At 39.6% G+C, this 288,358-nt stretch overlaps 2 protein-coding genes across 5 annotated transcripts; one reads left to right on the plus strand and one right to left on the minus strand.

The window, feature by feature from the left end:
* The first annotated feature begins 1,818 nt into the window (after positions 1-1,818).
* Positions 1,819-50,514, plus strand: LOC124805102 (transmembrane protein 203-like). Of its 4 annotated transcripts, none has more exons than XM_047265550.1 (5): positions 1,819-1,934; positions 2,020-2,215; positions 2,470-2,638; positions 16,466-16,548; positions 31,344-31,566. In XM_047265550.1, the coding sequence occupies exons 2-5, from the start codon at positions 2,066-2,068 to the stop codon at positions 31,428-31,430; spliced, it is 489 nt and encodes a 162-aa protein (XP_047121506.1). In that variant the 5' UTR covers positions 1,819-1,934; positions 2,020-2,065; the 3' UTR covers positions 31,431-31,566. The 4 variants fall into 4 exon arrangements, with proteins under 4 accessions (XP_047121506.1, XP_047121516.1, XP_047121523.1 ...); XM_047265560.1 differs by having other exon boundaries at positions 1,898-1,914; XM_047265574.1 differs by lacking the exons at positions 1,819-1,934; positions 2,020-2,215; positions 2,470-2,638 and adding exons at positions 37,200-37,385; positions 50,326-50,514 and having other exon boundaries at positions 16,492-16,548; positions 31,344-31,695.
* A 7,756-nt stretch (positions 50,515-58,270) lies between these two features.
* LOC124805126 (legumain-like) lies at positions 58,271-223,895 on the minus strand. The gene is made up of 12 exons (XM_047265586.1): positions 223,270-223,895; positions 222,907-223,085; positions 214,819-214,916; positions 182,963-183,044; positions 149,377-149,462; positions 144,910-145,048; positions 143,672-143,741; positions 127,645-127,763; positions 119,621-119,803; positions 86,972-87,085; positions 64,131-64,304; positions 58,271-58,666 (listed from the first exon to the last, which is right to left on the minus strand). Exons 2-12 carry the CDS (start codon positions 223,036-223,038, stop codon positions 58,535-58,537), a joined length of 1,329 nt encoding a protein of 442 aa, XP_047121542.1. The 5' UTR covers positions 223,039-223,085; positions 223,270-223,895; the 3' UTR covers positions 58,271-58,534.
* Positions 223,896-288,358: the final 64,463 nt, after the last annotated feature.

The raw sequence follows: 288,358 nt of genomic DNA on the forward strand, positions 1-288,358 counted from the left end.
AAATGTCAGGAAGTTGTTTCTGAAAGTATTTGTATGGAGTGTAGCCACGTACGGAAGTGAAACATGGATGATAAATAGTTTGGACAAGAAGATAATAGAAGCTTTCGAAATGTGGTGCTACAGAAGAATGCTGAAGATTAGATGGATAGATCACATTACTAATGATGAGGTATTGAATAGAATTGGGGAGAAGAGGATTTTGTGGCACAACTCGACTAGAAGAAGGGATTGGTTGGTAAGACATGTTCTGAGGCATCAAGGGATCACCAATTTAGTATTGGAGGGCAGAGTGGAGGGTAAAAATCATAGAGGGAGACCAAGAGATGAATACACTAAGCAGATTCAGAAGGGTGTAGGCTGCAGTACGTACTGGGAGATGAAGAAGCTTGCACAGGATAGAGTAGCATGGAGAGCTGCATCAAACCAGTCTCAGGACTGAAGACCACAACAACAACATCACAAACTGTGAAGATCACTGAACTGATATGAACTCATAGGGCACCTATTACGTAAAAACATTCCACAATCTACACAAGAATTACCTAAAAAGCATCCAAAGAAATGCTGTTTTACTGGTTAGTTTCGCACCCATTTTACAATGGAAGTGAATATTACAACTGTAACGTAATTTTGTAATTCTAATAAGAAGCCCATTGCTTCTTTTAAATTATCAGTTGTACTATACGTTATCTATTACTGTAAAGGTCAAATGACAATAAAATAATAATAATTATTATATATTTTCGGTAGCAAATAAATGTCGATGTGTTGAAATATTAGTCGCTCTGGGTGGCTACTCGGTCTTGCGCGCCTTGTCCGGTTCGCGCGGCTCCCCACGATGGAGGTTCGAGTCATTCCTCAGGCGTGGGTGTGTGTGTTGTTCTTAGGGCAAGTTAGTGTAAGTTAGATTAAGTTGTATGTAAGCTTAGGACCGATGACCTTTGCAGTTTGGTCCCATACCACCTACAACAATTTTTTTTCCAATTCTGAAAAATTGTTCCAGTTCTCAGCTCCTTACCTCAGCACTTTACCACACAAATTTGATCAAGAACATACACTATGAAGTTTGCTTTGGTCTTAACAAACTTCAACGTCTTTAGTTCCTCAATTCCGGTGCTATAATTCGACTTTTTTTCCACATGACCTGACTTTACCATTCGGTACTGGGTTAAACGATTTGACATGACCTAATGTTGGAATCATGGAGGTATAAGTATATATACCTCCATGATTGGAATACACTCTGACGTGACGTTTCTGTGATAGCGTCGTGACGTGACATGACGTGATGGCCAGGTGAAGTTGGGGGTTATTACAAAACACAACAGAAAACGTGATATGTGAAATACATGTCAACCTTCGTACAGTATTTAATTTAACAGAACCAAATAAAAATTAAATCAAATCAAAGTCTTGCACAATTTTGCCTGAACGTGGTATACAAGTTCAAGCATGCAAATGCTTGTACGCTCGCATAGCTGTGTATTATTGTAATTCGGCTAATATTAAGCTTCGTGTACAGCCATTTTGGGACTAGTGTAGCAGGGGATACAACCCGTCGGCTTTGGACAATGACGTCACAAGTGGCCAATCGAGAAGCTATTCTTCTTAGTGTTGTAGCTCCCTTCAGTGGCTGATAAGTGTGTTTTGGCTTTTTTTAAAAAAAATCTCACGAGATAAAATAAACAGATCCACTTTATTAAGCAATCAGTAAAAAAACGAAACTGAAACATAACAGCAAAAGCGAAAATGGTAAACTGCTCTCTGGCGACTTGTGACGTCATTGTCCAAAGCCGACGGGTTGTATTCCCTGCTACACTAGACCCGCCATTTTACTTGCGCAAGTTTTTCCTACACATGTTGAAGCATGCTTGAGGAAGTACTCTTGCGCACCTGTGCGTTTCAAGTATGGAGGTACCTCCATGGTTTCAAGGGTGCAGTTATATGTATGAATAAATCACAATAACAACAACAGTATAAATGCCTGTGGAATAATGTACCTAAATGTTGTATCGACAGGTCTGCCAACTTACGTTTGGTAGTGTTTTAACTTTTTAAACTTTCAATGGCTGACGCTGGTGTGACAGATGTGGTGCAGTGGAAAAAACGAGAAAGACCTAAACTTAATAATGATCATGTTTTAAGAAAACGTTTACCACCACGCTTACCCCGCCGGAAACAGGACATTTATATCACAAACAAATCTAATTACAAGGTAATTTATGTTTGCAGTTTAAAAGGAGTACACGAATCCTTCCCTTAGGAAAGTCGCTTACGCAATGGACTGTTCTTAATTTAAAAGATATTGTGAAATATTTGAAGTGGCGCTTATTTATCTTTCCTATGAATTCTTAAAATTGTTAAAATTCTGGGCTGTCTGTTACTAGGATTTTAGTTTACTCACACTATACTTATTAGAACTTAGATAATAATTGTAGAAATGTTCTGATTAATAGCACTGTATTGTAGGGTCAGCTGGCTCGTAGTGAGAAGCTTTTGGAGAGTGGTGAGCCAGAAATTGTAATTCACGGTCTGGGCGCAGCCGTTACCAGAGCTGTCAACCTCGCACTTCAGCTTAAGGAGAAGTTCCTTGGGACGGTTGAGCTTTCTGTAAATACCTCAACAGTGGATATCGTTGGTAAGACATATATTTCTATCACAATGACGTAATGGAAACCTGGGATAACAGATTACTTCAAGTGTGGAGAGGAGTTGCTGAATCTCTGTAATTCTGGACTATCATTTTGCACTGTATTTCACCTGTATGTGCTGTTTCCCGTATGCTTGCAAGAAATAGCAAACGTCGGAACTGCAGTTATATTGAAACAAGTTTTGTACAAGGATGTATACAAATTTTAGATGAAGCATGTGATTGTTCAGTCTACTGTACTTCTCTATTGCGCTTTGTCTTTTCACATAAGTATTTTGGTCCTTGTTGATTACCTTTCATAGGTGGCCGTAATAGAATTATTGGTCCTTCTCCCCTGTGGCCCTAAATTCTGCCAGTTTCATTTTTGTAATGAGCACCAGATCATGCACAGTGTAGGCTGACTTCCCTATTTACAGAACAATGTTCACAGTTCTGGGGTCTAGTGTAGCAGGGGATACAATCCGTCGGCTTTGGACAATGACGTCACAAGTCGCCAGAGAGCAGTTTACCATTTTCGCTTTTGCTGTTATGTTTCAGTTTCGTTTGTTTACTGATTGCTTAATAAAGTGGATCTGTTTATTCTATCTTGTGAGATTTTTTTTTTTTTAAAGCCAAAAACACTTATCAGCTACTGAAGGGAGCTACAACACTAAGAAGAATCGCTTCTCGTTTGGCAACTTGTGACGTCATTGTCCAAAGCCGACGGGTTGTATCCCCTGCTACACTAGTCCCCAGTTCTGCTAGAGTACTGACTGTCTATTTAGTGATTCAGAGGATTTGGGGATACACATTGCAGTGGTGGTAGGAATAACAGTTGCAATGTATGTAGCCATTGGCTTAAGTGCACTTACAGTGTAGCAGGCTGTTCCACTGCATGCTGCTTTTGTCAGTTTGTTTATGTCAGGACTGAACTGTAGTGAAGCCCAGGTCCTAGGTTAGGTTGAATTGTGACAATTTGGTGTGGATTGGTGAAATCTATGAATCTCAACACAAAAAAGTGATTGCCATCATAGATTGATGTATAGCATAGCCTGAGATGTATGTCCATCATCTGTGTTTTGTTTCTCATTTCACAGAAAATTTTGATGATATGGTTAAATTCTAACCTGATAGAATGAAGTGTCAGTAACTTTATATGTAAACAAATGTTGTGACCGGCTGTGGATAATTGACTTGGGATTCATTGCCTTCAATTCCCATCATTCATTGTGCCTACACATAACAGGTCAGGAGGAGTGTTCAATATGGGTCTTCAGGTTTGGCCAGTGACATAATGTTAATGGCTTGTGTTAGTCACCTTATGGCACATATCTTCACAGTTTTGTTGTTGTTTGGCGAAACCAATGAATGGGAAAAAAAACTGGTTGCAGTGTAAGATTTGATCTGTAGCTTATTCTGAGGTAGGCTATAGGTTATTGTGAGTTGGTGACATCAATGAATGTGTTAATAAAATAATAATAATAATAGTAATAATAACTGATTGTGCTGACAAACTGACCTGTAACTTTGCCCAAGATCTAGATTATGTTGGAAGGTGACAGTTTGGTTGTGATTTGGTAAGCCAACAAATGTGACCCTTGGGAAGCTGGTTGTGGTGACAGACTGATCTATAGTTTAGCCTGTTTGGAAAAAACCACCAATAACATCACATTACAGTTGCCATATTGTTTACCGGGTTTTCCCCATGTTTCCCATGTCACTGGTCAAAGCCAAAACTTGTACTGAACATTTATGTATATGTCAGGTACCAACAGCAACAAGCATCGAAAAAGGCACAGTACATAATAAGTGCACCTTCCCAAGCTGTCACTGAATACTGCCTTTGTGTAATTTGGTGCACACATCTAGTTTGCTTTGCTTATCATTCTCATAGTAGCTACATATTTAACCTATTTCTTTGTGATAGAAACAGCTGTGTAGGAAAATAGTTGCCAAAAGGGAAGTCAGTTGTGACTACCTTTAATACTATGTCATTGACCAAAGGTAAACAAACTTAATTTGTACAAATCCCTTACAAAATGAACAGTTACTGTAGGATATATTTACAAATAAATGTGATTTATAATTTGTGTTAGTAAAGTACCATTGGCTGATTTAAAATTAAATATTCCGTTTAAACCTCGAAAGTATGATGATACTGAAAAGTCCATCAAACATTCAAAGCAAAAGCACAATTAACTAAGTGTTTCTATACCACAGCTCGAAAGAATACTAACATGTGTACTAACATTGGAAATGCAAGTACTTTTACACTATCATGTTTCATACTTTTCATGAAGTAGGCGCCATACGAAGTAGTTCCTTAATCTTCTGTAAAAAAATAGGAATTGAGGGCCCATCAAAAGGTGCAGTTTCTTTCAAATGTCTGTGTAGTCACACTAGTTATTTGGAGGCTTCATGTGGGGCCACATATTTTGCCTCCATTGAAGAAAGAGCAACGCACTACTGTAATTTACCTTACCACTTAGACCTCCAAAAAACGTGAGTAGAATACCAATTGTTGTTGATCATCTTGTGCCTTTGTCCTCAGCATGATCAGCATCACTATAATTCACAGTACTACAGTCTTCATTATTCTCAAACTTAGTGCCATCTGCAGTTGTTGATTTCATATATCGGAGTGTTTTTTTGCACAATGCAGTTCTTGCTTATGTGGGTAATGGAACATCTCAGGGAAATAGCTGACAGCTTAGGAAAGAATGCTGGTATGTTTGCCAGGTGGTCACATAAGAGTCATGGAAGAGGCTCTACCTGCAGCTATTGAATGCCCTGGGTGCACTTGGTTGCAAATCATGGCTCACGTCAGCCCAAATGACCTGCCACCTGGATTGTCTGATTTGGTGAAAGCAACTAGCATCACACATGGGGTGTAGGCTAAGCTCATTATTTGTAGCGAGTTTGTTACGTATTGTGTGCCCAGAGTCAGTTGCAGTACTCTGGTTTGAAGTACAGTGGAAGGTCTAAAATAGAGGGTCAGACAATTCTGCAACAAAGTTATAGACACAAATTTCTCAACTTCTATCTGGTAGATAATTGTAGTTTCCCTCTCCCCACCCTACCCCCATACCAAACTCATTAGGTCAGGCATGCATTGCATGTAGGAGATGACTGCTATGTTAACAAAGTCCATGTAGTGTGCACACGGTTTTTTAAAAGAAAGTTAAAGAATCGCCACTTTCTTTGGATCACTGAAGATTAAACTGCAGGAGCATTCATGGTGAAGTCCCACAATTACTATTGTTTATAAAAGGTAATAATGCCTAGGTAGTATTAGAAACAGAAAATTGGTTAAAAGCAGAAGGGAGCGGCAATGGAATCCTAAGTACAGATTGGAATATTTATCATAAGTATAGGTTAGCAAACTATGGCAGCTGAGTATTGCAGTAAAGAAGTCAATAATATCTGTGATATTATTAAGGATTCTGAGTGTGAAATAAATTGGATGAATTTAAGCATCAAACGTGACTGCCGTCTCTAACATATCGGGCCTGAATTGGCGGTCATGCGTGCGTGGGGTGTGCTTGTGTGTGCGTGCGTGTGTGTGTGTGTGTGTGTGTGTGTGTTGCTGATGAAGGCTGTGGTTGAAAGCTTTATGTAAGCTTCTTTTGATTGTGCCTGTCTGCAACTTAACATGTCTTCTTTATGGTAAGTGGCAATCTGTCTTTTTCCTACATTGTTGATATTCCTACCCATAGTTTCCATTATTTGAAAGATGGTTCAAAAATGGTTGTCAGATACATTTGTAGACTGCTTTGGCCAATAGCAGTAGTGGCAGAGTAATTTAGAGAGAACTAGCAGAGTTTCATTTCATGAATAATTTTCCTGCCCAAACTTTGGTAACAGGAGGAGACTTCAGATTTCCAGCTATAGAATAGGAGAGTCATGTGATTAAAACTGGTGCCAAAGACAGGTATTCATGGACATTATCCTAAATGTCGTACTTCAGGCAGATAGTTAGAGAACCAACTCATGAGAGTAATATCTTAAGCCATCTCGCAACAAACAGTCCTGAAATTTTCAAATCATTTAAGGTAAAGGAGGCATAAATGATCAAGCTGTGGTAGCATCAGTGATTATGGTTGTTGTAAGGCCTGTTAAGAACAGTAGGACAGTATTCTTATTTAGCAAGGGTGACATGATATAAATAAATTACAGAATATGTTAGTAGTCAACCTCAAATACACAGTGCTGAGGACGAAGATGTGGAACACAGGTGGATAAGATTTAAAATCATAATTGAATATGCCTTAGACAAAGCTAGGTTGTAAGGGATGAGAAAGATCCACAGTGATTTAATAGCCATTTTAGAAAGCTGCTACATAAACACACAAAGATTCATCACAGATTTAAGAGAAGTCAAAAGCCGACCAAAGCAAAACTGAGCATAAGGAGAACAATGAGAGGGGCATTCACTGAGCTTGAAAGTAAAATTTTTCAAACTGATTTGAGTGGTAACTGTGAGGAGTTATGTTTTAAGTAAAACCAGTAAGTGTATTGAAATCATCTGTTCAGTAACTCAGTGACTATACTGACACCGCAATGTTAGATGACAAAGAGAACGCTGAAATACAGAATTTGTTCTTCCGAAAGTATCTTACCATGGAAGATTATATAAGGTCCTTCCTTTCAATCTTCACATGAACTTCAAAATGGCTGGTATTGAGATAAGTGATAGAATTGAAAAACAGCTACAGTTGCTTAGTAGTGGAAAGACAGCAGCAGTTTATCATAGCTCGCTGAAGCAATAAAGCGTTCCCAGCAACTGAAAGATGTGCATACCATTAAAATCAACATGGATTCCACAAACAGAGATCTTGAGGAAACTCGGCGCACTCTGTTCCTCCATAACAACTATAGTGCTGCAGACATCGGCACTCAGGTTGATGCTGTGTCCCTTGGCTTCAGAAAGCCATTTGATACAGTCCTGCCTTGTCATTTTGTGGGGGAAAAAAAATGAGCTTACGGAGCATTGGACCAGATTTGTGACTGGATTCCAGAGTTCCATGCCCATTAAACTCAAATGTTGTTGTGGGGGAGGGGGGGGGGGATTTGGACAAATGTAAAGATAATTTCAGGAGTACCCAAAGGAAGTGTGATGAGACCATTACCAGGGTTGCCACAGGTAATGGAAATCAGGGAAATTTGGAAAAACAAAAAACTGGAAAAATCTCATTTTTGTCTCAATAGATGAAATGGTTTGTTTACTGAAGTGTCATGCATCATCGCTGGATGAGTGCAGCTGAGTATGTGTGCAGTTTCCCTACCCCTTCATTACTATCACTTCTCCCCTTCCTACCATCCCCTCAGCTTGCAGTCAGTGCTGCCACCACTTCTTGCTGTTAGCCTAGCAGTTGCTAACGAGAGGCAGGGACTCATGAGGAATGGTTTGTTTAGGCCTGATTCTCAGAGACTAGAGACAGCAGCTGGAGGTGGTGGTCATGTGTGCGAGAGTTTTGGTTGAGCGATCCTTTATGGTGAGTTGCTACCTACCCTCATTATTATTGATCCTCAGATTATTTGAACAAGTTATCGGTTGCATGTATTGATCACTGTGGTCTAATTTCATCAACATGCTGTCTGTGACTCGCAAATAGCTGGCCGCACAAGTGGATTGCACAACAGGCCAAAACTGCAGGCTGTTTTTGCGGTTATCTCTAAACATTTTGATGCTTCAAAAGTAGTTCATATATTAGAAAGTATGAACAATATGAAGAAGAAAGTTATCAGCCACTAGTGGTTTGTACTCTATGTACTCATATACTTCTTGAAAGAAGCACCACACAATACCTGTAAAATAATAGTTATAACACAGTGGGTGATAACCGACAATAACAAACATAGTAGAACCTACATTTTATTAGCAGAGGCTTATTTTTAGCTGAGATTATTTCTGAAATCAGTGAAGGTACTTTAAATCTGTCGTGTGACTTCAGGGAAACACACATTTTTGTCACAGAATGTGTTTCAAAATAACATCAGTGGTCTTAATGGAACACGTGTACCATTTGGTTTGCTTTCTCCATCTGAAAACAGTTCATTACAAAATATGTTGGAGTTAGTACTTAAGATTTTTGCTCACATCAGGAAACGCCGTCTGCTTGCAAGATTTTTTAAGATGTTTCCGTGTTTGCACTGTTGTTTCTTGTACCTTACCTGCAAAGATGGATTGTCAACTTAACTTACGTCTTAACTTACCCTTGAGACCTCAAAATTTGTCTGGGGAAAATGCTAAAACTTGTCTGGAAATCAGGGAATTTATGTGGGGAAACTTGTGGCAACCCTGATTACTGTTCACAATATGTGTGATTTAGAGAATAGTGTCTAAAGCTCCATGAAAATTTTTGCACATGGTACAGTTGAACCAAAATTTTAGTGGTTGGGAGTGGAGGACTGGGCTCTTATTAACTGATGAGGTTGAGCTGAATATCATTTATTGAAATATTTATTTGAGGCAGGTTCAAAAATTTTGAAGGCTACAGTGGAGGTTCCAGTGTGGCTGCGAGATCATCAGTTGGGGGAAGATGTCGGGCATCACTGATCACCCAGTAATGTCCACAGACCTGTAACTGAGGTTGGTACAAGATACATGGCCCAATTGTATTGTAACCAACTTCTTAATAAGTCAGGCAACACATTATGTGAGATGAATATGGAATGTAATGCCCCCCTCGAGCACGCAGAAGTGCCACAACATGATGTGGCATGGGCTTGACTAATGTCTAAAGTACTGCTGGAGGGAATTGACACCATGAATGCTGCAGGTGCTGTCCATAAATCTGTAAGAGTATGAGGAGTGGAAATCTCTTCTGAACAGCATGCTCCAAGGCATCCCAGAGATGCTCAATAATGCTCTTGTCTGGGGAGTTTGGTTTCCAGCAGAAGTGTGTTCCTGGAGCCACTTTGTAGCATTTCTGGACATGTGGGGTCCTGCTGGAATTCCCATGTCCATCGGAATGCACAATGGACATGACTGGATGCAGGTGATCAGACAGGGTGCTTACGTGTGTGTCACCTGTCAGAGTCATATCTAGATGTATCAGGGGTCCCATATCACTCCAACTGCACACACCCCACACCATTACAGAGCCTCCATCAGCTTGAACAGTCCCCTGCTGACATGCAGGGTCCATGGGTTTGTGAGGTTGTCTCCATACCTGTACACGTCCATCTGCTTGGTACAATTTGAAGTGAGACTCATCCGACCAGACAATACATTTCCAGTCACCAACAGTCCAGTGTCGGTTTTGACGGGCCCAAGCGAGGCGTAAAGCTGTATGTTGTGTAGTCATCAAGGGTACACGAGTTTGCCTTCGACTCCAAAAGCCCATAATGATGATATTTCATTGAATGGTTCACGCAGTGACACTTGTTGATGGCCCAGCATTGAAATCTGCAGCAATTTGTGGAAGGGTTGCACTTCTGTCATGTTGCACGATACCCTCCAGTCACCATTGGTCCAGTTCTTGCAGGATCTCTTTGTGGCTGCAGCAATGTCAGAGATTTGATGTTTTACTGTATTCCTGATATCCACTGTTCACTCGTGATATGGTTGCATGGAAAAATCCTCACTTCATCACTGCCTTGGAGATGCTGTGCCCCATCACTTGTGTGCCAACTATAACACCACGTTCAAACTCACTTTAATCTTGATAACCTGCCATCGTGGCAGCAGTAACTAATCTAACTACTGTGCCAGACACTTGTTGCCTTATATAGGCGTTACTGACCACAGCACTGTATTCTGCCTTTTCACGTATCTCTGTACCAGTTTCTTTGGTGCTTAAGTGTGTGTCAAGAACGTTCAGAAGGGATATTACAGTTAAAGTTTTATAAATCCTACATATTAATAAAATTTGTAGCTTAAAAACTTTCTGTAATCCATAAACCCTCATTTAATAAAAAAATTTCAAAGCTGACTCCAAATCTTAACATGTTCAAAAGATTAAATTTTAATCATGCAATGTTAACAAAATTGTATAGCCTTGAAGAAATAAAATAATTTAAAAGACTATCTAAAATCCGCAGATTCTCGTTTCAAAAATCGAATTTCAAAACTGAATCCCAATGTTACCATTACCGAATAGATAGAACTTTAATTATGTGATAGCGCACTCTCATATTTTGATAATTATGGCACTGTTTGACCTGCCATCTCAACAGGCTTCTGCTGTACAATAATCAAAGGTAATTGAATCCATAGTTATTTAGTTTGCCGTCATGGACAATAACTCATCCATCATAACAAGTTATACCATATAAAAAAAACCAATTAATCCTGATCACCGATCACCATTAGACTAAACATATACAACACGCGACTACTGGTGCCCGCTGCACCACATTAGTTGTATGGCACTACATGCTGAGCTCTCAACACGCCAAAGCATCAGCAGCCCAAGGAATCATCAGCTAAAGTAATTCATTTCTCATGCAGTGCAATTCAAATTACTTAGCACAATTTAAAGTAGATTTATTCCAGCATAACAGCCCATTGATTTTCATAAGTATCACTTACACTAGGTAACTAATAACTATACTAGATACACATGCTGCTTTCGAGAAAGAATTTTTTCGATTAATGTTGACTTGCCAATATTTGTATCGCCATAAAGGTATGGACCGAAAGGCCTTGTTATACCACCGTACAATGCGACCTGCCCAGCCATTATAATTTAGATGACACTCGCTCAAAGACTTGACGACCAACCTATTTGCCTGAAAAGAATCGAAATACTTCTCAATAAAACTAAAAAAGGGTCTGTGTAATCGATCCTAGTAGTTCGGTCAGCCCACCTACGCAACCGAAATTTAAAAGACAAACATGAATCATTACAATTAGACATTGGAAGAGAGTCATATTTTGTTATGTAAATTAGTGCTGACTTTCGGCTTCTACAATTCTGAACATCAAATACACCATTAATACTCCCGTACATAAACTCTATCCCAGATCTAACTTCATTTAAAAACATATTTCTTTCAGCTTTATGTAACAATGAAGATGCGTCAAATTACCTTGAGCAAAAGGTTCCTCTGATACACAATACGTTCAGAAGGGATATTACAGTTAAAGTTTTATAAATCCTACATATTAATAAAATTTGTAGCTTAAAAACTTTCTGTAATCCATAAACCCAGTTCCATCTGAGATGTAAACAAAATTCATTCTGACATTTACAATGCCAATGCATCTTCTCTTTAGATAACTTGTGTACAAGCCTATATTTATTTTTACCCTGATCAGGAGACCTCACTACCCGTGATGCCATTTTCTAGGATGGCCTTCGGCTGTGTGTCTGAGGTATGACTTCTGAGGCTTTCTTATTGAGGCTCTAATAATTATACCACAATGGCCTATAACGCCCTTGTCTAAAATCGAAGTACCTATTAGCACACCTTATACCGTTAGGCATAAAAACAAATTCTCTGTATGCGTCCCTAAACTGACGAATTAAATCATCCAAGTTTGGCTTATAATACCACAATTCTTCTAACACAATAACAGCAGCAGAATGATTTATTTTGTTGCCGTAAAACGTTACAGCTAATTCATCAATCCTCTGTTGATTGTTGGGAACTAGGAATGCCTGGCGCAGGTCATCTGGGTAATTTAGGATATGGTCCCAGTTGGCATAAAAAAACTCCAACTCAGACATTAGCTGTAAACAATAACCTTTATTCAGAGAGTAACAGTACCTTTCTTCTTACACAATGTCATATAAACTCTCTAGTATTCCTCCTACTACATTTACGCCATGGAACACCTGCAGAACACTCGGGATTTAGATCAAAAGGACCAATTTTATTAGTGCACGCTATACGAACTTTTTCAAGAGCACCTTGATCCTCAAATATTTTCTTGTTAGCCCTTTCATTCAAAGTAAGACGTTCAATCCTAACATTAATTCTATACACGTATGTCACTACTTTATTAATTATTACTGAAGCATATTTATTAGAAAAAAACTTGAATTCATCTGTAATATCATAATGCTGAAGTTTTGCAAAGTTCTTGCTGTTTCTTTATGTTTCTCACTGATGCCCATTTTACCATACTCGAATCTTACACCATCTGTTTGCGTAACCTCTGTACGCCATCTACACATACGACCAAAGTAGGGCCTACTCAGATTCGTCCGTCGGCGTATCCAACGCCTCGGGCGTGCAGCGCGAAACTTGCGGTACATCCTCATCCGACGATATACAAACGATTTCCTCCGGGTTTCCACATCCGACGTGTCCGACACATCCAGTTCCTCCTTCAAAGAACGACAATGTAAAATGTGACAATCAGCATGTACAACATTCAAACGTCAGTGCTTCGTCACCAATACTAAATTCGTTTGATACAAATATCACCAGGCCACGGTGTTTAATAACCATTCCAGGTTTATTTTTTACATTAAAAGTAACAGGACGTCCTTCAACAATACGCTTCAACGTAGAAGCATACTGCCTCCACCTAGACCATTCAAATTCTTCAAAAACAATTACATTATGTACACATGCATCATAACCGCCAAATCCGAATTCGGAACAAAAGGGTAGATACACATGCTGCTTTCGAGAAAGAATTTTTTCAATTAATGTTGACTTGCCAATATTTGTATCGCCATAAAGGTATAACTGCTTCTTACGAACCTCCGTGGACCAAAAGGCCTTGTTATACCACCGTACAACACGACCCGCCCAGCCATTATAATTTAGATGACACTCGCTCAAAGACTTGACGACCAACAGATTTGCCAGAAAAGAATCGAAATACTTCTCAATAAAACGAATGTGTGACCAGTTGTTAACTAAAAAAGAGTCTGTGTAATGCCCAAGGCGTTGGATACGCTAACGGACGAATCTGAGTAGGCCCTACTTTGGTCGTATGTGTAGATGGAGTATAGAGTTTACGCAAACAGATGGTGTAAGATTCGAGTATGGTAAAATGGGCATCAGTGAGAAACATGACGAAACAGCCAAGAACTTTGCAAAACTTCAGCATTATGATATTACAGATGAATTCAAGTTTTTTTTCTAATAAATATGCTTCAGTAATAATTAATAAAGTAGTGACATACGTGTATAGAATTAATGTTAGGATTGAATGTCTTACTTTGGATGAAAGGGCTAACAAGAAAATATTTGAGGATCAAGGTGCTCTTGAAAAAGTTCGTATAGCGTGTACTAATAAAATTGGTCATTATTACATAAAGCTGAAAGAAAAAATGTTTTTAAATGAAGTTAGATCTGGGATAGAGTTTATGTTCAGGAATATTAATGGCATATTTGATGTTCAGAATTGTAGAAGCCAAAAGTCAGCACTAATTTACATAACGAAATATGACTCCCTTCCAATATCTAATTGTAATGATTCATGTTTGTCTTTTAATGTTCGGTTGCGTAGATGGGCTGACCGAACTACTAGGATCGATTACACAGACCCTTTTTTTAGTTAACAACTGGTCACGCATTCGTTTTATTGAGAAGTATTTAGATTCTTTTCAGGCAAATCAGTTGGTCGTCAAGTCTTTGAGCGAATGTCATCTAAATTATAATGGCTGGGCGAGTCGCGTTGTACGGTGGTATAACAAGGCCTTTCGGTCCACGGAGGTTTAAGAAGCAGTTATACCTTTATGGCGATACAAATATTGGCAAGTCAACATTAATCGAAAAAATTCTTTCTCGAAAGCAGCATGTGTATCTACCCTTTTGTTCCGAATTCGGATTTGGCGGTTATGATGCACGTGTACATAATGTAATTGTTTTTGAAGAATTTGAATGGTCTAGGTGGAGGCAGTATGCTTCTACGTTGGTCAAAAGAACCAATTTTATTAGTACACGCTATATGAACTTATTCAAGAGCATCATGATCCTCAAATATTTTCTTGTTAGCCCTTTCATCCAAAGTAAGACGTTCAATCCTAACATTAATTCTATACACGTATGTCACTACTTTATTAATTATTACTGAAGCATATTTATTAGAAAAAAACTTGAATTCATCTGTAATTTCATAATGCTGAAGTTTTGCAAAGTTCTTGGCTGTTTCGTCATGTTTCTCACTGATGCTCATTTTACCATACTCGAATCTTACACCATCTATTTGCCTGAAAAGAATCGAAATACTTCTCAATGAAACGAATGCGTGACCAGTTGTTAACTAAAAAAGGGTCTGTGTAATCGACCCTAGTAGTTCGGTCAGCCCACCTACGCAATCGAACATTAAAAGACAAACATGAATCATTACAATTAGATATTGGAAGAGAGTCATATTTCGTTATGTAAATTAGTGCTGACTTTCAGCTTATACAATTCTGCACATCAAATACGCCATTAATACTCCCGAACATAAACTCTATCCCAGATCTAACTTCATTTACAAGCATTTTTTCTTTCAGCTTTATGTAACAATGAAGATGTGTCAAATTACCTTGAGCAAAAGGTTCCTCTGATACACAATACTCCAAAATAGACCAAACAGACAAAATAGTGTCCACAAAGTGCTGTTTTCCAGACACAGAAGCAGCATCGACTGTAATAAGAAAGCCCTCGCTCCTCTTTTTATACCTTGGACATGTGCCAGACGTTGTTGCAACTGCCTCGCGTTGGCGTGGGTATAAAAAGAGGAGCGAGAGCTTTCTTATTACAGCTGATGCTGCTTCTGTGTCTGGAAAACAGCACTTTGTGGACACTATTTTGTCTGTCTGGTCTATTTTGGAGTATTGTGTATCAGAGGAACCTTTTGCTCAAGGTAATTTGACGCATCTTCATTGTTACATAAAGCTGAAGGAAAAAATGTTGTTAAATGAAGTTAGATCTGGGATAGAGTTTATGTTCGGGAGTATTAATGGCGTATTTGATGTTCAGAATTGTAGAAGCTGAAAGTCAGCACTAATTTACATAACAAAATATGACTCTGACTTATTAGTTAACAACTGGTCACGCATTCGTTTTATTGAGAAGTATTTCGATTCTTTTCAGGCAAATCAGTTGGTCATCAAGTCTTTGAGCGAGTGTCATCTGAATTATAATGGCTTGGTGGGTCGCGTTGTACGGTGGTATAACAAGGCCTTTCGGTCCACGGAGGTTCCTAAGAAGCAGTTATACCTTTATGGCGATACAAATATTGGCAAGTCAACATTAATCGAAAAAATTCTTTCTCGAAAGCAGCATGTGTATGTACCCTTTTGTTCCGAATTCGGATTTGGCGGTTATGATGCACGTGTACATAATGTAATTGTTTTTGAATAATTTGAATGGTCTAGATGGAGGCAGTATGCTTCTACGTTGAAGCGTATTGTTGAAGGAGGTCCTGTTACTGTTGTTTTAGAAGAATTGTGGTATTATAAGCCAAACTTGGATGATTTAATTCGTCAGTTTAGGGACGCATACAGAGAATTTGTTTTTATGCCTAACGGTATAAGGTGTGCTAATAGGTACTTCGATTTTAGACAAGGGCGTTATAGGCCATTGTGGTATAATTATTAGAGCCTCAATAAGAAAGCCTCAGAAAGCATACCTCAGACGCACAGCCGAAGGCCATCCTAGAAAATGGCCTCACGGGTAGTGAGGTCTCCTGATCAGGGTAAAAATAAATATAGGCTTGTACAGAAGTTATGTAAAGAGAAGATGCAGCGACATTGTAAATGTCAGAATGAATTTTGTTTACATCTCAGATGGCAGTTGTTGGGACGTTCGTATTATTTATTGGCTATTTCAGGATGGCTTACAACTTGCATTGGCATTGTAAATGTCAGAATGAATTTTGTTTACATCTCAGATGGCAGTTGTTGGCACGTTTGTATTATTTATTGGATATTTCAGGATGGCTTACAACTTGCGTCCCGCTGTGCGATACCGAAGAGGAGAGTGTGAAACCATTACCAATACTCATCAACAAACCCAAGGTACCGAACATCACACAGCTACTTCTTCTTCGCAGCACGGGACAAGTGAGGACTCTGCACAATCTCAATTTGATGACGGATGGTAGATGCCGCTGTCGCGCATGCCAGCATACTTATTCGGAATTGCGAGGTCATCCGCTGCGATTGAAAACCCTGTGGTAGCCCCATTAGAAAGTGAAGTCTTGCCACCTAGTATTACTAGTGGCAAGATTCCGCGATTTAGGGATTGTGTAAGTTCCCCAAATTCGCCGGCAGGCCAGGACGTGCCTGACCGGCTTGGACATGTGCCAGATGTTGCTGCAACTGCCTCGCATCGGCATGGGTATAAAAAGAGGAGTGAGAGCTTTCTTATTACAGTCGATGCTGCTTCTGTGTCTGGAAAACAGCACTTTGTGGACACTATTTTGTCTGTTTGGTCTATTTTGGAGTATTGTGTATCAGAGGAACCTTTTGCTCAAGGTAATTTGACGCATCTTCATTGTTACATAAAGCTGAAAGAAAAAATGTTTTTAAATGAAGTTAGATCTGGGATAGAGTTTATGTTCGGGAGTATTAATGGCATATTTGATGTTCAGAATTGTAGAAGATGTTCAGAATTTTCATCATATCATCATCTAAACTAAAAATTAAGAGGCAGTTCTATTAAGACAGAAGAAAATTTCTTACACTAGTGTTTGTAATTAAATGAAGTACAACATTGACTACAAGCATACAAAGGCTGTATACCTTATCACAACTTACAAAATCATCAGTTTTCTGTTCCTGTAGCAAAACTATAAATAGACTTCCTTGCATTTGTCAGCAGAATGCATCAGGTGTGTAATACTTTCACAGGCACTACTGATGAAGTACAAACCTCCTCTTTTTTATCGCCTGTGTGGTGCCAGAGAAATAAATCTCAACAAGAATTCCAAATACAATAAAGTCTTGCATGATCAGCGCAAATGCGTAAATTGTCATTATAGAACATCCTTGTAGCAGTCGGCATAGAGAGGGAGAATTAACAACCCACAGCTTGCTATAGACTCAAGCAAGACAAAAAGGACAACAGCAGTACCATACTACAGCACTGGAACGTTTGATGAAGTCATATTTCCTGCAAACATTTCACATTAATGAAGACAACACTGACCTTGTTCCATATCCATAGATGGTGCACGTGACACCCCCCACACAAACTCCATAGTTAGCTTGTGACATCTACTGTCCAAATGTTTCCACAGAATTCCAATCCTGCTCACTGCACGTGCAATAGCAGCTCTTCACTACAAGATTTTTTTGTACAAACCAATATGGTGAACATTTGGTAAAATAGTAAAACAAAGAGCTCATACTGACTGCAAGGATGGCATAAAATCCAATTACATGCCGCTCATAATATCACCCACAAGAACGTGCTTGCACGAGATGACCACTAACTATGGCAATGATGTTGAACTGCAGTAATTAACAGCAGTTCTAAGGCATAACAGAGACCAATCAAACTCAACTTAAAGGGGCAGTGTCTATACAGTAAACAGGCTTCTGCATTTTGGATCAATGAACCTGCACACTATTGTAATAAAATCCTTTCAAGCTGATAACTCGGATGTCTTGTGCACAATTCACAGTTGTAGAGCTGCTATTCAATGATGTGGCCATGGACACCAATCAAAAATCCTAGCTCTATTGTGCCTGAGCTGCACAACACTAATTTGGCGATCAAACCAAAAGTTCTAATGGGTACCAAGTTAGAGCGCCAACTGACAGCTTCTCGCCTCCACTATGCACTGCATGTCCACCAGAGAGGGTGTTCACGCTACAGCCTGGAGGCCAGCTAAGGATCAGCACCCCCAAAGTCCGGTGCCAGCAAGTAGACGCATGTATTCAGATTGTCAGAATGGTAGACATCCAGCACACTATTATCTATAAGAAGGTGACAACGTCAGAAGACGGTAGTAAAATGCAGCAAGATCTGCAGTGGTTTCATGAGTCGTGCAGAAACTCTGGAGCGACCTTAAATAAATAAAAAATAGTAGGGAAAGCAGATTGCAGACAGATTTAGAGGAAGAATCTTAAGGAAATGTAACTCATCCATGAAAGAAGTGGCTTACAAAATACTACTTCTGCTGATTCTTCAGTACTGCTCATCAGCCAGAGACTCTTCCCAGGATGAATTATTAGATGACATAGACAAAATCCGATGAAGAGTGCACATTTCACCATGGGACCGTTTTGTCAGTGTGGGAGCATTATGGAGGCGCTAAACAAATTCCAGTAGTACAAGAGATACGTTGTGCATTAGAGAGAGATTTACAATTAAAATTCGGTTGGACAGCATTTTACTAGTCACACATGCATCTGACAAAATGACCACAGTGAGAAAATTAGAGTTAATATGGAGGTCAACCCACAATCATTTTTCCTATATGCCCTTTGCAAATGGAACAGGGGAGGGGGTATGAGGTAATGGTATGAAGTGGTTATAACGAATGTGCAGCTACTCGTGGAGGTCCAGTGTGGTCTGTAATTATGGTATGGTAGCAAAACTTTGTAGATATGCTAATGCCTTAAAAAGGATATATGCTAATGCACTAATGAGGAACCGATTTATCCTGGAAAATAAATTAGTTACAATTTTGGCCACTAGGTGCAAATCTGCTGCTGTACACTGTTCGTATGATAGTATGACATCCATGCTGTCATTTACCAAGCCATAATGTGAGTGAGTGAACAGTAAGGTTATTGAGGAGAAAGACCATGCACTGTTAGTGAAACTGTTCTTTGTGAACAACAGCAATTACAGTGCAGCACTGAGAGAGTACTGCTGACTGAAAGGTATGAGGAGAGAGTTAGTGTCATTAAATGGTGTAAAGAAGATGAAGATGAAAATCGAAAACACAAGTGAACTTGTTGTGGCGCGTGGAAGAGGAAGCCATTCTCTCCCAGTGGAAGTTATTGACAAGGTTGCTATTGCTGTAACTGGCCTTGTAGCATGAGGCCCAGGTAGTGCTAGTGCTTATGCAGTGCCACGAGAATCGTCCATCCCACAGTCAACAGTACAGAAAGTTTTGTGGTCTGTTTTACTCCAGTATCCATGCAAGATCCAGATGTTGCATCAACTGAAACCTCATGATCCCTAGCAATGATCTGAATTTGCTCTTCGGTTTCTGGCTTGATTCGAAGTTTGTGACACGTGACCAGGCAATATTTTATGGAGTGACAAGGCACATTTTACACTAGAGGATGTGGTGAATACACAGAACTGTCAAATGTAGACTACGGTACTGTTAAACCACATGGTTTGCATGAAGAGCCATTGCACTCACCGTATGTGACTGTGTGGTGTGTATTCACTAACACCTTTATTCTTGGTCTATTCGTCTTTTAAGAGAATAGACCTAGAGGGCCTGTCAAGTGTACTGCGACATCTGCATATTATCGAGACTTCTTTGTACAGCATGTGATTCTTGCTTTGGAGGAGCACAGCTGTGTGGAAACCACTGTTTTCATGCAAGGTGAGGCACTTGATGTCACTCACCAAGTGAAAGACATGTTTTTTATCTTTAGAGGCTTTCCTGATGCATGACATGCTAGATGACCTGATCTGAAGCCAAGTGATTTTTGGTTCTGGGGATATCTAAAAAATGTGTTTACCAGGGACGTTCGGTCTCTACTTGATCTGAAGGCCAGTATACAGGAATACATTGCTCAGAGTCCACCAAAACTGTTGCAAACAACTCTTGATCGCATCATTTTGCAGATGTGGCATCTTGTCGACATGTTCGTATTGAAAAAATTGCGTAAACAGTGGTTAATAATAAAATCAACATTATGCCTCTCACTCATTTGACCTTCTCTGCTGGCATCCAATTCCTAATCCATTATGTGTGGTAACATTACTGTACATCTTTCTTGCAATCACAATGCCGCGTTTGCACCTGGTGGCCAAAATTTGAACTAATTTTTTTCCATCAGGAATTGGCTCTGCATTACCACATTAGCATATCTACCAAATTTAGTTGCCGTATCATAATTATAGCCCACACTCGACCACTATGCATAGCTGCAGTTTAAGTATAACCACTTGGTACCCTTCACTAGACATTGTCTGTTTTTTTGTGACTTGTAGATGTAGGTGTTGATGAGTCTTGAGCTCTTGATGCAACATTAGCAGCATATGATAAATTTGATCTTTTACAATGTGTTAAATACACCAAACTTCCATTTATTTCTTGTCAGAGCTCAGTGTTGTTAAAAGGAGGGTATTCACCAGGTATCCATTTTGGTTCAGTTGGTAAAGATAATGATTTTGTATCCATCACACCATATTTCCCTAAAATTCTCATCACATGTGAAGACTGATAAATATAAATATATTTGTCAAACTTTTTTGAGTTGTAATAGTAGGAAGTAATCAACGTTTTCTACAGTGATCTGAAAATGTTTACCCAACAGTTCAGTAAATTTAGTTGTTGCATCAATAGAGCCCACAGTCACTCCATTTTCAAAATAATACAGCAGTATCGGTCTTCGCTATAAAACATGCATGGATATGAACAGCTCCATGGGTGGCGGCGTGACGGCATGACGGCAGCCTCAGCGTCCATCGGTTCTGGCACCACTGGAGGAACACAGTGGTGGCCAGAGGTGGGGCCATTGCGGCAGCGAGAGGCATCCGTCTGGTGCAGGTGACCAGACTGGCAATGGTGGCGTTGGCAGGAGTGCCCGTGACCACAAACAGCGGAGGCCGCAAGTGGCGGAGGCCTCCAATTCTGCCAGAAAATAACCAGCGGCAATAAACCGAGGATGGCACAAACAGATGTGTTTCCGGTGTTGCTTGACAGTGCCGGAGAGATCAGAAATGACAAATAAGGTGTGGCCAAGCTGGCGAAGAATGCGCCCCTGCTCCCAGCGCCGCCTGCTGGAGAAAATGCAATATAACACCAAATCATTCAGCGTTAAGCTAGAACGAGGCGAAGCAGCAGGAGTGTGCGGCGGCGGGTGCAAAAGCTGCAGGAGTGACTGATGGGTGCGGCCACATAGCAATTCCTCTGGGGAACGGATGCCCGGCAGCTGGGAGCAATATGAAGACAGGAAAGTCCAGAGCATGCGCTAGCGAGAGTGTGTGGCGCGCATCTTGCTCATCTGCGCTAATTGCTTCATCCGCACAATACCCCAATGACCAGCATGCAGCAATCGGAGGATTTCCAACTGCAACGGACGAGGGACAACCACAGGAGACTGATCGTTGTCAGTTCGTAACAAGATAACACTGTGGTGTACAGACTAGAGGTGGGCAACACGATTCTTTTTCCCGATTCGATTCCTACGATTCAATCTCACATTGCGAATCGATTCCTACGATTCGTTCACGATTCATTCTAGTCTGCGATGGCACGATTCTTACGGAATGCAAAAAGTTCTACATCTTACTCACAGATGGCAGGACAGGTCTAAAATTGTCAATGGGGTTAGAATCGAACTGATAAGATAGTTTATTTATGAGTAAATATGCATATGACGTTACAAGTGTGATTCTCGATTTATACGTGTAATGCCTTAATTGTTGAAAGGTCACGTTTGATTTGATTGCATCTATTGTTTTATTTCAGTACACCTAACTACAGACGTCTGTTTTATAATAACAAAATCTAGCAGTGAGGCAGGCGTGGTTTGGCTCATATCATTCTAAGTTTTTCTGTGCTAAGATGTCTTTCCAAGTCCACATCACCCTTGTAATTCATAACGCAGCTGAAAGCCCTCCCACACAGCAAATTTAGCCTTTCATTTCTTCTACATACAAAGCATAGGTATTTGGCTTTTAATTTGTCTGAGAACTTGCCGCTGTGACTACTATTTACGTGAGAAGACGACATACTTCTAAACAATAGGATTCAGTCGTATACGTCGACATTACTTCACTTAAATTTAATATGAATCTGAACAGGATAACATTCGAAAACTCGAACTGGAAATTATTAATTAAAAAGCTTTTGTTTAAAGACGGTATTACACAGCGAACCGCCTAGAAAGGTATTGGTTAGAGTGCCTACATTCTCTCTATATAGGCTCTGTAATATTGGTCTAGTGCGACAGCCATTTAGTGGCAGGACTGGTGGAACTAACAGAATTAGCAAATTAGCAGTGTAGTAATGTCGCTGTATACGATTGTATCCTACACTTTAGAAGTATATCGTCTTCTCACATAAATAGTAGTGGCAGAAACAAGTTCTCAGACAAATTAAAAGCAAAATACCTATGCTTTGTATTTCGACGAAACAAAAGTTAAGCTAAATTTGCAGTGTGTGAGGGCTGACAGTTGCTTTAAAGTGAAATATAAGGTGCTGTGGAATTGGAAAGAGCACAGAAAAACGTAGGATGATACGAATCCGCGCATGTGCACTATATAGGGATAGTAAATGGGAAATGCCTTTACGCTCGTTCCCGTCAGCCACCGCCAAGTGTCAGCTTGGTTTTCACGAGTAATATTACGGCCCACGAACTTCGTTTGTTCGTTCCGAGCTTCCTTTGTTCACACGCATCCTCCACTTGACTGCCATCTGGCGGTCGTAATCATTCGGCACGACTCGGCATGATTCGGGAAGTTGCCTTCGTAGCATAGCGTACTAAGAATCGATGAATCGTTGGAACTTGGAATCGTCACGACTCGGAAACACACAATCGTTCTTACGATTCTTTTGAACGACAATTCGTCCGTATCACGATTCGATTCTTACGATTCTTTATTTAGAGTCGTTCAAATGAACGACTCATTCACGAATCGCCACAACTCTAGTACAGACAAGTTGTGACGTTGCGCAAAGTAACGTCGAACTATTGGATCACGAATCTGCGTCGCAGATGGAGGCCATTGAATTCAAATATACTGCAAAAGAATCTGCAAAGAAGCATCGGCGGCTGTCGCGGCAGCAGTGCGACAAAAATCCACTGGAAAACCATCAGCTAATTCCTTATCTTGCGAATCAATAAACATGCAGGACAGTTTGGAAGAATCAAACACTTCGTCAGGCAGATGAGACAAAGCATCAGCATCGCCATGCTGGGCCATAGGCCGAAACAAGATTTTGTAATTGTAGTTAGACAGAAACAAAGACTAATGTTGCAACTTTTGTGCAGTACAGGCCGGAACTGGCTTTGACGGGTGGGACGACGACGTCAAAGGCTTATGGTTGGAGACCAAATAGAACTTACGACTGTACAAAAAATCATGAAACTTAGTCACTCCATAGACAATAGCTAAAGCTTCTTTCTCGATTTGAGAATAGTTTTGCTGGGCAGAATTGAGCAAGACGCAAAAGCGATCGGGCGATCAACAGAATTAATGTGGTGCAAGAGAACCGCTCTGATGCCGTGAGAAAATGCATCAACAGCCAAAACAACTGGTTTGGAGGGATCGAAAGGAATCAAACAGCGATCACTCACCAAAGCAGATTTGAGCTTGTGGAGAGCAGCGTTACATTCCGAAGACCAAACAAAAGGAACGTTCTTACGCCGAAGGCGATGTAAAGGCGCTGCAATCTGCGCTGCGTTTGCTATAAACTGGATATAATATGTAATATTGCCCAACACAGGCTGAAGTTCTTTGAAGTTCCTGGGTGCTGGCAAGTATCTAATCACACTAAGATGTGACGGCGAGAGGTGGATACCCTGTCTGGTAATCATATGTCCTAAATACTTAATCTCGGTTCGAAAAAAATGTGCACTTTTTCTCCGTTACACTTTAGTCCTGCCTGCAAAAGTACAGTAAATAAGGCACACAAATTCTGCAAATGTTTATCAGGGGTGTGACCTGATAAAACAATATCATCCAGATAATTGGAACAATCAGGGACTGTGGCACACAACTGCTGCAAATAAGACTGAAAAATAGCAGGAGCCGAAGCACAACCGAATGGAAGGTGGTGAAACTTGAACAAACCAAGGTGGGTGTTGATCACAAAATAGTGCTGCGACTGTTCGTCGAGCGTAATCCGAAAGTATGCGTCCCGCAAGTCAATCGTGGAAAAGAACTTTCCCGCACCAAGCTTATCAAAAATGTCTTCAGGACGTGGTAACGGAAACATAGCTACCACTGTCTGGGGATTTACTGTAGACTTAGTGTCAGCACAAATATGGAGACAACCATTTGGTTTCTTCACACACACTATAGGCGAAGCCCATGGCGAAGCAGAAACAGGTTCAGTGACACCACTGTCTTACAAATGCTTAAGTTCAGCAGCTACGGTGTCACACAATGTGTGGGATACCGGGCGTGCACGCTGGGAAATAGGCATGGCATTGTCTTTAACTACAACATGCGCTGCAAAATCTGTGGCACAACCAAGGCCATCAGAAAAGAGGTCAGCAAAATCATCGCATAGTGTGGCAACACTGTCTGCATGGTCACTAGCGTTGATGCAAAGTACATTGTCCTGAATTGTGAGGCCAAAAAGTTCAAATGTGTCCATGCCAAAAATGTTCGTGGTATCACTAGAGCGGAGCACATCAAAAGACACTGTACGTGTCATTGCATCATAAGTGGCTTGCAAACTACACACACCGAGCACCGAGATTTCCTGTCCAGTACCGAGCGAGGTGGCGCAGTGGTTAGCTCACTGGACTCTCATTCGGGAGGACAATGGTTCAATCCTGCGTCCGGCCATCCTGATTTAGGTTTTCCGTGATTTCCCTAAATCGCTCCAGGCAAATGCTGGGATGGTTCCTCTGAAAGGGCACGGCCGACTTCCTTCCCCGTCCTTCCTTGATCCGAGACCAATGACCTCACAGTTTGGTCTCTTCCTACAAACAACCCAACCAACCCTGTCCAGTAAATGCAGTCAGCGTGGAATGCGATCGATGAAGCGGGGGCGAATCAAGCAAATCATACGTTGGTTTGTTCAGTAAAGAAACTGACGCACCAGTGTCCAGCTGCATGCGAACAGAACGTCCACACATGTTCAATGTCACAAAAAATTTCCTTGCATCGTGCTGAATGCGAGAGGAAGTGTCTGGCAAAACTTGATTCACACGACGAACTGTAGAAGCACATGAAGCAGAAGGCTTTGAATAAATGGCATTAACGTCCATAGGCTAATGTGAATCATGATCACGGTGGTTTCCATTGGGGTGACGCCGATGCGAGTCACACGAACGGGAGACATGTCAGGAAGTAGAGTTTCTCATACTACACACAGCTTTCACATGTCCTTTCTTAATATAAAAACATCACTCTGCTTGACAGGATGGGCAACTGTCCCATGCTTGATGGGATGGGCAACTGTCCCGTGGGTGGGCACGAAAGCAATTCGGACAAGATTTCGGTATCTTAGTGGGTTCCAGGCTTGAAGCTCGTTTACTTACGCGTGAGCGACACAGCGTGGCGGGCCATGCTGGGACCGGGTGGGTGGGCATGTGTTGTGCCGCGCTAAAAGTACACACACCCAGGGTCACGTCAAACGCAGAAGTAGCCATTCTAATGTATCTTGTCTGTCTAGCAAGTCCATTACTTCCTGCAAAGACGGGTTTTTAAATTTGATGATTTGCTCGCGGATGCGGTGATCCGCCACATTCTGCGTAATAGCGTCTCTCATCATTATATCTGCATACGAGCATCCACATGAGCAATTAAAGTCACAATCAGAAGTGAGTCACTGAAGGTTCGCAAACCGTAATTTATTGGACTGAGTAGGGCCACGCCAGAGGTGAAAGAATTTGTAGCGTGCAGTTACCACATTGACACTGTCGCGGAAGTGGGAGTTCAAAGCGTCAATCACTTCGTCATAAGTTTTAGTTTCTGGGCGAGTGGTGGGAAACAGTTTTACGAGCACACGGTATAGCACAACACCCACATTGGCAATGAAAAAGGCAAGCCGCCCTGTACCTGGTATGTTGTATGCTACGAAGTATTTCTCGAGCTGGGCGATGTATTCTGGCCAGTGTTCAACGTCAGGATTGAAGGCACAAAATGTCGGCGCTGGAGGCGTTGTCGGCCTTGGTACAGGTGGTGGCGTTGGAGGCGCCGAAGTAGCTGCAGTTTGTAGTATGACTAGTCCATTTATGGCAACAAGCAACTGTGTCATTTGCTGAGCCTCAAAACGTACAAGATCAGACAGAGAAGCCTGTTCCTGTGGCGAAGCCCTGGTTTACACAAATGAGTCTTACACTGAGGCTAGCATGAAAAGAAAGCAGTACCGAGCAAAAAAAGAAATGATAGGAGAGGAAAAAAAAATTGTTAGTCCCTGCTCGTTGCCACTTTTTGTATTCCGCCTGGTAGGAGGCACGTGGGTCTGCTCCTGTAAACTGAAAGGAAGGCCGAATGTAGGAAGTGAGTAGGAGCAGGTGAGGTAAAAATCTCGGTACTGCAGTGTGAATTTAAATCACCTTTACTTTAGCAAAATGATGAATACATAACTTTACATTGAGGAGCACGTATGTGTGAAGCCGGATGTCTCAAGCTCACAGAGGCGAAATGTGTAGTAGCTCACACGCTATGAAATAGAAACAATGTTGCTTGGTTGTCTACTCAGAATCAAATGGGTTGAATCCATAGCGGCGCTCATAGAGCTGCACAGCACTGGTTAGAGGGCGCTGTAGTATGTGTCGGTGTCATAGTGCCAACCTGCAAACTTGCACCTTCGCTGTGGCATCATAACTATTGATACCATAGCCTGTGCCGTTCTTTTAACCCCTTTGTCATTTTAATTGTGTTTTAATCTCATGTATAGCTACTTTTACTCTTCCTCTGTTGTTTTAGAGCATGTGAGATAGAGTGAATGTGTGCTCAATTTGAATGCACGAATGTGGAACAATTTTTGAGATTTTAGCCACATTTGTATGTTGTAATGAGTGTAAGGGCACTGATAACCTTGCGGTTGAGTGCCCGTAAGCCACACACACACACACACACACACACACACACACACACACACACACACACACACACACACACACACACACACATTCCACAGGCCACCATATAGTGTGTGGCAGATGGTACGTTGTACAACACTGTATTTGAACATTACAGATTTGTCTTTCCTACTCATCTACATTAACTTACATTTTCCTACATTTGGAACTAGTTGCCATTCATCATTTGGAGCTAGTTGCCATTCATCACACCAATATTGCAGTATATATCATCATGCATACTTCTAAAGCCCACTACCTCTTCTTCATCCATTTCTGCTTTGCTGTTTTGCACTTTGCTCTACCTTATTTTTTAGATATCTGTATTTTCTGTAGCCTGTTTGTTTGCTGCATTTTTATAATGTTTCCTTTTGTCAAGTAAATTCAATATCTCACATGTTATTGATGGATTTATAATGCACTGTGTCTTTTTGTTTATTTAATTCTCTGGTGCCTTCACTATTTCATTATTCAAAACTACCCATTTGTCATCTATTCTATATCTTTCTGTTTTGTTTTCTTTTATGTGGCCTCCAAAGTTTGTACTCCACTTAGCCTTGTAGATATCTTTCTCCTGTCTTAGTCAATTGTTGCCTAATGATTTCTCTGAAACTTTTATCAGTGTCTGGTTCTTTCAATTTATCCTGGTCCCATTTCCTTAATTCCTATCCTTCCACTGTTTCTTCAGTTTTAATCTGCAATTCATGACCAATATAAATTATGGTCAGAGTTCACATCTGACCCTAAAGTGATTTGGCAGTTTAAAATTTGGTTTCAAAATCTCTACCTCGCCATTACAGAATCTATCTGAAATTTTCTGGCATTTTAGTTCTTTTCCATGTAGACAACTTGTTTTTATGATTCTTAAACTTACATGTTTGCAGTGATTAAATTGTGGTCTATTCAAGATTATAATAAGTGGTTTCCCCTTTCATTACTTACTCCGGTCCATGTTCTTCTACTATTTTTCCTTCTCTTCCTTTTCCTACTATCAAATTTCGTCCCCTATTCCAGTTATCTCTCTGTGTGTATATGTTCCACAGTGGTGTGTATGGCTTTGGTTCTATCTGGGCTATGAAAATGTGTTCACTGTGCTATTCATAGTAGTTCGCCTGCGTTACTTCTCTCTTGTTCATAATTAGACCTATTATTGTGTTTCTCTCTTCTCGATCCATAACCCTGCCACTAAACTTCTCAGCTTTCCTTTATATCTGTCCTCAGCTTTCTCTTTTGAAATTCCCTAACATATCAGTCAAATTAAGAGTAATAACATTCTACGTTCTGACCTGTAGAATGTCAGATTTGTTTTTTTCTGATAAGAATATCCTGCTGAGTAGTCCGTTCACTGAGATCCACATGGATCACTTGTTTCATTTCTGGAATATTTTATGCAAGGTGAATCGATCACCATGAAAGAGTGGTGTGTCCTCTTGAAATATAACAGCTGTAGCTTCCCTCTGCTTTTAGCTGTTCTGAATTGAAACATAGCAAGGCCACTACATCTAAATAGTGAGGACAAATTTTACTGTAGAGTTTTCATGGTGACAAAAACAGGTTACAGTTTGACTATTATAAGTTGACGATTTTTACTTGTGCTGCCAGTTATGGAGAAAATTAAAACTAGTTGGGTAATAGTAACTTGTCTCCAACCACAGCCAATATTTCCACATGTGACGTCTGTTTTCATACAGCCGTAACACACGACTAATGGTGGCAGCACTGTGGCAGGTGTTGATACTGTCTTTCCCTCACTGCTCCTCTCCCCTTGGCAGTCCTAATGCTGGGGCAAGGCATGCATCTTGCCATTCGCTACAGACACCGTGTGCATTTTAGGTTCATTGTGGTCAAACAGTAGACTTGCAATTTTGCATTTGCAACAGGGACTGTTTTTTCAGTTTTTTAGGTGTACACCATGCTTTTGAAATACTCCTTGACAGACCAGAACTTTTGCATTGAAACAAGCGTATAAACCCTATTCTTTAAACCTCTGTTCCCTGTTTTGGTTCAAATGGTTTAATTCGAATGCTAAGTTTCATCACCAGGGCAAAATTGTTAATATAGTGAGCTGCATTGCTTACTAAGTTTGTATGAATTTCTTCGTACCACGAGACAGTGCGCCATCTGCCAAAGAGTGTGATACAAATAGCATAATCTCCTTTTAACATGGTCATACCAAGGTCACAGATTCCTTTTATTTGGTGGTATAACTGAAGCTAGTCTATCTTCACAGTTTTGTGATCTTGGTGCTTTTGTGTGGTGATGATTGAGTTGGGTAGGAAACATTCTCAAATCTGGATTTACCACTTAGACATTCTGTACCATATTATTAAGATAGAGTAGTAGAGACAATTTTTTGCAAACTTATGGGGTGATTTTCTTGAAATGCTGATTCCTTTGTCAGCCCTTGAGATAAATTTGGCAACAAAATTTCTTTCTGTTCTTCTTGTTTCCGTTATGACATGTCTTGTTGCTATCTGGTCAGCTGCTGTGACAAACTAATAGTATGCTACTGTAGTTATAATTGCCTACATAAAAATGTGTAGAAACAAGTTGTCACTCATCCACCTCCATTAGCAAAATTTAATTAGTACCCATTTCAGTTCTGTTTTTTCTTATCCTGGGTGGTCAGGTATCAGGTATCCTATTAAGATGTCAACAGGGCCAGCATAAGGCCCAAGCAACACAAGGGGCCACTTGGGGCTCCATAATATCTCTTTTTTTCATATCACACACAATTTTTTTCCCTTTTCAGTTGCATACTTAAAGTTTAGCTTGTTTATCAATTTTCAACTTCTTTCGTGGCAAATTTTCCAAAATTTAACTGCGCACTGGTGAGTTCTTCACATGTAACATGCACTTACACTGTTTAAAAGTGTCTTTATGTTTAACATAAAAATTTAAAATTAGATGATTTTTTTTGTATTTGTCCCACTTTTTATGACACAAGGTGCAATAATTAGTAAAATATAGAATTCAGGAGTTCCATTATTAAAGCAGTATGGGATACATACAGGCATTTGTGGCAGTAATACAAGTCTCATTTAAACCGTATGCATTTCACTTTATTTTAAAGCATTTTCAATTGTCAGTTACTTTGTTTTCTACTTTAATTTCAAACATTCTTCTACGCACAGTTGTTTGATTTTAGTACATTGTACTTCACTGTCAAAATACATTTTTGTTTTCATGTTGTGTAGATCCACGTACTCCACTGCACAATGTGAAAACAAAAATGTATAATCCATGTTGTGCAGTGGAAGAAGCATGGTAATGTACTTTTTAAGACACTGTGACACAAGGAATTGAAATAAAAATAACAGAAAGTTGGAGGAATGTATTGAAAATGTATCCATAATTGGAAAATGTTTTTAAATTTCTATAAAATTAAGAGTTGGATCATACTGACTTGGCTCTTTAGGAATAATATGACTAAAAAGTTTTGTAATGATCAGTGAGAAGTGTGTATGATAGTATGATTCCTCAGTAGAATTAATGTGTGAGGGATAATAGAAATAATGTGCTTTGAAAGTATGTATGAAGTGGAAGGGTGTTGCTATTGTTTAAATTTAAAAGGACATATTTATTTGGAAGGCATTATAGTTAATTTAAACACAAAATCTTAAGTTTTGAATGTATGGTTCATTTCCATGATGTGGTAGTGTGTGTAAGCTTTCATTATTAGTCTGTCAGGGAGAACATCTGAGAGGGAGAACGTTGTACTCAGGACACTTCATAATAGCAACGATGAAAATTATTTCAGTTTTTATACATATTACCTGTGAAAAATTAAACATCTATTCAGGAAAGGTGGTGATGTCTTTTTGTTGATCTCCTTAATTAGTAAAGTAACCAGTCAGTGATTCTCTGTATATATTAATTAATTTTATTTTTTATTTTATTTGTAGATGACCTGGAACCATTGGAGGACCACGCTGAGTACGAAACAAATACTCGTCAAAATTCTTCAGTTCACATTCGTGTGTTTCGGATAGCTTTAAGTGGTGCTAACACATAAACAGAGTAGTGATGTTCTTCTCATTGGATGAATTAGTTCGTTGGCTAGGACTTACGATTTTTGAGTTATGGATACAGTTGAATGCTGTGTTAGTCTTTTCATTGTTGCTAGCTCTGCACATTGACCGTACTCTGCAATGTTCATGGTGGATTGTCTTCTCACCTTTGTTTACTGCAGATGCCCTCAACGCATATTTTTGTACAATTGTCTTCATACGCATGTACCTGGAAGGAATGTATAAGGTGAGTTGAACCACTTGTTTATTGAAAGTTATTTCACGAAAGGCATAATTTAGCCATAGGTATAAAGGTAACTGTAAATTGTAACAGTATTATGAAAGGGATAGTTGCTACACATTCTCTTGGGCAACTGAAGGCAGACTGCAAGCAGTAGTGCATGATGGGAGAGGCAACTGGATGGTGGGGGTAAGGAGGAGGCTGGGGCGGAGAGGGGGAGGGATAACAGGGTAGGGGTAGTGGACAGTAAAGTGCTGCTTGTGGGAGAGTAAAGGGATGAGTCCTTCCCACCAACACCAGCTTTTCTGAATTGCACAGGTGAGAACTCTCCCTGCAATGTATCCTATAGTTCCGTAACCCTCCTGGCCTCAACCTTCGTTAGTCATTGTCCTTACCCATCTAGCCTCTTCCATTTTCCAGTTCCAAAACTGTGCAGCCCTCTGTCCCACTAACACACGCTCAGCCTTTTTACTTCTTTCCTTTCCCGCTAATCCCCCCCCCCCCCCCCCACCTCCATCCTCCATGTACCTAGCTGCCCAACCCTCTCTCCACCTCGTTCCTGAAAACTCCCACAAGCAGCACTTCACCATCTGCTACCCCTACCCTGCTATCGCTCTCCCTCTCCGCCCCAGCCTCCTGCTTACTCTGATCACTCGCTTGCTTCTCCCATCATGTGCTGCTGTTCGCAGTCTGGCTTCAGCAGTCGGAAACTGTGGTCACGTGTGTGAGTTGCATTTGTATAAATGTGTGTGTGTGTGTGTGTGTGTGTGTGTGTGTGTGTGTGTGTGTGTGTGTGTGTGGGGTATAATTTCGACAAAGGCCTTGTTGGCCAAAAGCTCACTTTCTGGCAGTTTCTTGTTGTGTCTATCTGCAACTCACCATCTCTGCCATATGGTGAGTAACACCTATCCTTTCCCTAATATTGTCAGATTCCGTGCTGGATTTTCCATTGTTTGGTAATTGTGAATTTTTGTTCAGTTGCATTTCTTCTTGCATTAAAAATTGAATAGCTGAATAAAGTCAAAACAAACGTAATACTGCTATGTGAGAAGTACTAAGTTGTCAACTTGGCAGTAACATATAATGTGTAACTTACTTTCATCCTAGAGTTTTGCACACCCATGTACATAGGTCATGAACAGTTGCACTCCTATCATTACACTTCCAAACTGCACACTGCTTTCATTTCTGATGTTGAGGCCTCATTAAGAATGATGTACAAAGTTCTGTCTGGTAGGATATCTTTATTCCAATTGCATATCTAATCAGACTTTTTTGTCATCAGCACAAAGAGTGATGATTTTCGGTAATGACTCATGTTGTAAATTGTGCACAACCATCCCAGCCTTGTTTCATTGTATTCTTTGGATATATAGTTTGCATATAGTTAATTTCTAGGAGACACTACAGATCTATATTGAAGACTTTCTGGAAATCAAGAAACATGACATCTGTTATCTACTGCCCTTCGAATTTCATGAGTGAGCAGAGACAGAAAGTATGATGATTCCTACAATGGGCATGCATTTACTCCACAGTATTGTGTCAAGTATTTAAGTTCTGCCAGCAACTCACATTGAAGAGGCTATATGGAAGAAGAAATAATGGTGTCTGAGATGCTTGCCCGAAAGATGATGGAATATTCTATCCACCGGGAAAAGTTGAAGAAACATAAGTATGTATTTGTAGGATAATTATGTATTACCCATTTCATCTGCTCCCAGCACTTTGGATGACGAGTGTTATCAAAAAAACCTGTTGTGTGATGCTAAATGTAACATATTCTTGTGACATCCATATTATCCCATTGTTAAATATTCGGTCTACCTTTGTTACTGTCAACACATTGATATAATTCAGCATGCCCCGCCATGCTATTTACGCTCATGGTTGTGCTTACTAGATATGATGTATGCTTGTTTAGTTCACTCTTCTGCTGAAGGATGTAAGCCTCATCAAGACTTATCAACGAAAATAATCGGTTCTTGAAAACAAAATAGAATATGTATGGATAAAGAAACGAGGAGGAAACACACACAAAAGATATGAAAATATGCAAATTTTCTGAGCCAATGGCTCCTTCATCTGGCAGAAGGGTTGAAGGTAAAGGAAGAGGGATGAAGGCAAAAAAACTGGTGAGATTTAGTAAAGGGGAAGAGTTTCAGAAATGTCAGCCATAACTCCAATTCAGTGTAGACTTACTGTACAGGATGAGAAGTGCAGACACTTTCCTAAACCTCTCCAGTCCTTTTCCTTCATTCCTCTTACATTCTCTTCAAACCTTTTGCCGGAAGGAGGAGACACAGGCTTTGAAAGCATGCTCGTTTCAATATCTTTTATGTGCATTTCCTCTCGTTGCCACATGGTGAGTAGACTTTTTAATTTGTCCATATTATATTCTAGCATTTATAAAGTAACAGTTACAAATATATCCTATTGTTAATTATGTATTTGATGTAAGTAGTTTCTTGATGATAGTTTATTTTATTGGACTTGTTCTGGCATTCGCCCGTCATCAGTGGTACCTTGTATATACTACAATTTTTGTGGATGTCGAAAACAAAGTTTTCTAACAATCATATAATAATGTGGTTGTATGATTTGCATATGCATGTAGAAGCAATCAGCATGATAAATTCTTACAAAAATATGTAGTTGCCAGTGGCAATTCCAACTGCCAATCACATATTCTCTTGGAGATACATTATGCCGATTGCAAATACAGAGTAGTTATAATTAAAGCTACTCACAAAGGTCCAGTGTGGGCTATAATTATCATATGGCAATGAAACTTGTTAGACATTCTAATACATTAATACCAAACCAATTCCAGTTTTGGCCACCAGGTGTAAATCAGGCTCTGCGAATGCAAGAAAGATGTGTAGGGATGTTTCCCACATGTAATGTATTAGGAATGGGACGTGGGCAGAAAAGTTAAAGACAAATAAGGAAGGCATAATGTTGATTTTATTACTACCACTGCTTACTCAGTTTGTTCAATATGAGCATTGACAGTATGACATATTTGTTAAACAAAATGATCAACAGTTGCTCACAGCGGTTTCTGTGAATTCTGAGCAACAGATTCCTGTAAACTGGCCTTCAGATCAGGCAGAGACTGAACGTGTCCCTGGTAAACATGTTCTTTTAGATATCCCCAGAGCCAGAAGTCTCATGGATTCAAATCTGGCAATCTTGCAGGCCGTACCTCTGAAGATAATGTGTTCCTGGAAAGTTGATCTTTCACTGGGCAAGCGACATGAGGTATTGACCCATCTTGAAATAAAACAGTAGTTTCCACACAGTTGCACTCTTCCAAACCAGAAATCACATGCTGTACAAAGAAGCCTCAATAATGTACAGATGTCATGGTATATTTGACAGGCCCTCTGGTTGTATTCTCTTCAAAGAAGAATGGACTGAGAATAGAGATGTTACATCCATTCCTCATAGCAACGTATGATGAGTGCAATGATTCTTTGTGCACTACAAGTGGTTTAACAGTATGCAAAATTTGGCAGTTCTACTACACACTGTTGTGTAAAATGTGTCTCATTTGTAGAATATTGCCCGGCCAAATATCATAAACTTCAATCCATGCCAGAAACAGAAGAGCAAAGTCAGGCCAGTACTGTGGATCATTAAGTTCCACTTGCTGTGACATCCGGATCTTTCCGTACTGTTGACCATAGGATGGACAGTTCTCTTAACACTGCATGAGCCCTAGCACTAATCAGGGCACATGCTGCATGGTCAGTTACGGCAACAGCATCCTTGTCAATAATTTCCACTGGTAGAGGCTGCTTTCCTCTTTCAGATGCCTCACCAAGCTCACCTTTGTTTTTTAATTTCGTCATCATCTTCTTTACACCATTTAATAACATTACCTGTCTCCTCATGCCTTTCGAACACTGATACTCTCTGTGCTGCACTGTATTTGCTGCTGTTCACATAACATAGTTTCACTAAAAGTGTAAAAGTGCTTGGTCTGTCTTCTCAGTAGCCATACCGTTCACTCATATTATGGCTTGTCAAATGACAGCATGGATGTCATACCATCAAACAAACAGTGTACAGCGGCAAATTTGCACCTGGTGGCCACGACTGGAATTTGTTTTTCAGCGTAAATGTGTTCCAAATTAATACATTAGCATATCTACCAATTTTCGCTGCCATACCATAATTACAGCTCAAACTGGGCCTGCCTGAGTAGCTGCTCATTAATTGTAAATACCCAGTTTAAATCATAGAAGCATATTATTATAGAATTATTATGATAAATCATCTTTGGAACCTGCTAAAAAGCACTACATGTAAGATACTTCCGAAGATGGGCAAAAGCACAAAACTTGTCCAATAAAATAAACTACCATCAAAAAGCAACTTACTTCAACCATCATTATTAATACGGTATCTTTGCAATTTTTTCGTACTGCAGGGTGCCAGATGTAAAAGATAATCTTTGAAGTTACCTCAGTCACCCCATATTGATATCTTTTTAAAACCACCCTCTCACAAAAGAAGTTTGATAAGTTATATACTCCAACAAATTTAATTTGCACATCATATCTGTCATTTATCTACTGATGTAAATTAGAAAGCTATTGGCCAAAACTTGAATAATTCAGGCAGGTATTATGAAGAATTTTCATTTTCCAATGTATATCTCTTTCAGTATAGTGCATTTTTCAATCAGTGAACAAATAATGTGTGAGGTTAACTTCTCAAGCCACATTAGATTAGCCTTGAATATAATTCTTCATTTGATGGAAGGACAAACCTAATGTGACAGAACACAAAAGTTTCATGGAATTAAACCTGGTGAAAGCTGCACCAGAACATAAATCCATGCCTCAAAATGTATCCCATGTTTTTGGCTGCAGAATATTTTTTTAGTGATCTTCATCCTCTTCTGATGTGTTATGTACTTGATTAGTCTTAAGCACTCCATCAGTAAATCTTATTACAGAATTGCTACCACTCTTTTTAATCATTGCTGCTCATATAAAGTCCAATAAAGATAAGCTTCACTCTTAATTACACTACCAAATTATCTTGTAGGACATGTCCTCAGTTATTTCAGGGTAGTAGAAAAGTCCCTGCTGGTATTTGTTGAAACAGAGATCTTGTAACAGATAATATTATCTTATTTCTCACATCCTAAGTGTGTTGTCATACTATCCTACACTCCCCTCCCCCGTGGATTTTCTTCTGCTCCTCCACCTCCTTCCTGCACTTCATCATGTACTTTGGCCTGTAACATCATCCCAATTCACTTCCATTTCTAAACTTCGGTATAACTTACTTGATTTTTATTTATTCTGTTGATCCAAAATAATACATATGTTTGTTCTGTCACTGTGTGCTAAAATGAACAGAAGTCTATCACTTGCAAAATTATTGGTACATTGTTCTGCGTTTACTACTAACATTATCAAAACCATATGATTATTGAATGCATCTCATATTGTATGTAACATGGGGATATATAGAAAGAAAAATGTTTTCAGGCAGCATTAATGCGCGCGACATGGAGCCTAACACTACTGCTTTTGCTGTTCGTGTTTAAATTTTTACTATGCAAAAAGCTGCAAAGCATTGATCAAGGAGGTGGCGGTCTAGATTTTTCTGAAGTGCTGTCACCAATCTTTATTCTGCTACAGCTTGTAGCTGTACGGGCATGCCAGTTACACTAAGTAAGTACCTATTTTATTCTAATAGACAAGAATTTAATGATAGTCTTTTGGATGTGACAGTGTTTAGATGCACTTTTCTACCAATTTCAAGCTGTAATATTGATGTTTAAAACTTTTCTAAATATGTATGTACTGCTCCACTGCTCACAGTATTTGAAAGCTAAGCACTAAATTCAGTTAAGAATAGTGATACAGACAATGAAAAATTACCAGAAATGTAGCTCAAATCGTATGACTAAAGGGGGAGTAGATGTGGCATATCTGTCAGGAGACTGGATTGCCATGGCATAACCCCCTTGCTGGAGATCTTGCAATTTCAGATCTATAATCTCATAAATCCAGTAAAAAGGCTAGGGCAGTACAGAAGTGACAAATCTAATTCTTATTTCTGTTCACATGATAACGGATAGCACCACATCTACAATAGGTATTACAGGTTATCTCAGGATTTTGAGTTTTAAGGGAAATGGTTGATTGCGTGTAACATAAAGATTCTATGTGTAGGCTACATATTATTTTATATAAGTGGTATCAACAGTATTGATGATCAACCTGAGAATCCAGAGAGAGATTTTTGGTAATGCTAGGTGAAGTAAGATGTGGATATTCTGCAATAAAGGCAGTTAAAGACTTTGTAAGAAAGCCTAATCAGCAGTCTATGAAAACTAAATGAGAGTAGTAAAAGTGAGTGATCAAGACAGAAAAGTTAATTTTGTAGGTATGTTTCACTACCTAACTTAAGAGATTAATTACGAAATTGCAAAATAAGGCATTATAAGTACCAAAAAGAGGTAAATGTCCACTCGTGGTAAAGAAACAACTTGTTTATTGAATGACTAAACTACTACTAAGGAAGACGAATCTGAAATGACCTTAAAATTGATAGGTATTGGAGAAAATCATTTGCCAGTGTGATGGGACTAGACAAATGCGTGGGACTGTAGGAATAGCGGACACCAAAGAAAGTCACTACCTCTTTTCCGAGTATCGCCAGCACGACACCGAATTTTGCTGACACATCGTGATTAATGAAGCATATTGTGCAGAGAAAAATCATCTGGACAAGATCCGAACCAAAGGCACATGGTTAATACACGTGCACGCTGGCAGTGACAGGCAAAGTGTAGGCAGTATTCAGGTGGGCACTACCACTCATCCGTAGGATGGCTTGCAGTGCTAAACACTGGTTTACAAACTGGGCTTAGTAGCGGGCATAGAGAAAGTGTGGTGCAAGTGAGTCTGCACAGTGGCAATATCATAGTCAATGAGGTTTATCCGAGGTGCAATTATTGCTAGTTGAAAAAACTAAAATGTCATGCTAAGCATATTGGTATAAAGCACATCACCAAGTGGCAAGTCCATCATGGAGCAAGCGCAGGGCCAAAGTTGACATTGATGCTGTGAGGAGAAGACAGAGACTGACGGCAAACCTAGGTTGGTGGAAGCCTCACTACAAACACACGTATTGTCCTGTACCAGCGGGCATCCGATCTTACAGCAGAAATGACAGCTTGGGATGGAAATAAGCACACAAAAGCAGAAACCTGCTGCCCTAGGAGATGCCCCCTCCAACATGCCCCCCCCCCCCCCCAACTCCCCCCGTCAGCCCACCTCACCCCCTCTCCCATTCCGTGAGAGCGAGGTGACAAAGGCTGGTATCAGTGGATGGTCGTTATGTTCCAACATTGAGGCCACGGGCAGTGGCATCGACACTGTGTTTGTCGGTCATGCAAGATAGGCCGGGGCCGGACATCAGAGCACTGGTTGTGAGGAGGGCAGGGAAGCCAGCTTCAGTAGTGCTGATCTGTTGCGTGACAGTGCAGTACCAGCAACGTGTGCGCAGGATGTGTGCTGAGCTGGGTTGGCGTGACTGTGTCTAGGGCTGTACGAACAGGAGTGGGCAGGCACTGAGCTTGGTTGCCAGTGTGGTGCTGCAGAGGTAAGGATGCATCAGCACTGCCAGATGGCAGTGAGGAGGGCCTGACAGCATAGTGGCCACATTTGACACTCGAAACTGCATACAGCGGGTGCTGCGAGCAGTAATTAGCAGTGTTTCTAACATGAGAGTGGGTGGTAGCAGGTCCAGGGTGTGGTGCTGGGAACGTGTGAAATAATGGTGCTGTGGAAGTGGTAGAGGCTGCAATGCGACATTGGGGGCATGACCAGCTGTTGAACGCATCAGGTGTAGGTTGCTGGAGAGGTAGAGGGGCCGGTGTATGAGCATTGTAGACATTGTGGGATGTAGGCCCTGTATGCCGACTGCTGGTGGGTAAGGGGCAGTACCAGCGTAGCATGGTATGTTCCCTGCAGTGTTGCCAGCCATACCGTGGTAGGCTGGCATCTCGGGCTACAATGGCAGGCTGCTTGGCACTGTGTTTTTGGTGGCACTGGCTCTATCAAATACCGTGGTGTTGGCAGCGGTGTCAGTGTTGTGGTGTTTCAGTGAAGACAGTAGTTCAATGAGAGATCAGACAGCATATAGGCGGGCTTCAGCCTAGCGATCAAAATGCTGGTGGGGAGCTGGAGTAGTGCGGGCAATGCAGGGGCTTGTGAACTTCAGTGCGCAGCATAACATGAGTGCATGGCTTGTAGTCATCATGAATTAATACCCTGCGTTCACTGTGGTGCTGGGGAGGGGTGATTGATGAACTCAGGGATGACGTCTTCTGTAGGCAGATTGGTGGGTTCTAGGAAGTTGCCTGGCATGGCAAGTAGCTAGTTGTAAACAAAGTCATTGGCTGATGTCTCATGGTCTGCTTTGTGAGCGACGAGGAGGCCAAGAAGCGGTCCGTCTGTTGTTGCGGCAGGCAAGGGAGGCCTTTAAGATACTGTGGAGCCATTCCCTCATGCAGTTGGTGACAGCATGGAGCTGGATGTCAGGTACAGATCAGGCATGCAGAGGTCGGACAGAATGTTGCCTCAGGCCAGGGGATGAACCTATCCACTACGGTGAAGAGGTAGCAGAAGCAGCAATAGTAGTTATAGGAAGGTAGAAGGCCAACAATGTCCACATGAATGTGGGCAAAGCGAAGCCTGACATCTGGGAAGCAGTCAGTTGTGCTAGATGAAGTCCACTCTCATAATGGGGTCCATTATGTTAGCGACAGTGAAGATCCAGTGGAATCCCATTGTAGGCCGATGATGTATGCCATAGGAGGTGGTGGTGGCACACTTATTCACTGGCATCAGAAGGGTGGCTAAGGCAGTGCCAGGGTCGCGTACGAGCCATTATGGAAAGATGGCCAACGCAGAGCTGATGTTGATCAGGAACGGAGTGAGCATCACAGATGAATAGGGGCTTAGAGACTGAACAGCAGCTGGGTGCATATAATCCTGCCACCTGTTGGAGTTTGGGTATCAGGAGCACAGCTCCCTGCAGTTCATAGCGAATGGCCCGAAGTGCTCATAGTAACAGCAGAGACCGGTCGAGTTTCAAGAGGCCTCAGCAGGTTGGCTGGAGCTGCAGTGGTGGTAGTGGTCATTGCACTGTTGGCTGGGACTGCGCGGCCGATGGCAGACAGAATTGAGGGAGGTCACAGCCACTTGCAGTGTTGCTGAGGCAGGCGAAGATGTCATATACTCCCAGTTGCTGGGTGCTGTGCTGTGGGCCTTTGGGGTGGGGAGTAGCTGGTGACGTCATTAGCCGCACGTCGAGTGACGTGGAGGAGCTCATAGCGGTGTGGCTGGCAGAATGACAGCCAGGTGGGGGGTGAGGTTGGCATTCAGTGTTGATGGCAGGGAGGTCAGTTTCTGGTGCTCCCTGTTGGCAAGGCTGGCGGCATCATTGAGGAAGAGGTTGGCTTGCGACTCCACAGCTGTCTGTATTGTGTCTGGGGGGGCGAGTCTGCCAGATGTTGTACAGGACTCCGTTAGGTTTCAGAGGTGGCACAGGAATTGGAAGGGTCGACAGTCTGCGCACTGCTAGAGGGAAAGGAGGACCTACATGTGCTGCATTTTGGAAAACTTGAGTTGCAGCAATGGAGTATCTTGTAGCAGTTGTTGGCTGGAGGTGATGAGATGACGCCAAGGACCTGCATCACATCTACATCCTCATCTTCATGGGTACTCTGCAAATCACACATAAGAGCCTGGCAGAGGGTTTATCAAACTACCTTCACAATAATTCTCTATTATTCCAGTCTTGAACAATGTGCAGAAAAAATGAACACTTATATCTTTCCATGCAAGCTTTGATTTCCCTTATTTTATGATGATGATGATGATGAATGTTTCTCCCTATATAGGTTGCATCAACAAAATATTTTTCCATTCGGAGGAGAATGTTGGTGATTGAAATTTCTTGAGAAGTTCCCATCGTAATGAGAAACGCCTTCGTTATAATGATGTCTACCCCAAATCCTGTATCATGTCCATGGCACACACTCCCCTATTTCTCGATAATACAAAACATGCTGCTCTTCTTTGAACTTCCTCGATGTACTCCATTAATCCTATCTGGTAAGGATCCCACACAGCGCAGCAGTACTCGAGGATGGACAAGTGTAGTGTAGGCAGTCTCTTTAGTAAATCTGTTGCAGCTTATAAGTGTTCTGCCAATAAATCACAGTCTTGCTTCGCCTTCCCCGCAACATTTCCTATGTGTTCTTTCGGATTTATGTTATTTGTAACTGTAATTCCAAGGTATACAGTTAAATTTATGGCCTTTAGATTTGATTGATTTATTGTGTAACCGAAGTTTAACGGAGTTCTTTTAGCACTCATGTGGATGTCCTCACACTTCTTGATATTTAGGTTCAATTACCAATTTTTGCACCATGCAGATATTGTTTTGATCTTCTGATGACTTTACTAGATGATAAAAGACAGCATCATCTAGCAACAACCTAAAATGGCTGCTCAGATCACCTCCTGAATTGTTTATATAGCTAAGGAACAGCAGAAGACCTATAACATTTCCTTGGGAAATGCCACAAATCACATCTGTTTTACTCAGTGATTACTACGAACTGTGACCTCTGAGAGAGGAAATAAATAGAACTATTGTTCTGTATGGGTAGCCAGCGACCATAGTAGATGGGCATCCAGTTGCGTGGCAGAATTGGCAGCTTGCGTAAAAGTAAGTGCGCGAAGACAAAAACTCACTGCTGTAGTAGATGGCCTTAGCAAGTGAGGAATGTATGGAACTACTAAAACCTGAGTGTGGCAAAGGGCTGCCACATTGTTAACAGGAATTTGAGATATTGTTGCAGCTTATTGACATTGTTTGATTCATATATTGAAGAAGCACTGCTGGAAGTGAATGTAGTTTACAGGGAAGGAAGAAAAGTACAAGGAATATGGGTAACAATGCTAAAGCCCGTAGACAAAATAACCCATGTGACCAAAAGTAAGGAAAGTTTCGGGCTACTGATAAACATAATGGGCAGAATGATAATATGGGTAAACTATTAACAAATTTAAGGTGACAGTGACGAAGAGTAGTGGGGATTATGGCAGAATGTTGAACACCAAATTTTGGAAGTTACAATAGGAGGAGCACTTATAGTGGAAGTGTTCTCCTATCTAGAAAACAAGATTTCACAATTTAGTAGAAGCCTGCAAGATCTGAGACACAAATTTGGTAGGAAATCTCTGATTATATGAAAGATTGACTTGCAACTGAAAAAGAAATTTCTCAAAGTACATATTTGAAGCACAGTGTTATATGAAAGCCAAGCATGTGATTGGAAATCTGGAGAATGATCCTATATCAGAATGTTAAAAAGAAAGTGGATGGATAAAGTATGAAATGAGGTACCGTGAAGAAACAGTGAGGGAAGAGGGCAGTAGAAAACGCTTGCAAGCATAAGAAAGGAGGACAGACTAGTGTTAGATATGCTACACTATGCAGAATGGGTAACATTATTCTACTTTCCTATTATTCTACATCTACATGGATACTCTGCAAATCACATTTAAGTGCCTAGCAGAGGCTGCATCGAACCACCTTCACAATTCTCTATTATTCCAATCTCGTATAGCGCGCGGAAAGAATGAACACCTATATCTTTCCGTACGAGCTCTGATTTCCCTTATTTTATTGTGGTGATCATTTCTCCCTATATAGGTCAGTGTCAACAAAATATTTTCGCATTCGGAGGAGAAAGTTGGTGATTGGAATTTCGTGAGAAGATTCCGTCAACATGAAAAACGCCTTTCTTTTAATAATTTCCAGTCCAAATCCTGCATCCTTTCTGTGACACTCTCTCCCATATTTTGCGATAATACAAAATGTGCTGCCTTTCTTTGAACTTTTTCGATGTACTCCGCCAGTCCTATCTGGTAAAGATCCTACACCGTGCAGCAGTATTCTAAAAGAGGACGGACAAGCGTAGTGTAGGCAGTCTCCTTAGTAGGTCAGTTACATTTTCTAAGTGTCCTGCCAGTAAAACACAGCCTTTGGTTTGCCTCCCCCACAACATTTTCTGTGTGTTCTTTCCAATTTAAGTTGTTCGTAATTGTAATACCTACGTATTTAGTTGAATTTACGGCTTTTAGATTAGACTGATTTATCGTGTAACCGAAGTTTAACGAGTTCCTTTTAGCACACATGTGGATGACCTCACACTTTTCTTTATTTAGGGTCAGCTGCCCCTTTTCGCACCATTCAGATATTTTTTCTAAATCGTTATTATTATTTCTAAATCGTTACATCTAAATTGTTATTATTATCATCTGATTAATTGCAGAGTTCCTTACACAACTGCAACAAATGTATTTATGGTATCACACATCATATACATGCATAGTGTATCTCTTCCTAATGATTTAGCACTCTTGCAAATGACTGCAACTTCAAACTTATAACTTTCACACACAGCCTTATTTCCATACATTGTAAATCATAGAACATTAATTTCAGTTTCATGTAAGTACATGCATATGCTTGACAATAATTTAAAATTTTTGAGGGTGTTTTAGTCAAACACATTAATATTCTTCTTATACAGTACATTTTATAGATTTACTGAAACTCCAGTTTAACACACTTGCATAAAAAAAAGTCCATGTAATGCAACTCAGAGTAACCTGTACTTTCACCTTTTTCTACAACTGTGCCCTAAAATTTTTCAAGGAAATCGTGGTACAGATCTTGACTTCCTCGAATGCAGACATTTTATGTTTTTCACTCTCTAACACTGTAATAAATTAACTCTTTTTTCCTGATAAAATAATTGACACTTGGTTTCCATCTGTATTTACTGTTGCTGCTGCTTTTGTGTAACACTGCTATTGCCAGACTAAAAACAAACAAAGGAAAATCAAGGATGGAATGTAACAATATTGCGAGAAGGAAAGTTGCTACTCACCATGTAGTGGAGATGCTGAGTCACAGATAGGCACAACAAAAACACTATCACAATTAAAGCATTCAGCCATTAAGGCCTTCGTCAACAATACACCACCCCCCCTCCACACACACACACACACACACACACACACACACACACACACACACACACACACACATATATATACACACCCTCACACGACTGCAGTCTCAGGCAACTAAAACCATACCGCGAGCAGCAGCACCAGTTGACGATGGGAGTGGCGACTGGGTTGGGGTAAGGAGGAGGCTGGGGTGGTGAGGGGGAAGGATAGTATGGTGGGGGTGGTGGACAGTGAAGCGCTGCAGGTTAGACGGAGGGCAGGTGAGAGGTAGGGAGGGGGAAGTAGCGGCAAAGGAGAGAGATAAAAAGACTGGGTGTGGTAGTGGAATGACGACTGTGAAGTGCTGGAATGGGAACAGGGAAGGGGCTGGATGGGTGAGGACAGTGACTAATGAAGGTAGAGGCCAGGAGGGTTATGGGAACATAGGATGTATTGCAGGTAAGGGTCTGTACTGTCTCCCTAAATAAAGAGACTTATTTCCAAGTCACTAACATCATCTATCCCATCAAAGGTAGGGCCACCTGTGAAACCAGTCATGAAGTCTACAAGCTAAGCTGCAACCACTGTGCTGCATTCTATGTAAGCATGACAACCAACAAGCTGTCTGTCCACATGAAAGGCCACCGACAAACTGTGGCCAAGAAACTAGTGACCACTCTGTCACTGATCACGCTGCCAAACATGATGTCCTTCATTTCAATGACTGCTTCACAGCTTGTGCCATACATGATATCCTTCATTTCAATGACTGCTTCACAGCCTGTGCCATACATGATATCCTTCATTTCAATGACTGCTTCACAGCCTGTATGGATCCTTCCCACCAACACCAGCTTTTCTAAATTGCACAGGTGGGAACTTTCCATGCAATACATCCTACGTTCTCATAACCCTCCTGGCCTCAACCTTCGTTAGTCACTGTTCTCACCCATCCAGCCCCTTCCCTGTTCCCATTCCAGCACTACACAGCTGTCATTCCACTACCACACGCAGTCTTTTTTATTTCTCTCCTTTTCCACTACTTACCCCTCCCCTCCCCCCACCTCTCCCCTGCCCTATGTCTAACCTGCAGCACTTCACTGTCCGCCACCCCCACCATACTATCCTTCCACCCCCGCCACCCTAGCCTCTTCCTTACCCCCACCCAGTCGCCACTCCCATCATGAACTGGTGATGCTGCTCGCAGTGTGGTTTTGGTTGCCTAAGACTGCAATCATGTGTGTTAGCTGCGTTTGTGGACCCGCGCCTTTTGTGTGTGTGTGTGTGTGTGTGTGTGTGTGTGTTGTTGACGAAGGCCTTAATTGTGAGTGTCTTTTTGTTGTGCCTATCTGCAACTCAGCATCTCCGATATATGGTGAATAGCCACTTTCCTTCTCACAATATTGTTAATGCTATTGACAGAAATAGTTGTAAAGCTGTAATTATATACTCAAAAAAATTAAGCTGTGATAGTGTTAGTCCTTCTCTATATGTTCACCCTTCAGTTCAACTCATTTTTCCCAGTGACAGATGACTTGGTGCAGACCTTGGTTGTAGAAATCTGCATTTTGGCTGTTCAAAAAATGTCATCTTGTTCTCATTCCAAAAGAAGCAGAATGAGCAGAGGCATGATCATGGAGCAAAAACTACCCCTTGGGCAGTCTCCACATGCTCTTCCTATAGCCTTTTGAGGAGATTTTGATAGTATGCTATGTTTATTGTAATTAGATTGCTGAAGTCATCTAGATTGACATATCAAAGCTGCAGCCTCAGTGCAGACTTCACACATGGGTGTGAGGAGTCGTGGAACCCGGTGGGTGGAAACCCTTATGTTCAGAATATTGTGCTAAAAATTGTTTCATGACTAGTTTCCACTTTTGCCACTATGACCTCAGTTGTGATATGCTGGTCACTGAGCACCAGGACTTCTCCAGACTTATTTGATCACACTGGAAACATCTATGCCACCTATCCCACATCATATAATGGTACATTGTTGTTGTACATTGCATGGATTGTTGCAGCTTTGTTCATCAAATGCAGAAAACAAATTACCACATGACAATACTTCATCAATGGGCTGTGCTAATTGTTTTGGCTTTCAAAATGATGGAGCACAGCCATCAGTCATCCTTTTCTTTCAGGTTTTATTAAATAAATCTAGATTTTGGCTAGTGCCTAGCCATTATCCATGCACTATATCATAGTATCAGTGCATGTCGTAGACGTCAGTCCCCTGTTGTTCGGTTTCTGTCACAATTAGTTCAAGACTCTTGAAAAGGACAACTGATTGCTGTTCTCCATGATTTTGAAAGTCGTATCACAGTCGTTAAGTGCATCCACATTCCTAATGGAGGGAAGGTAACTTGAATTGTTTTCAACTTCTTGATGAATGAACTATACTACTTGGGTGCAGGGATTTCAGTGTGCATCAGTGCTGCACACATATACCTGCACACATATACCTGCACACAAACAGAAAATTAAAAACTTTCATTGCCCAAGTACTTTTCCCAGGAATGTACACAAATAGATTTAAAAGAACCTGACCTCCTCCTCCTCCGTCTCCTTTTTCTTTCCTCCACTCATTATTGCAAACATTGTTTCTGTGATTCCATGATGATAACCTTTATTTTAAATATGCAGTCATATTCCGCTGATAATACCACAGTCAACTGTTATTAAATACCTGTGTTATTTTATGATTCTTATTTAGTCTACATAATACTCTTGAAACAGGAAGCGAAATAAGCTTCATACCTATCCACCTATCCATTTGGTGAGTTACCCATCTTGCATATTTTGTTGTGCTTGTGATCACCTTCTCATTGTTCAGTTGTGCTCCGTGCAACATACTGCCAAAGTTAGGTTTAAGTAATTACGTGTGAAAGAAAAATAAATCGTGACCTCTCAAAGCAAATAACTGGGAATTTCAATGTCAAGCTTAAAGCTAAAACATTAATTCTTTATATTTCCACTTATGGAATCTAAGCAAAATTTATTTATTGCATCAGTGACAGGTTTTATGTTTGTGTCTCATGAATTCCAAAGGAAAAGTTGAATGCAAGGCAATGAAGATATTTTTTATTAAGTAGTGCCACTGAGTGACCATTGTGCTATGTCATGAAAGGGTACATTTTCTACAATTGTTTTCATAAATGAAAGAGACATTTTATCAAGTGTGTTGTGCTCTTATTGAGCAACAGCGATCCATATAAGACAGTATGAGGTGAAAGAAACTCTTAATAGAGAGATAATGCAAAGAGTCATCACTATACACATAATTGGCAAAATGCATCTTGAACATTTTTTCATGTAAACAGCGTGGTAAGTGCTGCATAAATGAAATATGTAGGATAAGCTACTGTGTCTGAACCATCTATTATATTATAGACATTGTTGTCGAGAAAAAAAATCTGAAAGGGCCATAAAATGTGGACTGCTAAGTATATTATGGATGTGGGATGATACAATTCCACTGTTTTAACAGAGAATGCCCTATAGTGAACATAATAGTGAAAACTGTGCGATAGTTGGGATTTGATACTGTTGCCCTTCTTTTTGTGAGCTGTGCACCACTAACTGGAGTAAGCAAACGCTGTTTGAACTTGCGTCAAATATCCATCGCAAGCTGTACTTCACTAAAGAGTAGAAATGCAGATATGTAATCATAGTAGCATGCCTGTGAATTCTCCACTATCATTTCTAGCAGAAGTACTAATCTAGCAGCATAATAGGACTTCCTCTTTGGAGTTTGGAAGATACTGGGAATGACTAGCAGCCAGTTGAAACTGTATCAGCCCATGCTGCGTGCTTGGATAGCATACTGCCCACTATTGTTACGGGGATGATGATTAAAACATCTTTTGTGACTATTGTTCACCTTCACATTCAAAGTTACACAGAGAGATTATGCTGGGGTTTGCTGTTGTAATCTTTAGCTCAAAGACTACTTTGATGCAGCTCTCTATGCTAATCTATCCTGTGCAAGCCTCTCCATCTCTGCATGGCTGCTGGAGCCTTCATCTGTTTGAACCTGTTTGCTGCAATCAAGCCTTGGACTCCTCCCACACTTCCCTCCTTTACCACATTGACCATTCCTTCATGATCATGATGTGTCTATCAATCAAGCACATATTTTAGTCAAGTTGGTCATAAATTTTCTTTTCCTCCAATTTCATTCAGTATCTCCTAATTAGTTATTCCATCTAGACTTCTGATCATTTGCATTCTTCTTTAGCATTACATTTTGAAAACTTCTGTTCACTTGTTGTCCAAACTGTTTATCATACACATTACACTTCCACACAAGGCTGCACTCCAGACAAATACCTGAGGAAAGGTTTCCTAACAATTAAATTTATATTCAGTGTTAACAAATTTCTCTTTTTCAGAAATGCTTTTCTTGCTATTGCCAGTCATATCTACTTCAACTATTGCCATTTGGAATAGCATCACCAAAATGCAGACATATGTACGATCTTGTAATATTAGGTCTACAACTTTGCTACAGCAGTAGCAGCTAGTGGTGTTCAGGTGGTTTGTAATAGGTGTAATACAATAAGCTTAGGCATCTGTAAACATAATGTCATAAAGATATTAGTCGATTTGCTGGCATCATAAGGTTATTCTCAATTAAGTATGTCAGCTTATGTACCCATTTTTCTCCATCTGTGGGAAGTTTCAAATTTTCTGCTTTAACATGAAGAAATCTGTGGCTGTGGCTCTTAAAATGCTGGGTAAGACCAATGGTGATGGAACTATTAGTGGAAGAACGTGCAGAGAAAGTTTTCAATGCCTTAAGAACGGTGATTTTGATGTCAAAGACCAGCATGGCAGTGGAAGACAGAACATGTTTGCAGCTACTGAAACAGATGAAGACATTCACAGGACATCATTATCGAAAGCAATTGATGCGTTCGAGCCCAGCACTGAAACACAAATGGCCACAATACAGCGATAGACAGGTAAAGGTAATTTTGCAGCAGGTCATTTCTCGACCCCGTGTCACAAACTCCGTCAAAATATACATGGAAACGTTAAAATGAGAAGTCCTGTCCCTCCCGCTGTATTCTCCGTATGTTGCTCCCTTTCTGACTACCACCTTTTTCGATCAGTCGCATACAGTCTGGCTAAAGTGCAAAATGGAATCGATTCATGGATCCCGACAAAAGACGCCCAGTTCTTCTGCCACAGGATTCGTATGCTATCCGAAAGATGGGAGAATGTAGTGGCTAGTGATGGGCAATACTATGAATCATAATTTTTTGGTGAGTTTTTCACAATAATGCCCCGAACTTCATAAAAAAATGGCGGAAGCAAAGTTGTAGATCTAGTACCTTTCTTCTTCTATCTAACATCCCATATATTTTTTCCTAGTTAAAGTCATAATTTGTAAGAATGAGGAAAAAAGTTAGCAGAATTGTTCTTCATTGGTACTGACAAAAAAGGTAACATCGTCATATTCTTTCGCCATAGAAGCTGTTTAACTTTTCATGAAGATATTAATTTCATAAGTGCTTGTGATAGTTTGAAATCAATATTATTCATAACTTTTTCTTTACAGGTGTGAATTTGGCAGGAGGATAAAAGCCACGGGACTGATGATCAACACATTTCCAATCCTATGAGTTGCAGCCAAGTTTTGTTTGGACTGATATTTTTCATGACAAATATTAATACATACCTTTTTGTAGACTGCTGCCCTTTATATATATAGACTCAATATTTTCAAGATAAATTAATGCAATGCAAATAACTGGTACTTTGCTCCTCCCTTAGATGTGATTATACTGAAACTTTTTTTTTCCTGCCTTTTCATTTTCCTCTAGCCTCCTGCAGTAACAATTTATTGTAGGTCATTAGCATATTCTCAATATTACTGCATATATGCATAGCACAGCCCTCAATCTGATATATAGCTCCCAGGACTTCATTACCAGCTACACATTCTCACGAATATAGGCTCTCCTCAGCATCAATGTGTGTCTCTTGAATCTCTGCCATATCCACAGTTTCCAAGAAGCATACGAGAAAGATGTTGAGATTTATTTCAGCTAAGCCCTTCCATTGTAAGCTGTAAAATTCGAATGTTATGAGCCAGATATCTGGTGGATTGGTCCTGAGAAGAACCGTTGTAATGTAGTTGCGCATTTATGTGAATGAATGAATGAACATATGCACACACGTTGCTACCAACATGCGAAGGATAAGACACCACGTCTCTGTAGGGAACGTATTGACCAATCACCATACAGTTCCAACCTGTCACCCATTGACTGTTACCTCTTCCTGCAGTTGATACGCTGGCTTGATAGCCAATGGATTGAACGTGATTAACTCAGGACTTTAATTGTCAATGGATTCAACTCCCCAAGAACTTTTGTGGAGAGGTGCAGAAAAAGCTAGTGCAATATTAATAAAAGTTCATTGAACTGGAAGGTGATTATATGGAAAAGTGAAGTTGGATTATAAGAAACTAAAACTCCATGTAAAAGATTTTGCTAATAATATATTTCTGTGCATAAAAGGCACTTCTCTAATATGCCTCGTAGTAGCTAATAGGAAAATGCAATCTAAGAGTGTTTGAAGATGTGCAGATGCTGGTCAATGATTTTGATTTTTTGTGCTATAGTTCCTATGTGCAAGGTGGTGTGATTGGTATAGGTTATGGACATTTTGATAGTATTTTCCATAACATGCTTAATAAAGAATTTGTGTGGGTCTGCTATTTACCCCCTTGAAATAATCAGTAAGTCGGTTTTGACTGCAGATCGGTGGTGGCTTTTGGAAAAATATTGGTTTAGTTTCTCGATTGTGACAATCAGCTGCAACTTCTACTTGTCTATACCTGGGTCACCTTGTCAGTTACTCTGTGAGCACTCTAGTTTACAATTTCTCACAGTTGACTGTCTCTCTTATGCTTGTAAGCAAAACAATTTTCAGGTGTGTATACTTGACATGCAGCATCTGAGATATTCATGAGTTGTTGTAGTTCGTCCATTAGTCAAAGTGCAGATTTTCTTTTCACTTTCCTGGTCTGAGCAAACATGTATGTTGCACAGTTGACTAAGTTTGTCACTTATGTCTACGAAGAAAATGAAGTCATCTCCCCAACAATCTACTTTCTGTCAGTCTCTGTAGTAAGTAATCATGGTTTGTTTCTTGGGCATTCTAGCGAGCAATACTGGATCATAACGAGTTACTCTGGAGATTTCATTGCAAAGATATCTGTGTGTCTGTGATTATTGTCTACATGATGAATAGGTACTAGATAAAGTAACATCATGCTTAAAGAAGAAAGTATGTGCTTGAATTCAACAGCAAAGGGTTTGTTGTACAGAAGATTCATGTTAAGGGTCACCAGTAATTAGGGGTGCCAACTTATAAAAAATATTGGGGGGGGGGGGCATACTGGGGGTCTTGCCCTGGGAAATTTTCTAAATTTCAGATGAAAAATAGTGAGTTTTAAAGTTTTTTAAGAATTTTAGAGTCATATGATCAACATTAGAACCCCGAAAACTGGACTCGATAACTTGACAAGCCTGACACATTTTTTGGCTTTGAAAAAAGAAACAAAACATAAACATGCATGGCATTTTTGTAAAAAGCAAATTGAATTTATAGTAATAATCATGCTCATAGACTATTACAGAGCAGTGAATATATAGCTCTGAAAAGATTGAAATTATATTTAAATAAATCCTAAACTATCATTAAAAGAATAAAACAAAATATTGCTGTCGCACAGTAATAGCACTTTGATTAATAAGTGAGATAGCTAATTTAAGCTTACTTTGAATAAGGCTCAGTGTTCATTAAATAAAAACAATATCTCGAAGTTAATGCTTCAATACAGTTAATAAAGTTAATACACTATGCCTAATACTTTCAGTCAAAAAGTATATAAATAGCAGGTTTTAATTGGGTCTTACACCCTAAAAATATTTAAGTATTTGAAAATAACTAATACAATACTATAGTAATACAGTACTAATATTTCGAAACTGAAAATTTAACATTATGTATGTATTTCTCTATTTTATAAAGATTTTTAATATTGCTCTAAATGCCATTATTGGGGCTAGAGTGTCTTTAGAAAGGTGCAAATGTTGACTGTCTGACTGGATTACTGAATATGAAGTCATTGATGACTGGTCGGATATCCAAAACATCTCGGTGGGCATGAAGAACAGCCAAGTTGTTCAATCGCTTCTGTCCCATTGTTGATCGGAGATATGACGTCAGACATCTTAGGGCGCTAAATGACTGTTCTGCTGTTGCTGTCATTATTGGAACTACTTGGAGATGCTTAATGCAATTCACTACTTCACATAACATTTCTCCAACTGCAGGCTCTTGTGTAATGTACTTTCTTATGTCACGCATGTTTTTAAGACCAGTTATTTTTTTATTAGCAATATCAGCTATTCAAGTGTAAGCACAGTCTATTGATGTCTAGGTCATTTTTGAAAATCTCATTTGATTTTTCCAAATTTGTTTCACCTCTGTTTACTAAAACAAGCACTCTTGTTCAACTGCAATGACCTGTGTGAGTCCAGTTGAAGCAAATCACTCAGTAATGCAAGATTGCACCGTTTCACGAACTTCAATGTAAATAGCTTTGTAGTATTCCTTTGGGGTTTTGAAAGTGTGCGGTGAGCTGGCTTGTTTTAATACTTCTTTAGTATATTTTGATTCCGAGGAAGTGAAGGATCATCAACTTGTGAAGGTTTTTCTTTTAAACACAATTCCCACGCCTTCTGTTCAATATACAAATCAAGCCCTCATATATTTTTTTTTCCAGATCAGCAAGATTTAGATGAGGGCACTGAATTTTTCATTGACATCCTCTACTGGGTTGATTGCATGGCAATAAAGATGTAAAAAGAAATGTCTTGAATCATAACATTGACTCAAGGTAGCCTGCACATTTGTAACCTGCCTCGGTTTTGTCCTCTGCAGAAAGTGTTTCAAAAAACTCTAGAAGTTCTTCAAACTTTTTCAATATTCTCAAGATACTAGAAGCTCGCATAGTTCATCGAGTTGGGCAAAGGGGTCGTAGACCAGCTTGATCATTGGCGCTCTCACAGTTTATGCTTCTGAAAAGTCCCATCCTTTTGCTGGATTCCCTTACGGTGTTTATTGGGCTAAAGCATAATATCCCTCATAGTCGTAAGAGGGCAGTAACTGTCTACAACTGCCAAGTGTAAACTGTGAGCAGTGCAGTGCTCATAATGTGCTTTTGGTTGTATATCCAAAACTAACTTTTTTAGTCCTTTGAACTTACCTCTCATATTCGAGGCACCATCATAGCACTGTCCTCTTAATTTATCCATTGACAAATTAAGATGAGCAAAAACGTCTTTTAAAATACCAAACAGCGTTTTTGATTCAGTGTTGGGGGTCTTGTATAAGCCAATAAAGTCTTCGTTGATGATGAAGGAATCATTGACAGTACAAATACAAAATGACACTTGTTCGTGAATCGAAGAATCACTTGTTTCTTTAACCATAATAGAAAAGCTAGTCCTTGTCAGCATAGAAATTGCACGGTACTAAAAATTGTCTCAAGAGCTAAACGGCCTTTCTTCATATAGCTATCTACCTGTTCATTCGGTTGGGAGGCCACACTTCGGTTGGTGATAGAATTTAGTTTCAGAACACCTTTATGCATAAAAATATTTTTGTGAAGACAGAATTTTTTCCAAAGCCTTTTTCCAGTTAGAAAACCGTATGGAAGTAAATGCATCTTCTTTTTGAAGAAAATTGTAAAAGATTTTGAGCATCTGCCTCTTTGCAAGTTTTGCAAAAAACTTTTTCTGTAGATGCTTCATATTCTAGCCATGTATATTTGATCAACCAAGACTTCTGAAATGATTGTCCATGTTTCGGCTGTGAATGGTTCTCGCCTGAAGACGACAAAGCAATTGATGACAATAATTGTTGGAGGTTGACTTGCAGTATCAACAACTTCCAAGTGTTCCTTTTTGGTAACAAATTTGTCCATTGCAAACTTAATTCACAATACACTAAGTGACTAAAGTAAATGAATAAAATAGTCCTCTAGACACTCAAGTTGGAACACTAAACACATCGGCAGCATGCACTGAACAAAAGTATCCACACTAAATGACTCGGGGTGGGCTTTATATAGCCAGTCATTGTAATGTCTTGAAGCGTCAAGGTGATGCAAGGTGGAGGGTTCCACGCGCTTCTGCTCCAGTCCTTTTGATGTCACTGCAGCTGCGGCGCTCGCCCACCGACACCAGACTTTACCCGAAGGTTCGCGCACCGGGACAAATTCTAAGTGTACCCACAGCACCATAACACTATCATGATGCACACCACTCGTTTTCAGTTAACCTGCTTACTACCGTAATAATTATTTGTTTTAACTCATTACTGAATGTATTTTAAAAGGCAATAATTGTAAAAGAAGAAAAATAAAAAATTCCAATATAATTTTATGGTTTTATGAAGCATAATATAACTAATAATTTTCTTAAATTTTTGAGGGGCTCAGGCCCCATGGAGTCGACACCTGTGCCAGTAATAATTGTATGTTGGTATGCCAATTCAAGACTTGAAAGGGCATTTTTGGAACTGGCCTTCTGGCCTACCTTTAGTGATACGTCAAGGACACAAATTAGGTGCTTTCCATTAAGTAATTTGAAGGTAATAAACATAACAGACTTACTTGTCTTCATTACTGTTGGAAGTGTGTTGCATATTAGGTAATATATCAGTGTGTGTATGTGCCCTGCTCCAACCCCTTGTGTGTTAGGCTTATTGTGCCTTAGTAAGACATAGCAGTCTTTCTTTTTGTAGCTTCAGAAAGTGCTCATCTCTAGCCAAGTCTCCAATAGAAGTATTCCACAGATGTCTACTCCATCATCCAACACTTTTTGAGGCTAGATTAATAAACAATAGGGAAAAGTTAAGACTATGATTTCAAAGCTTCTGGTGTTGTACATAGCCCCCCTCCCCCTCACCAGTTCAGTACAATGCACAGAATGTTCTCAAATGTCCTCTTTTGGGATGATGTTCAACTCGAGCCACATTGGTTATGTCATCGAAGCCTTGACTCATGTGAATTTCTGCATGGTTCTTATTGATAACACAAAGTCTTATCACCTATTATGATTTTTTTTTTCCTAGAGACGAATTGTCCATGATGTGCATTTCAATCAAGCTGTGACAGGCCTCTGCATGTCGTTTTTCTTCGGGAATCAAGGTGTGTGGGACTTATCAGTTCATTTTCTCTGTTGGCCGATGTTTTGCCAGTTTCTGTGCTCACTATTATCCTGCCATCCCTTGTCTACACAATGTGGAGACTGCATTGTTCAAAATTTTCAGTCTTTTAGAAGCACACACAGTGTCAAACCTGACTTCATGAATTCCTTCACTTTGAAGGCTTCACATCTTTTCCTAAATGAACAAACTTTACAATTACAGGTCTAGTTTTCATAGATCCTAGCACACACTGACTCCTGTCAATATTGTCATCCGTTCAGTTAATTTCCCTCAGGCAAGATTTTTCGGCATTGCCTTTATGTTCACTCTGGTGTTGTGGTACTTCAAATAGTTGAAGATTATTACACGTCTGGCAGTTTTCTAATTGGCTTGTGTTCGATAAATTATAATCTGTGTACAGTTTATATTAATGGTTTATTCTTAGCACTGGTATCAGTCAAATTAATTTGGAAAATATTTTGTACTTTCTCAACACTGCTGCTGTGACCGTCTGGACAATGAGCCCAGGCTTCCCCCCACCCCTCGCCCTCCCTCCTGGGGACACCTACCAGATTCTTCATCAGCTTGGTGATTCAGCAATGCTGCACGTGTTTGATGGCAGTTCCATTTTAATTTTCACCTCCATTTGAGATGTAAAACTGAATATTAATGCAACAAACATTTGAAGGTACCAGCACTTTATTACTTATTAACATCTCCAAATGCCTTACTTACAGGTTCCCTTGTCAACAATATTCGTGTATAGAAAATTTAATATCTTAGCCCATATGATCGTAAGGGTTAGATGCATATGTCATACTTTTCTCAAATTGTGCAGTGACCAATGTTTCAAGGGTGAACTGTGTTAGGTTCATTTAAAATGTTCACTGCCACAGTCAAGTTTCTGTGAGCTCAAGAGGGTTTTGTGTTATACATTTTTAGTGTTCACAAACTTTTAGATTCAGATAAATTTAGAGCGTGAAATAACATCTGCTGTATAACAGTTATGTTTATGAACAAATTTACAAAACTGCATCTACTGCGAATAATAATATGCATAACTTGACTAAAAAAATAATTGTTTTGTGGAATATTGTACATAAGTAGGTACAGTTTAGGGTAAGATTGAAGTTTCGCTGCTTTCCATTTCGCATTTTTGTGCAAGTGGAAGTTTTTGCACTTTTTAATTTTTTCAGAGGAATTTACAATATTCCTTACATCTATATTGCTCCACAAATTAACTTCTGGGCTGAAAAGTCAGATATTCTACATTGCGCACAGCCAACCACTTGGTTTTGTCACTTTCTCAATAAACAGGTTTGTTCTTGGGAGGCCTTAGTTCCTTTACAACTAACTTTCCCTGGAAATTAACTTTTCTGTTAGCATTTAAAATAGTTCATATTGACACTGCACATGAAAGTCAATTCCCGCACAGTGAACAACCAACTTCAAAAACAAACTGCCGTTCGTTGAGATGATAAAATTAAAGCAGTAATGTTTGATCACGTGACTAAGTGTAGAAGAAATCCACTAAACTTGTGGATTCTCCTCTTGAGAATACAAGTGGGTTGCTATATGGTAAAATCCAAAACATAATGTAATTCATTCAGAAATGCACAGAATAGTTTTTTTAATCAGTATAAATGATACAAATACCCACACCGGATCTAGTTTTATTATAAAGTTAATGATTTGGCATAACTGAGGAGTGTGCTACCCCCTAGTGAATGGCAATAAAAGTCTGCTGCAATGTTCTACCACCTAGTGGCATTGACGTTAATTTGTAGGTTAGTGGTTGGAGCTAGCTGTGCATATTGTTTATCAAGTCTGCATGAATTTGATCCTTAAGGCAATTAAGTCATGCCAGTTGTGCATAGGCAAGAGCTACTGAAGATGTGCTCACATCCCTGATGCCAAGTTTCATGGAGGCTAGAGGAATAGCAATTTAGAATACTGCAGTAGATTTAGGTGCCATATATTTCATTTCACCAGGTCTACGTATGATTGAAAGCATTCAATGAAAAATCAACCAGCAACCTGCCAAAAGTTAGGGTGCTCACATGCTCTTGTGTTCCTACACAGCAGCTACCACTGGTGGACAAACAGGTCACAGTGAAACAAGCAAGCCAAAATACTATTAAGAATTGATCATGAGAGTTCCATGTCATGATGATATTGGTACAGAGGGGTAGAGGCATACCATTTAAGTTTCAATGAAATATATGTTTGTGTGACAAACTTCTTATGAACCTTCCTCCCCAAAAACACACACAAAATTGAGTAACTGATCCAACAACAGTATGAATTTTTATTACTTCATACAAAAAGTACACCTTTCTAGTAACAAATTAATAAAATATATTTCAGATGTTTCACACTTCAATCCTAGAAACTCTGATACAAAAATTGGATGATGTAAGCACACATAGAAAACTGATCAGAAAAATTACATGCATATCTGTAAGTAAATTTAGTTAACAGCACTAGTATACTACTATTTATGTGCTGCCCTGGGCCATCTCCTTACAGATGTGCTATGCTTACACAACACCTGTCAGCTTGATTTTACTTGTGCATACATGCTCCATGGCATTTATCACTGCTTCTTCTGAGGGGTGCTGTTCTTCACAAACATTGAGGAATACAGGAACACGCTGAAGTGCATATGGATTCTAGAATGGGAAAAAAACCATTAAAAACTATAGCTTTCCATAATTAGAGTACAAATTAATCAATAAAAAGCAAATGCTGAAATTTTGGCTTTGTAAACAAATACAAGTCACGTCATTTATAAAAGAAGTATACTGTATGTAAATACTTTAAAAATGAAAGGGGGGGGGGGGGGGGGGGGGGGGAATCTCTCACTGAGTTGTCAACAGGTACAAAAAAAAAGAATGAAAACTTCACTAGCTTTTTGGGGGGGGGGGGGGGGGGGAAATCCTTTATATATAACACACACACCTGCACTTACATTGTAGGTGCACCAGGGTGCCGGAAGGGGGGGAATCCTTATTCAGTGAGTGATCTTTACTCCTGAAGTATTTACTTTCTGCAAGAACTTTCCTTACTCAATATGGCAGATAGGAAACAAATAATGTAATGGAGATGCACAACTAACGGCATGGCATTAAAGCTGATTCAAATCACAAATTAATAAACTACTGAAGGACCTCATCTGTAATATAATGTAGGGTTTATAGCTAATATAATTAATACCATTCCAACATTATTCTACTTACACAAAAACTGTGGAACCTAGAAGTCCATTGACATTTGAAAATGCATGAATTCAAAGAATAATGTAGGTAGAGGTAAAAAATTGACACATATTCCTGAAATAACATAGTTTTTGCACTCCTTTTTGGTTTCAATAAAACCTTAACAATCATTGTTAGGCTTTACTACCATAATGGAAAATCAGCTTTGCAGCTTTATGATCCTAATCACCATAAGAGGGGTATTTGAATGGGTAAAATCCTGTGAAGAAAGTGAAACAAAGTTTGAAGCCAATGGTTGTTTAACCAGACCCAAGTGGTACTGCTGCTCGGAGAGTTTAGGAAGAAGTGGAGACTACTGCGGGTTCATCTCTGCATGATGAAGTCAGCATTCATAAAGTTGCACCAGCATTCCACACACTACTGTTCAGAGAGCACTAAGGTGTACCTCCAATGTTATCTGTGAAAACTCCAGTGTCATCATAGCTCACACAGGATACGGTGGCCGATGTGCTGGTCGTTTGTTCGGAAGGGGAACCAATAAGTGTTCTCCACCAGTAGGCCTAGCCCTTCTCCCAGGGAATGGCCAACGAGGGGAAGGCTGAGGAAGAAAAAATAGGAGTAGAGAGAGAACTACTCCTGTCTGAAGAGACAGCCACAGAATATTGGCCAGACGTATGGAGCTTAGCATACTTCAAGTCTGCCATGGTACCACCACTCCAATCAGGGGCTCAACCCTTGGGTACCAGTGGCGCCTGGCATGGCGATCATTGCCGGGAATTCCCATGCCCCAAGAAGAGGAGCAACCACTCCTAGGCATACATGAGGCAGTGACAGCTCATATACCACAAGTGTGATCCTGGTATTGCCAGGGAGCTCGGTCAGACAGGTACATAACAGCCTCACCACATGGACTGGCTACCATGCTGGTGATCTAGCCAGGGTGGTGGTGGTGGTGGTGGGGGGGGGGTGTTTCGGTGAGGAAGCAGGAAGGAAGGGAGGGGGGGGGGGAGGAGGAGAGTCCTTCCCAAAAATGGATTACATTATGGAACCAATTTAGAAAGGGAGATCTAACCCCAAGGGGACCAGAACAAGCCAGAGAAAAAAGGAGTTGAAAACACCACACAAGACCTAAAGGAATAGCTGGATTGTCAGAAAGGAAAACAACGGAGGAAGGGGGGGGGGGGGGAGCAGTGGGTATGGGAAAGGGAATGCAGCTTGGGAGAGAAGAAAGGCTGCAATAACTCAGACTTTGTGCGCATCACAAAAGATCTGTGGGTCCCCTGGGGGCTATGCTTTCTTGAGTCTGGGTCATTTCCCTAATTACTGTATTTCTTATGTTGTCTCACTGAGGTATTCTACATGATGATCTGAGGTGGTTCATTTCAACAATTTTGTTTGTTTTTAGTTTTCCCAGTAAGCTCCTAGCATTCTCATATGTAAGTTATTACAGGCTCTACAATACTTTCATAGAGCATCTTCTTCACTTAACAACTTATCTTATAAGACAATAACAGAGGGTTTAGCTTCATGATTGCTGTTTTTCCATGGGCTACTCATTGCTATATTTCCCAATTACTTTTCTGTCTACTGATAGTATGCGACCCAAATATTTAAATTTTTTACATGCCTCAGTGTGCTGGCCACCTACTGTTCTTTCCTATACTTTCTACAATGCATACGTATTCAGTCTTTTGAAAATTTACTTTTGAAACCAGATGTGGGCTCTGACCACAATTTGTTGGTTAGGAACAGCAGATTAAAAATAAAGAAATTGCAAAAAAGGTAGTAAATGAAGGAGGTAAAACCTCAATGAACTGAAGGAACGAGAGGTTATTCAGAGTTTCAGAAGGAACACAGGACTGAAGCAGGGGAAAGAATGCAATAGAAGACAAATGGATAGCTTTGAGAGAGGATATAGTTAAGGCAGCAGATGATCAAATAGGTAAAAAGAGGAGGCCTAGTAGGAGTCCCTGAGTAACTCAAGATGTATTGAATTCAAATGACAAAAGGAGAAAATATAAGAATGCAATAAATGAAGGGAATACAGATGTCTAAAAAAAGGCTAGTGGACAAAATCAAGGCTGTAGAAGCATACATAACTATGGGAAAGGTAAAAGCTTTTATACGAAAATTAGAGAGATTTTTGCAAAAAAGAAAAGCACCTGTATGAATATCGAGAGCTTAGATGGCAAGCCAGTACTAAGCATAGAGTGGAAGGAATATACAGATGTATCAAAAGGTATGTTACAAGGTGTGGTGGTTGGTAGACAAGTACCACATGAGCATATTGTGCTAATAGACTTCTATTGTTTGTGTGCTAGTGTCTCTGGAATGTGGAGGAGGATGTCAGAGTTTGGTCCACACAAGCTAGGGAAGAAGTAAAAAAGACAATGCAAGTTGCAATTGCTCTGACATTGTTGATGCACTATGGTCTCTGAAAAGGAACTGTAGGTAAAGCAAGCAACAGAAGGCATTGTGTGTATACTGTGTAGTTTGTGTATTTACCAGTGGCACTGCTAATTTGTTACATTTTACACACACACACACACACACACACACTCTGTGTGCCAGCCAGAGTGGCCAAGCGGTTCTAGGCGCTACAGTCTGGAACCGCGTGACCGCTACGGTCGCAGGTTCGAATCCTACCTTGGGCATGGATGTGTGTGATGTCCTTAGGTTAGTTTGGTCCCATAGTGCTCAGAGCCTTTTTTTTTTCATACTGTGCGTAAATTTTAGTCACTTGTGGGGCTATCATAAACAGGAATTAATAATGACAGTCATGTGCATAACTGTAGAGTACATGAACGTGCTTCTTGTTAACAGGGTAGCCCAAAGGAATACAAGACAGGCTTGCCAACTCCATGAAGAACATTACCCCAACAGGCGTCATCCACCCCACACCATGTTTGCAGGACTGGGGAGGCATTTATGTAAAATGGGCAGCTCATGTCATAACAGTCACCACACTGGATGCTTGCAGACCTGCCAAACACCAGAGTTTGAAGAAGCTGTACGTCAGCGTTTTGCAGAGTACCTTCTACAAGCACTCAAGCGGTAGCGCACACCATGGGTGTAAACTATGACAGGGAGGCATGTTCTGCACAATGAGCACCTTCATACCAACAAACTCCAGGCTCATGACTTTCCTCATTGTGTCAATTTTTGCCAGTATCCTGTTTTCTGATGAATGCACCTGTATCATGGACAGCATGTTCAACACTGGAAACAGCCATATTTGGATGGAAGAAAATCCTCACAAGCTGCATATTCGAGGTAACCAATGTCACTCTGTTGTCAATGTGCGTGCAGGTCTCATTGATGACCATATCATGTCATACATCCCAATTGCCTGGTATTTCTGCAAGAGGTCTTACCTGGAGTGTTGGATGAGGTGCTTTTGGCAATTTGCCATTCCAGCAGGATGATGCTCCAAGCACACCTTGCCAATGTGGTACTTGGTCACTTGAATTACACCTTGGGCAACAGATGGATTGGACATGGACACTTGACCCTACTGGATTTTTATTTGTAGGGGTACATGAAAACCTTGGTTTACACTACACCTGTAAAGTTACCACAAGATCTTTTGGCATGAATATGAGCAGCAACAGGAGTCATCTGTGTCTCATCCAAACTGCCTATGTCTTCCACATTTCAGACACTACCATGCAAACAAAAAGTTATCGAAAATAAGTTTCATACCTTTTGATACACCCTGTGTTGACAAGCTTATAACAGGAATTACCATGGACGTAATACAGAAAGAGGAATCAGTAGAAAATGAGATGGGAGATATATGATAGAGCAGTGAAAGACCTAAGTGAAAATAAGGCCCCTGGAGTTGACATTCCCTCAGAATTACTGCGAGAGCCAGCCACAACAAAATGCCTTCAGTTTTTAAGAAAAAAGAAATAATTCCAGTTGCTAAAAAAGGTAGGTGCTTTTGGATGTGAATACTATTGAACTACCAGTTTGATAACTCGTGGCTGCAAAATACTGACATTAAATATTTATAGAAGTGTGATAAAAACTGTAGAAGCCAACCTAGGGGAAGATCAATTTAGATTCGAGGAACATGCAAGGCCACACACCAAAAAGAATTTGCCACATGTGAAGTTATCACAAAGATTGCAGATTTGTGTTTGTAAACACAAATCTGCAATCTTTGTGATAACTTCACATGTGGCAAATTCTTTGTGTGTGTGTGTGTGTGTGTGTGTGTGTGTGTGTGTGTGTGTGTGTGTGTGTGTGTGTGTGTGTGTTGGTGCTTTGCACAATATGGTGATGTACAAATTACATAAGTGCTGGATATGTTTAGGAATATTCGAAAATACAATGCAATTTCACAACAAAATTGCGCGGAATTTTCGACGGCAACAACACACCAAAAATACTTCGCCACAGTGGAATAACAAAAATTGAAAACGGATGATAATGTAAAGTGTATCTTGAAAATCATGTGCAACAGCCGTCTGATGATGAACTTGCCAGTTCAAATCCGGTAACGGCACTATTTACCTAAATAAATAGCAGTATTAATAGTGGCTGGTTGCTGTTTTCTTCTTCATAAGAATTAACCTACATTAATTGTACACAGCCACAGTCTCACCATGTCAGTTTTAGACAAAATAGCACTAGAGAGTTGAAGCTTTTGAAATGTGGTGCTACAGAAGAATGCTTCAGATTAAATGGGTAGTTCGAATAACAAATTAGGAATTTATGGTACAGCTCAACTGAAAGAAGGGATCGATAGATAAGGGTAAAAATTGTAGAGGGAGACTAAAGCTTCTTTATAATAAGCTCACTCAAATGGTTGTAGGTTGTGTGATGATGATGATTGCACAGGATGGATCACAACAACAAAGCACTGAGATGAAGTCTGAATACCAACATTAATAGTACATAACTGAAGTCTTACCTCTGAGAGCTTGAAGCACATGTCTGAGAATTTTGTAACTAGACGTTTGTAACAATGCATGTTTGTTCTCGTCAATGAATGCTTTGTTCTTTCCAGTCTCACTACACTTGTTACATCACCTTCAGCAGCCACCTTCAAGACCTTTCGAACAGTTTCGTCTAGGCCACGGCGCATCTGAAATACAAATATAGTTGTAATTTTTGTTTTCTTTTTCCCCCTAAGCACCTACTAACATAAAATAAGGTTTTCTTAATCAAACATGCCATATAATCCTTATCTGCTGACACTTTGCTTTTCATGTGAATGTGTGTAAAATGATTTTTTTCCCCCAAATAGTCTAGCAGATTCTTTGATTTAATTGGACCGATAAAAAATCTACTCACCAAGCAGCAGCAGCACCACACACAGAAGGTTACAATTAGGAAAGCTTTTGGAGCCAATGGCTCATTCAGGGTGAAGGAAGAGGGGGAGATTTCAGAAAAGTCACCCAGAACTGCAGGTCCGGGGAGACTTACCAGATGGGATGAGAATGAAAGACTGATTGTTGGGGACTGCATCAGACGAGATTTGAAAACCTGAGGGGTTAACGATGGAAGACTGGGTAATATGCATGAGTTAATAAGAGTGAAAAGCTAAGTGCATTGTACGTAACAGAGGTGGGAGGTGGTGGTGAAAAATAGGCAGGTAAGACAATGAAAGATGTAATAAACTAAAATGGAGTGATGAATAGAGTAGTTACTGTGCTGAGATGGAAGAAATTAATGTAAATTAAGGCCAGGTGGGTGGTGAGAACAAGGAAATATTGTAGTGCTAGTTCCCACATGTGGAGTTCTGAGAAACTGGTGTATGGGGGAAGAATCTAGATGGGGCACGTGGTGAAACAGGCAATGAGGTCACGATTGTCACATTATAGAGCATGCTGTGCAACAAGATATTGCATGTTGCCAGTATACACCCTCTGCCTGTGCCCTCTCATCCCAATTGATAACTTGGTGGTAGTTGTGCCGCCAAACAGTGTTTACATAACAGCTGGTATTAAGACATGTCGTTTCACAGGTGGCTCTCCCTTCGATAGTATTTGTTTTGCCAGTTACTGGGCTGGTATACATGGTGATAGGAGGCTGCATAGGGCAAGTCTTGCAGCAGGGACAGGAGCCATAGTATATGGAGATGGGTGCAGAAGGAGCATAGTGTCTGACAAGAATATTGCAGAGATTGGGAGGGTGACAAAAAGCTCTTCTATGTGTGATGGGCAAAATCTAAGACAAAATGGATCTCATTTCAGGGCATGATTTTAGGAAGCTATGGCCTTCTTGAAGTAGCTGATTAATACATTCTACACCAGGATAATACTGAGTGATCAATAGTGTGCTCCGAAGTTGTTTTTTTGGAGAGATCCGCAGTACCAGGATTGGGTGTAATGGCTTGGGAAATCTGCTTTTGTGCTAGGCTTGTAGGGTAATTACATCCAGTGAAGGCTGAGGTGAGAATGGTGGCATATTGCTGTAAAGAGTCTGCATCCGAACAAATACATTTGCCTTGAATGCCTAGGCTTGGACAGAAGTGTGTAGCTGGCTTTCAGTGAGGACGAGATCAACATCAATGAAAGTGACATGGGATTCAGAGTAGGACCTTATGTGTGCGCTCTACAGCTGTTTGGTGAGTAGATTTCTTTTATCTATCCAGTTAAAGTATTTTGTCAAAAATTGTTTGTTTTAATTATTAGATTCCTTGATTTGAATCATGTGTAACAATCTCTATATAATAATATTATTTGTAGATGTTAATTTTCATCCATATTTATTCCAATTTCCTTTTTTTTTTTTTTTTTTTTTTTTTTGTCTAATGGAAGCCTGCTGAAGATGTTTGCTCTGACATAAGAAACCCACTTATAAAATCTAGGCAAGGAGGAAGAGTCTGCAAGCAAACATTACACTTTTTCAACAATCATTTAATTGATATAGATGCATTAAGAGCACACTACTACCCTTGTCCCCAGGGGACAGTTGTTTATGCACAACTCCAGTGTACACTGCCACTGAGCTATCTGTGTGTTCAGGACATGTGGTGAGCACCCGTAGGTGTTCAATGTTTTACTGTGGTCTCATGTTGCTGTTTTCATCTTCCTTTTTGATTACCAGATACTGATTAAGATTCATTTTTGTAAAGAAAATTACATGCCATCATGACTGTACAAAGGGAAAAAAGTTCTTTAAGATTCTCACTGGAAACTACAGTAACAGGTTTAGTAATAAGTTTGAGTGGCAAAGAAATGATTTTTATTCATTTGTGCATGTGTTTGGTGCTTCAGCTTCAGGGCATAATGTGGATTAGGGCAATATCCAAGAATTCTGTCCATTTTTCTCGTATTTGCTATAGAACAACTGGCTAACTCTGTAGCAGAGAGTACCTATAGATTTTATTTATGCACCAAGGCAAATATTCTAGAATAAATGTTTTCTATATTGATCATCATAAAAGGTGTTACATCCAGAAGAACCTGACCAATTCACTCCTGACTGGGTTGGTGTGTTGCACATAGTCAGCTATGAATGATTACCTCTGCATGGTCGGCCATGCACTTGGAGAGCATGGGTAGAGCTGTGACGTCATGCCCATTGGTTGATTTAAGAGGGCTCCCAAATGGTCGTGATGGCCATTACAATAGTGTGTATCGTCACTAGAGCTTCAAATGAATGTGCACTACACCCAGGTCCCACCAGATGAGGTAGAAGGGCTGTGGGTGGCTGCGTGATCCTTATGTCGCACTGCACGCCACAGCAATCTAAGTGATACCACCAGTGTCCACTGCTGATGGCGATGGATGCATGAAGGCACAATGTGTAGAATCTGGACATGCACAAGGAAAGAGGACTGACAGGTTGTCCACCATGTGCGAACAGGTCCAAGGGCAAAGACAAGCACAATTCAGCTGGCTGTCCTGCCTTCCATACAACATCCCGTAAGTGCCAGTACCACTGACAGGCAGTTGCTTGGCACAGTTCTTGGTGCACACCCACACTCATTCTCCCAGCGTCACGTCTGATGCACTTGGTATCAACAATGACATACACAGGGCCCTGCAACATGGCAGTGTATCATCTTTAGTGACGAGTCCCGCTTTTCCCTTGGAAGTGGCGACAACCAGGTTCATGTCTGAAGGCATGGTGGAGAGCACCACAAAGAGTGGTTTGTGAACTCCCATTACCCGTACAGCCAGCGTTGTGTGATGGTGTGGTGAGTTATATCCTATAATGCCCGTTAACTGTTAATGTTTGTAACGGGGTCCATGACAGCCACATGTTACATGGTTGAGGGCTTGCAACCAGTGGCTCTGCCATTTGTGAATGCCCACACTCATCCCCTATTTCAACAGGACAAGGATTAGAGCCTGGGATGGCGTATTGCAGGACTACATGCAAGACCTGTCTGGTACAATGGGGGCCCAACAACATATTAACACATATCTTTTGTGACTGTGTAGAGCAGTAAGTGTTAGTTCTTCAAAGTTCAAGGTGTAATCATTTTGTAAGCGTGGCACCCCCTACCTGCATGATTGCAATGCACCTTGTCCTAGGTGCAACTATTTTATAATGTTCACTGTATATTGTTAAGGTAAAAATAAAGAAGATTTAAGAAACTGTATTGTTTCATTGCTATTTTCTGATTATGGGTCGTGGGAAAATGCTTAAAATTAGTGACTACTGGTCCAGATACATGTCCCTGAACACACCAATTTTCATCAAGATTTTGTCCATAGAGAATGATTTACTTTCAGGACAACTCTGATAGTAACTCACGAGATGGATTATTCAGAATTAGAAATATATTTGATAAAGTTCATACAGTATTCCACAACAAATTACATCCATACCAAAAGCTCTATACTGTCAAGTATATACATGCAACAAAGGGAACTTGCTTTCACAATCTGGGGAAAAGTGGCAACATACAGGCAACACTTATGTTACACAACAAGCTTAATTTCACTTCAATACCGAGCGAGGTGGCGCAGTGGTTAGCACACTCGACTCGCATTCGGGAGGACGACGGTTCACTCCCGTCTCCGGCCATCCTAATTTAGGTTTTCTGTGATTTCCCTAAATCGTTTCAGGCAAATGCCAGGATGGTTCCTTTGAAAGGGCACGGCCGATTTCCTTCCCAATCCTTCCCTAACCCGAGCCTGCGCTCCGTCTCTAATGACCTCGTTGTCGACGGGACGTTAAACACTAACCACTAATACTATCACTTCAATGACATAATGTGTTGCTCAATGTTGGATATATTTAGTGTGTGGAGGTTTCTTACTGTGCATGAAAGTAACCAAATGAGGATGGACACAGCATTTCTGAAAGACGGGGTGACATTAGCAGTTTGGTCATGCTATGTGGCACCTGCTGGTTACTCGATGCAGCTATGCCCCTGCCTCAAACAAGCTTCGCTCCATGGAATAGTGCGCACTATGACAATGAATCATGCCATGAAGGAAAGATGCTCTGAACTGTCAAATAATCTGATTTAATGTAATAGCCAATTTATTACTGCAGGCAGTTACTGTATGGGATGTTTTAACAGTATATGAGCTGAGGTAATATATGCATGTCTTGGAGCAGTTGCATTTCTTATTTAGTAGCTTAGTGTAAATAAATAAGAATGACTGCATTTCCAGCACATGCCAAATTGCTAAGCAGATGAAGTGCAGAAAGAAGATACTGAGAGGGGAGATGAACTCAAGAGAAGCAATTTCATATTTCAGATAATTACATAGCAGCATGTGACTTTATACTTCCACTCCCCTTCAGAGCTATATTTTGAATGAGGACAATAGTTGACAGTACTTATTTGAATCTTGGTCTGTTCCTCCAACTTCTTAACCATGGAATACTGCCTGCAGTACCACAGAAATGTTTTCAATCCTGGTCTATTCCTCCAACTTCTTAACCCTGGAAATGTCTGAGATGGAAAGGACTGACAGTGAAAGACTCGAGAACTGCAGATTACAACTCAAGTACAGCAGCAATTTATCTCACTGACCTACGATTGAGTTCAGTTGAATCCGAGCAGAAGACTGAAATGCTACGAAAATTTCTTTTCCACATACTGGACCTGTGCATTTTAAATACTAATGATCTCCATAGAGTAATAAAGGGTGATAAATGCCACTAGCAGGGTTTTGTCTGTCTCTGGTAAGAGAATTAATTTAAACTCAAACCATAGAATGGAGGAAAGCTAGAAGAGGACAGCATTTTGATGACAAGAAGCCTCTAAAATTTACTAGGAGGCATTTCAGAAATATTACTTAGAGCGAGTTTGTAGATGTTCAATTTACTCAGATCAGAATGAAAGTCAAGAAATTGGGTACAAATTCTGAACACGTTTTGTACCGCATGTTTTGAAAGAAAAACTAGGATAAGACTTAAAAGTAAAGATGAAAATACATTGACAGGTTTATGAAATGAAATGAAAAAAAAAAGAAAATGTATACACTGCTAGGCATTAAAACTGCAGCATCGTGAAGATGGGAGCAGAGAGAGATGTGCCAATGGGGGTGTGCCTCATGACAATAATAGATACAGGGTTGGCACCACATCACGATTTCAGGTGAGTCCTGGTTCTGTGTGCAGCTTCATAATGGTTACATTCATGTGAGGTGGCACTAATACAGGCTCAGGACATGGTATGAGGGTGCCATGGGGTACACAACATGACCACTTTTAGTTTGAATGGCCAATAATTTGGATAGCAGCAGTTACATTTCTGAAGTATATACCCTATCTTTGAGATCTCACTGACATTATTTTTGTGTGAAAGTAAATCATGTTGCCATTTCTGTCCTGGCCACCTCAATACAGAGGATATTTGGCTGCTAAAATTTTGACAAAAATTGCTGGCATGATGTAGTTCTTAGTCAAGAAAACGATTTTAATAAGCCTAAAATGTAAAGTAATTCATATGCAGAGAAATTTCCAAGTAAAAAACTAAGTAGCTGAAGAACTTAAATGCTCATTGAATTTTAATTTATCAGCATTTACCAAACTCAGATTGACATACTGAATCACAACTATGTGCTGCAGAAAAAGTTAAGTATTCAGCACAGGTCAAGGCAAGCAGTACAGATAACATAGACCCAAGTAGAAGCCTGAACGTAAGGCACTTAGTGAGTACGTAGCCTGATTACTGGCAATGATGCTGGTAACAGACATCCCAGCTGCAGTCACAGGACTAAAGTCTTTCGAAGCCCACTTATCTGCATTACGAACAGGAGACCAGACATAGTACTGAACTCTGAAGGATCCCATTTGTTACATATCCTCCCTCCCACATCTGTTCCTATGTTTTGTGTTGTTGAGATACTCTAGCCAATGCAAGAAGGGTACACAGAATTTTCCTACAGGATCGTTGAATGGGAATATTGAGAAACCCCACATCCATAAAACTAAACTTTTCAGGAGACACCAAATACATTCCAGGTCCTAAAGTTATGATGAAATTTCATTTTACTTCTTATAACTTGTTAAAATAAATGTAGGTGAGATACTGCCAATGCTCTGATGACAACCTTGATACAGTTTCCTGACATTAAGTTAAATTTTATGTAGCGAGCTTTCTCAATATTTTATAAAAAATAAGCCTCAATCTTTACCTAACTCATACTTTATTGCTAATATGGACAAAAATCAAACAATCTATGCTCATTTTCTATCTTCTTCGACATTATATTCTATGTATGATTAATTTTTTCACACGTGTTAGCCAATTGTTTACATCAGAGTAAAAGTTCCGGATGATTTCTTCTTTTGGTAGGAATGGCAGAAATCGCCTTAGGTTATCCATTTTCATCTCATTTATAGACACATGTTCTTAAAAAACCTGACTTACAGGGCTTGGTGGAGTTACAGATCTATCATCCAGTTAGAATGTGTGCTCTTTTGCTCCATCATTAAATGGCTTAACTATAACAACATCAAGATGTTTGTATGAATAAAAGAACCACATGAAACGTGTTACATGAAAGTGCTGTTTCTTATTTCCTTGAGTTTCAACAGAAATAGCACTTTTTTGGTAGAAATTTGGCTACCATTCCTTAAAATTTACCATTTCTATTTTTGTCTTTTTGTTTCAAAATTGATCTTTTAGTTTTTATTAATTACACATATTTTTTCAGAAAACATATCCTATCCATCTTCCTAATTTTCCTTTTTACCATGCTCAAATCTCTATTAAATGGAAGGTAAGAGCAGCCGCTTATTAGAAAGTAATGTGTGATGAACTATTAGAAAGTAATGGGTGATGAACTGAAATCCTCAATGTGCCATAAGCATTAAATAAAATCTCACCATAGCATGGTTTTTATTTTGGCCTCCACAAGAAAAGGAGAACAGGTGAAAATTGCATTATCAAAAAGAAATCAATAGACTTCATGAGGGCTTTTTCATGCTATTCCTTCATGATAAGAGAAAACGTGGCTCTTCCTCTGCGTAAGACATGCACATTTAAGTCATTTACTGAAAGCTGACGCAAGTAAAACGTGTCTTGTATTGGTATCTGAGGCAACTGCAGGTGTGCATAAAATCAAATGTGGGACCTGCAATGGTAGAATCTGTCTGTTTTCTCTTTAACTATTATATTTTCTTGAAGAATTAATCAGTACATCTCTTCTGCACTAATAACTCGGTTATTGCTGACTTTTTAGCAGCATCATTCAGAGATGGAGTTTTGATTTTTGCACTGAACTCTTCAAGTGTGCAACATGCGTCCACTTGTGGTTTCCAAAATTTGAAATTCCTGTCCACAGAAAATTTTCAAATAAAATTGATAGTAAACAGTACTGGCAACTTAAAATTTTGAGAAAGCCCCCGTCTTTCTTACGTAGGGGTTTCACTTCTGTTTAGGTAATGCAATGGCTGCATAACAACACAGAAAATGCCAGAACACATGAGGTTTCTATATCATGATCAGACTATATGTTTAAAGTACAAAATCATAACTAATTCAGTTTTGCCAAAAAAATGGACATGTGGCGGTTTCTCAATATTCTCATTCAGTTTAGTTAATTGGCTTTGCCAGGACTTCATTCATGAAATTATATACAGGTCTCTACAGAACATCCGTAACAAGGTATTTAAGACAAGCTGTATATATGAGTTAAGTATTCTCTTGCAGGCCACTTTCTCAATATTTCAGAATACTGGAAAGAGTGAAATGGATCAGTTAGATGTGATCTATGTATCTTCATTTCCACAGGTCAGCATCACCACAGCATATTAAAGTCTGTCACAAAGTATGCCTTGACTACCTGATAAAACTGGAATAAGATTTTGAATGATTGCAATATCCAGAAACACAGTCACTTTTTTATAAACAATGATTTTTGTAATCTCAGGTGTTGCATTTTTAAACCTTGCAGATTAATGATTGTCAGCGGTGTGAACAGTGTCTGTCAGAGTAAATTCATTGCTTTTGTATTTAACTGCTTAATGTGATGAAGTAATTAGTGAATTTGGTGGCCAGTGATTTCAATGTGTCATCATTTATGCCATACCTGCTATCTGGGAATTCAATTTAATTCACTTTTGGCATTTATTTATGCTTTGTTTAATAATACTTCAAATTATTATTGGCTTGTTTCTGATTTGTTTTCAGTTGTATGTGTTTTCTCTTCTTTGATAACACACCAGACAATTTTATGATGATGATAAAGTTTTAACTGTTGACTGCAACTGGCCATCTGAATCAGGAGACTCACTGTCCCCCTGGCAGAAAGTACGGGGTGAGGCAGTGAAACGGCATTATTTCGACTCTGGCTGATGGGTGCGATGAGGGGTTATGGGAGTGGGGTAAATGACCTTGGGAGCGACTAGACAGGTAAATTTCAGTAGCCATGCAGCACTGGTCAAGCGCTCAATGTGCGTTTGCTGTAATAGCATATTATAAAAACATGGACAGTGTGGTTGGTGCCCAACGTGCTTTCCGTAGTGAGTTTAATCTATCGCCACAGGCTCCTGTGCCATCAAGGAAAGCCATCCTCCTGTGGGTGCAAAACTTAGAACCCACAAAGTGCGATGAAGAAATAGGTGGTAGTGAAAAACAATCCAGACCCCAGAGAACATTGATCGTGTGTGCGATGCATTAGCACGAAGTCCGCAAAAATCAACAAGGTGGCACAGTGCTGAACTTGGTCTTAGCAATCAATCAGTGAGATGGATTTTGAAGAATGACCTACACTATCATCCATACAACATACAAATAGTGCAAGCCGTAAAACCTAACGATTACAATCACTGCATGTGCTTTTGTCAAGCAATGCTCAATGTTATCAGAAGAAATGGAGAAAGAGTGCATAACTTATGGATGAGTGGTGCCCACTTTCACGTTGGTGGCTACGAAAACAAGCAGAACTTCCAGTATTGGTCTGCAAATAAGCCATGTGATCTTCATGAAAAAACCTCTCCATTCAAAAAAAAAGTAACAGTTTGGTGTGCAATATCTTCTTGTGGAATCATGGGATCCTATTCTTTTTTAAGATTAATATGGTAACACAAAAACAGTGAACTCTGAGCGTTATGCTGACATGTTGGCAGCTTTTGGTCTGCCTGAAATTGATCAGTATGATCCAGATGAAGAAACTCTCTTCCATCAAGATGGTGCAACAAGCCATACTGCTAACATCTCAATGGATTTGCTTAAACTCCCATTTCCAGGATGGCTAATCAGCAAGAATGGTGATATCCCTTGGCCTCCCCATTCGCCAGATCTGACCGCCCCAGACTTCTTTCTTTGGAGCTATCTTAAACGTTAAGTCTTTGAGGAAAATTCACGAAGAACAAAACAAGATCTGAAGGAGTGAATCCAGCAGGAAATTAACAACATTCTGTTGCAGATGCTACAGAATGTCATGGGCACATTTAATCTTGACTCCGACAATTTGTGCAAAACCAAGGACCCACCTTATTGACACCATATTCAAAAATGATTAATTTTAAGGTAAAACACACTAATTTCCACTCATGTAGTTAAGATTCATATTGAAATAATTATACTATTTATTGGTGATTTTTCAAAGCCATGCCGTTTCACTGCCTAGCCCTGTACTTTAACCTCAGAAGTGTTATCTACCACTTATTCTTGCTTCTGTTTAATTTTACACTCATTTCTTATATGAGAAACCAGAATATAAGAGCTATAGGTCTATGTTTAAAGATGAATTAAATTTTTCCTCTGCAGTTTTGTAAAACTCTTACTAATATTCTTACCATAATCTCTCCCTACACAATTATATTTTACAATATTTTCTTTTATTACCTAAGGGACTGTAGTTGAATTGCAACAGGTGTTGCTGAGGGAACTCAGTTAGGAAATGAAACACCAAAAACAGCAGATGAGTTGTACCGTTTGCCCTACATAATATCAGACAATGGCTGTAGTACAGTCGGTATCAAATGCAAGCTGGCAATAGCAAGAAAGGCATTCATGAAACATAGAATCTTTTGCAAATGTCAGGAAGTCTTTTTTGGAGGTATTCGTCTGGAATGTGTAGCCTTGAACAGAAGTGAAACATGGGCAACAAACAGAACACACAGAAGGAAAAAAATTGAAGCTTTTGTAATGTGGTGCTACAGAAGAATGTTGAAGATTACATGAGTAAATCAGATAACTAACGAAGAGGTACTGAATCACATAGAAAAGAAATTTGTGGCACAACTTTAATACACGATGGAATCAATTGATACGACATCCTGAGGCAACAAGGCCTCGCAATTTGGTAATTCTGTGAGGAAGGAGGAAGGGGTGGCTTGTAAGGAGAGGGCACAGCTTGACTACAGTAAGCAGCTTGAAATGAATCTACCACATATGTGCAAATAATCCACACACATTTTCCACAAATTTAAGGAGAAAAACTGGGGTCTGCGAATTAATTAAAATAAGATAGGTATTGCTCCACTTCCAACAGTAGAACCCGTTATACCATGGCGTTGTTTAGGCCTCAGTCTGTGTTATGTCAGTAACACATTAAAAGTGAATTATTACCCAAGGGTTAACTTGTTGATTATGGCTACTAATTCTCCATTATCACTTGTATGTAGCTAAAGGAAAAAATATAGAAGAAGCAGAAACACTGGAAAACTTGCAGGAGCAAGAAAGTACAATCTGAGCAAATATTGTATGAGGTGAGTGAAGGTTGTATTTTGCGACTGGAGAAGAAACAAAATGCGGTTTCAAGAAATGAAGGGTAGTTGCCACGAATTTCGCATCAAAATGAAAAGGACCCAACCCTCAAAAAAAGGCTCTGTGATTATGAGGATGAAAAGCAACAATAATGATGTGCAGTGATTTGTGAAATTTGCCAACTCAAAGCACTGACTTTAGCCAAAAAACTATACATCTCCATTTTCAACCCAACTGACTAGGCTTCCAAAGGAAAACTGCCATGACTTAATGGCTTCCAGGTGATTACGAGGAAAAAGTTGTGAATTTTCATTGCTAAGTGATAAATTTGCACCACAAACATTGTGTGACATGTTTGGCAACACTGCCCCGGTGTGTTACTGAATTTGCATAACATATTGGCCCTGGACAACTTCTGTGGACATACAACTGAGAAATACATGAAATGTGTTGCAAACACGACCAACCATCAGCTGTATAGGGGAATGATGACAATGAAAACCTGTGGTGGACTGGGACCAGAATCTGGATTTCCACTTTACGCAAGCAATTGCCTTTATATCACTTTGGCTATCTGAGCACGATTCACGGCCAAACCCAAACTTCCATGTGTTTCGTTCCTCCAACCAGTACTCGTATACACATTATGTAATTCCTGTACAAGGGAGGACACTGCCTGGTACTGGTGGGTAAATATGATACTGCAGTGCCTGTGTTGTTAAGAAGACTGACGCAATGTTCCTTCAGACATGAACGCATAGTTCATTCCAGTCTGCACATGCAGTTCCTAGATCAAAACAAATAACACTGTGGTAACTAATAGTGACATTCTTGTTTAGAGTCCATCAATTGGCCGATGTGTTTCCTAGCATTACCATTTCTATTAACACCAAGTTGGTTTAGTTCATTTAGTATGTCTTGTTGCAACAGGCCACACCTATCTGTCACACAGCTATGCCACAGCACAGATTTTATATTAGCATCAGTACTGGACCTTGTGTGTCCCAAAAAACTGTAAGCATCAGTTTTCCAGCAGATGGTTGGGTCTTGAACTTTTTCTTGCATGGCAAATTTGGATGTTTCCATTCCATACTCAGCCGTTTACTCTCCGGCTCGTAATGATGGATCCATGTTTCGTCACCAGTAATGATGCTGTCTAAGAAGTTGTCCCCTTCATTACCATAGTGATCCACATGTTTTTTGCAAATGTCCAAGTGTGTTTGTTTATGCAACTTTGTGAGTTGCTTTGGGACCCATCTTGCACAAACTTTGTGAAACCCAAGTCTGTTGTGGATGATTTCGTAGGCAGAACCATGACTAATTTGCAGATGATGTGCCACTTCGTCAATAGTTAATCGTCTGTCTAAGAGAATCATTTCACGTGAATGCTCAATGGTTTCTTAATTTATTTTTTTATTTATTTATTCAACTGTGGAACAATATATATTGTACGGATGTCATCAGTTTATAATACATGAGCACACATTTACATTTACAGTGAAACAGATTTCTCATATTTTGTGTAGTTTTTATAACTAGTCATACACACATTTATATTTACATCATATTTTGGTGATAATGTCACATGTTGCTAATAATCTACATCTATGTTAAATATTATTTTACAGTATAACAACTTTTACTTATTAAGAAGGTTTTAAGCTTTTGTCTGAAAATGAGGGGCTCATTTATTTCTTTAATTTCCTGTGCTAATTTGTTATACAGTTTTATCCCATTATAAAATATACTTTTTAGCATCTTTGCCTTGTTCTTTCTATCTAGATGGAGGTGGTGACAAGATCTTGTTTCATAGTCATGTATTAGGCTGTTTGTGTTATACATGTTGAGATTTTTCTTAATGAACATTATGTTCTGAAAGATATACTCACAAGAAACAGTTAGAATGCCTAGCTTTCTAAATAATTCTAGACAGTGGGCCCTGTTGTTGCTGTTTGTTATTATCCTTATGGCTCTTTTTCGTACTTTGAACACAGTTTGTATGTTACTGGCACTTGTTCCCCTAAACATGATCCCATAGCTGAGGACTGACTGTAGATATCCATAATATGTTATTTTAAGACAGGTATTATTGCATACCGGTGCAAGGATTCTAAGAGCATAGCATGCTGTGGATAATTTCTTTGCCAAAATGTTGACATGGCTTGTCCATTTCAGTTGGCTGTCTACATTCATCCCTAAGAATTTGGTACTCGTTACACATTCTAATTCATTATTATTAACTTTTGTTCTAGTGGCACTGTGTTTTTTGTTTAATTGGAAGATAATATAGTTAGCTTTCTTTACATTTAGGGTTACTTTATTTTTTAATTACCAGTTGTGGACATCATTGAGAGCCTTGTTTGCTCTTTCTGACAGTTGTGTTGGATTTTCACCTGTTATTCCTATGTTGATGTCATCAGCAAAAAGTATTTTTTTCCTCCATGTCTGATACTTTGTGGGAAGTTATTAATGTATATAAGAAACCATATTGGGCCTAATACACTTCCCTGTGGGACGCCTATATTCACATGTCCTGGGTCAGACAGGTGTTTTACAGGGGAATTGTTTGAAACTTGTGATACCTCAACTCGTTGAACTCTTGTTTTCCAAGTATGATTTGAACCACTTCTTTGTCACACCTCTTACTCCTATTTTCCCTAATTAATGGAGTAAGATTTTGTGGTCAACTGTATCAAAGGCCTTTGACAAGTCTAAAAAGATACCACTTACATTTTCACCTTTGTCCAGTGCTTCTAAAATTACTTTATTGGGCTGTGCTACAGCAGACTGTGTGCCTTTTCTGGGCCTAAAACCAAATTGGTCATTGGAAAGAAGGTTATATTTATTCAGGTAATTTAGCAGTCTCTTTTTGACTAGTATTTCTATTATTTTAGAGATGATAGACAGTATAGAAATCGGCCTGTAGTTCTCTACATTTTCCACACCTCCGTTTTTAAGGATAGGTATAACTTTTGCTTGTTTTAGGTACTCCGGAAAGTATCCAGATTCGAAAGAGTCATTAATTATGTCTGTTAATGGGCCCTTTATGGAGTCTATACATTCTTTAATTACGCAGACTGGAATTTCATCAAGTCCTACTGAAGTTTTATTTTTTTGTTGGTGTACTACTAGTGCCACTTCTCTTTTTGTAGTTGGCAAGAGCACCATTGAGTTTGTTGGCTGGTTCTGAGTAGGTAAATCATCCATATCTGGAAATTTCTGCTGTAATTTTTTTGCAATACTACAGAAATATGAGTTTAGAAAATCAGTTAATTTTTTAGGGTTACCTACTGGTACATCTTTGTTTTTAATATGTGAATGGAGGTCCTTTTTAGCAGAGTTAGATGTTTCCTGTTTGACGATGTTCCAGGCTGCTTTGCTCTTGTTTTCAGCTTTTTTTTTTTTTTGCAGCTAGCAGCACCTTTCTGTATATTTTCCTGTACTTTTTGTAGAATTGCAGAACTTCTGGGTTAAATTGATTATTTTTTATGAAGTTGAGATATCTAAGAGTTTCTGAGGATTTTTTGATACCTGCAGTCACCCATTGATTTCTCTTTGTAGTTTTAATTTGATAACGAGTTTTGGGAAACGTCTCTTCAAATCTGAGTTTAAAAATTGACATGAACTTGATAAATTTCCGATTTGCATCGATTTCTGCATAGACTCCCCCCCCCCCCCCCCCCCCCCCTCCTCCGAATCTTCATATTCTAGATGGGATTTAAACTCATACAGGGCTGATTGGGAAAACACTCTTTTGTATGTACACAGTTTAGGAGGAGTTTCTACATGAATGTTAGTTTTTAAGATCTGGCAGAGGTGGTCTAATAGGCTCAGGTTTTGGACAACAATATGACATTTTTTACTATCAATATCTGTAGCTGCATGATCTATAGATGAGGAAGATTCTTTCGTTATTCTAGTTGGTCAATTAACAAGGGAGGATATTCCATAACAGCTTAGAATATTCACATATATGTTGCTAGCCTTATCAAGCTCCATCATATTAATGTTTAAGTCATCACAGATAATTACATTTGCTTTTGGTCCAGAAACCTTGTCTAAGCTTAGATTCAGTTTTGTGAAGAATATATCAATGTCTCCACGGGGAGAGCGGTACACACAAAATATGACTAATTTTTTTTGCTATGCCAGGTCCTATTATTTCAACAGCGGAAAGTTCAAAATGTTTGTCCTCCCCTAGATCTAAAAGATCATATCTAACTTTAAATGACATACCTTTTTTTACATAGATACATGAACCTCCACCATTCATTGAGAGTCTGCTATAGTAACATGCAAGGTCATATGAGGCTAATGCAATGTGTTGAATTTCCTTCCCTTTGCACCAGTGTTCGGTGATACACAAAATCTGGCAATCAAAAGTTTCCAATTCTACTTCTAGCTGTTGTGCTTTGTTCTTTATGGCTTGAATGTTTTGGTGAAACCCTGTTAGGCATTTGTTTTCACTTATCTTGGTGGCGTCCTTCCCTTTAGACCTGATGCTAAAAAATCCTTTAGATGAGCTGGTGGCACGGTTATTCTTCTGTTGATGACAGTGGAGGTGAGTGTTGCCAGTTAGACTTGGAAGTTGGCGTATCTGAAGGCATCTGCCTTATGTTAGTCTTGTAACTGAGGCCAGGTACCAAAAATCCTGCAGAGTTGTAAGTTTCCTGGTTCTTGTGCTTCTTCTGTTTGCTTCTGTTTGCTTCTGTTACTGCTGATATTGGTGAAGCTGGTGAAAAGTCTTTCACTGTTGAAGACTGAGGAGGGGCCAATATTGATGTAAGGTCGTTGGCTGGTGGCACATCAGGCGTTTTTTTTTTCCTTGTTAACGATGCAGTTGCGTAGTACGTAGCTGCTTTGGAAACTTCTGCCCTAGTTGAATCCTTTATTTCAGCTGCTTTTGAGGAAAGTGGAGATTCTAGTGCTGGGCCTGTTGTCAGTGATTCAGTTTCATTTTCTTGTTGGAAATTTTCAGTTGCTGTGTTTGGTGGTGGAAGTGGTACGGCCATGCTATTCTTGTCCTTAACTGCCTTCACTGCATTAAGGATTTCTCGACTAATTAATGATTTGTGGTGGTAAATGATCGTTCGGCTCCTTCATCGCACGTAACACTTGTGCGACCATTTCGGAATTTTTCAGTCCATTCGTAGACACTCTGTTGTGGCAAAACACTGTTCCCGTACTGTACCAAAAAGTCTTCGATGAATTTCAGCCCCTGACACGCCTTCTGTTGCTCTTCTTTGGTGCAAATAGACAGTGGAGCAGACATGATTAACAGCACGGCAGCAATAACGAAACTCACCTAGCAGCTTGAAAATTGCAAAGATATAACAACAAGTAAACAAAGCATGCATCATCAAAGTAAAATAACAGTACTGCCAAAATAAACAAAAATATAACTAAATTGCGGATAATAATTGACTCACCATTATAATTATGCACCTACAAACTGTTGCCTGTAACTAAATAGTGACCATATAAGTATTACTACTGTGTTCACCACCTTGGCATCAACCTATCCCTAAACATTACACCATTCCTTATGTAAGGCTCCTACATGCATAGCATGTCCATCCTCAAACTCCTCTACCAATTTACTCAGTTCCGCCATCACGAGCCTACTGCTTATGACATTAGCTTGCTTACATCACATGTGGTTACAATTGCCTAGTATGAATAACACATTTGGGCAGGGGCTCCCAATTATGCATGTCCATGGCCTTTTCAACATATTTCACCTTCTATAGCCTCTGGGTGTACACCAATCACAACATGTCAAACAGCTCTTTCATGCCAGTTAGTAGATTGTTACAAAAAAGCAGAGTATGATCTAAATCCTCAGTAATGGGTAAAGTTATTTGGTCACACTTGGAGTGTGGTGGTAAATGCTGCTTTTTTAAGGTACCAACATGTACCTTTCTGTCTACTGTGCCGATGAAAGATGGTCATGTAGAAACCTTTATGGGAGTAGTGGTAGACAAAAGGCCACATGTGGTGCATGCATTTTTTATTTATGTGCAGATACGAAAAACAAATGTAAGTACAGTACAACCGCAAGGCATGATGGAGGGTGAATGTTTTACTGGCGAGAAGGAGCTGTCATGACTTTTGGGTGCCAAAGGAGGAGAGGTCGGGACAGCAACGGCTGTTGTTCTGCAAGAGAAAACAAAAAAAGATTGTATGGAATTACTTAACCACTTTTTGTCAATGGCATACTAATGATTTGTCTGTCGAAGAGTTTGGTTATTAAGAGCCTAGATGTAAATGTTTAACTGATGGTTGAAAATATTATGGGGACTGTTAAACACAGAAATATTTTGGAAAGAACCGATTCATAGCTAGTGGGTAGCAAACATAGTCTTCCATTATCACAGAACTTTTCTGCAGATAGTAAAGTAGTTTGATATAGCTACAAGTGGCACTGCATTGCAGAACCACAACTTGAAGGAGGGAGAGGCAAAAAGAGAAGATTTAAAGGTAAGGAGTTACGAACATATGACTCACAGATCACATTCATGGAACTGTTAGCCTGGTTAAGTACTCTTCAGAAGTGAGTATCAGCGGTAAAATTTCAAGGTGAGCTGGCCTTATAATACGATGCAGTGTTGCACTAGGTTATAGTGACATCATCGAGCCTGCACAAACATAGAGTTAACCTGTTTCATCGTAAAGATTTCCTGGGCACAGAGGCTGGATAATTATCACTGCAGAAGTAGCAGGTAATGGGTAATACGCAGATGGTGATTTTTTCCATATGTTCCTGGTTATCTACTGCAGAGCTTCTTGCTTTGTCTTGAAATTCACAGGACTTAAAACATCAGACATAAAACTTTACCAGATTCCAACATGGCTTGTGTGCCTGGCATGTACACACCAAGAGCATTAACAGGTTCAGAAAGGACTCGTCCGATGATGTACTTTGTCTGCAGTTTTTGACAAGTCTTATTAACATGTCTGTACAGAATGAGATTTTCACTCTGCAGCGGAGTGTGCGCTGATATGAAACTTCCTGGCAGATTAAAACTGTGTGCCAGACCGAGACTCGAACTCGGGACCTTTGCCTTTCGCGGGCAAGTGCTCTACAAGGTTCACGGGAGAGCTTCTGTTAAGTTTGGAAGGTAGGAAACGAGGTACTGGCAGAAGTAAAGCTGCGAGGACAGGTCGTGAGTCGTGCTTGGGTAGCTCAGTTGGTAGAGCACTTGTCCATGAAAGGCAAAGGTCCCGAGTTCGAGTCTCGGTCCGGCACACAGTTTTAATCTGCCAGGAAGTTTCACATGTCTGTGCGCTAGATATACATACAGTTTCATCAGTCCTGGAATGTACTTTAACACTGCAAAAGAGGTTTGATAGTGGAATTTATCATACCTGTACTCAAGGACTTAAGAGATAGGCCATAGCTAGAGCAGCCACTTTTTCATCATTACAGATCTCACTGACAGGTCTGAACTCTGTTACAGTTAGTTGGCCAGTTAATTAACTCCACGTTCCATAGGGCATTTGCACAATTTTTACCAAAAACGAGTCAGTTTACAGGCTATGCATACATGGTTTATTTATGTACGTACTTCCTCAGGCTATCTACATATTTCTCAATAGCACAGTGGCTTTAGTACATCCACTTTTATTCAATTTGTCTTTGATCCTAATCATATTATTAGTGAAAAAACTTAAATTTAACAACAAAAGAAAGCATTCTTGACTATATTACACAAGCTACTACCATTTTTTCCTCAAACAAGGATTCATCAATAATATTGGAGTTGTTCACAAGAACATTGTCAAGAACTTATGGACGATATACAGGGTAATTCACGAAGATATGGAAATATTTTAATATGTTATTCTACAAGTAAAACTAAAGAAAAAAATCCATATAGACATAGGTTGGCAAATGTTTAGTTATGGAGTTAGCGCTAATAAAACATTTTGCCTGAAATTTAGCAAATGCACTAATATGAAACCATCACAAAACTGTACAAGGTTAAAGTAAAGCACAATTCCTATTTATTTTGTTGTTATTGGTCTGGTGAATCTAATAAAACATGTCACAGATGTTTATCTGCAGTAATTCTTCCAGAAAATCCAGAGAAGCAAAGATTATTATACAAGTAAATTTGTTTTCTTTCCATTAAGAATGTAGGAAGATTTACGTCATTGTTGGCAACCGTTATAGAGCTATTTCAGTCATTTTCTAACCTTGAAACGAGTTAGTTTGCTGTATTGTTCAGTGAAAGAACATAATAAAAACAGTGCATTTAAGTGATACCACATAGAATTGTTGTAGTTTGTAGATTACTTATGAAGTAGGGATGCCTTTGAAATTTGATGTTAATGTTATTACAATCATTTTTCCAAAACTAAATTCTCTACAACTACTGTTGAAAACTTTTTTGAAATTGACTGGAATATAAAAAACAAATTGGTCTAAGTAGTTAATAAATTAAAAAATTTACAAAATTATTTCTTTGCTTCTCTGGATGTTCTGGAAAATTACTGCAGACACACATCTGGGACTTTTTTTATTAGATTCACCAGGTCAATAACTAACAAATAAATAAATAAATAAATAAATGGAAATTGTGCTTTACTTTAACCTCGTACAGTTTTGTAATGGCTTCATATTAACGAAGTTGCTAAATTTCAGGCAAAATCTTTTATTAGCCATAACTTCGTCACTAAGCATTCACAGGCCTATGTTTATATTACTTTTTTCTTTAGTTTTAATTGCAGAATAACATATTAAAATACTTGCATATCTTTGTGAATCACCCTGTATTTAGTGTGCAGATCAGTGCATGATATGGCAGGAGCATTGTTGAGGGGAGGGAGGGAGGGAATGTTGCCATGAATATATACAAATTCGTAAGACATTTTTTTGGCATAAATCAAATGCCAAATTAAAGCAATGCACTCTTAATCCACACACGGATGAACCAAAGTCCAATATAAAGCAATTTTGAAGCTTCAGTTCTCATTATGTACCATATGCACAAAGCAGCATGTTAACTGCCATCTCATTTCTGAACAACCTATCTGAGATATGACGATCATGTGAGTTTCTGGCCAACAAGAAGTTCAGTATTACCATTACGTAAGGGCGGGAGGAGTGGAGAGTAAATAAACCAATTTACACTCAGATGTTTCAACAGACAATGCCTTATAAATATGCAGGTAAAAGATTTCTGAGACAATATTTTGATCGACCTCAATAAGCCAGCCATTATAGGATAATCACTGTTTCTCATAAAATCTGTCTGCACTCTATTAGGGTCTTGCCAATTTTCTAAATGCATGTCATAATCAAACTGCAGTACCTAAGTAGTGGGATGAAATTTTTTAAGTGAAGTGAGGTTGAAAAATATCAGTGATAGTATCAACCCTAGAGGCAGTCTTTCACTTTTCCCTAAAGTAACAATTATTTTCTAATCATTCAATATACAATGTATGTGATGAACACATGTAATGTGAAAACAGCATATTTTTGTTGACATTTGTAGTGACTGAACAGTGCAGGCCAATAATTACTCCTCTTGACATTACTTATATGGCTGTTAAGAGGATCATAGAATTAATACCTTCACATATTAGTTACAAATCTTAGTAAAAACTTGATTCTATTTTCTGGTATGAGCTGAAGGATATTATAATTTATGGTGTTAAGGCCAGAACTTCTGTTGTCCCCAGACTTCTCTATAGGGTTACTGTCCTATTTACTACGGTATCAGACCATTCATTCATTACCACTAGACCCTTTCCTTTGCCACTTTTGTGGCATTCCTTCCCTGCTTATTATCTTTGTAATTTTACTTGTCCTTTCATTTTCCTGTGTCAATAGTGGAAGTTTTCCTTCTTATTAATAAAACTCCTTACATTTTTGTGGAAACTATTAAACATGTGCTCTTTCAGAATCACAAGTTTTTTTTCAAGCAGAATGGTTTGCCTTGTCGGTAACTAACTGAGGAAATTAACATCAAGTTTTAATGGTGCAGGAAACTACACAAGTCCCGAGTTAAAGATGTCCATGTTATAAGTCTCATATCAAACAGCTGGAATGGTCATCACTTAAGATACAGGCACTACGAGTATTCAGCACAAAAATTTTACAACAAAACTGTTTTTATCACTCAGACACCTGTCATTTCATATAGATTAAAATAAAAAAGAACTTACTTCAAAATTTTGCAGATTGTGAAATCTCTAAGTTCAGTATCCCTTTAAAATAAAAATCAGCTGAATATTATTGAAGGACATTATCTTAATGAAGGATCGAACACAAAAAACCATAATATAGGGACATACATATGAAGTGAAAAGCCATGACTGTAATTATCCAGAACAGAAATGTCAGATTATGGTATTGCAATCAGAAGTAACAAACAATAATGTTAGTGACAGTCAAGTATGCAAACATTTCATAATTTCTTCACTACCATATTTAGAAAGGAACAAAGGCTGATTTAAATTCATCAAAGCACGAACGCACGCACGTGTGTGTGTGTGTGTGTGTGAAACAACTGGGTTCTCTCAGAAAATGAGTCTCGTGCTTCAGTCACCACTACCTTACTCAGCGTCAGTTGTTATACATTTGCTAACTTCTGAGCTGTCAAGCCTATGAAAATCTTATTTATTTTGAAAGGGCTACAAAACAGTGAACATAAGCCAAAACTGGTAATCAAGAGTTTGTAGAAAGTCAGCAATCATAGTCTCAATGAAATTATTGTTAAATTCACATTGTGATACCTGTCTTGTAAGAAATGATACATCAAGATATGAGAAAAAATCAACATAAAAAAATTATGTCATATTTTTATTCTTCTAACTAACACTTTAGTGATCATTTACTTTTCAAAGGGTGACTGTTCACCTCATAACAATATAGGAGTGTTAGATGACATTAAATAGTAACACTCAAATTCTGACTGGACATCAGCTTAACCGATAGCAGGGAAGCTGCAAATGGCATTCTAAATCTGTGTCATATTTTCTGTCTGTGTTCTTATAGCTAAAGCACTCAATACCGGTTCTTTGTATAAACATCAACTTTTTGAACTAGCTAAGAAAGCTTTTCAATGGATCTCTGACACACAGATACTATAAAGCAAATCAATTATCTGTTCTAAAATTGCAACTATGGGATGTACAATACAGTACTAGCAAAGACTTCAATGGTGTTTCAGCCAATGAAAATGCATGATTTTGAAAATGTTATTACTCCTTTTACAAACAAGAATCTACATAGGATGCAACTGATGGCACTAATAAAAATTACAGACACTATATTCAAGATAAAATAATAATTCTTCAATCATGAAAAATAAAGGAAGGGCAACCTCTCACCTTTAACAGACTGATGTTTGGCACATAGACACACAACAGAAACATTCTACAACATTTCTTCTCTCTATTTTAGATATGAAGATGATTGATTGAGCAATCACAACTAACTATCGTTTTATAAATTATGATTCAAGACAAATTCTATACCTAAAACTAAAATGGTTGAGCATGCCAAGTCTCATAAAAAAAATCTGTCTATAACTCAGTACCTCTTCAGTTCTGACTATTTTCAGCAATTTTTAATTGAAAAATCTTGAAACACAAGAGAATAACTAAAAAACATGCATCAGGCATATGCAATTTTATAATTCACATTTATATCATTTCTACCTTACCTTTACGACGCGATGAATGTGAAACTTAATATTATTTCTTTCTTCCCGATTTTGTGCACGCTCCAGCTTGCTTTGAAGGATTGCTAATGGCACGTGGCGACTTGGAACCCTAAGCTGAAAGAGTAAATAAATCTATCTTCACTATTTTCACTATTTCATATAGTACAAGGTTGGTTCAGGAAGAAAAACACTGGCATTCTAGGGGTTGGAGTGTGAAATGTTAGATCCCTTAATCAGGTAGGTAGTTTAGAGAATTTAACAACAGAAACAAATAGACTGAAGTTAGATATAGTGGAAAATAGTGAAGCAGGGTTGCAGGAAGAACAGGACTTCTAGTCAGGTGAGTAGAGGGCTATAAATACAAAGTCAAGTAGGGGTAATGCAAGAGTAGACTTAATAATGAATAAGAAAATGGGATTGAGAGTAAGATACTAAGAACAGCATCATGAATGCATTATTGTAGCCAAAATAAGAACAAAGCCAACACTCACAACAGAAGTAAAAGTTTTTATGCCAACTAGTTCAAGTGAAGAAGTGACTGAAATAATTTTATGGTTAGATAATATAAATTCTTCAGATTGTTAAGAGAGAAAAAATTCTAATTGTGATAGGACACTTAAATTCAGTAGTAGGAAAAAGAAGAGAAGGAAAAATAGAAGAAGGAATAACAGGGAAACTGCCTGGTAGAATTCTGCACTGAGTACAATTTAATCATTGCTAATACTTAGTTTAAAGATCAAGAGAGAAAACCGTGATGTGGAAAACATTTGGGGAGACTGGAAGATTTAGTGCATGTTTTTCTATTTAAAAGATTTCATCTCATGTTTTTAACTGTAAGTTTAAATTCAGGCAGTCTGTAGCATAGTTTTCATTTCTTTTGAACAGCCAGCTACACAGCCCATTAGGGCATTAGCATCCGTTGGTGACATGTCTGCTTTTGGAGTGTACTTCTTCAGTTAGTCCTGCTACAATAAGTAGAATGTGTGCATGCTATGTGCAGACGCAGGAGGAGCTCCTGCAGTTCGCGAACAGTTGAACAGCTATGGTCAGCCACCTACAGCGTGCTGCCTTAGGGTGTAGCGGTGGTGGTGGCGGTGAATCTGGCACATCGCATGGGACACCTAGGGTATCACTTGCTTTGCACACAGGCTCTGCTGCTGGAGTACTTCCTATTGTAGCCAGTTCACTGAATCCAACCTCACAGCAGGTGAGTGGCATGTGATGACAAGTTCTTGTCATGCAAGACAAAGAGCCAGTGTGGAGGCTGGCCTCACCTATTTGCCATGTGAGTAAACACATGGCAGTTCCTTCAGCAAAGTCAGAGCAGGTATAAGTGGGCAGAGGTTTCCTAGTTACTGGGAGCTCCAACATTAGGTGCATTGTGCAGTCCCTTAGAAAGATAGTGTCCAGACCTGGAAAGAAAGCCACTGTGCGCTAGGTATGTCCGCCAGAGGACCTCATCAGAGTTGTGGAGGAGGTATTGCCTGTGGCTGATGATCATGCAGGGTGCAGTCGTCGGCACCAATGACACCTGTTACATGGGTTCTGATGCCATCCTCAGTTCATACTGGTGGCTGGTGGAGGTGGTGAAGACTGCTGGCCTCAGGCACAAGTGGCAAGCAGAGCTCGCAGTCTGCAGCATTATCCCCACAACTGATCAGAGTCCTTTGATTTGGAGATGAGTGGAGGGGCTCAACCAAAGGTTTTATTGACTCTGCGATGGTCTTGGTTGCAGATTTGTAGACCTGTGTTATCCAGTGGGGAATTGTAAGACTCCTACTGATAGGTCATACGAGCACTACACAAAGGAAGTAGCTACTTGGGTAGCAGAGTACTTTTGGAGTGCAGATGGGGAGTTTTTTAGGCCGTAATAACAGGTTCTCTCATGAAAACTAACCAGACAATATGCAGATAGCAAAATCAGACTGCGTTCAGAATAAAGACACTTCAACAATTTTATTATTCAACTGTCAAAATTTTATTATTAAACTATCAAAAATTTATAACAAAACTCCTGAATTTACTGCCCTCCAGGAATGTTCATGGGCTCAAATTTTTCTTGGGACCAAGAGCTGGTTGAAACCTGAAGTAAAAAGCCCTGAAATATTTAGCAAGTCATGGAACACTTATCAGAAAGACAGATTAGATACCAAAGGAAGGGGAATGTCCATTGCAGTTGATAAAAATTGTCTCCATCAGGGTCTAAATTGAGTGTGACAGCGTTTATCTGGTTGTGTATACCAGGTCTAGGTGGAACCATGTTAATTATTGAATGTTTTTACCAGCCACCTGATTCCCCTGTGCCAGTTTTAGAGTCACTGAAAGAAAGTCTATAGTCGATAGCACGTAAATACATAGATCGTGCAATACTGGTTGGAGGGGACTTCAACTTACTGAGTATAGACTGGGGCATCTATGGATTAATTGCAGGGGGTTACAGACAGTATTGCAAAGCACTTTTGAACGTGTTTCCTGAAAATGTATCTTGAGCATTTAGTTTGGCACCCCACACGCAATGGAAACGTCTTAGACCTGTAGCTCAAACAGGCTGGACCTTATTGATGTTGTTGTTGTTGTTGTTGTGGTCTTCAGTCCTGAGACTGGTTTGATGCAGCTCTCCATGCTACTCTATCCTGTGCAAGCCTCTTCATCTCCCAGTACCTACTGCAACCTACATCCTTCTGAATCTGCTTAGTGTATTCATCTCTTGGTCTCCCTCTATGATTTTTACCCTCCACGCTGCCCTCCGATACTAAATTGGTGATCCCTTGATGCCTCAGAACATGTCCTACCAACCGATCCCTTCTTCTGGTCAAGTTGTGCCACAAACTTCTCTTCTCCCCAATCCTATTCAATACTTCCTCATTAGTTATGTGATCTACCCATCTAATCTTCAGCATTCTTCTGTAGCACCACATTTTGAAAGCTTCTATTCTCTTCTTGTCCAAACTATTTATCGTCCATGTTTCACTTCCATACATGGCTACACTCCATACGAATACTTTCAGAAATGACTTCCTGACACTTAAATCAATACTGGATGTTAACAAATTTCTCTTCTTCAGAAACGCTTTCCTTGCCATTGCCAGCCAACATTTTATATCCTCTCTACTTCGACCATCATCAGTTATTTTGCTCCCCAAATAGCAAAACTCCTTTACTACTTTAAGTGCCTCATTTCCTAATCTAATTCCCTCAGCATCACCCGACTTAATTAGACTACATTCAATTATCATTGTTTTGCTTTTGTTGATGTTCATCTTATATCCTCCTTTCAAGACACTGTCCATTCCACTCAACTGCTCTTCCAAGTCCTTTGCTGTCTCTGACAGAATTACAATGTCATCGGCGAACCTCAAAGTTTTTACTTCTTCTCCATGAATTTTAATACCTACTCTGAATTTTTCTTTTGTTTCCTTTACTGCTTGCTCGATATACAGATTGAACAACATCGGGGAGAGGCTACAACCCTGTCTTACTCCCTTCCCAACCACTGCTTCCCTTTCATGTCCCTTGACTCTTATAACTGCCATCTGGTTTCTGTACAAATTGTAAATAGCCTTTCGCTCCCTGTATTTTACCCCTGCCACCTTTAGAATTTGAAAGAGAGTATTCCAGTCAACATTGTCAAAAGCTTTCTCTAAGTCTACAAATGCTAGAAACGTAGGTTTGCCTTTCCTTAATGTTTCTTCTAAGATAAGTCGTAAGGTCAGTATTGCCTCACGTGTTCCAGTGTTTCTACGGAATCCATCTGATCTTCCCCGAGGTTGGCTTCTACTAGTTTTTCCATTCGTCTGTAAAGAATTCGTGTTAGTATTTTGCAGCTGTGACTTATTAAGCTGATAGTTCGGTAATTTTCACATCTGTCAACACCTGCTTTCTTTGGGATTGAAATTATTATATTCTTCTTGAAGTCTAAGGGTATTTCGCCTGTTTCATACATCTTCCTCACCAGATGGTAGAGTTTTGTCAGGACTGGCTCTCCCAAGGCCGTCAGTAATTCCAATGGAATATTGTCTACTCCGGGGGCCTTGTTTCGACTCAGGTCTTTCAGTGCTCTGTCAAACTCTTCACGCAGTATCATATCTCCCATTTCATCTTCATCTTCTTCCATTTCCATAATATTGTCCTCAAGTACATCGCCCTTGTATAGACCCTCTATATACTCCTTCCACCTTTCTGCTTTCCCTTCTTTGCTTAGAACTGGGTTTCCATCTGAGCTCTTGATATTCATACAAGTCGTTCTCTTATCTCCAAAGGTCTCTTTAATTTTCCTGTAGGCGGTATCTATCTTACCCCTAGTGAGATAGGCCTCTACATCCTTACATTTGTCCTCTAGCCATCCCTGCTTAGCCATTTTGCACTTCCTGTCGATCTCATTTTTGAGACGTTTGTATTCCTTTTTGCCTGTTTCACTTACTGCATTTTTATATTTTCTCCTTTCATCAATTAAATTCAATATTTCTTCTGTTACCCAAGGATTTCTACTAGCCCTCGTCTTTTTACCTACTTGATCCTCTGCTGCCTTCACTACTTCATCCCTCAAAGCTACCCATTCTTCTTCTACTGTATTTATTTCCCCCATTCCTGTCAATTGCTCCCTTATGCTCTCCCTGAATCTCTGTACAACCTCTGGTTCTTTTAGTTTATCCAGGTCCCATCTCCTTAAATTCCCACCTTTTTGCAGTTTCTTCAGTTTTAATCTACAGGTCATAACCAATAGATTGTGGTCAGAGTCCACATCTGCCCCTGGAAATGTCTTACAATTTATAACCTGGTTCCTAAATCTCTGTCTTACCATTATATAATCTATCTGATACCTTTTAGTATCTCCAGGGTTCTTCCATGTATACAACCTTCTTTCATGATTCTTAAACCAAGTGTTAGTTATGATTATGTTCTGCTCTGTGCAAAATTCGACCAGGCGGCTTCCTCTTTCATTTCTGTCCCCCAATCCATATTCACCTACTATGTTTCCTTCTCTCCCTTTTCCTACACTCGAATTCCAGTCACCCATGACTATTAAATTTTCGTCTCCCTTCACAATCTGAATAATTTCTTTTATTTCATCATACATTTCTTCAATTTCTTCGTCATCTGCAGAGCTAGTTGGCATATAAACTTGTACTACTGTAGTAGGCGTGGGCTTCGTATCTATCTTGGCCACAATAATGCGTTCACTATGCTGTTTGTAGTAGCTTACCCGCATTCCTATTTTCCTATTCATTATTAAACCTACTCCTGCATTACCCCTATTTGATTTTGTGTTTATAACCCTGTAGTCACCTGACCAGAAGTCTTGTTCCTCCTGCCATCGAACTTCACTAATTCCCACTATATCTAACTTCAACCTATCCATTTCCCTTTTTAAATTTTCTAACCTACCTGCCCGATTAAGGGATCTGACATTCCACGCTCCGATCCGTAGAACGCCAGTTTTCTTTCTCCTGATAACGACATCCTCTTGAGTAGTCCCCGCCCGGAGATCCGAATGGGGGACTATTTTACCTCCGGAATATTTTACCCAAGAGGACGCCATCATCATGTAATCATACAGTAAAGCTGCATGCCCTCGGGAAAAATTACGGCTGTAGTTTCCCCTTGCTTTCAGCCGTTCGCAGTACCAGCACAGCAAGGCCGTTTTGGTTATTGTTACAAGGCCAGATCAGTCAATCATCCAGACTGTTGCCCTTGCAACTACTGAAAAGGCTGCTGCCCCTCTTCAGGAACCACACGTTTGTCTGGCCTCTCAACAGATACCCCTCCGTTGTGGTTGCACCTACGGTACGGCTATCTGTATCGCTGAGGCACGCAAGCCTCCCCACCAACGGCAAGGTCCATGGTTCATGGGGGGGGGGGGGGGGGGGGGGGGGGGGGACCTTATTGATGGCATCATTATAGAGAGGAATTAGTGATCATGATATCATAGCAACTGCAGTTGGTAAAGTTAATAAATCAGTCAAGAAGGCAAGTAGAGTGCTTCTGCTAGAAAGAGCTGATCAGCAGTCGTTGGCATCTCACTTAAACAATGAATTTACATCATTTAGTTCCAGTATGATGGCAATATGATGGACAAAGTTTAAACAGATTTAAATTGTGCTCTGGTCAAGTATGTGCCCAGTAAGTGGATTAAGGATGAAAAAGACACATGTGGTTTAACAACAAAATTCAGAAAATACTGAGAGAGCAAAGGGTGTTGCACTCTTGGTTCAAAAGAGAATTCACAAATGATGACAGGCAAAGGTTAGTAGACATTAACGTGTCTGTGAAAAGATTTGTGTGTGAAGCATATAACAACTACCACCATCATACCTTAGCAAAATATCTGGGTGAGAAACAGAAAATTCTTATTCTATGTAAATTCGCTAAGCAAGTGTAAGTCTTCCATCCACTCACTCACTCACTCACCATCTGGTGTGGGAACAGAAGATAGAAAAATGAAAGACAAAGTTTTCCATTTCGTATTTACGAAATCATTCACCCAGGAGAACTTAACAAACCTAGTATCGCACAGAGTCCCTGGCATCGAGAGAGAGTTTTTTTAAATATATTTAATAAAATTGCAGCCAAATAGCCATATACAGTTACTTTGCTTAACATTTTTGCATATTTCACTCTTTTACTGCACAGTTTTATGTGACATTGTTCACAGGCTTCGTTAGACAGTTCACACACACACATGTTGTGGTTGGGTCGTGATAAGTTTTGTTTTTGCAATTTAGATGATGAAAGCCATGAATAGATAATCTAGTTAAGACATGTTGCAGTTCAAAGTTTGGTGCTGTCCACGAGCGGTTCGTCATTGCTTCTGTGCCATAGAACTCCGGCCATACTTTTTCTTGTTTATTCTCCATGATCTTCAGTTGATTTCTGGAAGCCCTGGTGTGTGGCATCATATATCGAAGTTTAATGTCTTCAATTAGGAATGTGTCTCTCGCTAGCAGGTACACTAGTCTACATCTTGTTGTCTTTGAGAGACCTAGTGCTCTTTTTATGTAAGTCGATTTTACCTTTTCTAGTATTTCTAGATTTTTTTCTGTCAGGTGGTCCCATATAACCTCCAACCCATAGGCCAGGATTGGCAAGATTTTTGCGTTGAATAATTTCATGGCCGTTTCTAGACTAAGTAGGTGGATGTTTTTGATGTTCTGTATTGCTATTATTACTTGGGCTGCACATTCTGTTGTATGTTTTGTGAAGCGTTTGGCTGTTGGTTGCATTGTCACCTGTAGGTATTTAAAAAAAAGTCTGACGAGATTTTTATTTTTTTGTCCTCTGATGTTGATTTCCATCTCTTGGGGTTTTGCCTCCTTTTCTGAAAATCACCATTTCTGTCTTTGTCATGTTTACATGTAGTTTGTGTTCATTGCACCATTTATCTATTTTCTCAATGATTTTCTGCAGCTTCTGTATATCCGTTGATCCTATGGCTATGTCATCAGCGTATGCTCTTCTTTATTTTCTCCAATTCGCAGTACTTCTTCAGTGGCAGGAATGTACAGCAAAGGGCTCATTGTGTCACCCTGCAAGACTCAGTTCGATTGCAGAATGAGGTTCGAAAAAGAGAAGTTGTCTGATATTGTGATTAAGTTGTATTCGAGGATTAACTTGATTATTCTTGCCCATACACTATTTTCTCCCATTGTGTTTTCCAGTTATCGGGCTATGAGATCTCTTTCCAGTAGGTCAAAGGCTTTGGTAAAAACCTATGAACACTGTGTAGAACATCTGTTTCTTTTGTAGTGCTTTGTCGATGTTGTTTAGAAGAAGCCTGACTACTGTAAGTGTTGATCTTCCAGATCTGAAGCCCATTTGTCGTTCTGGGAGGTGACTGTCCACACAAGCTTAGATTTTTTGTGTAATTATCTTTGAAAACATCTTGAACTGAGTATTTTCCAGGGCTTTGCCTCTGTACTTGTTTGTGTCCTTTGGGTCTCCTCTACCTTTGTAGAGAACTTTTGTTATCGAGTGTCTCCATTGGGTCGGAATTCTTCCAAGTTCCAGGCATTTGTTGAATAGTTTGATCCATATGTGTTGGAGAGCCTCTTTCACATCTTTTATAAGTTCATTATATATATTTTCGAATCCTGCTGCTTTCTTGTTCTTCAGTGTTTTTAATACTTCTTTTACATCATCTTCATTTAGAGGTTCCCATACATTGTCTTTTTCCTTTGTTTGATGTTGTTTCTCTTTCTTTGGGGCTGTTTTGATTCCTCATTTGTTCAGTATCTTACTGAAGTAGTCTTCCCATTCCTTCATGTTTATATTTGGTGTATGAGCCAGTCTTCTTGGTCTTGCTGCTATGTATGGATCTTTCTCTGCTTCATCCGCTTCTCTTTTTGCCTCTCTTCCTATGTATTCTTTTTTCTTCTCTTCTATTAGTTTTTTTGTAGATTCTCCTCTCTTCTGCATATAGTTTGCATATTTCCTCATTGTACTGATTTCTGAACCTGTGGAGTGTTATTAGAACAGTGTTCCTTTTGCTGTAGCATTCAGCACAGAACCATCTTTTTGCCATCTTTGTTTTTGGGCCTGTTTGTATCACTGAATCTCTTAGAACGACTTCTATTTTGTCTGTTGCTTTTTAAAGGTCTTCTTCATCTATTAAAGTTTCTATTGCTGGTTTGTTAATTTTTCTCTATCTATTTTTCTTTGTGTGATTTGGTGGGTCTTTCTTGCTGGTGGTGATGTGATATTTATTTTTATGTTCACTGGAATGTGCTTTCGTATAGGAGTTATGGAGTCATGCCATATTGGTTGAATACTTTGTTTTATTTCTCCTCTTGTTAATGCAATATCAATGGTGCTTTTCCCACTGTGGCATATATATGTAGGTTTCTGTCTATCGTTCAGTAGGTGAAACCACCTTCTTCTAGGGTGTCAAAGACTAGTCTTGTTTTATAGTTCTCCATGTCTATTCTGCAGTTGAGATTATTTCTACAGCATTTGTGTGTGGTTTAAAATAGGCTGCAATTGTATTGTCTTCTTTTATGATTTTTTTTGGTGGAGGTCATCCAGGATTTCAGTAGGATAGAGATATTCCTCCCATGGGTCATCCTCTTTCTCCTTTCTTTGCCATTAGGTGAAAATTGTAGAAATGTTTGTGTTGCCAGTTGTCTATCTGTCTATTCTGTTAGAATTGCAAGATCCGAGTTTTGCAGAATGTCTGTTGGTGTTAGGTTAAGAGCACTTTTTATTCCCTCTGTATTCCAAAAGACTGCTTTTATTTCTTGTTCTTCTGGTTTTCTTCTTAGTTTAGCTGAGCTCTGCTCCCTCTTCCATTGATCGTCTTGAGAAACGAAATCAACGTACTTTTATGTTTTCAGGCCAGAATTCTGGTTCTTGTGTGATTTGTAGATCTTCAAATGGAATGCCTACTTGTCGCCCAATGTGCGCAGTTCTTCACATACTAGTTGTCCCAGTATTCCATTCTTGTTGAGATATTTCACTACTGTATCAGTTGTGATGGTTCTCTTCAAGTTACCGATATATAGCCATGCTGCTGTTTCTGCCGCTTGTATTTCTTCATCTTTTTTTTTTGTACCCATTATGGTTTTATTTTTACTCTGGTTTCTTCTATACTAGCTCCCCCCTACCACAGTACTCCAAGTTGGTTCCTCAAGTTCATTAAGCTGATTTCGGGTTTTATTATGTTGCTCATGTTCATTGATTTGGACTTGTGGCTGATTTTGTTGCTGGAGCAGAGGATTTGTGCATATTTTCGGCCCCCCCTGGTTTAACTTTGTTGTTGTACTTAGTTTGTATGTTGTTTCCACCAGTTTTGGGTTTCTCTGGTTCTAGGCGACTTTCCTTTTCTAGAGTTTTCTTTATATACAAAGTAAGAGCCTACGGAATATCAGACCAGCTGTGTGGATAGACTGAAGAGTTTTTAGCAAACAGAACACAGCAGGTTGTTCTCAATGGGGATACGTCTACAGACGTTAAAGTAACCTCTGGCATGCCACAGGGGAGTGTTATGGGACTATTGCTTTTCACAATATATATAAATAACCTACTAGATAGTGTCGGAAGTTCCATGCGGCTTTTCGCGGATGATGCTGTAGTATACAGAGAAGTTGCAGCATTAGAAAATTGCAGCAAAATGCAGGAAGATCTGCAGCGGATAGGCACTTGCTGCAGGGAGTGGCAACTGGCCCTTAACATAGACAAATGTAATGTATTGTGAATACATAGACAGAAGAATCCTTTATCGTGTGATTATATGATAGCGGAACTAACACTGGTAGCAGTTACTTCTGTAAAATATCTGGGAGTATGCATGTGGAACGATTTGAAGAGGAATGATCATATAAAATTAATTGTTGGTAAGGCGGGTGCCATGTTGAGAGTCATTGGGAGAGTCCTTAGAAAATGTAGTCCATCAACAAAGGAGGTGGCTTACAAAACACTTGTTTGACCTATACTTGAGTATTTTTCATCAGTGTGGGATCCGTACCAGATCAGGTTGACAGAGGAGATAGAGAAGATCCAAAGAAGAGCGGCGCGTTTCATCACAGGGTTATTTGGTAAGTGTAATAGCGTTACGGAGATGTTTAGCAAACTCAAGTGGCAGACTCTGCAAGACAGGCGCTCTGCATCGCGGTGCAGCTTGCTGTCCAGGTTTTGAGAGGGTGCGTTTCTGGATGAGGTATTGAATATATTGCTTCCCCCTACTTACACCTCCTGAGGAGATCACGAATGTAAAATTAGAGAGATTCGAGCGCTCACGGAGGCTTTCCGGCAGTTGTTCTTCCTGTGAACCATACGCGACTGGAACAGGAAAGGGAGGTAATGACAGTGGCATGTAAAGTGCCCTCTGCCACACACCATTGGGTGGCTTGTGGAGTATAAATGTAGATGTAGATTTGCTCCTGTATTAATATCTCTAGTTGGTTTTTTAGAAAATCAGTTATCTCCTCCACTTTATGCCTCAGTTCACCTATTTACGTGTTATTTTCGTCTTTTTCTAGAGAGCTACCCAATCCAATTTCTCCACTGAAGTTCTTCTAAGATCCTGTAGGTGTGTCTTCCATCTGCCTCTGTCCGCTATGTGCTGTTTCCTGCATTTCTCTGATAGATGTTGCTAGTTGTCCAGCAGTGCAGCTGTCTTCTTCCTCACTCGTCTCCTCTTGTTGGATGTTCCTAACCTCTCTTGTAGGATTCCTATTCTCCTCCTCCTTTGCTTTTGCTTCATTTTTCAAAGATTCTAAGCACCAAGAGAGATGGAAACAAATAATGCGCCAGGCCCAGATGGAATCCCTATTCAGTTTTAGATTACTCTACTCAATAGGCCCTTATTTAGCTTGCATTTATCATGAATCTCTCCCAGCCCAAAGTCCCAAGTGACTGGAAAAAAGTGCATGTGACTCCTGTGTATGTTGTTGTGGTCTTCAGTCCTGAGACTGGTTTGATGCAGCTCTCCATGCTACTCTATCCTGTGCAAGCTTCTTCATCTCCCAGTACCTACTGCAACCTACATCCTTCTGAATCTGCTTAGTGTATTCATCTCTTGCTCTCCCTCTATGATTTTTACCCTCCACACTGCCCTCCAATACTAAATTGGTGATCCCTTGATGCCTCAGAACATGTCCTACCAACCGATCCCTTCTTCTAGTCTAGTTGTGCCACAAACTTCTCTTCTCCCCAATCCTATTCAATACTTCCCATTAGTTATGTGATCTACCCATCTAATCTTCAACATTCTTCTGTAGCACCACATTTCGAAAGCTTGTATTCTCTTCTTGTCCAAACCATTTATCGTCCATGTTTCACTTCCATACATGGCTACACTCCATACAAATACTTTCAGAAACGACTTCCTGACACTTAAATCTGTACTCGATGTTAACAAATTTCTCTTCTTCAGAAATGCTTTCCTTGCCATTGCCAGTCTACATTTTATATCCTCTCTACTTCGACCATCATCAGTTATTTTGCTCCTCAAATAGCAAAACTCCTTTACTACTTTAAGTGTCTCATTTCCTAATTTAATTCCCTCACCATCACCCGACTTAATTCGACTACATTCCATTATCCTCGTTTTGCTTTTGTTGATGTTCATCTTATATCCCCCTTTCAAGACACTATCCATTCCTTTCAACTGCTCTTCCAAGTCTTTTGCTGTCTCCGAGAGAATTACAATGTCATTGGCGAACCTCAAAATTTTTATTTCTTCTCCATGGATTTTAATACCTACTCCGAATTTTTCTTTTGTTTCCTTCACTGCTTGCTCAATATAGAGATTGAATAACATCGGGGTAAAAGAATGGACTTGCAAAATTATAGACCGTTATCCGCAAGATCAATTTGCTGCAGAATTCCAGAACATAGTCAGGGTCTGAATATAATAAATTTTCTAAAGATCGAAAAGCTTCTGTCCATGAACCAGCATGGTTTTAGAAAGCATCGCTCATGCAAAACTCACCTTGCCCTTTTCTCAGAATATACTGCAAACTATAAATGAGGGTCAACAGGCAGATTCCATATTTCTAGATTTCTGAAAACAATTTGACATGCTGCCCCACTGCAGACTATTAACGAAGATATGAACAGATGAAATAGGTTCCCAGATATGGTTCTAAGAGTTCTTGAGTTATAGAACTAAGTATGTTGTCCTCGACAGTGGTTTTCATCAGAGACAAGGGTATAATCAGGAGTTCCCCAGGGAAGTGTGATAGAACCACTATTATTTTCTATATACATAAATGATCTGGCAGACAGGGTGGGCAGTAATCTGCGAATGTCTGCTGATGATGCTGTTGTGGATGGTAAGGTGTCGAAGATGAGTGACTGAAGGAGGACACAAGATGAATTGGACAAAATTTCTAGTTGGTGTGATGAATGGCAGCTAGCTCTAAATGTATAAAAATGTAAGTTAATGGAGCTGATTAGGAAAAACAAACCTGTAATGTTGAGATATAGCATTAGTAGCATGCTACTCAACACAGTCATATTGTTTAAATATTTGGGTGTAACGTTTCAAAGCGATATGAAATGGGGAATGAGCTTAAGAGAATTGTGGTAGGAAAGGCAAATGGTCAACTTTGATTTATAGGGGGAATTTTAGAAAAGTGTGGATCATCTGTAAAAGATACTGCTGTTGAGTACTGTTCAAATGTTTGGAATCCGCACCTTGTCAGATTAAAGGAACACATCACAGCAGTTCAGAGGCGGGCTGCTAGATTTGTTACCATTAGGTTCGATCAGCTTGCAAGTATTACTAAGATTCTTCAGGAATACATATTGGAATCCCTGGAAGAAAGGCTACATTCTTTTCAAGGACCAATATTGAGAAAATTTAGAGAAACGGCATTTGATGTGCCTGCAGAACAATACTGCCACAGCCAAAATGCATTCTACATAAGGACCAAAATAAGATACGAGAAATTAGGGCGCATACAGATACGTATAGACTGTTGTTGTTTCCTTGCTCTATTTGTGAGTGGAACAGGAAAGAACATGACTAGTACTGCTGCACGCTACCCTCCACCACGCACTGTACAGCGGCTTGTGGAGAATGTATGTAGATGTACATTTCAAATACATTACATAGTGCAAAGACAGAGATTTTGAACCTAGATTTTAAAATGAAGACATTTCCAGGAGCAGATGTGGAATTTGACCATAATTTATTGATTGTGAACAGAATATTAAAGCTGAAAAAATTGCAGAAAGGTAGGAAATTATGGACATGAAATCTGGGTAAGTTGAAAGAACAACACGTCATTCAGAATTTTAAGGAGAGAATTATGAAATGATTGACTAAAATAGGGGTAATGAACGAAATAGAAGATAAATGGGCAACCTTGTGAGATGAAACACTGAAGGCAGGAAAGAGTCAAATAGGCAAAAATAAAAAGCCCAGTTGAACTCCATGGATAATACACGAGATATTATACCTAACTGATTAAAGGAAAAAATATAAAAATGCATCTAATAAATACTGCAAAAGGTAATACAGATGACTAAAAATGATGCTGACAGGAAGTGCGAAACAACAAACACAGCATGAATGGCTAGAGGAGAAATACAAGGATGTAGATGCATCCATAACTGACGAAAAGATAGATGCCGCGTATATGAAAATCAAAGAGACTTTCAGAGAAAAATGAAGCAGCTGTACGAATACCAAGAGCTCACACGTCAAGCCATTACTAGGCAAAACAGGGAAATCGGAAAGATGGGAGGAACATAACAGATTTATTCAAAAAGAACAACAGATTTCTATTTTTCATTATAAACTATGAAAACTAGTCACACTGTGGTGTCACCGCCAGACACCACACTTGCTAGGTGGTAGTTTAAATCGGCCGCGGTCCATTTAGTACATGTCGGACCCGCGTGTCGCCACTGTGTGATCGCAGACCTAGCGCCACCACAAGGCAGGTCTCGTGATACGAACAAGCACTCGCCCCAGTTGTACGGACGACCTAGCTAGCGACTAGATGTACGAAGCCTTTCTCTCTCATTAGCCGAGAGACAGAATAGCCTTCAGCTAAGTTAATGGCTACGAACTAGCAAGGCGCCATTAGCCTTACAGTGATTGTAATTAAAGTCTCCTGTGTATCGTCAAGAGCGATGTACCACAATGATTGATTAAAGATAAGTATTAATCCAGCTACGTACTTTTCTTCATAGCATTAATTACGTAGCCTGTTCCAGTACTTCACGCCCGTCTGCGTTAGTCTAGCGTGCATTTTCAGCCATCTCGATCTACAAGGTGTTGGCCCAGCTGCCGACACATCACACACATTGTGCATGTCACTGGGTAGACGAAGGTTCGAAGTTTTATGTTTGCACAGACACTATACCATACTCAACATGAGCACCATGCGTTGCTCAAGAAACATTGTAACAGTAGCACATTTCATTCCACACGTGAATCAACAGGTCTTCGTTTATCAAAATGGCAGCTTCAGCGGTTCAGTCCCTGAGCTATTGACAAGTAGCTGCCATTGGTGGGACAAAGGCTCTGTCTTTTATGTAACCCCACAGAAAAAAATCACAAGGTGTGAGGTCTGGTGACCTGGGAGGCCAAAAGCAGTTAACAACGGAGTGACTTCATTGTTGCTATGTACAAACAACAGTGCAGCTGGGACAAAATCTCAACTCTTCCTCTATCTCGTGACATGCACAATGTGTTTATACCTTTTATAGTTTATGTAAACAACTGAAACCTGTTCTTTCTTTTAGAATCATCCGGTGTAGAGGGCTATGCAAGAGAAAACAAACTTGAAGGCAATATTAATCTGACAGAGCACCAAACAACCTGCATCAAAACAAGACCCTTGAGATAGCCGGCCATGAAAAACTATTCCACTTGGTGCACGAGATATTTGACACCTGTGAAATACCTATGGACATCAAGAGGAATGAAATAATTCAAATTCCTAAAATGACACTTGCTGTCAAGTGTGAACATTATTAGAACTATCAGTTTACAGAAGAATAAAAAAGCTGGCAGAAGCTGACCTCAGCAATATTAGAATGAGCTCCAGAGAACTGTAAGGATTCACAAGGCATTATTGAACTGGCAACTTACCTTAGAAAATGAGTACAAGAAAGCAAAACTACATTTGTAGATTTACAGAAAGCTTTTGACAATGCTGAATAGAATGCACTCTTCGATATTATGAGGGCAGTAAGGATAAAATGCATGGAGTGAGAGGTTATAACAATCTATACAGATACTGGACTGCTATTATAGGGGTAAAAGGACATGAAAGGGAAGCAGTAGATTAGAAGGGAGTGAGACAAGGGTATAGCCTACGTCCTATGTTGTTCAATCCATGCAGTGAGCAAGCAGAAATCCAAAACTAATTTGGAAAGGGAATTACAGTCCACTAGAACAAAATACAACTTTTGAGGCTCGCTAACATTAAAATTCTGCCAGAGACAGCAAAGGGTTTAGAAGACCAGTTGAATGGAATGGATAGTGTCTTGAAAGGAAGATATGAGATGAACATAAACAAACATACACAAGGGTAATGGGATTTAGTAAAATTATATAGGCAATCTGAAGGAGTTAGATTAGGAAATGAGACACTATAAGTAGTAGATGAGTTTTACTATCTGAGCAGTAGAATAACTGGTGATGGCCAAAGCAGAGAGCATATAAAATGCAGACTAAAGTACGCGTCATTTATGACGGCAGCCGAGTTTAGGCTCGTTCTGCGCATCTGACGTCACAAAACACAGTCAGCCAATGAACAGAGAACAAAGTTGCCAGAGCTCGACTGCAGTGCAGAGCACAGACGAGTATTTTCAGTTTAAGAAACATTCAGTCATGAATAAAGTAAATGAACAAAAGCAATGTCTTGATACCAGACTTTCTTTTATAGAAAGTTTGGAAAAAGCATTTTTATACCAATTGCTTCATATTCTATTAATTAATTAAACCAAACAAGCAATAAACCTCCTACTTCAGGCGATAGCAAGGAAAGGTGTTTGTATCATTCTCACTAACCGCTTTTTTGCAATAAAGAACAGCGGTAATTGTTTATTTCCTATTGTACTTCGACGAAATGTGAGTAATTCATAATCAGACCAACACTGTTTGTCGGTATATTGCGTGATATTTTAAAGTCCTCCGGGTAATATATTAAACGAAGAGCTGCGTTAGCGTAATGGTTAAAGTGTATAGCTGCTAAGCGAAAGGTTCTGAGTTCAAACCTTGATCGGTGCTTAATATTTTCTTTATTTAAAAACAATATCGAAGTGTCTTACTTCATGAATTTTATTCGTTTGAATGTAATTTTTTGAAATTTCTAGTGGAAACTAAAATCGACCATACGGAAAGTATATGCTATGGACTTTTACCTCTGCAAACTCTTCAAAATTTCGTGCAATGGTTTACTACATCTAATGCTGCACAATAACTGCGTTGAACATCAAAACAAAATTAAGTCATTTATGGGGGGAAGGTATCAGTCAAGAAGATGTGTAAAAATTAAATTTTTGGGCCAAATAGTTTTTGTGAAATCGAATGATAAAGTGTGTCACAGCAGTCGAAACACCATGTGTCTGCACAGGCAAGCAGTGCAATGATGACAAAATTGCGCACATCACGGAATGTGGGGAGCACGTCTCTCTAGCAGCGAAAGAGTTAATGCGGTCGTGGTGGCTTTACTTCATAAACTGCACGCTCCCCCCTAAATGTAAGTTTACGAATTATACTATGGCGCTACTTCTCTTGGCGCTTACAACTGGCAACGCAGCAATCTCCCGCGTCTGGGCGGGCATGCGTGAACTGCCAAGATAAAAGAATTGAACTATAGCTACAGCACAAAACAATTCATGAAAAAGAAGAATTCGTTAACATCTAATTTAAATCTAAGTGTTAGGAAGTCTTTCCTGAAATTATTTGTCTGGATTGTAGCTTTGTACAGAAGTGAAACATAGAAGATAAGAAGTTCAGTCAAGAAGAGAATAGAAGGTGGTGCTACAAGAAAATGCTGAACATTAGATGGGTAGATTGAGTAACTAACAAGGAGTTACTGAATCATATTGGGGGGAAAAGAAATTTATGGCACAACTTAACTAAAAGAAAGGTTCAACTGATAGGACACCACCTTAACTGTGAAAGAATCATCATTTTGGTAATGAAGTGGAATGTGTGTGTGTGTGTGTGTGTGTGTGTGTGTGTGTGTGTGTGTGTATGAAAGAGGGGGTTGGGGTAAAAATTGTAGAGGAAGACCATGTGATGAATGTAGCAAGCAGGTTCAAATGGATGTAGGTTGCACTAATTACTCAGAGATGAAGAGGCTTGCACAGAATAGAGCAGCATGGAGTGTTGCATAAAACCAGTCTTCAGACTGAAAACCACAACAAGGTTGCTTCAGATGAAGAAAATCCACATCAATAAGCACAGACTGCTACATAGAAAACAGGCCAACACTAAATCAATATGTTAGTGGAAAGTTCTAGATGTAACAGCTAATAATGAAAGGAGTAAAAGTACCCAGTCACCATACAGTGAGAGGCACCAAGCCATCACACATACATAAACAAGGCTGAAATAATCACCAAGTATTTGGACAATTTCCTTCCTCAGGGCTAATGAAATTGAAAACTACCAACACAAATAAACACATCCGTACATGGCTACATCTTCCTGGTGTGTGTGTGTGTGTGTGTGTGTGTGTGTGTGTGTGTGTGTGAGAGAGAGAGAGAGAGAGAGAGAGAGAGAGAGAGAGAGAGAGAGAGAGAGTTGATAAGAAAAATGCTTCAGGCTCAGTCCTGAAGACATATGAGAAGAGAGCATCCAGGTACATTTCACATACCTAGTTATATGTTCCACAGATTAAATATATGATAGACATTTATGATGTGGAATACATCATGTGAACAACAGTTGCATATATTTATTAAAAATAATTTATAATACATTATCTCAGTGGAAAATATGGACTGCAATATGTTGACCATTTACATTATTTCAGGTCTTTTTTCATTTCATACCTCAGTGCCTTCTGTTAGCAAAAGGTTATAAAATTCACAAAGTTAGTTTAAAGTTAAACATGTAGTACAAATTTAGTGCAGCATTTGCAAATGCTCAAAAATACACAATACATCATAATAAATACAGGCCTTGACATAATTAATAAAAGGATGAACAGTAAAATATTAGAACCTAGAATTCTGAATCAGACCTATCTGGCACATGCTGTTACACAGACAAAAATCCCAAAGGTGGCTCATACAATTAAATTAACTTGTGAATGCATGCATTTTTAGCTGGCTGTATTTGTGACACCTACACTAGCATCGCAAAGATGAACTCTGTAATGTTAGTTTACTACATGGAAAATAGAGGAAATCTTAAGAGCACCAACAAATTACGTCTTCCACTTTGGGACACTAATGATACCACGGTGTGGCCTGATCAAGGAATTATTGAACCAAGTTCATCCAAATATTGTACATTAATCAGGCCATAGTTGTAAAAAAGAAATTTGAAAAGCATTGCTTCTGTATAGACTACAGAAAATTAAAGTCAAAGACTTATTGCCCTTGTGGAAGATCTTTTAAATAAACTGAAAGATAACCGCATGTTTTGCACACAAGGCCTCAATAGTGAAATTTTTCAGAGTAGCACTAATGATAAATGGCAATAGTATACTGTGCTTGTGACTCTGGGTAGTTCCTGTTCAGGAAAGTTATTTCTGATTATCAAATTCTCCTGCAGTTTTCCAGTGTTTTATAAACACTGTTCTTTTTAGGCATTGGCTTAATAGAAGATTGTAATTACTTACATGGATGATGAGGGTGTGACACTGCAGTTGCTTGGTTTAGCACTGAAAACTAGGGCAGACTGCAGCTTCGAAAAAGTGCGGCAAAATGATAGGTCTTGAATGGAACTCTTGAGTTTTTTTTACATGTTATAGGATGTGGAGGAATCACATATCATTCTGAGAAGACAGAAGCCTTTCAAAATATGCAGAACCAAACTATACTGCAAGAATACAAAGTTTCGTAGTATTAACAGGATATGTTACGAAGTTTCTTTCAAATTACCTTGTAAGTGCAAAATCCATGGGTGATTTACTGAGAAATAACCAGGAATCCAAGGTTGAATAATAGCAGAGACATGCATTCTAGATGCTTTACAACATCCTTCCATCAGCCCAGTTTTAAAAACACACAATCAAAGTACATACTAATGCAGCAAAGAAGGCTCTGCAGGTGCTTTATTACAAAAATGTCCAGATTATGGCATGTTACATGGGGTAAAGAAGTAACACCTCTACAACATATTGGCTGACCGATTGATTGATTTGTGGGAGGGGACCAAACAGCGTGGTCATCAGTCCCATTGGGTTAGGGGAGGATGGGGAAGGAAGTCGGCCATCCCCTTTCAAAAGAACCATCCCACCATTTGCCTCAAGCGATTTAGAGACATCACAGAAAACCTAAATCAGGATGGCCAGACGGAAGTTTGAACCGTTGTCCTCCAAAATGTGAGTCCAGTTTGCTAACCACTGCGCCACCTCGCTCGGTCAACAACAGAACTGTCACAGCTACAACTGATGTCAGAAGAAATCTTTTAAGTGAAATGATGGAGACCTTGTGGCAATAAAACAAACACAAATTAGTTGAAAATTAAGTTGAAAGCCAATAATCTTGGTCTCTGCAGAATTAGAAATTCAAAATACTGCAATGTAGGGTATAATCACAAAAATCCAAAGACTGGGACGACCTGCACTAAATTTAATACAATCCTGGCCAAGTGACGAATCATCATCACAGTCGGATGACTGTCAGGATGGATTAATGTGCATCTTGGCTGGAGGACTTACAGGGTGTTTCAAAAATGACCGGTATATTTGAAACGGCAATAAAAACTAAACAAGCAGCGATAGAAATACACCGTTTGTTGCAATATGCTTGGGACAACAGTACATTTTCAGGCAGACAAACTTTCGAAATTACAGTAGTTACAATTTTCAACAACAGATGGCGCTGCGGTCTGGGAAACTCTATAGTACGATATTTTCCACATATCCACCATGCGTAGCAATAATATGGCGTAGTCTCTGAATGAAATTACCCGAAACCTTTGACAACATGTCTGGCGGAATGGCTTCACATGCAGATGAGATGTACAGCTTCAGCTGTTCAATTGTTTCTGGATTCTGGCGGTACACCTGGTCTTTCAAGTGTCCCCACAGAAAGAAGTCACAGGGGTTCATGTCTGGCGAATAGGGAGGCCAATCCACGCCGCCTCCTGTATGTTTCGGATAGCCCAAAGCAATCACACGATCATCGAAATATTCATTCAGGAAATTAAAGACGTCGGCCGTGCGATGTGGCCGGGCACCATCTTGCATAAACCACGAGGTGTTCGCAGTGTCGTCTAAGGCAGTTTGTACCGCCACAAATTCACGAAGAATGTCCAGAGAGCGTGATGCAGTAATCGTTTCGGATCTGAAAAATGGGCCAATGATTCCTTTGGAAGAAATGGCGGCCCAGACCAGTACTTTTTGAGGATGCAGGGACGATGGGACTGCAACATGGGGCTTTTCGGTTCCCCATATGCGCCAGTTCTGTAAATAAATAAAAAATAAGCTTCGTCAGTAAACCAAATGCTGCCCACATGCATATCGCCGTCATCAATCCTGTGCACTATATCGTTAGTGAATGTCTCTCGTGCAGCAATGGTAGCGGCGCTGAGGGGTTGCCGCGTTTGAATTTTGTATGGATAGAGGTGTAAACTCTGGCGCATGAGACGATACGTGGACGTTGGCGTCATTTGGACCGCAGCTGCAACACGGCGAACGGGAACCCGAGGCCGCTGTTGGATCACCTGCTGCACTAGCTGCGCGTTGCCCTCTGTGGTTGCCGTATGCGGTCGCCCTACCTTTCCAGCACGTTCATCCGTCACGTTCCCAGTCCGTTGAAATTTTTCAAACAGATCCTTTACTGTATCGCATTTCGGTCCTTTGGTTACATTAAACCTCCGTTGAAAACTTCGTCTTGTTGCAACAACACTGTGTTCTAGGCGGTGGAATTCCAACACCAGAAAAATCCTATGTTCTAAGGAATAAACCATGTTGTCTACAGCACACTTGCACGTTGTGAACAGCACACGCTTACAGCAGAAAGACGACGTACAGAATGGCGCATCCACAGACTGCGTTGTCTTCTATATCTTTCACATCACTTGCAGCGCCATCTGTTGTTGAAAATTGTAACTACTGTAATTTCGAAAGTTTGTCCGCCTGAAAATGTACTGTTGTCCCAAGCATATTGCAACAAACTGTGTATTTCTATCACTGCTCTTTAGTTTTTATTGCCGTTTCAAATATACCGGTCATTTTTGAAACACCCTGTAAATGAACACAAATAATGACCAATTTTGTGGCTCTGATTTAGCAATAAATTCATCCAGTCAGCCTTAACTTAACAATTTCAATATTGCTGGACTCCTATCATTTTCCTATTTACATAAGCCACTTTCATAACAAAGCTGGATATATTTACAGACTGATGCACCAACTTCTACTAATACAATATGCACAATACTAATGTGATTCCACATTGCTGTTTTTTCTGGCTACTTTACAGAATCTCCTTTCCCTTTCTGAACACACACACACACACACACACACACACACACACACACACACACACACACAAGTACTTGTGGTGATCCAAAGTTTGTTTGACAATTTGCTAATACCAAACCTCAGTACATTTTAAGTGAACCATTATTATGAGAAGCAAAGTTGCTACTCACCATATAGTGGAGATGCTGAATCGCGAATAGGCACAACAAAAAGACTTTCACACTTACAGCTTTTGGCCAATGGCCTTAGTCGACAAACACACACACACACACACACACACACACACACACACACACACACGCACACAAATGCAACATGGGACATGGGTGTGACTTGCATTTGCGTGTGTGTGTGTGTGTGTGTGTGTGTGTGTGTGTGTGTGTGTGTGTGTGTGGGGAGGGGGGGGGGGGGGGCAGCCGTATGTGTATCTATTGTTGAAGAAGTCTTTTTGTTTTGCCTATCTGAGACTCAGCGTCTCCGCTATATGGTGAGTAGCAACTTTCCTTCTCATAATATTGTTTTATTCTATCATGGATTTTCCATTGTTAGATTAAATGAAACACTCAGAAATTTGTTGTGACAGTGCCACGAGATTTAAAAGTGTCGCTACGTCAGTACGCGAACACGGCGATAGAGGCGCTCCGCAGCTCGGCCGAGCGCGGGAGCGCCACCTGGCTACGAACGGCGCCGGCCGCATGTCACGGCACGGCAGTCAAATGACAGATACCGAGTTAGTAGCATGTAACCCGCTAGTGTTTCTACTTTTGTGTATCCACGCAATTTATTAGTGATTAAAGGTTATAACACTTTTTGGCGACGAGGTCGGATATTTTTTTTCCTGCGTTGTGGACTTGTGTGTTCGTGTCGGGGCAGACATGGAACAGTTTATGCAAGTGCTCATTGAACAACAAACGCAGCTGACGGCTGCTATTCAGGCGTTGTCGACGTCGCTTACTCATCGTCTGTCTTCCTCTTCTCCGCCTCCGTTCCCTCCTTACGACGAGGCCGCTGAAGACTGGGAGGATTATGAGAAGCGTTTGCGGCAACACTTCTTGGCTTTCGGCGTTGTCGACACTCCTATGTGTAAGTCGTTACTTCTATCTTGGATTTCCCCACGTATCTATCAGCTGCTATCTCAGTTAGCCCCTCTGCGGGAACCTGCCTCTCTGTCCTTCCAAGAAATGTGTGATTTATTGTCTAACTATTACCGAAAACACACCCACGTCGTTGCCACCCGCGTGGCGTTCTACCGGTGTCGTAAACAGCCCCATCAATCCTACCGGGCTTGGGCGGCGGAACTACACGGTCTGAGTCGGAAATGTCAGTTTGTCACGGACACTCATCATGAGTCTTACGCTGATTCAATGGTTAGGGACGCTATTCTATGGCTTGCTCCTGATAAAGAAGTTCGGCAACGTGCCTTACAATTGCCAAACCCGTCGTTGTCGGAAGTTCTCAGCATCGCTCAATCTTTTGAAGTGTCTCACGCTGCTGGTGCGCAAATAGACGCGTGGTGTGATGTAGGCGCTGTACACACCACTTTCGACGTGGACAGTTTGCCTGTTTCACAGGGAAACGACGATGTGGCGGCGGTGCACTCGCGTCAACAACGTCGCATTGGGCCGCCACGCTCGCAGCGAAAACGGCAACCACAGAAGCAGGTTCGTTCCGCACTTCCTTCTTGTCCACGTTGCTTCGTACAGCATAACAGGGCCGCGTGTCCAAAACGTTGGGCCACGTGTAATTCATGTAGGAAAAAAGGCCACATTGCTTCTGTGTGTCAGTCCCCTAAAGTTCCTGTCGACGAGGACGAGGCATCAGACATGGATGTTAAGTGTGTGCTTTCTCAAACAAATAAGTTGTTTGTTACTGTTCGTGTTCTGGATAAAGACATTCGCATGCAAGTGGACACTGGCTCTGCAGTAACTCTCATTAATTCTCGCATGTATTTGGAGTTGGGCTCCCCTCCCTTATCTCCAGTTACGCGAAATCTACGAACTTATAATAAGCAGAAAATTCCTATCCTTGGCCAGTTTGATGCTTCCACTGCCTACAAGTCTGTTGTTAGGCCCCTCACGTTTTATGTGGTGGATCATGCGGGCACTGAAAACCTGTTCGGTTATAATGCTTTCCAGTTGTTCGGGTTCTCCATTGATGATGATGTGCACCTCATATCTGAGGATATTCCGTATCAACAGCTGGATGGCTTGTGTTCTGAATTCTCGTCCGTGTTCTCTGCTGGCCTGGGTCGTGCCAAGGATTTTGAAGCCCACATTACTCTTAAACCTACAGCTCGCCCTAAGTTTTTCCGGGCTCGCCCTATTCCGATGGCGTTGCGTGCACCTGTCAAAGCTGAGATAGACAGGTTAACAGCTTCGGGGATTCTCCTTCCTGTTACATCCAGCGAATGGGCATCGCCCATCGTGGTGGTTTCTAAACCAAACGGGAGTCTGTGATTGTGTGGTGATTTTAAAGCCACTGTCAACGCTCAGAGCCTCATTGACACTTATCCTCTTCCCCGTCCTGAGGAGTTATTTACCAAGCTCGCTGGGGGCCAGTTCTTTTCCAAACTTGACTTATCGGAGGCGTACCATCAGTTGCCGTTGGATGCTTCTTCCAAGGAATTTCTCGTCATCAACACTCCTTGTGGGTTGTATCAGTACCAGCGGTTACCCTTTGGCGTCGCTAGCGTGCCGGCCATTTTTCAACGGTTTTTGGAACAGCTCACGGCTTCCGTTCCCGGCTGCATCAACTACCTGGATGACATTGTTGTCACGGGGGCCTCCACTGAGGAGCACCTTCGCAATTTGCGTTCACTGTTTCGGGTTCTGCATTCAGCTGGGTTGAAGTGCAATCTGGCCAAGTCACAGTTCTTCCAACCCTCCATTGTGTATCTTGGTTTCCACTTGTCCCGTGAGGGTAAACGTCCTCTACGACAGCAAGTTGCGGCCATTACCGCTCTACCCCGGCCGTCTACGGTCAAAGAACTTCAGGCGTTTCTAGGCAAGGTTGCTTATTATCAAAAATTCATTCCATCCGCGGCGGCGGTGGCTCATCCTCTGCATCAGCTGTTACGCAAAAACGTTCCTTTCTGTTGGTCCGCCGAGTGTGAGCAGGCTTTTGTCCGCCTGAAGGCTCATTTGCAGTCGGCGCCTTGTCTTGCCACATTCCGTCCGGGTCAGCACTTGGTTCTGGCGACTGACGCGTCACAGTATGGCCTAGGGGCTATTCTCGCCCATCGGTATGAGGATGGGTCGGAACGACCCATCGCCTACGCTTCCAAGACCCTCAACGATGCCCAACGGCGTTACTCTCAAATCGAAAAGGAGGCGCTCGCTATCATTTATGCTCTAAAAAAGTTCAGCGTTTTTTTGTATGGTTCTAAGTTTCACCTCATCACCGACCACAAGCCGCTGGTCTCTCTGTTCAGCCCCTCGGCGTCGCTTCCGGATAAGGCAGCTCACCGCCTGCAATGTTTGGCCTTATACTTGTCTCGTTTTCACTATGAGATTCACTATCGCCCCACGGCTCAGCACGCCAACGCTGACGCGTTGTCGCGTTTGCCGATGGGCCCCGACCCGGTTTTCAATCGAGATGAACTACTCTGTTTCCACATTGATGAGGAAGAACGTCGTGCGGTCGAGGGTTTTCCACTTACAGGTTCGCAGGTCACGTCAGCTACTGCGCGGGACCCGGTCCTGTGTCAGGAGATCGGTTTTGTTCAACGGGGTTGGCCGGACAGGACCAAGGGCCGGGCATCGGATCCCCTTCGCAACTACCATGCCTTGCGCCTTCGTCTGTCTGTTCATGAGGGTGTTGTTCTTCTGGCCACGGATGGCGCATCTCCACGGGTGGTGGTGCCAGCCTCTCTTCGCAAAGCTGTCCTCAAACTATTGCATGAAGGCCATTGGGGGATTTCTCGGACTAAGTCCCTGGCCCGCAGGCACGTTTATTGGCCCGGTATTGATTCGGACATCGCCCACATGGTTGCTGCGTGTGGTCAGTGTGCTCAACAACTGGCTGCACCCCGTACAATGCCCTCTCTGTGGCCTGATCCGGCGCAGCCGTGGGAACGAGTGCACGCTGACTTTGCCGGCCCCTTCCTCGGCACTTATTGGCTACTGTTGATTGACGCCTTCTCGAAGTTTCCGTCTGTTGTTCGATGTCCGTCGCCCACCACTGCGGCGACGACGCTGGCTTTGTCCAAAATCTTTGCGCTAGAAGGTCTTCCAACCACAATTGTCACGGACAATGGCCCTCAGTTCTCTTCGCAGGGCTTCCGTGATTTTTGTACTGGACAAGGGATTCATCATGTTACAGCGCCGCCTTTCCATCCGCAGTCGAATGGGGAGGTCGAGCGCCTTGTCCGCACTTTCAAAAGCCAAATGAAAAAATTCCTTAGTCATTTTTCCACGGATGACGCTCTGTTGCAATTTCAGAGTTCTTATCGCTTCACGCCCCTGGGTGATCGCAGCCCGGCTGAACTCTTGCATGGCCGCCAACTGCGCACTCTACTGCACCTGCTGCACCCTGTCAGGCCTTGTACTGTGTCCCCTAGTGCGGGAAAATACTCGGTGGGCGCCGACGTGTGGGCACGAGGGTATGGATCTCGCCCTAAATGGATTCCAGGGGTGGTCCAGGCTCTTCGCGGCAGCCGGCTTTGTGAAATACGTACGGACGACGGCATGGTTGTTCGCCATTACGACCAGATGCGCCCCCGTGTGGTGGCCACGCCGGTGCCACCGCCCCTTCTTTCGCCTCCACCAGCCCGAGAAGCCAGTCCTGTCGCTGCTGCTGATCTTCCGTGCGTGTTGCTGCAGCCGACGTCGCTACTGATTCCGAGTACGCCGGAACCGGCCCCAGTTGCGACGCAGCCTTCTCCGGGACCCATCTCGCTGGAGCACACCCCCAGGTCCTCGACACCTATGGATGCTGCTCCGGAGTTTTCACCCATCATCTCGTCCAGGAGGCACGTTCCATGCGCATGCTTCCGTCCTGGACACTTTCGACCATACTCTCGTGTTTCTCCGCGGGATCTTCTCGGTGCCTCCCAAGAGGCCATGGATGTCTCCGCACTGTCCGTGTCTCCAAGGAAGTGAGTGTTTTTTTTTTTTTCAAAGGGGGGAAAAGTGTTGTGACAGTGCCACGAGATTTAAAAGTGCCGCTACGTCAGTACGCGAACACGGCGATAGAGGCGCTCCGCAGCTCGGCCGAGCACGGGAGCGCCACCTGGCTATGAACGGCGCCGGCCGCATGTCACGGCACGGCAGTCGAATGACATACCGAGTTAGTAGCATGTAACCCGCTAGTGTTTCTACTTTTGTGTATCCATGCAATTTATTAGTGATTAAAGGTTATAACAAAATTGTTGCAGTCTTACCAACAAATATACTGAATTTAATAGTACTATCAGGCTCATGTTTCATTTTCCTTTTCAATTTTCTACTGAGTATTCTACCGCTTGTCATCATTTTGTTTAGCTGTATCTGAACTGACGCTGTGGCAAAGCTACATAATATAACTGTGGATCATCATAAAAGAATCCAATTACCCCAAGATAAGCACACAGTCATTTATTAACTTCAATTTGTTGGATGAGTAAATCATACAGGGTTTCTCTTCTAAGAACCATCAGGCGAATTTTATCTCATGTTTTGGCAGAAATTTGCAATTTAATTTTTCCAATGTCTCACTGGAGTCAAGCAAAACAAATACTGCTCATAATGTCTCTCATGTAATACCCACTACGGAAAGTGTCCATTTGTTTCCAGTTACAAACAAAATTATTTTTAAGAAGGAATTTTAAGACCGCATTCAATACAGTGGTCCACAATTAGCCTTGTGTGATATTCAATTTAGCAATGTGTATTAACAGCAACAGTAAAACATGATGAATAACCATGCTACAGCAGCGACAGAGTAGCAATGCTGCATGGTGATAAGCAGATTGTGTGTGGCAGGGCAACACACAAGATGGGGAAATGAAAACATGGCGAACAAATTTTTCCAAACTTTTGGTGTCTGTTGCAATCAACAGCATAAGACACTCGCTGAGAGAAATTCAGGAAGCCACAGTAGTAATAGTGCCCAATAAGCCATCAGTTTCAAGCTGATTTCACAGCACAGCCTAGTGTTTCGGCTTCTGTACCTTCCCCCACATGAAATTTTTGGGATTAAGAAAACATAGCACAACGTAGATGAAAAAATTACTTTAGCTTAGTTATTGCACTGAGAGTGGCAAGACTATACTTTCGCAATGAGGTTTGACCGATAAATTCCTTATTACAAAAGCAACTTTCTGTGTCTGATTTGCATTCCACAATCAACAATGAGAGTTATCACTAATTCTTTGTATTGGACATGTGATCCATTAACAGTCCACATCACATAAAAAATTAATTCCAAATTCCACACACACACACACACACACACACACACACACAGAGAGAGAGAGAGAGAGAGAGAGAGAGAGAGAGAGAGAGAGAGAGAGAGACCAAAATTAATCACTATTTGAGTGTAATTCAGTTCCTTACAGTAGGTACTCAAATAAACCACAGTTTTGTTCTCAAACATCTTTGAAGTCTAGAAAAGGTGCTAGCTTTTACAAGCAGTACATCATAGGACCCATCAAGTGCAGAAATGTCCTGTCTGATGTGATTTTTCATCCCTTCACCGTTTTCACATTGTTGTGTGTTCACTTATCCTTTATTGGCCCCAAGAAGTGGAAGTTGAGGAAGGACAGATAATGTGAGCTTGCTAGCCATGCAGCATCTATGTCTGTCTACTGCTGTATTGGGAAAGAGAATCTGTGCCTCTTGGTGTGCAGGTACAGTGCACTGGCTAGGTGCACCATCCTGTTGCATCCATATCATCTGCCACCTCCACCGTAATTCAATATCTTGAGTAGAGCAGGCTGTCTGTTTTTAAGGAAGCTGCCTTAAAATGCTAAGCACAGCCCCAGCAATTGATGATATATTTGTGTTGATTATCTGTCTCCTGCAGCCAGTGGGGTTTCACAGAAGCCCCATAGTATTCCACAGAATGATCTGGCAAACTAGTGCTGCAAAACATTTACTTGCCTTTAAGAAAATCAATAGATTTGTTTAATGCTTAGTCACAAAAGATTAGCCAATCAGCCCAGTCCTCCACTGAAAGCTTTTGGTGCACATGCTAGCAGTACAGGTGCATTTTTGAGTCTTTCAAAATCAGTGCACCATGCTGCGTGAAATTTGTAACACTCTAATGAGTATCCACATACTTCTTTGTGTCTTTGCAAGTATCACATCCTTGCAAGTATCACATCCAATTCAGGGCATTGTTTTAGTTTCGCACAAGCTGTTTTACTGGGTGCAAGTCCCCAGTGCATCGAGCTCATTCTACTGCATCCCAAAACGTGTCTTCACAAAGGTTTCTCCCTTCTCACTCTATATAACTGAGCTGCCTCCTTGGCAATCTCATTACACATATGTAAATGAATACAAATTGCACTAAGGAATCGAGAAAGGGAGATCCACTTCAGCAACAACAATTAAACAAGATGTTAATATAGAAGTGCACTGGCAGCACTCATCCTTAAACAAAAGCTCATCTGTTATTTCTGAAGGTGGGTACATGTTGTAGTCTACAATGTGGTGTGGCAGGAAGAAGGCTGATGTATGTCCACAGCCAGCTCCAGTGCCCTATAGCACTTGTTATAACTGTAAACATTTGTTTACAAATTCTTACTAGTCCTGCTGGACCCGTATCGTGTGCCATGCTGTCTCATTCTGTCTGCTACCACAACCTAGCAACACTGCTCTATTGCTGCTGGAATATGTTTATTTTTCACGTTTTACTGTCCCTATTAATACACTGCTAAACCAGATATTGCACTAGACTAATAACGGACTGCTCTATCTAATGGGCACATAAAATTCTGTTTAACGAACATTTTGTTTGTAATGGAAACAAACCTGACATTATCTTATGACAGTGGGCTTCGCAAAAATCTGTGATAAGCAATATTTGTATGAGCCAACATCATCTCACGTTGCAAAAACAGAATTACAAATATCTGGCAAAACACCAGCAAAAATCCTCTCAATGATTCTGTTCGATCCCGTACATAAGGGTCCTATAATCTCTAGCTACTCGAGTAGTAGTTTGTAAATAGCTAGTAGATTGGAAAAAAGTAAACAGCAAAAAGCCACAGTCCACAGAAGTATGCAGTAAAAAGCCTAGTCTGCTAGAACTTCTAAATACATCATTAAGAACAATTTTTGAGAAGTTTTGTTTATGAGGTAACATGTGGGTAAAAACCAGCTAGAATATTATGAAAAGGATAAAAAGAGACATTCAATACATAATACAACACTTTTCTCCTGGAAACTTGTTGGTCTTATTCAGGATTCCAATATACCATATTATTGCCACTCTTTTGGTGGCAAAACCCTATTTTTCAACATAATCTCCATTCATTTGACAGGTGTACTCCACCTTACTATGAGGGGCTGTATGCCTGCATGGTAACATTCTACTGGTTGACAAAGAAGCCAACATCTTGCTGCATCAATAACCTCTCCTTCATCCACATACTGCTTCCCACGGAGTGCATTCTTCATTGGGCGAAACAGATGGAAATTGGAAGATGTGAGATCTGGGCTGTAGGGTGGATGAGGAAGAACAGTAAAGTGAAGTTTTGTAGCCACTCTCGGGTGAGCAGACTCGTGTAAGGCCTCGCATTATCACGGTGAAGGGGAAGTTCATTTGCATCTTTGTGGCAACGAACAAAATGAAACTTCCTGGCAGATTAAAACTGTGTGCCCGACCGAGACTCGAACTCGGGACCTTTGCCTTTCGCGGGCAAGTGCTCTACCATCTGAGCTACTGAAGCACGACTCACACCTGGTTGTCACAGCTTTACTTCTGCCAGTATCTCGTCTCCTACCTTCCAAACTTTACAGAAGCTCTCCTGCGAACCTTGCAGAACTAGCACTCCTGAAAGACAGGATATAGCAGACACATGGCTTAGCCACAGCCTGGGGGATGTTTCCAGAATGAGATTTTCACTCTGCAGCGGGGTGTGCACTGATATGAAACTTGCTGGCAGATTAAAACTGTGCGCCCGACCGAGACTCGAACTCGGGACCTTTGCCTTTCGCGGGCAAGTGCTCTACCATCTGAGCTACCGAAGCACGACTCACACCCGGTCCTCACAGCAGATGGTAGAGCACTTGCCCGCGAAAGGCAAAGGTCCCGAGTTCGAGTCTCGGTCAGGCACACAGTTTTAATCTGCCAGGAAGTTTCATATCAGCGCACACTCCGCTGCAGAGTTAAAATCTCATTCTGGAACACAATGAAGTTGTTTTTTCAATTTGCTGAGAGTAAGACAATACACAATACACTACAACTGTGCAAGGGAGGACATCAAAGCACAATAACTGCTTCAGAATCCTAGAAGACCACTGCCACGACTACTGGCTGAGGGTGCAGCTCTTAACTTTTTCTTCAGAAGAGAGACGGTGAGGCACCACTCCGTAGGCTGCTGTTTTGTTTCCAGTTTAATGCGATGAACCTATGTTCCATTGCATGTGATGATGTTCGACAAAAAATTGTCACAATAAGCATTATGAGGCTTATGATGACAATTTGTGCAGCCAGCTCCACACAGATGGTCTTCTGCTAGACAGTGAGGAACCGAGACAGCACACACCTCTGAGTACCCTAATTGGTGGACGAGTGTGTCAGCACTACCAACAGAGACGTATAGCTGTGCAGTGAGGTGTGCGATTGTGACGTATCGATCACCACAAATGAGACTGTCCACATGTTCCGACACTGCAGGAGTCACAGCTGTGTGGGGCGGGCCGGTACGTGGGAGATCAGACGAGTCTGCGCAACCTCGTTGCAATGATAACAGACACCTCACCCAATGATTCACCATACTTTTGTTCACTGTTGGGTCTCTCTAGACATTCTGCAAGCCCCTACAAATATCTACGATACTCTGGTTTTCAGCCAAAAGCCACACAATGAGAAGTCTTTTTTTGGAACATTCCTTCATTACACATGCTATTTTGAAGGCTACTTATGGCACCGCCTCCTATCGGAACTTCACGAACGGGCTGAAGTGGGAATATTCCATGATGTCCCACAAAAAATTCTGCAAATTTTAACTGAAATTGGGCAAGGAAAAAAAAAAGTGTTGTGTAACTTATTGAAAGCCCCTCGTAAATTACTACTCAGCACAGAGGAGGCGTTGAGACACACACAATTAAAAAGAGTACTAAACATTTGAACTTTTAGGTAACTGGGCCTTCTTCGTAAATAGAAACTACAAAAACATTCATTCATACAAGCACCTATCCCCTCCCCCCCTCCCCCTCTCTCTCTCTCTCTCTCTCTCTCTCTCTCTCTCTCTCTCTCTCTCTCTCTCTCACTCACACACACACACACACACACACACACACACACACACACACACACACACACACACACACACACACAGCCACTGCTTGTGGTCACTATGGTTTGAAATTAAGAGTAAATTTTTAAGTTTTTTTAGTTAATGTAACATACAAATTATCATTAGTATTTTTTTTACCATCTGCTCACATCCTTCAGTTGGCAATGGTGATGGCTGTTTATGATGGTTTGTGAAACCCATAAAATCAGCTGCACGCATAGATCCTAAATTCAAATCGCCATACTCTTCAACATGGCTCGTATTTGTCTCATAGCGCACCTCCTCAAATATGTGATGTAATGAGGCCTGTAGAAGATTTGTCTGAAAAAGAAGACAACCAATTACCCTTCATTAAAAAAATTTTATTTTATAAGGTAAGCCTTTAATAAAGTGCAAAATAAAACAGAAACATCAAATGGAAGATGAGCTCTCAATACACTTATTGTTAACTATGATGTAGGTTCAGTTAGCTATGACATACCCACTAAATTTGAAGAACAGGCCGATCCTTACATTATGCAAGTGACAATTACTGTACCACTCTCAGACTGTGTTAAAATTTTGTGTGCAAGTTTGCTAAATGATTAGAGGAAGACGACAAATTTCTTGCCCACTAATATCTATACTATGTGAGTACGGGCCTCATAAGTGATAAAAAACTAAAGCTGTCATCAGCTCAAAGGCTGAATACCACAGAGCTTCCTCTGACCTATGAACTAACTTACCCAGACAGTGATACAGGGACCTACAATTTTATGTTGACTCCAAAAAAATACTCTGTAACTCAGCATTTTTCATACTAACGAATATCAACAGAGGTGAAAGAAGTGACAAGCGAACATAAAAATTCTAAGACTGACCAGTGGCTGAATCCCTGACTTCGGATCTGTAATCTGGCAATTAACCACTGAGCCGCACTCCTCTGAAGTGAAGGGTGACAAAATGTCTGGGCATATTTAAAAAGTTATGGCCAAATCTGAAGTGGTTATTTCAGTGAATAATTGTGATAAAGCTGCAAAACATGGCAAAAGGATTCCACAGATTGCACTATGCACATTCTGCAAGTCTCATATAATTTGACTCATATTTTTGATCTTACTGACTCTTAAAGTGGTTAATAAATTTTTCATGCTAATATTTTTCCCATATGTAAGTGGCATGGTTTTTTTGCATACCTACAAACCTAAAAGTGATAAAACCAGCACATTTTACAAAGAAGACAAAAATGTCATGAAGAAAGACAGCTTCCTAAGAGAACTAAGCGAACATGGGAGAAATTTTGTCACTTCAACATTTCTTGATGACCAAGTGCTACTTGGAGCAAAAGTAGTGACTTAAATAAAGTAAAATGTATGGAACATGCACAACTGAACTGTCTTGAACTACCTCACCAAGTTTTTCAATTCTATTGCAATTATTCAGTGAACTACAGCACTTTACACTCTGCCAAAATTTTATCACTCTTCACTGTGCATTGATTGACTATTCTGCACATCTGGTAGAATATTTTGTAAGTTATATTATGGGCAGACCAGTTCATCACTGAAGGCAATTAAAGACGTGCAACCATGGCAGGCCCTTCTTGTGTGTCTGTCACTAACAAGGGAACCTCCCCATCGCACCCCCCTCAGTTTTAGTTATAAGTTGGCACAGTGGATAGGCCTTGGAAAACTGAACACACATCAATCGAGAAAACAGGAAGAAGTTGTGTGGGACTATGAAAAAATAAACAAAATATACAAACTGAGTAGTCCATGTGCAAGATAGGCATGGGGAGGTTCCCTTGTAAGTGGAATTGCATATTCATAACTAAGTGGAATATAGTTTTGCTTCTTCATACAGTGTCTCTTACAACAAATAACAAACCTGTAATTCTCTCTGAACATGTATTGATAGTGCTAACTCACACACTGTTTAACAGTAAGTACAAACTCTAATCAAAGCACCAAACTTTTAAGTTTTCTGCTGTGTACTACGAAGAAAGTAGTACTAACACTATTATAGGTTGCTATCCATTTTCTTGTTTTCAACTGCCTGCATCTTGTTTAATAAATGGAGTTGCTGTTACTGCACAAAAAGTTTTGGTGATGAGATGGCTGAACAGTCAAGGCATTCATGAATATTTTCAAGAAACGCTGACTGTAACAAAAGTCTTGAGGCAGCAATAGATGCAGCATGTCTATTAACATCAGTTACTGGTCCAACATCTGCTCAACGTCCCATGAGATTCTCTTTCCCACCAGTAATGACTTAAATAAGCTGTTTTCAGCATTTTTACGCAAAAGTTAGATTGTGCAATATACTTTGCAGCTCATATTACCAAGAATCCTTTGGTAGCTTAAAAATTCTCTCGTCTTGTCTCATTTCCTTTACATTGAAATTGAACACACAAAGTTTTACAGTTTCATGATTAAGAGGCAATAGAATCACTTCTGTTTCATCAGAGGGCAACACCAATTTAAAAAAGGGCCAAAAATTCAATACAGTAATGACAAATATTGTTACCCATGCTAGCAAGCATAGACATTACTTTAAAAAATGGAATTCGTGAATGTATATCAATTGTTGATAGGAAGAATCATGCATGCACTAATAGATTGTGTAAGAAAGTGGTTCCATTCTGCAAACTGGCATACACTGAAGTACAAACTGAACTAATTATCACTTAGCTACATATCAGAAACCCTTAATTGCTCTATTTTTGTATTTCACAGCACAGTAAGCTCACAGTAAGGGCAGTCCATGCAAGACTCTTCCTCCTATGACTACAAGAGCAATTTCTGGTCAACATACAAGCACACTAAGGGTTTATTTTTTCAAACTGACATTTCATTTTAAGAAGAAAATGATTACAGCTTTTAAACATTTTTCAAAAATCTTTATTAAAATAACATCAGTTCCAGTCAAACAACAGACCAACTTCAGGCATTAATAATTACATTAATTACAGATATTGCACCAAAACATTATGATTTCTATAAAAAGCACCCTTATCCATGAACTGTTTCCATGGTATGAGATTACATATTCCTTCAGTCTGGTCCTATGCATTGCTCTGACAACAAATATCATCATGGGTTTGTGGCTTTCATTGAAACAAAGCTTCTTTAGTCCCACTAGCCACTGAATGTAAGAAATGCCGCTTAATCATTTCCCAAGCTCTCCAGAGCAATCATGTAATTATTATGCAGCAGCCACTGTGGTACAACACGCATCAAATGGTGCACACAGCATTGTGGTTATTGTCCACTCGTTGACAAAGATAGTGAAATGCTTGTCCTAAGTATGTGAATCGTGACACAATCCTGACTCCCTCCTTTCAAGTATCCATGCCATGCCCGATTTTCCATACGATCCATAAATACTTAACATGTAACTGGGTGGTTGATTTTTTTATTAATTTTTTTGTGTGTGTATGTGAGGGGGGCAGCACCAGTGAGGTCATCAGTCCCATTATCTAAGATGGCAGAAATCAAGGCGCAACAACACAAACAGCACAGTCCAGTTAAGAGGAAGGGATAGTATGTAAACAAAAAAAAGGGACATCAGGGCAGCAGGAGAAGAACAGGAGGGGGGGGGGGGGGGAATGAGCAGGGCTACACCAAAAATGCTATGCACAGTGAGGGACTAGAACCAGCATCGCCACCAACCCGTTCCACCAGAGGAAGAAGACACAAGGAAAGGGGAAACAAAACACTACAACAGACCAGACAAAATTGTGGGAAAAGGCAGGGAGAATCTGGCTGGCGTGGAGGCAAGCTCAAGGCCTCCATAACCAACACCTAATCTAATTGAGGGACTACAATTCCAGATGAAAATTCAAAGACAAACCACTTTAGTGAAGAAAACTGAGGACAGACGTAACCATGCTGGGTCGTCCACTTAACACCTGAGACAAGAAAGGTGGGAGGGCATATTAAGTGTGAAGGACAAAAAGGCAGGGACAGTCAAACGATAAATGGATATCTGCAACTACAAAGAGGGGGCGGGGGAGGAGGGGGCGGCCCATTGTGGAGTAAGAAACCATGGATCAGTCTAATATGGCCAATACGAAGATGTTTGAGAATGGTGGATTTCCACTGGGAGAGGTGGAGATTAGGAACGCCATGTAGTGTGAGTTTCTTGGATGGTCCAAAGTTTATTAGACAGGGGGGTAGCCTTCCAAGAGTCAACCCACGATTGAGCAAAAAGGGATTTGATGAAAAACCGCAAATCCGCCTCCAGTGGGGTATAGACATGGAGAATGGTTGACCGCCCCCCACTCCACACCACCACCCTCCCACCACAACCAGCCAGACAATTGCAGGAAGTTCAGAACCAATGATACCTAAATGCTCAGGAACCCAAAGGAAATCAATCGAACAAGCAGCGTCACCAAGAACAGCAAGTGTGTCGTGGATGGCAGAGACCAAGGTGTGGTGGCAAGAACAACATGCAATAGCCTGAAAGCCACTCATTGAGTCTGTACAAAACAAAACTTGGATGAGAGAGGACCGTTTAATGCATAAGAGGGTCTGATAGACTGCCATCAATTCCATAGTAAACACCCTGCACGTGACAGACAAGAGGTGGTGTTCCATGCCAACATGAGACATGATGGCATATTCCACATGAAGCATCCTGAAACTCCCGTAAGGGCAGGCAGCGAGCAGGTGATTGCCCAAAGCTGCAAAAAGACTGGAATAGGAGGGGTGTGCAGGGGAAGTGCGGATAGTGATGGCATAGGAAACCATGAGTTAGAACAGCTGAATTGCAATGGGAGGGATCCCAGCATCACTCAGAAGACTACTGACAGGGCTAGTGTGAAATGCAACAGTTGCTCCAAAAGGAGTAGCATGGAAGGGGCAGTTGATCCATAAACTTGACAACAATAGCCCAGATGAGACAGAAATAATGCCCAGTATCAACAGAGAATCGTCAAATAATCCCCACCCAAAGAGATGTGGCCAAGGAAGCAAAGAACATTGAGTTTACAAAAACAGCCAACCTTTAGGTAATGGATATGGGGCAACCAAGAAGCTTGTTGTCAAAAAGACCACCCAAGAAATGGATCTGGGAGACCGTGGTCAAGCACCGAGCATCAAGGTAGAGCTCCAGATTAGGATGGACTGTAGTACATGGACAGAAATGCACCACCCTTCAATTAAGGGGTAAGAATTGAAAACTGTGAAAGAGTGTACACATCGAAGCACACTGGATGGCACCCTGCAGCTGTCATTCCACAGAGGGCACTGAGTGGGAGTTATTCCAAATATGGAAATCATCTACATACAGAGCAGAGGTGACCAATTGTCTGTCAGAAGCCCCAAGTCCATTTCTAGCGATGAGAAAAAGAAGGACGCTTAATAAAGAACAGTGTCACAACCCGGACTCTGAACAACCGATGGGACAGGAAGTGGGAAAAAAATTGGAATGGACCCCCAAAGACCTCACTCACACAATAATAGGAGGATGTGATGGTGCAAAGTTGTGTTGTAGGCCTTACAAAGATCGAAGAAGACTGCAACAGGATGACAGTGCTGAGAAAATGCCTACCGAACTGTGGTGTCCAATCAAAGCAGATGATCAATCGGAGACCATCCCTCCAGAAAGCTGCACTGGTAAGGAGATAAAGGGTCCCGAGATTCAACGGCCCAATTGAGCTGATGGGCTACCATCCATTCTGGTGACTTACAGGGAACACTGTGGTCAGCCTCACTGGCTGGTAACTATCAAGGGATGACAGATATTTGGTAGGCTTGAGAACAGGAACCACAATGCTCTCTATCTACTGACAGGAGAAAATGCCTTGGTACCAAATATGGTTAAACACCTGGACATGATATTGTCATTGTGAAGGACTGAGGTGTTGAAGCAATTGATCAGGGCCACAAGCTGAATTGTGGGAAGAAGAGAGGGCCAGAAGAGGCTCCCATTCAGTAGAAGATTCATTGAGGATCTCACCAGACAGGAGTAAAAGGCGACTGAAATTAGAACTCACTGCTGCTTTCTTCTTTACTGACATGTGAGTGAGTTCTCTAGCCTTTAAATCAGGACAAGGGGAAATGTTTTCAAAAAATGTCAAGTGGGACAGACTGGCCCATAATTGAACACTGACCAATAGATCATTTACAGTCTGCACATCAAGGATCTAGGACAAATTATCTTTCTCTAGATGCTTATCATTTATTTTCCATACTTACATTTGCAGAAACATAAACTGTTTTACAGAAGGTTTCTTATTAATATGATAAACTAAAATACATGTTCTACGAATACTGTACAAAAACTTTAGTAAAATTTTAAAATAAAAGATATATCTGTAAAATTGTTATCTCCACTGCCGCTTTCTTTCTCAAGAGAAATATTTAACTGGTCCTTATGCCACATTCTGGATCATCAAATTATAAACAAAAATGGGTAATTTATTGGAAAATGCCTTGCATGCCACTAAATACCAAATATAACCAGACACTTCCATGCAAAATGCCAATGCCGTGTTTTTCAAACATGGATAGTTCCAGCAGCAAACAAAACTGCTCCACAATGGTAGCGTGACACATGTAAGCTTATCACTTAGCGTAGCATGAACAGCACCTTAAGGTTGAGACACACACAGTATGTCCCAACTAGAGCTGGCTTCATGTTGGAAGTGTAAAGATACAAGTGAAGAAGAAATCTCATTTAAACACAACAATCAGCATCGGAAACAAGGAAGCCACCTATGAAACAATGTCTAGAATATTGCATTCAATGTAAGCAAAATATAAACTGTGAAAAAACTAAGGAGCAAGTAAGAATCATTAGAATGCATACTACAGAAGACTGAAATACACTGCACTGATAAACCTTCACTAATCCACATCTTCCCCCCCCCCCCCCCCTTCCACACACTACTCAATAGTTCCCCCTTCCTCTTTCCAGTCCACACCTCCACTTTGTCTTCTTCACGTGCCACACCTCGCCAGCTCCAATGCCTGTAAGTTGCATGCCTAGCCCGTGCATCTGCCGCACCTCCCTCCTGAATTCCTAGCCTTTACATCTCCTGCCTCACTCCAAACTGCTAGCTATGAGTCCCCAACCTGTTCCGTCCTGCTTTCTGCCTATTTCTCCCTATACTTACTCCACACAACGCAAGCCTCACACCAGTCCACCTGCCAGAAGCACTTCTTCTGAATACTAGGGAAGTTTTTATTCTTTGTTGTGTGGCTGTCAATAACTTCTATTCAATGAGTGGTCTTCTTTTATCCTAACTTATTTACATTTTCAGAACTGCCTTTGCTGTAAAGATATTAGTAATCTCCCTTTACCTACACAAGTGCCAGCTAGAGGCATATGACAAAGACCAACATTATTTCTCAGTTTCATTTGTAATTATGGCCTTGTGTGGTTCAGAGTATCAAGCACTGACCACTGAAGCATATTTAAAAATAACGAGTCTCCCATCACAGTACAGTAACTGTTTCGTCATTCTTTCAAATTGAAACGTCATGACAGTCCCAAACCATCAGGTGATTGTATGGTGGACAGAACTATTCTGGATTACCGCATCCTATGCAAAGAAGAAAAGTCGAGGGCAAAACAGGTCACAGCAGACTGCAGAGCGAGTGGAGGAGTCACATCAAGCACTCATCTGCAATCCTCATTGCTCTGCTGCCAGACATACCTTGGCACTAACAATGACAAATCATTCCCTGCAGTACAAGATCTTTAATTACCTGCATGTCCTCCCATACAAAATGCAGGTCGTATAGAAACTAAATGAACAGGATAAAGTTACCCGGCAAATCTTCACCTTACACTTCCTGATTTTTTCTTGTGGAGATAATTGAAGAGTCAAGTGATTGCCACACATCCTCATACTGTGGCTGAACCCAAGGATAGGAAACATAGTTGTGTACGGGATCTTACTGAACATGCTGAATCAGCTGATAGAAAGTTTCAACCACCACCTTTAGGGTGCACACAAAGTGATGGCAACAAATTTATGGTGTAATATTAAAAACCAAGTAAAGGGCATATGATGTACACTGTGGTATATATTTTTCTTTGTTTTCAATGTGTGTTTCAATAAATACGTAATTTTTCCATCTTCTGTCATTTTTTATATCCTTCTATTCAGTCTGCCAGACTGTAGTAAGACAATGTAGCTTATAAACTGTGTTTGAAACATAATAAATTACCTGTTCAACATCATGCATCCAATTAACACTGAAGACGTCACCAAGAAATGTATTCAGTGGTCCATACATGCACCATGCATAGGATGATTCGTGAGGGTCAGCAGCAGTAACCACAAAAACTGGAATGCAGGCAAAAGAAACACAGTCAGCATCTTTATAGCAATCTTTTTTTAATTGTATATTGACAATGCATTGTGGGATAAGACAGCACTTTCAGGATATCAAAACAATAGCACATGCTACAAGGAAACTATTTTATCCCAGGTACAGTTGTTTAAGAGCTCTGGTAAACACTTTCTCACTGGTAAAACATGCTTCACAGTGATTATCTGCTGTCTGTCTAATTTAAAAATAAAAACGGCAAACATAGAAGATGCACAAAAACAGTAGTTGTCACTCAAAAATCTCATCTAAAAAATAAAAAAGCCTTATCAAATAAATGAAAAGCTCCTTATCATAGATGGATAACTCCAACTCCATTTTTTTCACTTTTTTATGGGGCCAAAAACTAACATACAGTATGTATGGTGTAGAACACTGAATATTTTTAGGTGATTCTTATGATCCCTTGAAAGTAAAGTCCAGTACAGTTTTCAATATGAAGTAACAAGGCTGAAATTTGTGAATAAATTTGGAAGCTGTCCAGTATTCACCCCCCACCCCCCCACCCCGTCCCACCTTGTGAGTATTTGTGCAAATTTGAAATTGAAGGCAGACATTTTTAACAGACATGGGAAGAAGGTGTAATTAGATGAATGATGAACACCAACAGTTCAGTATCAATCACTACACCAAGGAGCTACTCAGCTTCTTCTGCGACAATATAATTAAATTTTCCTTGAGATATATGAGCCCCCCACTTAATCTATGATAATGATGGAAGCTAGAAAAATTAATTAAAATTTGTGCCATGGCTGGACTTGAACTCAAGTCTCCTTGCGTACTAGGCAGATGTGCTAGCCATTACACCACCATAGCAGTATAGGTAACACAGCTGCGTAGACTACCGTAATTCAATGCCCCCCCCCCCCCAATCTAAAACGTACTTCAATTAAAATCTTCAACTTATTTTCCCCTTCTTAAATTGTCACTATTGCCGAGGCTCTCTGGTATTGGAATAGCACCCCAGAATGTCCAAATTTCAATACCAGAGAGGCTCAGCAACAGTGACGATTTAAGAGGGGGAAAATAAGCTGATGATGTGAACTGAAGTCTGTGCTGAGGAGAGCATTTAACTAGGGTGGTCCACACAGCTGTGTTACCTATACTGCTACAGTGGTGTAATGACTAGCACACCTGCCACAAAAGCAAGGAGACTTGGGTTCAAATCTTGGCCATGGCACAAATTTTAATTCATATCTTTAGCTTCCATCATTATCATTGACATGTGTAATTTTTGAAATCAGTGTCCTTGACACTGTATTATAAAAATTAATTTTAATCACAATTTTTATAATAATAAAAATGAATCAGTACAAATAAGTACCCCACAGTTCAAAACTCCCAATTGGGCAAAGCAGAAACACAGTGAGATATTACTTTCTTAATCTTCGTGTATTATGTAATCTTTACTCAAAATTTACTCAGGTTTGCAAAAAATTAATATTCTTGTGATGCTGATGGGCTACTTAATATTGTCAATCAAAATTTCTTCACAAACTGAACTTCACAAATGCTCATATTAACCACTTTCACTATGGACAACGCTTTCCACTTCATTCTGAACCTGTGCTGAATTCAAGGTGCAGAAATGACAGACTTCTTAGTTACAGGAAAGAGAGATCCTCCAGTGATGTAATTCAGATTTCCATTGACAAGAATATCTTTTCTAATTTTTTATCATGTTCGAATCAACCTTTTACCCTTTTACATCTGATAATATAATTTTTTAGTTTATTTTATTAATGCTTTTGCCTTTTCTCTCCAGTTAGAGGCAATCCAGTCTCTCACCATCAACTTCAGTGTATGTCATGTGGGGCTCCTGCAAGCACGCAGAAGTTGTTGTTTTTTTTTTTTTGTGGGGTTTAAGGGCGCTCAACTGCTGAGGTCATTAGCGCCCAAGGCAAGCAGAAGTGCTGCATCACAATGTGGCATGGGCTCAACTAATGTTCGAAGTGGTGCTGGAGGGAAGTGACACCATGAATCCTGCAGGGCTGTTTTTATATCCGTAAGAGTACGAGGGGGTGGAGATCTCTTCTGAACATCAATTTGCAGGGCATCCAAGATATGCTCAATAATGTTTATATCTTGGGAGTTTGGTGGGCCAGCAGAAGTTTTTAAGCTCAGAAGAGTGTTCCTGGAGCCACTCTGCAGCAATTCTTGTCGTGTGGGTTGTCGTATTGACCTGCTGCCCAAGTCGGTGGGAATGCACAATGCAATGAAAGGATGAAGGTGATCAAACAGGATGCTTACATACGTATCTAGACGTATAAGGGGTCCCATATCGCCCCAACTGCACACACCCCAGACGAGAGCCTCCACCAGCTTGAACAGTCCCCTGCTGACATGCAGGGTCCATGGATTCGTAAGGTTATCTCCATACTTGTACATGTCCATCCGCTTGGTAATATTTGAAACGAGTCTTGTCCGACAAGACAACATGTTTCCAGTCATCAACAGTCCAATGTCAGCATTGAAAAGCAAGGCGTAAAGCTTTGTGTCATGCATTCATCAAGGGTACATGAGTGGGCCTTCAGCTCTGAAAGCTCATATCGATGATGTTTCATCGAATGGTTCACATGCTGATACTTGTTGATGGCCCAGCATTGAAATCTGCAGCAATCTGAGGAAATGTTGTACTTCTGTCACGTTGAACAATTCTCTTCAGTTGTCATTCATCCCGTTCTTGCAGGACCTTTTTCCAGCCGCAGCAATGTTGGAGATTTGATGTTTTACCAGATTCCTGATATTCACAGTACATACATGAAAAGGTCTTACAGGAAAATCCCCACTTCATCTCTACCTCAGACACACCGTGTCCCATTGCTCATGTGCCAACTATAACACCACATTCAAACTCACTTAAATCTTGACAACCTGCCATTGCAGCATCAGTAATGAATCTAACAACTGCACCAGACGCTTGTTGTCGTATATTGGCATTGCTGATGGCAGCGCCGTATTCTGTCTGTTTACATATCTCTGTAGTTGAATGCACCTGCCTATAAGTTTCTTAAGCACTTCAGTCTATTAACAACAGCAAAACATTAGGAGATGTCCCGAATGAATTTTTCCAAGTAGATTCACATTATGCACACAAAGCTTTGTTGGCTTTTACTCTTATGTACAACAGTAGCATCAGTAGCCACAATACAGGCGTACTGATTCACTATAAAGGATGTTCAAAAATTTAGTGCCCAAAATAACAGCGATGATGACAGAGACAAAAACAAATATATTTCATAAAGGAACCATGTGTCGGAAATGCATACTGTTGGAGTTCTGAGTATGCAGGAGGTTACTGTAAGTGATTAATAAGAAAACAGTTTTAAATGTTTTTCACTGCTTTATTGTTCCGATCACTATTACATTATAATACATGTTCAAAACGAGCACCATTAAGCTCAGCGCAGAGCCAATATTGACACAGCAGTGAGTTGTGTATTCGCTGTAAGATGCATTGTGTGTTCTGTACTTGTGTGGCTGCTGCACTAATTCTTGCAACCAATTAGGCCTCTGAGTCAACAGGGGTATAATACACCTCAGCCTCCATGCAGCCCCAGAGAAAGAAGTCTAAATGGGTGAGGTCCAGGCATCTTGCAGATCAATGTACAGGTCCTCCCTGGCCGAGCCACAAACTGCCAGAATTACTGGTTATTACTGCTTGAACTGGTTTTGCAATGTGCCCTGAGGTCTCATCACACTGAAACCGCATCATCATCCAGGTATCTAGTGGTATCCCCTCCAATAATGTCAGTAGGTGTATTTCCAAGAACACACTGTACTATACTGGCCACCAGAGTCGAGCAAGCAACATGTAAGGCCACAAGCAACATGTAAGGCCGCAAGCAACATGTAAGGCCCAAGTAAGTAGTTGCCTATTATACCGGCCCCCATGTTTACTGTAAAATGTTTCTTCTGACGTCGCACAACTTTAACACACGGGTTTTCATATGACCATACATGTGAATTTTGGCTATTGTAAATGCCTTCCTGAGTAAATTGAGCCTCATCTGTAAACGTAATTGTCCTGCAGGCATTAGTGCTACCCACTGTTTACTATCTCAATGTCAAAGAGCATGATATCACAACATGCTACAAATCTCAAACCAACATCTTGTGTAATAACATTAGACACAATGACTTTTATCTGCTCCACTTGTGTATTACCTACATATGCTCAGTGCTAATGCAATATAAATTTCCAGCTTATAGTTGCTTTACAAAATATATTTGTTTTGTCTCTTGTATCAACCCTGTCAGTCTGGGCACTGTGTTTTTGAACATTCTGTTTAGTGTCGTTATTTTGAGTTGATAACCAAATTCTCTCTCTCTCTCTCTCTCTCTCTCTCTCTCTCTCTCTCTCTCTCTCTCTCTCTCTCATGGCACTTACTTTTTTCCGAATTTTACCAGCAATCCCACTGGCACTGCTTTTAATAGAGACGATGTTTTTTACTACTCATGTTTGTCCAAGAGAATATGAGATTTATCCTTCAGGATTGTGGATTTATGTTTCCAGACTGTGGTTCGAATGCATAATACACAGAGGATATACTTTTGAAATTGCTGCTTCTTTTTTGCTCTCTTTTCTCTTTGGGCAGCCCTGTCAACCCGATCAGTCTATTACACAGCCTGGCACTGTTTTTCACAAGTCAGGGAGTGCTGGAAGAGAGTAATATCTTCTGGCTCAGATGGCTATACCTTGCAACTCCCTCTTGCCAGAGCTACAGTGAAAGCTGTAATGATCTGTGAGGGGAACAGGATCATACAATCAGCAACACAGCTCAAAGAGTGAAAGCAGCAGCCCTTTCTGCTGAACTTGGTACAAACAAAAGCTTCATTTTCAAGGAATACATCACCTTCTCCAGTGGCCATTAACTGACAGAAATCAATGAGACTTTGTATTGTAACTGTAGTGCTACCAGCAAGAAAAGTCAGAACAAATTTTAACAGCTTCATGTCAAAGGCAACCAGGAGCCACCATATTATCCTTCCCTAGTAAATGCAGATCTCTACAGAAAATCCGCAAGATGTATTGATGACTTCCTCCTAGGTAAAATATCCACTCCACTCATTTGATCTACAGGAGGGTAGCACCTGAAGGAAGAATAGCACTGAACATCCTGTTGACATCGAGGTCATTAGGGGCAGAACACAAGCTCGGGTTAAGGAAGTATGGGGAAGGAAATAAGCTGTGCCCTTTCATAGGAACCATTCCGGCATCTGCCTTAAGCAGTTTAGGGAAACCACAGAAAACAGTATCGCCCCAGATGAGCTGTCAGAGTGCAAGAATGTTAATTAGGATGGACATGCAGAATGCTAAGATGTTAAAAGAGTGTAGGAAAATAGAAAATTGGAAGGTAAAAATGGAAAGGAAATAATGGCAGGAGTAAGAATAATAATAGACAGGGAAACTGTCAACAAAGAAAAGAGTTGTCTGAAGCAAACAGAATAAATACTAATGGTGGAATTGAATGGATAGTTAGCAAATATTATGAACTTACAAGCAACATATGCAAATGATAGCGACACTGAGAAAGTACGTGATAATATTAATGAGCTAGTAAAATATGTCAAAGGAGATGAGAATTTAACTATAATGGGAGACCGGTAAGCAGTCATCTGTGAAGGCAGGAACAGACATTAGTGGTACAATTTGATCGCAGCAGACCAAGATACACTGCATCACAGTCACTGCAAGTACATTTTCCGAAAACTTGCTGAGATGGAAGTGTACCTGCAACACAACAAGTAGAAGAGAAAGTGTGCTGACCCCCAACACGTTAATACAGGTAGCACAGAACACGTGATGTGCCTGCGAACTATGAGCTGCACTGGCGGTTGAGACCTAAGCTGACGTGGTTCTGCCATGTCAGGAGGTATGTGTTGGTAGTGTTTGCACTTATTTTGCGATTTTGTTTACAGTGTTGTGAGTGAAAGTTGCTGAGATGAAGGCTTTAGTGATAAAGTGGCGTTAAGAGTTGTAGGTACTTCTTAGTATTTAAAGAAGAAGAAGAAGAAGAAGAAGAAATGCCTATGTGTTTTATTCCAGCATGCAGATCTGTCTACACAGAAAGTAAGGGTAAACTTTTTTTTTTTTTTTTTTTACCTCCAAAAAATGAAGTAGAGTTTTCCAAATGGGAGAGAGCAATACCTTGGAAAGACAGTGATCTGACTCACAATTGTTTTGTGTGAGATTCTCATTTTGGTGGCAAACTTTTCATAAAAGCAGACTCGTTTGTCATCTTTAGTAAACAAGTTAAAATTCCACGACAAATGTAGTCTCTAAAACCGGAAGTGGTTCCTCATTTCTTTCCCAATTCACTGAAATATTTATTGACAGTATTACACAACAGAAAATCACCAGTGAAACACCACAGGAGAGAAGCCGCTGCAAAGGAAATGTTGAATGAGAAGTTATGATGTCTCTCTATGTTTCTTCTGTCAAGGAAACTTTACACAGCAGAAAGGTACCAGATGCAGCAGTATTTTCATTGAAAAGAACATTAAAGTTAAGAAACTGGAAGTTGTGCAGTTAAGTAATAAATTACGAACACTGAATGTTGAAATATATTTTCTGTGAAAGCAGCTTTCAGACGAATACGACGCTTCAATCAAATCTAGATCATTCTAAACTCAGCAAGAAACAGAAAAACATTGTAGACACAATGATAATGAAATGCCAATTGAGAAACAATACAGGAATGTGACATGATAACAAGTTTCTTCTGGACAATGTGCTCTTAAAAATTATTTTGCCCAAAGGATTGTTTGAAGCATGGTTTGTTGCCACGTCCTTCTGAAACACATCTATGAAACATAGTAAAGGATCTCAAATGCTCATACGGAATCAATACACATGCCGTGGAAGCAATTAAAAATTATTTTCGGGAAAAATGAGATCAAAACAGACACTTAGGTGTGCTGGTTTTTGATGAAGTTAAGCTCCAAGAAGAACTGCATTTCAATACCACTTCATTCGAAGTTGATAGTTTTGTCAATTTAGGGAACTATACTCCAGAAGACTATAAGAATAAACTTGAAAATCACGCTCTGGTGTTTTTGTTAGATCCTCTACTGCATAACTGGATTTAACTTGCTGTTGTGTAAGCGTTGGCAAATCCAGATGACTTCGTCTCGCAGACACTGATTCAACTAATTATTCAGCTAGAGCAAGCCGAAACAAGAATTACTGTTCTTATGGCAGTCAACTGAATAAAAAGGTCTGGCAAGGTCTAGGAATTAGTGGCATAAGAAATAAAGTTACTTGCTCTGTATAAAATCCAGTTGACAAAACAAAAAGAATTTGGGATTTTCAGACGCTATTCATTTAATAAAATGTGTAAGGAATAATATTTGTGCTAAAGCAGAAGCACTTTTCAATGATGATATTGACTATAATTTAAATCAAAGAGTTTATGAACAAGATAATTAATTAAAAGTTTGCTACACGTTAACTTCCACCCACTTGGATCCGTCGTCATTTCAATGAATGAACATAAGATTAGCTCTGTAGTTAGTCGGTAGCCAATGGAATAAAATTCTTCAGGGAAACTGAAGCGGAAGGATTGAAAGGCAGTGAATGTACGGAATCATTCATGAGATGTATGACCAATTTAGAGGACACACTTAACTTCTCATTTCCTAAGGATGCTTTGTACAAACCTGCAGAGGCTCACAAAACATAAATGAAACAGAATAGCATTCTTCACTAAATGAAATGCTGGTCCTTCATGGGCATTAAACAAATCTGAAAGGAGCTGAAGTCTTCAAAAACTTCGTAGACTGCCCGGAAATTGTCTGAACTTGCAGACAACTGATGTCCACACACTTTTCATTTTTTTAGACAAATTTCTTGAATGAATCAGTTTGTGCACTACAACTGCCTTGGTAACATGCACTTCCATGAGTCACAGACAGAGCAGTTGACTTCTTGCAGCAGAACCAGTGAACTAGGAGAGTCAACACACTTTCTCTTCTACTTGCTATGCCTGCAGTATGTCAGGGAATCAAAGAAGATATCTACTAGATTATATTTTCGTAGTACAAGCTTTAAGAATCTAGTTCAGGACAGCAGGTTATTCAGACATTGGCATTATATTAGTCACAATTTAGTACTAATGAAATACCTGTTGAAATTAGAGAAGTTCAAGAGGAAGCAGCTGAAATGTTCAAACATATACAAGTTGAAGGAACTAAACTGTAATCTAATACAGCACAGTGCATGATTGATTGTACTGTTGTTTGTAATGGACATCCACAAGTTTAACTGCTCGTATGTAGACAATTGACTACTGTATGGCTTGACACAGCCTTTCCAGTTTCCTCCAGCTGCTTGTGTCATCTGCAGAAGATCAATACGAGGCATATTTTTTCACATTTTGTGTCTCATGACATCCGGTGAATGAATTATGTCATTTTGTAATTGCGTAGGCTTCCATGGCCAGAGTCAGTTGACATAAAAGTTTTCTGGGTATGGTACCATGTCACTGTATAAAACTACTGCTGGAGAAAACCAATATTTCGGCCACAGTTACAGGGGCCTTCTTCTGGGTCCACTGGCGTGTTCTAGTTATGCAGTGCCCCTTATATTTTGTTATTACTGTTTACTGCACATGCCACTACATCTTAATTTGAAAAAGATAGTTTATCTCATTGGTTTCTTAAGGAAGAAGGAGAGGGAACATTATTTTAATAGGTTACTGTGGTGGAGGGAGAGTGTAACCTCTGTTGGTTTTCTACAGCAGTAGTTTTATACAATGTGACATGGTACCATATCCAGGAAACTTTTACGTTGATGTCATTTTGGTGTATGTATATACCAAATTTTCATATTATAAGGTGAGATTTTTCCCCAAATTCGTCATTCGAAAAATACAAGGTCATCTTGTAACTACTGTTGCTGAGGTTAACATTTTTACACTGTTCAAGAGAGTATACAGGAGTCTTCTTAAATTTATAAAAGAAGCATTGGCTATTGAGATCATGTGTAGATTTACTTTAAAGAATTCGGAAAGACAGGAATGGGCAAACGAGACTAGTGTTTGAACACATTCTCAATTTACCAATATGCGAAAGCACTTGATACAGTAGCCACATTGCTCGAAAAATCACGTGACATCTGACCTGCATGGCACTACAGGGTGTATATGCGGACAAGGAAAAAAAATTCCCAGATTTCCCGGTTAAAAATACACTTTCTCCCAGGTGAAAACATACTTTTTCCCTGTTAACTGACACTATACTTTCTCTCGGAACTGTATAACTTATCATACCTTTAAATGGTTATGGTTTTATACATGGATGTAGAATTTCCTGGCGCTTTAGAAAACGAAACTTAGGGGAAAAAAGACATGTTTTGGAAATATCTTAGATGTACAGCAACGTGTACGCTGCACATTTTCTTATAACAAAAGTATAAATTCGAATTCTACCAAACACCGCATATTACTTTATGAAGCATTGAAATCGAGATTGCGATCTGCTTTTGTAAGCCAGTCATAGCTCACACTATGTGATCCTGTGAGCCGATGACAGTGGATATTCAGAGCTTAGGACACGTGATGTAGTCAGCCAATAGCAACATCACTGTTAAGTAGCGTGAACACACAAACAGGAAGTGTTAATGGTTTGAATTAATATACACAGAGTTGCTACTAGAAAAGCAAAGCTTTCACATATAATATTGGTTTCTAAGGTTAATACATTGCAAGAAAAGCTAAGCTTTCACATATAATATTGGTTTCTAAGGTTAATACATTGCAAGAAAAGCTAAGCTTCCACATATAATGTTGGTCTTTTATGCGTGTATTACACTTTAAGATACATCACACAAATGTGCCAGTAAAATTTCAATAATGACATAAATGTCTGATCTTCTGGGCTCACAATTCATGTAAATGGCTAGTCATCAAAGAGTTGATTTTTAAATCAGAGTCAAACGCGCTCTGATTTACGAAATTCATCGAACATTCTCGTTCATAGTTCAACTTGCATAAAAGGAAATTAACTTTGAAAGTAACACTTTTCAAACCATCATCTGCAATATTTTCCCGCGACCTGTTAGAAATAGGTTCGTTTCAGCAGTTGCCAGAGAGTGCCAGGTAACAGGCGCCACCACGCTTGCCCAGCTACGACGACGTAGTAGGCCCATATGTTCGTACGTGTTAATATGTAAAAGATCTTACAATCTTACAATATATCATAAAAGAAACAAGACATCAGAGGGTACTCCAAGAGCATCGGAATTTCGTGACCCATACTGAAATATGCACATTTAAAGTGCACATTTGTATGTCAAGATTCCAAGTGCAGTAGGCCTCAAACTGATATTAAGCTTTTCATTGAGGTTTTCGGGATGTAAAAGTTTCTTGGAGTGCCAGTATTGTATTTTGTTTGGTTCTTTATTATGGCATTTATGAAAACGTGCACTTGAAATGCAGTGAACAGTTGAACTAGCCAATGGTGTAGAATTAAACACTTCATTTCAAATATATTGACTGCCTCAGCAGAAAAGATTAATAAAAGAAAATTTCTTTCAAATCGACAAAAATAACTTTACTGTTCTGCAAAGGAATTAATGCTTGACTGTCAGAAAGATGGAAATAAAATAAAATCTGAAACTAATAACATATTTTAGCCTTCCATAATTATGTGAATGTATTTTAATTCACTTGATAGCTCCCGGCCATAGAAAACCATTTTGTTTTCATTTGACGTGAGAGCTGTAAATGAAGAGGAAACAGAGAAACCACTAAATGTAAAAACGGGTCACGTGGAGACTACCCACTTCCCCACTTTAAGTCAGACTGCTCTGCGCATCAGCCCCAGATCTATGATATTTCCGAACCGGAGCAAGACTGAATAGTGGTGCCCCCCCCCCCTCCCCCACCCCCCACCACATTTCTCGAGCATTTGGGATAGGACGACAAAATTTTTAAAAAATCGAATTTTCAAAAATACGTTCATTATGTAGCGCACATCTTTCTGAAAAGTCTGATGCATAAAACATATGTGGTCGAGGAAATGTAAGACGTTATTTGGTCTTAAGTGTAACAAAGTGCAGTGCCACGCCTCTTCCCTCAGCAGTCTTCTACCACACGTCACTGTATTTCGCTTTGTGGAATTGAAACGCGTATATTTTGTAATGGATGCCATCAAACTATATTCAGGACAGAGGAAATTAAAATGTCCTGTGGTGCCTCTCCTGCTCCCAGTCGGCCGGTTTGACACCCTGCCCCTCTTTCTTTTAAAAAAACAACTATTCTGAAAAGTTGCACTCTTTATTCCCTATTAGCTAACAGCTTGCTGCTTTGTGTGACAAAATTAAATATAGGATACATAAAACCAGTAAAGACAAGCAAGACAGCACAAATTTCTTCAATCCTTAGCTCCTAGAATTCTTTTTTCTTGATTCTTGCTACAGCTTTACATAGGGTGCTTTCGTTTCTGCGAAAGAATCTATTACTTCATCAAAGTTCGTTAAACATTTTGCTACATGAAAACTCGAAATGTCATTGTCTAATACTGAAAAAGCTGTTAATACAAATAGGACCCAAGATTGGTGTGGTTTCTCGATCTGATTACGTCTTTTTGTCACTGTCTGCTGTATAAAACAAAACAGGCCTTTCTAATACTGCATCTACTGTAACAAACACCAAATAAACGAGACTGTTTTGGCACAAATGATCATTTTTATAACACGGCAGAATATAATTCACAAAGTACCAATATCAAATGCCTATTAGGCCTACTGCAAGCAAAAAGCGTGACGTTAGGAAATAGTTTCACAATTCATTCATACACTCTAGTTTCTCAATCATGAGATCGAAAAGTAGTAGTACGAAATTATTATACAAATTTGGAATCATCATATTCTTCCATAATTTGTGTGATGTTCCCGTTTCTTCTCCTTCCGCGTTCTAACAAACAGTCTTGTCATCACTAATTCTGTAACTATTCCTGCCAATGTCAAAGCTTATTCGCCGGTTAACTTCACTAACTGCCAGAACCCTTGGTTTAATTATCCCGCGATTATTCTCCGGTAAGGCGTTGTTACATATTCGTTCAACGCGTTTTCAGCACTACTTCAGAATAGAACTTAAAGTGGCTGCTAGTTGGGGACTGCACAACTGGCCCTCATTAGTCAGTGACCTAGTCAAAAATTTTCTGTCAAAATTTCATTTTCTTGGATACCCCGAGAAGATAATACGTAATCTTTCTTATTTCTTATTCCTGTTAGTCATTTATTTTCACTCTGGTAGTCTGAATCTATGGATTTCACTAGTAATTACAACAACGCTGATCATTCGCAAACCCAATCAACCACATAATGAGACAGCGCTTGGCATTCATCTGTTTGGCTTTATTCCGCTCAGCTCATACAGCCCCTTTTGTCTGCAGGAAAGTTTGTTTCTAGATTCCCTTGACAGAGACAGCACATACTCTATGGAAGCATTCACAAATCAACTTATGATTCATTAAAAAATCAACTTAGAATGTGTTCAAAAATCGGCAGGGATGCGTTTCAAAGTCATATGAATAACCGATAGACCAACATGCGGTGGATGGTAGGCGCTTTGCAAAACATTTTTCCCGGTAGCATCTAGCTGCTTGCTGCGACTGCTTTCACAGCCAACAGCCACAATTCTGAAGCCAGAAGCGGTAGAAGGTACTACTCAACTGCGCATGAGTACGATCCCGCTCGTAAGTGTTGAAACGAATCTAATGTAAACAGTTGTGACGTCACACACATCGGAGGGTATTTGTTGTTACGAAGCTTTGCATAGTCTTCCTAAAGCCTTGACACATTTTGCTGTTGGCAGACACTTGTATGAGCACTGCTTTTTTGTTGTAGATGGCGCATTTCCTTTGCAATTTAAGTTTTATTTTCATTTTTCCTCTCGTTCATGTTTTATTGCTGCATTATTATTCTGCAGTAGCAGGATACAGTAATATCATTTGTTAGAGTATCGGTTCTTACCAGTCAAAATTACAGACATTTAACTGAAAACAAACACAATGAAAAATTCCCGGATTTTTTCCCGCATTTCCCAGGCCGTATACACCCTGCACTAATGAAAGGGATATGCGGGAGGCCATGAACTAGCCACTACAACAATCTATTTCTCTGTTTAAAATGTGGCAATTTTGTGAACAGGGAAGGAAACAGTACTACATTCTATCATCTTATAGTACAAACTCTTACTGTATTTGAATAGGTCTGTAATAAGAATTCTCGTACATGTATGGGTATCACGTACAAACTTATTGCTGCTTTTTAAGACAGGTAACACTCAAAAGCACAAATATAGTCCTTCATTAAACATTACTTGTTCAGGACCCGATAAATATTTTATTTTACTGTGAGAGACAGTAATGCTTTACTAAGTGGGTTATAAATAAGAAATTCACCCGCTGTTCGCATATTAGAATGCCGCGTAAAAACGTAACCAGCTTTTAATCAGCTTTAGAATATGATGATGAATTCAGATGAAACAAGAAGAAAAATTAATCCAGAAATGAATCATTTTGCACTAATTGTGGTCACAAAATAAATTACAGCCAGCAAGTCCCTTCATGGAGATAGTACGAACAGATATCAGTAGGTCATGGGATGAACAAAAATTCGAAAATTGGACTGAACCGTGATTGCACCCTTATTAGTTACTGTTTTAAATATGACTTGCACTGGTGAAGATACTGCAGTCTGTGTTTCACAGTTGCTCAAGCACAGCACTACGGAATGTTTGCAAGGATAACAGTGATACCAGTTTGGACGTCAAAATATCATTTTTTAATATAATTTAAATGGATGGATACAAAAAATCTACTAACCAAGAGGCATCTAGGGAACACACACATGCAAGAGGGTTTAACTTGTATGAGCTTTCGGAGCCAGTGGCTTCTCCTCCTGGCAGACAAGCTGAAGGGGAAGGAAGAGTGGTGAAAGAAAAGGACTGGAGAGGTTTAAGGAAAGGAGTGGAACACCAGCAATACACACAATTCTGCAAAATGAAAATGAATTGCTGGGAAAGTATAAGAAATTATATAAGATCTACAGTGTTTAAATTGGAGTTTGCCTGAATCTATTTTCATTCAGAATTGAACTGATTTTAAAACTGGACAAATATCCAACAACAGTATTCATTTCTGTTGAGGCAGAAAAAGTCTAGATAGTTGCCAGTGGCATACTTATGTGTTTTGTGCTGCAATGGTGTTGACAGGAACATATGGGAGTGAGTCAGCTGCTGGTTCTACACAGCCAATGAAAGAGCAGTGGGCAGATAATATGTAAGGAAGCAAGAGACATTGCAACATTCTGATTTCAGTCTAGTAGCGAAATCTGATATGTATTCAAATAAACACAGAAATTTAACATACTCTGAAGGAAAAGCTGTGACAGTAAATTTGACAGTTGTGCTATTAGGATGATAATTAAAAATAGTGATACCACAGACCACAGGATTAGTAAATGAAAAATGTGAAAAGAAAGCAGTCTGCAAATTAATGTAAATAATTTATTTTTGTTTATTTTTATTTCTCATTGTGTTATCAAAATGCAGACAATAAATAAATGGCATAAATTTAAAACAGGTATAACATTAACTTTTTACGTAGTAAAACAGTTTGTAATTTTGATTAGTCAAAATATGTAAAAATAATTTTTTCTCAGGGTGTCACTTGAAGAAAAAAGGGGGTGGTCTTAAATTAGAATAGTCTTATATTTAGGTAAGTACAGTACTTCCCTTGCTGAAAAACCTTTTCACCGTAAAATGACAAGGCATACCCTAAGCTTGAAATGTCCATTTAAAGCATGTCGCCAGAGTGAACAATGTACATGTGCCACATTCACAATTAGAAACAGAGCTTGCTCTACCAAATGGCACTGAAAATGCAGGCTTCCTTTATGAGATAGCTGAACAGAATGACTTCCTGTGGTCAAAGCGAGTATTCAGGAAAATGTTTACAATAAAGAAACGAAACAATGCATGAGAGTGAAGCTAAAATTTTTTTGACCATTTCCTTTGTCACAGCATATTACTGTGTGAATGTTTTTCATCTTTAACTGCAGCCTTATTCTATGACACGTTCCATAAAATTAATTAACTCACTATTTTTGCTCAGCCAGAGGCTACAAAAATGGGCAGCCCTCATGCAGTCTCCCAGTAGACGATGTGTACAAATATTCTGAGCAAGAAAGAAACAGTTGCAGACATGGGTGAACATTAGTGGGTCCTACTTTGAAGGCACTGAACACACAAGTATTCTGCAGGTACTCTAATTCGCAACTTCAATTTTGCTTTTCATTATGAAAGAGATATGTAATACAGTTATGTATAACTTTCTGTAGGCTGATTCTGTAAAGTATACTAAGAATATACTGTGACTAATGCTAATCTATTGACATTGATAGCTAACTGATTTTAGAGCATGCTATCAGCTATCTATGTACTGAAAAAGTAAAATCTATTTAATAAAAACATTAGCATTAACTGCAATTTACATCTTCATAATGATGCACAATGAAAAATGCATATGCAAATTTCAGTCTGGCTATGTCTTTCCTTTCAATGCAACGTAACTAAAGGTAATTGAGAACAAACAGGATACATCCTCTGCTTCTAACAATTCAGTGTCATTGAAAAGATTAGGCTTACTAATTATCCTTCTTCCATCTAAACTTGTGGAAAGATTCTACAAGCTACCACTCAATTAGCCAAATAGAACTGTTTCAAAATGTCAATATAATCTCTTCTGGCAGTAGTTATCTCACAGCATGTAGCGTACTTGTATCTATTTTTAAAACCACAAATTTAAAAGCAAAAATGAGTTTCACAGTCATGAACAGACCAATTTAAATACATACTGTTCTCGTTGTCAGGCAACAAGTGTTCAAACATTGATCCAGATTCACAAGCCTCTATATACACCACCATCTGTGAAAGATATTAAAATTTTATTAATACCCAATTACATTATTATTGCACACAAAGCTTGGAGACTAAAGCATGTAAGATTAAAAACTCAAATGGTTTTACAAAGATCTGCTTATTTTGAAAATACAAGACATTCAAATACAGGTAAGTTTTAGATTTATGGTACCTCCATACTCCTATAGGAGCATTATTCAATATGATTTATTAACACAGAAAATAGTCCATGAGCCTTTGTCAACTTGTATTTGCTAAGGTTGATTAGGTCAATTGCTGCTTTTCATATAATACAGTTTCACACCAGGAGAATTTCAATCATCTTCTGTTTCCTGTGTGAGAGAGCACTTCAAATGTTCATTGAACTATAAAGACATTTGAGTTCTAAGTAGAAGCTATAATTAACAAACTGAATTGCAGTATATAAATGTTGATAATCTGCAGCAACTTAAATAAGCCCATCTTCTTGATCAGTAAGATAAATTGGAGAAATGCATTCCAAGCAGTGTCATTGTCAAGGAAAACGATAAAATCCAAATGTATGCCTAACGTTAATCTTGAAGACTCAAGACACGGGCAAACAAAATGTTTACAGGCACAGAGCAGTAATTGTAGAATAAAGGCTTTCATAACCAGATACCATAGTTGCTGATGGGTCTTCTGGGCTGTATGGCTGTGGTTGAAGAAACTTTTCAGTTCCTGATGTTTCATCCATCACAGCTCTGGACAAAATGTCAGGTACGGTACCGAAAAGTTTCTTCAACTGTGGCCAAACAGTCGGAAGACAAATCAACAACAGAGCAGTGAGCAAAACAGAAAATAAATAAATTCAAACACAAAAAAGAAAAGAAAACTATCAAAGAATATAAGATACATATAAAGAGCCACTTAAAAAATGATGAGGGGAAAATGTTAACAATCTGTTCTACACAGTCAAAACAGAAAATTAGAATGTAATACCAAAACAAAAGCTTCTGAAAAATTTACAACGCCTTTTTTAACCCAGAAAAATTACATAGGTCAATAAACAAACATTTTAAAAATGGAATATTCTTTTATTTCTGATGCTTAACACTAAGTGTTAAAAAACACCATAAGAGGCACTGTTCCATTACCATTTGAATATTTGTGCTTAGTAACTAATAGAAGTTATGCTAATAAAGATACCACAAACCTTTGAAAATTTTTTATTGTCCACCAATTTCAAAAATGCTTTCTCAAGATCTTGAGCATACAGCTCCCCATTAGGGAAAACAAGGAATCCTACAGAACCATGGTCTGCAAAATTAACAAAAATGTGGTCATTTGGGCCACTGAAATAAAAACAAATACTTTAGTGCTGCTGCATGACATATCTGTTGAACAAACTTACTTCAACCAAAATGAAAGATATACATTAATGAATCTCAAAAGAACAGAAAATCCAAACTTGATAAAAAAGTATGAGTTATAAAATAAAAACTTTCACCGAAAAGACTTATGTTCCTTGGATTAAAAAAATATATTATTTCCAATAAAACAGTCTCAGTGGTTAAGTGCCAGTTTAAGGATCAAATGGTCTGGAATATTATCCCTGGCTAATCGTAAGATTTTTATCACTCACTTATCCCCTATTTCACCTGATAATATTTTTAACTGCTAAAGATACTGAGTTGTATTGTGGTTCAGAGTCCACGTTAAACCATAGGCCCCCTATGACTGGCTGGAAGGCCATAAGAACATATGCCACCTCCAAGAGTACCAGACATAATAAAGCACAGCAATGCTCAAACCAACATCTGCATTGGGGACAGCTTTATTTGCATGTAAACTCATCTTCCAGTTATGAATATTTGTCACAGAAGACTTCCTGTTCTAATTGCGTATTTTCATCAATCTGTAGTACAGGTTCTGTGTTTCTAGCATGACTCAATTGTCTTCCTTGTACGCATTTCATGCATAAGAGAACTGTCAACAGGAACCCTCCCATGAACATTTCGTTTCATACATTCCCAATCACATCGTTTTGGTTAACATTTTGCTCAGCAAAAGAGTATTAAGGTCACCAATCATATGTATGGGAGAAGTCGTCTCACAAAAATAAGCCCCCTTTAATATCAACTTGTCCAATGTAAATTAGCATTAATCATTGTATATTTTGGACTGTTATTACAGGGTATAAATGTTGTAGCATCGACAATTTTTGGAAATTAGTTCAGTCCAACATGAAAGAAGATCAACAAAACATCACAACAATCACAGATGAACAAGGGGAATTCAAATATAAACCATATGCTTTTACTGATGATTCTTACCAATACAAATGGAATGCCTTATTTTTCTATATAGTTCCTGTTAACAGAAACGCATTTTCTCACTCAGACAGCAACCAGAACCCCTTTTGGAAGAGCAAATTTTGGTGACACATTAATCAAGTGCACATGTACTATTCAACCATAGTGTCATCTTCAAAACCTTAGCCCCTAATGCGTTCTTCAGTGGGGAAATGTCTTGGAAAGTAAGGTGGGTATCCAAAAGGTTCCAGTTTAGCTTAGCAAGTTTTCCATGAGGTAGAGCTACTGTATGCAGCCAAGCATTGTTAATCAGGAGGAGGACACCGCAAATTGGTTGATGACATTATCTGCTGCGATAAGCAGTCTCTGCATCGTACAGCAGCTTGCAGTCCTATGTCCATCATCCATGCAAGTAGTCAATTAATGATACACCTTGTGAGTCCCAAAATATAGTTGTCAAAACTTTTCCTGCCAAAAGTTGAATCTTGGCGTCGATTGATGTCTTCCCCCCCCCCCCCCCCCCCCCCCCACGCCCCCCAACATTCCTCCACTCATTCTCTTGCTCTCTGGGGTAAAGTGATGGGCCCAAGTTTCATTACAGGTCACAATACGGTATAGAAAAGCCTCTCCTCCTTCAAAGAAATTCAGAAGTCATTGAATATGTCTTTCCACAGATCCCAATGTGCCTCTATGAGAAGGCATGAAATCCACCTTGTAATAATTTTTAATATCCAAATGTGTCTGTTAAAATGGTAAGGACCTTCCAACACATTCTCATCTGTGATACAATCCCAGCAATGCAGCAATTGCCTTCCACAAGCTCACGCATGGCTTTGGAATTGTCTTCATTGAAGCTGGTCCAGGAATGCCATTTAAGGCTTTGATTTTCCACTTTATCACAACAATATCAAAACTTCTGGGCCCAACTGGGTTTTATACAGAATAACATCACCAAACTGTGCTTGGAGCTTCAAAACATTACTCATTTTCTCGGTAATGACGTGTGAAATCGAAGTGATAATGCATTGTGCAACACACACTGGTATTCCCAGTTCACTCAGAGATATAGTTTCACTGGTGGCATCTTTGTGGTGTGGAGCCATGGCGAAAAAGAACTACTCCGCTACTTCAAACAGCTCGACTCCTTTTTCTAAATATTATTTGATCCCCCTTCAAATCCCAAGAGAGCTTTCTGCATGTTTACCTCTGTCACCTTGAGGCTATCATGCAGCTCACATTAAAAAACCCAAGGTGTAACAATATACTGTATCTGCGTAGACACCTGCTATCCCTTTCACACTGAACTCTACTTTACACACAGGTTAAGTATATGTGGAAAACATATCTGTTAAAGCAACAAGCGCATCTACACTTTTATTAATAACCTCTCTCTCTTAAGCTCTACTCTGTCACAGCCACGCCAACCACCTTACTGAGATGGGGGGGAGAATCATCCAGGCCGTCTACTCACCTCCCTCTCCTCCCCCCCCACCCCCCCTACTCCACCACACAGCAAAGTTCCCACACACAAAAAAAAACAAAACAGAAGTACGCCCTTGTAATCCAGCACCAAGCCTTACTGATTCCTTTGCAACATCCTTAGCATACCAGACGACACTAACAGATTACCATCCATATACCAAGATAGCTGTCCTGCATCTGATACACTATAAAACTTGCCCTATTCCTCCACCACTATCATGTGTGCATTTCAACCCTGCCATTTTTTTAAACATATAACATTAAAGACAACAGACATGGAAATGTCTGAATTTGGGACATCCTGTGCTTGCTCTCCAGCACATCCTCTCATTCACACTACCTGCCTGAACTCAAAATTTGGTCTATCCTGCACTCTATCATCCTCCGTATATGTCTGGCAGAACTTTTTGTGTTTAAAATACATACATTACTTAATAAATAATTTTTTCTTCCATTCAGGTTCCTACTTTTTATTCATTTATTAGGTTTTATTCTCCACATTTATTGTTTTAATTTTCTTCTAGATCCTTCTTTACTTCTGACTCTCTCCTACCATCTTTGAAGCGAAACTGATACAGTGCTTCCTGATGTACTGTCTACTCTTTTTGATATCTTTTCTTACATCTTTGCCTGCCTCCCTCCCTCATTGAATAAGCTGAGTTCCTCTTAGACTGGACTCTTGAATGATCTGCCTGCCAATAATCTGCAGTGTCTTCCTACAATCCCAACTACTGTCCTTTTTCTAGCATGAAAAAGGAACCTTCTATTCCAAAAGTTAGTAGTAATGTCTTCAAGTGTGTGTGTGTGTGTGTGTGTGTGTGTGTGTGTGTGTGTGTGTGTGTGTGATGTGCTAGGAGTTGTGCATCCTGGAGGGAACTAATGGCTACTGGCCAACCGATTTGTGTGTCCCACGAATTTATTAAGCAAAGGAATCTTTAAGTAAAACACTAGTGTTCTGTACATCAGTTTACTGTACATGCATATGTCCTATTAATACTTGAGAACCACCAGTGTCTTCAAAGAGTTACACCACGTACACTTAATGGCTAAAAAGTTCATAGAAATGAGTCTGTTCATGAAAACAAAGTTTTTAAACCAATGGTTAGTGATATACATAACCAAAAATATGTAATGTCAATATTAACTCTGATGTTACTGTTTGAACAGAACTGACTCGAGACAATTTTCAATGTGCAGCTTTGAAATTGTCAACAAACTGAGAAAATGTGCAACAACTGTAGTAGGGGAGGTAGGGGGCGGGGGCGGGGCGGAGATAATCTGCTGTGCAGATTTTTCTCTGGCATATAAACTGAGATCCCAGAGTATAATACTATAACAACGAAAACAATCAATAATTGATAAAATTATTTAATTGGACAGATAAAAAATCTACTCACCATGTGGCAGCAGAACACATAAAAGGCTGTTGTGATTGGCAAGCTTTCGGAGACAGTGGCTCCTTCTTCAGGCAGAAGGGATCTCATCCTGTACGGTAAGTCTACCCAGACCCACGCTTCTGGGTTACTTTCCCAAAATCTACCCCTTTTCCTAGACTTCTACAGTCCTTTCCTTCACCATTCTTCCTTCCTCTTCAACCATTCTGCCTGAAGAAGGAGCCACTGGCTCCGAAAGCTTGCCAATCACAACAGTCTTATGTGTGTGTTCTGCTGCCGCTTGGTGAGTGGAGTATATTAGTAGTTATAGTAAATAATCATATAATTTACAGCATTCTAACAGTCAGTGGCACTGTTATTTAAATGTTTAAGAGCCTGAAGAGTGGTTTCTCAAAACAATACACTAGAGGCATTATGCACATTTGTAATTTGATTTCATATAAAATAAAAAATACTATAAAAGAAGCTTCTTATGCAGTATTCTAGTCTTACCTTTGTATAACACGACCTGTTCCAATTCCTTTCATACCTTCGGCATCACCAGTGAGAACTTTCAGGAAATTTTCAGGAGTAACATCCTAAGAGCAAAATGAAAATAAAAATATTAACATCTGGAAAGCCAATAAACCCCAAATGAAAAAAAAAAAAAAAAAAAAAAAAAAAAAAATCATTTGTTAAGAAAAGTTTGGCTTAATGAATCAGTCACATTATTCAAAATAAAATTCAAATGAGCTCTACACATCTTTACATAGACAAATCATGTGTGTCCGGTTTATACATCACACTACAACTCTTCAGCACCGTATGATGGCTAAGATCATTTTATCATTGACACAGTCACAAATTATGAATACAAAATGGTCATCTTTGTGTGTAATAATTTGATTATATCAATATATCACACCAGGTAATTGACTTTGACTTTAATAGTCGTCTTCAGACCTGAGTACATTCCAGTCACATTTTTTAGACATCAGAGCTCCTGTTTCACACATGAACAGAACAGGGCAGAAAACAGGGTAAAACAGGTACAAAGTACACTCCAAAATACATTGTAAAGTGGCTTGTGGAGTATATACGAAGCTTACAAAACTATTGATTACTGTGTGGCCACATCCTCTGTTGAATGACAGTTCCTTTTGTAGTGGAACATACCACTTTGGTGGAGTAATGAGTTGAATAAGCATTTTTTTCAAATGACAAAAGATGATTGTCACTATAATAAGTTTATTTTCGTAATGAATGAGATAATCTACTGCTTGGATGTATGTTCTATATGTGCATGTGCACCATAGTGTGAGAGTGTGACAAAGCCTATAACATCGTGGGGGACAAGAAATTACTTGATATACATGGCCTCAGCTGGTATCTGTTACATAAGATAAACCATTTTTGGACTCAGTTCATATCAACACAATTGTGATGTTCCTAATGATAAAGTACTTTTGTAGGAGAGCGTAGATGTTTGATTGACCATAAAGTATTTGAAAAGACTGAATTGCCAGTCAGCACATGCCATTCTAACAGAGACAGATAGAACTAAGAGTATGAACTAGCCAAAAAATAAGAGAGTTAAACTAATAAAAGTTTACTGAAAATCACAGACTGTCTGCAGAGCAGGTAGAGGAATCACATTTTGTGAATGGAATTAATTTATCCACAAAATTTGCTAAGTTTAAGACAGATGGGGAAGTTCACCCCAAGACTTCTGAAGAGTATTTACTAAATTTTTACCAAAGCAATGGAATGATTTGCACTAGGTTTTTTTAGACGGTGAAGTTGCTGAAGGGGAAACTGCTCATTCTAAAGACTTTACATCTTGGTTTGACTTCCAGAAAAAGTTTAAAAAGAGGTACTGATGGCCCAATACCCAAGAAAAACTGACACTTGAGCTAGTGGACCAGAAGTACTACAATAGTAGTTGGGGAACTTATAAAAAATATGAGGGGCATTCAATAATTTAGATGACATATTTTTTTTTTTCGGAAAGCAGGTTGGTTTTATTCAGGATTTCAATACACCAACTCTTTTGCGTACAGAACACCATTTTTCAACACAATATCCATTCAATATGACAGCCTTATGCCACCTTACTGGAAGGCAACATATGACTGCATCATAGCTGTCTACTGGTCAACATCAGAGTCAATGTAACACTGCATCATTAACCTCCCTGTCATCCAAGTATTGCTTCCTGCAGAGTGCATCTTTCATTGTGCCAAACAGATGCAAGTGTTTTTATTTTCTTTTCTTTTTTTTGGCGGTTTTAGGGTGCACAAGTACAGTGGTCATTAGCGCCCAGACTAAGTTATGAACACACTGCGAGGCACAAGGTTAAAACAGCAACTAAAAAGGACAACACCATAAAAGGCACATTAACAGGCAAGGGATTAAAAGAAAACAGCATATACAAATGTCCTTAGACAGGTTTGTCAAGTGGATAAAATGAAGAATGCGAGCAGCTGTTCCTGGGTCATCCGCTAAAATGGCATCCAGAGTACATGGTAGGCCAAGATCAATGCGCAGTGTATTAAAATTCTGACAGGATGTTAAAATGTGGCGTACCATCAGCAATTGCCCACACGGGCAGAACGGCGCCGGCACAGCTGTCAGCAGATGGCGATGGCTGAACCGGCAGTATACAATTCATAACCGGACCAAAACGTCCTCCTCCCGCCGAGAAGGGCGTGAAGAGGTTGTCCAAGCCGTGGGGAAAGGTTTCAAGGCCCGAGGCTTGTTTTCAGTAAGTGTAGCCCAATCGGCATGCCACAGCGATAAAATGCGCTGACAAATGACCCTGCTAAAATCACATGAAGGCACACAACAAGAAGCTGTCCGAGGCTGGAGGACCACAGCGTTGGCTGCGGCATCTGCAGTTTCGTTCCCAGGGATACCGACATGGCCAGGAACCCACATAAAGGTAACCGGAGTACCGTTGTCCGCCAGCCGCTGAAGAGAGTGTTAGATTCGGTGCACGAAAGGGTGAACCGGATATGGATCACTGAGGCTCTGGATGGCGCTCAGGGAATCAGAGCAGATGACATAAGCAGAATGTCGGTGGCGGCGGATGTAAAGAACAGCCTGGTAGAGGGTAAATAGCTCAGCTGTGAAGACTGAACAATGGCCATGGAGCCAGTATTTGAAACAGTGTGCCCCGACAAAAAGAACACCCAACACCGTCATTGGTCTTAGAGCCATCTATATAAATAAAGATCGTATTAATGAACTTCGAACGAAGTTCGACAAACTGGTAGCGGTATACCGAAGCTGGGGTAACCTCCTTTGAGAGCGAGCTGAGGTCAAGGTGAACGCGAACCTGAGCCTGGAGCCAAGGTGGCGTTTGGCTCTCGCCCACTCAAAAGGTTGCAGGGAGTGAAAAATCAAGGTGCTGAAGGAGGCGACGAAAGCGAACTCTTGGGGGTAGCAGGGCAGATACATACAACCAGTATTGATGGTCGAGAGAGTCGTCAAAAAAGGAACGATAAGACAAGTGGTCGGGCATTGACAATAGCCGACAGGCATACCGACAAAGCAGTATATCGCGCCAGTAGGCTAGTGGCAATTCACCGACTTCAGCATGAAGACTCTCGACGGGACTAGTATAGAATGCTCCGATCGCAAGACGTAACCCCCGATGTTGTATAGAGTTGAGGTGGCGTAAGATGGACAGCCGTGCATATGAGTATACAAAGCTCCCATAATCCAGCTTTGAGCGGATGATCGACTGATATAGGCGAAGTAGGACGGTTCAATCCGCTCCCCACGACATACCGCTGAGAACATGGAGGACATTTAGAGAACGGGTACAACGGGCAACCAAATATGACACATGTGGAGACCAGCTAAGTTTCCTGTCAAATGTAAGACCTAAAAATTATGTTGTCTCCACGAATGGGAGAGCAACGGGACCGAGATGTAAGGTTGGTGGGAGAAACTCTTTGTAGTGCCAGAAGTTAATACAGACCGTCTTCTCGGCAGAAAAACGGAAGCCACTGGCAACACTCCAGGAGTAAAGACGGTCAAGACAACGCTGAAGACAGTGCTCCAGGAAACATGTACGCTGCGCGCTGCAATACATGGTAAAATTGTCCACGAAAAGGGAGCCCGATACATGAGCTGGGAGGCAATCCATTATTGGATTGATCGCTATGGCGAAGAGAGCGACGCTCAAAACTGAGCCCTGAGGCACCCCATTCTTCTGGCGAAAAGCATCGGACAGGACAGGACCCACACGTACCCTGACCTGTCGATCCATTAAAAAGGCACGAATAAAAAGAGAGAGGCGACCGCAAAGGCCCCATGTATGCATGGTGCGGAGAATGCCCGCCCTCCAACAGGTGTAGTAAGCCTTCTCCAAATCAAAGAAAATTAGCCACGGTCTGGCGCTTCCGCAAGAAGTTATTCATAATTAAGGTCGACAAGGTAACCAGATGGTCAACAGCAGAGCGGTGCCTACGAAATCCGCATTGTACATTGGTAAGTAGACGTTGAGATTTGAGCAGCCAAACCAAACGAGAGTTAACCATTCATTCCATCACCTTACAGACACAGCTGGTAACGGAAATGGGTCGATATCTGGAAGGCAAGTGCTTGTCCTTCCCCGGCTTAGGAATCGGGACAACAATAGATTCGTGCCAGCATGTGGGAACATGACCAATCCAGATGTGATTATAAGTACGAAGAAGAAAACCTTTACCCACAGGAGAAATGTTCTTCAGCATCTGAATATGAATAGGATCAGGCCCTGGAGCGGAGGACCGTGACCGGGCAAGCGCATTTTCGAGTTCCCGCATGGTGAATGGGGAATTATAACTTTCACGATTCGAGGAGCGGAGGTTAGGTGGCCTTGCCTCCTCTGCAGGGTGGTAATGAGTGGAGCTCGAAACCTCTACGAAAAATCGGACGAAGGCATTGGAGACATCCTCAGGGGCCACAAGGACGTCATTCGCGACCGTCAAGCCAGAAACTGGTGAGTGGACCTTAGTAACAGATAGCCGGCGCAGGCTACTCCAGACAACAGAAGAAGGAGTAAAACTGTTGAAAGTGCTTGTGAAAGCAGCCCAGCTGGCTTTCTTGCTTTCTTTAATAACACGACGACACTGCGCATGTAATCGTTTATAATTGATACAATTCGCCATCGTAGGGTGGCATTTAAAGGTGCGTAAGGCACATCGACGAGCATGTAAAGCATCTCTACATGCTGCGGTCCACCAGGGGACTGGTACGCGACTTGGAGAAGAAATAGTATGAGGGATGGAATATTCAGCAGCAGTGAGAATGACTTCCGTGAGGTGTGCGACCTGACTATTGCAGCTTGTGAAGGTTTGATCCTGAAAGGTCGCCCTGGAAGAGAAGAGCCCCCAGTCTGCTTTGGAGCTGTTCCAACTAGTTGAGCATGGAGAGGGGGTATGATGCAGGAGATGGATAACACAAGGGAAGTGGTCGCTCAAACACGTATCAGAAAGCGCTTACCACTCAAACCGGCATGCAAGTTGGGTAGTACATATAGAGAGGTATAAATGGGAATAGGTGTGAGTTCCGTCCGAAAGAAAAGTAGGGGCACCAGTATTGAGGGAGCCTCTCGGGCAGGATGCTGGAGAGCCCCAAAGGGGATGGTGGGCATTGAAGTCTCCAGTCAACAAAAATGGTGCAGGTAGCTGAGCAATAATTTGCATCATGTCTGTCCTAGTAACGGCAGACGACGATGGAGTGTAAACAGTACAAATGGAAAATGTGAAAGTGGGGAGAGTAATTTGGACGGCAACTGCCTGCAGGTCAGTGTGCAATGTGATGGGATCATAGTAAATATCATCCCGGACCAGCAATATAACCCCTCCATGAGCCGGAATACCTGCCACAGGGGGTAGGTCAAAACGCACAGAGGCATAGTGTGCCAAGACAATTTGATCGCATGGACGTAGCTTCGTTTCCTGGAGAGCTACGACGAGGGGACAGTGCAAGCGTAGCAGCAACCTTAAGTCCTCTCGATTGGAGCGAATGCCGCGAATATTCCGATGTAGAAGTGCCATCATGAGAAGAAAAAGAAAAAGGAGCAGCAAGAAGGGGTCACCTCGAAGGCCGCTGAGCGCCTGGCTTCGAGCGAGCACTGCCGCCACTATCAATAGGCGGAGAGTCATCGTCCATTTGTTCAATAGGTTTGTCGGCCATCTTGTTAAGATGGCTGGGAGGGGGAGCTTCATCCGCCAGTGAATGGCCAGATCTTTGGCTACTAGCGGTGCAGCCAGGCGAAATGGATGACGGCCTGGGGCGGCAACCGCTAGGTGGCGCAGGAGAAGAAACGCGCCGTGGCGGAGAAGGAGAACTTTGCTTCCTATGAGCCTTCTTGGAAGGTCATTTAGTCGAAGTACTGGTCAATGGCTGGGAGTTCGAGGTACATAGGAAGTCTTCACGGGACGGTTCCTTCTTGAAGGCCCATGCATCTGACTTCTGGGTCTTAGTCTTGGCATAGGCTGATGAAGGTGCTTGTGTCTTATGGGTGACGGGAGGAAGAGGAGACATTGACCGAGCGATCTTAGCACTGGCCGAACGGACGACCATAGAGCTAAAGGTCAGATCGCATGTCTGCGTCGACACCTCCCTGGTAGTCCGAGGAGAGGTGAGGACAGTACTGTATTTCCCTGCTGGGAGCAGCGTGGGCTTCCTACTAGCAAATAGCTTGCGAGCAGCCGAGGTGGACACTTCGTCTTTGACCCGAATTTCCTGTGTACAGCATTCATCCTTGAAGATGGGACAGTCGCAGGAGGACGCTGCATGGTCACCCTGACAGTTCATGCAACGAGGAGACTGAGGTGGACAGTCACCCTCATGGGTGTCCCTGCCACAAGTGACGCATTTAGCCGCGTTAGAACAAGACTGGTGGGAGTGATTACAACACTGACACTGGCAGCAGCACGTAGGTGTCGGGATATAGGGGCAAACAGAAATAACCTCATAGCTCGCTTTGATGCGCGACAGCAGCTGGACAATATCAAAGGTCAAGAAAAGTGTCCAGATCGGTAAAAGGTCATTGTCGACCTTTTTCATGACCCTACGGACAGCTGTCACACCCTGCTCAGCGAGGAAAGACTGAATCTCCTCGTCAGTCAATCCATCGAGTGATCTAGTATATACCACACCACGCGATGAATTCAAAGTGCAGTGAGCCTCCACCCGGACAGGGAACGTGTACAGGAGTGTGGCCCGAAGCAGTTTTTGTGCCTGAAAGGCGCTCTCAGTTTCTAACAACAAGGTACAGTTACGCATCCTGGTACAAGACTTGACAGGTCCGGCTATGGCATCTACGCCCTTCTGAATAATGAAAGGGTTGACAGATGAAAAATCCTTTCCGTCCTCAGATCTAGACACTACGAGGAACTTTGGGGCAGGCGGTAGTACTTTTGTCACTGGTGGCTGGTCAAGTTTCTGTTTTTGGGCAGAAGTTGAGAGAGGAGAAGAAGAAGAGTAATCTATTGCGGAGGAATCCTCCATGACTGCCAACGTCTCCGATGGCGCGCTTCTTCCTTGTGGGGACCCTCTCTGAGGGTGCTCCCGCCTTAGGTGAATGTTTACACCTCAGATCACACCTCCCGAGAAACGGACGGAGGGACCAATCGGCATGGTCGGAAGGTGTCAGCTCAGGCAATCACCCCTCCCTGGGCCTGGCCTTTACCAGGGGGTACGTGCTTGCCTTACTTGTCTACCCAGGGTGGGGAATTACGCGTTACCCCGTCACCAGCTATGCGTGCGAACGCGTGGATCAGCCTTCAGGCACGCACAGGGAGTAAAGAAGAAGAGGGAAAAAAAGGGAGAGAGGGAGAGAAAGGACAGACTATCTCAAACACTGAGACGGAGACCATAGGGTGGACAAGAAGGCAAGGAGAAGATGGCAAGGAGAAGAAGGCAAGGTAAAAAGTAAGGAAGACAGTGAGAGAGGGTGAAGGACAAAGAAAAGAACCAAACAAAGGAAGGAAGAAACCAGAATAAGCGAAAAACCAAAATGACCACAAATGTAAGTCATGGAACCATCCGTCTCCGGACGCAGGTGCAAACTACCCCCTTGAGGGGGAGGGACTCCTTTTAGTCGCCTCTTATGACAGGCAGGAATACCTCAGGCCTATTCTAACCCCCGGACCTGCAGGGGGCAAGTCTGAAAGTGAGAAATCTGGCCCATAGAGTGGATTACAAAGAACAGCCCAATAAAGTTTTGTGAGCTCCTCTCGGGTGTGAAGACTTGTGTGAGGCTTTCTATTGTCAAGGAGAAGGAGAAGGAGAAGGAAGTTCGTTCACATTTTTGTGATGATTAATTAACACACTGACATCATTCTTCAGTTTCCAACAATGCAGGAGTCACAGCTGTGTGTAGGCAGCCAGCTCATGGGAGATCAGACAGTTTCCACAACCTTGTTGCAATGATGACAGACACCTTACCTAGTGACTCATCATCCTTTTGTTAACTGGCAGGTCTCCTTAGACAATCTGCAAGAGCCTATGAATATCTGTGATACACTGTTTTTCCGCCAAAAGAAGCTCTCTGGTTGGAATGCACCTCTGTTACACACACAATGTTCAAGGTTATGTGTAGTGCTGCCACCTATCGGAACTCATGAAACTATAGGGGCTGAAGCGGGAATATTCCACAAAGTTCCACAACAATTTCTGCATATTTTCCACTGAAATTGATCAAGGACAAAAAATGTGTTGCATAACTTATTATATGCTCTTCATATAACGAGTGGCACTTGACAAGGGCTAACTACTTTGGTGATACAGTAGAGAGGAGTTAAATTGTTCATCCATGGATTATATTAACAAGTCAAGGAAGGGGATTTGGAATTGGGGTTGACTGACAGTGAATCACTTGTTGGTGTTTATTGAAGGTCTGAATACATTAAAGAACATGGGGATTATAAACCAGGAGATATTCAACAGTCACATTACAAGGAGGAGAATTGCTATCCATCCTCATTCCAAAGAAAAAAGAAAAGAAATATTGTGAAATAAGGAAGAACAATAATGATAAGTGAAACAATCCAGAGAGTAATTAGTCCCAGAAATTTCCCACCTATAATATACACTCCTGGAAATTGAAATAAGAACACCGTGAATTCATTGTCCCAGGAAGGGGAAACTTTATTGACACATTCCTGGGGTCAGATACATCACATGATCACACTGACAGAACCACAGGCACATAGACACAGGCAACAGAGCATGCACAGTGTCGGCACTAGTACAGTGTATATCCACCTTTCGCAGCAATGCAGGCTGCTATTCTCCCATGGAGACGATCGTAGAGATGCTGGATGTAGTCCTGTGGAACGGCTTGCCATGCCATTTCCACCTGGCACCTCAGTTGGACCAGCGTTCGTGCTGGACGTGCAGACCGCGTGAGACGACGCTTCATCCAGTCCCAAACATGCTCAATGGGGGACAGATCCGGAGATCTTGCTGGCCAGGGTAGTTGACTTACACCTTCTAGAGCACGTTGGGTGGCACGGGATACATGCGGACGTGCATTGTCCTGTTGGAACAGCAAGTTCCCTTGCCGGTCTAGGAATGGTAGAACGATGGGTTCGATGACGGTTTGGATGTACCGTGCACTATTCAGTGTCCCCTCGACGATCACCAGTGGTGTACGGCCAGTGTAAGAGATCGCTCCCCACACCATGATGCCCGGTGTTGGCCCTGTGTGCCTCGGTCGTATGCAGTCCTGATTGTGGCGCTCACCTGCACGGCGCCAAACACGCATACAACCATCATTGGCACCAAGGCAGAAGCGACTCTCATCGCTGAAGACGACACGTCTCCATTCGTCCCTCCATTCACGCCTGTCGCGACACCACTGGAGGCGGGCTGCACGATGTTGGGGCGTGAGCGGAAGAAGGCCTAACGGTGTGCGGGACCGTAGACCAGCCTCATGGAGACGGTTGCGAATGGTCCTCGCCGATACTCCAGGAGCAACAGTGTCCCCAATTTGCTGGGAAGTGGCGGTGCGGTCCCCTACGGCACTGCGTATTATTTTGGTCAGATGTCATGTCCCGTATCATTTTGAACTCATCCTGTATTTTTCTAACTTTTGTAATTGTCATTAACGCAATTTATTTTGCCTGACACACCAAGGCTTTCCCTACTATCTCCACCCCTGTCATGAACAAGTAAACCATTCCTAAAACTGGATGGTCACTTCTCCATTTCTGCAGAGTGAAGGGAAGTTTTAAAGCCCTTTTTTTTAATTTGTAGATGTAGAATGAAGTGCAATTCTCCTATATTTATCAGCTAGAAGGCTTTCTTTAACACGAGCAGTTGTCAGAATCATTACGAACTGGGAACCCATTAAAAGTCACATGAGAAATAGTTATGACTGGCGCAAAACTCCAAAGTTATTTTTAAATTATTCTGATGACTCTGAAAGACAGTTAACCTCGGATATTTATTGAAAATTTTTTCCATATTGGTGCAGTTGTTTTACAATGTTCTAACTTTTTAGAATGCTCTGATGTTAGTATAATGGAAACTTTTGATGCAGCCAAGACTCTGATTAGTGAAACTGAGCAAAAAATGAAATATTTTGATACTGGAGCAAATAAAGTTTTTAATAAGTTAACTGTTTCAGAAAATACCTTAAAGATAATCTTATGAACTTGTAAGTCTAATTGAAAAGAATTTCAAATCTTAAGATCATTTGCCAATGGCAGTACAATCTTGGATGCCTCTTTGTCTAGAGTTCAAGCTAAAAATTTAAGCATTTTCAAGAAGTAATTGACTCATTTCAGTTAGATGATGTAGCTGAAGATTGTTTGTATGACGAAAATTGTGATGCAGAAAATATTTTGAAACAAGGGTTGTGCATGGAAGGGAACACAAATAGAAGGTGGCTTAGTGTTTTCTGTACCTTGACAGCTAAAAACGTTCAGATTCCAAATTTACTGAAAGCAATTCATCCTGTATTAAGAATTATTCCTAGTTCAAATGCAGAGGCAAAAAGTACTTTTTTCTTAATGAATCATGAATAGACTGAATTGTGCAAGAAATGTACCCTTGAGCTTATAAAAGCAGAACTGCAAGTAGCAGTGACTTTTAATTTTAGCTGTATATGTAAAACTGAATGAATCTTTGCAAAAAGAAGCAAAAACAATACAAGTAATATTGTAAAATACACATATTTCAGGTTCTCAAACACCATCCAACTGTTTGATTTTGAACCGACTGTTGGTAAACAACAGTTCTGGAGCCATGGCCAAGATTAAGGATACAACAGTCGAACAATATGCCATCATCTGGAAAAGACAGTAGCCTTAACAAATCTTAGGTGTATGGCATATGCGTGAGTGGTTGCTGGAGGAAAAAAATTGCGGCGGCGGGAGGAGGGGTGGGGGGTGAGTGGGGGGGGGGGGGGGGGGGGATGGTATGTTGGTGCTTAAGGGCACAAAACTGCTAAGATCATAAGTGCCCATATCGTAACGTAAGAAAAAACACGTACTAAATAAAAACCTAAAGCAAAAAAGGCAAAAACCCAATCAAGCAACTATAAAAGAGAATCTGCTCAGGACAAGGATGTCTCAAGGGAAAAAATTCTCAAAACATCATTGAGATGGCAAAGGCCCCTAAGGGGGGAATCAAATTTGCTTTGCCATTCTGCTCTGGTGAATAAAAAGTAAGACACAATTGACAGAATGAATGTCATCTGCTAAAACATTTGACAAAGTAGATGGCAAACACAGATGTACATGTAAACACTGAATCAGAAAGTGGCACAGTATCAGTGGTTGAGAGCAGTAGGCACACAGTGGGGCAGGGTCACAATTTAATAAATGGCGGTCCTACACATAGCTCAACTAGAATGACCTTCTCACAATGTGAGGGCCGAGAGGAAGTCGACCATGCAACTGGGAGAGGTATAATGTCCTGGAGTTTGTTCTCCTGGAGACAACACCTTTGTGCACTCCGAAGTGATACTACATGTCGATAAACAACACGAAGATCATCCGAGGGAACAGAATTACTAGCAGGCCGGGGGAGGAGAGCTGCAGCCTTTGCAGCAGCATTAGCAGCCTCATTGCCTGGCATGCCGATGTGACAAGGAACCTACAGGAAAACCACATTGGCTTCTCACGCAGTAAGTGGAGGCATTCTTGAATCCATTGTACTAAAGGGTGGACTGAGTACAGCATGTGATGGCTCTGAAAAGCACTGAGAGAATCTGAGAAGATGGCACAATTTGGAAGCCTGTGTTGTCAGATGTACTACGTGGCTTGGTAAAGGAAGAAGTCAATATTGAAAAGGATCATCATCAAGCACAAAGGCTCACACATCTCCACGTTGATCTTGGAACCATCTGTGTAGACGAAGACACTGTCCCCAAGCAACGTGTGAAATGGGAGAAACTTGCTGCAGTACACCAGGCCAGGAGTAGTGTCATTAGAAAGAAATGGAGTCCAAAATTAACACACACCCCAGCCCAAAACCAGGGAGGTGAAGAGCACGCACCCATGGAGAAGGCGGCAGAGTGTTCAAAGCAAAGCTGTCATAGCAGCAAATGACAGCGAACTCCAGGAGGCAACAGAGAAGATGGGCACAGCCCATACTGACGGTCAAGGGAATCATCAAGAAAGGTTGCACAGGATGGGTGAACGGGCATAGAAAACAGACAGCAAATGTAATGACTAAGAACATCCTGCCGTAGGACAATGGTAAGTCAGCAGCCTTAGCATAAAGACTCTCAATGGGACTAGTATGCTGTGGTGGATACAGAAAAACCTCAAGGAGGGGGCGCTAAAGATATCTTGAGCTACCTTTACTTTTATCGTAATAAAAATACGCTGACACAGACGAGCATGCTACATAGGAAAGTACAACTACTCAATAACTTGATTTAGTCAAGTTGACTGTCAAAAGAAATGAATGAACGCGTGTGGGCTGACTGGCAGGGGTGGCAATGCTACGAGGGTGGTTTGAAAAGTTCTTGGAATCACCAAGAGAGGTCAGCACTAGCACAAAGAGTTTTTCACGTGATATTCACTGCACTGTTGCCTGTAAACATGTGCCACATCAATGCTCTTGGAAGAAAGCTGTGGTGGTGATGTGGCTCCGTTGTTGTACCCACATAGTGATTTGTGAAGATGGGAAAAAAAAAAAAAAAAAAAAAAAAAAAAAAAAAAAAAAAAAAAAAAAAAAAAAAAAAAAAAACGAGATTCAAGCAGTGATTAAATACTTTGTAAAGAAATGTATTAAAGCAAAGGACATTCATGCTGATTTCCAGAATACACTGGGGGACTCTGCTCCATCATATTCAACTGTTGCCAAGTGGACAAATGAGTTTAAGTTTGGTCAGGAGAGCTTAGATGATGACCCACGCAGCAGTTGGCCAAGATGTGTCACTACTCCAGAAATAATTGAAAAAGTGCACGAAATGGTCATGGAGGATCGCTGATTGAAAGTGCATGAAATTGATCACGCTTGGCAGATGTCATGTGAAAGGGTATATCACATTTTAACTGAAGAATTAGAAATTAAAAAAATATCTGCAATTTGGGTACCGTGACAAGGCAATGCGCATCTGCACATATGTGCCGTCGACATGGCAAAATTACACGAACTAAGGTATGAACTGTTGCCACACCCGCCTTATTCACCTGATATGGCTCCGTCAGACTTCCATCTCTTCCCAAAACTGAAAATTTTTGTTGGTGGACGAAGGTTCACTTCAAACAATGAAGTGATAGCCAGAGTTGACAGCTATGTTGAAGGCCAGGAGGAAACTCATTTTTGAGATGGGATCTAGGCACTGGAACATTGTTGGACCAAGTGCATTAATCTACAGGGAGACTACATTGAAAAATAAAAAAAAGATTCAGTGATGTAAGTACTTTTTTTCTATTCCATTCCGAGAACTTTTCAAACCACCTTCGTAGTATGGAACACACCAGTGGCTAAATGTATCCTGCAATGGTGGATGGTGTTAAGACGTTGTTAAGATAGAAGGACTTGCAGATCAATATACAATTCATCCATAATCCAGTTTCAAACAACAAGTGACCAATAGAAATGGAGGAGGATGGTCCGACTCGGTCCCCATGAGGTACTGCATGAAACACGTAGAACAGTGAGGGAGGGAGTACAATGAGCTGGCAGGTAAGAGACGTGGGAAGACCTACAGAGCTTCCTATCAAACGTGAGGCCCAAGAATTTCGTTATGTCAATGAATGGACTGAGACATACGGACAGAGGAAGAAATTCCCAGCACTGCCAGAAGTTCATAGAGACAGTCTTGCCAGTGGAAAAGCAGATGCCATTGCTGATGCTCCATGAGTAAAAATGATCAATACATTGCTGAAGACACCACTCAAATAGACAGGTTCATAGAGAGCTGCAATATATTGCAAAGTCATCAATGAAAAGAGAGCCTCAGATACCTGGCGGGAGACAATCCACAATGTGGTTAATGGCTATGGCAGGTAAGACAACACTGAGCACAGAACCCTGAGGCATCCCGTTCTCCTGAGCAGAAGTGTCCGAAAAAGCTGGGCCCACACAGTATTGTAAAAATTACCAGAAAATAAAATGGCAGTTGACCCTGGAAGTTACACTAGTGCATAATATGGAGGACACCTGTCCTCCAGCAGGTGTCATACGCCTTCCCCAAATCGAAAAACACACCCACAGTTTGGCACTTCCGCAAAAAAATTGTTCATAATATGTGCTGACAATGTGATGAGATGATCCATTGTAGAGCGGTGCCTATGGAATCCACACTGGGTATTAGTGAGGAGATTACAAAACTCCAACAACCACACCAGCCAACCACAAATCATACGTTCCATCACCTTGCAGACGCTATTGGCAAGGGAAACTGGGCAGTAGCTGGAAGGTAGGTATTTGTCCTTAGCAGGCTTAGGTATAGAAATGACAATGACCTTATGTTGTTGTTGTGGTCTTCAGTCCTGAGACTGGTTTGATGCAGCTCTCCATGCTACCCTACCCTGTGCAAGCTTCTTCATCTCCCAGTACCTACTGCAACCTACATCCTTCTGAATCTGCTTGGTGTATTCATCTCTTGGTCTCCCCCTATGATTTTTACCCTCCACGCTGCCCTCCAATACTAAATTGGTGATCCCTTGATGCCTCAGAACATGTCCTACCAACCGATCCCTTCTTCTAGTCAAGTTGTGCCACAAACTTCTCTTCTCCCCAATCCTATTCAATACCTCCTCATTAGTTACGTGATCTACCCACCTAATCTTCAACATTCTTCTGTAGCACCACATTTTGAAAGCTTCTATTCTCTTCTTGTCCAAACTATTAACCGTCCATGTTTCACTTCCATACATGGCTACACTCCATACAAATACTTTCAGAAACGACTTCCTGACACTTAAATCTGTACTCTATGTTAACAAATTTCTCTTCTTCAGAAACACTTTCCTTGCCATTGCCAGTCTACATTTTATATCCTCTCTACTTCGACCATCATCAGTTATTTTGCTCCCCAAATAGCAAAACTCCTTTACTACTTTAACAGTCTCATTTCCTAATCTAATTCCCTCAGCATCACTCAACTTAATTCGACTACATTCCATTATCCTCGTTTTGCTTTTGTTGATGTTCATCTTATATCCTCCTTTCAAGACACTGTCCATTCCGTTCAACTGCTCTTCCAAGTCCTTTGCTGTCTCTGACAGAATTACGTCATCGGCGAACATCAAAGTTTTTATTTCTTCTCCATGGATTTTAATACCTACTCCAAATTTTTCTTTTGTTTCCTTTACTGCTTGCTCAATATACAGATTGAATAACATCGGGGATAGGCTACAACCCTGTCTCACTCCCTTTCCAACCACTGCTTCCCTTTCATGTCCCTCGACTCTTATAACTGCCATCTGGTTTCTGTACAAATTGTAAATAGCCTTTCGCTCCCTGTATTTTACCCCTGCCACCTTTAGAATTTGAAAGAGAGTATTCGAGTCAACCTTGTCTAAAGCTTTCTCTAAGTCTACAAATGCTAGAAACATAGGTTTGCCTTTCCTTAAGGTCAGTATTGCCTCACGTATTCCAACATTTCTACGGAATCCAAACTGATCTTCCCCGAGGTCGGCTTCTACCAGTTTTTCCACTCGTCTGTAAATAATTCGCGTTAGTATTTTGCAGCTGTGACATATTAAACTGATAGTTCGGTAATTTTCACATCTGTCAACACCTGCTTTCTTTGGGATTGGAATTATTACATTCTTCTTGAAGTCTGAGGGAATTTCGCCTGCCTCGTACATCTTGCTCACCAGATGGTAGAGTTTTGTCAGGACTGGCTCGCCCAAGGCCGTCAGTAGTTCTAATGGAATGTTGTCTACTCCCGGGGCCTTGTTTCGACTCAGGTCTTTCAGTGCTCTGTCAAACTCTTCACGCAGTATCGTATCTCCCATTTCATCTTCATCTACATCCTCTTCCATTTCCATAATATTGTCCTCAAGTACATTGCCCTCGTATAGACACTCTATATACTTCTTCCACCTTTCTGCTTTCCCCTCTTTGCTTAGAACTGGGTTTCCATCTGAGCTCTTGATATTCATACAAGTGGCTCTCTTTTCTCCAAAGGTCTCTCTAATTTTCCTGTAGGCTGTATCTATCTTACCCCTAGTGAGATAAGCCTCTACAGCCTTACATTTGTCCTCTAGCCATGCCTGCTAGGCCATTTTGCACTTCCTGTCGATCTCGTTTTTGAGACGTTTGTATTCCTTTTTGCTTGCTTCATTTACTGCATTTTTATATTTTCTCCTTTCATCAATTAAATTCAATATTTCTTCTTTTACCCAAGGATTTCTACTAGCCCTCATCTTTTTACCTACTTGTTCCTCTGCTGCCTTCACTACTTCATCCCTCAGAGTTACCCATTCGTCTTCTACTGTATTTCTTTCCCCCATTCCTTGTTCCCTTAAGCTCTCCTTGAAAGTCTGTACAACCTCTGGTTCTTTCAGTTTATCTCCTTAAATTCCCACCTTTTTGCAGTTTCTTCAGTTTTCATCTACAGTTCATAACCAATAGATTGTGGCCAGAGTCCACGTCTGCCCCTGGAAATGTCCTACAATTTAAAACCTGGTTCCTAAATCTCTGTCTAACCATTATATAATCTATCTGATACCTCCTAGTATCTCCAGGATTCTTCCTTGTATACAACCTTCTTTTATGATTCTTGAACCAAGTGTTAGCTATGATTAAGTTATGCTCTGTGCAAAATTCTACCAGGCGGCTTCCTCTTTCATTTCTTAGCCCCAATCCATATTCACCTTTCCTACTGTCGAATTCCAGTCACCCATGACTATTAAATTTTCATCTCCCTTCACTACCTGAATAATTTCTTTTATCTCATCATACGTTTCTTCAATTTCTTCGTCATCTGCAGAGCTAGTTGGCATATAAACTTGTACTACTATAGTAGGCATGGGCTTCGTGTCTATCTTGGCCACTATAATACGTTCACTATGCTGTTTGTAGTAGCTTACCCACACTCCTATTTTTTTATTCATTATTAAACCTACTCCTGCGTTACCCCTATCTGATTTTGTATTTATAACCCTGTATGCACCTGACCAGAAGTCTTGTTCCTCCTGGCACCGAACTTCACTAATTCCCACTATATCTAACTTTAACCTATCCATTTCCCTTTTTAAATTTTCTAACCTACCTGCCCGATTAAGGGATCTGACATTCCACGCTCCAATCCATGGAATGCTAGTTTTCTTTCTCCTGATAACGACGTCCTCCTGAGTAGTCCCCGCCCGGAGATCCAAATGGGGGACTATTTTACCTCCGGAATATTTTACCCAAGAGGATGCAATCATCATTTAACCATACAGTAAAGCTGCATGCCCTCGGGAAAAATTACGGTTGTAGTTTCCCCTTGCTTTCAGCCGTTCGCAGTACCACAACAGCATGGCCGTTTTGGTTAGTGTTACAAGGCCAGATCAGTCAATCATCCAGACTGTTGCCCCTGCAACTACTGAAAAGGCTGCTGCCCCTCTTCAGGAACCACAGGTTTGTCTGGCCTCTCAACAGATACCCCTCCGTTGTGGTTGCACCTACGGTACGGCTATCTGTATCATTGAGGCACGCAAGCCTCCCCACCAACGGCAAGGTCCATGGTTCATGGGGAGGGGGGGGAGGACAGTGACAGAAATATGCCATCTGTCCAAAGGCTGTTATATGTATGGAGCAGAAAGCATAGGTCCTCAAGAGATAAGTGCTGCAACATCAGAATGTGAATGCCATCCGGCCCTGAAGCAGATGACTGGGATGACGAGTGTGCACGTTTAAGCTCCCTCAGTATTGCAACATTCACGAATCTGGGAGAAGAAAGATATTATCCTTGTGTCTGCCACCGTTTTCAGAGGGAGGAAGGTAGGATGTTGGTGGGTGGAACTCTAATTGTCTGCAAAATATTGGCCCAAGGTGCTGGAGATATCAAGAGAGTTTACAATGACATTGTTCGCTACAGTCAGACCAGGGAATGAATCACACTTTCTGAAAGCTGACGGAGATTACTCCAAACAACAGAAGAGGGGTTAAAAGGGCTTTGAAAATAAAGCCAACTAGCTTTTTTGCTAACCCTTGAAAATACGGCAACATAGCTGTTTATAAAGAATACAGCACGCTGTTACAGGATGGTGTTTAAAAATATGGAGAGCTCATCTCCGCACGTGAAGAGTGTCACGGCATGCCTCAGTCCATCAGGGGACCGACGCACATTGTGGTAAGTAAGAGGTGCAAGGTATGGAACATTCTGTGGGAGTATGGATAGCGTTTGTAAGGCATTCTATCTGGTTATCAATACAGGGGAAATGGTATTTGCCGAAGGTGGCCAGTGAGGAGTAGAGCTGACACTCAGCTTTGGAAAGCTAACAGTTGGACGGATGCAGAGGTGGGATAGGCGTTAGCAAACAAATGGCACAGGGGAAATGGTTACTCGAGCGTGTGCTGGAGAGAATGGACCACTCGAGCTGACCAGAACAGATCGAAAGATCCAAGTGGGAAGAGGAGTGCGTGGAATCAGAAAGAAATGTGGGTGTACCAGTGTTCAAACAAATTAGATTGAGCTGATTGAAGAAATAAACTAGGAGAGAGCCTCCAAGACAAGGGCACGGAGAGCCCAAAGGGTATGGTGGTCACTGAAGTCTCTGAATAGCAAAAAGGGAGGAGGAAGTTCAGCAATACGTCGCAAAATGGCTGCCCTGCTGACAGCAGAAGACGAGGGCGAGTATTCTCATTGAGAGAAGGTGAAACCAGGAAGGAAAAGATGGGCGGAAACAGCTTGAGCTGGGTATGCAAGGAAATGTGACTATTGACGTCATTCAAATGAGCGACATGACTCCCCCATGAGCCAGAGTCCCCAACTCGAGGAGGAGGTCAGAATAGAGAAGGTCAGAATGGACGTAAGTTAAGTGTGGAAGATGAAAGTGATCGTGAGGGTGTAATTTTGTTACCGGGATGCAGGAAACAACTGGACAGTACAAATGCAGGAGGAGCTGTAATTCAACACTATTGCATCCGATGCCGTGAATGTTCCACTGGAGAATAACCATATCCGATGATAGACAGGTGGTGGGTCAAGCAAGGGAGCAGTCACTGTGGTCACTGCCGAGTAACAAAATTCGTACGCGCACGATGACCACGTTCAGAGACTGGAGGATCCTGGTTCATTAGTTCAACAGGTGTCGGTATTTGCCTTCGGTTGGCCAGCAGACTTCTTGTTGGTGGTGCATCCTGGTGAAATGGAGGTAGACTGGGAGACGGTATAGCCTGGGGTGACACTGCTGAAGAAGAATGCCAAGGTGGAGAAGCAGAAGATTGTGTGCTTTTCTCTAACTGCTTAGAACCTTGGTGTTTATCAGGTGCAGACCCACACATTGGCTGGCTAGAAGTGCACAGAAAATCATCTTGGGAGTACTCCTTTTTGGATTTCCTGCTTCTGATTGTGATGCAAGCAATTTCGCTGGTGCAGGTGAAGATTTGTTGGTACAGTGTGCATTCATAGTACAGATGAGGGTATGACCTTGGAGCTGGACAATTTCAAAATCGTGGCACTAAACTGGAAGTCACAAGTCTGTGTAGCCATGTCCTTCATAGGCCAGGTTGTAGTGAGAACCATGCTATAATTGTCAGAGGGTGGTGTATACGGTTTGTGGCTAGCAAACATTTTCTGAGGAATGTGAGTAGGAACCTTTTCCTTCACCCGGATCTCCTTAAAAGATCTCTCGTTGTGCTACATTGGACAGTCACGAGAGGAAGCAGCACGATCAGCCTCAGAGTTTATACACTGAGGAAAAGGAGGTGGACACGCACTCTCATGAGCGGCCCTGTCACATGTTACGCATTTCGCTGTATTTTCACAAGATTCATGGGCATGGTTGTAGTGCTGACATTTATAGAAACATGTGGGATTCGGGGTGTATGGTCTGACACTAACAGCTTCACAGCCAGCCTTAATTTTTGATGGAAGTATCACACAGTCAAATTTGAGGAACAGAGTGCGGATTGGCACTAATTCTTAATCAACCCTTTTCATGATGTGGTGAACTGCAGTCACTCCCTGGTCAGTGAGATAGGCTGCTATTTCAGTCTCGGTCAGGCCATCAAGCAGCTGAGCATATTTCAAACCATGGGAGTAATTCAGAGTGCACTGGGCCTCTACTTTAACAGGATAACTGTGGAGAAGTGTTACATTAAGCAGTTTCTGTGCTTGAAAAGCACTACCCATCTCCAAAAGCAAGGTCCCATTACACAACCGAAGGAAGAATTTCACACGATGGCAATGGTATCTACACCCTTCTGAATAACAAATGGATTAACTGTTACGAAACAGTGACCACTTGATGTGCGTGGCACCATGAGGTATCGGGGTGGAGTCGGGAGAGGCACTGATTCTTTCATCTCAACCCATTTACGTTTTTGAGATGAGGAACTCTCATTGAGAAATCCCTCATGATTGCCAGCTTCTCTGATGGTGCACTCTTATCTGCTGGCTGACCCCCCCCCCCCCCCCACCGCCCCCTCCCAGTTGACTGTCAACATCTCAGGTCACACCGCCCAGACTCCAAGACAGAGGGACCATTCGGCATAGAGGAAGGTACCAGCTCTGGTAATCATCCCTCCCTTGGCTGCGCCTTTATGAGGGGGGAACGTCCGAGCACTATGTGTTATTACATGTTACCCAGTCACCTTTTATGCATCAAACACGTGGGCTGGGCTTCTGGAATGCACAGGGAGGAAGAAGAAGAAGAAGAACGAAAAGAGACATCAAATGACAAAGCAGAGGAAGGGTAAAAAAAGGAAGGACAGAATAAGAAATATGGGTGGGCAGGACACAGGACAATCTATGAACAGTTTTACCAAGAACTTCAATTTTCTGAAGAAGGCATATGACTCAGTCCCCAAGGGAGGGGAAAGAATAGCAGGAGGATAAATACGCAGCATGGAAAGGGAAGCAGCAATGCAAAGGCTGCGACCCCATGATAGCCAAGCACGTACACAAGGGTTGTGAGCCCCTTGGGGGAGAGGGGGAGGAGGTATGGAAGAGCAGCAAATTAAACCTATTACACTGAGAAAATATTTTGATAGGAAAGTGGGTATTCATGTAGATACAAGGAGTGAGGTATATTTGATATCACAAGAACTAATGTTAAATATTATATATACATCACAAATACAGCTCTCCAAACTGTGCCCAAGAGCAAAGTAGACCACCCTGTAGCACAGCAAAAACAGTTGAATATAACACACTTGATTTCAACAGCTGCTTCACTACCCAAGCCATCTGGATCCTTCCCTCCACATGGAGTTTATGTGGTTGGGATAGCATGAAATAAAGCAAGGCTTATAAATGAAGAAACAAGATTACCAATAACCATTAACAAATTCTTGTCTCAACAGATTTTATTAACAGCAGTACCAAATCTTAACATACAGATACTACTTGGTTTAGACTGGCTACTTTAAAATATAGCCTCACTCGATTTTAATGCAGTGGAAACTCCAGGTAGGAATATCAACAATGTAGGAAAAGCTAGACTGTTATTCACCATAAAGAAGACATGTCAAGTTGCAGACAGGCACGATTAAAAGACACTCACATATAGCTTTCGGCCACAGCCTTCATCAGTACACACAAACACAAACACAAACACAAACACACACACACACACACACACAACAACTCCAGTATCTCAGGTCAGAATGCAACATCACATGGAATGCAAGCAGCAATCCGTATGTGGTGCGGAAGTGGAAAGGTAAGGAATAGTAGAGTACAGGTGGAGAAAGAGAAAGAGAGAGAGAGAGAGAGAGAGAGAGAGAGAAATGCTGTATGGTGGAGTGTGCAGGGACTGGACTGCCAACAGGCGCAGCATCAGGAGGTTGTGGGGCAGAGGGGTAGGAAAAAAAAAAAAAAAAAAAAAAAAAGGAACAAAAAGGAGAGGAGTGGGGAAAGACAGACAGATGCATTGGTAGAGGGCTGCAAATAAACGGGGTGGGATATGAGAATGGGGAGAAAATAAAAGGACAGAGGTGTTGGAAACGGCTGGGTGGAAGGTGTGGGAACAGTATGTTACAGTAGGTTCAGGCTGGGATAGTTACAGAAGCGGAGAATATGTTGGATAATTCCCATTGCGAGGTTCAGAAAAGCTGGTGGCGGAGGGAAGGATCCAGATGGCTTGGATAGTGAAGCAGCTGTTGAAATCAAGTGTGCTATATTTGGCTGTTTGTTGTGCTACAGGGCGGTCTACTTTGCTCTTGGCCACAGTTTGGCGGTGGCTGTTTATCATGATGGACAGCTGGTTGACAGACATACCAATATAAACAGCTGTGCAATGATTGCAGCACAGCTGGTATATGACAAAGCTGCTTTCACAGGTGGTAGGATGAACCTGTGATAGTACTGGAATAGGAAGTGTTGGATGAGTGGATTGGGCAGGTTTTGCACCTGGGTTTTCCACTGGGATATGATTCTTGTGGAAAAGGGGTTGGGACTGGGAGAGGCATACAGATGGACTAGGATGTTGTCGAGATTGAGTGGGGGACGGAACACCACTTTAGGAAGGGTGGGAAGTATCTTGGGTAGGATGTTCCTCATTTCAGGGTACAATAAAGCCCTGATCCTCTCCTTCTTTGTTCCTTTCTTCCCCACCTCTCTGGTTCACAACCTCCTGATGCTGCGCCTGTCGGCAGTCTTGTCTCTGCACACTCCACCAGTGTTCGTCTCTCCCTCCACCCATACACTACTACCTGTTCCCCTTCCACATTGCTGGTTGCATTCCACATGATGTTGCATTTTGGCCCGTGATGCTGGATTTGGTGTGTGTGAGCGCGCGCGTTTGTGTGTGTGTGTGTGTGTGTGTGTGTGTGTGTGTGTGTGTGTGTCGTACCTGTTGCAACTTGATGCATCTTCTTTATGTAAGTAGCTATCTATCATTTCCTCCATTGTTAATTTTAATGCAAATATAGTAATGTGGCAAAGGGATCAAAATACTGAGTATCTTTTGAAAATAAGTCTGTAGATTTTAAGCAAGAATTACAAATATTGAAGTATATTAACTTAGTAGCTTCAGCCTATACAGTAGCACTGGACAGCCCAGTCCCAGCAGAGGAAGAACTACTATAAATTATATTAGTCAATCCACAAGAATCTATCATATTAACGTAAATGTGGGAATGGGAATTACAGGGTATCTTACTTAAGTATCACGTAAGTTTTTTTGGACACACCTAGAGTGACTGATGACTATATTTATATAATCATAGAAATTGGTCTCGTTCATATAATAATCCATTATTAGTAATGAAAAACTGAACAGGGAAATTCGTTAAGTATTAGACACTCGGACTTTAAAAAGAGATAGGTCAGTTAGTATGGAAGAACTACAATCTATGTTTGAACAAGCAAAATATTTCAGTTCCATGAGTGCATTGGTATAATATTAATCAGGCTTCACTGGAGGCCAAAATTTTGAGTCATCCTAAAATGCATCAACCCTTTAATCTGGACATGGATCAGAATGTTGACTTGGATGTGAATTGTTTCAAGAAGAGTGGGATCACAATAAGGGAGAACATAATACAATAGCTCTTGCCAGTAGGACCTTACAAACACAAATTAAATTATAAGGAATTTTCATCCATAGTTTGTGGCTTGCACAATTTACAAACCGTAATTTGGGGTTCCCAGGAGACTGCTACACAGTAGATTAATGGAATGAGTACCGTATTTACTCGAATCTAAGCCGCACTCGAATCTAAGACGCACCAGAAAAATGAGACTCGAAATAAAGGAAAAAAAAATTTCCCGAATCTAAGCCGCACCTGAAATTTGAGACTCGAAATTCAAGGAGAGAGAAAAGTTTTAGGCCGCACCTCCATATCGAAACAAAGTTGGTCCATTGTAATATGAGACACAATTTAGGTCGAACGAATGACGATACAACTACAGTAGTTTGGTTCGAGTTGTAAGCTTAGCAGTTAAGCTTTACCATGTAGCCGTTGCTATGCGGCAGGCGCTCCGTCAGTATTTATACGGGTACCCTTCCTTTTTCACGTGCTTCGTCTGGTTTGAATCGATTGCTTATTTTGCTTTGGTCTGATAAGTGCCATTTTCTTTGTTATAGGTGTTTACGCCACTCTAAGCTGAAAATGCATTACTGTACTGTGTCATGCACTGTTTGTCGCATTCTGATAGTGTGTGTTTACGGCCTGTCGCCGCTCGCGGCATGGCTTGCTTTTGTGCACGCTACCGCCGCTTACAATTGGGAAAAAAAAAAAAGAAAAAAGAAAAAAAGAAAGAGAGGAATTGTCTTATTGGCAAAACAATGGCAAGAGACTGCTATTTGTTGTTACTTACACTGCTGCTTTCTTTGATAATGATCAACAAGAACCAAATAATAGACTGCGTATGATAGAACATGTTCTGAATGATAGTTAGGCGAAAAGTTTTCTCCGTTTGAAAATCTTTGCGGCCGCTTCTTTAGTACATCAAATTCTGCACAGAAATTAGTCATCTTAGATTTAAAAATCTAGTCAGTTGCCCTGCTTCATTTCTGACTGTATCACTATTAGGCATAAAAATAATACGAATATAAACATGACACGATACGTATATTCTTCCGCGTTTTCTGTTGTCCCGCTCTAGTTTCGTAGTTTATTAGGCAGACAGGATTTAAATGAGATAGCAGCAAACACGAAAGAATACATGGCAAAATGTTTATATTCGTATTATTCTTATGGTGAAGAGAATAGTGCATGTGATTCACATTTCATCAGGTTCCTATTAGCAACCTCACAGGTAGGAAAAAATTCAGAACGTAGAGTTGGCCATATTGACAAACATCCCAAACAGTCTTGCCAGTCGTATTTTCATAGTACATTGAAATTCTGCTACATTCGAAGACGAACAATACAGAATTTGTATTTACTTCGTTGGATAATGTATGAAAATGGTCGAAACTCGGGACGGAGAAAAAAAGCTCGTCTTCCACCTTTTTAAAATTTATTTATTGACACAGAGGTTTTGGCGCCAGTATTTATCTTTGTGTCTACAAAGCATGCCTGTGTAGCGCTACATATATTCGACGGCAAAAGTTACTTTTGGCGGCACCTACTAACATTTTTCAGAACTTCCGCTTGCTTTGCACTCGATTCTAAGCCGCAGGCGGTTTTTTGGATTACAAAAACAGGAAAAAAAGTGCGGCTTAGATTCGAGTAAATACGGTACACTTTTTACAGGAGTTCAAGATAAAAGTAAATTATGTAGAAAGTTTACAAAACATATTGCTGGATGTGCTACCACCATCACCCATGGGAAGGAATACAGAAGATCCCGGTGTTGCATTTACAGTCAGTTTTTTGGCTGTTGGTAGCACAAACGAGGAAAGAAAGTCGACCAAAAACATAAAAGGACCGTAAACTAATGAAAATTTAAAAGAATTATTGAATTCTATAATTTAGAGGGGGCAGATAAGAACAAATGGTTATTCAAGGGAGACACTTTGTTTTGGAGAAAGCATGAGAAATCATGTCAGTGGAAATTAAGTACATCTAAAATATTAGTCTACGATTTGATCTGGTTCATACACAGGGGATATGGACATTTGGTAGACAGAAGAGTTTCACACCTATGGCAAAGTTTTATTGTTTTAAGAATCTGGGTACAGAAGTAAAAAGAAAATTAAGAAGTTGTGATATATGTCAAAAGGTTAAGGAAGATAATAGGCCAATAACTTCTACACTGTATCCAGTAATTCCAAAAGCATTACATGACTGAACAGCAGCTGATTTTTTTAGCCCTTTGCCAAACAGCAAAGTTGGTGGTTCCTATAGTTTAGTCTTAGTAGAAGATTGTTTGAAATACATAGAACTGTATCCCATAAAGTTAGCAAATACAGCTACTGTAACCAATGTTATGAGGTTACTTCATGGATGTGGGCAAAACTAATCATTTGCTCCCCAATAATGGAAGTTAATTAAGTATTACTTTCAAAGCATTTTTAGCATCGGAAAGTGTAAAACACATACTTCTTTTTAAGTATCACCCACAAACCAACACATCAGAAAGAGAAATGAAGGAGATTACAAGATTATGTCACATATATCGATCTACTAAGTGCATTACCGGGGTGCAAATAATCCTCGAGGTCCATGTTATCCTTCATGAGGTGCCCTACTTATCAACAAGACTTTCACCAGTAGAAGCGATCAACAAAAAGTTCATTGGAGAACCACTGCAAAATTTTTCTTGGCTCGAGGTAAACAATGTACCAACTAGTAATTTACAAGTAAATGTAGAGAGGCATTTAAAACAAGCACAATGTCGAGTGTGAGAACATAATTTTAAAGCAAGTGCCCCCAAATTTAAATTGAATGACATGGTGCTAGTAAAAGCATTTCATTGCAGTTCACAACTGAGGAAAGAGACAAAAGTCCTTATGAAATTACGAGGATTCCATACCCGAAGCTTGATTTTCCAACAGATCCCTCAAGTGGTAAGGGAAAAGGTCTACATAAGATAGATATGATCAAAAGATATATGTTCTAGAAAACAAGCCTCGTAAGTTCACATTCTGTGTGGACCAAATGGATTGACATCTGCTAGGCATCGCGCTGTCTGTTATATTTTTTCCATGTTAAATTTCCATATAGCGATATCTTACCTTTCCACAATTTTCTTAAAAACTATAGTTTCTTTTAATTATATTATGTCTTGCAAATAAATAATAGATAGGACTACAGAAAAAGATTACGAGTGATAGCTCACAGGCTTTCGATGAGAACACGAGTGAGACACATATATTACCAGGCTTAAAAGCCTACATGTGTTTTACACTTAATTAATACACAATTTAGTACTTGTCTGTAACTTATGACATACATTTAGATTCATATCTGGATTTTTACAGTAAAATTAAAAGAAACACAGTAAGAAACAATATGTTAACCATATAAGCTATGACATCTCTCTCCCAGTGTTTAATAACACTACAAATACAAACAGAAGTTCATATTGGTTAAAGGTGAATTACAAAGCAGAATGCGTCTTTCTTTCACCATACTCTGCAGACATATATCTGACTGTCTGTCTTTCTTTCTTTCTTTCTTTCTTTTTGGACAAGTAACCTGTCTTTGAATCATGGCAAGAAAACAAATTCAATTTGTTCTATTAAGCAAGCCTAACATTTGGAAAATACACGACTGGAAATTTTTCTGGTATGTTTTACATGAAATTAATCAGTCTGACATTATTGATAATATGTATGTAAAGCTTACTACAGAAAACAGTGACAAACTGCAGGGAAATATTCCCTTATATCTGAATCATATGTAGGACACGCTGACATTCAGATGGACACAGTCATATATAAAGTTAAATGGTTGTGCACGAAGTGTCTTTCTGTGGAAAGAGATGTATCTCGATGGTTACTGCAGAAGCAGAATACAATAGATTTCAAGGTTTCTTGCAAGTAAAAAAATAGATAAACTTACTCCCAAGTCTGGTAATTTAGACTGTCTGATGAGCTAATGACCGAATAATAAAGACATAAGTGTGAGTTTTGAATACTATTCTTCAAGCATGGAACAATAAGTAATTAATTACAGAATGTCAAACAACAATATGTTGTTAATGGTTCAAAACTTGCAATTCCTCAGTTTCGATGACAGTCCCATATGTACTAAAAGCATTACTTATCTCTACATGTCCTAATGCATCTTTTAAGTGTCTGAAGATGAACTAACCTAATAATAATGGATATTTTGTCTCCATAATGAATTAGGTAATCTACTCACCATATAATGGAGATGCTGAGTCGCAGAATGGCATACAGAAAGACTGCTGGAAAGTTAACTTTCAGCCAACAAGGCCTTTATCAAAAATAGACTTCCCCCCCCCCCCCCCACACACACACACACACATGCTCTCTCACAATCACTCACACAAACGCAACTCTCTCACACACAGGACCACTGTCTCTGGCAACTGGAGCACAGAGTGTGCAGACCGTGTGTGGTCTATTTTTGACAGAGGCCTTTGTAGCCGAAAGCTAACCTTCCGACAGTCTTTTTGTGAGCCTTTCTGCGACTCAGCATCTCCGCTATATGGCGAGTAACAACTATCCTTTTCATTATATTGTTACATTCCATCCTGGATTTTCCATTGTTTGAATTAGGTAAGCTAATACGCAAATATTGTTTTGTTTGTTTTCTAGAGTTTTGTATACTCTTTCTAAGGAAAGCAGTAATATGGTTTGTTAAAAGTTCTGTTTTAAGAGAATTTCTACCCTTTTTTGGTGATAAGTGTCATTGTTGGCAATACAGGAATTTTTAGGGGAGGTTAGTTTATTTAGTGCAAGTAATTCCGCTAATTTTTCTGTGTTGAATTATGAAAGGAAAGTAATAAACCAAACAATGGATATGACCAGAAAAGCCTGAGTTATGTAAAAAATTATTAATTAATAACTAAACAGATGGAATTACTGTTCTCTGTAGGCTAACAATAGTAGGGTCTTAGAACCAATTTTCAGGGACCTTGAAGGTGAAGCCAGGGGTGATGATAATTCTGCAGGGTTGGCGGTCATCTTCATTCTCTGCCCCCACCGTCACCCTCCTTCTGTGAAGTACCTCCCAGGGAGGGATCCTTAGGATGGAGGGTGGGATGGGTATCTATCTTTGGAGTCTGCCTTCTTTGGTTCTAATATTCCTAGTTCTCTTTTTTCCTTTCTTTCTTCTCCACAATGAGTACCATTTCCACGCTCTCTTTCCACATGCAATATTTCCACTGTGGGAACCCTTCTCTTATTCATTAAAGTAAAATATGTTTTCACACAATTGCCAGAGAGATAACACACAAATCATTTCCGGATGTAGTTAATGCATAACAAAAATTATAAATAAGCTTAATATTCGTTTGACATTAGACAAGTCACAATAAGTGCCTAATACTCATCCTGAATAACAAAAATATTTATGATGAACAGAGAGCAGTGGGTGTTTTATAGGCCTCCTTTGTGGCAAGGTTACACACACAAGGAATTTGAGATAATGAAGAATGGTTGACTGACAGAATGGTCATGTATATAAGTTACTTTGAGAATTCATATTCCCATTAAGTGAAAGATTATTTTGTGAAAATGTGCTTGTAACTGTGATCTGATGGGCATTAGGTCAGGTAATGACTATGATTAGTAGTTAAGTATTCTTTGTGAAAAATCCACATGTAATAAATATTAATTGGTACAGACATGTCTTGATTAGAAATTTGTGAGCACTACTTATTGCGGGTTAACCCACAAACACTAATTCGTTAACACTATGATCATTTCATTTTTAAAGAGTAAGATGTAATGATACAAACTGTGTTTTAATCTGTGCATTTGGAAATGATAGGTGTGGTATAGGCAATGATTGTAATTTCTTCCAGTGTTTTAGTATCCCCACCCTCTGACATAACAATGTAGGCAGATGAGCTGGTGTTGGTAGAGCAGTGGAATAGGGTGGAAACCTGCCATGGAGGGCACAGGCAACATATAGTATGGGCAGACCCACTGATAGAAGTGGGTACCTGTGTGTGGCAATAAGCCAAGCAGACCTGTGTTTATGCTGAGTTCAACCACCACAGACCTCACCTTATGACTCGTGCTGAGCATTGTTGCTGAGGGCTGTCATCATCCACCTGTGCCAGCCACATGCTGACGTTATCCCCATGAATGTCTATGAGGTTTTGGACTTTCCGATTCTCTAGAGTGACTCAAATGGCAACTTTTATTTACTCTCATGTTCATTTGCCTGGTTCATACCGAGCCACCATTGGCTCGTGAAATACCTGCACCGACAGTGTGGTGTAGTGGCATTGTCGCACATGTGCAAATACTGAAGTGGCGACAAAGACCATTCTTATGCATGTGACACCCCTATTTTGTGGTTCCCAGCAGTTCTGCAATGATGGCACTAAAGTTTTGCCTACAAAGGGAGCAGAAGGAACAACCACAGCAACTCCAGCATCAGATGCAGATGCTGAAGAACAAAATACGCATTTGATTTGTGCCCTTGCCCCACCGGAGGCAGACCATGTGCCCGTTGTGCAAGTTTCTTCCCCATTCCACTGTCGTTTACTGGTTTCAATGAATCAGGGAAAGATGGGAGAATTACCTGCACTGGTTCCTGTTTCACTGCCAGGTAAGATGTATTGTCAGTCCAGTTTATAAGACCACTTTGTTATTGTTCAGCATCACAAGTTTCATTTTAAGTAACCCTAATGTGCTACCTCTTATGTGGACTCGCTAATTCAATACATGATTGTCCAGTTAGTGCCTGATTTCCAGGATCAGACTAAGGCTTATCCGGACAATGTTGACTACACCACTGTCCAGATTGTGGAATTGCATGAGCTGACAACATCAGTGTGGAGCATTCTTTTTGATAATTGGTAGGTAGTTCAACTATGTGTGCATGGTAAACAGCCTCTCATGTTCTGTGGGGACCCCAAGTAGCCTTGCCTCCCACCGAGTGACCATGTGTTGACACCATTGACAATTCTGAAGCAGCAGCATTGTGGCCCTGCAACATTGTGGCACTGCCCTTCTTCGTCAACACCGAGCTCAGCAGGTTCGAGTCTGCTGAAGCATCATACTCTTGCCCCCGTTTTTGGGTTCTCAGCACTGTTCTCTTTCTGCTTGTGGCAAACTGGCAGTCATGCCCCAACTGTCATTTGTCACATATTCAACAAGACTGACCCCAGATGGCAGCCCCATTTGAGGCATTTGCTTGCGACAGTCAGTGAGCCACGAATCAGTTGTTAGATACCATATGTTTTTGCTGGCCACTGCAGCCATCTCCGACACCCTGTACATGTTGCCCCCAGTGTATTTTGCTGATGGTTTAGGATGGACGACTGGTCAAAATTCAAGTAGACACAGCAGTGATGGTCAGCCTTATTAATTAAGAATAATACAGCTCTTGTATTGTCCAGGCTTGCAACACCTGCTATGTCAGGCTGTCTCTTACAGTAAACAGCGCACTCCCTTGTGGGGGCAATTTTCCATGTTCACACATTCTAAGAACGTGGGGTACCAATTTACATTGTTAATTTCTGGTGCAAAATATTTTTTTGGCTAGATACCTTTTTGTGTTTTTGGCTTGCATGTAATTTACAATGTGCATTTAGTGTCTAAATTCATTCCCTTATATAAGTTGGACCCTTTACAGCAGTCGTACATCATACTTTTTGAGGCTATCTGGGGTCAGGCAGAAAGTTTAGAGGCTGTCAGCGGTATCTAAATTTTGTCACTGTCCCTACATACCCTTCTCCATGGGTGTGACATGGTAAAGGTCTAGTTCCACTGTTGGCAGGATCAAGGTATCGTTTCTCCTATTTTGTTGAGTCAGTGGCCCCCCTCTGGCAGTCATTCAGAAGCCCCAACGGCACCATGTGCCTTTGTGGCTATTTTAAATACATGGTTAATACGCAATATGTCATGGATTCATATCCAATACTAAGCCATCAGAATTTTTGGTGAAGTTGTCAGGGTGCCAGTGTTTTAAACACATCATCTAGTGTGATGCCTACCTGCAGTTGCTGTCGCATGCAGTTCCTTGGACTTTCTTCGTCCTCAACATTGCCTTTGGATTTTGACAGTTTAATCTCTTGCCTTTCGGAATCTCATTTTCACGAGGAATTTATCAATGGTATTTGGAGCAGTTGATTCAGGCCATTCGCTGTTACCCTAGATGGGAGGAGCATTTTGAAACCTTGAGTTAGTTTTCAAGTACCTCCTGGAGAATGGCCTTCATTGAAAGTTGGAAAAGTGCAGTTTTTTCTCCACAAAGGTACATTTTTTGGGACATGTGCTTAGCAAAGATGGCCTCTTCCCTATGGACAACTACATCAAAGCCATTGTCACAACCTGTTGGCACCCAAGAACCTGGAGGATCTCCAGTATTGCTTTGGGGAAGATTTTGTATTATGCTCGGTTCATTCTTCGGAACATGCGTATCTGCCATCCTCTTAACCAGCTTCATCAAAATGGCATCAAATTTGCCTAGTCTGCAAACTGTCAATGGGTTTTTCAGTCTCTCAAGCAGAAGTTGTACCCTGCTCTCTGGCTGGCTTCTTTTAAGCTGTTAAGCCTTCGACCCTGGACTGTGACGCATCCCAAAATGGCATCAGTGCAGTCCTGTCCCATTGGAAACCGGATGGCATCAAACAACCCATTGCTTAGGCCCCAAGAAGTTTTCCACTGCACAGCATAATTATTCACAGATGGAAATGGAGGCGATTGCTACCATTTTTGGAGTTAAAAAGTTCCATGTTTTCCTCTATGGGATGAGGTTCCTTCTTATCACCGACCACAAGCCATTGGTTTCCTTATGCAGGCCTCGTTTCAAGCTGCAAGATGGACTGCCCACTGAGTGCAGGTGTGTGCCCTATTTCTCAGTAACTATCACTATAACATTCATTATTGCTCCACTGCCCAGCATGCCAACACCAATGTGCTTTACAGCTACCAGAGGGGCCTGATGTAGGGTTTGATTGGCAGGAGGCTCTCACAGTCACATTGGACGACACTTTGCAGCTCATCCTGTCCAATTTTCTGTCGACAGCATGAGAGTCGCAACCACCATGGCCGTTGACTCACTTTACTGGGAAATTGTTTCGGATGACAAGGTGGATTGACTAGGTGCATCTCTTGATGGGGTAGATTTGGTGTGTCGTGATCAACTCAACATTGTCCATGGGATCCTAATGCTTGCCACAAAGGAACAATGCTGTCAAGTGGTCATCCCCCAGAGTTGCATCCTTGCAAACTCAAGTTGCTGCAAGTGTCATGCTGGGGTATGACTCTCATGAAAGCATTGACATGATGTCACGTCTGTTGGCTGGTGATCAATCATGATGTGGTGGACACCATGGAAGAAGAACTGACATGAAAATCACAATGACATCATACAGCTGAAGCTTTTTGGCTGTCATCCAGTCAGCCGTCATTCAGGAGAGAATGAATGTCAATTACTATCGAAGGGAATTGCACTGGGAACACACACTGATATATCTACTTTGTCAAAGTATTGTATGAAGTGTTTGACTGTTGTAATAAATCAGTCAATATGTTGATAGTAATAATGAAGGCCGCTATATCATTTATTTAAAAATTAAGGTCTATGAGAGACCTTTCAGTTTTCCTGCATACAAGTTGCAGATAGGGGCAAAGTCAGCATTAACAAAAACATACATGGTTATTCTGACTTTGAACTTCAAACACAGCAGGTCAGATTATTGACACGTGACTGGAAATTTACTCTTGAGTACGGAGCAAGACATAATATACGAAACATGTCTCAAAGTTCAACGGTGCCAACATATAACACAATTCAGATACTGAACTTGAACTCTACGTTTGCACCTGAAGTACTAACAAATCTGACAAATAACATTTGCAATATAGTGTAAACATTGTAATTTCTTTTAACATGATCTTGTTTCTAAAATAAACCATTTCAAATTAGAATTTTCAATGTTATATCATCCGTTTAGGTTACCCACATTCTAAAATATTTTACTTACATCTCCTGTATAGTCCTTTTTAACACCTTCATACACATTCGTTCCATTTGGTTCATTGATCAGAACACCCTTCCACGGATTCCTGAAACACAATGCGATTCCTCCTTACTACTAATAAAGCAAACTAATTCCCATAAGCTAATTATTGTTTTATTGCTTATTAGTCCAAGTGTGAAACACAGTATATTTTCTCTGAATAAATCAAATGTCAGTAATAAATTAAACAAAAAATAATGAATAATTCCATTTAAAGAATCTTCACTAAAACAGGAAGGTCTGGATAAAAGTATAAATTAAAAACTCCTGAAATAAAAACTACAGTCTCAGAGTAAACTAGGAAGCAAGGCAGAGAAGACTCTAAAGAGAAAATGCTTCAGAATGTATCGTAATACACTGGATATAGAGTCAAAAGTAACAGCAAACAATAACAACCAATAGCAAAGAACTGATCACCAGAAAACTATGAATGTGTTAAGTCTTGAATATAAAAAAAGAAAAATAATGCTTTCTCTTTTTTGTACATGGGATTATTGCTATACATAATTTCAATATGAACCTTCTCTGTTTCAGCAGGATGACAACTCTTGTGAGTTCCTTCAGTAGCAGATTGCTATACATGTAGCAGGAGAAGACATAGCAGCTTTTGAGTATGTCAGCTGGTGCCGACATTACAGTCCGAACTACAAACACTGCCCCACTTACAACACTGACAATGAGATGATTGATGTGACATTTGCCTCTATGACTTAGCTATTCATGGTGCGTATGCACAGTGAGCACTTTCCTCTTACTGTGCCCCTTGTCACCCTCTGATAGTGGACAACTATAAGTATGGCCATAATACGGAAACAGCTATGAGCCAGCACTGACAGGACAACTTTTAATAGATAAAGATATGCAATGTGGAAGGCAATGGATGCCATTACATTATTCATTCCTAGTAAATACAACTCTCTGTTGAAACTTTCATCATGGTTTCCTCCAGAGCAAAATATTCTGGTACTAAAATAGTACCCACCTGTCCCCAATTTGATCTCCAGGCAGCTGAAATTTTTAAAGACAAGATGAAGGAAGTAAACATTCAAACTGCCTACAAAACACATGTAATATAATGACACTTCAAGGAGCTACTGGCATAGAAAAGAAACGGAATGACCTTACAAGAGGTGTAGTAAAGGCAGAAGAAGAGGTAGTTGGACTGATAAATGCAGAAACATGGCAGCTGTGGATAATGTGAGACACTGGAATTAGTAAAGACAAAATATAATAAAATAAAATAAAAACATTAAAAGCAATCTGAAATAAAAAATGGATAGAGAAAAGATGTTTATGTATGTACAAAAATGAAAGAGTAATGTAGATGGTGCACACAGATTGATAAATATTCACCTCACAGAATACAGAACAGGGTGAACACAGCAATTATGGATGAAAATGTTAACTAGATATTGGAAGCAAATGTTGGGTCTCATAATGAGAGTTTTATTTCCAACATCTAACAAGTGTAGCGTACAGAAATGTGAGGGAGTGATGTATCTGGAAACACATACCAAACACGAAAAAAAACAAAGAATAGACAACATTAGTGGTCATGCTAACATCAAATAACATGCATTATATATTTTTGACTTTGAACACTTTGCATCAGGATAATTTTCATTATGTGCACTGTCACTACAGCATTCCCTTCTCTATCCCCTCCCCACAGTATTAATGATATCATCGGCTGAATTTCATGTGATGCCCGGACCACACGTAAGAACTTGCTCAGTTTCTTCCGCTGAGGCATCACTGCTCGACAGCAATTGCAGTGTAACTGGACTAGAATGCAGAGCAGGGAATGGGGTTGGCATGTCCAGTTGAACTGTCCAGGTGCCTTATCCCAGTTGTTGTAGGTTGTGTAGTACACAGACTTTAACCTGTCCACTGGAACTGTAGTCAGAATTTCTCCAGCGTCTAACTGCTTGTCACCTCTTCTGAGCATGTTTTAAGGTCCATTATAAGGTGACTGTCAGGTGTCTTGTTGAATGAAAACCTACTTGCATCTTTACAAATCACTGAAAACAAATAGATGATAAGATTGTTGTGTCCTTGTTGCTACCAGACGCAGGGGTTGCTGTAAGTGGGATCACAGCTTAATAATGAAGCCCGATGCTTCAATAATGTCACTTGGAGTGCTGCTGAAGAATTCACCTGCTATGCGAATTGGTTATCTTGCACATCAGCCTTGCTCTGTTGTTCCTAAATCCTCTTTTATAGATGTGTGGATGTCTGTGGAATGATGGGTAGAATTTGTATCAAACACCGAATTGTGCCAACTTAACGATGCCTTCACCCTCATATAAAGTCATTCAACCAATCTATTTGCCACTGGGTAGTATGCTGTGGTTCTAATCCTCTCTGTGCTCAACAGTACAACAAAAGCCTTTAACAGGTACAAGTTGAATTGTCTGCCCTGAGCTGTGGTGATACATACCGCCTGTGAAAAAGGGTAGTGGCAACCGTCTCTGCAGTAATATCTGCCATGAGGAAAACCTCCAGCTAGCATGTAAATCAAACAACTGCTGCAAGACAGTAGGTAGACCCCCCCCCCCCCCAGATGTTGGTAAAGGTCCTATTTTATCCACATGTATATGTTCAAAACGCTGATTGGATCACAGAAATGTACTGAGTGGCTCATGAATAAGCCAACTAATTTTACTGCACTGGCAGGCTGTGCACTGACACACTTAAGCCTTGCAATCTGTGCCTAAAGTCCGCCACCCAAAAACTCATTTGACCAATTTGATAGTGCCATGGCTGTGAAAGTTGATGTAATGAAGTGATGGCTTGTTGGTGGAAACCAGTTGTCACAAAAGAGCATACTCTTGGTGTTGACATATCATATCATATCCACACATTTGCTATCAGTAGCTGGATATGCCATAATTGTAGACTGGAAGGGTGTGCTCAAATCTTTTGTAACTCCAGATTGAGGAGTAGTGCTGCTGTGAGTGCTTTATAATCCACGGTGTTCACATGACCTGTTGGATATAGGATAGGGCATCAGCCGGCACTTTGCTTTTCCCATCAACATGTATGATGTTGGTCGTGAACTGCCCAGTTTAATCTATTTGACAGACCTGGTGCGACAAAGTTTTATTGGGCCTTTGTCAAAACGCATTTGTGTGAGACTTCTTGGTCAGTAACCAGGATGAACTGTTGCCCGTCAAGCATGTATCAAAACTTTTTAATGGTGGCATATACAGCATGTAGTTAACAACCGTACATGGACCAGTTTTATTGTGCTGGAAAAAGCTTCTTACTAAAGAATATAACAGCCACCAGCATTGATTCTCTGCTGTTCCTGCATTACACCCACTGCCGTCACTGAAGCATCGACCATGAAGGCAAGAGGTGCTTGCGGAGCTGCATGTGCCAACAGCGTCGCATCAGTGACAGCGGATTTCAATTTAACAAAAGCTGCTAGCAATCCATCAGTCCACTCTACTTTGCCACCAGATTTATGCATCCCTCATAGGGACTCTTTTGGAGGCACTGCTAAGAGCGCTGTGTCTGAAAGAAGCAACGAAAATAATTTGTCACTCCCAGAAACTGACGTAACTTGCATATTGTTGCCAGCTTTGGGTAATTGACTATTGCCTTGACCTTCTTCTGTGGCGGCCATACTCCATGAGTGTTAATAGTGTGGCCCAGAAATGGCACTTCTGTTGCACCAAAAACACACTTCGCCCGATTAATGAGCAAACCACGCACACAAAGATGGTCAAAAAGCTAGTCTAAATGTTCTAGGTGTTCTGCCTCTGAACTGGACGTTATTAACACATCATCAATGTAAATGAAACAGAATTCAAAATTGCGAGTCACTTCATCCACAAATCTTTGAAAAGTCTGTCCGGCATTATGTAGACCAAGTGGAAACCTGGTGGATTCGCAGAGCAAAATGGTGTGCACTGGCCATTTTGGGGATGTCTTCTGGTGCAACCAGTACTTGGTAGTATGCACACATTAGATCAGTTGTAGAGAAGACACACTTAGTGTGCACATTATTTGCAAAGTCTTCAATATGCGGCACAGGATATCGGTCAGGTACATTCAAACAGATTCATTGACAATAATAACTGCAGGGGCACCATCTGTTAGTTTCCTTTGGCACTACATGGAGTGACAAGGCCCAGTTGCTAGTGGATGTTTGGTAGATTCCTTGCGCCAGCATGAAGGCATACTCTGTTTCACTGCTCTTTAAGGTCTCGAGTTTCAAATGTCATGCTCATGCATGAATAAGTGGGCCTGGCACTCTCAAGATATGGTGCACTGAATAGGATATGGTGCACTGTATAATGTTACAGTGGAACAAGTGTGGGTGACAGCTCCGTAATTTATAAAAACTGTCTAAGAAGTGTAAGATATGGTGAATCTCCTGTCATTGTATGTAATCCAGCACACTCACTGCGACTAAATTAATCTTTGTTACTTTTGCTGGTCATCAAATCCAGAAAATGGTGATGTCGAAGATCTGAGAACAAAAAAATGACAAGAAGTCTGTTCCTATCGGGTGCATCACATTAGTGAATATGAACTACTGTTCAAATCTATACTGGAGACCCAGGTAAAGGGCTAATGTTACCCGTCCACACATCCGAATGGTGGAGTTGCTGGCAGCAAGCAGATGCTAATCATCACAACTACAGTGAAGCAGGCTGGTTGCTGGGTGAACTGACACGTACTCGCCTGTGTCCACACCAAGAACAGTTGTTTCTTGTATCATTTCATAATAAAAAGCTAACTGCTGTTACCTGGAGAGTCAGTTGCCATCATTACTGACTTCTCAAGGCATTTCCCATGCCGCTGGGCTGTTCCTTGTCTCTGTACAGGGTGTATACGTGGACAAGGAAAAAAGTCCCGGATTTTTCCCAAATTTCCCGGCTAAAAATACACTTTCTCCCAGGTGAAAACACTTTTCATGTTAAGTGACAGTATACTTTCCCTCACAACCATAAAACTTATCAGTCCTTTGAATGGTTATGGTTTTATACACCAGTGTAGAATTTCCCGGCACTTTAGAAAACGAAACTCAGGGAAAAAAAAAACTCGTTTTGGAAAGCACTTTGATGTGCACCAAAATGTATGCTGCATCTTTCCATGTTATGAAAGTACAAATTTGAATTCCACCAAACATTGCATGTTACTTTCTGAAGCACTGAAATTGAGACTGTGATATGCTCTTGTAAGCTAGTCATAGCTCATCACATGATCTAGCCAGCTGATGACAGCAGATATTCAGAGCATAGGACACGTGATATAGTCAGCCAATAGCAACAACACTGTTGTAGCTCAAACACACAAATAGGAAAAGTAAATGGTTTAAATTAATGTACATAGTGTTGCTACAAGAAAAGCAAAGCTTTCACATATAATGTTGATCTTTTTTGTGTACGTTACACTTTAAGATGCATCACACAAATGTGCCAGTAAAATTTTTAATTACAACGTATATATCATCTTCTGGGCTCGAAATGCTTTTAATTGTCATCCACAATGAGCTGATTTTTAAAAGAGAGTCAAACACACTGTGATTTAAGAAATTCATTATACATTCTCACACATAGTTCACCTTGCGTAAAAGGAAAGGTACTTTGAAAGTAATGCTTTTCAAACCACCATTCACAATATTTTCCCGTGACCTGTCTGAAAAAGGTTTGTTTCAACAGTTGCCACAGAGCACCAGATTAACAGACGTCACCATACTTGCGCAGCTATGATGATGCAGAAAGCCCGTATGTTCGTATGTGTAAAATATTAAAAGATTTTACATTATGCCATAAAAGAAAAAAGACTTTAGAGGATACTCCAAGAGCATCAGAATGTAGTGAACCAGACTAAAATGTATAATTTGGGTTAAAGTGCTCTCTCATATGTCCAGATTCCCAATGAAGAAGGCCTCGACATTGTATTAAGCTTTTCAGTGTGGTTTTTGGGATGTGAATTTTCTTGGAGTACCTGTACTGCATTATCTCATGTCTGGTTCTTTATTATGGCATAATGCCATATGTGATAGAAGATGAAAATGTGCCCTTGAAATGCAGCGAACAGTTGATACCAGCCAATAGTGTGGAATTAAATACTTCATTTCAAACAAATTGACTGCCTCAGCGGAAAAGATTAATAAAAGCCAAATTCTTTAGCAAACTGACAAAAATAACTTCATGTTCTGCAAGGCGATTAATGCTTTACTGTCAGAAAAGTGGAAATAAAATAAAATCTGAAACTAATAACATACTTTCGCCTTCTGTAGTTATGTGAATGTATTTTAATTCACTTGATAGCTGCAGGCCACAGGAATCCATTTTGTTTTCATTTGACATGAGAGCAGTAAACGAAGAGGAAATGGCAAAATCACTACAAATAAACACGGGTTACGTGGTGAGCACCCACTTCTCCCCTACAACTCAGATTGCTTTACCCAACAGCCCCGCGTCTATGATATTTCTGAACCGGGGTACTACTAGATCATGGCGCCCCCCCCCCCCCCTCCCCGCTCTTCCTTGAGTGTTTGAGGCAGGACAAAAATTATTTTGTAGCGCACATCTTTCTGAAGAGTCTGGTACATGAAACATGTATGTTCAAGGAAATGTAGGACATGTTATTTGGTCTTAAGTGTGCCAAAGTGTAGTGCCATGCCTCTTCAAACTGCATTCTTCTATCACATGCCACTGTTTTTTTGCTCTGTAGATTCAAAGATATACATTTTGTAATGGTTGCCATTCAACTATATTCAGGACAGTGGAGATTAAAATTTCCTGTGGTGCCTCTCCTGCTCCCAGCTGAATTGAATCTTGCCCTCTTAAAAAAAAACTCGCAATTAATACCGGATGGGATTATTTGTAACTGGGAGAACAAGAACTCTTCAGAAAATTTCCACTCTTTCTTGCCTATTAGCTAATAACTTGCTGTTCTGTGTGACATAAAATTAAATCTAGGATACATAATGTATACCAGTAAAGACGAGGGACAAGCAAGACAATATACATTTCTTGAATCCTTTAAGTCCTAGAATTTCTCTCTCTCTAATCTTACTACAGCTAGAGATGAGGTGCTTTCCTTTCTGCGAAAGACTCTATTACCTCTTCAAAGTTCGATAAACATTTTGCTACATGAAAAGACGAAATGTTGTTATCTAATACTGAAAAAACTGTTAATACTAATAGTACCCAATACTGGTGTGGTTTCTCGATCTGATTACGTCTATTTTGTCACTGTCTGCTTGATAAAATGAAATAGGCCTTTCTAATACTGCAGCAATTGTAACACACACCAAATAAACGAGACTGTCTTGGCACAAATGATCATTTTTACAACACAGCAGAATATAAATCACAAAGGAAATAGTTTCACATTTCATTCATACGCTCCAGCTTCTCAAGCACGAGTTAGAAAAGTAGTAGTATGAAATTTTTATATAAATTTAGAATTGTCATATTCTTCCATAATTTGTGTGATGTCCTTGTTTCTTCTCCTTCCTCGTTCTGACAAACAATCTTGTCATCACTAATTCTGTAACTGTTGTCTCAGTGTCAAAACTTACTCCTCGGTTAACTTCACCAACCCCACCACAATCACCAGTCTACTTACCCCAACGTTTATTCTCCGGTTAGGCATTATTACGTGTTCATACAACATGTTTTCCACATTACTCCCAGAATATAACTTAACCAGCTGCTAGTCAGGTACTGTACACCTGGCCCTTACTAGTGTGATGATCTGGACAAAAATTTTCTGTCAAAATGTCATTTTCTTGGATATACCGAGAAGATAATAAATTCAGGAATCAACTTTGAATGTGTTCAAAAACCAACAGGGAAGCGTTTCAAAATCATATGAATAATCGATAGACCAACGGCTGCTGGATGCTAGGTGCTTTGTAAAACAAGGTTTTTTACTCAAGAGTATGAATTTGGCATCCCCCAGCCCCTCTGGAATTGCCGCCCGGGGCAGATAACCCAGTTTGCCCCTCCCCCCTTTGTGTGCCTGTTGCACATGCGTGAATCTGGCAGCTTGGGGTCACCAGTAATTTTTTTCTGGATAGCATCTGAATGCTTGCTGCTATTGCTTATACCGCTAACAGCCACACCTGGGGAGGGGGGAGGGGGGGTAGCCACACACGGGAGAAGGTACTACTCACTCACAACTCAGCTGCACATGAGCCTGCTCGCAACTGCTCAAACAAATATATTGTAAACAGTTGGGATGTCACGCTCATGGGATGCAATTGTTTGTTATGAAGCATTTGTTGTCATGAAGCATTGCATAGTCTTCCTAAAGCCATTGACACATTTTGCTGTTGGCAGACACTTGTATGAGCACTGTGTTTTGTTGTAAATGGCGCATTTCATTTGCAACTTAAGTTTTATTTTTGTTTTATTTTTTCCCTCATTGATGTTTTATTGGTGCAGTATTATTCTGCAGTAGTGGGATACAGTAATATCATTTGTCAGACTATCAGTTCTTACCAGTCAAAATTACAAAAATTTCACTGAAAACTAAAACAATGAAAAATTCCCAGAATTCTAAAAAATTACCGGGTTTTTCCCAGTTTTCTTCCAGACGAAAAAATTCCCAGGTTTTTCTCAGTTCTCCCGGTTGTCCTGGGTTGTCTACACCCTGTCTGTAACAAACCATCTATGGTACCAGCATGATTTTGTAGCTGACAGTGGGTGACTGTTATTCCTTGTTGAGCAGTAGCATCATCATCAGCTGTTAATCACCCGCATAGCTGTACAGCTTGTGTAGTAAGTTCCACCAGTTGTGCTTGAAGTGATACAAAAATCATTGTGGTGCTGGTATCTGGTTGTGTCTTGACAATTACCACATTCACAGATGGATGCACTTCAACAAACTGATCAGTCATCTGTGCAAGCGCGTCCCATGCTCCTGTGCACAGTGCGAGTATTTTTTGTGCTTCTGATGACAAGTGAGACAACCAAATGTTTCTCGTAATGACATCAGGATTTTCTCTGCCCGGGGACTATGTGTTTGTGTTGTCCTTATCAGTTCATCATCATTATCATTATTCGTGACAGGATTGGACTGTGTAAAAACTGCATTGTGTAAAAATTGGGACTTTATGTGGGCGCTGATGGCTGTGGAGTTGAGTGCCCCACAAACCAATCATCATCATCATCATCATCATCATCACAATGACATTGGTGACTGCACTGTTCACCAATGTCCACACACGATGAAGCAACAGTGAAGGTGTGCGATCACCTAGTTCTTCCATCTGCAGCAAATTCTCTAATCTCTTAGTTTCAGACTGCAATAAGTGATTGATCAGTTCATTTTTTAGCACTGTATACCATTCTGTAGTTGGTATCACAACTAGAATGTCCTGTACTTTGGTGGCCATCTCTTCATCCAGTACTGCGATAACATAACCATATATGGTTGTCAGCAATAACATATGCCTGCACAAACTGGCTTTTCAACCATGGATCTTTTTACGAGAATGGAAGTGGCTTCACTGCAATGTGGCTAGCTACCGTGCTTGCTGCCACCTCATCTGCAGTTGTGTGCTGCCATTTGAAAAAGTGTAGTACGTTATGAACATCAGACAGGTAATATGCAGCACAGCTGAGTCTTGATCATGTTGCATGACACAGCTGTTTCTTGCTACTCATGTTGTATCCAGCACAGTTATCTTATGATCATGTCAAGGTCACCAATAAATGTTTTTGTAAGACCTAAGGTATTTATTTCCAACATTTAAAAAGTGTAGCATACAGAAATGCGAGTGAGTGATATATCTGGCCACACTTAGCAACCAAGGGAAAACAAAGACTAACCAACATTAGTGGTTATGTTAACACGAAATAACATACATTACACACCTCTGGCCTGGAATACCTTGCATAATAATAATTTTGCACTATGTGCATTGTCACTATACATGTAATAAAGAGAGGAGGTGGAAACATTACCTGGATACGTTTTATAGCTTTCCAGAAGAAATAAGGCCAAATGAAAATAGGACACAGTGTGAGAAGACAATGGGGGAGATTCAGCATTTATTTCTGAATTTAAAAAAGCTGTGCACAAACTCGGAAGGAACGAATGCTTAGGCGTTAATGAAATAGCAGCAGAATCCTTCCAGACCTCTCGCAAAAGAGTGAAGCAAAAGCTCCACCAGTTTATAAATGAGATTTATTAAAATTCTGAAGAAAGCAGGTGTGGACATGTGAGAAAATAACCACACAGTCTAGTGTTACATATATAAAAAATACTCCATACATCACTTTATTTAAAAAAAACGGAAGGGAAAATATAAAGCATATGAGGACATAACCAGTTTGGTTTTGCGAGAAGCAGTGGCACCCAAGAAGAAATTTTAGCACTGCAGAAAACAACAGAGGGGACTTTAGGAAACCAAGGTAACAGACACTGCATTCTCAGATTTGGACAAGGCTTTTCATGATGCTGAATGTAGTAAAATGTTTTCCATTCCTATGTAGTGTGGTATCAATTGTAGGGATAGAGTGGTAATCTGTTCCCTTAATGTGAAGCAGACTGCTGTTGTTAGCACTGATGCAGAGGAACAATATGCCAAATCAGGCAAGGTACACAGCAGAGTTGATCATTTGTGACATTTCGGGAATCCACACTGTGTCTAATGTGAATAGAAATATTTGTTTAGTTTGCAGTAGTTATTATGCAACATTTTGTGATGCCAATGATTGAAATGGTTTAGGCACAATATTTCTTACATGTGAAAATGTGTGGTGGTTTTGTTGTTGTGCAAATGCATTGTAGATAGATGGAGAACAGAAAGATGCTGCAAGCTACTGGGTGTTTCCAGTCATGCAGTACCTGGATGGCAGAGAGAATACGTTGGGCTGCAGTTGGCTGCTCAGAAGAAATATGAAAGATAATTGTTAAAAATGGTGGTAGTGATGTTAATGTTCATTTTAATGGTTCACAAAAATTTTAGCAGGGTTTTAATGGGCACTATGAGAAAGCTGTCTGACCAGGGGGCTCTTTTGATCTATATAAAGTCATGTTCACATAACTAAGTTGGGCAACGAAGAGCAAGAGAGTCGCTACCTACGAATATTGTGGTTCAAAAGACTGACTGGACTAATTCCTGAAGAGATTGGTATAGCTTCCTATGGTTAATTGAGATACTGTTTAACTATGTTTCAAGGCTGAACAGAATTTGAGTTCTTGATCAATACAAGAGTAATTAAGAGGCTGAACTAGTTGAATGGCTGTATGTTAACAAATCATTTTCTGTTTAATGGTATTGTGGCTTGAGGATTATTTGGAATTAGCAAAAGTTCTGATTTGGTTCTGGGTTATTATACTAGTAGGCCTGTACTGAACCATCTTGTGAGGAAGTGTGCTATCTGTCTTTGTGTGGAACTGGTTGCTGAATTGCATTGAGTTTGTTTGTACGAATCAAGTACAGAGTATTGCAGTAACAGGCACCAGAAGCAAATTAAAGAACTTGAGATTTGTTATACAGCATTATTTGCCCTAACATGACATGATCCTTTATTCAAATTCGACATTATTTATCTTCCAAAACAAACCATTAATTTGAACTACACCAAGAGCTACTATTCACTTTAGGGAAAACTGTACCAAATGTCCAACTTGTACTGTATTACCTAGTGGGGATAAAGCAGTTACAGCCCTCAGTGATTGAGTAAGCAAGCACAAAATGCAAGATGGGGCAGCCACAGCCTAAGTGGACAGGCTGCCTGCATTACCTACTGTGGCCAAGCAAAGAAATCATGACCAAATCTTAAGTAATGTCAGACTAGTATGTTAAATGCGTCTTTATCTGTGCACAACTGTTGCCAACACAGGTTTCTCATTCGTGGTGTGTGTGTGTGTGTGTGTGTGTGTGTGTGTGTGTGTGTGTACTAAGATGTCTAGATGTAAATTATGAAGTGAAGTCAGTTTTTCAGATGTCACACTACATCCCTCTCCAACAAGCAGACATGTCAATGAACAGGTTGACACAATTGAAACAGAATAATGCCTTCTGTTGTTAAGGAAGTTATTAATAAAACATGTACTGCAACAGTTGTATGCAGACTAATTCATGCAATCAAGTGCATTATTTGACACCTGCAGCACATTACATAAATACGGATTGGTCTCTTGTGAATAATGCTTTATTTATAATTTAATTCCCACATATTAAGAAGATGGAAGTGAAGATTAAAAAGGATATATAAGACAATGTACATTTTCAACAGGTGATACCCCACAGCTCCTATATATTTCAAAAAATATCATATTACCACCTTGAGGTGAACTGCTGGTAAAATACTTTATTTATACAATCAGTTTCGTTGTCTGCCTGCCGTTAGATAATACATGAAGAAAAGTGGTCTCTGATTATCTTAGAAATCATCTTTGAAACAAGAGGTCAGTATGTGCCAGAACAGCTAGTACACTTTGCTAGAGTCCATACACACTCAATGCAACAAAGTTGCTGCTTCAATGACAAAAAATGATTCGGTTATAGGGATGTGGCAATGAGTTTAAATGAATAATTATGGACTTCCTGAAAGCATTTAAAGGGGGGATTTATGGCCTAGAAAGTGAAGAACCTATAATCTAGTTAGTTCTTCTTAGGTTTGACAAGAAATCTACCTTGTCAAATAGTATGAGGTGTGTTACATTACTGCAGTTGCAAGTACTGTTTTATTACGATACAAAGAAAGGATAAATTTGTAAATTAACTAGTGTTTTTGATGTATACTGACACTCATTTAGTTTTTGATATGAGATACATTGGATTAAAAATCGAGCCCTGACTTTTCTATGTTAGAAGGTCGTAATTACCTCCAACCATAAAATTGCTATGTTCCCTTGGTCATCTTTCTGTGATGTTAATACGTTTGACACAAATAATAAACATGAAATTCTTAAGAGTGTGCAACATATGTGTGCTAGTTTTACAGGTACTACATGCAATCATTAATGTAATTATTCTGGTATAGTTCACGCCTACTGTCTAGAAGCAAACAAAAATATTATAATTTTTACAATATTTTATCAACATGAAACACAATCAATGTATACCTCCATGTAGTTCTGTATTACCATGGCAGGAATATATAATCTGTATTACTTCTCTCTCTGTTGTTTATTGAGGCACAGCTATCAAGAAGTGTGTCACTGCCAACCAGTAAGTGAGATTGATTCAACAGATGGGGCAATAACAAATTCTCTGCTGCAGATAAAGTAGATCTCTATACTTAAATACATATTGGAGATTATGATTACAAGTTAAAGTGATGGAACAGACACGAACAGGATCTACCAGGGACAACTGCAGTTACAACACGTATTTTATTGTCATGTCCCAGCTACAAGCACACCTAGTGAATGGTGCTTTAGTAAAGCTGGCACATTATTAACAAATTGGCACAGCCAATTAAAATGAGACTGCATCAGTGATCTACTGGTGATCAACAATAACTATACCTAGCGACTGGAAGAAAGTGCAGGTCATTTCCATTCTTAAGAAGGGCCTTAGGACAGATGCACACAATTAGAGACTTACATTGCAAACATCAATCTGTTGCAGAATTAAGGACCTTGTTTTATGCTCCAAGAATTATGATGTTTTTGGAGAATAAAAATCTCCTCTATAAAAAGCAGCATGGATTCCGCAAACACAGATACTGCAGAACTCAGCTCACTCTGTTCCTGGACGAGATCCACAGCACTGTAGACAATGGCGCTCAGATCGATGTCACGTTCCTCGACTTCAGGACAATGTCCCGCATTGCCGTTTGGTAAAAAAATACAAGCTCATAGAGTATAGTAGCAGATTTTTGAGTGGATTCAAGACTTCCTTGTAGACAGAACTCAACATGTTGCTCTTAACAAAATAAAATCAACAAATGTAAAGGTAATTTCCTGAGTACCCCAAGGAAATGTGATAGGACTGTTACTGTGTGATATATATATATATATATATATATATATATATATATATATAAAAATACAAAGATGAGGTGACTTACCGAACAAAAACGCTGGCAGGTCGATAGACACACAAACAAACACAAACATACACACAAAATTCAAGCTTTCGCAACAAATTGTTGCCTCATCAGGAAAGAGGGAAGGAGAGGGGAAGACGAAAGGAAGTGGGTTTTAAAGGAGAGGGTAAGGAGTCATTCCAATCCCGGGAGCGGAAAGACTTACCTTAGGGGGAAAAAAGGACAGGTATACACTCGCACACACGCACATATCCATCCACACATACAGACACAAGCAGACTTCCTTTCGTCTTCCCCTCTCCTTCCCTCTTTCCTGATGAGGCAACAATTTGTTGCGAAAGCTTGAATTTTGTGTGTATGTTTGTGTTTGTTTGTGTGTCTATCGACCTGCCAGCGTTTTTGTTCGGTAAGTCACCTCATCTTTGTATTTATATATAATTTTTCCCACGTGGAATGTTTCCTTCCATTATATATATATATATATATATATATATGATCTAGCAGAAAGAATCATATGCTCCTTAAGGCTGTTCACAGATGACGTGGTTGTTTATAACACAACAGTGACGCCAGAAGATAGTAACGAATAATGAATTGCAGAATGACCTGCAGAGAATTGACGAACGGTGCAGATTCTGGCAACTGACCCTGAACATAAGTAAATGTAACATATTGCAAATACATAAAAAAGAAATCCGCTACTGTACAGCAACACAACTGACGACAAACCACTGGAAACAATATCTACGATAAAATATCCAGAAGTAACTATCCTGCGTGACCGTAAGTGGAAAAACTACATAAAACAAACAGTGGGAAAAGCAGATCCTGACTTAGATTTATTGGAAGAATCTTAAGGAAACGTATGTCATCCACAAAAGAAGAGGATTATAAGGCACTTGTCAACCAGAAAGGAAGAGGCTTATAAGGCACTCGTTGGCCAATTCTTGAGTATTGTTTATCTAACTAGAATCCCTACCCGAAAGGACTGATAGAAGAGCGAGAGAAAAGGTCCAACAAAGAGGGGCACGTTTCATCGCGGGATTGTTATGGAGATGCTCAACAAACTTCAGTGGCAGATGTTACAAGAGAGATATTGTGCATCACAGAGCTATTTACTATGAAATTTTGAGAGAGCACTTTCCAGAAAGAGTCAGACAACATATTATTACCCCCCCCCCCCCCTCCTACCCTCCTCACATACGGTCTCACATAATGAGCGTGAGGAGGAAATTCGAGAAATTACAACCATACAGATCTTTACTGACAATCATTGTTCCCACACGCTTATTGCGAGAGGAATAGGGTCTGAGGGCTCAGTCAATGGTACGAAAAGTACCCTCTGCCACATATAATTAGGTGGCTTGTGGAGAATGACATAGATTTAGATTTACTTCAAGTGAAAAGTGTGAATAGTTATAGCTGCAAAGCTGTGAATATATCATGTTCCTCAAATATTTTCTTTATAGAGACAGTCGTCTCCAAGATTTGAGGGATAGTATTTATTTAAAGTGTATGCGTTTGCTATTATTGACACACAGAATAAATCTTCTATTTGGAAATGAGTCTCCTTTCTGTGCTTATGCTAAATATTAAATTATTTACATTATTTTCTGCATACTGTATGACATTAACCGTATCACATAAACATTTGAGAGAAAGAGAGAGAGAGAGAGAGAGAGAGAGAGAGAGAGAGAGAGAGGGAGAGAGAGAGGGAGAGAGAGAGTGGGGGGGGGGGGGGGGGGGGTTGTGCAGCGCAGTGGGGTGAGATGAAGTGAGACTTCAGTGATGACCGGTCATACTTGGTTATTCGCATGTCTGGAGTCCAGACATCAGACATGAAGTATGTGACTGAGCAGAGTCCTATGAGGCCAGACATGAGCACCTCGGTCCCCCCATAACGAGCCATAACAAGTCAAACGTAAAGCGCTGCAGCACTCTAAAAGCAATAGTTAGCCAACAACTCTTGGAGTGTCTTTTTTTTTTTTTTTTTTTTTTTTGCCCTACTTTTAAATGGTATGGTAAAAGCAGTGGTGGCAACAATAATTTTTGTCGTAGGAAAGATCTTTGGTAGGTGAGGCTACAAGCGCACTTGTTCACAGCAGCAGTTGTGTATATGAAAGCTTTTGTGAATAAACTTCTTTCATTAAAACGAAAATTTAAGTTCCTGGTGCTCATTATTTTGCCTATGTTGAAGTAATCCCCCATGCCTTATATTCTGTAATAAAGAAAAGGTCATAAGAATGTGAGAGAAAAGAAATTATCTTTTTTTTGTGTAAAGTGTTAAAGTGAAAGGTATTAGAAATTTCCAGAGAGAGTAACTTTAGTACAGAATATACGAAGATATAGGTCTAATTTGAATTCTACATTCAAAGAGCATATTTTTTATGCAATTGTTATTCAGAATATTAAAGAAAGAAAAATACTGGATAGGCTGAACCTTTTTACACGCAAAAGAAAATAGCTATGAAATAATGTTGAGCACTAAAAAGAAGGAGATACAATGCAAAAATATACTTGTTGTTTTTAACAATTTTAAATCAGTACATATATCATATCTCTGACTTTGCAAATATGCACATCTTTGCTTTCTTGACAAGAACCATTAGACAAAAGAAACTACGGAAATTTAAGTAAAAGGTGACAAGTATTTAATGAGGTAACTTATGATATCCAAATTTTATGTATTATATTAACTCATCTTGATGAACAGTATATAATAACTATTTATCATTGTGAAATATTTGAATTTATTTTGAAGTAGAGTCAGATATATATAACTGTTGTGTCATGTACAAGTAAGCATCAAAAGTTTGATTATGATATGAAGTAAATTATGACAGCAATAAGTATACCCATTACTAGAGGCCTGAAATATTCCGTATTTTGTGATAAATGTGAATACAGATGCAAATTCTGCCATGAACCATTTAATCACAGAAAGTTTAAAATAGTTTTATTTTCTTCATACAAATATCAAAAATGCAATGAATTTTCTGTTACTGATATTACACGTTATCTAGAAAAGCCCAGGTTAAAAAGAAAATATTTGTGAGAAAGTGTTTCCAAAACACAAAGGGCCAAACACAATGACTTATTGATGCGGTTGATGTTCTGGTGTATGGTGTTCATCTCATTTTTTATTTAAAAAAAAAAAGAAAAAGCAAACAAGACAAAATATGTATAGATAAAACATGGAACAACTAAAAAATGGGACAAAAACTGTATTAACAAAATTCAATGGAGGCAGAAGTTTACCTTTGCATCATGCAAAGCACTTGACCGCAAATCAGGATGTCACGTGATCTTACCCAGAACGGACCTTGAATTTTTCAGTCTGTGTTTTAACCTAGCCATCAACTCTTAACAGCGTGAGGAGTCACGAGAAACGACAAATGGTTCAGATTCCACATTAAACTAGGTCCCGTTTCTCCAGCTGGATAACAGGGTAGGGTAGGGACATGCAAGTCACCAAAGTTGTGTCCAACTGGAAAGACTTGCACAGGCCAGTAGACCACACGAAATTATAATAAAGATGTTATTATTATTATTATTATTATTATTATTATTATTATTATTACCTCAAATGATTTTTTAAAATTGTTCAACTGTCACATACTTTTCACTTTTATGTATTTTATCATTATGTGCATTTTTGTTTGACCATTACTGCAATGTTTCTTCATCTTAACATGATTCACAGTGTCAGACCTTCCACCATGACCAACCACAAAGTTTCATTTGCACAACATGTCTGTGATAAAATGGTAAAACTAAACCCACTTTTTATATTCCTGTTTTAATACTTTTATTTTGGCATCACAAAACAGTGAACATCAATCAGTACTACCAACAGTGTAAAACATTAACAGCATATAAAGAAAAGGTTGTAGAGCAAGTCGTACAAGTGGAGCTTCCCAGCACATATACTAGCACAAAGTGTAGTATATTGCAAGTCAAACCTCTAGTAGCTTAAAATACTTTAGCCAAGCAGAATTCCAAATAGCAGGACATCTGAGCATCCCCGGAAAAATTTTGGGACAGCTGGACTTTTTACAAACAGGACTCTTCCAGGCAAAAATGGGATGAGTGGACACGCTTCCTCGGTGCCACATCAATTGTGGGGGTGGATGTCTCCACACAAGCTGTGAAATGCAACGTAGGTCTCGGCCATGGAACTTAGCATCTTAGAGTAAAGAAACAATATGTTCGCTTGCTAGCTTAAGTTCAAAAGTAGGTTTAATCACTACATTTACATGCAACACAGCTTCCAAAAGCCAAAAATCAAATTTTGCAAACTGTTTTTCATCTTCGTGTTTTGTTCACATGTTAAGGGCTGAAGTGTATGGAAATCAGCTTTACCAGTTTCTGATTTAATTACAATAATGAGAGATTCTCTTCAGTTAAATTCAGAGGTAGACAATTTCATATTCAGTCTAATATTTATAGTGCTCCTAAATGGCACAGAAAGTCATTTTGTCAAAAACAGCAAAAATTTTTTAACAAGAAGACATGACCAGACAACTCAAGCATGTTTCAAAAACAGTTTACATGGGAGTAAAAATTGATCGTGGAAATTGAAACTACAACCATATCTCCGCAATTGTTATTTCTCTGGAGTGTTTACAACACCGACCAACAGTGGAATTGCAAAATCAGTTTACAAAATTATGTTCTAGGAGTGCCATGTAGATATAGTGAATATGGACACCTTAATGTGGCAGGTTTTTTTATTTGCCCCTTAAGAAATTGCCAGAAGCCGGGGCTGAATTACGTCATTGTCAATCTCTGCACGCAAGTGCATGGTGTAGTGATTCGAGAATTTCTGTGTAAATTCTAGAACCACTCAGCCTTCTACCATCTCGAACACACAATATTCTAGATACGAGTGTGTGATGGTAAAATCCCACCTACTGCGCGTCACATGTTTGTGTGTGTGCAGGTTTAAAATCAGTCATGGGAAGAAAGTAGACGCAGTGGTCGAACGGGAACGACAAGTACTTGTTGGGCAATCCATAGATGTTTTAGCGGAAGAACCATGGGGTTTTTATGCCGCTCTGTACCTATTGTGTCACTGGTTATTGTTAATTACAACAAGAACAGTTGAGAAAAGGTACTATTGGGAACTCTTAAACCAGCCTTGTTAGAGGCAAGATCTATTTTATGATTCATGTGAAGTAGAGTCATGGTTATTATGCCACATCTTTTATAAATGTAATTAAATTTGTTTCCGACATTGGACAGAGCGAGTGAGAATTCATATATGTATGTGGAAAGTGAGAACTTTACTCTGTATGGAGTTCAAATATACCGCTGATTGATGAAAAGTAATGTTCGTGTACCTACTTATTTCACAAGTAGAGACAGAGGCTTAAATATTCCTGTATCTAGTATCATTCTACAAAGAAGAAGTCAAGAGAGTTTTCCAGCAGCCAGCAAAGAAGATCGGCTGCGAATCCCAAGCAAGTCACCTCATATAAAAGAAGTGGGAAGTTTGTACGTCTACTTCATGCTTTAAATCGGCGTCAAAAATGTTAGAATGTGGAAACCTGTGAGAAAGGACCCGAGAAAATGGGAATTTTAAGTCAAAAACTAGAGAAGAAGTTGTCACGTGTTGCCCTAGTAACCAAACGTTACATGACAAGGGATTTACTCTGAGACACTGGAATATGTTCAAGTATCCAATGAAGAAAAATTTGAATGAAAAATGGTGAAGACATGGAAAATTCACAATTATAAAATAGCAAAGAAGATTTCAACACATTTGTCTAAGAAGAAATACGCATAGAACACCTCAACCAAGAAGATACAGTGTGGGGAGTATACAGCCCTCACACACATCGAGGGGACGCAGACGTGGAAACCAACCTACATCCGACACTGCCGGCACCAGCTGCTGTTCATCGGTGCTGACCTGCCTCTACATTCGCTCATCTATGCAACGAGACTTCTACGCTGGGTGAGCATGAAACAAAACTTCATTACTTTAGTACGAAGTGGTACATACTGTTGAGTGAACTTTTATTGTCTAATTACTGTATTTAAAGTTAGTTTTAAATGCTCACTAGGGCTAAAGCATATAAAGGCATGGACAATATACAACAAGTTGAGGACACTCAAGAACCAGCTATGGCTATGAAAGTTAGTAAAGAAGTGCCAGACTGAACTACATTGATAAATTTAATTAAAGCTCAGAGTCTGCAATCAAATGCTCAGAATGAAACTCTAAGGAAAGAATCAGGCTTGGTAAATTCTCAATTAAGTACCCAGAGTGAATCTTTAAATGCTCAAATTCTTAAGTTAAACTCGTTAGATTCGCAATTAAATACCCAGAGTGAAGTTTTGAATGCTCAGAGGGAAACTCTAAATGCCCAGAGTGAAACTCTTAAATAGTCAAGTGACAAATCTAGGTTTGCTAAATGCCAAAGTTGACTCACAAAGCAACAAATTTAGTAATCTATGCGAAGGCATGGGTGCTCTTCAGATTGAATTTGATGCCTTAAATAGTAGAGTAGAGAATTTAAAAATAGATTTAAAGGCTGAATTGACTAATTCCTTGACCATTCATGTAAATAAAATGTTTACTGACCTTAGTCAGAAGCAGAATGACAATTTCCAAGATTTATCAAAAAGGTTAGAATTTAACATTGAGGACAGATGTAATAATGTGGAATCCAAAATTAATGAAAAGCTATTATCTTTTGAAAATGTGTGCAATATTAAGTTTAATGCTGTAAAGCAGGGATTGAATATTAGCACACAAGTAGATAATGTAGAAAGAAATTTCAAAGAGAAAATGACGAACTCTGATACCACAAATGTAAGTAGTTAGGAGGAACAAATTGAGGAAATTATAGATCGAAAAGTTACCGAGAGAATAACCTCCAAAAACGTATCGCCCATTCTGTCTTCCGAACTTAGTGATACCAGGAAGAGTAAAGACAATTTTTGGAGAGAATTCAAGCTTATCCAGGATAAAGTAGAAAAAAGGGTAACATCACCTAATGTGGTGTTAACTAGTGAAGCTATGACTGATTTACAATGGGGCGCCTAATTCTACGTATCTAGACAATTCCCTAAATTTAAGCCGGACGGAGACGTACATCTGACCCATTTCTTAAAAATGGTTTCACCAAGCATTACCAAAAAATTGGGAAGATTCTAAGAAAATTGAATTTGCTGTGGGGTACCTTCTAGGGGAAGCCTCAGAAAGGGGTACAGTCAATATTGAGAATTTTTCCTCTTGGGAAGACTTTCAAAAGAAATTTAAAGAGAAATACTCGTCTGCCAGTGCACAAGAAAAGTTAATATCAGATCCATGGGAACCGGGCAGAGTCACCTATCCCCCAGGGACATTAACATTCTGAGTTAATGGGCGGAGCAATGACTGTCGGATCCCAAGTTGTTTTTGGTGTTTCTTCCAAAATAGTTTTCTTGCACCAAATTCCTTTAAAATCTGAAACTATTCTATAATCTTATTGCTTAAAAAACTGGATATGACCATAAAATAAAGAACAACTTAAGAGAATCACAGAAATAAAGTGATGTCTAGATGAGATAAATTGCCTGGAGTATTATATTTGTGGAAAATGTAATATGATGTAACTAATTGAACAATTGTTATACCGAAGTGTATAGCTTTTCTGATTTGTATCCAGTATTTTATACCTTTTATGAGATGTGATATAGATGGGAGGGTTTGTATAAATTTTGAAAGGGGTAGGTATTGTAGATAAGAGCATGATTTACACGAACAAATAAATCATGACTAACACAAAACACATATCACACCTTTCAAACAACCCTCACAAACAAGTGTGCCTGATTCTTCTTCATTTGCCGTTTCCATAGGATTGCTAGGATTTCCTCTGGGGACCTCAAAGGGTGAAGGTGGGACAAGTCCGTTCTGTAGGAGATGATTTAGCACCAAACCTCCTCCAGTGTCTCACAAAAGTAACTGAGAGGTAGGGATCCTGGGGAACAGGGGTGGGATGGTTTCCTGTCTTTGGGGCTATCTTCTTTCCCTTCTTCGATCCTCGTAACCGCATCTATTTTTTCCGTTCTTACTTCTCATCTTGAGGATCTATCTATCTTTTCCCTTTTTCCATATTCATAAAATTCTATCGCTGAAGTCCTTCCTTATTTCCGTGGTTACTAATAACCTACATCTTATCTTTAGATAAGAAGGCCGAAGAATCAGACTACACGAACACATATCCACATATACACAAATATACACTTCTACGCAAACATTAAATTATATAAGACAAAGCCTGTTATGATGTGAGAATTGCCAGGTGTTGTAGGGGAAAAGGTGTGAACATGGGGAATTATGCGCACATGTATGGGGAGTTATGACGGTTCTACATCGAATATAAATAAGGAGTGGTGCCCATACACAACGAACAACTATAAAAAATAGTAATGAGTAATGGATATATAAGAAAAAGGTGTGAGCAACGTAGGCGCACTAAAAACTCTGATGAACTGAAGGATAGTGGGACATAAGTAGTATACATAGACATAATATCTATTGAAAGTATACAAGTTGATAAGTAGAGGAGGACTCTATGGAGTGAATGATATATTAAAGAATGAATGCGAAGTTTAAGATATATTTATAACTTTACCAGAAGATAATTATGGTATACACAGAAACGTATACTGGGGTAATGTACAATGAGGCCTCCTCAGAAAGTATAAAGGGGGTGTTCCCGGCATACACTAAGTATAAAGGGCAGACGTACCTATGTGGAAATAGGACGATCTGTGGCCTAAAAAATAGAGATGTTTTGTAAGGGGCATACCTACCAGAATGGAAAGAGGAAGTGCTCTCATAAGGTCAACCCACAAGCAAGGAATAGATGCTGATCCTAGGAGAAGGGGGCAGTATCGTGACAAAAGTCGTAAATTTTATAGGAATTATTCTGGAAAGTACAAATTCTATGAACAAATAGCATTATTATGTTTTGTAGATATAAGTTAGTGTCAAAAGAACACTTATATTTCGCCCAGAGTTCCTCCAAGCTACAACTAATGAAAATAGTACATACTAGGAAAAAGGTAGTACAAAAAGATAAGAGTAGAAATAGATTACCCATGTGTCACGAACACCTTAAGTTTTTGATTGAAAAAGAAAATAAAGAAAAAAGAAAAAGTCCTCAAATTTCTAAATATTAGTAAAGCTGACTTAAATCTTGAGTAAATGCTCAAATTTTAATAAGAAAGTAAAATAAGGACAGAAAAAAGTAACCATAACAGAAAAATTGTTGTTATGGAAAGGAAAGATATGTATATAAACCTATGTAAAAAAATATATACTGTTAAGATATGAAATGATGTTATGAATGATAGTACTTGCATAATGATTATGTATAAAATATCACGTGTTCAATCCGACTGTGGGGGGGAGGGGGAGGGGGTGTCTATATGTAGTGATTCGAGAATATCTGTGTAAATTCTAGAACCACTCGGTCTTCTTCCACCTCGAACACACGATATTCTAGAAACGAGTGTGTGATGGTAAAATCCTACCTACTGCGCATCACATGTTTGTGTGTGCAGGTTTAAAATCAGACGTGGGAAGAAAATAAAACGCGGCGGTCAAACGGCACCGACAGGTACTTGTTGAGCAATCCATAGATGTTTTAGAGGAAGAACCATGGAGTTTTTATGCCCCTCTGTACATATTGTGTCATTGACTATTGTTAATTACAACAAGAACAGTTGAGAAAAGATACTATTTGGGACTCTTAATGCAGCCTTGTTAGAGGCAAGACCTATTTTACGATTCATGTGAGGTAGAGTCATGGTCATTAAGACAAATCTTTTATAAATGCAATTAAATTTGTTTCTGACATTGGACGGAGCGAGTGACTTACTGGAAGTCATATATGTACGTGGAAAGTGAGAATTTTATTCTGTATGGAGTTCAAATATACTGTTGGTTGATGAAAAGTAAAGTTCGTGTATCTACTTATTGCACAAGAGGCTTAAATATTCCTGTACCTAGCATCAGTCTACAGAGAAGAAGTCAAGAGAGTTTGCCGGCAGCCAGCAAAGAAGATAGGCTGTGAATCTCAAGTAAATCACCTTGTATAAAAGAAGTGAGAAGTTTGTGCGTATACTTCACACTTTAAATCGGCGTCAAAAACATTAGCGTGGTAGCCATTACTGAACATTTTGTATTGTTGCTTGTTCATTGTTTTACTTTCTTATTTTCACTCATTTCAAAATAGAAATTAGTGAAAAACCTAATCCTGGTCCATCACAGAGTTTGATTACAAGCCTTACAACAAAAGCAGGGATCAGTGACTCCTATGACCCTTTCTGATGCTCTGGTGGTAATGATTTTTGTTTTTTTACACTTGCGACTGAATGTCAGCTTGTAGTGTCCACATTCTGCACTATAGCAAGTGAAAAACAAAACCTGTCAACATATTTCAGCCACACCGAAAGTCTTCCACTAACATGCAAACTTTTACACTAAGTACTTTATCAGTTCTATCTATAAAACTGTCAAGTATGGATTGGATGGCTATAATGGCCATGAAGGGTCAAAATCAATACTCTGCCAATTTTGTAATTGCCTTGGGAATGAAAAAATAATTTCTAGAAACACCTTAAATCTGAGAAACACTCTGTTCACCAGCAGGAAAACTGCTGCTGATTCTCAACATAAACAATCTTTTGTTGGAAGCTGAAATACAGCTGAAAGAAGAAAACAAGAAAGAGACTATTCCAGTAAAAATGGTTGAAGTTTATGCTAAAGCAAACATTAAGGTCAAAAAGTTCTCCAATCACCACTTTTTTAACAGTCAATTTCAGCACGCTAATACTTTGTTCTCAGGCACTTAGCAAGACAACCTTTTAACTTTGTAAGTCTACCCACTTTTAAAAGAGTTTTGATGCAAATTTCAACAAAAATATTTTTAGGTCACTACCCATTACATGGGATATTTAATATTTGTAGCTCAATATTGGAGGCTACATACTTGTGAATTCACATTTAAATTATACAGTTGAACTTTGACTTTACATTCTCTGATTTTTATTTTCCCCGTTTTCTTCCTATTGAAATTTGATGTGACATTCGAGTTATAAGTGGCACAAACGACAGATGGTTCACACCAAGGTCGGTGGTGGAGTTAAGGAAATATTTTATGCCACTGTGGAGATTGGAGCCAAAGAGAGGAAATACTCATGTAATCCACGATCGGTGTTGCCAACACAACTTGCAACATTTAGCTTCACTACGCAATTATGATACAACTACTGCTAGGTTGTAGCAGTTATGGAAAAACCAGACAGTTTACGTGAAGCGTTCAGAACCACACCAATATGAGACGAAGCTGCCCAGCCACTACCATTTCTTGTGCCAGTCTCACCTTTTCGCATGTTTTTCCGATGTGCTGTATTCCGCAACAATATCAATCGTCAACCTATTAAATTCAAACACTGAGTCTCGGAGAATGTGCTCGGTCATAATCAAGGAAACATCGCTCATTTCCATCTAGTGAACTCTTAATTGGCTGGTGACTTGTTAAATCAGCCAACAGGCAGCACAGCCACCACATCACACTAATGTGTGGAGAGGGGGAGTGGCCCTTCAATGATGGGAGTGCAGGTAGGGGTGAAAGCATTTTGTGAAGTGCTGAAAATATATTTTTCATGCAGATGATGTGCTATGACGGAAATGTCACAGGGAAATAGGACAAGAGTTTCACAATAGCACATTTTAAAGACTTTCGTCTTCAAATCTGAAATGATACAGCTGTAACAACTACATACATATATACTTTGTACCATACATTGTAGATCTTAAAGATAGGGAGCAGCGAGAGAGGATATGAAGTGAAACTGCAGCACCTCAGCTTTCTTTCAAATTTACATTTTACACGGTGTACAGAAATTCACTGAGCCTACTTCTAACACACTTGTAACGTTCAACTGGGGAAGTAAATTCATTTTTTCATGTCTCTGCTTCTCTCATCAAACCTAAGAATAACACTTTAACGGTGGTGAGCATATGAAGTGCGGCTCATAAGAAAAGCATTAAACAATAAAGCAGATGTCCGAATTTATGTTAATGGTTTAACCACTTCCCTGCTGTAATATTCTTGGTTTAATTCAACATGTTCATCAATTTTTGCTTTTTTATGAGTGAGCACAAAGGATGACCTCTCAAAAAAAAGGGTTTTGAATGTATAATTCATTGTCATAGAGTATCAGAAAATAGCTAGATTACCATGCACCCAGACACCAATTTCAATTTTTTAATGAGTTTTTGCTTGTTGTTACATGTCTGTGATTTTTTTAAGAACTTATGAATTTATTACCACAAATTACTGCATAATCATTGTATTGTACATTTAATTTCCTTTCCTTGGACAGATTTTATACAAAGCATTGGAAAGGACTGAGATTTTTAATCATATATGCCAATTACATGTGTTTTTGCTGGTATCTTGGGGGTTTTAACATTTTCCTTGATCCTACATTTTCTTAAATTTTGTGTTTTTGAAGTCTGGACTGCGTGAAAATGTAAAATACGGCTCTCACTGTATTATCTGTAGCTAGTGAGTTCAGCTGCTATTTACATTTTGCCATACCGTATTACACAGCGGTACACTTTGGATAGGTTATTCACTTACACCTTCATTGAAATTTGATATTAATTATTATATAATTGTGAATATTCATACCAGCAATCTTATAAAAGCAGTTGAAATATCTTCAATATTAGCAAGTCAAGCATTATTATGCACCAGATTGCATGTACATTCAATGATTAAGAACTTTGTATTGGCAAGAGGGGAATATTTGTGAGGGTGATAAGGCTTACCCTTCACAACAGTTCACACTTTAATCACTGTTAGTATTACTTAGAACTGCTGGTGAGTGTGTTTCAGTTTTCGCCCAGTTTGGAAGTAGCTCATTAAGAGAAAGAAACAAAATTGTGTTCCTGCCACCTTGGTGATCACACGAATTACAATACTAAGTACTATATACCCCCCATGAACCATGGACCTTGCCGTTGGTGGGGAGGCTTGCGTGCCTCAGCGATACAGATAGCCGTACCGTAGGTACAACCACAACGGAGGGGTATCTGTTGAGAGGCCAGACAAACGTGTGGTTCCTGAAGAGGGGCAGCAGCCTTTTCAGTAGTTGCAAGGGCAACAGTCTGGACGATTGACTGATCTGGCCTTGTAACAATAACCAAAACGGCCTTGCTGTGCTGGTACTGCGAACGGCTGAAAGCAAGGGGAAACTACGGCCGTAATTTTTCCCGAGGGCATGCAGCTTTACTGTATGATTACATGATGATGGCATCCTCTTGGGTAAAATATTCCGGAGGTAAAATAGTCCCCCATTCGGATCTCCGGGCGGGGACTACTCAAGAGGATGTCGTTATCAGGAGAAAGAAAACTGGCGTTCTACGGATCGGAGCGTGGAATGTCAGATCCTTTAATCGGGCAGGTAGGTTACAAAATTTAAAAAGGGAAATGGATAGGTTAAAGTTAGATATTGTGGGAAATAGCGAAGTTCGGTGGCAGGAGGAACAAGACTTTTGGTCAGGTGACTACAGGGTTATAAACACAAAGTCAAATAGGGGTAATGCAGGAATAGGTTTAATAATGAATAGGAAAATAGGAACGCGGGTAAGCTACTACAAACAGCTTAGTCAACGCATTATTGTGGCCAAGATAGATACGAAGCCCACACTTACTACAGTAGTACAAGTTTATATGCCAACTAGCTCTGCAGATGACGAAGAAATTGAAGAAATGTATGATGAAATAAAAGAAATTATTCAGATAGTGAAGGGAGACGAAAATTTAATAGTCATGGGTGACTGGAATTCGAGTGTAGGAAAAGGGAGAGAAGGAAACGTAGTAGGTGAATATGGATTGGGGCTAAGAAATGAAAGAGGAAGCCGCCTGATAGAATTTTGCACAGAGCACAACTTAATCATAGCTAACACTTGGTTTAAGAATCATGATAGAAGGTTGTATACATGGAAGAACCCTGGAGATACTAAAAGGTATCAGATAGATTATATAATGGTAAGACAGAGATTTAGGAACCAGGTTTTAAATTGTAAGACATTTCCAGGGGCAGATGTGGACTCTGACCACAATCTATTGGTTATGACCTGTAGATTAAAACTGAAGAAACTGCAAAAAGGTGGGACCTGGATAAACTGAAAGAACCAGAGGTTGTACAGAGTTTCAGGGAGAGCATAAGGGAACAATTGAAAGGAATGGTGGAAAGAAATACAGTAGAAGAAGAATGGGTAGCTCTGAGGGATGAAGTAGTGAAGGCAGCAGACGATCAAGTAGGTAAAAAGAAGAGGGTTAGTAGAAATCCTTGGGTAACAGAAGAAATATTGAATTTAATTGATGAAAGGAGAAAATACAAAAATGCAGTAAATGAAGCAGGCAAAAAGGAATACAAACGTCTCAAAAATGAGATCGACAGGAAGTGCAAAATGGCTAAGCAGGGATGGCTAGAGGACAAATGTAAGGATGTAGAGGCTTATCTCACTAGGGGTAAGATAGATACTGCCTACAGGAAAATTAAAGAGACCTTTGGAGATAAGAGAACCACATGTATGAACATCAAGAGCTCAAATGGAAACCCAGTTCTAAGCAAAGAAGGGAAAGCAGAAAGGTGGAAGGAGTATATAGAGGGCCTATACAAGGGCGATGTACTTGAGGACAATATTGTGGAAATGGAAGAGGATGTAGATGAAGATGAAATGGGAGATACGATACTGCGTGAAGAGTTTGACAGAGCACTGAAAGACCTGAGTCGAAACAAGGCCCCCGGAGTAGACAATATTCCATTGGAACTACTGACGGCCGTGGGAGAGCCAGTCCTGACAAAACTCTACCATCTGGTGAGCAAGATGTATGAAACAGGCGAAATACCCTCAGACTTCAAGAAGAATATAATAATTCCAATCCCAAAGAAAGCAGGTGTTGACAGATGTGAAAATTACCAAACAATCAGTTTAATAAGCCACAGCTGCAAAAAACTAGTAGAAGCCGACCTCGGGGAAGATCAGTTTGGATTCCGTAGAAATACTGGAACACGTGAGGCAATACTGACCTTACGACTTATCTTAGAAGAAAGATTAAGGAAAGGCAAACCTACGTTTCTAGCATTTGTAGACTTAGAGAAAGCTTTTGACAATGTTGACTGGAATACTCTCTTTCAAAAACGGCTATTTACAACTTGTACAGCAACCAGATGGCAGTTATAAGAGTTGAGGGACATGAAAGGGAAGCAGTGGTTGGGAAGGGAGTAAGACAGGGTTGTAGCCTCTCCCCGATGTTATTCAATCTCTATATTGAGCAAGCAGTAACGGAAACAAAAGAAAAATTTGGAGTAGGTATTAAAATCCATGGAGAAGAAATAAAAACTTTGAGGTTTGCCGATGACATTGTAATTCTGTCAGAGACAGCAAAGGACTTGGAAGAGCAGTTGAACGGAATGGATGATGTCTTGAAGGGAGGATATAAGATGAACATCAACAAAAGCAAAACGAGGATAATGGAATGTAGTCGAATTAAGTCGGGTGATGCTGAGGGTATTAGATTAGGAAATGAGACACTTAAAGTAGTAAAGGAGTTTTGCTATTTGGGGAGCAAAATAACTGATGATGGACGAAGTAGGGAGGATATAAAATGTAGGCTGGCAATGGCAAGGAAAGCGTTTCTGAAGAAGAGAAATTTGTTAACATCGAGTATAGATTTAAGTGTCAGGAAGTTATTTCTGAAAGTATTTGTATGGAGTGTAGCCATGTATGGAAGTGAAACATGGACGGTAAATAGTTTGGACAAGAAGAGAATAGAAGCTTTTGAAATGTGGTGCTACAGAAGAATGCTGAAGATTAGATGGGTAGATCACATAACTAATGAGGAAGTGTTGAATAGGATTGGGGAGAAGAGAAGTTTGTGGCACAACTTGACCAGAAGAAGGGATCGGTTGGTAGGACATGTTCTGAGGCATCAAGGGATCACCAATTTAGTATTGGAGGGCAGCATGGAGGGTAAAAATCATAGGGGGAGACCAAGAGATGAATACACTAAGCAGATTCAGAAGGATGTAGGTTGCAGTAGGTACTGGGAGATGAAGAAGCTTGCACAGGATAGAGTAGCATGGAGAGCTGCATCAAACCAGTATCAGGACTGAAGACCACAACAACAACAACAACAACAACATATACTATATTAAGTAAGGTGAGAATTATAAATCTGTATTACATATATTTTTATATAGTACATAAACAGAAAGAACAAGCAGTTTAAATTATGTAAATCACACAGGTTTTTAAGGGCATCAGATCTCCCTCATGATTAGCCAGAAGAAGGACTCTGTTACTTGGACATCACTCTCATTTAATTTGTACATTGAAATGACAGAAATAACAAACAATGTTGATGCATCACTTATTTGCTATGGTCAGAAAATCAGCATGGTACAGTTCACTAAAAATTTAGTGCTATTGGTCAAAAGTGGACAAGAATTTAGACAAATACTAAATGTAATTGAATACTAGATAATGGATCTAATACATACATAAACAAAAAGGAAACTATGGTAACTGTACATGCATCAGGTGGTCATGCTGACTGGATAAGTGTTATGCTTGGACAAGAAACTACTGAAGGTGTGGATGAATTTTGATTTCTCTGAAGGGGAATAGATAAACAAAAGAAGATGCAAGCAAGATGATACATTAGCAACGATCACACAACTGAAAAGTGAATGAAAACTCTCCTCTATTACATAATCAACATATTTACATTACATACACATGATCTAGTATATAAATTTGTTACTTCTGCCAAGTGGCTGACAGATTATGCTGTTTATAGAAATACACCAGAAGACTACAGGAAAATGCAGGATGACATGCAGAGGATCAACAGCTAGTGCTGGGACTGACCATTTACCCAAAATGTAAATAAATTTAACCTACTACACATAAACAGTCAAAGAGCTCCACTACTGTTCAATTACTCTGTTGGCGACAAATCACTACACACTGCAACTACTGTAAAATATCGTGGAGTGACCATGTGTGATAAAGTGGTATGACCACATAAAACTAACTATAAGAAAAGAATATTCCAAGCTGAGATTCATTGCAAGAACCTTAAGAAACTGTAATTCGTCCACAAAGGAAGTGACTTACAGAAGATTTATTTGACCAGTTTTCGATTTGGTTGCCACAAGAATGTTATGGAGATGCTCAACAAGCTACAAAGCCAGAGCCTTGAGAAGAGAAATGCACTTATGAAAAGAGCACATAAATTTCAATTGTTCTGTCAAGTCAGTAACAACATTTTCACCTCCCCTCTCCCCGTATTGAACATGAATGACATATGAATGCTTTATCAGCTACATTTGAACACAATGCTGAAAATTTGGGTGAATGGATTATAACATCAAAATTAAGAATGTGCTGCTTTTATACATGGGCTAATTTGTAATATTCAATGTGGAGACAGTGACAAAGTGGACAACCACCACACACTAGAATCATGAAAGATGTTCACCTGTACAAATTTCAGCACAAAAGAAAGCTTGCATCTCATAGTTAGAAAAGGAAGGATAAAATTTCCCCAAACATGAAAAAAATAAAGAGGAATGATTAAAAGTACGCCAGTAAATAATGGAGAAATGCCTTTCCTTTACTTCTCAACACAAATGAATACACACATGGTGTAAAATTCAGTGGCAGCAGGCTTTATTATTGGATGGTCACTGTGATGAACACTGCCAAATTTCCACAACACACATTGACAGCTTTACAATACTTACTCAGAACTGTTGGCAACATCATCATACATCATAACTATAATGTTTTCTTCCGGGATGCCATTTTTGCGCAGGATTTGGAATGCATGAGACACATCAGCCTATTGACAGGAAAAAAAAAAAAATAGAATAAACACCGTTAATTTGAATTTCACAGTCTAACACAATAAAACTCAGGAAAAAAAGTTAACTTTCATTGTTTGTGTACATAAACATTTATTTCAAGTGTGGGAGAGAACAAAGGGGATACTTTCTAAATTTCTATTAACAGGGCTGTAATTTTCTTAGATTGCCTCACAAATAAGTTCATTAAAATCACTGCAGTTCTCTCTCTACTAGATTATATTATGAGTTAATACTGTTAAAATTATACTCATGACTTTCAAGCTGTCTTTCATTTATTCTTCTTAAATCATCACCATTTAACATTATTCTTTCCTTGAGTGTTAGTAAAACAAAGTACAGGCGATACAGGAAGAACCTGTATAGCTCCAATTAACACACAAGTAAAAAAGCAGTGTGAAATACTGATATTACATGAATTCTCTGTGCTTCGTACCAAGCATCTACAAAAGTAAAAGTGACACAGCAACAACAAAACCATTTAACATTTTGATCATTACGAAAAAATACACAAGCAGATCACACCACGACATACACTTATACAATAGTAACTAAAATGCCTCATATAATATAATAATTATTATTAAATCACTACCGGCAGCAGTTTCTAGACACAAAAAACTTATAGGCCTAGCCTAAGTCCTCTGCTCTCTACTTATTTGGTATTAGAGACAGGTTTCAGCAAACCAGAAAAATACACCAAATCATTTCCACGCACTACCAATGAGCAGAGTTGACAGTGGCCTTTACTCTCCTAGGAACACTACAGAGATAAAACTAATTCTGAATGGTGAAGAATCAAATATAGCACAACTAGTTTCGGCCAATAGTCCCTTTCTCTTACAAAACTTTGTAAGTGACCTATTTGCTCAATGCTGCATAAAGCCTGTTAGTATATTTAACTTAGAAAGCAAGCTCCAAATGTTCCTTCCTCATGGTACTTGTTCTAGTGAGCTGCATACCATATGTCCCCCCACCCAACTTCTTTACACACACACACACACACACACACACACACACACACACACACACACACACACACACACACTTTTACTTTTTAATGACACTTGGGGCTAATAATAACAACACTAGTTTCAAATGAATGATAATGTAGCTATATAGTCAAAATAAAATGCATAAAAGCTCTTTGTACATCACTTTGGATTGACTTGCATTTCAGTGTGAAAGCTCTCAACAGACTGCTGCAGATATAATGCAGTAAATTCAGATTTGTTTATCCCTTCTTACAAAAATAAACACAAACATATGATTGTAATAAGCCTAACACTGCAGTTGTGCCTTTAATTAATAACATTTGACACAAAACAACTGAATGTCTACAGGAAATAATTACATTTCCTTTACTATTATACTTACAATTATTTCTTTTGCTAAGTTTCCAAGATATCACATGAGCCATATCTACTCTGTCATAGAACAAATAATTACCAAGTCCCAAAATGCTGACAAAATTTTTAAAATAAAAAAAGAAAATTTACAAACATGATTCATTCATTTGTACATCATATTTCATAAGTCCTGTCATGATATGAGCCTTCAGGAATGTGGAATAAGTAAAGTTATGCATTAACTGACATGACAAGCCATTGTAAAGTATGAGATCTGTTCAAAAAATTCTGGAACACTTGTAGTTTCATGCCAACATGCCTACATTAAATTTTGTGTGAAACTCAAGACGACTTTACAGAGAACACACCAAATGATGCAGGAAGTCTACAGTAATGAGTGCTTAAGCCGTACATGGTGTTAAGAATGGTTCACGTGACTCAAAACTGGCCAAATGAAAGTTAAAGATGAACCTTATTCAGGACGTCTACCGACAACGCTCATGTCGGGAATGTCAACAAAATTTGTGCCACAGGGACAAACTGTTAACTGATGGTACTATCAGAACGTGCTGCGATGCCTGCAAGGAAAATGTAAGAAGGAAACAGCCTGAAATGTGGCGAGACAGTTCATGGCTCTTGCAACAAGATAAAACCCCTACACATTCATCCGTTTTGGTGCATGACAACTGTACAAAAAACCAAATCCCTGCGCTGCCTCATCTTCCATACTCTCCAGACTTGGCCCCTGCAGGCCTTTTTTTATTTCCAAAATTGAAAACCCTGTTGAAAGTATGAAAATTTGCAACCATAGACGAGGTAAAAGAAAATTTGCAGACAGCACTCCATGTGATCCACCAATAGGCGTACCAAGACTGCTTCTGGAAGTGAAAGCGGCGCTTGGATTGGAGTACCAATTGTGGAGGAGAGTATTTCGAAGAAGACCCTGCACAATAAGTAAAAAGTACGCATAGAAAAATTTTGTGGGTAAAGTTCCGAACTTTTGGAACAGATCTTGGACATTACAAGTCACAAACAAACAAGAATTACATAACACATTGAATTACTGCAAGGCATTCTTGTACAGAATAAAAGATGTGTGCCCTAACAAAGCTTTTCCTTTTATTCTGCACACAAGTTTCACACTATGTTGTAATGTTTTTTAATTTTTCTTTATACGCCATTGCAAATCTTTCAGAGTCTTGTTTGTGATTTCATCATTATTATTATTAGCCTATTATTATTATTATTATTATTAAGCAGCATTCTAAGAATTGTGCAGCAACTTGTTCACCGACTGAGCAGCTATAGCTCGCATGGCAACATGAGAAAAGTAAAGTGAACTTGTCAAGGAAAAACAGGTGTAAATAAACAGTCGCTGAATTGTACAATGAGAAAGTCTGTACTTTTTATACCACGTAATGCTTCTGGCGAAGTTGTAAAATATGTTTATTTGCAGTCATTTCAATTATATTTGAAAAACAAACACTCTTCATTGATACTGTATAAACACGTCATCAGTAATTTGCAATGCACACTGAAATCATACCTACTGGTTACTTCTCTGTCCAATGTATTCTTGGAATTACTTAGTATTACTGAGTGTTAGACTTCAGGCAAGGGCCTACAGAACATGACTTGTGAGATTATTTCGATGGGTACATTTTGTAACAGAAAGTTTCCTTTCTCTATCACCTATAGCAAATAGTGCAATTACTTTTTAAAAAAGTCTCATTTATAGCACCTGAGAGCAGGATGTGACAGCAAACAAGTGAACATACAATGAGTTTACATTTTCAAAATAGTATAAGTTGACAGAAAGCTCCAAAAAGCGAAGTACCACGAAGCAAATTACAACGTAAAATAAATAACATACTCCGATGACTATAATACCAGAGACTATTATTTGAAGATCATATCTCACAGCTTTTACATATTTATTGAGCTCCATTCTCACACCAAAAGGTGCTCGATTTCTGAACATGGTGACACAGATAGGTAACAAATAATTAAGCTCTGTAAGTAAATTGAAAAACAAAGAAGAAAAGTTTATAAAATGTATGCCATTTGCTATATATTGTGATGTTAATTTATTTCATGCTACACTGTATCAAAAGTTCTTGGAATTAGTGATATGGAAGCAAACAAACCATGATAAAAACTACCTGACATAATGCAAGCTTATATAATGCCATTTGTAATACATGTAAATATGATATTTGGATATCATTAAGCTGTTGCCATGTGACCATGATTGCTACTACTGAAGCTGTGTGGAGTCAGAAATAGTGGCAAATATGAATTATTGCATAATATATACACAACAAAATCTTAGATATAATCAGCAGTGTATTGCCTGTAGTTCCATTCTCAAAAGATACCAGCCTTCTTGTGAAACACATAAAAACTTCTTACACACTATAATGGTCAGCTTTAACAGAAACTGTCCTACCACAAATACCAAGAGGGACATGTGTAATGGAAAACAGAAAATATGGACAATTCAGAGGTACACTTCTTATCTATATTAACTAAAGAGACTACCAAAGTTATGATATGTCATATAACAACAGTAATCATAAGCCAAGCCAGAGCTTCTCTGAAAATGAAATGACATTGTAGAAGGAAAATAAATAGAGCAGAAAATATTATCAAAACAGAATCTGGAATCCACAACAGAAAACTACCTATTCCTCTTATCCAAGACCAAGTTAATCTTAGCTTTGTTAATTCAGGGAAATAAATCATTCATAGTGGTGAGACGGTAGCTAGCAGTGATAGGAGCTGCTCTAGTTAGCTCACAGGGAACTGTCAGAGTTCGTCACAGTGAGTTGGAATGGAAACTGTTTCACCTAAGGATATAGTGGATGTAGTACCAAGACTCAGCAACTCAACAAATGATGACTATTATGGCCTTTCCAACTTTACTATAAAACAAATTACAGACATAAGACACCCCCCCCCCCCCCCAAGCTACCTTATACACTGGATGTTTCAAGGAAACTGCCTTTCTTGACTGATTAAAGAGAACTGTTGTTTTACCTGTATGTAAAAAGAAGGGTAGGTAATCAACAGAAAATATGGCCCTATTGCTACAGTTCCAATATTATCTAAAATCAGTGAAGTTATAATTAAAAAATAACTAAATGGACATTTCAAGAATCAATATGGACTTCGTAACTGTTAGTCCACAATGAATGTAGTGCAGGATACTGTGTGATCAGTCTTATATATACTATATATGTGCCATAATGGTCAATTTAACGAAAGCTTTCGGCGTGTATCATAATTTTCTTGTAAATAAACTTAAACATTAATCCATAATGGACAGTGTCTGAGATTATTAAAATCTCATTTTTCCATTAAAAAACTAAAGGTAGTAGACAAGGTACTGGCAGAATTGAAGCTGTGAGGACAGGGCGTGAGTCGTGCTTGGGTAGCTCAGTTGGTAGAGCACTTGCCCGCGAAAGGCAAAGGTCCCGAGTTCGAGTCTTGGTCTGGCACATAGTTTTAATCTGCCAGGAAGTTTCAGAAAACAAATTATTTAACTCTTAAGGTGAGTACCTTAGTGATGCATGCATAGACTATTTTGTCACTGTTAGCCTCCGTGAATGATCTATGTAGCTTCTTGGTACCTTTCCAAGCAGTGGGAACTGTTGGCAATACTGCAATTACCATTCCCACAACAACAAAAAGGTTGGTTGGTTGGCTTGTAGGGATTTCAGGGAATAAACAGCAAGGTCATCAGTCTCTTGGCCCAGGGCTAGTTGATCTGGAGTTTGTGACATCTGCCAGGAATGTGTTCTGATGCTGAAAACAAGTATGAGTGGCAAAACTGAGGCATAGAAGGAAATACTGATGCTGTAGCTGAGAATTAAGTTGTGGAGAAGAGTATGGATTGGTGCACTATGTAGGCCAGGGCAAACAAGTTCTCTCTCATGGTTCACTCATGGCAAAAGAAACTGCACCTGCATCTGACCACTGCCAACAGTTACAGAGCAAAGGATGCCTTCTAGTCAGGTGATTTATAACAGCAAAAGTGAGAATGATAAAAATGTAATTAACATCATCTGGACCATTAATAATGAAAACAAGATGAGACAAATAGGGAAGGCAGCAGCTGGTTGTCCGCTGGGCTCTGCATGGAACAGGAGCTGCCACAACCACACATATCCGACCCCTGATCCATTACAGTCAAAGTGTTCCAGAGCACCCACTATTCAACTGAGTGTTACTCTTAAAATGGAAATTGGCTGCAGCATAAAAGGAGGCAAACCAGATCTAAAAGCAATTAAAACAGAGTAAAAGTGGCAGCTGGCAAAGGAGTGGAGTTGAGGGTCCCCCTGACCCAGAATGCAGTGAAGGATGCCCCAACCCCGACAACCCCGCCCCTCTGTTCTGGTAGGTTAAAACTTTATACCTAAGAATAAAACAACTTTCACAGAGAAAATGGAGAACATGTTCAACAGTCTATACACTGGCAGCCAGTACTGGAGGCAAAGAATTTGGGCGACCTTGCTTGGCAAGGAGGGCCAGAACAAAGGGACATTTCACCAGGCTATGAACTACTGTTTGTACAGCTCCAAAACCACAGTGTGCGGCTGACTTGTTACATACAATAAAACTACAGGTTACTGTGGTATGATCAATGCAGAAGATACATAGGATGGTGGATTCCTTCCGGGAGGAATGTCATGCAGCAATAGCCTCCCTGAAGTTCGGAATTTGTTGGGGGGACAGTAATCCATCATATGATGTTCGATTTCCAAGTGAGCAGGCCGAGCGAGGTGGCGCAGTGGTTAGACACTGGACTCGCATTCGGGAGGACGACGGTTCAATCCTGCGTCCAGCCATCCTGATTTAGGTTTTCAGTGATTTTCCTAAATCACTCCAGGCAAATCCCGGGATGGTTCCTCTGAAAGGGCACGGCCGACGTCCTTCCCCATCCTTCCCTAATCCGATGAGACCGATGACCACGCTGTCTGGTCTCCTTCCCCAAAACAACCAACCAACCAAGTGAGCAGAAGATCTATTTGCACCCAGAAATATGCACCTGGAATCATCAAATTGAATGTACGGTGAGTGATTCCTTCTCTAGCCAATCGGTCAGCAAATTCACTCCCTGAGATACCCACATGACCTGGGACCCAGAGAAAGAGAACTGAGCAGGTGGTACAATTAAAGTCAAACAGAAGGTCACAAACAGCAGGCATCACATGATCATGATGTTACTTACAGTCGGTAGAATATTCAGTTTCCAGGTACCTCAGTCAAAAAAATCACCAATGTGACAAATTTTGCAGGCCAATTATTGACAGTGGATGGAAATTGTAGTCAGTGTCATAACATGGTAATGCTTTATATTAAGGCCATTTTTTTAAAGTTAAGTATAATGGTCATTACTGGAGCTTCAAACCGTAATAAATAACCACTCATCCATAGTCCACTGTGAAGTAATGGATTTTATACCCATATCAAAAAGGAAAGGACATGGAAGCAAGAAGGAAAATATAACGTAAATAGTTTTAGGGAGAGTACAGCCATTATCAGCAGTACTACACATAGAAAGATCAGAGATGTGTATTTGTTCACCCACAGAGAAACCACTTTCAAACCAGGCAAAATGTAATGATGTAAAAACTATTTCTGTACTTATGAAGAGAATATGATTTATACCACACATGTATCATATCATCAAGAGTGAATACAACACTGTTGATCATGTGGACAGAAACAATTGTCAAGCAAGAGTAGCAAATTATCTTCTGTATCAGTTGGGAAATGTGGGAACTCATAATTCTTTAGTGCAATAAATTTGAAAAACTAAGAACAATGCAAGAACTGCAAATAAGAAGGGAATGTAATATAAGAAGTTGATGTTAACTGCTTGTAAGATGATCCCTAGATGAATGAATGAATAAACAGATGTATACAACTCATATTATACCATTTATGGCACATACTTTGTTATTAAAATTTGTGATCTATCATCAGTTTTCCCATCATCAATTGACCTCTAATGCAAAGCATGATTTTGCTTGCAGCCCACATAGTACATTCTAAGTCTATTTCATTCTTGTATTTTAATTATATAGTTCTACAAAGCATTCTATATAACTATTTGTGCAAGGCACAGAATTTGAACAGACAATAAGTTTGTCCCCAAACTGGAGGGTCTAATTGTGGAGCTCTATGATGGTAGTGACTCCTTTGTGTGAACCAATCTGATGACTCAGTTTGTCATTTGCCATTACATTTCTTTTCTTTTTAGTAGGCAAGTAGTATAGCACCTGTAGAAGAAAATTCATAGATAAATGCAATGTGTTTGTTGTACCCATTTTCTTAATGTGTTATTTTAGAATACAATATTTTCTCTCGCTCTTGCTACGACAGTCAACAATGAGATAGATTTTATCCCATTAGCACTGCGAGTGAGAAACATTGTTCTGGAAACAGCGGTTTATTGCAATCATTATCCAGGTCACACTTCACAAGTTGCCCAGTTTTAAAATACATGGTTGATTCTGAAAGACGAAAAATTCCATCATGACTTGTTTACCTTAGCAACCGTAGTACACAGATTTCTTAACATTCAACTCAAACAACGAAATTGACAGCGTACCTGATGCCTGTAGTTGTCGTAACCATTGGAACCGGCAGCAAGAAACGCCCATATCTTGCCACCGTTCTCCAACTGCTGAGTGACTGACAATGCAACTGTTAGCGAAAGAAAATTGAAAACTGTCTTCAGCATGTTGATGGGCAGTCTGCGCCTGGATTACTCGGAGATGGGAGGGTGTCCTACACACAAACAATCAAACTATTCATTCTGTACCAAACAACTGCGAGAATTCAGCTATACTTAGTACATTTTATCAAAGTGTAACTTGTTTTGATCGATTAAATATACGTGTTTACAAGATCTACATAAGCGCATGCTTTTTGTCACCGGTGGTTATTCGTCGGATATAAATAGTGTAGTTACCAATCACGATTTCCAAACGTTCCTTCATGCAGACAACCAGCACACTGATTTCCAACCGTTCCCGCAAGCAGACTACCGCCACACTAACTCCTGACAAAGCGCTCTGCGCATTACAAAAACGTGACGATAACGTCACTCTGGACAATGAGTCATGAAAGGTCTTTTTTTCCTACTACGTAGGGGATTTCCTCTTCAGTCCAGGCCCTATGTTACTGATTGCACAAAACTCTGGAACTACGTTGCATTGTTTACAGTATATTAGCAATAGAAAATTTTGACGTTATTTAATTTAACTGTTAAAGAAATACCTATTTAACGACACAAACATGATATCGAGCACCCATTATCAGACTGGTGTCAAGCTTCAATCTTTCATTTCTTCATTTTCTATCTCGAGATAAAACTGTATGGATGATTTAACATGTGTTTCGTAACACACAAAGTTTATTTTTCATTAGTCCGTTTCTTGTATTCACGTCTCCAACTGTAGTTCATAGTCTATTACATATAAAGTCGCAGCGGAAAATGGTATTAATAAATTTTGAATACGAGATTTCAATGGAAATGCAACTAGAATTGGGGCAAAATCTGTTGAGTTTCACATAAATACTAAATTGTGCTTGAATGGCAACGTAATTGGATCCATAGCCCGATTAAAATTATTGAACACTTGACGTCTATCACTTGCAGCTACGGGCTTGCCACCACACAACACCAAAATATCAGAACTGCAAGGCCCTGAAACAGAATGACAGCAGTGCTACAAGTGGCGTGGCACTGAACTTTGAATACGAGAAAGACGGCAAGGAAATACGTTTTACAGCTTTTCTAAATACTAGATTCTATGTTTCATTTATAGGTACTTTATGGTTGGGTCTGGTGATAAAATGTATTTATTTGGAAAACTCAAAATTGCAATTTCGGCGGTGTGCCTGTTATCATTCTGTGTCAAGAAGTAACAAAATTCAAAGTAGAATAACACTCACAACATGCGCGACACTCACTGCTGTAAAAGTTGTTACCATTTGACAGCTGGAACGACATTAGCGCCCCAAGTGGCGAGAAAGAAGAATGTCAGATGCGTCGTAAGCATAATGTTTATTTTGTATCCCTTTCCTACGTTATTTACGAAATATTTTAATTATTTTGTTGCCTTCAAGAATTTGTGTGAAAACAGAAGATATAGCCGTTTCTAAAAATGATTATACAATAAATGCAAGTAGAAATAAAAATCATGAATCCAGTGACAAGCTGCAACACACTTGCGACGTTGGATAGAGTTGCCGCTTACCACATTGATATCAAAGAAGAATATAAACAGACAGAATCACACGTAAGAAGCACAGACATTTACCTCTATGTGCAAAAGGGATCGACACCCTATTTGTCGTTCCGAAGGGCTACTGTGTTCTAGTCATTGCCGCCTGTCGCCACATTATATTATTCCAAGTGGGGCAAGCAACTGCCAAAAAGTGGGAGAAATATGCTGTGCGTGTAATCCTCAAGTCCTCAAAGCCAATAACACTGTCAGAATTCCAGTTGTATGTTAAATTTGCCATTAGAGACACTTCATCCAATGGCATATTCACTAGTTTATAAGTATCGGAGTAATGCTGCACCTTCTGCTTTAACAGGTGAAATACATTGTCACTTATCCCACATTGTATCTGTATACTTCCCAAATCTCTCTGTAATGCACGCACTGATGGAAGCATAAAACATTGTAACAAGACCTGTATGCCTGAGTGCTTTAATGTCATAAATTTAGAGCTAACAGCTTATTTTCGTCTTTCCATCTTGCAGCACATTTCTCCTTCAATGCCAATCTAATCTGGCTTAACAACAAGCCAAGGGCATCTTTTTTTTTTTTTTTAATGGAGGGATCCTATAGTTTTCAAAGTTTGTGTGTCGTTTTTCACTGGATCTTTCTGATGCAGTTTCTGTTGTTGTCTGTACTTAAAATGATAGGCATCTTTCTTGTCCCATAATAGTTTTGCACACTTTACACCCTATTTGCAAGACACGAATGACTGCACCACTTCGTCGTTACAGCACGTTTGTGTTGGCGATTCAAATGAATCTGGCACTGGTATATGGAGAGTTGAACTGGCTGCTTCTGTGCCATAGGACTGTTTTGCAGCTTTAGACGGATTATGGAAGGTTTGTGGCAATTGCCTCTTCATCGTCATTTGAGGTAGCTTATGCGGGATGTCAAATAGTGTCGGTACTGCATTCCATACGAGTTTATTATTGTTTGCATTCATGAACTGGTTTGGTTCGAAGTGTAGTGAACAAAACTTAAATTATTATGAAGGTAAAAAGGGTCTTTTTTTCATATGATCTTGTCGTCTGCTATTCACTAGCCATTTTCTGCTCCCAAAACGAAACAACAATACACCCGTAGTTTGCAAGCGAATCCTGACGATACAGGTAACATGATGCCATATACCTCTTAGGGTCCTTAGGAAACCTAAAAAAAGACATATGTGATGTCTTCTTCTTGTTTTTGCTGCAATTTATTGGGCTACAGACGCTCCCATTTGTAAAAACCATTGTGCAAACCAAAATAAACAGCTACCACCGCGCCGAGTTCAACAGCTTTAGTTACTGGCCACTTGCCGCGCTGCTGGCGCAGTAGGCAACAAAATCGAGGCGAAGTGTCGCGACTGCTTTGTTAGACTGTGGTAGAATTACATACACATTCCGCGACAATATGTAATGAGGTTGAATACCAGTTCCGTCAAAACCTGCTAACATGCAGTTCTCCGGTAATGGGAGAAAATACGGAAAATGAACGCAAACAAAAATAACTTGGAATACGACCAATAAACTTACAGAGCATTTAAATCGAGCAGTCCACACTCAAATTCGTATGCAATAACAGATACACTTCGGGCCGGTTGTACAATCTCGCGTTAAATCCAGGGCTAGCTAACCGAGGAATAGGCTAATCACAGGTTAACTTAGAGCGCGCGTTGTACGATACCATTTTATTTCCCGGTTAGCTGTTCCTGGAATAGCGTACCTGTCCAACTAGTTTGGCAACAACTTAAGAGTATACTGGGTATTTTTTGTGTATGTCATTTAATATTTACTTTAGTTGTCATCCACAGAAATAACGTGTCTAAGGTGAGTGTTCCAGACAGCAAAATTATTTTTTTTGAGGATATTTTGAGGCTGGTAGGTACTATAGACGAGTTCAAGAGTGTGGTAGAAAACACAAAACTTCTTGGATATCATTCATTGAAAACATTAGTGCAAAAAACATTTAACTAAGTTTGTAGGGTGCTTGCATGTGTAACAGTATAATGATCCACTGTAAAATTAGTTAAAGGATTAGACATTTGTTGTTTGACCATTCAGAGATCTTTCTAAATTTCCCGGAAAAACACACAACCGTTTCCATTCACAAAGAACTTCACACAGATCGACAGGGCAGCTACAGCACACATACGATTCTTTCACCCCAAGAAAGAAGTACGTAAATATTATGCCTAGGAAAGATACCAGAGCCACAGATTAGTGGCGCCCTATGCATGGCATTAGGTTCCAATTTGTGTACAATGAAATTTACGATTTGATAAAATTGTCAAGGGAAGGAAGCTATTTCAAGTAGGGACTTATTAGTAACTTGTTCAGTGATGATTCGACAGCTTTATTTGAACATACTCTCTCAACTTCTTTTTTATTTAATAACGAACTTTTTGAACAAACTGATGGTGTCGTCATGAGGAGTTCCTTGTCCCCTGCGGTGGCCAATCTTTTTATGGAAGACTTTGCGGAGAAAGCTCTTGAGTCTGCCGTGTTAAAGCCTACACTTTTCTGCCGTTATGTAGATTATACTTTCGTTGTATGGACTTATGGTAGACAAGAACTGGAAAACTTCCTTTATCATTTAAACTCTTTACATGAGAACATCAAGTTTACTATGGAGATTGAGAAAGATGGGATTTTTACCCTTTCTAGACGTGTTATTACACCGTAAGAATGATGCGTCTTTGGGACATTCGGTGTACAACAAACCCACACATACAAATCTACATCTTGAGGTGTCCAGCCGCCATCGCCCCGCACAAACCGCTGGTGTTCTTAGTACTTTAATTCAACGGGCGCGTCTGATATCAGATGCTGATAGCCATCACGAAGAATTAGTGCATCTTGAGAAAGTTTCTAAAGAGAATAGCTATACTTTGCGTCAAATATGGAAGGCTATGCACAATTATAATAACAAGAAGCAATGCTCTGAGGAAACTGATGACGACTATAAATCAGCTGCGTGCCTTCCATATGCTGGGAACATGTCTTCTAAAACAGGCAGATTGCTTAGGAAGAATAATATTAATGTCATCTTCTGTCCACCAGAAAAGAGCATGGTCTTTGTCAGACCCGTTAAAGACAATTTACAATTGAGGAAGGTGGGTGCTTATAAAGTTCTTTGTGAGTGTGACTCTGCATATATAGGTCAGATGACATGAATGGTCCAGGAACACTGTATAGAACACGAAACACACACCCATCTGCAGCAACCTTTAAAATCAGCAGTAGCAGAATATTGCATTTCCATGGGACACTCAATGGCATAAATAATACCTAGATTTTGGCACCAGTTTCCAGCTTCTGGGACTGTGTAATCAGAGAATTTGTGGTGTAAATATATCTTACTGATAATTTAATGAATCGTGGTACGGCTATCAGCTGGATAAAAATTGGAATCCAATTATTAAAATTATGCCATCACAACGGAATCGACATATTCAGCGATTAGATTGTTCTTACTTCACCACTGAGGGCGACACACACAACTTGGCTCCTTTGCACATGTCACCGCAAACCACCAGTAAGGTTCGCCTGCGCGGGTTCGCTATAAATACCAATACTGCATCAGTACTTCATCTACTCACCTGAGGATGGCTGGAGGTCTCTGGGCCGAAATATCGTGGCAGAATGTTGATGGGATCTGGCTGCAAACCCGAAAATTACTGGAAGAAGAAATACGCTGGGAAAATTTCAGAAATCACAATATAAAAGCAACTGTGAAAAACGGGCTGCTAATAGTTGGTCTTTTCAGATTTTCCAACTGTGACAACACAGATGTCATTGTGACTGATTTGACTGGCAATCGTGTTACTGGCTAGCTTGCTGCTGTATTTAGATCTTAGAATGATTAATTTTTATTACAGCAGCAAGGGGTTGCTACATGAAGTACCTTTACTGAATTATTGAACATTATCCACCGACTTTTGCGGTTATTGAGTATATATGAATCTTGTGTCTATGATGTGATTTTATATATATATATATATATGAGGAATAAAACATTTACAATAAACAATCATAATCTTTTTACTATTCCAGAGTAGAAATGTACCTATGCCACATATCCAAACTGGACTGGAAGCTGTTATCGTATTTCTTTCTAAATCTTTGAGGAACAGTAGCTATTTCATATATAATTTTGGCTTTTTCAATCTTTAGCAGCTATACGTAATCTGGGAGGGAAGGGGAAGTAACTGGAGGCGTGACACCTTCACTGTGTACTTCCTTTTCTAGTCATATCAGCTTAAAACAGTCGTTTTTGTTTCCAGAATAAAAATACCTGTTCTCACATGTGATAGAACCAGCAGAGTTGCAGATGATGCTGCTTCAAAAGTAGTATGACAAGAACTGGAGGAGGGAGGAAGAACTGTATTGGTTAAAAGAAAAGAGCATGAAGCTCAAAATTAGGATCAGAAAATATAAAGTAAACAAATGATTTTAGAATCGAAGCACATTATTTCAAATTTATGTGTTTATTTTAATTTCACTTAATTACATCAGAACTGAAATAATTAACAAAACAGTATCTTACATATGTTGTCCAGTGTGATACACACTTTTTTCATAATTCTGCTTGTTGTCCCTTTGCCAATATCAATGAAGTGTCCTATGGACGGGAATATCATCAGAGGCAAAATATTTGAGTGTCAGTAGTAGCTGCTTCATTGGTGGAACATTTCTGAAAGAAAAAGAATGACAAGATAGAATTTGTTTGACAATTTAAGATCAATTTAAAAACACAAGTAGCAAGCCACTCCTTCCACTGTTATGGTCATATAGATTCAATAACTAAAGATTCTCTGTTAGCTTATAACACAAAAATAACAATTACTTTATGATAAATATGGATGTGGTTATTTGAATAACATTAATAACTGTGAAAAACACCAGCTATATTCTACAGCTTTCTTAAAAGGACTGAATTCATTGTTAATTTCGCTGTGTTTAACTTAGCTTAATTTATATGTATAACTCTAGGTGTATGCACACACACACCTATATATATATATATATATATATATATATATATATATATATATATATATATATATAGGTAATTTCCAGTAGTGGGGTATAGGTCATTTAAATTTAGGTTACCTTCAGTGTGCTGCAATCTGACATAAAGTAGGTCCTGAAAATAACTTGTTATTCAATGAAATATGAAAACATATCATTCCAAGAATTTCTTCCACATGCTACAACTACATTTATTCATTAACTAGATTTCTGTTCTGTCCCTATAACACACACATATAGCTATTATTTGTATATGAATATGGATGGGCTTATGTGGATAATACTGACAACTGAGAAACGCAACAGCTATGTTCTGTAATTGAGGAGGCATCGCTGTTTCTTTAATACTAACTTTCCTGTTACTCTTACTGGGTTAAACTTAGCTAGAGTAAGCACAGATAGTTCACTGCCTTCAGCGAATAATGGTAGGTGGGAACTAATGTTCTGAAGAATTAGTGGGCCTGTAATCCTAATATTTTCACTAAAAGGCAGAAGTTGTTCTGACATTGCTGCGGTGTTTACAGAAAGGGAAATCCTAATAGAAAATGAATGAGAGAATAGAGAATGAAACTGGAACACTCCTATTTTATCAAAACGTTATGCTCCACGAGAAATCAATGTTTTTGTCTAAAACTGAAACAGCTGTTAATAGAAATAGTATCCTTAACTGTTACCGTCCATCATATATTTTCCAGTTTCTCATGTAAAAGACTGAAAATATGAAGTACAGCTGCCTTCGCTATGCGAAATGTGGATATAAATTCGGAATTGGTGTCGTCTCACTTTTTTCTTCTTCCTCATTCTCACGAACGGTTCAGACAAAATCTCGTCATTGCTGTCTGCGACTGCATCTGTCACTATTTTTGCCATCTTGAAAACTCATTCCCCAGTTAAGCTCGCTTAGTGGCCAAAAATCGCCAGTTAAGTTATCCCGAGTTTATTCTCTGGTTAGATGTTGTTCCAGATTTCTACAATGAGTTTCTCGCGCTATTCCGAGAATAATGGTTAACCAGCTGCTAACCAAAGATTGTAGAATCGGTCCTTAAGTCCTCAGAACACCAGGCAATAAAAGCAGTTTCTGTTTTATACGAAACAAAGGCAAATGTGCAATCACTTACCCCATCTGACATTATGGATGCGAGAGGAACGTAATCAGAATATGAGTAACATATTTACTACACAACTCAGTTAAATCCATGATAAGTAATCAGAAGCACACTTCTGTTTACTATGAAACGAAAACAAACATGGAAGACTAAAAATCAGCTAGTAAGAAAGCAAGATGGTGGAGTGATAAACTTGCAGCGTGGCAGCAAACCATGGGCATGTTACCAGAAATTCCTATGTGAGTTAAACCCACATGGTTGACACATCAGGTGCCAGCTATCACTCTGCGCTCAGTAGCAGGCGACCAACAGCTTTCAGCTCATTGTAGGTGTCACACAAAGAGGGTGGATGACTCTACAAATGCTGTTAATGGGTAATGCAGACTGATGCTGGAGGAGTCTGTCGCGTGATATAACGGAAATGCGAGGTACTCAGTCGCCAGTTAATTTTAGATGACCAACGAATGTAAACGTTTTGTAGCCCTGAATTTAAACTTACGTCGTATGAGTGGAGCAGTACACAAATGGCTTATATCATATTTAACTGGAAGAAAACAGGAGGTCGGAATTAATAGTACATGTATTGTGGAAAAATCACCAAGTTCTCTAACTGGGAAGGTATCAAGAATGATGTCCCACAGGGCTCAGTCTTGGGTCCTTTAGGGCACTTGTATAGTCTTTGGTTAAATCCAAGGGTAGCTAACTGAGGAATACGCTAACCACAGGTTAACTTGGAGCTCAAATTGCGTAACACCATTTTATTACCAGTTTAGTTATTTCTGGAATAGCGTTCCTATCCAGGTAAGTTGACAACAACTTAAGGGCACTCTGGGTATTTTTGTGTACATCATTTTATATTTACCTCAATCGCTGTCTGCACAAATATCGTGTCTAACATGAGCGATAAGCGTTCCAGATCGCAAAATTGTTTGTTTGACAACATTTTAAGGCTGGTAGATACTGTAGGCGAGTTCAACAGTGTAGCAGAAAATACGAAAACCTCTGTGGTCTCATCCAATGAAAACATTAGTGCAAAACATTTAATTAAATCTGTAGTGTACTTGCATGTAACAGTATAACAATCCATCATAAAATTAGTTAAAGGATCAGGTGTTTGTTGTTTGACCAGTAAGAGATCTTTCTAGATTTCACAATAAAGTATAGGGAAAAATATGCAACAGCCTCCATTCATAAACAACTTGACACAGATTGACAGAGCAGCTACAACAGACGACCGATTACTCTCCACCCCCTCCCCAAAGAAAGAAACATAAAAATTATGCCAAAAAGGCTAGCCGAGGCTACAGATCACTGACACCTAATACATGGAATGTAAATTCCAAGTTGTGTACAATGAAATTTACAATTTGATAAAGTTGTCAATGGAAGGAAGCCACAGTCTAAGTAGAGATGTAACATAAAAGCAATTTTGAAATGCTGTCTCCTTTGTGAAATAGTTGGTCTTTAAAAAGTTTCCAACTGTAGCAACACAGACATCATTGAGAAGGATTTGAGTGATAATCCTGAGAGGTTTTAGTGGCAAGCATGCTGTTGTATTTATGTCTTATAATGATTATTACAGCAGCAAGGGGTTTCTACATAAGGTACCTTTATTGGAATTATTGAACCTTTTGTATCCACTTTTTTAATTATTGGGCATATATATGTCTTGTTTCAATCAAGTGATTGTTAACTATATATATATATCAGATGACAATATTTAGAAGAAACAGCTTTAATTTTTTTTGTAACCCATGAGTAGACATGTACCTATGGCACAAATTCAAACTGGAAGCTGTTATCACATCTCGCCCTAGATGTTTGAGGAACAATAACTATTGCACACATAATTTTGGCTTTTGCAATCTTTAGCAGCTATATGTAGTCTGGGAGGGAAGAGCAAGTAGCTGAAGGCATAACACTTTCTCTGTGTTCTTCCTTTTCTACAGTCATCTCGGCTTAAAACTGTGAGCTTTGTATGCAGAATAAAAATACCTGTCCTCAAATGTGAAAGAACTAGCAGAGTTGTATATGGTGCTGCTTCAAAAATAGGATGACGAGAACTGGAGGAGGGAGGAAGAACTGTATTGGTTAAAAAAAGAACATGAAGTTCAAAATTAGGATCGGAAAATATAAAGTAAACAAATGATTTCAGAATCGAAGTATATTATTCCATATGTATATGTTTATTTTATTTTCACTTAATTGCATCATAACTGAAATAATTAATAAAACAGTGTCTTATATATGTTGTCCCATGTCATACACACTCTTTCTCAATTCAGCTGGTTGTCCCTTTGCCAATACCAAAGAAGTCACCTATGGACAGTAAAATCACCAGAGGCAAAATATTTTTAGTGCCAGTAGTAGCTGCTTCATCAGTGGAACAAAGTCATTTTGGAAAGCAAGAAAAAGAGTGATGCTGGACAATTTGTTTCACTATACAAGAGAAATTTAAAAACACAAGTTGCTAGCCACTCCTACCACTGTTATGATTATGTAGAGTCAATAACTAAAGATTCCCTGATTTCAGAACGACAAGGACCTATGTTCTTATGACACACAGATAACAATTATTTTATGATAAATATGGATGTGGTTAGGCAGATAACACTAATAACCTAGAAACACAAGTCATACACTACAGTTTTGTTAAAAACACTGACTTTCCTGTTAATTTTATTGAGTTAAAGCTAGCTTGAGCAAGTACAAATAATTTGTATGCCGGATGCAGTAATTTCAAGAGTAATTCCTAAGAGGAAACAAAGTGGAACAACTTTTCTGCTGTTGAAGTAATGTGGCTGAATGAAACTGGAACTCTTACCATTTTATCAAAACGTTCTGCTTAATGAAAATTCAATGTTTTTGTCCAAAACTGAAACAACTGTTAATACAAATAGTACCTATAACAGGTGCAGTTCTTCGATTTGTTTAAGTCTATTAAGCCACTGTTAAACAAAATGAAACAGTGCATTCCACTACTATGGGAATTTTAGCACACACCAGATAAATAAAACTATTTTGACACAAATCGTCACTTTAATGTGCCTGATTTACATAAATAACACGACAGAATTCACAAAGTACTGAAATCAAATGCATACTACTACAACTAAACAGTATTATTTTAGAAAACGGAGAAATTGTCTCACTTGTCCGTCTTATACTCCAGTTTCTCACATACAAGTTTGAAAAGACGAAGTAGAACTTCCTTCGATAAGCGAAATCTGGATATAAATTCGGAATCGGCTTCATCTCACTTTCTTCTCTTACCTCATTCTCATGAACAGCTCAGACAACATCTCATCGTTGCTCTCTGTAACACCATCTGTCACTATTCCTGACACTTTGAAAACTTATTTCTCAGTTAAGGTCGCCAACAAGCCAAATTCGCCAGTTAAGTAATTCTAAGGTTATTATCCAGTTAGGCATTATTGTGGCTTCGTACACATGCCTTTATACTTTGTATGTAGCTGGCAGTAAGACTAAGTCACCTTTTAATTCTTTCTCATATGTGTCAGTCCTTTTTATGTTTTTGTTCTGACAGTGAGCGATAGTTTAATTTTGCCAATTAATCAACATGTTTTGAATATTCACTCACACTTCTGTTTTTCATGCTTAATTTGTAAATTACTGACAATTACAAGTACCAGAATCTCTCAGAAATGTAAAGATGAATAATAAAATCTTACCAATTCTATTCCTCCACCAATCCAGCCAACACATGACGTTACCCATTACCCCTATAGTCAAGCCAAATAACTGGAGACTTTGTCCTGTGTCATATGGCTTCTGAAACCTGTATACGCCGATTACTTATTATCTTGCATTTAATATCAATAAAATTTATCTTTTCGAGAGATTCTTAGTCTGCTTATGTATTGGAACAGCATTTATTTATAGTGCATAAGTTATAATGTAATTATAATATAAAAGACACTACACATGAGCTTGACAAAATCCAATAGGGCCTCTACCAGATGCTTCAGCCAAAGTGTGCCTTTGAAAGGTGCACAGCCACAGTACCTTCCGTAACGCATATGCAAGTAAAGGCATGTGGTTTGTACAATGAGTCTCTCACGCTATTCCAGGAATAGAGCTTAGCTATCTGCTAACCAGAGATCATACAACCAGCTGTTATTGTTCTTCATGTTTATCAATAAGCTGGAATTCTATATTCATGAAAATACAAATCTAGTACTTTTCGCTGGTGATACTAGTATAGTAATCACACCCAACAAACAAATATTGGCTGAGAAAATTGTTAATAATCTCTTTCAGAAAATCATTAAGTGGTTCTCTGCAATTGGACTCCCACTAAATTTTGAGAAAGCATGGTGTACAGGGTGAGTCACCTAACATTACCTCTGGAAACACCTCCCAAACTACAACAAACAGAGAATAACCGGTTCTGCAGACTGAAAGTGAGGAGAGGGGCTGGTGTAATTGGTTAATACAGACCATTGAGAAATGCATGGAAGAACGATTTTCAACACATACTTAGGTTTTTTAAATGGAAACGGGTTATTGTTTTTAAAGCACAACTGAACGAAAAAAATGCTTAATCAATGCCATTTCTTACATTTTAAAATGTTAATTACATCCTGAGCAATTTGTAGCATAAATTTGATGCCTGAGTAACTCCTCAGCAGTTCAATAGTATGTATAGGAGAGAACCGAATTAATTAGGGACACAAGAAGAACAGTGATGTAACATAGCTTCAGAAGAGACTTGAACAGCATGTTATGTCCACATGCTAACATTTTTATTGATATTTTTGTCTGAAGAATACCGTAAGGCACTGTTTTGTTAGAAGGAAACGTACATTAACATAAAATGTAGTTAAACTTACAAATTTGTTTTTTGTTTTCAATTACAGAATGTAAAAGAGAGCGTCCTGACATTTCAGGGCAATAAATGTCCAAAGTGGTGCCCATCATTTGCTCCACACATTTGCAATCTACCGCGTAATGAATGTCTTACACAATGCAATATATCTGGTGTAATGTTGCAACAGGCTACCTCAGTATGATATTTCATATCCTCTGGGGTTGTAGATACATCACGGCACATGTTCTTCTTTAATGTACCCTGCAGAATGAAATCTAAAGGTGTAATGTTAGGAGAATTGGCCAGAGAATTTATGCGTCCATCATGTCCTATGAAACGCCCATTGAACGTTCTGTCAAGGATCAGCCTAGTGTTCATTGCAGATTATGCAGGAGCACCATCATGTTGATACCACACACATCGACACATTTCTAGTGGGATATTTTCTAGTAATGTTGGCAGATCAGTTTGTAGAAACTAGATGTATTTTGCAGCTGTTTGGGTGCCTTCAATGAAGTGAATACCAATGAGATGGTCGCCAATTACTCCACTCCATTCCACACTCACTGTCACTCTACCTGTCAAAGCCAGTGAGGATTGTTCAAGGACCTGTAATGTACGACTCGTTAATTCACCGCACCATGGTTTTTGCAACCTGCTTCATCGGTAAACAGGTAGAACTGTAATGCATTCACTGTTAAGGCCCATTGACAGAAATTCACTCGATTATTAATGCCATCTCCATGTAATTGCTGATGCAGCGACACACGATACAGATGAAATTTGTAATGATGAAGTATGTGCATTACAGTACTTTGACTCATTGCATTGCCTGTAGTGACGTCATGTGAACTCATGTGTGGGCTCATAGCAAAAGCAGCTAACACACCAACTGCACCTGCTCCTCCAGTGATGGGTTTGATATGGACCCGTTTGCGTGTTATGACCATACCTGTTGCATACAATTGTTTGTAGATGTTTTCAAATGAGCAGCACGTTGGATGATCTCTGTCCAAGTACCTTTCTGCATTCAATCTGCAGGCTGCAGCTGCATTTCGTCTACACTCGCCATAGATGAGTATCATTTCTGCCTTTTCAGAGTCAGAATAAACTATTAGCACCGTTCTTACAACACTGTACACATTGCTGTACTTGCGATCTTCTCACTTCCTACTGTGCATACTTCTGTTCTTACTCGTGTACAGTACGTTATCACAGATGTCTGGTAACACAGTGTACTACAGTTATTCTGAGTACAAAAACTAATTCATCAAGTACTACATGCAGACACAGAGAGCCAAACTCGTAAACACTGTAGTCTTTGTAAAAATACTCCTACAGATCTTTGTTACAATATGCGACTGAATGTCTGTGGTTTCAAGTGTCAACTTTATGTTACAAGTTATTATGGATGTAATTAACAATTTACAATTTAACAAATGGCATTGGTTTAGTATTTGTTTCTGTTTTCAGTTGTGTTAAAAATAATAACAGATTTCCATTTAAAAAAGACATAGGTATATGTTGAGAACTAGATCTCCATGCATTTCTTAATGGTTTGTATTAACCAGTTACAGCCGCCCATCTCCTCACTTTCGATCTGCGGAATTGGTTACTCAGTGTTTGTTGTGGTTTGGGAGGTGTTTCCAGTAATAATGTTAGGCGACTCATCCTCTATACAATTTTGTATGGTAAATGGCCTAACACCATTGATAAATATAGAATTTGAACAGAAGTTTATTCAAAATTTCTGGCTCTATGCATCGATGATAAATTGAATTGGAAGAAACACATTGATGACCATCTGATACTGTTCGGTTCAGTTACTTATGCTGCAGGGTTATTGCAAAATTTTGGTGATAAACATATTAGCAAATTAGCCTCCTATGCCTGTTTTCATTCACTGCTTTCATACAGCATCATATTTTGAGGTAATTCATCATAATCACAGAAGTGTGCAATCAAAATAAAACCATTAAAGCCTGACAGATAGCCAACCATCATTTGAAAACAAATTCAAAGAATTTCTGAACGACAACGCCTTCTAGTCAATAGATGCATTTTTAGATATGAAGTAGGCATTATAAAGAAAGAGACAGAGGGAGAGAGAGAGAAAGATATGAATTTTTACATATGAAGTAGGAATAAATATTATATTGTGTAAAGAAAACTTATGTTAAGCTGACACATTCCACATCATAATGAAATGCTGTATTGATCTTATATGGAACAAGTACTAATGTAATGTAATATCATGTCCTGTCTTACCCTACACATAACCTTCTGATGTGCAATGTATCTGAAAACCATTCTTCAGCAGAACTAAAATCATGACTGCTTTATTTACAGAGATTTAAGCAAACCTCTAGTGAGAAAATTCAAGGCCGAAAAATATCAGTTTCAGTGCTAAAAGCAGACTGCAATTTACCACTCTTATTGGTTGCCGAAAACTATCCCCACACTCGCTACAAAAGGTGCCATGTTACCAAACAATGAACAGTCCTGGTCAGGACTTGGTTGCAAACTATAGAAAACACAGGCAGATTGCAAATGAAAAAGAATGAAAGGAAGAAAAATCAGAGCAAATAAAAAAGTCGATGTGATGATGATTTGGCAAAGTAGTAGAAATAAAAAAATACATTTAAACCAAGTAACTGACTAAAAATAATAATCAAAGTCTTCCCATTAAATTTAAAAATAAAAAAATTGTCGCATTTTATGAGATTCAAATCTGCCATCTTCTGCATGTCATATTAAAACTCTAACTACTGTGCTACACCACTAAGCTGCTGCATGATTGGTGACTGAGTCACAATGATGAAATGAAATGATCATATGACATTGTTGGCCGGCAAGTCCTTTTTAGTTGACTCCACTTCTGCGACTTGCGAGTCAATTATGATGAAGAAAACACAACACCCAGTCATCTCGAGGTGGAGAAAATCCCTGACCCTGCCGGGAATCGATCCCGGAAGCGAGAACGCTACCGCAAGACCACGAGCTGCAGACCAGTCACAATGATGAATTGCAGCCTTACAAAATTCGGCTTCATGCAGTGTTGTCTCAAGATTACCAAGTGTAAGTCAATCTCCATGATTACACACTACTGGCCATTAAAATTGCTACACCACGAAGATGACGAGCTACAGACGCGAAATTTAACCGACAGGAAGAAGATGCTGTGATATGCAAATGATTAGCTTTTCAGAGAATTCACACAACGTTGGCGCCGGTGGGGACACCTACAACGTGCTGACATGAGGAAAGTTTCCAACCGATTTCTCATACACAAAAAGCAGTTGACCGGCGTTGTCTAGTGAATCGTTGTTGTGATGCCTCATGTAAGGAGGAGAAATGCGTACCATCACGTTTCCGACTTTGATAAAGGTCCGTTTATAGCCTATCGCAATTGCGGTTTATCATATCGCGACATTGCTGCTCGCGTTGGTCGAGATCCAATGACTGTTAGCAGAATATGGAATTGGTGGGTTCAAGAGGGTAACACGGAACGCCGTGCTGGATCGCAACAGCCTCGTATCACTAGCAGTTGAGATGACAGTCATCTTATCCTCATGGCTGTAATGGATCGGGCAGCCACGTCTCGATCCCTGAGCCTGCGATGGTGCACTCAACGACGAACCTGGGTGCACGAATGGCAAAACGTCATTTTTTCGGATGAATCCAGGTTCTGTTTACAGCATCATGATGGTCGCATCCGTGTTTGGCGACATCACAGTGAACACACATTGGAAGTGTGTATTCGTCATCGCCATACTGGCGTATCACCCGGCGTGATGGTATGGGATGCCATTGGTTACACGTCTCGGTCACCTCTTGTTCGCATTGACGGCACTTTGAACAGTGGATGTTCCATTTCAGATGTGTTACGACCCGTGGATCTACCCTTCATTCGATCCCTGCGAAACCCTACATTTCAGCAGGATAATGCACGACCGCATGTTACAGGTCCTGTACGGGCCTTTATGGATACAGAAAATGTTCGACTGCTGCCCTGGCCAGCACATTCTCCAGATCTCTCACCAACTGAAAACGTCTGGTCAATGGTGGCCAAGCAACTGGATCGCCACAAGACGCCAGTCACTACTCTTGATGAACTGTGGTATCGTGTTGAAGCTGCATGGGCAGCTGTACCTGTAAACGCCATCCAAGCTCTGTTTGACTCGATGCCCAGGTGTATCAAGGCCGTTATTACGGCCAGAGGTGGTTGTTCTGGGTTCTGATTTCTCAGGATCTACGCAACAAATTGCGTGACAATGTAATCACATGTCAGTTCTAGTATAATATATTTGTCCAATGAATACCCGTTTATCATCTGCATTTCTTCTTGGTGTAGCAATTTTAACGGCCAGTAGTGTACTAACTGTATATGTGATGTCAAATTGCATCTTATGTGGAGGGATCCAGCAGTGTTTAATTAGATGTTTCGTATGAAATCGTATGAAATGTGTGTATTTCGTTAGCGTCATTGTGTGTGTGTGTGTGTGTGTAAGTGTGTGTGTGTGTGTGTGTGTGTTTGTGTGTGTGCGCGAGCGCGCGCGCGTTTGCGTGTGTGTGTGTGTGTGTGTTTTGTGTGTGTGTGTGTGTGTGTGTGTGTGTGTGTTTAGTTATCACGTATGTTAAAATACAAAATTAGAGGGCCAGATCCAGGATTTGAGATCCAAACGTATCGAGGAAGAAAACCAGACAAGAAATTGGAGTTGAACTTACTAATTGTTGTGGCAGTTCGACAATGGCAGGAGTTCGAGTGTGACATTCAGCGGCCGGCCAGTGTGGCCGAGCGGTTCTAGGCACTTCAGTCTGGAAGCATGCGACTGCTACGGTCATAGTTTTGAATCCTGCCTCAGACATGGATGTGTGGGATGTCCTTAGGTTAGCTAGGTTTAAGTAGTTCTAAGTTATAGGGGACTGATGACCTCAGATGTTAAGTCCCATAGTGCTCAGAGCCATTTGAACAATTTGACATTCAGCACTCTGATTGGAGGAAAACAGCTCCTACTCCAGATATGTCACTTACCAAGTAATTTTAATCAGACTACAGTATTCCATAACATAGATGAAAATCTCACTACTGTATTGAACTGAAAATGCAATTCAGGTACGCCTTGAAGGAAATTCAGTATTAGTTTTTAAACTGTTTTTCGTCATTGGCAAATAATTCTGTTATTTAGGTTATTTGATACCCAAAAATGATTTGATTTGCATCCACAAATAGAGTCCTTGTTTTCTCTTTGCAAATGCTTCAGTGAGCACCTAGATTAAATTATCCATTATGTTGGAGACCCAGAGTCTCTATATACTGCAAAAACTCTTTGGTTTATAGTCTTTGGTCCTAACTATAAAGGTATGTTCCCATGATGCCCCTTTCCTCATGTGCAATTGCAGACACACGTGAATAATAGGGCAAGCACAAAAATTTGTAGAAAGAACAGATGGGCGTTAACATGTCCACGCATTGCCTCATTTTACAAATAGTCTGCTGCGAATCCTCTTGTTTGTTTTGGAGCATATGTAACACAAAAAGAAACCGCAAAAGCCACTGTAGTTAAAGAAGTAAGTAAGTATCAGACATACGGGAAAAGTAAAGTGACAACTTTTTGTTTACAAATTGCAGGACGAGATTGCATCAAGATAGGTTTTATGCTTGGGAAATTGCAACGACGAGGCTGGCAACAACATTTCATTAGTCAGTAACTGGTGAGTAAAACAACAGTTTGAATTATGTATTCTACATTTCATAACAGAGCATTTCAGTGATTATTGCTAAATCTGAGAAATACTTAAGGGAGATTCCTAGTCGTTATGTCAAGGTTAACTAATTTTCAGTATGTCATATGTATATTATTTTATAAAAAAAGTTACTTACACAACTTTAATATGAAAGATTATATGTCGTTTAACATTGTTGGACTGAACAAACTTGGTAATTTCATAGACTCCAGAACCCATTACAATGGTAGTTGTGTTTTAAAATTTAGTATTTTTTGCAACACCAGTGTCCTTCGATTTTATTTCTGATACTTTGTTAAGGAGCCTCACAAATTTCATCACTTCTTACATAAAGATGTCAGGTTCCTTAGTTATTGTGCTGTTAAGTCGCCATAGCATAAATATTCATCTACAGTTTTCATATAAACTTTTCACAAATTTCTGGATTACTCTTCTCTGTTTTCCTACTTCGAAACTCAAGGTATCTTTTTCTTTACAGTAATATGGTCACAGACTTTTTATCTAATACTTGACACTTGAGGCATCACATCTCAAATTTTTAATAAAATAATCTTTAGAATTGGCATTTCAAATGACTTCTGTAATCATCTATAAATTTAAGTGTGCTTCCTTTGGAGTCAAAAGACATTACTGTTCATAAATCGCTTCACAGCGTAGCCTCACCAATTACACAATGAAAACACATGATCCCCAACTGCCTGTCATCTGCTAAAAAACTTGACGATGCCCACTGAAGCATGATGCAAGGCACTAAGTGCACAGCCTCCACTTCCAGGAAATTATGGATGCACAAATGTGCATTGGTAGCTGCATTGTTGGAAATTAAAGCACATGCACAAAGTTGATCAGATATATGGCATCGTCTGGACACACATTAAGTCCCAAACAACACAATATTTGTTTGCAAGCGGATATAAAATCTATGCAGATATGAGTTGTATGCTAACTTGGAAGCTGACATTGGGGGTTTGAGCAAAATTGCTCATATCTGTGAGTACCAACAACGTGTCCATAGGCAAATCACAGCGTCTGGACAGGAGATTCCTGCAAATACGATGCATGAAATCACGATGAGATATGCTGATATTGGTGGTTTGGTCACCACGTGCAAGTCAACATATTTTATTTCAGCTAGACATATTCAAGGATCTTGAAGCAGTTGGTCTGGGACAATGCAAACCTTATCATTGCTTTCAAACAGGACAATATGAATTTAAGCATATTTATCAACCATATGCAGTAACTAGATGTAATTCAATGAATTCGTTACCATATGTGGAGATTGCTGGAATAATTCGCAGTATGGATTTCTGGTCATAGATAAAACTAGGAAACTGAATGAAGGCGGATGTAGACGAAACTTGAATGAGTTTCTGCATAAAGGGCAGTGTATCAAAATGTAGTTGTAACAGTGTATTGTAAACTATGGACAAATTTACACATGTGTTGCACACTCGTTCAGAAGGCACAGAGAGCAAATGTCCGTTTAATGGAAAAATCGAGGCAGTCAACGCTAAATTAATGAAACTAGAATGTGTATCGAGGTGGGGGCTATAAATGTTGTGGTGTTGAATGCTAGAAGACAGCAATGAGAAAACTGAAGAAGTCAATGTGAGTCTAACAGATATCTGTGGATATATCAAGACAATAGCTAAGACACTTGACACCCAACATCACCAGTAGTCTCAAAGTACACTATGTGATCAAAAGAATCCGGACATCCCCAAAAACATACGTTTTTCATGTTAAATGTATTGTGCTGCCATCTACTACCAAGTACTCCATATCAGCAACCTCAGTAGTCATTAGACATCGTGAAAGAGCAGAATGGGGCGCTCCGCAGAACTCACGGGCTTCGAACGTCGTCAGGTGATAGGATGGAACTTGTGTCATACTTCCACACTCCTAAACATCCCTAGGTCCACTTTTTCCGAAGTGATAGTGAAGTGGAAACGTGAAGTGACACGTACAGCACAAAGCGTATAGACCGACCTCATCTGTTGACTGACAGAGACCACTGACAGTTGAAGAGGGTCTTAAAGCGTAATAGGCAGACGTCTATCCAGGCTATCACACAGCAATTCCAAACTGCATCAGATCCACTGCAAGTGCTATGACAGGCGGGAGGTGAGAAAACTTGGATTTCATGGTCGAGCAACTACTCATAAACCACACATCACGCCGGTAAATGCCAAAGAAAGCCTCGCTTGGTGTAAGGAGCGTAAACATTGGTCAATTGAACAGTGGAAGAACTTTGTGTGGAGTGACGAATCACGGTACACAATGTGGCGATCCAATGGCTGGGCGTGGGTATGGCAAATGCCCGGCGAACATCATCTGCCAGCGTGTGTATTCACAACAGTAAAATTCGGAGGCGGTAGTGTTATGGTGTGGTCGTGTTTTTCATAGAGGGGCTTACACCCTTGTTGTTTTGCGTGGCACTATCACAGCACAGGTCTAGATTGCTGTTTTATGCATCATCCTGCTTCCCACTGTGGAAGAGCTATTCGGGGAACACGATTGCATCTTTCAGCACGATTGAGCACCTGTTCATAATGCACGGCATGTGGCGGGGTGGTTACACGAAAATAACATTCCTTTAATGGACTGGACTGCACAGAGTCCTAACCTGACTCCTACAGAGAACCTTTGGGATGTTTTGGAACGCCGACTTCGTGCCAGGCCTCACCGACTGACATCGATACCTCTCCTCAGTGCAGCACTCCATAAAGAATGGACTGCCAGTCCCCAAGAAACATTCCATCACCTGATTGAACATATTCCTGCGAGAGTGGAGGCTGTCATCAAGGCTTAGGGTGAGCCAACGCCCTATTGAATTCTAGCGTTACTGATGGAGGGCGCCACAAAATTGCAAGTCATTTTCAGCCAGGTGTCCGGATGCTTTTGATCAAATAGTGTATGTATAACTTATAAACTATCTCAAAAACAGGTTAATATATGTACAGTAGCATATCGTTGACAAAATGTAAAGTTATCGACGGATGAAAGGCTATTTGCCAAAACGTACGACTGATAAAGTTAGAAGAGTTGCAACGAAATCTCCATCTTTCGGAAATGTTTAAGCCAGTAACCGACAGCCTGAAAGGGCTATCACGCACTATGGAAAGAGGCAGAAAAGATGTAGAAGAATCAGAAGATGAGGAAGGAAATGTTGTTACTGACTTGATTAATAGTTACAGTAATGCTGAGGTAGACCATATGTGGTCAACAGGATGAAAACATATTTGTTAGGTAAGCACCCACTATGTTTAACCGAGAATGCAAGAAGATCGGGTGAAAAGAAATTTAAAAGAACGCTCAGTTTATTAGAGCTAATATTTTTAAAAACGTTGAACATCAAAAATTATACCCCAAAAGATGTAAAAGCATATGATGAAATATTATGCGTAATCAATTCTCATAGGACTCCAAAAAGATGAATAAAAGTCTTATACTGTGACAAATACAACAATATAATTAAAGAAGTGACAGCAGCTGCATATAGCGCAGGTAAATGGATTAAAGTTGAACAATATACCTCTAGAGTATATATATATTATGATGACCTGAATGAAATAACAGATCGATTACGACTACTTAATAGAATCAAATCCGCATGGAATACAGGTCATATGAATTAATTATTATCAGTCATATCGTAGATTCGAGAAAGATGCTTCATTGAGTAATTATGAACGCAGTTGTTCCTGAACTTCACAGACCAGCACACAGCAAATTTCTGTGCAGACATGTGATAATATAAGAACTGAATGCTTTATGCACGCTGATCTTGTGGATATGAGAGACTGCTCACGGTCAAATAATGGTTTCAAGACATTCTAATGGACATAGACGCATACTCAAAATTTACTTAGGCCCTACCTGTGGAGGTAAAGACAGTTAAGGAGGTTACGGAGGTATTGAACAATTGTTGCAGATGAAACGAATCGGTGTCGCAACAACCTTCATACAAACCATGGAGGTGAATTTTACAATAGGCGTTTCAAAGCTGTTTGGAAAGATGTGAGATAAATCACTATTCAACATTCTCCCATTTGAATGCTATTGTTGTTGAACGGCTAAACAGTATGATCAAAAACCAGATGTAGAAACAATTTAACATCCAAGGAACATACAAGTAGCCAAACATCCTACGACAAATCATTGACGAGTATAATCAAGAAGAGACCTATTGATGTCTGTGGTAATGGACTTCTAAATAAAGTTTTTGTATGCACATCCTTCTGATTAAAGGTCTGAGGGCTTTGGTCGTTTACTTATGTAATAAAGTGCAACTCCTGCAGCCATCCTTTCTGTATTCTTTATTATATAGCTACCAGTTTTAGTGATTCTGTACAACACCTTCAGGCCTTAACGGACGCTGGGAATGAACTTCAATCATGTACATGACGCCATCAGTGCCCCCCATCTATGAACCGTTTTCCATCGACTACTGTAACAGTGATGTTGCGTCTGCAACCGTCAATTACTAACTGGTAGTATATAATACATAATATCGAATGAGAGCTGCAGGCGTTCCATTTTATTACATCTAAATACAGTGGACAATCATATTAAGATTGTGGAGCCACACAAGCAGAAGTTCAGCGTATGTGATTTGGTACATATTTCGAAACACAAAGCCATGTGTGAGAAGTGTTACCCACTGAACTGGTCAACAGAGATATTTACAGTTTCCAAGATGTGGCACACAAACCCGAGAACACACATCTTAAATAACAGTGATGGTGAAGAAGTAGCAGGGAGTTTGCACACAGAGGAATTACAGAAAAGCTCTGAACCGAACGTGTTCATCATAGAGTGAGCCATAAGACGTCAAGGGAACTGGTGAAATGCCTCGGCTTCTCATCAAAGTGCAACAGTTGGGCCAACGCTCGCAATTTGTTATGTAACAGGAAACGCAAATCTCAAACCATGCAGTAATTTGAGATGAGTGCAAGAAAACATATCAACATAGGTGGATGCGGTATACTCGAGAATCCACTATTCGAACTTCATATCCCGGGATATAATATTTGTGGACCTGGAATGAAACTGGAACAGCACATAGTTCGTGGTGACAATGAAATTAATATCCTAGAGGCCTAGACAGTGTGTGCAAAGAGCACGACATTGCTTAAACTACAAATACAGATTGTCACATTGCAGACCAAATATTAGCTGATAAGGGTAGACAGATACGTCGAAGAAAGGACGTTTGTATCCTACACTATTCAGTTAAAATGAAGACATGCTCGGAAACATGGGCTAACCCTCAAATCTAAAAACTTAGAGGTAAGTTCTGCCATCTGTTGCTGGGTACAGGAACTACCAAAATTCAGATTGTTTTCACACCTAAACGTAACATTAGGGTGTAATACAACGCAGAGAATTTCTTGCGTTTCATGATTTTTGTAATGTCAAAAATGGGCTAACCTTTTGTTGCACTCCTGCTTCCCTCCAGTGGAAAGAGGCTTAATAGCTGAGTAGCAGGAGAGTCAATACAGTGCCATATGATAACCAGACAACAGATAATTAAGCACAATTTGAAAAGGTGTGGGGGCTGAGGTAGATCATATAAAAATTAATAAAAGTGTAATCATAAAATGTAATCCTTGTGTAATATGTATTATTAATTGCTTTATGAACCTAGTTAAGGGTGCTTGAAGCGTTCAGTTGGCACATTCAGTACAGAATAAGAATACCGGTTGTGTAGAAGACGGATGTGGGAATAGGAAAGATTGACGAAAGTGTGAAAAATCAGTGGAAATTATCGAAAGAGGCGTTGTAATACACATAATTCGCGCAAAGAAACTGAGACTAACAAGCGAACAGTGGTAGAGAGTAAAGTAATTATAAGTGTGCAGTGTAAAAGGCAAAATCACAAGGTTCAGATTGAGCTTATGGGAGAAAATGTTCGAGTTTGTACCTGCAGGTACATGGGAGAAGTTGTTTCATGACTTTCCAAATTTAAGTAACAATGATCTTCAAAATTTTTATATTTTTGGATGTATGAATATGACTCCATCTATAACGTTACTGTGGGTGAAGTAGAGGTTCAGATTTGTAAGGAAGCTTGTCTAGCAATCTTCGGTGTACAGAATGGACGCCTATCCCGTGTGATTCAACAAAACAAAACACCTGGAACGCCTGAGGTTAGTTTCAGTGTTTTATTATGCAACAAAACACTAGACGTACGTTCGCTATGATAGATTTGTGAGTAACATGACATTAAAGGCTAAATATTTTATTTAAGGTGGATGAGCGGCGGAGACTTAACAATCACCCAAATAAATGCAGTGAGGAGGATCAGGAATTTGCATGGGTTCATGTACAAGTAAATAGTTCTCCTATGTAGTCAAGTCACTACTCCAGAAAAAGATTCCCAACTTGACCTACATGTGTGCAGATCGAAATGTTAACAAGATAAGTACCTTTATCAAGATAAGTGCAAAGATAGCAACTATTGCGAGACATTTTATCAGTTTTCCAATATTAGCTTTGCAAAATCAAGTAGCGGCACCTGTCAAGTTTGTTATCGCCTTAAGATGCAAATTTAATGTGAGACAAACGGTCAGAAAAAGAAACAACTAGAAGGAAAACTTAACTTCCATGTTAAAAAGGCTAGTACTGCCCCTGAAAATCTAAAAACGGACTGAGAATATTAAAATACTTATAATTCTGTTATGGTTGTTGCTTTCATCAACGGATCCCTTTTTTGCGATCTCAGACTATGATAGTGGACATTGGCTCGATTTCATTTGAACCATATGTGATGTGTTATTACCAATTTTCCATTTTACAGGCTTTTTTACTACAATTAATGGTAATTTGTGGCTGTGGATGTTTGATAATGTGCAAAACAAATCTTCACATATTATTGTTCTTCTGTATTAATTATTATTTTTTATGTTACATTCAAATATAAAGGATATGACAGATCAGAAACAATAACTGGTCCATACTGTATGGAATTCCGTTAAAAAATGAGAATAAAATAATTTCATATATTCTTTTTCAGTCTCATTTAAACAACCCCGTTTTTCCCCATTTCTAAAAACTGTGGGTTCACCTGTTTTTCCGTTCATGTCTTCAAATATAGACAGAAAATGCAGTAAAGTTACGTCGAGTTCATGGTAGCAAAATCCCCAAACTAAATAGTCATCAAAGACTCTCAAAAACTAAGTCCATTTCGTTCTCACAATACATGAAAGATTCTTCAACTCAGAATAGTTCAGAGTTCATCATGATGATCCACAAATTAACACACGCTAGATGAAAAATAATAGCTGACACTCTTTCTACTCTCAGTTCCGTAAATCAAGTGGCAAAAGTTAGAGTACTGCTCTGGAGCACAATCAGACCTCTCGAAATATAAAGCCCCTTCAAAAGTTAAAGTATCCTAGCGGCCGTTCACTACCTAGAAACAATCACACGTTACTCTAGATAGGTCTATCTTCTTCCACAACTCGGCACAAAGTATCCCAAATCGCTCCCTTAAGCTCTTCACTCGGAAAGTCCCAGTCTCCACTTGATTCCCGTAGTATTCTGCAACTGTCTGCTTTTCCATTGTCCGAGGGCCATCCCCACAAAAAATATATCGTTCTAGATATGGTTTGACTCATCTTGACCACTTCCTGAACTAAACTAATTTGTTATAACAATATGTAAATAAAGAAATGTCATAAATATTCAGTTTCACTCAGATAATTTACAATAAATATAAGTAGCGTAATAGCCTGGTTCATAAATTAATAAGCCAACATTCTTGCACCAGTGTGCTCACAATACATGACAGATTTTCGTTAAACATTTTTGTGAACAATTATTCATGCCTTCTTGACGGAAGTGCCTTTTTGTTCTGCTAACACTTGCAACTGACCACTTTTAAATTAGCAAATTTTTTAAAAGCTCTTGCAACCAACATTTAAGTAAAGTTACTGGCAAAATAGTAAACTATTCATTAAATAAAACCTGAGGAATTAATGTTGTGTTTATTTGTGAGCAGTGGCTGTTCCAGTTCATTTTATCTCTGTCTTCCCAGTGCCTTCTTTCACTGGCGCCCCGACAGGTGGCACGAATCTAACTTGTAGTTTTCGTAGATGATCGCTACCTAGAGAGTTGTGAAGTGAGAACGGGCAGGAAAGGCGCAGTGTCAGGCCTACCATGCGTGAATTTTCGTGCGAAACGGTTCCTTCGGCCGTTAGTTCTGTTTGTGTTGAGATCGACTTGTCACTCATTTAGGTTATGACAATCACATTGCTGTATCGACAGTGTCCTCCTATGGCCTCCAGTAGGTTTGCACTTCCCTGTTTATCGATGCTGTGCGGATCTGGCTGTTTGCAGTTATGCCCTCATCGTTTCTATATAGGCGTGAACCATTACTGGAAAATTCTGCGGTCAGTGCTGCTCGCGCTCTGATATCTATGGCTCTGCTGTTGGTGTCTAATAGATCACTGGAACGTTTTAATATATTGTGATTAATCTTGGCCGCAACAATGTTGTACCTTTGCAGTCATTTCATTGGTGGAAATGTTGGGTGTAAGTTAGTGACTGTTCCTGCATTGTTGATAAAGTGTACCACTGAGACCTTCGCTTGCTAAGGATTACCAAGACCATAAGCCATGCATCACTTCAAAATTCAGTGGTTTATTAGAGACACTTAACTTTCGCCTCATGTGTATGGCAGTTTGATGTTGGAGCTTTAGTGTTTAATTAAGTTCTTGACTCAGTTTTATTAATTTTGTCACGAGCCATGTGGCATAATTCCTGTTCACTGAGTTGGAGATTTTTTTGGTTTTTTATGGTTTGTAAACTTACCTTTTAATTGTTTTAGCGGAAATTCCCTGTATTAATATGTGTGTTTTGAAATTAGGTTCTAGATGGTTCTTAGTCCTGAGGACAGATTCAAGGAAACAATGTTTGTAATGTTTAGTCACTAAGTATTCCCCTGGAGGGCTAAGCTTAGTCATTTATTTGTTCCATCTGTTTGATTCAAGTAGGCACCCAGCCATGCAATGTTGGTGCAAAGTTTGCCTAAATTGTTTGACGATATGTTAATTATTATGTTTTTATACTCTCTGACCAGTGATTTAAGATCTATTTCCTTTAGGCAGTTGTTTTGGAAGTAATATTTGCTACCTTATTTCATGAGGGACTTTTTGGGATTATAGCTACGATCTCTTAAGAATCTGGCGATTGTTGTTCATATGATTTGTATTTCTGTAGCCTATATCTCACCTATGTGGTGTTTGTTACAGCGCCTCATAGCCTCATGAAGCGCAAACCAGACGATTCGGCACCTGCCGGCCGCAAAGGCCTGTTGCTGTTATGCCCATACACGTGCCTTCTGGCTGTGTTTGAAGCGTGTCCGCTGTAGCTATAGTGGAACTGTTCACCTTGGTGGCTTGACTTCTATAAGTTAAGTTTCGCCTTTTCCTTCTTAAGGCTCTGATGTACTTGCTTTAACTTCTAAATATTCAGCCCGAAGGCCTATATCTGAACGAGGCTGTAATTAAATTTTTAGCTAGTTCCTCTGCCTGTTCAAATATTGGAGTATATGATTTGGTGTGCTGATGAAAATCTTAATGTAATTTCCATTCTGATTGCCATCTCCTTAGTATTCTGTTTTTAATTATAACTCAGTATTCTTTGCCTGAGCTTAATTTATCATTGTATCCATTCTATGGATGTAAGAAAATTTGTCAGATCTGCCATGCTTGGGGTGTTTATTCTAAATTACTGGTTCTCCACCTAATAACTGTGACTGTTTAAGAGTATTGTGCAATAGTTATTCTTTACTTATTTATTGTTTGGGAGACCTTTTATTGCGATTTATTTTTTATTTGTTGCTGGCACTGATTTCATGGGGTAGCAAGAGTTGAAAGTTTAGTCATGTCAATTTGTGGCTAAAATGTAGAAAGACTTATTTTCATTTAACAACCTCTTATGTTCAGAGATATTTGGTGATTATTGTATTTTATTTGGTGCACTGTAAAGAATTGTGATCATTCAAAGGACAAATGACGCAAGAATTGTGGACCCATCCTCCCAATCGATTCTTTTCCTATTCCAAATCTGTATCTTGAGTTTTCAATTTGCTGTGTAAATGTGGAGAATACAATGTTGTGACAAACACTTACACAATGGGGAAGACGTAAAAGACATCGTAAAACAACAAATAAAATAGATACGGATATGTAGCTTTCAAGAATGATAGCTACAGTGCAACACTACCATCTGAGACACAGTTTGCTGAAATCGCATGAAGTACTTAAAGTTATTAATTCAGAGGTTATTGTGTAAATGTTTATTCACTGTGAAGTATTAACTTCTGTAGTTTTAAAGATATTGTAATGTCGGTGTGTCACAGAATGTGCCTCATTTATCTGAGATCACCGATATATTCACATTTGCTTTTGTGCTTTACTGTGAGTTACTGTGGAATCTCAAAGAGCTATGACTTAGCCATCCTTAAGATTGTCTGATACTCTACCATTTCTTTGGGCTCTCTTGCACAAAGTCCGTGCGATAAGCAGCCGTCAAAATTCCGATGTTAGGTATTTTCTCCATTTCCTACTACGCGCTCCTTGTCTCTGCAACTGCACTCTCATGGCTGTGCGACGTCCTCGTCCCACCGCCTCGCACTCAGCCTAGCAATCAAATTCAGTTCTCCTCAGTACCATTACTACACGTAGTACTACACACCTGCACTTTAAGTGGGGCACATTAGCTCGCTAATTTGGCGCACAAAGCCGCACCAAATTGGTTATACTTAGTAACATAATAAATACATACATAACTTAATAAATAACTTAATACCCAAATAAACATGTAACTTTTATGTAACTTCCAAGACACCTGGATTTTTTCAAAAGTGATTAGCGCTTTTACGATCATTTGATTGAACTTTTTTCAACCTCATCAAAGCGCTTCACAAGCACACACATAGCACGTGATCGGTTTTCTGAAGTCGAAGTTCAGATTGCTCAGTCCAGCCGCCTTGGCCACGTACTGCGCCGAAACATGCGTCATTCCGCAGTCATCGTCAGTGCTGAATGATGGCAACTGTCAAAATATGACTGTAGTTTACTTATAAATGATCATATGACGTCCCATTCCCTTTAGATCAGGCACTGAACGGCCTTCCCAGTGGAAACGATACATTGACAAACAGGACAGAAAAAAAACTTATTTATAGCACAGGCAAAACACTTGATCCAGATTAACATTTCGAACTCTATGTCCGTGTTCCCAGTAGGAAACACGACTTTGTGCTATGAAATTTGTTCGTGACCATAAATCAACTAACATTTTATCATTTGACTTCAATTTTTCAGCGTCTAATTAGAAACTTTAAAACTAATAGTACCCTGTGCAGAAATCGCCATTTTAACTTTCAACTTCAACTCAGTAGATAACCGCATTATACATTCAGCAACTGTTCACTCATATTTGCACTAAATTACCACTTAGTCCCAGACGTTATTCTCATAAACGAACTACGAACGTACCCCCATAACTTTACATACATAAATCTACTCAAAACTATTCCAAAATAACATAAATTATATAATTCATGTGCATAATATACCCCCAAAAACATAGCTTATACTTTGCATGTGGCTCAACGTTCTACTTTCACAAGCAATTAAAATTATAATGGGGTCTGATGATCTCAATGCACCTAATTTCGTGCGAAAAAATTACAAATAAACTATTCACATTACACAAGCAACCCACACAAAGTAATGCGAGTAGCACATATAAAAAGCGCCTTGAAATTTCGCCCCAAATTTTAAATACAAACAATTCACAGTCCACTCTTTCGCAAAAAACTAAGTGAATTATGTTCTTCCAATCTCTGTGCACCAAGAGTTGTGCAGGCAATGTCGACACACTCCTTGCACTAAGCTGTGCCTCCATATATCTTGTATATAACTTAAATTCACCAAGTTGACCTTTTACACGAAACAGAAATCTGCTAAAATTTTTAAAAACTACACATGAAACACACTTATTTAAACACTTACATTAACACTCACGCCGTTCTTCTTTTACACTGTTCAGCACTGCCCTTGTTGGTGCTTACATTTATCCCACCAGTCTGAGTATCTCTTGAATCTCACTTTGTTACGCTTTTTTCACTTGCTAAAATTCGGGCCCTGTTCATTGGTCATCAACGAACTCTTATGTTTACTGACAAAATATGTGACGGCCACTGGAAAACCACTTTCAGATTTGAGAAACACATACTTTCTTTCTTCATCTGCATTCTCCATATCCTGAGCTACCCAAGCGCGACTCACGCCCTGTCCTCACAGCTTTAATTCTGCCAGTATCTCGTCTCCTACCTTCCAAACTTCACAGGCGCTCTTCTGCGAACCTTGCAGAACTAGCACTTCTGGAAGAAAGGTCCCAAGTTCGAGTCTCGGTCCCGTACACAGTTTTAATCTGCCAGGAAATTTCTCATGTGCGCACACTCCACTGCAGAGTGAAAATCTCATTCTGGAAATTCCCCATTTCACTTAGACGATGCACATCTCTGATTTTCCCCTCGTTAAATACTACTCCCTCAAAAGGTCATTTTCAGGTCCCTTTTTTTTCTTCCTTATTTATAGGACACATTATAATTTTAGAACAACCATCAATCTCGTAATCCATTCCTAAATTCACCTTATGTATCTCCAACTCATCTGCAGGATTTAAATCACCCTGAAAACCCTAGTCTCGTCATCCTTGTATGCATGCAATATACTATTCTCTTCCTCCGAATTAACGATATCAGTAGCTGCAATATTCTCACAATTAACTAAGCAACTTATTTCTGAAAAACACTAAGACCTTTATAACAATTAACACTATCAATATCCACCGATAACTCATAAACTTTTTTACTTAAAACATCCAATGCATTCGTTGATACATTACACAATTCACCACCAATACCTCTTTCAGCCTCCGTCAATAGATTGTATACATTGACGCTACTACATCACACCGTTCACTTGATTTGCTCCGAATTTGGAACAACCTGTGCAACATTTTCCCTCCTTTCAGGTTTCTCCAACACTTTGCATTTTGATCCCTACCTAACGCATTACTTTCACATTCATACTTACACATTCACCCATAGTTTATGCTTTCATCAAAAGCCATGGGTTCACTTCCATCAACAGAAATAAATACAGAAACTCCTTCCTCTGAGATATCTAAATCAGTAGCTTCAACTTCAGCCAGTAAAACATCACCTTTGCTTCCCTTTAACAATAATCATCCACTTCCGCCGATAGATAACAAAATTCATCACCAGCTGATGAGACTATTGCTATGACGCCTTCACAAAACCTTCGCATACATCCGACGATACACCGCAAAATTCGTCTTCAGCTGACAATACAACAGCTTCGCCTCCTTTACAGATAGCTTCACCTGCTTCCTCTGACACAAAATTTTCTATGAGTATATTACTTTCACCTACACTACTACAGTTGTTGCTATGGACTAGTGCCTGTTTACAAATTGTCATACATTCAGATCCATCTCGGTCTCTCTTCTGATCACAGAATTTTCCCTCATATTCATTCCAAAATTCACTTCTCTTCCACAAAATAAATTCTCGAGCCTCATGTCGTTATTATCAAGCTTCTTTTACAACATTTCTTGCTCTATCTTTATGATTACTATGGTTAAAATTATTCTCCACTTTATTTTTATTTCTTATAACCTCCATCTCCAACATTTGTGCCTTCTTTTCCGAATTTTCGAAACCCATAGCATTTTTAAGATAACTTTTCCTTTTCATTGCCAGTTTATTTCGCCGCCTTCTCATCTGAGATGCGGCGATCTCTAGTTTCCCCACGCCGTATTTTGGCATTGCATTTTGTGTAGCCCCTGCCCTTCAGTGTTTCACTCCTGGTCTCATATCCATTATGAAAGTTCCCATTTCCATTTCACTTGTGAAAATTATTATTACGGTGATAACTATTTAGGTGATATTACAATTCCCGTTCTGTTACACATTTCCCTGTCTACTTGTAAGAGCTATATGATTAAAGAATTTGTTGCTAGCGCACTTGAGCAGATGTAATTTTGATGGATTGCTCACGCGCTGCTTGCGATATGTAATCTATAAGAGAATCTCATACCAAATCGCAGTGTTGACTGCAGTTAGAACAGCGTCAGTAGGAGTAAGTAGTTGCTAGTAGTCGTGTGTATCGAGTTGGCTGAGCCGGTCGTGGGGAGCGATGGCGGAGCCTGAGCGTTGTAGTATAAGGTAAAAGCAGCCTCGTGCATATGTAGTATTGTTATATCAAGTCCCATGTAAATGTTTTAAAAAATCTCTTAATAATAATCTTTCTCATAAAAAGTAACTTTTGACAATCATTCATTTCAATTTAAAGAATTTACTAATTTCTCCAATCCATGGTCATCCCAATTATTGTAAAGAAAAATCAGTTGTTTCTTTTTATACATGACAAATCTATCGGCCAGCATTGTACTGGGCTGTGCCACAAAATTTCTTATAGGAGCAGATATATATGCGTTATCCGGCGACTTCATTGAGGTAAGAGTTTTCAATTTATTCAGTATGATCTTTCAGGGCCATGACACAGCACTGCTGACGTCCAAAATTTACCAGTTTAAATTCACAGTCAATTATTGAAAGGTTATACGTGAGCCACAATTTTATTGAGAAATTAGTCACGTTATTATTGGTAGGTTACGGAATAATAAAATGTGGCTATGTTACACTAAATGTCAATGCTATACATATTTTCACTGTTGGGTAGTTACCCTAAATGTGAATATTATTTTATTGTGGGGAGGTTACACTTGGCGACAACCGGCCAGGATCATATTTTTTGTGAATTTCTGAGAAGTAGTCAGTTATGTATCTGCTCTTATTTACTTAATGTTAGATGTAGTTTTCATCTGCCGCAACGCACTTATTAATTTGTCACTCTTTCCTTCACAGATCATCGGCAATTTATTGCTCTTTACTGTTATTGTATTTGTTCCATTTTTGCTTTGTCTTTGTTTGATTTTGTGCTTAACTTTGATTTGTGAAAATGCCGCGAAAAACTGCTAACAGTACATCGTGATGTGCAATGAGTAAACAAAGCCGACTCGAATAATTTGACCGAAAATACTAGTGACACTCAGTGTCATAATGATAATCCTCTAATTACAGATAATCAATGCGTACCGACCACCAGTAATGATTTTATTTCAAATGATGAACAAACAAATTCAATTATGTCCACACTAAATTTGTCGACAATCGATGACGCGGCACGTTCCGCTACAATGAACGCTGCCCAGTTTGACAAGCAAAATTTACGTAGTGAACAAATAAATGTTTCTAACGAAGGTGAACTATGTAGTCAAAATATGTCAGATTTATTTGATTCCAATGTAGTGACCAACAGTGCACATCCGATTGGCAAACCTTTTTGTGAATCAGACAATGACCAAATGATTACACAAAACGTGACACATGCAGATACACCATCACACAGCACAGAGAATACAGCAGCTAATTTTGGCATGGATCGAGTTATGGCATTATTGCTACAACTTAATGAAAATCTCAAACAACAACTTAATGAAAATCTCAAACAACTTAATGAAAACCTCAAACAGTCGAATGAAAAACAAGACAACAACCTCAAACAACTTACTGAAAATCTTAAGCAGTTGAATGAAAAACACGACAACCTTAATGAACAGAACAAACAACTTAGTGAACAGATTACAGCCATTGCCGTACAATGTCATGATACTAAAGAACAATTACGTGAGGAAATCAAGGCTTGTGCTAGGAATAGTAGTGAGGAAATTAGATCCGTTGCACAGGAATTACGTAATACACATGCAGACACAACAAAATTACTTGGCGATGAAATCAGTGCAGCCGCTAGACAACATTCAGAAAACGCAGCACAGTTACGCGACCAGTTTAAATTATTATCAGCAGAACTTTCACACACACTGGATGCGAAAGTCGACAAGAAATTGGAACAACAGAACAGCCAAATTGACGAACGTTTTAATTACCACTTACAAAACAGTGAAACGCGTGACCATAAATTCATACAGGAACATAACAAAGTAAAGAAACAAGTCATGGAAACATTTACTGCACTGAGACAGGAAGATAAGCGTTAATTGTTTATGAAAGCAAAAACATTCGTAGACAACAACATTGCTACAGTATCAGACGAAATCAAACAATTGAAAACCGAATTGCATGACGAAATCTCCATATCTTAAAACAAAAACAGATACACACACAGTAGACTTTCAGACATTGACCAACAGACTTGAACAAGTAGAATTAATACAGGATCCTGATGCCATCAAAGCAGACGTTAAGAAATTGAACAAAACCACAGGTAAAATGCAAAAACAAATTAATGCTTGTGACACTAAACATATCGATCAGGTAAAAGCACTGACTGAAAAAATCGATGAATTGGCCAGTTGTATTGATGTTATCGAAAATAACAATGACACCAAATCAGACAATACATCACCAATTTCGTTCAATCAAACACCCGAATCCCAAAACTTACAGCAGACAATCAGTGAGATAGGTTCGCCCAGTAATACATTACGTAGAAAATTGCCATCTTTACAGCAAGAAGTGACAGAGATGAAAAATGTTTCAACCCCTAACACGAAACAGCATACGCCACATTCCGAACATTTGTCACACTCACACAACCAGTGTAACTTAGGTAATCTACAGAGAGCACATGACTTAGATTCGAAACAGACACAGACAAATAGATTCTTATGCAATCATGAATCTGCTCATACATTCAGAGACGATAATTTTGATTACAAGCACTTTCTGTCTGTTAGGAAATTTAAGGTATTTAAAAATTATAGAACACAGATTCACCCCTTGGACTGGATACAACAATTTAGCTTTGCTTTTCCACCAACTTGGCCCGTAACACACAAACTTGAATTTATTTGCAGTTTTTTGGCAGGCGAACCGGCAACTCGTATGAGACCGATCGCGGGGCAATGCTACTCGATAGAAGAATTTCAGAATGCCTTTCTGTCAGCGTATTGGTCGAAGGCGACACAATTAATTAGCTTACAATTAATTAATTAATTAGCTTACAATTAATTAGCTTACAGGATCAATTAATTAGCTTACAGAATTATGAGAACTCAAATTTTCCCACTGTCACGCAATTTTTTGAACACATGGTCCAACAAAACCAATACTTAAGTGAGCCATACAGTGAATCAGCACTTATCCTATTGTGTATTTCTAAATTACCATATCGTTAAGAGTATTACTTTTAACAGGACATCAGAAAGAAAATATTTCGGCATTTAGATATCTGTTACAGCTTTTGGAAGTTCAGCAATCAGATTATTCTTTCATAAACAAAAATTTTTCACATCATAACCAAGGCCAACAAACATAAAGTAATTACGATCAGCCATGCTATTTCTATACGAAAGGTAACAGACGCTCCAGGAATGACAACCACCAGAATTTTAATAACAGACAAAATTTTAATTATCAGTATCGTCAAAATTATCAGCAACAGCAAACATATTTTGGCAACAATAGAGGGTTTTCCCCACAACAACAAAACCAGCCGGTTAGCATACCTAACCAACAATGAAATGTGCAAGGTCAACCAAGCTTTAATGTTTCGCTGCCTACACGTATAGCATCGGCTCCGACAAATAGTAACTCACAGCAACAAGGAAATTACTACGTACAGAAAAAACATCATTTCAACTCGTATTGCAACGCGCCGTATAGTAATGATTATTATGACAGACGTAAAAGTAATGAGCACACTTTTCAGCGCACGTATAATAACAGTAGGTTTTATCAGCATCAGAATCATCCACAACCACAGATTACCATGAATGAACCAGACAGTCGATGTCATCCCAAACCTAATACGTCAGGACGAAATAACAGAACAGTACAAATAGTTGAAATGCCACAGCATCCTCCCTTAAATAACAGTACGTCAGAAGGAATTTGACTACATACAGTACAGGTTGCATCTTCCAACGAAGTAAGCAATACTTTTGATACACAGAATCTTGTTCACGAAAATGTTATTACTTTTGATGACATCCGAGACACACTTTTACATGAAAAACCAGTAGTCAGAATTTGTCAATCTGAAACAAGTATGCGACTGCTACGGTCGCAGGTTCGAATCCTGCCTCGGGCATAGATGTGTGTGATGTCCTTAGGTTAGCTAGGTTTAAGTAGTTCTGAGTTCTAGGGGACTGATGACCACAGCAGTTGAGTCCCATAGTGCTCAGAGCCATTTGAATCATTTGAAACAAGCTTTGTTGAACGCACCACTTTTATCACACCTAGATCTTACCAGAAATTTTTCCAATGCCTCCGACAGTTCTAACACCGCTTTAGGCGTACACATTTTTCAGGAAATTGAAGAATACGGTACTACAGTAATCAAAAACATCGCTTTTGCAAGTCGAATTCTGTCAACTGCTGAACGCAATTATTCGCTTACAGAACTTGAAACATTATGTGTTGTATGGGCATTTACCAGATTTAGGCATTTTCTTTATGGAAGCCATACTACCGTTTACACAGATCATAGAGCTATACAGTTTTTACTTTCCGCTAAATTTACACTTGACAGGCTAAGCAGATGGAAACTTTATTTACAGGAATTTAATTTTACAATTGTTCACATTCCCGGTACACAAAATATTGTAGCAGACACACTATCCCGTTCTCTCAGCAACAGTCAGCAAGACATCGCAACCAACTTCTGCCAAGCAAATTTTAGCATCGTGTATATTCAACAAGTTGCATTTGAAAATTTCATTTCGTCTTCTTTACGAGACATAGCACAAGAGCAGAGCAAAGACAACGTGTGGAAAGAAATTAAACACCTTTGGCAATATAGGAATAACGTTCCCATTAGAAACCATTATACTGTACGCAAGAACATTCTGTTTCGCCGCTCTCACCCTGACAGCAACAACTGGTTATTATGTATTCCTGACGAGCTTGTTAACAAATTAATTTGGTATACTCATTTAAGTTACGCACATTATGGAGGCAGAAAATGTTTTCTTATACTGAGACAGAACTGTTATTTTGCGAACATGGAGAAACATATTCGATAAGTTTTAGTGGAATATAAAATCTGCCAGAAAGCTAAATCAGACATGACTTCACATATTCCTCCGTTACATCCTATTGTACCAATTAAATTGAGACATATGGCCGCTGTAGATATTTTGCGCCGATTCCCAGAGCTAGTAGGGGTTTTCGTTACGTCTTTGTCGCTGTTGCACTCACTTCGAAATTTGTTACCTTCACTCCGTTACGCAAAGCTATTGCTAAATCTATTTCTAATGCATTTGTAAAAGATTTTTTATTTCATATAGGGAATGTATGGAAAGTAATTTCCGACAATGGACCACAATTTCGATCTGCTATATGGACATGTATGTTACGAACAAGAAACAATTCTCTGATCTATATATCCAAGTATCATGCTTCTTTGAACCCTTGTGAATGATTAATGAAAGAAATTGGTAAACTGTGTAGAATATACTGCCATAAAATACATATTGTTTGGGATACACACATACTCTCATTCCAGGATGTAATTAACTCCATACCAAATGAATCTACTATGCTATCTCCGACTGTTATATTGAAAAATGTTGAACCACCTAACAAAATTAAAGAATCAGTATCCTTTCCTACATCTCGTCGACTACACCACCATGAAATAACTGACATTGCACTCAGCAACATCAAACGTGCCGCAGAGTGCCGGAGAAGACAGCAAAAACAGGTTTGTACACACCATGACTTTCACATTGGACAGAAGGTATTAGTATGCACACACTATTTATCCAACAGAGGAAAATGTAGGTGCAGTAAATTTGAGCTTCTATATGCATGTCCATATAGAATTCGCAGCATTCCTCATCCCAATGTAGTACACGTCGAAACTTTGAGAACGAGAAAAAGCAACAGCAATCACCATATTTCCAATACTAAACCCTTTATCGAATGAACATACTTTATGATTTATCACACTGTAATGCCATTTCCTGATATTTGTGTGAACACTTGTGCAATTTTATCTATGTGACTACCTACTGATGATGATCATATTTTTTCTTGGAAAGTGCCAGGCAAGGTAAGGTTAGCAGGTCGCTTTTCTTGTCGTTACACATCAGACCATGCTCATTTTTCATTTTTTTGTGTATGTATGATTGTCTTCTTATCGAAAGCAGAATTTTTGTCTGTATGCACTATAAAATTTTTAAGATATAGCAAACACCAGTTGACTTTGACATTTTCCTTATGATATCTCAAAATCTTGACTATTCTAGATTTTTTGCTACTGCATTATGGTATTGTGTATGCATTTTTTACACTTGAAAACTGTCTATGTTTTTGACATAATACATTTTCTGTCTGTTATGCTGTATGCTTAGTTATGTCACTAGAAACAAGTTTTTATTTAATGGGTATATGATTTAAATGCAAGGTATTAATCCTTTTTCGTCATTTTCAGAAAGTAATAATGTGTAAAAGAAATAAATTAAACAAATCACAGTGCCTTACTATGAAATAGAAATTTCACCATCAGAATGAAAGGAAGAAAGAAAACGCAATACATTGTCATGAAGAGTAAATGGATCAGAATTAACAAGCATTAACAAGAATATACTATGCACATCGTGTGATAGCAGTTTTGGCTAATTACTTTTCTTTCAGAATACGAGGCGATTGATGCAGGCTGTCAGACAGAACTACACTTGTTAATTTTAGTGATGAAATATGCTAGAAGTAAGAAACTCTATACTATATGAAGTAATGAATGATAATGAATAGTTGTATGAACTAAATGGTAATATGAATATGAATAATGAAGTGTGTATTTTTTGCAGATGGTAATAAATGATGATGAATAGTTACATGAAGAATATGGTAATATGAATAATGACGTTTTACTTTGCAGATGATGATAATGATGAAATTATGGTAATATGAATAATGAAGTTTTTCTTTGCAGACGATGATAATGATGAAATTTATATATTTTCTATCAGTTAAGAATTGCTATGTAGTTATTTAAGTATTTCTTGCAGTTCCTTTTGACAGTATGTCTTATGTCGCATAGTATAATGACTGAATATTTTGGGAAAGAGAGCTAGAGTACATACATATTAAGTACACGTTTCATTACCTCTTAATACAAAGTTCACTACTTTCAGCATAATATGCATTTCTTCTTTTAGCTCAATAATACATTTTGTATTTTTTCCAGAAGAAGCTTTTCATGATATTAATATGCTATAAACACTTAGTTATGAAACCTGTTCTAATACTTGCATGTTTTACCCATTTGCGCATATCATTCATGAATGTGATCACATATACTCTACTTGTTTCATAACCTTGCTACGGCTGACTTATGATGAATGACGTTATTAATCCTTATTTCCAGCAATAGGTCAAAAGCAAATATTTTCATGCCCCAGAAATTGACTATCGATCCCAATGCAATGCATTGCTAGCACAAAAAAATTATTACCAATCCCAACTTACAAGTGTACAACTAAATAATGCTACCAGTTTAAGATATATTTCTAGTCCTATATATAATGAAAATTTCTCTGTTGTATTGAATCCATTATATCTATGTATTATTGGACTACAGACCTTGAGTAATAGTTACAATGTGTTACATTTTAAATATGCCTTACATCACTAGCAAGATATCACATATAAACACTATCAGCTTGATGCTACACGCAATAACTCTCGTTTTGAATGATGACTTCTGAGTAATACTGAATGATGTTTTGTAATAATGCATAAATGCTATGCCAATAAGTACTGTAATAAGATGACTTATGATTAATGTTCTGTCATACACCATACATAGTACATAAATGTTTAGTAAGTAGCTAATGAGTGCCAGTAATTATTCATGTCAGAAGATACACTAGTGTAATTCTGAATGATGACTAGCATAAGACTTAATGTATCCTTCACCTTCTGACCTAATTACCAGCAATTACTGCAATATCCGTATGTCCTGTCCATCCTCACGATCATGGAGCACTATATTTGGTTTTTGCACTAATTCTACTTTGATGTAAGAGTATGGATTATACAAGAATGTGGTGTTGACATACCAAGCTGTCCACCACCTTGAACGATGGAGATGTTATTATGTTCCTACTGTTTGGTGTACCTAATGTACTACTAAAATGATAACATACAATATTAATGCAAAATTTCAGTGTCCTGGCTACACTGATAAATACTTCAGGGAAGAGAACTTCAGATTGTCTCATTTGGTGTTGTGCTTCTGTAGAAAGATATGGACTTTCAGTGCAGCTATGTGCAACCCACTGTGCTACAACCATGATGCTATGCTTCCCATTCCTTTCCTAGTTCTTGAAAAATGCTAAAGACCTCTACAGTGTGTGTGCACTTCACTTAATTTGTTAATATGATCAGTTCTCCTAAATATGCTAAAGACTTTTACAATGCGTGTGCACTTTATTTCATCTCTTAATGTAATCAGTTCATGTAAAAATGTTGAAGAATTGTACAGTGTGTATGCACTTTATTTCATCTCTTAATGTGATCAGTTCATGTAAAAATGTTGAAAACTTATGCAGTGCATGTGCACTTTATTTCATTTCTTAATGTATTCAGTTCTTGTAAAAAATGCTAAAGACTTATACAGTGCGTGTGCACTTTATGTCATTTGTTAATATATTTTGTACTCATTGCGTATACACTTTGTCATTTCTTAATATGTTCTGTACTCAGTGCTTGTGCACTCTATTTCATTTCTTAATATGTTCTGTACTTACATTATTTATCAACAATGTTTTATATATATATATATATATATATATATATATATATATATATATACATTCTGTGACTGTAGACTTAGTAAACTAAATAGATTATAGAACAATTTGTTGCTCATGGAAAGTCCAATTGAATCACCATTGCTGCCAAATTTTTGACCCCCCCAGTGGAGGGTTATGTAAGAGGTCCATGATTAAAGAATTTGTTGCTAGCGCACTCAAGCAGATGTAATTTCGATGGATTGCTCATGTGCTGTCTGCGATATGTAATCTATAAGAGAATCTCAGACCAAAGACCAGTGTTGACTGCAGTAAGAACAACGTCAGTAGGAGTAAGTAGCTGCTAGTAGTCGTGTGTATCGAGTTGGCTGGGTCGGTCATGGGGAGCGATGGCGGAGCCTGAGCGTTGTAGTATAAGGTAAAAGCAGCCTCGCGCATACGTAGTATTGTTATATCAAGTCCCATATAAATGTTTTTAAAAAATCTCTTAATAATAATCTTTTTCAGAAAAAGTAACAAAATTTCTCATAGGAGCAGATATATATGCCTTATCCGGCGACTTCATTGAAGTAAGATTTTTCAATTTATTCAGTATGATCTTTCAGGGCCATGACGCAGCACTGCTGACATCCAAAATTTACCAGTTTAAATTCACAGTCAATTACTGTAAGGTTATAAGTGAGCCACAATTTTATTGAGAAATTAGTCACGTTATTATTGGTAGGTTATGGAATAATAAACTGTTGCTAGGTTGCACTAAATGTCAATGCTATACAGATTTTCACTGTTGGGTAGTTACGCTAAATGTGAATATTATTTACATTATTTTATTGTGAGGAGGTTACATACTGTTCCCATTATGTGGCTTGAATTTCAACACCTGTTCAATTTTCTCAATAAAATGTAAAAACTCGTCAATTTAATTTGTCAAACTGTAGACAAGATTTGATTGTAAATAGTCTGGTAGTCTTCTCTTGAGCATCACAATCTTCGTCAGCACTCCAAATGGACGATATACACTCCTGGAAATTGAAATAAGAACACCGTGAATTCATTGTCCCAGGAAGGGGAAACTTTATTGACACATACCTGGGGTCAGATACATCACATGATCACACTGACAGAACCACAGGCACATAGACACAGGCAACAGAGCATGCACAATGTCGGCACTAGTACAGTGTATATCCACCTTTCGCAGCAATGCAGGCTGCTATTCTCCCATGGAGACGATCGTAGAGATGCTGGATGTAGTCCTGTGGAACGTCTTGCCATGCCATTTCCACCTGGCACCTCAGTTGGACCAGCGTTCGTGCTGGACGGGCAGACCGCGTGAGACGACGCTTCATCCAGTCCCAAACATGCTCAATGGGGGACAGATCCGGAAATCTTGCTGGCCAGGGTAGTTGACTTACACCTTCTAGAGCACGTTGGGTGGCACGGGATACATGCGGACGTGCATTGTCCTGTTGGAACAGCAAGTTCCCTTGCCGGTCTAGGAATGGTAGAACGATGGGTTCGATGACGGTTTGGATGTACCATGCACTATTCAGTGTCCCCTCGACGATCACCAGTGGTGTACGGCCAGTGTAGGAGATCGCTCCCCTCACCATGATGCCGGGTGTTGGCCCTGTGTGCCTCGGTCGTATGCAGTCCTGATTGTGGCGCTCACCTGCACGGCGCCAAACACGCATACGACCATCATTGGCACCAAGGTAGAAGCGACTCTCATCGCTGAAGACGACACGTCTCCATTCGTCCCTCCATTCACGTCTGTCGCGACACCACTGGAGGCGGGCTGCAAGATGTTGGGGCGTGAGCGGAAGACGGCCTAACGGTGTGCGGGACCGTAGCCCAGCTTCATGGAGACGGTTGCGAATGGTCCTCGCCGATACCCCAGGAGCAACAGTGTCCCTAATTTGCTGGGAAGTGGCGGTGCGGTCCCCTACGGCACTGCGTAGGATCCTACGGTCTTGGCGTGCATCCGTGCGTCGCTGCGGTCCGGTCCCAGGTCGACGGGCACGTGCACCTTCCGCCGACCACTGACGACAACATCGATGTACTGTGGAGACCTCACGCCCCACGTGTTGAGCAATTCGGCGGTACGTCCACCCGGCCTCCCGCATGCCCACTATACGCCCTCGCTCAAAGTCCGTCAACTGCACATACGGTTCAAGTCCACGCTGTCGCGGCATGCTACCAGTGTTAAAGACTGCGATGGAGCTCCGTATGCCACGGCAAACTGGCTGACACTGACGGCGGCGGTGCACAAATGCTGCGCACCTAGCGCCATTCGACGGCCAACACTGCGGTTCCTGGTGTGTCCGCTGTGCCGTGCGTGTGATCATTGCTTGTACAGCCCTCTCGCAGTGTCCGGAGCAAGTAAGGTGGGTCTGACACACCGGTGTCAATGTGTTCTTTTTTCCATTTCCAGGAGTGTAGTACATGCGTCAACTTAGCTAATTCACGCACACAAAAATTCTGCATTGACCCATTTCCGTGTATGAAACTTGGTCCGTTTTGGAACTCATTCTGAAGTTGCATTTGTTTCGCCTCTCTCCAGAATTTGTTCAGGAAACAATTCTCAAACACTTCAGAAGTAGTTCATGAATCACACATTAAATTTGCCTGTGATTGTGCATTGCCCACAAGATGTCTTCTAACTAATTTCATTTTTCCCTCTTCCGAGTTTCCTCTCCCCAGACTATCTCTGCATGTTGAAATTAAATCAACTGGATTGTGTTTTCCATTATCTGCAAAACACTTTCTCGTTTCTGAATTTCCCCATGGATCAGCTATCAGCGTAGTCGCCCGATTCTTTGCTAAAGTATTTAATTATGCCCATACATCTTTAACCTGCTGTCCCCACCGTAAAACTTCGTTATTAATCTCCCCTTACAACTGTTGTCTATTTTTCACTACCTCTTTTTCGCATTGTACCACTCTACTAGACAAGTTGTTAACATATTTATTGCTCACATCCTCAAGCACATTTTGCCTCTGCACACAAATTTTCGCTTCGCCGCCTTGTTCGTCCTGTATCTTTTCCAACTTGTCCCAAAAATCTTTTCCATTGTGTCGACTCTGGTGTTAACCGAGCCAACCTCATCAGAAACTTTTGCCTACATCTGCCCTCATAGCCCGTATTTTTGAATCAATCATGTCTTCTATTTCAGATTTAATTTTCTTCGCCTCAGATTTGACACTTTCTGCTACTCTTGTCTCTACTGAACCTAACACTGTTTTTACTGAACCCATTTCCGTACCCAATACCCCCTTTTAGAGTTCAAATTTGTCGGAATTTCCCTTATAAACGCCATTGAATCGCTCGGCTATATATTCAGACTATATGTCCCACTAATATCGTCCCTATAAACATCAGAACGTTCAGATTTTGGACGACTGATCCAATAGCATTATCTGAACCACATATGCTGGGTGACTGCCCAATCGTTGGAAGCTCCATCACTGACGATGACTGCAGGTCCACATATTTTAATACTATCGGCGTAGGTAGTTAAATTGCCATTCATGTTAGCTGCTTCTCCTGTACAGTGCTGCCCGAAGTGTCGATGGTGATGAACTCGGTCGCCGCCGGTGGCATGCGTTGCCGTGGCCACCACTGCCGCTACGCCGCCGTCGAGGTCTCCAGTGCTGGAGGCCTCCGCAGACTAGAGCTCAGCACGCCTCTGCGTGAAGTTATATGGCAAACTACCTCACATCCAGCTTTCGCTACCAATTGTCACGCACGCAACTGCTGCAAAACCTTATGCTCAGAGCCCCCACGCAAGCTGCCTATTATATGATAGATTTGGGATCTGGATCAGAGAATATTGTAAAGTGTTAGAATTATAATTGCAATCAAAGGGATTAGAGTCATATCCCAGAGGAGAAAACCCCAGTCGCGACGCTACCTAACTGTTGCTGCTGAGCAGTCGGCTAATTGCTCCTCAAACAACATCCCACGTGAAAAACCATTTGCGTCTGTAACTCGTACTTTAGGTGATTGGTCTATGCACGGCTCTGTTTAAAAAGAATAGCTGGATGTAGGCAGAGAGTCGAGCCACACACTTTTGATTTCATTCCCGACAGTTAATTCATGGCAAACAATAACCTGTAGCAGTGATCAAAATGGTTCAAATGGCTCTGAGCACTATGGGACTTAACATCTGAGGTCATCAGTCCCCTAGAACTTAGAACTACTTAAACCAAACTAACGTAAGGACATCACACACGCCCATGCCTAAGACAGGATTCGAACCTGCGACCGTAGCAGCAGTTCGGTTCCAGACTGAAGCGCCTAGAACCGCTCGGCCACAGCGGCCGGCTCGCAGTGATCCTGTAGTCAAATAGTCTATGCATTGGCTAGAATTTCGAGTTAATAAAATACACAGAAATACAAAATAAAAGGTGAATAACTCATTTAATAAAAAAAGGTTCTAACGTCTGTAACTGATGAAGAAGACAGAGAATTATGTTGAATAATGTTTATTCAAGAAAGGACATCTCAAATAAACGGGAAGTGGTCCTACAATATTCAGTTAAAATGCATACAGAAAATACTCTTACCAAATACAATGAAGTTACATTGAAAGCGCTACGAGAACGGTAGCAAAATCCTTAAAATAGTCATCAAAGGCTCGCAAAAACTAAACCCATTCGTTATCACACTACACGAAAGATTCTCCAGCTCAAAATAGTCTAGAGTTCAACATGAAGATTTAAAAAATTAACACACACGACATGAAGAACCGTAAACTCATACTCTCTCTAGTCTCAGTTCCGTAAATCGATCGGGAAAAGCTAGTGTCCTACTCTGGAGCATATTCAGATCTCTCGAAATATGAAATCCCTTCAAAAGTTTGAATATTCTAGCGGCCGTTCAAATTTGCACAGTGGGAGAGAAATAAAACACTTCGTAAATAAAAACAAATAAGATGCTTTCAGGGATGCCAGCTAGAGTGCAGTGCTGCCACCTGAGGCATCGTTTGTTGAAATAGTATGTAGCACTTAAAAGTTATTAATTCAGAGGTTTATGGCGCAAGTGTTTATTCACTGTGTAACGTTAATTCCTGTAGTTTAAAGATATTGAAATATTGTTGTGTCACAGGATGCGCCTCATTCATCTGAGACTACTGATATATTCAACTTTGCTTTAGTACTTTACTGTGAGTTATGGTCGAATCTCAAAGAGCTGTAACTTAGCCGTCTTTAAGATAGTCAGACACTCCGCCATTTCCTGGAGCATCTCCTGCACAAAGGCCATGGGAGTAACATACGTCAAAATTCCCGTCTTTGGGATTTTCCCGCTTCCCAGCTACGCGCCCCGTGTCTGTGCGTCTGCCCTCGCCTGCTGCGGTCGTGCGGCGTCCTCATCCCACCATCTCTACCCAGCCTAGCAAGCAAATTCAGCTCTGCTCGACACCAGCCCTAGGTGAACGAAAAACTCGCCTACATACACGTGACGTTACAAAGGTTCACATTTAAAACCATGCAGGAAAGGACTTGAGTCGTACATAAACAAAAAACAAAAGGCCATAGCAAACTAGTGAACAGACTGCTTACAAATGTAGAACTGCTTAAACTCGTCAGAAAACTCAAAATCCCGAGATTTCCCGATGTGTTTATGTAGGATAAATTGCCCAGGGCAATGCAGAAATCCAAAGAATGTGGGATTCTCAGCTTACAAGGAGACGGCACGACCGTGGGGTCGGGGATTTGTCCGAAATTTTGTGTGGTGAAAGAGGACCTCTAACACCTCACGTGGTTAAAATATTAGGACGCACTACCCGGAAAATCCCGGGAAAAATCGATCCAAAGTTTCTTATCTGCCTTATGAGTATAAAATGTTAGTCCAGTGTCGAGCCGCCGTCTCGCGTAGATGTTTAGGCCTCGAAGTCTTACGCCAGAGGTCTCGGGTTCCATTCCTCCTCTGGCACTTTTTTTTCATCTCTTTCATTTTCTTTTGTTATTCCACCAATAATTCTTATCTTTAACAAATTAGTTACATTATTGAATAAAAATTAATTTCTTTTTGTCCAACAACACAATTCATGGCGGTGGGTTTTCCATTTTTAATTGCTAATTATATGAGCGGAAACATTGTGTTTTTATTCAGAATAACAAAATCGACTGGGAAACATTTAGTTTTTGTACATATAATAATTAAGACAAGAACCGCAATGCTAATTATCGTAAAAACAAACAAAGCTATAATTTTTGCGACATCTTGCGCAACATATAAATGCGGATATTTTTCAATCACAGGTCGTTTGCAATAAATCTGTACAAAAACATGCACCATTAAAATTACGAAAGTGTTTTGAGTTTCTGATTATTTTGAGGCAAACCAGGCATATTGAATCATGTCTCAGAATATTGGTGACGATAATTGACGGTGAATTATATAATGAATTTTTATGCAATCTTCCCTGGAATTAATTTCACGATTCTTCTGTAACAATGCGCTGCAATTTTGCAAGCAACAGAAGAAGAAAAAGTGCCACAGGAGGAATCGAACCCAAGACCTCTGGCGTAAGGGTCCGAGCGCTGACCATGTAGGCCAGACGGCGGGTCGGCAATGGACTAACATTTTATACTCATAAGGCACCTAAGAAACTTTGGATTGATTTTTCCCGGGATTTTCCGAGCAGTGCGTCCTAATATTTTAACCACTTGAGGTCTTAGGGGTCCTCTTTCACCACACAAAATTTCGGACAAATCCCCGACCCCACGGTGGTGCCGTCTCCCTGTTAGATGTTGTGGGAGGGTTTGGAACTCACTGGGTTGTGTACGTTAAAAAAATGGAATACCAGCCACTTCTTTGGCTCATTCAGTGGATTAAGGCCATCTGAAGAATTGTGTCATTATTTCACCGACAGAAACCAGGTGTTGTACAACTTCTGATGCCAACAAGACTTCAATTCATACCTCTGTGGACACTTCTGACAAATGTTTCTCCTGAGAATTACATAAAAACAAGTACTACCCACGTTATTGCATCACTTGAGGTTCAGATGTGATGTCGTTCACTCTAATTCTAAAATAACGTTCGTCTAAATTATAAGTGAACTACTTTCCTCCAATAGATCCGAGAAGGCGGAAGTGGAGTACTGCACTGGTCGGTCTGGGAACATACAACGGCATAGTTAATGTCACTGAGGTAAATAACAAACTGCATGTAGGAAGTGGGGAAGTTTCGGTAATACCTCCTGGCTGCCACGACATTGACCATTTAAATTCGTGTTTAAACGATTTATAAAAGCATTTGAGTTACATGTAAACGTTAACAGACAAAAACTGCAGAATAGAAGGTTCAGTAGGCTCGCTACTATGTTTCTCAGGGGGACATGTGCTGTAATACAATATTGACAAAATTTACTGGTCGAATCAGCCCATGGACATACTGCCAGTCAGTACGATTCATGTAGAGTGTAATATGGCAACGATTTCGTACTTTAACAACAGATTAGCCCATACTATTTATGCGTTCTTTCCCACAATGGGCCCCGGTTACCAGTAATCCGATACATCTCCCTCTGACTGTTCAGACATCAGACCATCTCGAGCTGGGTAGATGATAATGTGAATCTAGCCGATTTTCACAGTGAGGAAATTATAGTACTTCTTCATCAGAAGCAAAATTATGGCTATTAAGCACAAATACGGCTTACCTACCCATCAGAAGACCATTTTGCAACACAAGCAGGATACGATAACACGTGAGAATTATGAATAAATTAAATTCATTGGATTGAAACTTTGCAATGACATCACTTGAAGTAACGGCTGCAGTTCAATGCCGTGAGCTATTATTATCCGATAATATTATTCCCTCAAGCCGTTTACCTCAGCATCGTTTAATAATACTGATGAGGTTCGACTTATTCAGCATGACGATGGATTTGCACTTCCAGGAAAGAGCTTTCTGTACTTGGAGGGGGATTCACATCTAAGAAATCCGCAGCACAATCAGTAACTTCGCGCTTCATCTTCCGATTTTAAGAAACAAGAACGAGCTTAATGGAGCCGAAATCGACCGTAGCAGAAACGTTGGGATCACATCTACACTCAAAGAATACGTCTCTACATTAGCACTGGATCTGAATGCTCTACAAAACGCAAGATGGTTCATAGACAGTTGATAGATAACTCCTTTAATGTGTGTATTCCACTCAAAATGTTAATGGGCCTCTTTGAAGACGGTAATTGAAATTTCGTGAGCGCTGTGTAGGAGCTGATTCTAGTTCTGAACGGCACAGGTAAGAACTCGTAGATTCTAGGGCAAGGAGAAGAACAGCATAAAATGGTGCTGGATAAGTTTATATGTAACTGTCAGATGAAGAGAATCTGAAACTTTTAGGTGTTCTGAGTTCAGGAGTGCAACTGCCCTCAACTTTCCGTTCGTGGGAATTGTTTGAATACCCAATCCTTTCAAAGGCATCTCGCTAAGCATGAACTCATAAGACTTCTGTCTACCTAGAAACACCTTGCTTTACTATTTTAGCACTGCAAATAGGCAGGAAGGGCAGTCCTGAACAGGATTCGAGCATATTTGACAACTGTTATCTAACCAGTGCAAGACTTTACCTAAAGTCTCAGTTTTTCCATATGATAATTTACAGTTCGACTGGACTGTTCTATGACATGTATGCAAGATTTTACGTGTCATGTTACGAAAGTGACCGTGGTCTTAAATGCATACTTAGCTCGCAGAAGTTTGAGAAATTATCGCCCATAGTGATGGTAGATTATTCAAAAGAGTGCAAGGTGGTGAAGACTAGAATTGTGGAAGTACATATAGAATTCGAATCATCTGAAAACTTTCCTTCAGGCACTGTAGCATATGCGTTAATACAATGCGACCGTCTCGTAAACAGCTCGCCACTAAAATGAAATGTACAACGTGCAGTAAAATGGAATGGTGCAAATGGCTCTGAGCACTATGGGACTTAACATCTATGGTCATCAGTCCACTAGAACTTAGAACTACTTAAACCTAACTAACCTAAGGACATCACACACATCCATGCTCGAGGCAGGATTCGAACCTGCGACCGTAGCAGTCGCGCGGCTCCGGACTGAGCGCCTAGAACCGCTAGACCACCGCGGCCGGCCCGTGCAGTAAAAACACAACACAAAATGCATTATACAACGATGCCTCAAAGAGCAAAGACAGTCGCAGGCACACAAGGCTTTTACGACTAATGTGGACGTTTTGTATTTAAACTCGCCGCTAAAAGGAATTGTACAGTACGTGGTAAAAATGTAGAGGCAATACAGCGACGTCTCAAAGAGCAAATACAGTTGCACGAACACAAGGATTTTACGATTAATGTGGACGATTTGTGTTCAAAGATGCGGTGTTCCTTGCATTCTCTGACGTTGGCTACGTACTAATTAGGTGTTCAATGATTGCTCCATCACCTAAACCGTTTAGCTGAGTGTAGTGTGGTAAACCTCTAAAAATGGCGGCGTGGTTGACCCGATTTTACCACGCAACTCGCTGGGATAATGAAGGGATGGCGTGTGAAGATACAGTTTCGTCACTCTGAGTGTATGACCATAGAGACAGCATAGTTTACGTCAAAGGCCATGAGAAGATTTCCTGTTTTCAAGAAATTTAGAAATGTGCGTGTCTCCAGAATACTACCTAGAAATCCCTTTCTAACGTGTTTGCAGCTCTTGGGTATGTTGTTCTCTCATATTCTTCTAGTTGTAATAGTCATCTTGTTGCTGAAAAGGGCGCTCATGCTATACCATAAGTGACGGTAGTTAAACAATAAGCCTTGATTGGTTCGTTGGGAGACTCAGTCCATAGAATTCTTTGAAGGTCTTGATCTACGTTTATGACTTCAACCTGTCGGTATGTTTTTGTAATGTCAGCAGTGATGGCATATCTGTGTGTTCGGAACCGCAGGACAATTGAATATAAGTCATCTTGTACTGTTGGTCCAACCATCAAGATGTCATTGAGAGAAGTATTCGATGATGTCTGAGGTAGTAAACACTACTCAAAATTTAGTCGTACTGCTTGATTCTTTAAGCACTGCGTGATGTGCCATGTAATACGTGCAGTTCTCCGTATGTGTGGTCACCAGTTCCATATGACCCAAGTCTTCATTTTCTCTCATGAAACTGACATACTGTGCCCTTAATTCCGGCTGTCGCTGTAACCGTCTCTCTAAGCATTGCAAGCGGCATGTAGCATTATTTACGGACTCTCCCAGTCCTGCACGATTATCTTTCACTGGTAGTTTCACCACGAATTTGCCATTTGTATTCCTCTGAATGGTTTTCGCAAATTGCTCCTCACATACTCGCTCTTCTTTTGTGTGCACAGAAACAGACTTCATTTCTTCTTGCTGCCAGAACCTTTCGACCTGAATGTTAAGGCTGGTACTGCGTGCAAGGCATGACAGTACTCTACGAGCATTGGACGTAACTGACTGAGGATGTATCTTTCCTGACATAATCCAACCGAATGATGTTTCCTGTAAGATTGGGTGGTTATCACTTTCCAGTTGTCCAGGCTGCAATATATCAGAAAAGATCGATACTCCAAGAAGAAGGCCAATCTCACCCGGTTTGTTAAATGATGGGTCTGTTAACCTTACGTGCTTAGAAAGCTGCCAGGTGGAGGTTTCAAGGGAAGCTGTTGGGAGTGGCCCTGTTATATGTGGTAGTAATGCACAGATAGCATGTGTGTCGTAGTCAGCAACTCTTGAGGAAATGTACACATTGAAAACGTGCAATGATTCCACCGCTTGAACATCGCTGATGCACTTATTGGTATTGGATGCCGACTGAGCTGTAGTCCCATCCGATCTGCTAAGCTCCTAGACATGAAGTTCATTTGTGTGGCACTGTCAAGAAGTGCCCTGCATTTGTACACCTTCCCGTTTTTGTCGGCGATGTTCACAAAGTGCAGTAGATAATAGTACTTCTGCACGTTGGTGGTCTGCTTTCACTGTGCAGTATGTTTGCTGTCGTCGTACATCCGTTTCTTGGTTTCTACTGTCACTACCACTGGCTTGTTCCTTGTGCAGTAATGTGTTGTGGTGCTTGTTACAAATGTGGCAGTTGCCAGCACGGCATTCCTTTTGCCTATGATTCGAGCCTTGACAGCTGAAAAAACAAAGTTTTTGTCTATTCACGAAGTCCATTCTGCCAGCAGTGCCGCTCTCTTTGAACTTAGGACAACTACTTAGCTTATGCGTTGAATTGCAGAACGCACAGTCGGGAGCAGTCGCGAGAAATGTACGTCCTTCTGGCTTATTATGATTCACGGCCGGATGCTGGGACTGGGGCAGCATTTTGTCTGGATGAGTGAACTCTAACGTCTGACAGCTGGTTTCTAGAAATGCCATCAGATCTTTCAGACGAGGAAATGTGATGTCAGTTGTTTTACATTCCCGCTGTTTCCTCAGAGTCACACCAATGTGATCCAACAAAATGTGAGAGAGCAATATTTCATGCAACGGAATGCCGACGTGCATTACCTCAGTCGCGATCGGATTTCTCATTAGCTGATTAATTAACACCCGTAAGTCCTTAGTAGATTCAACTTTGACGTTGGGCAGATTCAGAAGTTATTTTAAATCAACAATTAACTTGGGATTGTTATACCTTTGAACAATAAAAGCCCATGCAATCTTAAAGTTACTTTCTGTAACCGGTAAGTTTTCATCCAGCTTACGAGATTCACCAGACTTACATGACAATAAATAATAATATCGCTGGACATCAGTTAAGGCTTCATTGTTAATAACTAGAGCCTTAAAGGTATCGAAGAAATGAATGAATTCTGCTATGTCACGATTGAATTTTGGTAATGAATTGCTGGGAGCTTTATTTCAAGTGGACTGCATGATCTTGCAGACTTTATGTGGTAACACATCATCTGATGGAGAAGTGTCGCTATCTTTGATTCTAAATCTGAGCACAAGTCTTCAAACAGCTCCCAGTCTGCATCATGAGATTCCTCTACATCGTTAATCTCTAACTGAGTTTGGATGTCGTTGTTTTCATTTTTGCTTGTATTTAGCAGTGATTGCCTTACTCTGATGTCCTTGAGATTGGATCCTTCATGAAAGTTATTAGCAAATGTGGAGAGTCTAGTCACTCGTGACTTGATTACTGCTCTTTTCTTAATTAAATTTAGTTTCTCAACAGGATCCATGCTTCAGGAGATTACAACAAAGGATAGTAGATTAAGAAGATAGAGCCAGGTTGTTCACAGAGTAGGGTGGCGGTACATGTAAAGCGCTGACCGGACTGCAGCTGCTGGCAGAGACGGCGACGGACGGCGCTCACTGATGCACTGGAGTCGTGTTGTCGGTACTGCTTGGCTGTGTTAAGCCGTCTGCTGGCATGAGATGCACTTCACAACACGATTCTCGGGGCGTTTGTACGCTGGAGAGCTCTAGTGCGGACGTCTGTCACTGCTGATACTTGAGAGAAATGCGGAGCGTATACTAATCTCGGAGATTCACACAGAAAGCCACGATTACCGGATACTCGTAATTCGCGGTACGTGCACATCAAAGCACATAATTTTTGTATTGGAACATGTTTGAACAGTTGTATCCGCGCAGCCGCAAAACGCGCGGTAAATTCTGCGCTGCCTCGCTCTTTCCACAGTCCAAATGAACGTATGCACTCGTTGCAAAGGAAAGGCGCTTGAAATGAAAGTACATGATTCGCAGAAGTGGACTGAGATTACATTGCGAGAGACAGTTACAGATGCGTGCGCGCTGCTCGTCGGTCACGACCTGTCTCCCCCGCCCCGGCCAGTTCCGGCCGTGCTTTGTGTGGCGATCGACCAGAAAAAAAATTTACCTGCAGCGAGCGTCCAGTCGCTGCTGCGTCCTTGTGGCACGTTGCACCAATACAGAACAACATCATTTGGACAACGGTGACCAGCTATTTTATAACTATTTACTCGTCTTTTATTCATAGTTAAAATATCAGGATTGTTATTATCTCAATGAAACCAAATGTCAGTATACTTTGGCCATAAATGAAATGCTGCCTTTGTTACTTGTAATACTACACTATGTGATCAAAAGTATCCGGACATCTGGCTGAAAATGGCTTATAAGTTCGTGGCGCCCTCTATCGGTAACGCTGGAATTCAATATGGTGTTGGCCTATTCTCAGGCTAGGTGACAGCTTCCATTCTCGCAGTCATACGTGCTGCAGGCGTCAAGTGCTGAAAGGTTTCTTGGGGAATGGCAGCCCATTCTTCACGGAGTGCTGCACTGAAGAGAGGTATCGATGTCGGTCGGTGAGGCATGGCACGAAGTCGGCGTTTCAAAACATCCCAAAGGTGTTCTATAGTATTCAACTCAGAACTCTGTGCCGGCCAGTCCATTACAGGGATGTTATTGTCGTGTAACCAATCCGCCGCAGTTCGTGCATTACGAACAGGTGCTCATTCATGTTGGAAGATGCAATCGCCATCCCCGAATTGCTCTTCGACAGTGGGAAGCAAGAGGGTGCTTAAAACATCAATGTAGGCCTGTGCTGTGATAGTGCCACGCAAAACAACTAGGGGTGCAAGCTCCCTCCATAAAAAACACGACCACACCATAACACCACCGTCTCCGAATTTTACTGTTGGCGCTATACACGCTGGCAGATGACGTTCACTGGGTATTCGCCATACCCACATCCTGCCATCGGATCGTCACATTGTGTACCGTGGTACCGTGATTCGTCACTCCACACAACGTTTTTCCACTGTTAAGTCGTGCAATGTTTACACCCGTTACACCAAGCAAGGTGTCGTTTGGCTTTTACGGAGTTGATGTGTGACTTATGAGCAGCCACTCGACCATGAAATCCACATTTTCTCACCTTCCACCTAATATGCCATTAGAGTGGAAAGAAGAAATTTACAAAGGCAGCTGTATAGAATTGGAGACAGACATCCAAACTGCGAAGAAAATTAATTATAATCCTAATTCGGTAAATTTATACCACAGAATGAATTGTTTTGTGGTGTAATTATTTCAATATTTCGGATGACTACACTCAAGAACAATTGATTAATGATATATACAGCCTTTGAAACAGTCGAAGACTGCATGCAATGCGGAGACTGCTCCAGCTGTCACTGCATCCAAATTGAGTCATCCTACAAATTTTTTAACAACACTTCTACACACTGGACGAGAAGAATGATCTACTGGCCATTTATCAAAATATTCTTTATGAGACACACAACTATATTTGGTTTTACAAACTGACTATTTTGATCAGTTAAAAATGCAGGACAATAGCTATCTTCAGTCTGTTCCATTACTTCATAAGGTTTCATTATTTTTTCTATGAAAGATTCTAACAAATTTTGACAGCTTAAAATATTTTTGCAATTATGTTTATTCTTAAATTCTGTTATAAAGTCTCAGACAATACTTGGTCACTTGATACACTATCCAAAGTTATTTAATCTCGAAATACTCAATAAAACCTTCAGATTATCTCTGATACACTGATATATACAATGAAGGACCAAAGAAACTGGTTCACCTGCCTAATATAGTGTAGGGCCCCCATGAGCAAACAGAAGTGCTGCAACATGATATGACATGGACTTGACTAATGGCTGAAGTAGTGCTTGAGGGAATTGACACCTCGAATCCTGCAGGGATGTCCACAAATCCGTAAGAGTACGAGGAGGTGGAGATCTCTTTTGAACAACACATTGCAAGGCAACCTAGGTATGCTTAATAATGTTGATGTCTAAGGAGTTTGGTGGACAGTGAAAGCATTTAAACTCAGAAGAGTGTTCCTGGAGCCACTCTGTAGCAGTTCAGGACGTGTGGGGTGAAGCACTGTCCTGCTGGAATTGCCCAAGTCCGCGGGAATTAGAAAAAACATCAATGGATGCATGTGATTAGACAGGATGCTTACATACTTGCCATCTATCAGAGTCGTATCTAAAAGTATTAGGGGTCCCATATCACTCCAACTGCATGCTCCCCACACCATTACAGAGCCTCCACCAGCTTGAACAGTACCCTGCTGACATACAGGATCCATGCATTCATAATGCGGTCTCCATACCCATACACATCCATCCACTCGATACAATTTGAAACAAGACTCATCTGACCAGGCAACATGTTTCCAGTCATCAATAGTCCAATGTCGGTGTAGCCAGGCTCAGGCGAAGCATAAAGCTTTGTTTCGCGCAATCATCTAAGGCACATGAGTGAGCCTTCGACTCCGAAATCCCAAATCAATGATGTTTCTTTGAATGGTTCACATGCTGACACTTGTTGATGGCCCAGCATTGAAATTTGTAGCAATGTGCAGAAGGGTTGAACTTCTGCCTTCTGTCATGTTGAACGATTCTCTTTATTTGTCATTGGTCCTGTTCTTGTTGTATCTTTTTCTAACTGCAGCGCTGTCAGAGATTTGAGGTTTTGCCGGATTTCTAATATTCACAGTACACTTGTGAAATGGTCATATGGGAGAATCCCTACTTCATTACTATCTCAGAGATGCTGTGTTCCATCGCTGGCTATAACACCATGTTCAAACTTACTTAAATCGTAATAACCTGCCATTGTAGCAGCAGGAATCAATCTAACAACTTCATCAAACACTAGTAGTATTAAAAGGCGTTGCTGATCGCAGCGGCGTATTCTGCCTGTTTACATATCTCTGTATTTGAATATGCATGCCTATACCAGTTTATACGGTGCTTCAGTGTATAACCAGTTTACTTTAATCTGAATTTTCTCACAAAATCTCCAGATAATTTTCTTTCTTTGACACATATGTCCAATCAAATTCAGTAAATGGATTTTTCTTTTTTGTATAATATACAACTATATCTCCAAATCTAATACAAATCATATAATCGCCCAAAATTTTAGTTTTTAAATGTAAGATGAATCATTTGAGTAAGTTGTTATTCTTTAGCTGTTATTTCATTGTTATTATTATTATTGATGTTGTTATTGTTAATAAAATCAATAAGTTGTTGTTTTCTCATATTTAGTAATATTTTATTCCTAGTTTTTTGCTCTACCTTTTAATTCGCTTACTTTTAGGCTGTCCATTTACAAGATTTATTTTTATAAAAAATATAAAACTAACTTCTTATAGAAAAGAGATATTTGAACAAAAAAGGTATTTTATGTTTTATTTCGTATGGTTTAACCTATTATATATGCCCTACCATTGTAGGACCTGAAAAATTAATTACAACAAGTCAAATTTTATTAAATCTTTAAATAATTGCAACCTCAAAGATGCTCTCCTTATGTGTATTTTCAGGTGGAAAAAGATTAAGCCTTACGGTGACATACATTTCCCAAGATATATAAGAAATTATAAGACAGTTCTACATAAAAATGAAAATTAATTTGAAAATGTAGTAACATATTACTATACTGTATTGGATGACTACCCATTTCTTGAACAACTGATAAAGAAATTTTAGCTGTTGCCTGTCTGTTTTTTGTGATATCCATAAATAATACATATTTCTCTCCATTTAGATTGTACAAATAATTCACATTGTCATCAGATAATTGACATACAAATGTGGATAGATCATTATCAGGATTACACACAAATAGAAAGTATGAAAGTGTTAATTTTCTTATTTGTACTGTGTGATACATTTATATGCAAAAAATTTTAATAATAAAAATAAAAAATCTACTAACAATTGATTTGTGTTAAATGGAAAGACCCCCAAGTACATCTGCTTCATCTGTCACTAGATCAGAAGCGCTGTTAATGAATGTATTTCATAATAACAACAGGATTGTTTATAATAATAAAGAAGTGTTTGTGATAAGTGAAAAAAGAGAATAATCCTTGGTTTGCAGCCAAGGATGTTGCAAAAATACTGGAGTACAAAGAAACTGATGATGCAGTTCGAAAACATGTGGATAGTGATGATAAGGCACAATACGAAAATATATCGAGACCTGGCAATTCACATTGTCTAACTTATAATAAAAAAGAGCCATATTTATCAATGAGTCTGGACCATAGAAGTTGATATTTAGATCAAATATAAATTTTGCTGAAAGATTTACCTTATGGGTAACTAAAGAAGTTTTATCTTTAATTAGAAAACTTGGTCAAGATAAACTACAACCAACAATTGAAAACTTACAAAAACAAATTGAAGTTTTAAAATTTATATGCACTGAAGAAAAGAATAGAAGAAATTCAGAACTTAAAAAGACAGGAGGAAGTGCTTGGAGAACATGTAGTTATGCCAACTAGAGATTGTAATATGAGGCATATTTTTATTTTTTTAAGATTATTTGATGCTGAGTGTGAATATGATTATTATGTCATTAGAATACAAAGAATAAATTTGCAAAAACGATTACTCATTATTTGTGATAGACTATCAGACTGTGAAGAAATGTTAAGAATTAGTTATGATCCCAATTCAATACTCTTGCACCAGAGAACGTAAATAATTTGGGAATTGTTTACTATCATAATTATTTCAATATTTTGGATCGTTACACACAAGAACAAATGATTAATGATATAATATATCGCCGGCCGCGATGGTCTCGCGGTTCTAGGCGCGCAGTCCAGAACTGCATGACTGCTACGGTCGCAGGTACGAATCCTGCCTCGGGCGTGGATGTGTGTGATGTCCTTAGGTTAGTTAGGTTTAAGTAGTTCTAAGTTCTAGGGGACTGATGACCACAGCTGTTAAGTCCCATAGTGCTCAGAGTCATTTGAAATAATATATCTCCATCAGGTTGATGTAGTATAAAAATAATCTGTTGCCCCATAAAATTTTTATAAATAACTATTTTGTTTTTCCTTATCCAGCTGTTATGTGACTTATCAAATCCCAACCATTTAAAATAGCTTGATCGCCTTTCTTTCTCAAAACTTTCTCAACTAGATATACATCTGGAAAGTTTGTCTTCTGTGACTCATATACATAAAAATTTCGGATTTTTTCTTCATCCAGTGCCTTTAATTTATATGTGATTGGATTAGAATGACTACCACCTTGACCAGTTAGCTTTATAGCATTTATCTCCTTTACGTTTGCTGATTTGAACTTTAGCTTCTATCTTAAATTTTATTTTATCATTAGGTACAAAGATGGTTGACTTATAATTTTTTCCATTAACTTCTATTGGCTTCACATTTGTTGTGGAATAGTATATATTGTTATATTCATCAACGAATTTATCAACCAGTTCAAGCTATTTAAATTTCCTTATAAGTAAATTTTTTCACATCTATTCTTTAAGTGTTCTTTTAAACCTTTCAACAACAATGTATGCTTTTAATTGAGTAAAAGTTGAATAATCGCTAATATATTATTTCTTCATAAGTTCTTGAAAATCTTTATTATTGCATTCTCTACCATTATCTGTCTGTAAAATTCTTGTACATATTTGCTCCAAAATTTTCTCAAAACTTTTTGAAATATTTTAACTAGTTTATTTTTAATTGGAGTAACCAAAGAATATTTTGAAAGAAAACGTCAATTACAGTTGATATATATTTATATCCTTGATTTATTTTTGAAATTACTTTTAGGTTTCCAGAATACATTTTTATGAGATCAGTTTGGCATGAATCATCTATACCAAAAGTAACACTTCTTCTTTTAAAACTTTTCTCATTGGTGTATATAATTCATTAATAATTTCTTCACATATATTCAGTCTTTGGAGTGTGTTGCATCATCTTCAAAAAGTTATATCTTTCATTTTTAGTTTTTACTGTTTGAGGATTATGTTTTCTGCATTTCTAGCAACAGATGTGAGTGGCAATTGAGATAGATTAAAAAATCAATAAGATTTAAATTCATTGTTCCACCCTATTGCCACCAGTTGATCCTAAAAACAATTCAACATACAAGGGTAACATACAAGCAGAGTTTAAACTTATTTATTTAGGGATATAAATACTTTATCTTTCATTTTATTTCAAATCATGGATTACTGAATTGTGTTGTACATAAAGTTTCCAGTTCGTGAACGTTATATCTTTTTATTGCCCTTTTAAAATCAGTAGGTGCCAGATTACCATTTATATTTGCTCCAAATAAAATAGCTCTCTTGATTTTCACATCATACCCAAACATGTATTTTAATACTTCATCACCAGTTATAAATTTAAATTTCAGTTTATGTTTGTCACATGCTCTAGCTTGAAGATAGCTTAAGTGGGTGAAGGATGGTGTTAAATCTGACTTTGAGAAATAATCTGTAAAATGTTTTTCTACCTTCTTTTGTGTTAACTTACTTCTATAGTGTTACAGTTATCACTATGAAATTCATTAATTTTTCATTAAGATGTGTTGTAGTGATCTAGTTATTAAGTTGTGTTACAATACTTGTACATTCAGGATTTGTAACGTATTTTTTTCTAAATATTGTTTGCTAACAACATCATAACCGCTTATTGGGCGTTTTATATCTACTAATCTTCTACCTTGAATATCTATATATACTTTAGTTACCTTAAAAATGGTATGTAATACTTTGTGAAATTGTTTGATTAGATTTTCTATTTTTTATCAGTTTCATTGGAGTTTAGTTATACACTTTAAACTGCAGCTTATTCCCAAAAATGTCCACTTAATAGATTCAAAATTTAATTAACTTATAATTATCTGACATCAGTTTTAAAATAAACATACAGAAATGACCACAAATTACTTCACTGCAAAATTTTTTATTCACTGTCTATTATATTACAAGTCACTTGAGCCAAGATATTTAACAAGTTCTTCAGGAATATTTCTTCCAAACAAATCTGATACATTTTTTTATCTTTATTCTTTGTAGTAGCATATCCTATCTGTGACAACATGATCAGACATCTAAATTAACTATTCCAGAGTCAAATTTTTTGGTATATTAGATAATTCATAAATCATAAAACACCATGAAAGTATTTGATTTGTAATTGTTTAGCAAGTTTTTCTGCATAAAAATTAGTAAATGCATTAGGATGCATATGGATTATTTTTTGCAAATCTTTTTATTCCAGTGCCAGATTTCTTCTCCACTGCTAAATGATTGTCTTCCTTTTTCTTCAAATTTTTTATCATCTTTTTCTTGTCCATTACTGCTTTTGCAATACCAGCTGCTCCACCAGATCATGAACCAGTAATTGCTAGATATGGTAATATTACCAATAATAAATGAAGAAGTCCTCATTCATGTTTTATTAGTACATAACCTTCCTTTTTTCTGTTAGATATTCAATAATCTTTTTCACAAATTGTGTACCTAAGTTATGAGTAAATTACCACCAATTTTCTTTATGTCTCTTTCTTTTTTGTTCATCAGTTAAAACATTCTCGATAGTGTTTACTTGTTCATTATTGAATTTAATTTTTATTTGATTTTGGTTTAGTTTTGCTACTGGGTTGCAAAGTATAATCAATGCTGAAAATAAAAGGTAAAAAATTTTATAACCATTAACATTTTTTAGCCCCCACCAATTATCATCAGGATGTAGTCTAGAACCTGCTTCAGCTGGCACAGGATTAATACCCATTCCTTATTTTCTTACACCATACATTATTCCTCTAACTGCTGTTGCAGCTAATTTTTCTGCTAATGAAACATCAAAAGCATGCATTCTTTCTATTGCAGGTAACTGAAGTTCTTTATCTGCTTCATGTATTTTTTTAAATATTTATTACCTATGTATGCAATATCACTTTTGTGCAAACTTTATCTAATGGATTTGTGCCTTTATCGTCATAAGCTAATCTTTTGCCTAGTTTGGTAAAAGGTCTGCTGGACATGTAGCAGCTATTGCACTGGTAAATTATTTACAGTACAGTTTACTAATCCTTTCCATGCTTTTCGTTTTTACAAAATGTGTGTGCTAAGCTATCTAAAAATAAAATCATGTAATTCCTTTTGCATTGTTGATAGTGAAAACACTAAATTTATTCGTTAACATATTTGTCATTCCAACTTCTTCAGTGTGATAATTTTTATTTTCCGCTAGTTCTTCTTCATGAATAACTGCTAATCTTTTGATTGAATCTCTAACATCATTCATCCATATATATTCAATTGATTTTTCTGTATATTTTTATTGAGCCTTCACCTTCTTTTGCAACTGAAAAATCTGAACTTGAAAGTGGTTGTCTAAATTTTTGAAAATAATCTTCAGCAAATTCTTTTATTAAACTTTTATAATGGCTCAAATGGCTCTGAGCACTATGGGACTTAACATCTGTGGTCATCAGTCGCCTAGAACTTAGAACTACTTAAACCTAACTAACCTAAGGACATCACACACATCCATGCCCGAGGCAGTATTCGAACCTGCGACCGTAGCAGTCACGTGGTTCCAGACTGAAGGGCCTGGAACCGCACAGCCACACCGGCCGGCAAACTTTTATATTTTTTTTACCTTTACTCGATCTTATTTTATTTAATCCTTATCTGAGTATAATGCAACTGAATGGAATAATATATCTGCATAATTTGAGAAATCAACAGCATCAAATTTTTAAAACTTATTATCCATAGTACTCTGTTTTTCAGTTAATAGATTCATTAATCCTTCTGTATCTTCATATTCTTTTCCACGAATAGTAAATTTATCTCCCACATTTTTACTAGTAATATACCAATATATTTAAATGCACCAAAATGTTTCAATCAAAAATTTTGTCTTCACTATGTTTAACATACTACTTTCTTTCACTTATATTTATTTTTCTACTTTCAACTTCAGCTTGACCTATCTATTTTCTATCTTTAATCGCTAGTTCATACTTCTTCAGTCCATCTGGTATTTCTGATTAATGTGATGTGCACTCATACAAAGCTGGATGGCCATCAGTCCAATTATGTTTTGGATTTTTGTATCCTGATAAATCTTCTTGACGATGGTACAAAACCATTTGTTTTTCAGTCTTGGTAATTTCTTCAATAGCTTTGAGTACATTATCACCAAAAAAACTTTCGATTCCTTCCTTAACTTTATATACTGCATCAGTAACTGATATTCTTTCTTATGTTTTTCATGTTCTGTTCTTGTCTTTTTTTCAAATCTTGAATCCTTTCAATTCTTCAATTTTTTTCTAATTCGTTTAGCTTTTTTGACAATCCCTAGGTGATATTTCGAAAAAAATTCACCTAGGATGAAAACATTAATGAAATCTATTTTCAATATTGAACATTTATGTATGGATTTAAAAAATTCATTGAATAATGCTTTCCACCTTTACTCTTAAAAAAATAGCAACCACCTGTATCTGGCTCACATCTGCCTTCTTTACCAGCCCATGAACAATTAATATAATGTCAACCAATTTTCTCTAATTTTTCATATTCTATTTTATAATCAAGAGCTTCTTTAAATTAATTTATACATTGGAGTAAAATACCATCATCATGGTCTAATAGATATGAAATATCATCTTTAAAACTGCTCATTTAATAAGGATAAAAAGCATTATGTTAGGAAATCTTTTATACGACATCTCAGTTTACTTTCATTAGGCTTCAAAGTTGTATCTACTGTAAAAAATCAGAACTGATCTTCATTCCAACATTTAGTACACATTTCTTTAAAATCATCAAATTTTAAATTACCACCAACAAATACATGACAGTTAGTTAGTTACATGTTCCATTGATCTATCTCACAGTAACCATTCTGATTTGGAATGTGTCAAGCGCATAAGAAGTGCACCCCTGATTCAAGGTTTTTTCTTTTAAAGCTTAAAATTTTTGTTATTTACACCATTCTGTTAAATGGCACAAAATGCATATATTACATCTATACTTTTATTTATTCCTGTTCAAGAATGGGAGTTGTCAAGGAGATATGATTTCAATTTAGTTTTGAAACTATTACTGCTGTCTGTCAGACATTTTTTCATCTGGTAATTTATCGAAAAGTTTTAAAGCAGTATATTTTACCCCTTTCTGTGCCAAAGAGAGATTAAGTAAAGGATAGGGTAAGACTTTCTTTATTCTGGTATTATAAACGTGAATGTCACTATTGTTTTTAAACTGGTCCATGTTGTTGAGCACGAGTTTCATTACTGAGTAAATGTTCTGTGAGGGTGTTGAAAGAATTCATAGCCTTTTAAATAGATGCCTACGTTTGTGCGACTTTGAACCCCACACACAATTCTAGCCACTTTCTTTTGAGTAGTGAATACTTTATGCTTTAGTGTTGAGTTACCCCAAAATATTATGCCATATGACATCAGAGAGTGAAAGTATGCAAAGTATGTTAGCTTACTAATTTCTATATCATAAAACTGGCAATTACTCTGACTGCAAAAGTTTCTGAACCTAGAGATCAGAAACATGAATTTACCAACTAAAATTCTCATTTATATGTACACCCAAAAACGTAGTATGCTACACCCTGGCTACTGACTTCTGTTGATGTGTTGCATTTATTGAAGGAACTGTACTCCTTGCAGCAGAAAATTGGGTGTACTGTGTTTTTTCAAAGAGCAAGCCCATTCACAGAAAATATAATTTTTCCAAAGACATATTTTTGTATAATTTTCTATTGAAGTTTCTTTTACTGGATTAATAATTATGCTTGTATCATCAGCAAACAGTGTCTGTTTAGCTTCTTGTTTCAGATAAGAAGGGAGGTCATTCACATATATCAAGAATGTAAGGGGACCCTTGGCGAATCCTGTGGAGCACCAAATGTAATGTCACCCCAGTTAGGTGAAGTGGCAAACTCCTTCAAATCAATTAAACCATATAAAGAAACTTCTTGCTCCTTGTTCTGTAGATGTGCCTTAAATCACTCATATGCTGTTCCATTTATACCACAGAATTGTAATTTCTGTAACATAATGTCATGGTTCACAATATCAAATGCCTTGGATAAGTCATAGAAAATTCCTATTGGTGACATTTACTATTTAAAAACTCTATTATGTGGTCAGTGAAATTGTATAATCCTGTCTCAGTGGAGCAGCAATTTTGAAATCTACGCTGTGATTTACTAAGTGTCCCATCACAGTTGAGTGGGCTAACCACTCTTGAGTACATTACTTTGTCACAATTTTTGAAAAGGCTGTAAACAAGGATACTGGCTAGTAGTTATTGACATCTGTGGTGTCCCCTGATTTGTGGAGAGGCTTGACAATGGCATATTTTAACCTTTAGGTACAGCACACCAGTAATTTTCAAAACAGATGGCG

The sequence above is a fragment of the Schistocerca piceifrons genome, chromosome 1 (assembly GCF_021461385.2).
Source record: "Schistocerca piceifrons isolate TAMUIC-IGC-003096 chromosome 1, iqSchPice1.1, whole genome shotgun sequence".
Lineage (NCBI taxonomy): Eukaryota > Metazoa > Arthropoda > Insecta > Orthoptera > Acrididae > Schistocerca > Schistocerca piceifrons.

Bases quoted from the DNA above. Each gene is read 5' to 3' on its own strand.
- LOC124805126 (XM_047265586.1), bottom strand. From the start codon at position 223,038: ATGCTGAAGACAGTTTTCAATTTTCTTTCGCTAACAGTTGCATTGTCA. The intron at 149,463-182,962 runs GTAAGTAAAATA...TTTTGCTCTTAG, and splicing joins AAAAGGACTATACAGGAGAT to GATGTTACTCCTGAAAATTT. The intron at 58,667-64,130 runs GTAAGACTTCAG...TTCCCATTCTAG, and splicing joins TGTGCTTCAAGCTCTCAGAG to AATCCATATGCACTTCAGCG.
- LOC124805102 (XM_047265550.1), top strand. From the start codon at position 2,066: ATGGCTGACGCTGGTGTGACAGATGTGGTGCAGTGGAAAAAACGAGAA. The intron at 2,216-2,469 runs GTAATTTATGTT...ACTGTATTGTAG, and splicing joins CAAACAAATCTAATTACAAG to GGTCAGCTGGCTCGTAGTGA. The intron at 16,549-31,343 runs GTACCGAACATC...TTTTATTTGTAG, and splicing joins TACTCATCAACAAACCCAAG to ATGACCTGGAACCATTGGAG.